Genomic DNA, 288,358 nt, shown 5'->3' on the forward strand with positions numbered 1-288,358 from the left:
AAGGACTGTCAAGAGAGAAGAGGGTGGTGTTGAAGACAGTGGGGATGCTGGTACAGGAGATGCTGCGATAAGGGAGCACACACAACTTGTGATGTGAGAGGAGGGGCCTGGAGGGGGGAATGTGAAACAGACAAACACCTTGAAATAAGAGAGGGTTCAAAATGCGTGTACAGGACCATCTCAGAGGGAAGTAAAAGACACAGCAATGGGTTAGTCCTATGCAAGAAATGACGTGTGTAGCTCTGTAGTTGCAGAAGCATGTACTGGTGCTATCAAAAAGTTAGATCAGCATTACGGTTTTCTGTTCTGGTGGAAATTGTACCTACGAGGCTGATGTCCTGCCTCAGCTGTGGTTGAAGGAAGGCATAGTAAAAGCCAGTCCTTAATCAGAAAAACATAAAATATAAACAGGACAAAGGAGAGGAAGGGAATAATATTCCTGTTTAAATCAAATATAAAGAATAGGAGATGGTGATTTACCCAACTCCTGCTCTACGGTGGAGTTAATGTGTAGTAGACCTAGGAATGGAACTCTACTCACAAGAGGGTAACACTTGCACCTGAATATAAGTATGTGTATATTTATGATTTAGAGAGTTAGAGAGCACTGTGCTGGTGGTGCATAGAAGACTGGTAAATCAGGCCAGTTTCACACATGGAAGCAACACTTTACTAGTCTGACGTTAATAAACAATACACATAGTACTTAGTAGTAATTTTCACACAAGTTTAAGACAGTTAGTCCTTAACAAGCTTATCCCAAACTGTGAGTAAAGAGCACCACGAGGCTGGTGCAGCACAGCAGTCAGCACTGGCTTGGATCCTGTATGGTCTTTGTTACTGAAGCGTCCTTGAGCTCGTTAATGAGGGAAAGCATCAACCCAATAAGCAGCTTCACTCCAGATTTTCTTCTTTGTGTCTTATATTTCTTACCATCCTCCTCAAAGAGCCAGGGAGGATCTTATTTCCTTTGAAGGAAATTGGAAGGTTTTTCTTTTTTGCCCCCTAGTGAATTGATTTCATTTCAGGACAAATGTCAACTACATATCTTCACACTTACTCCTCTATCTCCATGTCATCATTCAGCAATGGGATTCTTTAAATGCTTTGTGTGCACAAGTACTTAGAAGTGCACAAATAAAAAAAAATAACAAAAATTATAGAATACTTACTTAGAAGAACATTTAAATTTCAAATTTTACTTTGTGTGGGCTTATTTGGAGTTTAGGGATACCTGCCCTTCCTGAATGTGCAGATTTTACCATGTTACTCAGCCACATGCTCATAATTTTTAGTACCTCTGTTCTTTTGGAATCCATCTCTATATCCTTGTGTCTAGTGTTCATCAAAAGGGAGGTTAGTCGGATCAGGCTATGTTTTCTAATGCCTGCCCATGCAATTAGTCTGAAGAGCAAAGAGAGAGAAAGAATAAACTCAAAACCTAGCATTTCAGTATTTAGAGTGTTTTCAAGTACAGAAGGTAAGATATTAGTTTAGAGATCCGGAACACAGCGTGTCAGAGGCGATGCTCCTGACAAAAGTGAATATGAAGTATTTTGTGTAGTTCCAGGGTTAATTTCAGATTACTCATTGCTGCTTCATGTTAATGCATAATAGTTGTACTGAGTTTTATTCTTAATATAAACAACACAAATGCATTTCACAATATATGCAAGGTAGTATTTTTGCTGGAAGTGTGATGCCTATGTTTACATTTTTGGCATAGGTTAGTCTGTGGAGATGTAATTTAACATTTTACTTCCTACTGAAATGTGTAGTCCAGTTTTCAGCTGAATCAGCTGAGACACCTTTCCTTATAGAATTCATTTTTAGTGCAGGGCTTCAGTTTTGGAAAAGGTGTGTCTTTTTAATTTTTCTTTAAGAAACAGTCATAATGTAGTGCCAGTATTTGTGATTAGAGGTCCACTTCCCACCCTCTCCCCCCCAACAAAGGTCCCGGTCAGCAGAATCTTGCACACTCAGTAGTTAAACATTTCTTGTTGGATTTCTAAAGGATAATTTCCCCTTTATGTTTCTGGCCGTGTTTTATGGAGAGAACTGATTTGTTTTGATAGTATGTGGTGCCTGTTGCTTCCAGAGCCCCTGGAGCTATAAACTTCTGTTATATTTTGGTAAAGTAACATGTTAATCTCCTACCTGTTTGTGATACCAGCTCTTAAAACCTTGTTAAAATAGAAAAGTAATGTGAGCAGATTTTATTTTTTGTTTGTTTGTTTGTTTTAAAAGCAAGGGCATCATACTACATAAGCATTTTCAGTATTTTAAAACATTTTGTTAAGCTGTCAAAGTGAAATTATTTTCCCCATTTCAGAAGTCACATAAAAGAAATTTCACTTAAATGAAATTGAATAAAATGTGTGTTACAAACATGAACATTTGGTATTTTTCTCTAATAAATTTTCCTGTCCCTTCATAATTATTTTTATACCACAGAGTATCTGCTTCTAATTCATCTAGGACGGACTCCTGTATCTGTCACAGGCATTTCGAGAGAGTACTGAGACCTCTTAATAATTTCGAACTGTGATTTTTTGAAATAGTCAGAAGCTCTAAAAATATCTGAACGAACTCCCATGTTTTCTAAATTATGTTTATCTCCACTAGTATGAATAACATACAAATTTGCTAATTAAATCTTCTTATCCAGTTATTCAAGAGACAATTATAGTTATTTTCTGGCACCTATTCTGGTGTCCGCTGTGATGATGCATGGTGACTAACTTGCAAATTAAGAAACAAACAGCGTAGCAGCCTGAAACTATGGGTGATTTCAGTTAGAAATGAGAAATAAATGGCTGAGAACTGAGTCAAAGTCCACAGTAGAATTTGTAAGAAAGATGACAATGAATATGTGGTATTAAGAAATAGCGTTTCTTCAAATGAGGGTAGGATGTATTGTCAGTAAATGGACTAAACCATGTAATTTAAAGTTCTCCATGAACCTGGAGAACACCAACAACTGGTGTAATTTAATAGTTCTGTCAGTGTGACAACATTTGGTTATTAACAGAGAAAGGAATGACATTATTTTTATATTTTTTTTTTATTTAAAGGAAAAAATTATAAACATTTATTAAGTGTTTTTTTTTGTGAAATGTATATGACTTGCTGCATACAATTGTATTTATAGAAAGGCACTGGCTCTTATGTAATAGTTTTTTTTAAAGAAAAATTGCCTTATCTAAAGAACTGCTCTCAGTGCCTCACTCATCTTCTTTGAAAAAAAGTGAAAACTGAAAAAATTGGTAGTCAAATACCCTTTCTTAAGAGAACAAAAAGTGGAATATATAAAATAATTTGATGTGCAAAGTATTAGAGAAAACATTCACAATATAACCAATAATGTCTTCAGTATCGTTGAAGGTGACAAAATACAATTTTTTAGTATGATTTTTAAGTAAGCTTTAAGGAATCTGTTAACTGAAAGGGGAAGAAATGAAAGCAACAGTAACAAATCAGAAGGATACAACTCCCTTTTTCCTCCTTTTCCCTCTTCTTCCCTTTCCCATCTTGCATACTGCCTTGCTGGAAAGAGCTTGGAAAACTTATTTTTAAAGATATATATCAGTTAAGGAGTAAACAATGTATTTAATAACAATCTTTCCTCTTACAGTTTGTATGTGACTGATTATTCTCAGCGAAAATCCTTTGTCTCTTTTGCACTTCATGGTGAATTTGCTGGTAAACGTCAAACAAGAGCAGCAAAGGTTTCTTATGAATTCAAAGATGGAAATTGCATCTTTAAGATGAGGCTGAAAATACCTGACACATTCTAGATCATGTGTGCTCCACTATAAATACTCTGGTGTACAAGGTAAAATAAAGTAGAGTGTTGTTACTTTACTTACGTTGGTGTTTTTATGTCTTGTTTTTTCAAGGAGAAAGGAACAGAAGCTTAACAGTGCTTTTGGAGTTGAAAATTGTAGGTGAAGAAGCAGGATTTGGCTGCATTGCCCTGTGATATCCTAATGATACACTAACCAAAGGGCAGTATGGCATGAAGCCTTTACAAGTTATGTCAGCAAAAACTAATTTAAACTTTTAAAATAAGAAAGGAAAATATTAAAAGAAAAAAAAAAAGAAAAAGGGAATTTAATTGACACAGTTGTCAGTAAAATGTTTCCTATGACCTTGTACAGAGTTTAGTAAGAAGCTTTAATTACAGTATTTGTGGAAAAAAAAAAAGTCCATGACATTTATACTACTAAACCATCCTGTAAGACTATGACTATAAACTCGGACTCACTTAAGAGACATCTCTATGGAGAGTTTCTGTATTTAGTTCTTATAAAATTGACATTTTTCAAACTCTCAGCTTTAAATTGATAAGTAATGGAAGAAAATAGAATGTGTGGGAGTGAAGGGACTGAAATGCAGCCTACCTTTTAAAAGCTGTGGTCACAGACTTTTTTGTGATTATTTTTAAATATAATAGTTTCATTGGGAGTCTATTTCCTGTTAAAATTCTAACAACTCTATATATGATCTACTGAACCATAAGACCTCAAAGGTCTTGAAATGTCTTTCTTTTAAACACCATTGTCCTCAAAGAGTATTGTGTCAGGATGGAGGATTTTTTTTGAAAAACAAGAAGAGAAAAGGCTTTTATGGTGTAGTGTAGAAGTAGCTAGTATGTATTTGTAAGGGTTTTAGTTGAAAATGGTATATGTTAGGTTCTTTACCAGCGTGTTAAAAGATTAGCTCCTTCAGTACAGCCCTTATAAATCTGTGCAATTTTAGACATACGTGAAAAGCAAGACAGGAAGGCTGCAGGTGTTTTCGAGAGTGTAGTTCTGAGGAGGATTTGGGGGTTACTAAGTAATGCCTCTTCTTTCTGACTTTACAAGTGATAAAAAGTGAGAGAACTCGCTTATTGTCCCTAAATAGCATTTTTTATTGCCATGATTGAAAAGACAATTCCGCAGTAGATGTACCATTAGTCTCATACCTAGGAAATATATTCTTGTCCTTCAGAAAAAACAAAACAAAATGCCATGCAGTCTTTCTGGGGGAAAAGTATTATTGTTCCAATTTTCTTGTACCAGTATGCAAAATTTACCCAATATCTATGATCCTCAGCTGTAGCTGTAGAAATTACACTGGATACTACTTGCTACTTTGAAATTATTCTAGTTATTTTATATTTTCTTGGCAAATACCATTAGTCATAAAAAAGGATGATAAGAAAATGTACAGTAGGTATTTCTAACTACGCTTCTAAGAATCTCCTGTCTATGGATTAGTGATCACTTCAGTCTGCTGATTGGTGATTATTTTTGTAATTTAAAAGTATTTTCACAACATCCATCATTCATAAAGTGTATCCATTTGTCAATGAGATTGATGAATGTAGTCTTAATCAGGTATAATGGCAGAATACAACTTTAGAATGTGTTTATGTGTGTGTGGCAATGGCGGAAAAGTGGATTATTGCATTTTTTTGGTAAGGCTGTAAATCATATCTAAAGCAGATGATGTTGCACCAGGTTTTTAACTTACTAAATATAATAGAACTACAGGCACAAAAAAGGATTCTGTGAGAAAAGGTGTCTTGAATCCGCTTTTCATATCTACTAAAGAAAGCCAGAAAAGAAAAATAAGCAAAAAGACACACTTGTGTACAAACAGTTGTTGTGACACTTGTGGTTTTGGTGACTATAACAATTAGTAAGAAGGTAGAGAAAGCCACTAAGTTTTCACAGGTAGGATGCTGAAAGTTTGTGGACGTCTTGTCTAAGAACAGCTTGTTCATAAATGTGGAACCTGGGATGCTGAGCCCTGTGAGACTCCAGGTATGGGGTAAGTGGCTGAGAGGAGAAGATGATACAGGGCTGTTTCACTCCAGAGCTGCTCAAAAAATGGCCATTTCTTCTCTTCTGGAGGTTATAAATCACGTTATGCTTTATTCCTGTCTTCCGACATAACTCCTCAGGAGTTTCCTTCCAACTCCAGATGGCGTGTGCCTCTTTTGAAGTCACTGCCTTTGACCAATAGTGTTTGATTAAGTTTATGTAAATGAGAATTCTCTCCTTACCAGTCACAATAGCAGGAAATCTAAAAAAGCCGTGCTGATTTCTTTGCTTTGTATTCTCAACATTTCACTTGGTGTGACTCAAAGAACGGGGGAGAGGCAATAGGGAGGACTCATGGATCTTAGTTTTAAGTTCTTTTTTGTACATACACCTAGAAAAGAGATCTCAGCAATAAAGTCTGAAAAACCCACAGATATTAAAAATAATAGCATATGCTACTTATCAGAAATGCACTCTAGCTGATATTTAAAACAGAAAGATCCAGTCCTTTTTCAAGGCTTTAGACAATATTGATGATTCAATGGCTGATATAGCTGCCTTAGATAGAACTGCTTTCTGATATTACAACTTTAGACAGAAGGCACAGCTTTCTATTTCATCCACAGTGAGGAGTGTGTTTCTTCAGGCCCACTGTGGGTTGTATCTTATTCCCACTGTCTTATTTGCCGTGTCTTATAATGGCAGAATTTGGGAGAAAAACTGTGTTCGATACGGTTAAAAATTTAATTATAGATGAGAATCTCTTTTTGAAAGATATAAAGGAAAATGTGTTATTGTGTGTGGTGAGTAATAGCCAATTAATATAAAATTAACATTTAAATATAAGTTTGTGACAACAGCAAATGTGGGAAGTCTGCAGGGGGAACATTACAAGATGTTTCTAATAAAACTTGTTTCAAAGTTATTTGTGGCATTCAAAATATTTTGTAAATGATACCTTAATGAAGACTATTTTTTGTATGCATAAAATGTTTGGGGATTTTTTTACTAGAATTATTTGGTATTCTTTTTGTAAAAGCTGCAGGTGCTTCAGCAAAGTGTGGAAAATTGGTGAATATAAAAAGTAAGTTGGAAAATTTAAATAGAGATTTTCAATACCTGCCTATTAGCAGAACCTACGTTGGATTCTGTTGTTTTATAGATAGAATTTTTAATTTCTTTTACCAGACGTTGTTTTAAACAGTGATACAATTTTAAACAGATTTTTGCCACAGAAAATTGAGTAAGAAGCTTTTACTGTGTTAGGGCAGAGCTTGAGAAATTATAATTTTAAAATTTATTTCTTGTGTAAGCCCTATGTGGTTTCCAAAAAAGACTTTAAATATTCAGACGATGCGGAGTCTGGAACAGTAGGAATTTCACATTGAATGGTATTATCTCAAGCCATTGCCATTGCTGTCGCTGCCTGCGGTGCGGTTGCCGGTGACATCTCTGTGCTGTAAAGCAGCTGGGAACGGTTGTGTAACTAAAGACAGATAAAGGAAATCATTGTTAAGATGATGATTTGAAAGTGTAAGCTGAGCGATGAAAAATCTTGTCAATTCTCTCATCCCCTTTTAGTTTTACAAGGATGCTAGGGCAATAAAGAGATATCTCATGTAACATAAGAAGCAGTATCAGAAAAAAAGCTTCAATGATTTGACTGGCTCTCTGTATATGTAGTGCCGCAGTTTGAAATGTCCCTGTCTTCAAATCACGGGTACATTGACACCCTCTGTTTAAAGTAGTGATAACAGTAATAATTTTATTTTATTGTCCTGAATCTGGGTGCAATGAGAGCTCTAGGAGTAAAACTCATATAGTGCTAAAATAAGTTTTCAAATATTTAGATTGGCTGTAAAGTAACAGTCCAGAAAATTTGATTGCTGTGGTGCTTGGATTGCGCTTAGACAAAGCATTTTGTGATGAATATGGGATATTGTATATTGAAAAAATGTTGCTAAATGAACAATTTTTGTAGATAATTTATTGATTATTTTGTACAAGTTATTGATTAAATTCAAAATACAAATACTTATTTAAAAGTTGTCTTGAAAATATATTTTAAGTATTTGGAAATAAGAGTCTCATTATATGAGAGCTAAGATAGTACATTGGCACTGAGTGGAATTAATGGCAGGTCATGAGTTCCTTAACTCTTGAATGACTTTTTAAAGACTGAATCATGAACTTGTAGATTAATGAGATTCAGTTTATACAAATCTTGGTTTAGAAATCACTGATTTGAACAGAACAATATCAGTCTGCTGGTTTTTTTAATCCACTAAAAAGCTTTGTTTATGTATGTATGATCATGATGAAAACCAGAAGCTATGATAGAACAAAGTCGTTTTTCCTGTAATCAGGCAGCTAAATTATCATAATGAAATGGAACATTGTCACAGAGGCACCCCGAGGTTAGTTTAAGAGACAACGAGGTCCAAAACAACTTTTGTTAAACTGGTGAGAAACAGGGTTTTAGCACTCCAAAGTGACTTAAATACAGGTTCGGATATCAGTTGAGGAAAATTATTAAGGGGCAGCAACTAATACAACAGGTGGCCCATAGTGTGCATGCATGTGGCTTCACCCAAAACAATTCCGGAGCCAGCCCTAAGTCCCGGAGAAGAACACACGGCATGAACACGGTGTGGGGTTATTTGTAAAGAGATACGCGTACTCGTAGTGAGTACAGGAAGTGTACACTCGCGGTTGTGCGAGGGTAAATTTACAATACACTCACAATCCTGCGAGGGTTTATTTACTTACATGTGCAAATGTGCATGGAATATCACACGTGCTTATGTGGAAGCGCGGGAGGAAAATACACTCGCGATTGTGCGAGGAAATAATTTATACACGTGCTCGTATTGAGCACGGAAAGTTACGCGTGCAAATGTGCACGGAAAGTTACACGTGCAAATGTGCACGGAAGGAAAATACTCCCGTGATTCCGTGAGGATTAATTTTTATATGTGCTAATATTGAGCACGGAAAGTTATACATGCAAATGTGCATGGAGAGTACACGTGCTTGTATTAAGCACGGAAAGTACACGTGCAAGTGTGCACGGAAGAAAAATACACCCGCGATTCTGCGAGGATTAATTTTACATGTGCTCATCTTGAGCACGGAAAGTTACACGTGCATATGTGCACAGAATAGTATAAATACACTCGCAATCCTGCGAGGGTTTTACTCTCACCCCCATGTTGGCGAGGCGAGCGCAGTCTCCATCCCGGAGGGGTCTCGGCGGCAGCATCTCGCTCGTGCTCCGAGAGACCCGCGACAATGGGCGGAGTCTCGATGAGAATCCCGTTTTTATATTGGCTGATCAGATCTGACTGTGGGCATTCCAGAAGCTTCTCTGCGCCCCCACGCTGGCTGCGGGTGCCCCTGAAGCCTCCAAACATCCCCACACTGGCCGCAGGCGCCCAGCGGCTCCTGGCGCCTCGGCGCTCCCTTCTCCTAACGGCCCTGGCCAGGAGCTCTGGGGACAAACAAAAGCAGCTGTTGGCCTCAAGGAGCAGAGAGAGGGAGATGTGCCTGCTCCTCCACACTGAAGGAGGGAGGGGGGTTTGCATTCTGCCACAAACATGTTTTCTCATTTTATTCTTCAGCTATTAGACAGAAGCTTGGTATTTAATTCTCTCTTTGTTCAACCATTTTTGTTAAAATTACTTGGGGTTCATTTAATTAAGATTGTTAATTATTAATTTTTCAGTCTTCTGGAATGAGTCTTCTATATACTGCCTCATACTCTGGCCTTAACAAGTTAGAAATATGGGCAATTAAGACCTTCTACCATGTATACATCATATACTTAATGTGATACCCCACAAATTGTAGGTTCCTTTAAGTATCTGCCAGTGCTTAAGTAGTAGATTCTGTTAAGTAGATAACTTGTTTAGATTGTTTCGTAGGCAGCAGCGCGTGTATAAAAGCCTGGATTTCATTGAAACCTCAATGGGTTTGTTTTGTCATTGTTCTGATTTGCCAGAGTAGGTGCAATTGTGCTCAGAGACAGATCTCTTTGGATCTGCGTTGTATGAAACCGTTCACTGCCTAAGGCTTCTTGGTTTACTCAGAGTTTGCGTTTACTGAGAGTTCGGGCATTTGAATACCCAGGAAAGTCTAAAGTCTACTTGGAAGTTTAACAAAGTGTGATAAAACATTATGATAAACCATAAAATCTGAATTTAAACTTACTACTTTAGCTCTGCTATGGTTTTCATGAACACGTGTATACTATAATTTTATTTCAAAGGGCCTAACAGCCCGACTAATTAATTTTCCATTAGACTTAGGCAATTGATTCAGAGGAAACTCCAGGAGAATTGAAGTTTAAAACTACATTTAGGGTTGTTGTTTTTTCCCTCCCCAAGGTGTTCTGTGTAACTGTAATATCTTCCACGTTTGATGCTGTCCTGTGATATCTGAAACCCACTGAAGCCAAAACAAGAATCTTAACTGTATGAAGGGCCATAGGGAAATAAAGGAGTAACAGTACTCAGTATTTATTAATAAATAAGTCTGATGATGTTTACAAAGTTTCTAGAAATGCTGGAATGGATTTGTGTGCTGTAACCTAGCAATGTTTAATCCAGTACAATGAAGGACTCATAATTTATATTTAAAAATAATAGTGTTTGTGTCAAAAAGTGGGATGTATCTGTAAGCCACAGATCTACAGTATGTTTGACTATGAATCTGTAGTTAAATAATGTGATTTATACATAGAGGCATATTGTACATGTGTAAATTCAACAGAAGTGCTCATACCAAAAAGTATTCAAGTTTTAGGTCCACGCAGTTTTTACAAACTTTATGTCTGAGTACAAATGCTTATTAAAGTAAATATGATCATTAGAAACTTATCTTAGAAATCCCTTGGAATTTCCCATGTATGTTTGCAGTGGAAGGTTTTTGCAATGACCTTTGTTGAACTGTTGTATCAGAATGAAGAAATATCCAATTTGAACTGAGTATCATTTCATATAGGACTTCTATGAGAAGAATGCTTCCCTTTTGTTGACATGGAAAAAGAAAACACTAAAAAGATAAAAAAAGGAAGAAGTGCTCTTCCGTTGTAAACGCTATATGAATTCAAAAAGCAAGAAGTATCTCTTGTATCAACTTCAATATTCTATAATGTTGTTTCAAATAGGCCTAATTGTTTTTGATAAAAATTGGTTCTTAACGTCAGGCTTGTTAGAAGTGGGGAATTGTACAGAGGAGTTAAATTGCGTTGATACTGTGGGTTAAATATTTCTTTTTAAGCTACACCGTGTAGAGGTGAAGATTCTTGAGTAGCTACCAAATGGATTGACAGCTACATCATTTTAATGGCGATGAGTGGTCCTCTAACGTGTTTTGAAAAGAACTGCACCTATTACAGACAGGGACTCATTGAGTCACATCTGAAGAAAGTTCTCCAAGACCATTTGTCTCAAAACGTACAATATTTCACTATAATGGTAAACAGAAATACGATGGGATGATACTTCTTACGCAGCTTAATAACAAGTGTGAAATTAACCTCCTTTGCAGAAGAAATGGGTTACTGCTGTCTAAAAGAATTCATAGTTTCACCCATATTGATTTCAAATAATACAGATTTTAAGAAATAGGTTTATTTCTTACCATTTGTTTCTTCCCATCAGAAGAGAGCTGTGTCACACTGGCTGCTGGGGCACGGGATAACCACAGTGATGGGAGGGACTGATGGTTGAGTTTCCATCAGAGTCCAGGGTGTCAGGTGCTTAAAACCAACTAGCGCACCCAGGGCCCTGACACTGGTTACGCTAAATAACAGTACAATTTCTGCTCAGTTTGAGTTAATTTACATCTTGATGTGCTTATTTTTTCCTCTGAAACATTTTTTTGTTTTGCTTCTTCATATGATAGTTATGACACAGAGAAATACTTAGATTTTCGTAAGAAGAAATTACTATTGACCATCTGAAACAATATTTGAAAACGGAATAATCCCGTTTTCCCCCCCATAAACCAAGACTGAAAGGAATAATTACCTTGTTTTGACAAGTGAACAGTAGAAGTATGACATAGAAATCTTATAGAAATGTATACATGAAAACTAGGCTGTCATGTTTACAAGGTGATTTTTTTCATATGATGAATTTTTCAAGCAGTAAGTGGTCTTTAAACTGTATTGATAATTTTCTGAGGAACACAGACTTCTTTTGGCTATCCTTTAAAGAAAAGAGTTAGGAATAAATATAAATATAAATATAAATATAAATATAAATATAAATATAAATATAAATATAACATTTTTATTGTGCTGCGGTCTCTGAATAGTTCCAACCTATTGTTATGTTTGCATTACATGTGTCTATAATAGAGGACATTTAATCCCAGTCACTGACTGTTCTGCAAGCATACTTGAATCAAAGGTGGGCTTCAGTTGCAGGTATTGAATGCAGTTAGCATCATATTCTGTATAAACTCAGAGATATTCCTGAAGACAAAAGGGAATGGATTTGTGTGATCATGTCTGAATATAAGTATTTTGGATGTATTTGTTTACACCCAGACTTTTTAACCAGAAGGGTGACTAAATGTTGAAAATATCGAAAGTCTTTCAGTTGTTTGTGAAGAGATATTCTGTAGCTTCTGAGAATTTAAGAAAATTACATATCCATGAAATATTTTGTAGTGTAGTGCTGTTAATTCAGATATGCAAGATACTGACTTTAAAGGACCTTCACATTTGTTCTTCGTTTTGAAAGAGCAAAACCAGAATCAGTAGTGTCATTTCTGCTGAAGAAAAGTTCGATTCTGCTGCTTGTAGGTCTACACTCATATTTGACCAAAAGCTATTTGACTTTGCATCTTAATTTGATGTTCTTTTGCTGCATGTGTCTTGTAGTCTGTTCACTTCGAAAAACTCTCAATCTATTTTTCTAGTAGTGCCTCTAGGTAATTTTGGAACCAAGACTCTAATTGCTTCATAAAAGAATATTGCTTGTAAGAGGAATAGTGTATTTATTAATTCATTGTATTTTGCTGCCCAGACATTCAGTGCATCTGAATACTTATGATTGTTCCTCATGTTGCTACTGCAATATGAATAGTATTATTAAATACTAAATAGTAGACATGAAATATACTGCTTATTAAGAAGTTTCCACATTTTATGTAATTTTGTCTTTAACTTCAGTAGCAAGTCATCACTGGTTGTAGAAGTAACTGCATTGTTTCTCAAAGAAGAGAATGCAGAAAAAACAGAAAAGAGGGAAAAATAACTCTGCTCATGCCTTCCTTCTGATACAGTTTTCTGATACAGTGTTTGAGGAGGCCAGTGGATTAAACCTGTGTTTTGGCAAAGTATTTGTTGAGTAAAATGTGTGCAAAGCAACATGATATTTGCTTTCTAGTTATTTGCGATGGTGCAATGATTAATTTCCAGAAAGCAGTTACTCCTTGGACAGAAATTATAAGCACACAAAATAAATTTACCCTCTAAGATATCTTTTTTAAGGTTTCCAGTTATAATAGTGAGAATTATCTTTCTGAATCTTTTAAAAAAATAAGGAAAGCTGCTTGGATGAAGGTAAAAGAACTGACCTTTTAAACCAGAAAAGACAAGGTATTAGGAAATTTATGTCTGCTTTTATTTTATGGGGGTCCCTCTCTGTAGCATTCTACTCAGAATCATGCACAAGGTTTACTATTCAACACTGTTTTATATCTCACTACATAAATGTTTCCCTTATTAATCCAGTATTTTCAAGGAGCTGAATGGTGTGTATTTTGATACTTCTAGTCTGAATTTTTTCATTATTTAACCACTTGTCTGTATTTATTTTGCAGATTTTGAAAATGGAATGGGGAGGAGAATATTCTCTAGATTCTTCCAATTTAGACTGTTTGTTAAATATCCTTCCTGGAGAATTGGAGTTTCAACAAGTCCTTAGTGATCTTGATGAAAAAATAAAGAAGAATTCTTCTAGGTAAATAGTATTCTATTTGTATCCAAAATAGTAGTGAAAGTCATTACATTTAGAAAATATTACTTTTCTTTCTAGTTGTAATTTAAAATGCTGATAATTATTTCAGTAGTAATTTTACCTTAACCACTTGAGCATTCAACAATTTTTTAATGCCATATAATTTTTGTGCTATGGTCTTTCTCTGCATGGTATTTTTAACAGTTGAATCATCTTAATCTTAGGAATTATTGCAGTAGGTGTGATAGTGTAGGAAGAAAATATGTATTCCCATGACAGTTGTATTTCCTACAGCTATGAGGTAGAATTTTTATTCACTAAAAGAGCTACAGAATTTCACAGAAAAGAAAAACTTGAACTCTGTGTGTTCTTTAAGCATTTCTAATGGAAGCAGAAAAAGCAAGTAAGTTAATATATATAATAGTCCTTATATAAGCCTTTATTTTACTTATTTCAGTTGAACTTTTATGCTGCAGTAGAAGATTTTCTAACTAGAATTTGTTTTGTAATGTATTTCATTGTCCACTTCTTTGTAACATACTGGTTTCCAAAACTCAGTGGTATAGCAACAGTGCAGTGCTGAAAGGGTGGTTTTTTATGTGAATTTTTGTATGACTACAAAAAAAAACCAGCTCAAGGAGGTTCTGTGCCTTATTTGAAAAGTGGTGCCGGTGTTTTGTGGCTAAACACTTCAGTACCTTTAAAATACATGGATCTGTGAAAGATGCCCTTAGGCAAATAAGCTAATTGCCCCTTTAAAAAACAAATCTACGTTCAGAGAAGCAACAAATAGCATAATTTTGTATTAAACTTTGAAAGTACTTGCCTTTGGATAACAGTGCACGTCATGGAGTTGTATGAGTTCAAGGAATGCCCATCGTGTTTTAAGATTGTGTAATTTTAACGAAGCTCCCATTTGTGAGAGGTCTTTGTTTGCTCCCAAACAGCTCCCTGAAGAATGGGGTAAACTCACTGAAAACTGATTTAGGTCATCTTTGAATTACTCATATTCCTTATGCTAGGCTGAGAGATTTTTCAGGCTTCTTATTTATATTGCTCTTATCTCACATTTTGAACATTTTCATTTAAAAACTTAGTATTCACAAATGTCCTTGTGACAGCCATAATCCCAGGGTAGCAGTGACGATGATGATCTGCGAAATACGGTATTTTGGACCACTGCGTAGTGCAGTTTCATACAACAAATTTCCAGCTATTGACATCAGTGAAATGTAGATACTTACAGTTTAGTTGATGTCATAACACAGCTATAGGTACTTAAGTTTTGAGTTCATATGGTGTTGCATATCTGGGAAAAAACAACATTTTTGGCAGATGTGTTGTCACCTCTTCAGCTACTAAGTAGGAGTGATTTTGTCATCATTATACAGAGGCAGCCTGAGAGTTAGATAAGAATGAGTTTTTGGATTTGTTTCAGATATGTATAAAATGTATGCGCCTGGCTAAGAAAATTCTGGCCATGAGAAAGCAGGACAACTGTTATTCTAATGGTACTTTATATCAGTTAAAATTTTATATTACATTTTACATTAACAATGTCTCAGTGGAAATATTTGTACATTTTTAAGATGGCTGAGTGTCCTTGTCTTAGGTACATAGTCCTAAAAACTGGAAGGGCCTCTCAGTAAAAGTTTTGTAAGATCCAAACAATATTTTGTCCAAGGAGCGCAAGAAATTGGATTAGGGTGTGGTACACAGCAGTGCACATCAGGAAAAGCTTCGTGTTTCTGCTGAATTGACACTTAAGCTAGTTTTTAAACTAATTTTCACAAGGAAAATCAGAAAGTAGCCCTGCAGTTACCAAGTTGATATTTTGCTCCTGTAATATGTCAGTTTCAGAAATGAAGAGGAGTTTAAAAGAAGATGGACAGCAGCTGATGTGACTTTTAAATTAAAAAGAGTCCTTTTATTGCTAATATATTAGAGGTAGCATGGAATGAAATCATTTTCAAGTTACCATTGATCTTTGTAAGTGGTATGATAAGAGCAGCTCTATACGCTATGGTGATACAATTGGAATACAATCCATTTTTCATCAGATAGATTTATGATTGTATTATACCACAGAGAATAAACATAATAGTATACAGCATATATATATTTTTAAAAATAAAACATTGTGTAAAAAATTATGATCCAAAAGTGTGTAAATCACTTGAATGCTCATTTATTGCCTTCCAACTGAATAGCTTTTATAAAATTGTGTGGCACGACAAATCAGATATGGTTTCCAGCAGTTGAATTACCTTCAGTATTTTTGTATTTTACCAATTCCATTTGGTGCTATAACAAAAAAACCCATCTCGGCAAAATTATTTTATTTGTAAGTTTAGGGCAGTAAGGAGTTCATTTATTCACTATTATATAACAGAGCTCTTACTACACTTGAATGTTAACTTCATTTTTACAGCTGTTTATAGAAGCAGATGAATACGAACTCACAAAACTGTTATCATTAGTGGTGAGTTGCATGTGTAGTCTCTGGTTATTCTGAAATGTGAAGTTGTATTCATATTTTCATCAGGATGGCCGTTAGTCTTCAGTTATTCCCATTGCAATTTGGTTTCACTTCTACTGTTGATCAAAACTGAGCTGTTTTTTCCTAAATGGAGGATTAAAGATTAGTAAGTGTTAATTTTTGAGCAATCCACAGAACTAAACTTTCTGCTGATGTTTAATACTCTGAAGCAAAAAATCAGGGGCAGAGCTTGAAACCAAGCTTACAGTGCATAACTTGCAAGTGATTGTAAGCATGAAATCTGTTCAGCAGTTGATTATTTTGTGTATTCGGTTCTTGCTTTGGTGGCGACGAAGTGGCAATAGATTCTGTGAGGCTGTAGGACAGCGTGAGGTGTTCTACATATTCAACAGAACGATTACTCAGAATTCAACAAAACTATTTACTAGTAATTGTAACTCCACAATGCACTGCAGACTCTCTTCTTGTGAACCTTTTTGCAAAGGCTTAATTTGGCTTCGATCTGTTAAGACTCCAACCTGTCCCTCTCTGTAATGAACAGTAATTCAGTCATCTGTGATTTTGATGAAGGTCGTTTTTGGAAGCACCCAGTGAGGTCAATGCTAATAAGTGCTTATAGCATTGAACGTTGTACTGTAACTATTTAGTATAAATTATAATAATTATTCGGGCAACTAAGTATCTGGAAGATACCTCAATAAGGATGTTAGTGTGACATTTTCCAGTTGGCGATCATGACATTTCTGCTTGTATAGAAACACTTCTCGCTATCAATACCTCACAACAAAGGGAAGGAAGAGTTTCAGACAGGGATTTGAGCATTTTCCTGTATTGGAATTAGAGTATGCAAAGGCCTGTGTGTTTTTAGACTGAGGTGTCCTGTAACAGTTGTCTTTCTCTTTTATTTTGAAGATTTGGGTTTATTCCTCTCTGGAATTTTCAGGAAGCAGCTACACGTCACTTTCCTGTTATTCAGGAGAATTAGCAAAAATCTTGGCATCTCCATCCAAAAACCCAGTAGTGGTTGAATATTTGGAAGAATTTCAAGCTAGGGCTGATAGTAGAGGAATAAAATTTATAATTTTATCAGTTTTACTCAGACCTAATGTTTATCACAGCTCTCAAAAAGAATTTAACTCTTCTGTGTGAATGTAATATGCTTGCTATACAGGTGCATTACTGTAGAATTTAGTTGAGAATTTAGTACCTATAAAGGTATTAGAATAAAGTTACTAAAACCTTGTAAAAATGGTATCTATCTAGGCTCTGCCTTGGGCTAATTGCTGGGAATGAGGAACTACGCTGCGAAAGGAATTAATTTTATTCCTATTCATCCTGTGTTGTCTTTTTGTGTGATCATGGAGCTTGGGTTAGTTGTTTCCTCCCACCTTGCTAACTGGACAGCATGGTTTCCCAGAGATTGGCTATTTTAATACATACACAGTTTCTTAACCGCAATTTACAATAATTATAACTGAGTGAGTGTCTGAGGTGGTTACAGAAGCTGTAATCAGGTCCATGACTGCACTGCGAAACACCCCAGTTCATTTCATTTGAGAATACATGAGACAATGGATTTTTTAGCCATTGTCTTTCACTATCATGTTTTGGCCAATAGATTTGAAGGACTCCTACGTTTTATTGCCAGTCTTCTGAAATAACTTATTGAGGCAAAGCTTACGTCTTGTGGGCTGAAATATCTCAGGTCTTTACAACAAGGTTGGAAATTAAAGGTGGGCAGTGCTTCAGGTAAGGCTGATGGTTCTCATGGGGTTCAGCTGTTGAGTTGCTCTTGCTGGGGTGCAGCGAAGTCATCACTCTTCTCTTTCTCTCTAGTTTCAGTGTTATATTTAATTTACAGTTTCAGTGGATATATTCTGTAAGTAGCAAATTAGAGATATGAAATAGTTTGCAAAGTCCTTGAAGCAAGATTTGCATTTTTGTTTAAGGCCCCAAATTACTACAGGAAGAATTTTAAGAACTTATTTTTTTCAAGGTTTTAACTTTATAATAAGCCTGTAACTTTCAGACTCATATTTTAATTAACTGCTGGTTTTCAAAACAAGCATCAAGACCTGTTTGTCTTAATGGCATTTACTTGAAGAGGTAAAGTCTTTGTAGTCAGATTTTCCTTCAGCTTCATATTGATGCTTACAAAATACTGTTTGGCTCCATTCTTATTGGTCTTATTTTGAATAGAAGTCAGATTGAAAATATTATTGCATTATTATGTATTATTAGCACTGGCAGCTTTACTTTCTAGCTTTCTCCTCTGTTGTTGAGGTCACCATTGTAAAATATAAAAAGAAATTTCAACTGCTTATGCAGTTGGGTTAATGAGAGGAAGAAAATGGGCGTTCCAGAAAGAATAAGTTGGTGGTTGTATCAACTAGAATTGAACATCATTATCAGCCTGGAATCATAATAATCTCTTTTTTTTTTTCAGAATTTCAGAAATCCCTTAATTAACGCACAGTAGTGTTGAGGTGCCAGCAATGACCTCAGGAAATAGTCTGTAGATCATGTGTAATTTTCTTAATATTTCCTTTTTGCCAGGTCAGCTTTCACTAAATAAAGCAAAATGTCTGTTTCCACGTGGAAATGTAACAACAAGGAAAACGCCTGTGGGAATTACACCGGTAAAAGTATTTCCCAAAGCGTTGGATCTACTTGAAGTGTACAGCAGGTCTTCTGACACACGTTTCCAAATGATATGACTGACTTTTTATAAAATGCTGTGCTAGCAGTCAAGCTTTTCAATGAATATACATGATAATAGCAAAGTAGTACTATATTTGTGCTCCTATCTTCAAGAAACGGTGGAAAAAATACTTGCTTACGTTTATAACAAACTGTTCGTAATAACAGACATGTAAACTCTGATTCTAAAATCAGATCTCCATGAATATGAGGATGTTAAGCATAAGTAACGTGAAGTTTAAAGATAATTTCACTTTATAGCTTAGCAGTTTAATTTAACCAATCTCATTGTCATTTTATGGCTGTTCCATATGCTACATGAAATAAATTGAAACAGTGCTTGTTAGAAATTGAAAGGAGTTAGAAGATCATCCTTCAACTTACTCATAGTAATCTGAGGCAATGGAAAATGATATATGAAGACAGCAACCCTCGTTTTGATATTATGCTTTTCAAAATAATGTTGTATCAGTGTGACAGTGCTTACATGATCAGTTCCATTATAGCACTTGGTCTGCGACTGTTTATCCATTGATGCAGCCACTTGAAAAGTTCTCTCCACATGATTAGGTTGTTCCTAAAAACTGTTATATATTTAATAAATAAGAGCACCTAGGAGTTCTCAAATCGAGACTCTCTTTATAGTGGGAATACTTACCAAATGGTATTGACACGCTACTCCAGAAAAGCACTGTAATGTGCACACTGGTTATGTTACAGGACTTTGCTTAGTGTGTAAAACAAACAAACATAAACAAGCAAAACCAACCAACCAACCAAAAAAAAGAACCACAAAAAACCCCTCACTTTTAAAAATGAGAAGCTATTTCAGTGAAATAATTTTCACTGGCTTAGTGGTATATACCATTAGTACTAACCGCAGCATTGATATGCCCACAAAGGCTCAAAATACTCTTTGTGCAGGACTGAAGATTTTTTTGTTGAAAAATGGGTCAATTTTACAAAAAGCATACGAGCACTACTATCACATTTCTTCGCTACAGAGAAACGTTAATTTTTTCTTTGAGCTTTTATGTTCCACTCCTTGTTTAGTAGTTTGGTGACTATTTTTCCTGTTTCTGACTGAAAACTTGCACAGGTTCAAAGAAAAGTGGAATAATCTATGGAAGAAAAATTAATCGATGGCTGTTAAATCCTAGAACACTATCTGATTTAAGTCCTTGTGTCACAAACTGCTAGAGATTATGAAAATATTCTGATATACCTTAACATTTTGTTTTCTGTTGTTGTTTTAAATCTAAGCATGTTCATGTAATATTGAATTTTGACAAAAATCAGAAAAGAAACACCAGTGTTTTTGAGACCGTGTTTGCCTACAGTATACTGTCAAGTAAGCAGAATGAAAATATTTTTATTCAATGAGAAGAGTTTTAGTCCTAATTAATTGTTTACTTTATTGGAATAAAAGGATTAAATAAAATGAACAGACTTACCATGATTTGTACCCACAGGGAGGGCCACTGAAATTTATCTGCCTAATTCCCTTATCAGCGTTGGGACAAATTACCAAAGTACCTGGTCATGAGAAGGCTGTAGCCTGTTCATAGGTTGTGGTTTGTTGGCTTGCAGACAGATTCCTGTGTCAAATATGGGTGCAAAAACTGGTTCCTAATTGAGACGGATAGGCACAGACTAACAGTAGACCCTTGGACAAGATAAGGCAGCTGTAAAATGTGGTGACTTGATTTTCATAGAAGCATTTTGAATGGTTTACCTCATGTATTTTAAACACAAAGCAAATATATCCATGATTTTTAATTAATACGATTAAATATGGGAAAATAAGCTGCTCAAAATGGCATGCTTATTTTGATGAATTTTTTTTTTTTTTTCAGAAGTTCTATAGTCATAGTTTTGGAAACAACTTATGTATTTTTTGTCTGACATTCAAAACACTACACTTCTGCAGTTCACATTCTTATGATCATTCTTGCATTCAATAATTGTAGTTGATGCAGTTTTCATATTCAGTTTGTTATTATTTAGTACTGTGTTTTAAAAAAAGGCACAAAGTGAGACCTATCATAGATGATGTCGTGATGGCATTCTCAGAAAAAATGTACTTCTCTCTTTTGTGCCTGTTGTAGGAAACTCAAAAATAAAAGGAAATGCAGAGTATTGTTTAGCTATGAGCTTAATTTAGTGTGATCATTTCCTTATTTTTTTTTCCACTGTTTTTTTAAAATGTCAGTTCAAACTAACCGACTCGGTTCCCAAAGGTATGGATGACACTGATTTACTTTATTGCTGTTTATCAGAATCAGACAGCTTGTAGGAATTTAGGGTACATTGCATAACATCTGTAAAATAATCAAGTGCAAATCACTCAATAAAGGAGAAGATCCAGTAGAAAATCAAATAGATGCTTCTTCCACATCCTGAAAACAGCACTGCAGGCAGAATTAGGTGACAAAGTATAGTCAGTGGGTGATGTGCAGAATGGCCTTTCATCACTGATTTCTTGTTGCAAATTGATATGGGTAAATAGTGTTTAAAATTAATTTTTTTTTAATTTCATATTCAAAGCAGATTATATTTTTAATAAAAAATATTTTTACTCAAAAAAGATGACATGTCTTGGAAAACACCTTTTCCCGTACAGAGAAGTTATTGGAAAAAAATAATTCAAGATTACTATCTAATTTAAAAAAAAAAAATAGTTTTGATAATAGTATTCCTTTTTTTTTTTTTTCCTAACTGCAGGACTTTAATTTGATATTTTTGTCATGGCTTGTAATACACTTAAAGATTTGATTTGGGTTTCAGTTTCTTCCCTCCCCTCTTGTCCTTTTTTCCTCTTCTGCTCCTTTTTTGCAATCTTGTTCATTTCCCAAAACTCATCAAGTTTGAAAATGTAGGTAAAGAAAGCAGGTAAAGAAAGCAGCCATACTACGTCTCTATAAAATGGAGAGGCAAGGGGCAAGATAATAGACAAGTTTGTTTGGTCGATGTCATGAAAATAGAAAGTGATACTATCAGAAGTATCTGACGTTCAAATACCTGTAAAGACCTGAGTCTCATCTGATTCTGTAACTCTACAGAGATAGAAAGAACTACATTTTAATTTGCATTAGATTTGTATCCCTTATCAGCTGTAAGAACATAAATGGAATAAATAATGTACTCCAAAATAAAATTCTGGTGGTAGTGAGAATCACTCTGCACTTCAATAAACCAAAGCTGGCATCAGGCTTATTGTTGGCTCTGTTTGGATTAAACTTAGATCTGCCTAGATCCAGTCAATACTGTTTTTCTAACTGAAAGTATGTAAAATATTAAACATTATTAAAAAAAAAAAAAAAAGGAAAAAAAGTAGTTCTGAAATACTGAAATGGTATTTTTGTAGGAAAATATGCAGTTTTTTACTTTTTCTGGGTTTTTTTTGTTTGATTGCTTTGTTTTGTGTAAGTGTCCACACAAATAAAAATGAAATAAAATCATTTTGGGTATTTAGTTGTTCTTCTGATTTTTGCATCTGAAACCCCTGTAGCAACCATACCAGCCACGTCTTATTTCATAAACAGGATTATGCTTCTAGGTGAATGTTAAGGAGTGGAAAACAAACTCTGGTTTTTTTCGAATATTCTAATCACAAAAGCCAAAAAGCAAATATCTGCTTTCTCAGCACAACCGACTAAAATTCTTTTCAGCATTTTCTGTTGTGTCACTGGGTCTTTGAGAAGTCGTTAATATATGTATGTCTTATAAAACAACTGCTGGTGGTTAATGGAGCAAAATGACACATCTGCCTTTGAATGTGCTTTTGACTTGGTTTATATTCTCTGCTTTAGATAATTAAGCACCAAGGACCAGATCTTAAGTTGGATGATGTCTTATTCACTAACTACTTCATTAAAAAATACAAGATTATTTGAGAAGTAAGGCCATACTTAGTCTTACTGAGAACAGTACAGTCTGGCCTGAGGGGGATTTATTTTAGCTCTGGCTCGACTGTGTTTAAACGTTAATTCTGCAAATTTAGGCCATATTTTGTGAGAGTAATTTGATCTGTGAAGAAGGACTAGTGTTACATTGATTTGAAGTAGTTTTTAAAATATGAAATCCATAAAATGTGTTTATCTCATGAATTTTTGTTTTTTGTAGCATAGAACAGTGTATTAAAGACCTGCAATCAGAAGTAAATGAAATATGTACTGATGAAATGCTACAGAGCACGACTGACTGCCTTCAGTGGCTCAACAGCTGCAGTTTCAGTTCCCTCAGACCTTCTTCTACACATCATGGAGAGCTGATGGAATTCCTCAGGACCCTGGTAAAAATGGTTTACTGAGGACTTTAATATTTGGTTGTGTGATGGGTGGGTTGTTGTGTTGTTTTATTTTCTTTGAGGTTAATTAGTTTTGTCATCTGAGTCTTCTCTGCGGTGGGGATAGTTCAGAAATTTTATTATAAGGCTTAGTACTGTTTTTATGTTCGCAGCAGGGAGTTTTGTTTCCTTTTGATCATGCCTTAAATAGACAAACTTGGGACAAAATCTTTCCATGATACAACCACATGTTCAGCACTGCTAGGACTGTTTTATAAGCACATGTTGGTTAAAAATGTCTGAAGTCACTGTGTACAATGAGTCTGTTACTCTTAGTGCTTGTTCTTCTCTTGTATCAGTATGAATTTAACTTCTCTAATAAGGATTATTGTCCTTGTTGCATTATTTAAGCATTAACATTATATCTGTTTTTTCTAATTAGAAATGCAGGAGCTACACCCATTATCCTAGCAAGCTGTACAAGTAGACATAACCAGAAATCAAATTTCACTTCATAATCGCAGAAGGCATTTTTATCCCAAATTTTTATTAAAAAATTACCTTAGAATGTAATTGTGGAATCGGAAGTCTGCAAAATTTAATTATCTGGATAAGTGAAGAATTAATACTTCAGTAAACAACAGCCTAAAGTTTATATATAAACTCCATGTGTGTCTCTTTATATGATGTACATGTGTCTAAGTGTCACTTCCATGTCGTGGTTTGGTTGTAGGACATGAGCACTTTTAAGCTGAGATTGACACTGTTGGCAGAGGAAAACTGCTGTGGAGAAGTGGAGTCTTTTCTCCTTTGGGACTATCTCCTGGCTAGACCTCAAGCTTCATAAAATTGCCTCTCCTTTTTTAACTCTTAGAACTGGTCGTTGATCTTTTGGTCACCCTTGAATCCACTGGATATTAAGCTGTGTCAGATGAGGAAGTCACCTCTAGAAACACAGGCTTTTTAGTGTGGTCAAGAAGTGATTTTGTCCCCTTCTAACTCAGGTGATCTGTATGAGTGTTGCTGTTAATCATGCCACTTAAGGGTGTTAGAGGCTGTTACGTGTCATACTTGGTCTAGACAAAATGAGAGAATCTCAGAAAACCCTGACTCACGATGTTTTTTGTTATTCTCTTTAGTCCAGTTAGGTATTTACTAAGCCCCGCTTAGATCAGGACATGGCAATGATGACTTACTTGTGTCCATTCCCTGCGTCCATCCATCCCCAAGGTCTCAAGCCGTGTACCTGAACACCAGGTGGCGGCATTTGTTTGGGAAACACCAAAATGTCCCCATCTCTGGGACACTTTGGATGTGTTGTGTACAATATGTGCTTTCTAGCTCTTCATTTTCTCAGTTTACTGACTGCCTGTGGGCTGTAGTGTCCAGTTAAGCCTTGGGAATGGGTCTGTGCGAGAAGCCCTGAAATCTCAATTCTGCACAGTTTATCAGGAAAACATCTATGGAGCTCGGGAACTAGGACATCACTATTTCCAGGCTTGTGGCTTCTTAGATGACTACAAATGTAAAGTGTATTAGTGTATATCTATTAGCATAGAGAATCCATCTGTACGATAAACAGGTCTGCAGTAAACTATTTTCAATAATATTCAGCATTAATGAGATTATTACAATCTGACCTTTCTTAATTGTGTATTTGCATCCATTGAACTAATTAACCCAGTTAACTTAATTTCTCACTTGCAAGCTTTTAATTAAGTATCATGTAATACCTCTGCAGTAATAGTAACCTTCCTTCTACTTCAGGACAATATCCCTTTTCATAGTTATCACTCATTATGTGTGTTTATTTTGTTAGGGATTTTGTGTATCTTTTAAGCTGCTGGAACAACTTAAAAAAATAGTGCAGAGTTCTCTATGTGCTTTGGTTGCGGTGCTGTATTTGGGTTTATTGTTAGCCTGGCATCCTCATGCATTTCCATGAACTGTCATGGAAACGGAGCCTGAAAATGTTCATTATGTGAAATTTTGTCATTCTGTGTATTGCGTTGTAATTCTAAATATTTAAAAGCCAAATAGGTACATGAACACATCTTTGTTAAATTCTGTTCCTGCTAAACTAATGACAAAATATTATTTTAACAGAATTTTCATCTTATTGGATTTGTCTATTGATATGAGATAGGAAACAGTCTATAGGAAGGCAGTAGTCCAGTTGGTACACCACAAATATTTTCCTGTATATTATTGTCACTAACTTCCTGTGCCCATAAGAGAACTTTTCATGCTTCTCTAAAAGTTCTGGATATTAATTTGGATATTTTTTTTCTCTTGGATAGTCTTTGCATCGTCTTTCAAAGTATTTTTACAGGTTAATTTTTAAAAAGAAGAACCTATGTCAATACAGGCAAAGTTCAAAATGACTTGATGACACTGTGTTTTCAGAACTTCAGAGTTCACTTCAGGGGCTCTTTTTTGAGCAACACGAAGTCTAAGATGGAATCTGCAAGATCCCTATTTGTAATGCTTTAGTTTAAGTTGCGAAGGACTTGAAACAATACTTAGATTCTTGTTGGCTTTCATGGATAAAATTGTTTCTGCTTAGCCTTAAAGAACGGTAGTAGGGGTTTGGTTGCAAGGCATTTTGGATTCATCATCCAAAGACATCAGTTACTTTCACTGTTCTGACAGCTTCTCTTGTTTTGTTCATTTCAGAATATAGTATTTGAGCATGATTAATTAAAAAAGATTAACCTTTAAATTCCAGAAGTCCACCCGTGGAGACTGGACTCTTCAAGACGGTGGTTAGTGATTAGGATTTCAGTTTACACTGAGACACATTCTCTTCAGGGCCACAAAACCATGCAAAGTACTTCAGTGGACAATAAAAGAAAATCAAATCAGCCTTATGCATTTGCATATTGATATGTATTGTTTAAGACTGTAACTAGTGATACGTATTTCTATCACATGCATATACTACTAGAGAATGATATTTGACTAATAACTTCCTTTGTTACTCTGTCTTCCACATGAGTTTCCTGCTTGTAAGCAAAAACAGAAAAAATCATACAAGGCATTCTGAAATACAGATGTAAAATAGAAGAAAAATAGCTGGTTTATTATTTTTAAGACTTTCCTTTATGGGAGACAATCGTACTCTCTGTCTTATGTTCAGAATTAGCTACTATGGTGCAAGTCTTTATTTTTTTAATTTTTCTAATGAGCAAAGGGCAATAGGAAGGTTAAACTCTTGTTTTGTCCCATAAGATTGCAATGGTTTTGCATCATCCAGAGCAAAGAACATGAGTTCTGATATTGAAAATGTTTGGACTGAGAACCATGGGGCAAAACCAAAAAGCTCATTGAAGTTTCTGTTCTAAATATTTTTATGAATTATCGTGAAAGCTTGCTATAGTAGAAAAATTGAACATTTTTGTTTTGGAAATTATTATATTTACACAATAACATACAGAAATATGAGTTATTTCTGTCTCTTTCAAAATGGGAAGAGAAAAAAAGATTCCTCAAAGACTGTAGGTTAATAAATGGGTGATTCTGCAGGTGGAAGGCTGTGGACAGTTGGTTTAGCAGCCTTGCTTTACAGGACGGAGCATTGTGGGGAGACCCAGATACAGGATGTGAGTGTGGACAACTACCCCTATGTGCTTTGCCACATAAGTGGATAAGCCTAGGACTGTGGCCAAAGCTGACCTGCAGTAGGAAAAATGTTGGGGATGTGGGAAAAGTTTGGGGTTTTTGTGGGTTTTTTGGAGAGAGGAAAGAAGTTTTAGTGTCCGTTGACCATGGGACTTTGGGGTTGCCTTCTCCTCATATTTTGGACATGCCTTGTTCATGCAAATGATGAACTGATTTGTTAACTGGCTCCCTTCATCTTCTCCAGCCCATATAGCTGAGATGTATCTGGAGGTTGCTATATTGTTAATGTATCCATCTGCATCTTGGTTTGACAGGATACTCAGCTTCTTGTTCTGCTCTTTGTGATCTAAGCCTGTTCAGTTCTTCACAAGTCTCCAATTTTAGTTCTTTAAGGGGGTCCTGAGAAGCTTATTTTATCCTTCAGAATGGCCTTTTTGGTGGTTGCCTGCTGAGCCAGAAGATAGCAACAGTTTTGTAAATTCCTCTCTTTGTTTTATGAGAAAAACCTGTCGATTATCTATGTAAATCTTGAGTAATTTTTCGTAGCAATTTCTTTCAAAGATGTTTGTGGACCACAACAAACAAGCTACCAGGGCTTACCTAATGAGCTTTCCAAAGGTTTCCTTTGAATTGTGGGTTAGAATTGGTTGAGAAAAGAGGTTGAGGGTGTAAGAAAGATGGGAAGAGGAATGTGAGTTGTTGGAGCAGTTAGACAAGGAGATGGATTGGTGCGCAAATCCATGAGAAAACAGGCTGCGTTATTTCTGTTGTTCACGTACTGATTTGTTTCTATCTCTTAATTGCTGGTAAGATAATTAGCATTGGAAACAATTGGTACTCACTCTACCATGAAGCTGTGTATTTTATGAACCAGAATTAACGAAACATTTCTAAAATACTGTCTGATTTACCTTTCTTAGCAAAGCTTGCTGAAGAATGAGCAAAACCAAGAAGAAACGATACTTCACTTCCTCCTGGATCTCTCCAGTCAGTGTGGTGTCTCATTTCCCTGTACTCCAAGTGGGACATCTTCCGAGTTAACATCTTCCCTTCATGCCATTGAGGATGGTTCAACCATGGATGTGAAATCTCTCTGGGATGACGTGAGATTGCATCTTCGGCGATTTTTAATAAATAAACTGCAAAGTCAAGAAGGAGCAAGTGCTAATGCTTTTCAACAACAAATGGAGTTTAAAACTCAGTGCATACAGCAACTTTTGTTTCTTTATCCTGAATCAGAAGTCTTAACGAAGTATCAAAATGTGCAGAATAAAGTGGTTAGCGATCTTCTGCAAAACTGTATTTTGTCTAGTTGTGGTGAAACGAGTTTCGATAAGGTGGTTCATGGTTACCAAAGTTCCATCCCCACATTGTGCACAATGATAAAAGAGGATTTTTATATACTAAGTGGAACTATGGATCCTTCTTCATCATTGAAGTTTATTAACGAAACTTATCTGGATACCATCACTGAAGAAATGACAGTTCTTCTTGAAAGACTTTGTGAGCTGCAGTTCAAAGAAAACGCTCTACATGTAGTTAAGGCAAACAAGATTTCAAAGAAGCATAGAGGAACAGTTCATGCTGTGGGTTAGTATCCTTAGTGTTCATTGTAGTTAGATATTATTTTAATTATACTACTGGTTTTTTTTTCAATATACTTGATTATTTCCAATGAAGAGAGAGGCCTGAGATTATTCATTACAGCTTTATGTTTTAAACATGTTACTGCAGTTGAATTATAGAGTGTGTCAGAACTGTGACGAAGAAGGTTTTAAAGTGAGAGTATCTTGTGCTTATTAGACAGAAACTCCATTATAATTCACTGGATAACATTGTCATGTCGTAGTCATTTTTTCAGTATAGCTTATTCTGACTGCTGAAGTAGATAATAGAATAAGAACTATTTAATCCAGATTAAAAAAACAAAAAACCACAAATTTTTCAGTCTTCTACCTCCACTTTTTTTTTTAATTATCAGGAGTTTAAAGAAGATTGTAGGAAAGTTTGTACAATAATATGACCATGAAATAGGCACAGGTTCATACATCAGAGATGATTCAAAAGATTACTATGCAGGTTCTAGCTTTAATTAAAAAAAAAATTGAGGGGGCAAACAAGGCCCAAAAACATTTAAGTTTTCTAGTCTTGTGAAAGTACAGTGAGTTGGGATTAATGTTACCTGGTCATTTCTTCTTGTTATAAGGAATTTAAGACAGGAAAGGAAGCTGTTATTCATGTGCTATTTTTTGTACTTTCTTTTTGCAGTTGGTGAGTCTGACATGCTAATTTACAAAGGGAGGAATCAGGTCTTTAGAAAAAAAGTCATACATAATGGAAACTTTCATAACATAATTGCATGATTGTATGTAATTGCTTTTTCAATGCAGAGTTTTGAACACTCCTCAGTGCAAGAGCTGTTTGTTTAAAACATAGCCTTCCATAAAGGTGAAGTAGTTTGCAGACAGAAAATATTAAAAGTTTAGAATCGTGTGAAAAATACGGAAATAGAAGGTAGATCTTTGGGTTGTACAACATATACAAGGATGAATGGGATCATGATTTGCCAGGTCTACATAGAAGAAAATTCTGTTCTTGTGAGTTTTAAAATTCATATACATGTTAATGTAAGTCAATTGTGTTCAGTTCTGAGCCCCTCAGCTCAGGAAAGAGATTGAAGTGCTGGAGGGTCCAGAGAAGAGCAACAAGACTGGGGAAGGGAATTGAGCACAAGCCCTGTGGGGAGAGGCTGAGGGAGCTGGGCTTGTTCAGTCTGGAGAAGAGGAGGCTCAGAGCTGAGCTCAGCACTCTCTAGAACTACCTGAAGGGCAGTTCTAGCCAGGTGGGGATTGGGCTCTTCTCCCAGGCATCAGCAATAGGACAAGGGGCCATGGGCTTCAACTCTGCCAGGGGAAATTGAGGCTGGAGATTAGAAAGCAATTCTGTGCAGAGAGTGGTCAGGCATTGGAATGGCTGCCCAGGGAGGTGCTGGACTCACCGGCCCTGCAGGTTTTTAAACTGAGATTAGACATGGCACTTAGTGCCATGATCTGGTCAATGGGCTGGAGTTGGACCAAGGGTTGGACTGGATGATCTCTCAGGGCTTTTCCAACCCACTCCATTCTGTGATTCTGTGAACTATAAATTCCACTAGAAAGAATCCAGAAAGAATTTTTCAACAGGAGCTGCAATATAGAGGAATATGTGAAACATATGAAAGATAAGGCAAGGGGAAAGGCACGCAGATAAATAATGTGAAAGAATGAGAAGATAAACATAGAGCTAATATATTAGTGGGATGGAGTGTTGGTGAGGAACAAGGAGTAGTGTCAGAGTAATGTTGAGTTATGGAATCAATGACAAATATATCTTTGAGTTACATTGTGAGATGGGAGTCAGTGAAAGGATTCACTGGCAAAAAATGACCGGCGCGGAACTGGAAGTTTGTAACGTAATTTTTATTTCAATCTCAAAACAGCTCACAAAGGTGATGAAGTTCATTTATCCCATTTTACGTCTAAGACATGGCGATTAAGTTGACCATAAGAAAATCACACATTAACTGTTTCTATATTCCTAGAAGGAAGAGAACGGTCCTTCAGTTTATTAAGATAGTAATTGCTTAAATTTCCTTTGCCACAAGATGTACCTTTATATGTTTTTGTGCCAGCACATCTGTCAGGACAGATGTCCAGTGCACCGTTCTGTTGTATATTCAAAACAACAGAGGAAGACTAAAATGTACAAAGTAAATATTGGGACCTGCTTGCAACTTTTAAAACATTTGCTGCAATTAATTTTAAAAAAAACCCTGTATTTCAAAAATCCACAAAATATTTTTCTTTTTATTCAAAAGGCATTAAAGGTCGGATTTGCAGGTGCAGCATCTGCCCCCTTAGCACCCATAAAATGTGCCTAGAAGTGTTGTTTGCTAATGTAATTTAATCCTCAAAATTACTTTATTCACAGTGCCTGTCGTGCTTATGTTTTCATCTTTTCACTGTATAGTACTTCATCTTATTTTCCTTCAAGAGGTTGGTATGGGAGGCAAGCTCTGATTTGCCTGCAGTCTCTCTTAATAGTTTTCTGCAGAATTTCTAGATTTTGTGAACATGTCACAGCCGATTATTTGGTGTTTTTAATCAACTCAAAAAAAGTTTATACTTGTATCGTTACCTAAACCAATCGTTATTGAATAGCTCATATGTGAAGAGTCTTTTCTGGGAAGAGATTTCTCTCTTCTAAATGTTTTAATGTACTGTGTATATACCACACCAAGTTAGAAAAAGGCACTTTTCCTTTGGAATTAAAGTGTTTACAAGGCAGTTCACACTTAAATAACTATTCTGGAAAAAAAAACCTATAGAATAATGATTTTGGGAGGTTTGTAACTGTAGACAAGTTCTTAGCATCAAGTGGCTTTTCCTGCTTGGAACTCTTGTTAAATTCTCACAATTGAGAGTGGAAGTCTGTATTTATACATACATTAAATTAAAAGACAACTTTAACAGGTTGCCTTGGCAGTAATACTCGTTTGTTGAGTATCAAAAAAAAAGACGTGCTGGATTATGGAAGGAAGGGAGGAAAGTAAGTTTGTTTTTTCTTAGCTGAAATACACTTATACTAATGTGTTTCTTATTTTCTCATACGTGTTGCCTCTGTTTTCTGGGAACCACCAAACCAGCACATTTCAGAACAGCAAAATAATTTAATTTAGGGCATTCAATTGGGAATTTTATCTCAGAGGTGAAAAAAAGCGTTTGTGTTTAATTAGTCCACCCTCGGGGAAATGTGGTTTTCGGTTTGTTGGTGTTTTGTTTTGTTTCTTTGTCTTTTTTTTTTTGTGTGTGTGTATTGTTGTGGTTTTGTTTTGTTTGTGGGGAGGTTTCGAATTTGTTTGTTTTTTTCATAAGAACTTCCATAATTGATCCTATTACGTAGGAGAGAAATAAAATAACAGAAAAAAAGGAAACAACGCTAGAACCTCCCATAAACTTTATATAGATGAGCTGCTTCTGTCAGGAAAATATAGGCGGTGTTATAATATAGCAAGTGTTATAAATCTTTATAACAAATCTTATAAATCTTTAAAATATTTCATATGTATCAATCTATTTGCGAAGTAACAAGTTAAGATGTTTGTTTTCATGCTGCATTAGAATAGTTATTTGTCAGGTACTGTATAGAGACCGTATCCGTCTATCGGGATTGAGGGCGAGCGTGGTTTGAGAGAAGCCAGCAAAATGGTACATGATGAAAAGAGGCAAATTCCTTGGAAGTTGGCATCTTTGATGGCCAGCTCTGCTGGGGGCAGGGGGGTTTGTGTTATAACTTGGTCCTGTTCCCAGATAAATCAGCGACTCTTGATACCTTTAATCCCCCAGGATTCAGCCATTAGTAGCTGGGGTACGTTATTGTAATAGGTTTTTATCTGGCACGGGCCGTAATTTCTCTGTGTGCTCTCAGCACATCATCGGTGTTTCCAATCTGCTAAAGTAACATCAGAGGAATGCTTCCCGAGCCTCCTCCAACTATTTTGGATGGAATTTTGTAAGATGTTGTTTCAGGATTTCTATGGTATTAATCAAATATGTCTTTCAAAAGTTTATGTAATGTTACAGTATTAAAAAAAAACACCACTAAAAATACTATGTATCTGTTAACATATTTGTCATGGAAGGATTTGTGCAGACAGCTGATATACAGCTATTCTCATCTGATTTTTTGCTTAATTTTCTATGTGATATTTCTCAAAAATCATTTGCAGTAAGTCTATTAAATGTGGATTGTGCTTTTACCTTTTGAACTTTTTTGTGTTCATTTGTTTACAAAAATGTTAAGCTAGTTTAATCAAGCATTACTAACCTATCTTAATCTTTCATCTCTTTTAGATGAGGAAACAGCTACTCTAATAAATGATAAGACATCAGCCAAAGAAACTTAAAAACCATGAAATTATACACATTTTATGTATTAGTGGGAGATGTCCCTTGGTTTTATTTATATAATTTTTTTAATATATGCAGTGAGACTGTAAATACGTATGTAATTAACCTATTTTTAAATTTCCTGTGGTTAAAACTAAACAGATATTAGAACTTTGAGTTTTATTTGTTGTGACATATTGAGATTCATTGGTTTAATATTTTCATTCATCGCAAACTTGCACGTGACCCTTAAATAGGCTCTCAAATCTAGTGGCATTTGCCAATAAAATATATATTAATATATTTACATAATTAGTAACTTCAAAAATCTTACATGATTTTTTTTTAAAGAGGCAATATATAGTATGTTCATTAATATCAGTAGGTGATTATTTTTAAGAAAATATAATTGCAAAGGGGAGATAAACTGAAGTGATACAGATTTGACTAAGTACATTTTTAGCTACATAGTAATTGAATCACCTTCACTGGTGTATTTTAATATTGATATTTTGATATTTTACCCTTTTGCCCCGATATACCATCCCGTTACTTATGTGTCCAGCAGGCTTCCTTCCTCTTTTCTTTCTCCAGAATATTCTGTTATAAAGGTATATTCAAATGCAAACTGTGACTTAAATTTTGATACTTTAAATTTATTATCTTTAAGTATTCATGAGTGCTAAAGGAATATATTGTGTTCATCAAACACCTAATGTGAATATGGCATAAATCTAACCTTGAATAGAAGGACTCAACGTTGTTTACAGGATCTGCATTTGAGCAGTAGTGTTAAGAACATGAACAGAAACGGGTTTTAGAGTAACTTGTTGAGATGATGGAAACTGTGGGACGTAAAGTGAAGCTACTTGGTAAGGAAAGTCTATTTTGAGGTCACTTATCCTTCCATATTTCCAGCAATTTGTTTTCCAGCTAACTTGAAATATGAGTTTTTGGTTGTGCACATTTGACTGAAATTTGATTTCTCCTCTACATTTGTGTGCACGTGGCTTTATTTCCCCTAGTTTATCATTTCCTCCCTTTGAAATAAAGAATGTTAGTTTCAAACTCGCTTTTATCCTTCCATTAAATTAAGTAGTTTGTGATCTCTTGAGCCACAATTATTGGCTACAACCAGTCTTGTATTATCTTTGTCTTATGTCTCAAAAATATGCCTAAAATAGCATTGATACTCGCTGGTTTAGTGACTGTGTGATGAAAAATACAGTTATTCATGTCTGAGAGTAATTAGGACTCAATAACTTCAGTATAATTTGTTTTCTGATTTATATCTGGAAATTAAAGGATCCCAGAGTTCATTTCATTTAATTAGTATTTATGTCTTAGATTGCAATTTATAGCAGATAATGTACAGTATTTATGTTGTAGTTACAACTGCTTTTCCATCCTGTTTTCTTATCTCTAGTCCATTTTTGAAATCGAGCTTTCTAGAAGTATTAAGAGGGAGAGAACCTCAGTCACTTGGCTTATTGCAGTTCTATGCTGGAAAGTCCCTATAGCACCTTTTAGAAGCGCTGGTAAGGCATGCTAGTGTAAAGCTGCCCATATGGATTATGGATTACAATATACAGAATCAAATCCTGCCTTATCGGTTTGAATTTGTTATGTTGCCCAGATCCTTCCATTAATAAAAACAAGTTTTCGGTTGTCTCTATAATGTGTTGCTGAAGACCAAATGTTTTAGAAATATAAAATCTTAACACTTAACTATGGAGGTTTATTTAAAGTTGTTTGTTGTTTTTTTTTTCATTAATTTAAGATCTAAAATATTTCAAGATACCTATTGTAGTGTAGTATATAATCTATATAATCAGAGAAAAATGAGGACATCGGTAAAAGTGACATGGCTACTACATACAGGTTGAGGGAAGATGCGGATGTTGTCAATAGATTTTTGCACTTATAAATAATAGAGATCCCTAATTTTGTATTATGAGCCAATCGGAAGAGGTACCTAATCACCTATTTAAAATAACAGAGCAAACAGTGTTGGTGGGAATTAATAATAGGAAGTGAAAATTGAAAACCAGTAGACACACAGATATGCAGATTTCTGCAGTTGTCTTTGTTCCTTGGGAAACCTATAAAATTTTGGCAGCCGCAACAAGATCCTGTTACTCACGGGAAACACAATAAATGTCTTTGCATTTAATATAGGAAATAATGTGTTTCATAGCCTCTTTGTCACATATTATTTATTTCTTATCCTTGCAAGTATTGTATTTGATTTCTACCGAACAATTATATTAAAGGGAAATATGAGTAGTACTGAGGAGAAAATAAAACCATCTGTTTGAACATACAGCGTTGAAGTTTTAATAAAAAAGAGGTACTATTTTAAAGGCCATATGAACATAATACCCTAGGACCACAAATGTGTTTCTAGTGGGAGAATGACATTTTCTCAAAGATTACAAAAGCATTAAGCTTGTTACTTTTTAAGCTTATAGTAGGGGGTAAGATAACAGTATCTAAGTTACTGAAATGTCAGTTGAACTGACAGAATTTCAAAGCTGGTAGCAGCCTGAATACATTCCTTCTTTTTAAAACAGTACTTGAAATTACTTATTAAACCCATTATATTGAGATGGGCAGTGAAATCTCATTATTGACTCTTTATCGTATTGAAAAGATGCCTATTGCAGAATTTTATTATCATGTTTGTTTGCTAAGTAAACACTGACTTTACATTTCAAATTATTTATATAAACATGAAATTCTTGATGTATTTTGGGGTTGCATTTTTTTTGACTGTTGTGTCCTGATGTTCTTCCACTTCGTATTTTCCAATGAGAACTCGAATCTGTTTTCTGAATTCTTGGGAGTTGAAAGGGGCATAATTCTATTTGTGGTATTTATTTTATTTTGCTTTCAGAATGTCCACAATTAACAAACACCAACTAATCATCTTTCTTTTTGCTCTCTCAGCACACCTGTCTGTACCTCCTGAGCATGAAGAGAGCATTTAACTTGCTATGCCCTCTAATTATTGCATTCTTCTCCCACATTTGAAAGATGAAAGTGATTTACTATCCAGTCTGATACTTGTTGAGTAGTCAGAGGTCAATCTGCAATTTATATAGTGTAGTACTCATGTTAATAATAATAAAGTGACAAAATCCAAGAGAGAATAACTAAGCTAGGCTCCCTTTTACTTCAGAATATAGGCTTGTATGAACAAAAGTGTGTAGAACTATGACAGATAAAACAAGACTGCAAAAATGTCATTTAAAGAAACTCCTGCGCTACCATCATATAAGTTAAATAGATGTTCCTGACTGTGATTTTTGTCAAGACAGAGAAGCTCTTCTGTGAGAAAAAAATGTATTCAGAGAGCAAGTTTGACTTTAAAGGGGCAAAATTATTTTAGTCACAATGGTTTCTTTTGCAAAAAATCGTATGTGCTTAAATTGAGGGTGTGTCACATCCACAATAGAGATGTTACGTTCTGAGTTAGAACATGAATCTCCTTTTCACTGTGCCTTAGGCTTAGAAATTAAAAAAACCTCCATTTTCCATCAAGGGACTACGGAGATTTTGAAAAACAAAGCTTTCAGTCATTTTGTAATACTTTTCACTACATTTGCTGAATATCGTAAGACAATGGACATGTTCCTGTCTGTCTGATTTGGAGAGCATTAAGGTAGTTATAACCCCATCCAGCATAGTTAGAAATTTAGCAGCTGGTGCTCTGAAGATTGTTAATACCCCTAAATATTGGGGATTTTCTGGAATTGTGCCAGTTATTGGTCTCAGACTTTCAAGGTCTTCGTTTTCCTCAGTAGCTCCATGCACTGATCATCCTCTGGCTAAGATACAAACGTTTAATAGAAGGGACTTGCCGTTGATGTGCATGGAAAGTTCAGCAGTTTCTGTAGCACAGAACTTAGGTGTTTGTTACGCATGGCACCGTCAGCTCATCTCTAAAGAGCTGTTTTAAGTGTAGTCTCGGCTCAGTGAGTAGGAACCTATAGATCTGCATGCATGCTGACGTAGGATTAATCCTTCATTTGTAGCACAGAGAATATTCCAGCCTTTCTACAAAATATTTGTTAAAAGGTGATGAATTTCCAAACCTATTTGTCTAGAAGTTCTTAAATCTGCCCTTTTTTTCTTGACACTTAGACTTATTTCTAATTTTTACATTCCTTGTAAAGTAATCATGAGAACTTTGTGGTGACTTTGCCTGACTGGAGTTTTGAAAAATAAAGAGGTAGAAAGCTGAAATATGAGTATTGACTCCAGCTTTATAAGTACTTTTTGAGTGTTTTCTCTTATTAGAACAAAAGCTGTCACTATCTGCCTCTGTTATGTGTTGGAAATTCCAAGGAATAAGAGAAGCAAAACTGACAGAGGCACTTTAATCTATTATTTAAGGAAATAAATAATATCATGTGTAGACTACACAAAGGAATGATGAACACTTGATAGAAATTCGCCATTGGTTGAAAGTTCCTAACAATCTAATTTTAATAGAGCGGGTCTGATGTAATGAAGCAGATCTGTGAGACACCCAACCATTCCACTGTGAATGTAAATGCACAGGATAGAAACGAAGATAGCAGGCATTTTTGCCTTTGCAGACATTTAAGAAATTGAAATCTGATTAAAATAAATACCTTAATTACTGTGTTTTCAAATACAAATTACAATTGTCTTTTATCAACCAAGTGTTTTAAACAGGGAAGCAAGTCCTATCAAAGTTACAATTCATGAGAAAGCTTGACAGACCTGGCAGTACTTAATTTCACTTTCAGCAAAGACCGAAGAAGAGGATCAACCTCTTAGAGATCTTCAGGAGCTCCTTTCGTTCAAAACAGGTGCTGTCTGCATTTTGCTACAGGTTCCCTCAGTTCTTATGCTTTCTCCAAATGCTTTGGTGTTCTCTGTGCGTGTGTCTGAAGGCTTCAGGGAACGCAACGACTCCCTCAGCCCACAGTGCAGGCAAGAACACTCAAAAAACATTCGTGGAACCAATTTCTGTCATTGGCAATGCCGGAATATGGTTCAGTCCTACCGGGAAGTGTTGCAAAGAGCAGCATTTTGTCATAGGAGAATTCTCGCAGCTTTCTGAGGAGCACTTTGCTTATAGTCGCTATTGCAGAAGAAATTGTCGATTATGGAGTAGCACCTAAAAATCCCTTAAAACATAAATGCTGTCAACAACTGCAAATATAGAAAAAACTACCCACAAGTTTTCAGACTGTTTTAATTGAAGGGAAGTTTAAAGAATGTCTGCTATTTCATTATTATGATAATTATCTGAAAATTATTGGACACCAGCTGCTAAATTCCATACATGGACCCATCATGAATTAGTTTTAGTTCAGGGACTAGTTGTTTACATTTGAATTCTTTAAGATGTTATTATATACCAGAATGTGCAGCGTATAATCGGAACGTCTTGTAATTTATTAGAAGGTACGCCTGTTTTTGAAAATTAAGGAGCAGGTTGAGTCTCTGGTTTCAGAGCAAGCTGAGATAGGTGTCTGTGTAGAAAGTAGTTTTATTAAACATTATTACAGGGCACTTTATCCTCAGAGCAATGGAGGAATTCCCCACGATTTGTTCAACAGGGTTGTCAAGTAGCTGTATGCCGTCAAGGAGTCAGATCGGTGAGATGATTTGCTCAAGATGACGACATGAATTTGTTGCCAGAGCGTGATCTGATGTTCTCACTCTCCAGCCTATGTTGACAGCACTGGCCTATCCTTCCATCAGTGAGCGCGGTTTCAAGTAAAGATTTGATTTTGACAGACCTATAAACTCAGTGTTAACAAAGCGCTTGGGAGCAAACATCCAGCAAACTGATACGGAATCAACCTTCACCGGGAGGTGGAAACTGATCTCATTTAGTTGGGAAGACATTATGGAGCAGATTTGATTAAAATTTCATGTACAGTGAATCTCTTTCAAAAGATTAGTGTAGTCTTCACTGAGGTTGTTTAATAGCTGGCAGTGACATATCTCTTTCTATGACAGACACACTCTCTTGATTAAATATATGCAAATTTATACATGCTTACTGTGTTTATACTGAGTTGAGATCCCTTACTTCACTGCACTTTTTTGACACATGCACAGTATGGATGTATAGTATAAGCACTTACAAGAGTCACAAGTTAATGGTGATGTCTGATACGAAAATGTTCGCTATCTTACAATCTATGACCTTTTTTTTTTAAAAAAAGGGGACAAAAACAAGTCTGTTTGCATAAGCTGCTTTATCAGATCCTCCCGGCACCCCAGGGCTTCACTGGAACTAACAGGGAGCAGCAAGGCAAGGCAGGTGTTTAAAAAACAGCCCTTAAACACCCAGATAACACTTTGCATCCATGTGGTTTCCTTTGCTGCACAGGTAGTTCTTTATAGGTCTTGTCAGTTTCAATCAGCAGAGAGTACATGTGATCAGTGTATCTGATAAACTTGTCAATGCCTTTGTAAGGCAGGATTCCCCAACCTATTCTATTCAACTCTCCTCCCCCCTCTCCCCTTTTTCATCATTTCAAGTAGAATCTTGATAAGACAGAGATATGTCACAGGCAGCTGTGTGTAGCTAGCTCAGGCTACAACTAATTTGTGCAGGAAAAAATTAAATCAGGAGGTAAATTATTTCGTGATTGCTCATTCCCAACAGAGTTGGGCATCATTCTGAAGAAAATATCAAATAATTGGTTTCAGGCCATGTCAGACACATGCAATTCCCTGCACTAATGGCTGTGTGAGGTAGCACTGGGCCTCAGGGGTCACCAAAGAACTGAAAATAGCTTAGTGCCAGGCACAGCAATAGAGAGACAGAGCACATAGGAAATGAAGTGGCAATAAGTGCAATCTATAGGGGAAATGTGCTTCACTTGGAGTTTAATATATTGGCTTAGAATCTGGCAGTAAGCCACGCAACAATTGTTTACCTTTTTGTCAGCATCTGCATCTGTTCTGTTTTGTAAACGGCACTTTCAGTCCGTAAATGCTGGAATCAATAACAACTGTTAAGGGATTTCCTTTCTTTTTTTCATATTCCGTAACAAATGCACGCTAGGAACAATGTTTGCCTGAGATTAACAAGGAACAGACATTAACAGGGTCAAAGGGATTTGGTGGGGAACATTTTATAGCTTCTTGGGTTTGCAGTAATTGTATCTGTGTGATTTGAATGTATCTTGTAACCTATCCAAATTAAACTGTTAAAAAAATGCTAGCATGCGGTAATGAAGATGATTTTTTATAATTATCTTAAGTACTGTGTGTAGAAAACTGCTGGCACTGTTTGTAATAATTTAGTTCTGTGTAATATTGTGTATTACATCTGCTATGCAGATACATTAAGTTCCCTCTTACAATATGAGGGAATTAGTGATTATATCCAGCAATACTAATTATTTAAACCTAGCAGTTACATTAAAAAACATACACCAACATGCAGTTTGAGGAAACTGTGAGCAGATGTCCATAAAAATTGAATATATCATTACTAAATGCAAGTGAAAGAGTAATACAGTTTATATACAAGCTCTGTTTAGGAGATACTGTGCAGATGAATGCTGTCATAAATGCAAGATTGTTATAATAGTTATAGCATCACTTAAAAGTTAATATCTCTGAGAGCTGAGGAACACATTATAGTTAATGGAATTTATGTATGTAACTCCCTGTGCACTGCTTAGAAAATTTACCCCTTCAAATATCCCCATACACAGTGACTATCAGTAGCTGAGTTTCTCTTGCTTTATTAGGCTATTTTTTTTTTCAGATTTTAACAAAACGTTAGTTCCATTTATGAAAAGGCTTTATTATATGTACACAGGTTGGAGCTAGATCTACGTTTAATATACGCTTTTTGGGTTTTTTTTTATTTTCTTCCTCATACAGCTTTATTGGATGAAATCCCTGACAACCGCTTTCTTGTGTGCCTTGTAGGACAATATTGTAGATCTATCTCACATGAAATTAAGCCTTATAAATGGGGGCAGGGGAATGATATTTAATGTATCGGTAAGGTATTTTACAGTAAAATTGATTAAAAGGGTTTTAAACCCTTGGTTCCTGCTGAGGGAGAAATCCCCACTGTAATCACTGCAGACAACAGCCATCAGGTTGCTTTCCAAGGATTCCGTCGTGAGTCTCGGGAGCAGTTTAGCCAAGCGGCTCTGTACACCGAGTAGTAAAGCTAATTAATCCGAAAGCAACGCCGTTCTCCAACACCCACCACCAGCTCACCTGTGACACATGGATTCCTGCAGCACGTTTTACTGTGTCACATCCCCGCAAGGGTCAAAATGATCAGAATTAAACATTCGTGTTTTTTGAGATGTTGTCAGTAACACGTTGCTTAGGACATGTCGGGTGCCAAGCTCATAAAAAAAAGCACAAAAGCTACATTAGAGTTATGGGATTCATTTCTGTGGGTATCTTCTTATCCCTTTTGAGATTTTAAATGCTTCCAGGCTATAACCAAGAAAATTGGAAACACTTTATTTTATGGTTTCAAGAGCAACAGTTTTGAGAAAAGGACCACTTTTGGAACTTGCTATGAAATCACAAGTTAGCAGGTGTACCCAGGTCATGTGGATCTAACACACCCATATTTCTCGTGCTGCTTCGTTTTTAGAGACAATGGCAAATCTTTTTAAGTTGTAAGATAAAGACAGGTGTCTCACTACTGAATTGAAGTATTTAGGAGAAGCTCAGGTACTATGATCAAGAACTTTATTGAATCTGTGGCTTTCACTCTATGTTGCTTGGAAAATGCTTTAATGAACTTATTAGCTGGCTTAGAATTCATATGCGCACTTCCCAGCTTTATGACTGGTGAAGTTTCTTATCTTATCATCTTATTCTTATCATCATTCTTATTCCTAAAACCTCCCAAGTGGTCACGTTATTTTGCAGAAAATATCTTTATATACAAATACGTAAGACTGAGTTTCAGTGTTAATGACATAATGTATCTACACAAAATTTAACCTTGACATTTGCATGACATGCTGATTTTTTGTCAGAATTAATATTGTGTAGATTTAGGTCTACAATATATTTAATTTATCTTATTAGAAGATGAGATATTAATTTAACTGTTAGTGTTGCAGGGTTGTTCCTGATTTCACTAGTAATCCCTATGTCTCTCTTTTTAAAGTATTGATATTATCTATTTCACTAGACTATATGGGCTTATTTTTCTAATTGTTGATGGATAAAAAAGCAGAAAAGTCTTAGAGAAGGGCAACAGTGTGATAAAAAATGCAGAACAGCTTCCATATAATGTGAAAAAGCAAGCTACAATACTTCAGTTTAAGAACACAGTTAAGATGGCAGGGTATGGTAGATGTCTATGAAATGATGGGAGGCATTATAAAAATAAACAAGTATCAGTAGTTGACTGATTCTTAAAACTAGTTGGGATCAGGAGAAGCTAGAAGACTAAATAGTCAAGGAAAAGAAATATTTGTTAACCCAGAGTGTAGGTAAAGCGTAGAACTTTCCACTTATTATTATGCATGTTAAAAATTTGAATGGGGTGAAAGAGTAATTGGAGAAACTGATGAAATAGAAACAGCTATGGATTATTAATGTATGCCACATCTGTCTGCAGATGCTGCTGATCTGCAGCGGTCAAGAGCTGGGTGAGCTCTGAGGAAAATACTGTATATGGTTTCCTTGTTGTATTATTATTTAGTCTTCCATTCACTGTCCAAGCCCAGGATACGGCGATGAAAGGTTTTGTAGCAGAACCCAGTAGAGCTGCTCTTACAATATTACGCTCAGATGCTTAGGATATATATAAAGACTCTCATTTAATAGCCATTTCTGTCTGTTCTCAGGATTTTATATTAAAAACTTCAGTAAAGTAACCATCTACTGGTTTGGAGTGTTGTGGTTTTCATACTCCAAGAAGTGTTGAGTCATGCATTTTGATTGTTTATGGGTAGAAAGAGTGTTTTGCCAGATAGTTAAATTGTTTTCAGTCTAGCATTTCAAGCCTGAAATACAAGAAAAAAGTAGTTTACGGCAGCGTGCTCATCTGCAGTTTAGTAGCTCTGAGGCCTTAGAATGCTATCAAAAGCCTAAATAAGTAGCTATCTGAATTTTGTGTGTGTGTGTAACTTCATCTACATAAAAACAATGCCATTTTTGCTGTTTTCTAGGTAAATGTGTCACTAAACCTGGTTGCTGAAAATTACAATTTGTAAGGGTGTGTTTGCACCAGGTGCTCATCTCGAATTATCAGCATCTGAATCTAAATATTTACTGTTAACCAAATGTCATCATTTGTGCAGTGAAACAGCAAAACCTGTGAATGTTACTGATTCTTGACTGTTTTCAGCAGAAATTTGTTTCTGGATTTTACCTATGCTCTTTCTATCTATGTACTTTCATAATCTTTTCTGGATAGTTTCTTCAATTTCAGGAGAATTTTCTGGTCTGAGAGAGGAGGGAGAAAAGCAGGAAACTGTGGGGTGACCATTGAAAAAATTCTGCAGTTTGAGTGATTCAACAAATTATCATAGAGGAAGAGGATCCATAACCTGGGTTACAGTGTTGTTTGTATTGTTGTTTGTTTATCATGACCCTATCTTAACCTGGAGTATTCCACTTGTTTCATCTATTTTTACATTTTTTTACTACTAGGCCTTTTTCCCCCTACCAATGAATAGATTTTATTTCTTATAGTTATGGCATTAATGCCTTCACTCAGGGCCTCTCCCAAGGTATGTTATATATATAATGGCCTTATTTCACCCTTAGACTTGATGACATTTGAGACTTTCCTGCTGTTTTGGAAAGGACTATGCATTTGTCACTGTTTCTGGTGTCATGAATCTTGGATGAGGTATGATCGGGAACTGAAGACCCAGTGTGGTCTGTCTTTAAGCCCTGATTTAGCAGGATGGCTGATGAGCTGGGTCAGAGCGCTCGCTCATTCCTGCCCCCTGAAGACTAGTGGTGTCCTCCTGTCCGGATACAACCAGACAAATGTTCTCTGGTAAGATGGGCTGCTTCATTCTTCAACGAGTGTGGCATTGTCCTTCAGATCTTAGGAAATCCCTTCAGCCTCAACCCATTCTGCTGAAGCAAAAGCCCGAACTCAAAAAAGTGTCCCCAGTTTCTCTGATGCTGTGCGACTGCATCAGCTGCCTTGGCCTTAGCATAGTCTGGTGAACCTTGCACAACTGGATAGACATTCTTATTCTACGAGCAAAGCTCCTTAAGAGCCACCTTGTCTTATTTCTGCCTTTTTCCTTTTCCTTCTCCTTCTCCTTCTCCTTCTCCTTCTCCTTCTCCTTCGTTTCCCTTTCCCTTTCTCTTTCCCTTTCCCTTTCCCTTTCCCTTTCCATTTCCATTTCCCTCTTCTCTTCCCCTTTCTCTTTCCCTTTCCCTTTCCCTTTCCCTTTCCCTTTCCCTTTCCCTCTTCTCTTTCTCCTCTCTCTTTCACATGCCGCTTTACAGGCAAAATAATAAAGTAGCACTGTTTGATTGAATTATAACCCCTTGGCATTTTGGTCGCCTTAATTTTGTGCTTCAACATCAAGGTAAACAAACCATCACGAGTCCATCACCGAATGGACCATGACAGATGGTCCTGCTCCTGCTCTCTGTCATCTGATGGCGGGGGTGGTAAATCAGTGTGCCAGAGGCAATGGGGTGCCCTTCATGTCCACTGTGTCTCCATGTCATAAGAAGTCAAGAGTACAGATTTTCTAATCGTAGGAATGTTAGGATGAAGGTTTTGAACTTACTCTTTTGAATCCTTCTAGTTTTGTTTAGTGAACCGTCAAGATTTAGTTACTTGCTACAGATAAATGCAGTACAGGTTAAAGTTACCTCACATCTTCACGTCTGTTTCATATCTGGCCACATGGAGGCCTATGTCCTTCATTACGATCTTCTACAAGACTCTTAAATCTGTTTCCATGTTTTCTGTATGTCATCGCGTTGGCCGCTTAAGTGTTCTCTGTTACACAGTCCTTAAATGCTTCTGTCCCGTGGTTGTCCCGTCAGATCAATGCCTGAGGACAAATGCCTTTTCATTCCCCGCTGCTAAAAAAGGACTGTGATGTGCTCAGTCAAGGTCAGTGGTCTTCAAAGTTGAATGCTGCCATCAGTATTGGGAAACCTGACAGTGTGAGATGTGTATAAGATCTTTCATCTAAACTTTGGATATTGAGGTCTGTGCACGATGTTAGGTCATCAGGCACTGAATACATGAGTTGTGATTTCTGGGAGACAATGACACTGCAGACATGGAAATGACCATATATGAAAGGAAATTAGCTTGTAGAGGTTCCCTCTGTCCAGCTCTTCTGAATTGCAGTGGATGAGCTAAGGAGCATTGAGGTTCAGAATAACATCGAAAAGTTGGAATGTCCGATAACATGCTTTTTGAAAATCAGACCCACAAGAAATAGTATTAGTCTTAGATAAGAATTAGTCCATGTCTGTCTTTCTGGCGTAATTCTGCAGATGAAGAGACTGCACTGATTAGTAAGACTCGTGGTTTCTGTGTGAATAAAAGGTGATGGAATAAAGCCTTGCCGTGGTAGTTCTGATAGGTGGGTCGGCCAAAGATTGACACCATGAGCCTCAAGAGCTGTGAGCTGTGAAGAACGACACAGAACTTTACGTGAGCTATGTCACCCAGCAGTTGTCCTTTCAAATACTTATTGCATTATTACCATCAGTTTTGCTCAACAGCCAAGCTCAACGATACATCAGCATGAGTTGTGCTGATTGCCAGTGTGAGGGTACGTGACTTGCTTCCCCCATAGTGCTGTAGCAAAAAACTTGTGCAAATGACGTACAAATCTTTGTCACAACCCGATCTTTGATATACTTCCATGTCAAATGTAAGTCACGTTTTCTTCATGACAACAAAGCCTAACAGAGGACAAAAGAAAATTTAAGAATGGGTTACCCATAGTATATTGTACTCTTTATAAATGCCATGTAGGTATTTGTTTAGTTGGTTGGTTGGTTGGTTGGTTGGTTGGTTGGTTGGTTATTTTTCTCCTAGAGAAGTCGTAGGATCTAGATGGTGTGATGCATCCCATCTCAAGGATTCTCCAACTTAAAGCTTTGGTGCAAGATGATTGTTAACCTGCAATTCTCTTGACAATAATATTCATTACAGGGTGGTCTCATCCTGACTTTCTGTTTTCTAGTGCCTTTATCTTGGCTGTCTTCTGGTCACACAGGTGTACGTCACTGTGTGTAGGATTGGATCACTGTCGTGTCACTGCCTATAGTTCATAGGTTTCTGATCAGTCCCAAATCTGACTGATTCAAGGGGTTTCAACCTCAGGCCTTCATGAGTGCACTTAAACCATGGTTCCCTCACCATCTTTCCTCTTGGCTGTGAGGACTGGCTGCGTATCAGACGATGATGCATATGTTTGTACCTTTTTATCAAAGTCAGAATTTCCTCTATGTTTGCCTTCATTTGTTTCTTAATTTTGTATAAAAGTTTTATGTCAGCCTTGAAATTAACCCCGTGTTCTTCCCTACCTTCAAGCATCTAGAATTCTGTCTATGCTTCACAACCTGAAAGGCTTTTCTAGACGTTTGTAGAACATATGAGCTATTAAGTAGTAAGATGTTGCTCTGATGATTATGTGTTTACTTGCACATGCCATAATATGCATTGTCATATATTAAAGTGTTCTCTCAACTTCTTAATGGCATGAAAAAAGAGGGATATTTGAATTTAATGTCTTCAGCTTTGAGCTGACATGTACTTTGAAATTGTCATTGAAAGTACAAGTAAAGGTTTTGACTTTTTTTCCTCAGTTGAGTAATACATACTAAAATTAATACTACTGTGGTATACTTTTGGCTTCTAGGTCCACTTCCTTTCATTCTAATGAAGACAATATCACTTGGGGCAATCAAATAATTGGAAGGTTTCTTTGTTCCTCAAGAGAGGGGGCAGGAGCATCACAAAGTTTTCAAATTACAGCAGACAGAACTAATGCTCCATTGATTTTTATGCTGTGATTTGTGGTTCTCGCAACCTGGATCTGTTGTTTCTGGCTGTCTGCAGACATTTCATGTTGATTAAACTCAGTTTATATTACCCAGTTTTCAGGTAAAGGAGAAGAATCATCTGAATAGCAAAATGTCTTTTTTTTTTTTTGAGTTTCAGATTTAAAATTGGAAATCCAGTGATACAGATATTATTTACTTGTTATTCAGAGAGGAAAGGAACTAACAGATAATTATGCAAAACATTTTATTTTGCCGTTCTTAGAAGTGCAAGGGACTAGCATGAATACATCTGTTTGGAACTTTGAGGAAATTCAGATGTGGATGCAAAACTCGCAGTTCAATCTCTAAGGCTGCAAAACTGGAATAGCAAATTAGGGAATTTGTATTCAGAGCTCGGCTCTGCTACTTAGATCTATGTCTATTTAAAAGTGATTTGTGAATACCTAAAAAAAAATATATCCAGGAACTTTGAGGAAAAAGGGAGGTACCGAGTACTTCAAAATTGCAAAGGTAAGAGAGATTTGACACATAAAAGTACATTTCAATCAATTTCTATTTGTTTTCGTCTTTCAGAGCTTCCCTTTCAAACTACTCTGGCTCTTACCCTGACACTCTCTACATAAACTGTTCTGCTGATGTTACATCTGCAACAGAACTGCATAGGAACGTGGTATCAGTTCACCACAATTTGCATAGAAGTGCAAATTTGTTACATTTAAAGTAGTTATAAAATTAAAATACTCTAAAACCATGTGGTTTGGTAATATTGAATTGGAAACAGCTCACAGTCTTTTAAAGTCTGACTGTGCTCAAATCAGAGTTCCCTGGTTGATGTGACATGATTATATGTTGTGATTACAAGTGTTAACCTTTCAAAATAAAGTGTTCCATTTCTTCTTTTAAATACCAAACGCTTATAGGTATAATGCTTGCTGATATTTGTTCGCTGACAGTCTCACTTGTTTTCAAACCCCACATATTTAAAGTTGTGGAGTGTTAGATTGATGTTTCTTTTCACTCAGATGTCATATTCATCAGCTGTATTGTGCGAGCAGATTGTTAAACAGACAAGGTGACTTGCAGAGTGACAGTGTAGTGATGCGATGTCCCAAACCATTAAAACATCATAATGACTTGGGTTTTTTTTCCTTTTGTTCAGTCAGTTTTTGCAACACAGTGTTTTTTTCTGTAAAACACACAGGTGAGAAGGTTTCTGAGTAGATCTTTTGCTTGGAAAAAGCCCTAGTTAGTGAATAACAAGACCTGGAAGTCGGTTGTAACTTCCCAGAGAAACGCCAAAGATTTAGGAAGAACTAATGTAACAGTATTTTATAATGAGGAAAAGATGCGTTATGCCATGACAAAAATGAAATTACTTGATATATTATGCTCTCTTATATAATGAGTTTTGCAGGATCATTTTGTAAAGAGTAGTAAAAAGTATTTTGTAAACAGTATTAAAAAGTATTTTATGATTTTGCCCGAACAGCTTCCCAAGAACACCACAAAAAAGGACGGAACTTCTGCTTAACGCTGCATCAGCTCAAATGTCTTTCACAACTTATCAAACTCTTCTTGTTCATGGAAGAAAAAATTGAAGAGCTCTCTGCGGAAATTCTGTTGTTGCCTTCGTTTTTGGAAAAGAATAAGAATGTTCAAGGTAATGAATGCTTTTCCTTATTTATTGCTTCTACTTCGTGCAAAAGGATAATTTTATATGGTTTTCAACATTAATTACCTAATATATGTCACCATGTTTTATAAACAAGTTTATTACTGTATCCGTTGAAAATATTTTTGAAATATGCAGATTTACATTGGAGCACAATGAATTGTGGGAAAGAACTGATGGTCGTCTGCAAAGATGTGTGGTACAGTAGTTATTGATGGAGGATCGTAAAGCACTTGCTGTAGATCCCAGACTTACTCTCTTTGTCATCTAATTGCATTCATGTCTTTGAGGAGAACCCAAAAAATACGGGTAAATAGCACCTTCCAGGTTGCGTTATGCTCATAAATGTTGCTCTACTGTGCTACTTCTGCCAGTGGTGAGATTCCAGGTCACCAGAGAGCGAGTGGTTTCAAGATCTTTGATTATATTGCAGGAAGGGATCAGACCAGAAATGAGGACAGGCTGCTTGGAGAGGGAGGATCAGTGGAGTTAAATACTCAAAGTCTCTGTAGTCGAGCCGCAGGTGGAGAAGAAAGGTGTTTAGACAATGTGGTCTCAGAATGCTAAATTGATATAAAGATGAAATAAGAAGAGTTCTGAGGCATGTATTTCCTTGATGGATGCTTCATCTGAAATACTGACACTCTGAAATGAAGAAATACAGGTTAACCTATGTATTTGTAGAATATACATCAAAGATCAAATAAAATTTGCATTCAGGTTCCATTTTTACTATTGGTTTCGGTGTATTTCTGCCTCCTTTAATCTCTCAGTTTTACTAGTTGTCAAGAAATGTTAAGCTGTTATACACTGTATTTCACGTGTTGTGGCCTTGATCCCATGGAGAGGTGTTACAGTAAACTTCTCATAGGGATAATGTGGAGGATAGACCATACCTTCAGTAGGGTAATTTTTAGTGCTCTTTTTACTTTTATATGCTGTGATAAAATGAAATTTAAAAAAAAAATAATAAAAAGAAAACCATTTCGAGTGGGAAATTTATTTGACATGTTTAAGTAACTGCCGTCTAAGACAGGCGATGTCCAATAATACAGAGAATTTGATGATTTGAACATTAACAAGAAATATTTTACTTTCCAGGAAGCCTGTTTAGGACTTTCTCCTGCAGGCATGTCTCCAAATTTAATTACATTCAGAACTGTTCCTCAAAAGTGTGTTAAGCCTTCGTCTTTGAGAAATGTTATTTTAAAGTAATCATGTCTGTGGCAAGTAGGTTCTTAAATGGTCCCTCTACTTAATCAGATCTGAATGGGGAATATTCAAATATTCAAATATAATTCTTGTTATAGAAATCAGTCTTCTGGGTAGAAGGCCTGTTCTAAAGAAAATTTGAAATTGATACCCTGAAGCACAGGTAAATGTAAATCTTTTACAGGTGATGTCAGTGAATTAATCAGAAATACCTTTGTTTTCAGTGTTGCTGTTCCGATCAGGTGGTTTTATTCACACGTTATATCAGTTTCTGGAGAATATGTGAAGACATGGCCAGAGAAGTTGAAAAAAAAAAAAGAGGAATAAAAAGTCTATATAGAAGAATGGCTTATTGGTGTTATTTTCATTTCATATTGCCAGAAATCTCAGTTGTAGTGATGAAGTGAAAGATGATTTGATATGGGAAAGCGAGAGCTATGTTCCCAGTAGTTCCAAGTTCTTTTAAGTACCAGAAGGGATTTAAGATTTTCTCTGTTAGTGTCCTATATTGGGCTGATAATATTTTTTTTTTCACTGATAATGTCTGCGTTTTGATAAGAAGAATTTATTAGAATCCTTGCTTTATTTTCATGAGAACACATTATAATATGTGACTGGAAAACAGAGTGGCCGTCTTCTGTACTCATTTAGAAGCCTTTTTACAAGGAATCTTGTTTAATTTAACATAATGTAGTGCTCAGACCTACCCAAAGCAGCTTTAAATTAACTCAGGTACCAGTGTCAGGTTTGCAATGCAGCAGTGGCTGCAGAACCAACCTAAGAAACAAAGCAAATTAGGCCAGATTGAGCTGTGTGCCGCTGTTTCTAGACAATTACCTGTGCTCCATGGTTGGGTTTGTCCAGACCACCCTGCAGTCACCGCACTGTGGGCGTATCTGGAGTATCAGTCCTCTGCAAGTATTACTACCGCTAGTAAATTAAGGGAAGCTGGCCAGTTCACAAAACGTGGGCTAATACCCAAGTGAGCTGAAGTTTCCCTAGGCGTCACATACGTTGGAACGTCGCACTTGCTTTCTTTTCTTTTTTGGTTGCTTTTAGTATTCGCAGGAGCCTTTTTATCTATGTGACTCACGCAGAGATGCGACAAAAATAATGTGTTTTCACGTACTTGTGTCGAGTGTTGCGTTTAGGCATATAGCTGCTTCAACGGCAGTTTTAGTTGATTTTTGTTCAGCATATCCCATAGCACTTCGATCTTGATATATAGAACACGTGTAAAGTTCCATCAGAAACAAAGTAGTTCTTTGGATGGTTCCTCTTTTTAAATGTTTTTTTGTCCCGAAGATGGCATCTGAGTTTTATCTTAACCAGACGGTTTCTTGGCCCTCATTTTTCCCTAAACCCAGCGATGACAAAGAGCAATGGCTGCATAAATTGGATGTAAGAAGAACACTTAGGGTTTATCACAGAAGAATCAAAGATTTCATATCTTCTGACAGATTGTTTGTACTCTTAGGGGGTCTTAAGAGGGGTCAAATGGCTTCTAAGAGTTCCTTAGCTAGATGGTTAAGGGATTGTATTAGGGAGGCGTATGTAGTTAAGGGTAAAGAGGCTCCCAGGGTTTGTAAAGCTCATTACACTAGGACTATAGCTGCTTCTTGGGCGGAGAGGTCGAAGGCTTCCACATTGGAAATTTGCAAGGTGGCCACCTGGGCTTCTCTTCATACTTTTTCATTGCATTATCGCTTGGATGTAGTCTCTTCTGCGGATTCTGCTTTTGGTGGGAGGTTGCTTGTGAACCAAAAAAAAAGAACAGTGAAGAAAAGAAAGACATGTAGTTCACAGTTCTAGCTGGCAACAAGACAAGTTTCTTTGCAGTGCGCACAATGGAATCCTATGAAGACCAATTTAGGTGGTTGAAAATAGATGTTAGAGGGAAGTACTACCTACCAGTGTTCTCTGATGGTAACCCCATGGCAGACAATAGCACCGAAGGAAACAGTGAACCAGAGTGAACTCTGTAGGGAGATGGATGTAGAGAGTTTTTTTAGGTGGTACAGATAGTTCTCTGAGTTCAGTTTGAGAGTTCTGTATCCAGCATCTTCTGGAATACATTCAGAATCCTCATTTTCCCAAATCGGTTTGCATAGTTTGAAAAAAAAAAAAAAGATACAACTACTTGCATTTTCCACTCTAACTTCTTTTCACTTTTCTCCATCCAGTTCTTCCTGATTGTATTTTTTGACTCCTCCTTTGCCAGGCCTAATTTAGCACATATTCCTCAATGAGCAGTGCTTACGTGCCAAGTTTTGCACTTGATTTCAAATTATATTTGCGTTATCTAAGCACAATTTTTAAAAAGTAGTATAAACACCCATTTCATCTACTACCAGTAGATAAATAAAAGGAAAAAAAAAAAAACATGAGAAGTTCTTGGACAAATAAACTATGATGTGGTTTTATTCCATCTCTGAGCTTTAATGTGGCATCTGGACAAGGCTGCTACTCTACCTTTCTGAGGAAAGCGATCTGTATTTCTCTGACATTTACAGAATATTTATTCTCAGCGTTGCGGACCTCACTCCGTTTCACTACAAGCAACAGGCTCTGTTTTTTCTTGACCAGGCATTTAAACATTTCTTTTGCTGGTGTCTTGTGGTGCCTACAGTGATGAGACCATCTCCTTCTCTATTTACATTCAGCTGAAAGTCCTGAGATGTTCTGACATGCCGAGGATGTGCAGGATCACAGGGGTCGTTCTCTTTGAAGGAATCTGGAACATTCATCTGCAGTCAAGGGTTAAGCAGGAGATTTTGGTTTAGAATCCTCCCAGACTGCATTGTGTTCCCACCTTTGTGGTACATTTCTCTTCCCTCTGGCTTTTCAGAAGCGTCTTGTTGAGACTTAAAAAAAAAATCAGAAACATCTAACATACTTTCATCTGTCTCTCACTATTTTTTCCATTCCAGGGAGAAAGGTGAACTTGGACAGATCAGATAATGAGTACCAAGAAAAGCTTTTTCCAGTGGAACTCTTTGAAAACACTGTGGGCAAAGTTGTCGAGCCCTTACATCTACAAGCTTTGTCTTGGGGTCTGGAAAGATTTGCGAAGGTCTTTCCTTCAGAGAAGGAATCCTTTACTCTGCATCAGTTTCCAGAAAGTGTAATAAAATGAGCGTGGAATCAAATTTGTGAGATGCATACACTTAATAGACTTTGAAGTTGTAAAGGTTCAGGAAAGAAAGGTGTGATTTTTGCTTTGGTCTCCAAGCAAGATGTTCAAGTAGCTTCTTTAAGAAATATATTGCTTCAGCAGATAATTCAAAGTGAAGATGGGTTTTACACTAGGAGGGACTGTGATTTCAGATGCACATTTTCCGTAGTTTGCTCAGCATAGTACAACAAATAAAAAGTCCATTATTGAAGAGAGAAAGGAGGATGTTTTTTAATCTACAGCTAGTCAAATATTTTTCATTTCTTATGGTTATTTATATTTGTGGGTGGGGGAGTGGTATTTCCCATTTCTGCAAGACGGATTATTTCCAATACAGTTTCAATACAAGTTCTGGCTGAGCCGGCTGAATCCAAGTGCTGATCCACTTTGATGGTGCTGTACTTACCTGTTCACATTTAATGTGCTCTGATATAAAGCTTTCCTTGATGCTCTGCTATTCTATACTTCATGCAGGATAATGTCACAGTGACTAAGTGCTATGAAAAAACATGGAAGATGTGGAATTCTGTAGAAAAAAAATAACTGAATAGAACTTCTTATAAGGAAGAAAAATAATTATAATAATGATGCAAGAGGTCCCATTATCATCATTACAAAAACAGAAAAATACTGAATTGGAGAAAGAATTAAATATCATTAAGACAAGATTTGCTTTAAAGAGAAGAGTAATCCCAGACAAATTTTTGTACATATAGAGATACTTGGCTGAAGAGTTTTGATTTTAAGTAAAGCCCTTGGTGTAATCTCATTTTGAATATTCACTATCAAAATTATTCAAGCTGCCTGGCTGGTAAACTAAAAGAAGTACAAAAAGTATGAGCAGTTTATGAAGTTTGTAGAACGTAAGTTTCAAGAAAGATACAGTGAGGATTTGTGATTAATCCAGTCTTCCCTCATAACCAAGAGCGGCAGAGGTGTAGAATATGGGAGAAAGTATGAAAAAGTGAGTAGCCTTCAATCTCCATTTTCTTCTTTAATTGCATTCACTTCTTTCTGCAAATTCTCTTCCCTAAGCATGAGAAGGACCGCATACGTTTCTGTCCGCCCCTGCAAATGGAGTCTGAGGTTTGGAATTTGGGATGAGTTGAATTTGTGTAGAGAACTATGGCTGTGTAGGCAGAGGTGCTTCCTCCATCCTCTTGCCTTCCTGTCTGCAACACTTTGGGGCTTCTTTGGTGTAAACCTGCATTCAATGGACAGATATATATAAATATAGGGCAAGAGCGCGCAGGCTCTTAGATAGAAAAGGAGGTGGGGAGATCTAGTAGAACCAGTTAATTTAAAAATGAAGGAACCTTTAGGAGGACTCATGCTGGTGGAAGCATCATTTGGCTCTTCAATTCTGGTCTTAGAGACACAAATCTACCATCAGCTGGATACTATTTATTTCAGCTGCGAGCTCTTAACAGGTAAGGTAGTAATTCAATGGATACACAAGGATTTTAGGTTAAATGTTAAATCTTTAAAGTCTTCATGTAAAAAATTAGAAATAGCTGATCTAAGTAGTGACAAAAAGAGAATGTTAATATATGGATATTAAATTTTGCTTATAGTTAGGATCAGATATATTAAAAAAGGAAAATATTAGGGAAAAACAAGGTAAATTTAAGGTAGAAAGCACAGAACAGAAAAGAGCAAATATACCCAGGCAGTTAGTTATGGGGTTGTTTTGGGGTTTTTGTTGATTGGTTGGGGTTTTTTTGTGGGGGTTTTTTTGTTTGGGTTTTTTTTTGTTTTTTTGTTTTTTTTTTTCTTGAAGGCAGCAGTGTTTTCATTCTGGAGAAATTTCTAAAGAAAATGGCAGTGAACTTCATTGTAAAATACATTAGAACATATTGAAAAAAGCATAAGTTTATGCCGCTGTCTCTAACAAATATTGAATGATCATGGAGCTAGATGGCCTGATTAGTCTGTGCTTTTATGTTCTACCATGTTATCTTTCATTTTTCCCAGCCCAAATCTCTTTTTCACTGATGTCTTTTGAAAATGCAAAGGAAAACATTGTTTGGGAAAAGAAGCAAACAAAAAAACCCCAGAACCTTGAAGACTTAGAATGCTGTATAGGTGTATGGAAAGCAGATCATTCATTTTCAGAGGGTGAATTGTTTAGGGGAAAGATAAAAATCAGCTTTGGGTAAATGAAATCCTATATAGCTGCAAACGCTGAGTATTTCACAGAAAGAGAAAAGCTCTTTAAACCTTGGGCTTCAGGTGACTGAAGACCTCTAAGGTTATGCTTAGATGATAATTTTTAACAATGCTTGGCAGCACCCAATCGTTTAAAACTTCTTGGTTTTAATTTCACAGGAGCTACATCAAAGTACAAATATCCGCACCTGTGTTGTTTACCAGCTTTATGCTAGGAGATGGATTTTAAAAGTACCGTATTGTTTGGTTTTATTCTCATATTCCTTTCGAAACACAGAATCTCAGAATCGTTGAGGTTGGAAGGGACCTTTGGAGGTCACCCTGTCCAACAGCCTCTGTTCAAGCAGGGCCACGTACAGCAGGTTGCCCAGGATCACGTCCAGCCAACTCTTGAGTATCTCCAAGGGAAGAGGCTCCAAGGCTGCTCTGGGCAACCTGTTCCAGCGCTTGGTCACCCTCACGGGAAAAAAAGTGTTTCCCGATGTTCAGAGGGAACCTCCTGTGTTTCCATCTGTGTCTATGGCCTGTTGTCCTGTCTCTGGGCACCTCTGAGAACAGCCTGGCTCTGACATCTTTGCACCCTCCCCTCAGGTATTTATTTACATTAACGAGATCCACCTATGACTTCTCTAGGGTAAACAGTCACAGTACTCTCAGCCTTTCCTGATATGTGAGATGCTTCAGTCCCTTAATCATCTTCGTGGCCCCTTGTTGGACTCTCTCCAGTGTGTCCATCTCTCTCTTGTACTGAGTAGCACAGAACTGCACACAGTACTCCACATGTGGCCTCACCGGTGCTAACTAAAGGGAAAGGATCACCTCCCTCAACCTGCTGGCAATACTCCGTTTAATGCAGCCCAGGGTATTGTTAACCTTCGCAGCAAGGGCCCCTGTTCAACTTCGTGTCCACCTGGACCCCAGGTCCTTTTCTGCAAAGCTGCTTTCCAGCTGAGTGACCCCCAGTATATATTGGTGCTTGTTCCTGCCCAGGTGCGTAACTTTGCGCTTCTCCTTGTTGAACTTTTATGTGCCCAATTCCCCAGCCCGATGAGGTCCCTCTGGACAGCAGCACGACCCTCTGGAGTATCATCCTCCTCCTAGTTTGTTGTCATCTGCAGACTTGCTGGGGTTACACTGCCCCATCATCCACATCACTGATGATGCTAAACAGGACTGGACAAGTACTGACCCCTGAGATAGATCACTAATTACTGGCCTCCCACAAGATTTTGTGCCATCGATTACCATGCTCTGGGTTTGGTCATTCAGTTGGTTTTCAACCCACCTACCTGTCTGCTTATCCAGCCCATACATCAAGAACTTGTCTACAGTCTGTCCTATAACAGGATCTTATCGGAGACAGTGTCAAAGTCCTTACTGAAGTCCAGGTAGAGAATATTAACTGCTCTACATTCATCTACCAGGCCACTCACTTCTTCACAGAAGTTTACCAAGTTGATCAAGCGTGGTGAAGCCATACTGAGTACTTCTGATGAATTTTTTGTCTGCAATATGCCTGGATATGGTTTCCAGGATTAGCTGCTCCATCACCTTCCCAGAGACTGAGGTAAGGTTGACTGGCTTGGGATTCCCTGAGTCATTCTTCTTGCCCTTCTTGAAGATAGGAATGACATTTGCTTTCCTCCAGTCTTTGGATACTTCTCCCAGTTGTCATGATTGATCTAAGAGTGTTGAGACTGGCTTTGCAATGACATCTGCCGGCTCCCTCAGCACTTGTGGGTGCATCCCATCAGGGCCCATGGACTTGTGGATGTCCACTTGCTTAAGTACTCCCAGACCAAATCCTTTTCCACCAAGGGTACATCTTCCTTTCTCCAACCTTACCCCTCCTCGACTCTGGGACTTGGGATTCCTGAAGGCCGGTCTTACTACTAAAGATTGAGGCAAAGAAGGCATTTGGTATGTCAGCCTTTCCCATGTCTCTGTAACTAGGTCCCCCATCTCATTGAGCGATAGGTCTGCATTTTCCCTAGTCTTCTATTTGTCACCTATGTGCTTCCAGAAGACCTTCTTGTTGTCTGTCCGTCTGTGTACAGATTTAGTTGCATTTGGGCTTAGCTTTCCTAACTTCATCCCTGGGTGCTCACACATGTTTTCTGTGTTCCTGCCAGGTTACCTGTACTTGCTTCCACCCTCTGTGGGTGCTCAAGATTGGCTAGGATCACCTTGTTTATCCACGCAGGCCTCATGGCATTTTTCTTCCAACTCTTGATCTTGGAGGAGGTGATCATTGAAAATTAACCAGTTTTCTTGGGCGCCATTTCAATCAAGGGCCTTATCCAATGGGACTCTTCCAATCAGGTCTTTGAAGAGGGCAAGGTCTGCTCTCCTGAAGTCTAGGGATGTAAGCTTGCTTTTCAACCTCCTCCTGCCCTTGGGATCCTGAACTCTACCATATCATAGTCACTGCAGCCAAGTGACCTTTACATTCCCAACAAACGCCTCCTTTTTGGTGCGAGATAAAGCACAGCCCTTCTCCTCGTTGGCTCCTCTATCACTTGGAGTAGGAAGTTGTCATCACTCACTTCAGGAACCTCCTGGTTTGCTTGAAACACTGATGAAAGTGATATCTACCCCAGATATTGGTTTGTCCTTCTCAAAACTGGGGCAATATTCCCATTACTCCAAGATTTATGAGTGAGCTTTGTACCAGCCCTTCTTAAGGACCTTCACTTGTTCTTGTTCCTGTCACCGTTATTTTGTTCATAATAACTGTACTAATTAACTGTCTTTTTATTCTTATCATATTGGCATTTCCAAATAAATAAAAACTATAAAAATACATTAGTGTGCAATTCATACAATTTATTGAACAAAGAATAGAAATTAATTTATACATAGCTGTTCTAACGTTATCTGTTCTCCCTAGGAATAGGTGACTGCACAATGAGTATAAAAATGAATTAATGACAAAAGAAACTATATTTTACACATTATATGTGCGTTTGTATAAAATATGAATACAATGGGATGTGGATTTCATCATGTTATATAAAAGGAGCTGTGTATAACCTGAATTTGACTTTATCATAACATTAGTATTCCCCTACATCTTGTTGAGGGTTTTTTTATGCTTCATATTGATATATCAGAAAGTGTTGTAGGCTGCTGACTTTTCTACAGAATTAATCTTAACTTTGATCCCTTTTATCATACTGTGCAGGAGTTCTGAAGAAAGCTAGTGGGGAGCTTTTAATAGGAGAAACTAGAGCAAATGAAACCAGTGTGCTTCCTGAACAGTTACTTCAGGTAGAAGAAGTGAGTATGAAAAGCATCTTACACTTTGTAGGGGATTTTCTTTTGTCTGTGTCTCCAGCGTAGTCTGTCACCATATTCATTATAAACACCTATTGCTGTAGCTCCATTATTTAGCTACTGCAATTAATTTTAGGTGCAAAGTCTTAGTTAAGATGGAATAAATTCTTACAGCATTCATGAAGAAGTGGTTGTTATTTAGGATTTAGTAACAGAATGGATTTAACATCAGAAGTGTAAGATACCTCATAACAAAATAGTAAAAAAATGGTAACATATGATAACTTTCTTCAATATTAAATATATTCCTAAACAGCAGAATCTTAAAAAAAAAATCTATCAAGTTTGTAGCATTTGATCATGATTATGCTTCCTATAGGAATAAATATGATATCTGGTTTCTTTGATGACAACAAACTACTGTTTAGTAAACACTATACTTTGTAGAAGGTGTGTACAAGATTAAGTTTTAGTCTGGCTTCCATCTACTACTAAACAAATTTTTATTGTTGAATTTGTGGGACCTAAATGCTCTAACAAGTCTGATACGTTGCGATAGTGGGATTTAATTTCCTAAAGGCTCAATTGTAGTTCTGAAATAATTTTTAAAAATCGAATCAGTTTGTGAGAGTAATGTTCCTGCTTCTAATAGATTAGTAAGAACAATATGAGCAATGCAAAGCAAGATTAATGGAAAAGTAACGGTGTCCTGGTGTGTCTGCTTCTCACGACTTATGGAAGGCAGAGAACTAGTGTAAACCGTAGTAGAATCCGGCATTGGCTGGAAACTAGAAATCTCTATTTAAACACTTTAATCTTTGCTAAATCCAGCTCTAGAGAAGTGAAATCCAGAGTGGCTGCATTAAAATCAGCTTCTCTAAATGTCCTCCGTTAATATTCATAGTTAATAGCTTCCAGTTGTACCTTGCAATGGAAATTATTACAGGGTATCCATTGCTGGATTACTTGTTAAACTATTGAGAATGTTTATAAATGTATTTGACTTTTTAAAATGGATTCTGCTAAAGAGGATAAGTCAGTCTTGTTTAAACAGGTTTTTCTATAAATGTATTTGCTAAAATTTTGATGACAAATTACAAATGTTCGTTTTTGTTGAGTGCTTTTAATATGATTTCAAGACTAGCAGAAGTTATTAACATGAGTTTCAAGATATGATTATGTCCTTTAATTTAATTATGGATGTTTGTATAAGTTGCAGACAATACTAACACTCAATAATGAATTTGGATTGATTCAATATATGTATTTCAGCCTGTTTTACTGAAGTTTGGCTGGAGAAATGCATTTGAAGACCTGTCGTCCTCCGTGGCTCACTGTATAACAATAGCAATCAAGGACTTTTCAACTAAAATTCTTCAACATGAGCAGAAAGAAGAGTTTTCAGCTGCAGGCTATGCAATGAGTCTTGTAAACAACCAGCAAATGAGGGAGTCCTGCGGAGCAGTCCAACCCGAGGAGCAACCAAAACGAATTGCTAAGGCAGGTATCAAAAGATCTGAAGTTTGAGGGGAGACAGAATGCCAAGGCTGTTTGCCATCTACGCTTTGAAGTACTTACAGTACCATTAATATTCTATATCTTATATAAATGGAATTAGGAAGAAAGTGAGAGGCATTACAATACGAGGCTGAACAGAGCTTTATACAGTAACCCATAGTCTATACTTGAAAGAATTAACTTTTAAACTTTGCTGGCATTATTTTTTTTTTTAATCCAAAAAGTTCTAAAACATTGTGATTAGTATCTACTCTGTTACCAAGTGGTTTGATGTGAAAATGCTGAAAGCTTTGAAGCATAGCTATAAAGGGATTTTCTGTATTCATATCCTTAGACATGCCGTTTAACTAATCAACATAACCAATGATATAGCCAAATTAGACTTCTTTGATTCGGCTGAAAGGTCATTTATTATGATTAATTAAATTATTTTTCCAAGAGAATATGTGTTTGGATCTTTTTTTTAATTTAGTAAGCTTTGCAACTGTTCTAGAAAATTTGGAATGCTGTTAATGAATGTTTGCTTAAAATACCAGACAGGGTCTTGGGAGTTAATTTTAGGGAGATCAATGTATGAATTTACTAAGAGATTAAAAGTTTGTGTTCAAATTCAGTATTAAGAAATGTGTTTGTAAACAATTTTTCAAAATAAATTAGTTTAGAAGATTATCATTGTTTATAAGGAATTAACCTTATGCTTTGAATGTACGTCTAACATAATCATAAACAAAATGAAGGCGTTATTAGCATAAGATGTTTTAATTTTTTTCCCGCAAGATATATTATGCAGCTTTAAAGCAAGAAGGAATGAAATAATAATTAATTTACAGTAGATAAATGTTTCTTCCTTGTATAACAGAACAAAATGTTTGTAAAGCTGATACGACATATTTATGTTTTGTGCCAATTTCATCATTCAAGAATCTGACCCTCGTGTGTATGAATTAAAGTAGTGCCGCCACAATACAAATAACGCGATGCCACGTTTGTGTGTCTCAGTTTTGTTCCGACATCGTGGAGGAGCTGGACACGTTGCTCCCGTTGGCTCTGGCGTGCAGGGACGGTTCTCTGGAGGAAATCAGAGCGAACTTCGTGGACGCCTGCAGCGAAGTGGCCGCAGCTGTCCTGGCGACACTGGACGAGAGGAGCAAAGACGTCCCCTCCAAGGCTCCCCTGCAAGACTTGTATGCTGCCCTTTCCACAGCGATATACGTCTTCCAGCATCTTACCACGTATAGCAATTTAATGAGAGAAACGAGCAAAAAGTGAGTCCTTTTTACTTACGGTGGTTTAATTCAAACATAAATAACACAGGACCTGGTTCCACTTTGGTGATACAGCATGGTGGTAGTTTTCCAAATTGCATCATATTTTTTAGCCCATGCACTGCGTGTGCCTATTTGTGGAAAGATCTGAATCAAAGCTATTAATAATCTAAAGCAGCCGTTACAAAACAAATCATTTATGTTTAAGATCTGCATTTGATTTGCAGATCAATATTTTTTATTTATTAAGCTTGCGTAAATAGGATTGTCCAGTGAACTGAATGTACTCTGCTCTCATATAAATAGAGGGCTAAGGCCATAATTTCCTTTTCTGACCTTTCCAGTAGCTGAATTTCAATAAAATCTGATTTAGCACATAGCAATCTTAGAGGACAGTATAAATAGATGTTCCTGTGCTTTTTCCTTACACGGTCTGTATACAGAAATGTGAACAAATACATCCAATGTGGTTTTAGAATTCATGTTTCATTGCATGCAGAATTAAAAGTAGAGAAGATACGAAGTGGTAGCGCAAAGTCTAAGACAGTGTTTGACCTGTGGGGCAACAGAACTACGTTTGCTGTGCTACTAGGAGATTTTGACTTAAGATACTAGGAATCTCTATATTGGTCCATGTGTTCCCGGCCATATGTAATTAAAAAGGGGACTGGGACTTTGGGGAGGGACATCTGAACTAGCAAAATTTTCAAGAGATGTGCGATTTCTTAGGGGTTGTGTGCACAGTTGAGCTACTTCCCCTGTGTTTCACAATCATCTGCATGAAGCGTATCTTTGCGAATGAGCCAAAATATTGCTCAATAATTCTCCATGAAAGAGTTTTAGTACACACCTACCAAAAATAATCTCTGGATTCTGCGTTTATGTTTTCTCTATCACACTCAGTGCTGATGCAATTATACTGCAGCCCAGAATCTCCCCATAACTGAATGACAAATGTACTTTTATCTCAGCGAATAGGATGAAGTGATGTATTTCTCAGCGACTTAGTTAAATGAGAATTTCTAGATGAGCCAATATTTTTCAAAGAACTTGTGAAACAAAGACCAGATATTTTTCAGAAGCGAATGGAAGGTTCAGACTCCAGGACCGAGAGGAAATGAATGATTGATACCTAATAATCAAAACCATTTGCAGCGCTGGGGATCGTTACCTCCTACTGCACAGCCTTTCAATCTTTGCCTCTTTGATCATTCTCTCTGAACAGAACCCTGTTCCTGGTGCCTGTCCAACAATATCAGGAATTCATCAACGTCCTCCAGTTTCAAGTTACGAACTACTGCGTCAGAGTTTGTGCTACAAGCATTTTACAGGATGCTGAGAGCCACCACTGGGATGACTACAAAGCTTTTTATGAGGTGCGAGGTTAAGTTTACTGCGTCTCCCTTTTACAAAATGTGTTTTACTGGTTGCCAGCTCTCTGACTAATTAGAAGCATAAGATCAGCATTATTTTTACATAGAGATTGTTGGAATTTGCTATTTTGGAATACCTTATTATTGCAGGCAAATGTCTCTGTAGAAACGATGTAGGAAAACAGTCATTTAAAAATGAGATAAATCATTACTATGGAGTGCCTGTGTCATTTGCTTAAGAAAATACTGTGTGTTGAGTCCAGGATGTTTATGTAGAACTCAGTAAAGAAAACACCATCATTTTAACTCTTCTTTTCACAGAAAGTGTGACATATGAAAATGAAAGACAACTTTTCTTCTCCTGCACATTTTTTAATCTGATTTTTTTAATGTTTATTTTCAATTTGTTCTCCTTTTACCTTTTGTGGGTGAAGGATGTAATAAAGAAAGCGGACCAATGTAGTTAAATCCAGCATTCAACAATATATTTCTGACATACCTAGTGCTATTTCACCTGCATTTTGAAGGCTTACCCTATAGTTCTAATGACTCTGTGACAAAAAACCCTAAGGATCAAGTGAATTATTATAATTTACTGGGTTTTTTTCATCCCAGTTAAGTGCAGTCATAGATTTACATATATGGTTTGAAGTTATTTTCACTTAATTTCAGTATAAAGTGAAAGTATTATATGCTTTTTATCAATAATAACTGAGATCTCATGGAGACAAAGTCCCGCCCTTCCTTAAATCATTTGTTGTGTGAGGGAATTAGGGTGTTTTTGTTGAACGTTTTCTAAAACCCTTACAAGAGAGAAAATTCTGTGTAATACATGTATTCTACAGAAGTAATATAAAACCTGCTGAGTCAGTGACAAAAATCTGTGCTGCACAGGTGATACGTACCTTAATAATCTAAGTAATCTATGAAAATGCCCATCCCTCAAAGACAAATAAATAAGTATTTTACTTTCGTTTGAGTGTGAGCCCAGATGTCCTGGGTTGATAAGAAGGTAAGAACTTCAGTGGCTTTTGGCAACTGATAAATCATGACATGATCACCACTGCCCATAGGCCATATGATGCTGTGTCCTGTTTATTGGTGACCGAATAACTGTTCGCTGTGGAGAAAACCTAATCACCAGCTGTAACTGTCTGAAGAGGAAGGAGTATGGATTAGATAAGCAATTTTATCATTCCTGATCAGAAATTATGTGTGTAGGAAGGGATGAAGAAAGCTGGTGTGTCAGCTCTGTACGCTTGCAGGTCTTGATGTGAGAAGTATGTAATTTTACATTGTTGCTCTGCTCTTTTTACTGCGCCATGGGCAGTGGCCCAAGGATGGACCATGATCCGCTCAGAGCTTTGGTCGGCATCCCAATGGAAGAAGTTGGTGTAAGACATATTGCTTGTTATGAAATTTCTAGCAGCACGTATGAGGCTCTGCCTCCAAGTCGTGCACATCCTGCTGTCACGGTCCATTCGGCGATGGACTCATGATGGTTCTTTTACCTTGATCTCAGAGTGCAAAATTAAGGCGACCAAAATGCCAATGGGTTATAATTCAATCAAGCGGTGTTACTTTATTAATTTGCCTGTAAAGCGGCACACAATGGAGAGAGTAAGGAAAAGAAAAGGGAAAAGAAATGTGGAAAAGTAAGAGTAAAGATGAGAAATGAGGTTGCGTTTCTCACCATCCAGTTCCAGAAGCTCCTCTGGTCTCCGGTTCCGTAGAGTCCGGCTGGTCCTCCGTTGTGGTTCAGGATCCTCTGGTGGGAAGATCTTCAACGGTGTCCATTCTGGAGTCATCTCTTATGCTTCTTCACCCCCCTCACTCCCATTGTTTCAGGCCAGTCTCCGCCTTGATTTCACAACCCAGGCTTGTACTGCGAAGGCTCGGAAGATTCACGCTTTCTTTTGCCAACACTTATGTGTCCAGCATTCAGGGGTCTCTCTCTGGTCCATTGGGTGACCTCAGGACCCTTGGCGAGCCTCTGGCCGTGCTCCTTTTCATTGGCCATTGTTTGGGGGAGCAGGTGGGGGACACGTGTAACTGAGGCTGCAGGTGAGGACACATCTTCTGGATGGCAGCTGTTGTCCCTGGGTCAAAGAGACCCTCATGACAACAGCTTTCAGGAGGCAGGGGCTCCTTTGGCTGAAGCAGCAGGCAAAGTCCACACAGCAGCCATTGTTAGTAGCAGCCACTCCGTATCAGAGAAACAGTACAACACAATGCTTCTCCTTGGGCCTCTCTCCAAGTCATTGTCCATGGGTTCTTTCTGTCTCAGCTTCAGTTCTCTAGGTTCTTGATGGCGATGGTCAGGCAAATACTGCTCCATCTTCAGACCGACTCTCACACCTGCTGATCTCAGAAACAAGAGCAGCTTGGAGCCAGGCACCAGAAGACATTGCCAACCATCAAGAGCAGGCTCTGGTATGAGCTCCTTGTCTCTCAGTGGGAGCACTCGAGTCAGTGCCTCACAACCCTTGATGCATTTTCAGTGTGATCAACAGCACCATAACCTTGCTTCTTTAAGGGGAAAATGCACTTGGCTTTCTGCTTGCCCCTTGAGAAGCCTGGCTCTTGAAACTGATTTTGGTCAGGACCCTCATTACCCTGTCTCCTTCGTCCCCCAGGTCTGAGTATTACACGCAACCATAAAAGGTTCAGTCCTCATCTATAAATCTTGAAGCCTTTTATAGAGGAAAAAGATACATTCCCTTGTGCTCCCACAAAATAAACAAAACATCACCTGTTCTTTGGTTTTGCATGCATGAATAGAGGAGAAGGAAGAGGAAGAGGAAGAAACTTCTCATTCTTGTATTTTATGCTTAATTACGAACTAAATGGCAATCCTACAGTCCAGGGATGACATAGAATCATAGAATTGTTTTGTTTGGAAGAGACCCTCAGGATCATTGAGTCCAACCATAACTCAACTCTGGCACTAACCCATGTCCCTAAGAATCTCGTCTAAATGTCTTTTAAACCCCCCCAGGGCTGGTGACTCCAGCACTGCCCTGGGCAGCCTGTTCAATGCCCCACAGCCCTTTGGGGAAGAAATTGTTCCCACATCCAACCTCAACCTCCCCTGGCGCAACTTGAGGCCGTTTCCTCTGCTCCTGGCGCTTGTTCCTGGGGAGCAGAGCCCGACCCCCCTGGCTCCAAGCTCCTTTCGGGCAGTTCAGAGATCAGAAGGTCTCCCCTCAGCTCCTGTTCTCCAGCTGAACCCCCAGGTCCCTCAGTCTCTATCACATTGTGCTCCAGCCCCTCACCAGCTCCGTTCCCTTCTCTGCACTCTCTCTGGTGCCTCAATGTCCTTCTGATGATGAGGGGCCCAGAACTGCCCCAGGGTTGGCGGTTTGTCCTCCCCAGGTCCCAGCACAGGGACGGTCGCTGCCCTGGGCCTGCTGGCCACCCCAGTGCTGGTACCAGCCAGGATCCTGTGGCCTCTTGGCCACCTGGGCACACGCTGGCTCATGTTCAGCCGCTGGCACCAACACCCCAGGGCCTTTTCCAGCCGCTCTTCCCCAGCTGCAGCGTTCATGGGGTTGTTGTGACCCCAGTGCAGGACTCGGCACTTGGCCTTGTTGAACTTCATACAACTGGCTTCAGCCCATCGATCCAGCTGGTTCGTATCCCTTTGTAGATCATTCCTACCATCTGACAGATGAAGACTCTCACCCAGCTTGGTGTTGTCGGCAAACTTACTAAGGATGCATTCAGTCCCCTCATCCAGATCATTGATAAAGAGGTTAAACAGAACTGTCCCCAATACTGAGCCCTGGGGACGCCACTTGTGACCGGCCAACAACTGGATTTGGCTCCGTTCACCACAACTCTTTGGGCCTGACCCTCCAGCCAGTTCTTTACCCATCGCAGATACACCATCCAGGCCATGAGCTGCAGGTTCTCCAGGAGATGCTGTGGGATACGGTGTCAAAGGCTTTACTGAAGTCCAAGTACACAACATCCACAGCCTTTCCCTCATCTACTGGGTTGGTCACCTTGTCATAGAAGGACATCAGGCTGGTCAAGCAGGACTTGCCTTTTATAAATGCATGTTGACCGGGTCTGATCACTTGGTTGTCTTGTATGTGCCACATGATTGGCACACAGGATGATCTGTTCCATGACCTTTCCCGGCACCAAGGTCAGACTGACAGCCCTGTAATTTTCCAGATCCTCCTTCCAGCCCTTCTTGTAGATGGGCATCACATCTGCCAATTTCCAGTCAACTGGGACCTCCCAGTTAGCGGGGACTGCTGATAAATGATTGAAAGTGGCTTGGTGGGCACCTCCACCAGCTCCATCAGCACCCTTGGGTGTATCTCGTCTGGCCCCATAGAGTTGTGGGTGTCCAAGTGGTGCAGCAGGTCACCAACCATTTGCCCTTGGATTATTGGGACTTCATTCTGCTCTCCATCCCTGTCTTCTGCCTGAGAGGGATGGGTACCTGGAGCACAACTGTTCCGACTATTAAAGACTGAGGCAAAAAAGGCATTTAGTACCTCAGCCTTTCCCTCATCCTCTGGCACTGTGTTCCCCCCACATCCATCAGGAGATGGAGATTCTCCTTAGCCCTCCTTTCCTTGCTGATGTATTTTTAGAAGCATCTTTTGTTCTCTTTGACAGCAGTAGGCAGGCACAGCTCTAGTTGGGCCTTGGCCATCCTAATTTTCTCCCTGCATAACCTCACAGAATTGTTGTATTCCTCTTGAGCAGCCTGCCCCTTCTTCCAAAGGTCATGAATATAATTTTATATACATCTATCTATCTATCTATCTATCTATCTATCTGGCTGGTGGAGTGCACCCAGCACCCAGTTCTCCAGATGACATTTCCAAACCGAGCTTTTAGTGCAGGAGACATCTGCCCTAGCTTTGGGAACTTATGTTTTCTAATAGTCAAAGAATAAAGAATTGTCTGTTCAAAGATAATATTGAGTGGCTTCTGTAATAAAGCGCAGCTGGTTGTTTCCTGATATATAAGCTAAATAAAAACTCGCATCTGTTTGTATTATACGAAGCCTGCAAAAATAGCAGATGTTTACCAGTGGAATTGTCTAGAAATTGCGACAAATAGAAAAACAGGTCAGAAAAGGGGAATGAATCTCATTAAATCTTCAGTGAAACTGTGGCTTCTGCAGTGGAGGTACAATGTTAGAAAAGGAGTGATATTCAATTTACTGCTTTAAATTAAGTAGAGCAGAGTAAATGAAGCCATTCTTGCTTATAGTTACACGGTTAAAAGGTAAAACTTGCCAGCATTCAGTTACTCAAAAAAATAAATACCCTACGTTAGAAAATCAATTTGGAATTATATTTCTCTTTGTTAAGTCTGCATAGCTGTTAAAAAATTTTAACTGGTTTTTGAAATTAAGTATATGACCAAAATAAATTGGTTTTCATTAGGCATTAAAACTAATTATTTTTTACATGGTAAGTTTATTCCATAAGAGTTGAAATGTATTTGTAAAGAAAGGTAAATGTTAGTAAAATGTCTGTAAGATAGGCTTAGGGGTTTTTTTTCTAGATAAAATCTATTGGAATGTATCTCAAGAGTAATCTTGGTAATATGCCTAAGAAAACCAGACTTATAGAAATGTACTGAAGTTTGAGTTACGCAAAGTTATGGAGTAAATGTGTACTTTCATGTGAAGATGTTTCAGTATATCACACAATAATATTGTTATTTTATTTCACATAAGAAAAATAGGAAATTGTTTTCAGTATTTTATTATATGAATTTTTGGTTAATATAAGATTATACATGGTTAATATAAGGCTACCTGCATGGAAATACTTTGTCAAGTGCTTGATTATTCAAAATACCAGAATGAATTGGTTTCGTTTGCCTGTTGAAAGATGCTGAAAACAGTTCTAAGATGATAATAATTTTATAAATGAAGAAAATTAGGCATGTAAGTTTCATTTGAAACTTACCTTTATTACATTTTTCTCTTCTGCATTAGTGAAACTTGGAAAATTGCATGAGTTTGGCTGTTGGTGGTTTTTGTTTGGTTTGGTTTTTGTTTGCTTGGGGTTGTTTTTGTTTGTGGGTTTCGTGGGGTTTTTTGTTTGTTTTAGGGGTTACATGTTTTGTTTTTCTAAATAAGATTTTATATATACCTTCACCAATCATAACTTTAATTACTAGAGCAGTGGTCACAAGTTTGGTACTTTTGTTTGTTGTTATAATTTACCACTTTTTAATCTAAAATACACTTCAAATATTATGTCAGAGAAATACTGAATAATGACAACTTCTAGTAATCCGCTAATATGGTGTGTTTAAAAAGAAGCCAGATTATTTTTTCTTATTATTATTAGAGAATGTCTATCAAACTCTTACAGTATTTTAAAGATCGTGGGGTTGTTTTATATTTCTGATAAAGCTAAAATATAAAAAAATTCTTAAAATATTTCTTAACTGCATTGGAATGTGGGAAGTGAAGATTCAAGTCTTTGTTCTGATGTAGCTCAATCATAATAGTATTTTCTGAATAGCTATTAGTTAAAATATTTAAATACGATTTGAACTATAAACTTCTTAGAAAAATTATGGATCAACTGCTACGATTTTGACTTTCTGATTTTATCTCTGTGTCCTATTGGGGAAGTTCTGTATAGATAATGAAATATTAATACTAGTGCTGTTTTCTTCCCAAAAAATGTTTAGTTTCATTAAGTAACCATTATACAATTAAAAAAAAAAAATCTTACTAAAAAATTCTGGGCATGTCTTACTATCAAATTGTTCAGTTGTTTGCTTTTGTTTTCTGCTCTTATTGTGTATCCATTATATACAGGATGTTTCAAAGAAATGGACCTGATTTTGGAGATACAGTGATTTCATATTGGGTCCATCTTTGTGAAACATCTTGTTTAATAAAGTTTCATAATCACAGTCAGATGTGACAAGTTTGAATCTGGAGAAATTTGTATGCTCAAGTAATATAAGTAATTATTTTCTTTTGAGGACAAATTGTTATATTAAAGTAATCTGACTATTCTAGTGAGTACAGAATACTGTATATGTTTTTAAACTAGGCCTATAACACTATGGGTTTTGAGAACAGGTTAATTAGGGCTGAAAGAGGTGAAATGCTGTGGAGATTCTTTTTGTGGCAAAACTCTTGTTTTGTAACTGAGATGGAACACGTTTCCTTGCTCATAGAGATGTTTCACATCTTGTCAAGAACCGTTTTTCAGTCATCATGTGCCTGAAACTCTTTGGCTATTTTCTTTCAGATTTAAACACTTAGACCTATAGGAAATAAATTACATTTTGGAAGGTGTGTTTTTATTAACAATGTGTGGTGGTTTTGATAGGGAGAAAGATGCTCATTCTCCATCCAGATGTGGCATTACTTCTGCGCTGCTCTTCATCACGATCTATGGACTATTCTACCTCCCAAGAAAGCCCAGGAGATTCTTACAGATGTTCTAGAGCAATCTTTGGCTATGCTGTCCTCCAGATACTGTCAGGCCTGCCCCAGTTACAAGAGAACGCCACAAATCAGGTAACGGTTGTATATTTAATGCACACTTTAAATGGATAGAATAAGTAAATCTTATTTTTCTGTTATGCACTGCTTTTATTCAAATTTAAATTTTAATGAACACAGCAGAGGTGGTAGACACAACTTATGTATTTTAATGTTCATTTCAATTCAATACATTTTGTATATTTAAGTATATTTGGTAGTCATATACTAAAGTAGGCAGAATCAAAGACCTCCTTGGAGTTCTTGGTGAAATTGTTCCATAAACTGCTTGAATGGTGTGGAAGTGTCATAATGAACAGTGTGTTGAGGAGTCATGATGCGACTGAAAACATGGGTAGAAATGGCAGCATCAGGATTAGTAATCGCGCCATTGATTGCTGAAGAAAAGTCCATGTGTTCCGATAGAATTTGGGTTTTCTTAGGGCTTCTCAAGTGAAAGAGCTATGAGGTCACATAAAAAGATTTGCATGAATAAAACCGGTGGTACAGAAGGAGGGAGGAAAAAGGGGCTATCCCTTCTTCTGTCATTTTAGGAAATGTGAAGCCGCAAGTTCTCCTAATTGAGATTCTTATGTTTTGACAGAAGACTCTCTCTAAGAAATACTAAAGCACGTGTCTCCAGGTCAAAGCTGACCCTACCCTTTCTGCCCTTTCTCTTCCTAACCAATTTCTTGTTTGACTGAAGAAATCAGCCTATTTCTCATCCTGCCCCTTTGCTATATACGTTTTCTATATGAATATGGTCCTCTGTTTAGATTTTGAATGTGACACAGTCCATGGTGGCCATGGAAGTTAAAAACTTAAGACCCATCATTTGTAGGAGATGGGAGACACTCAGTAAAGATACGTCCTGTGTGAGCTAAGAGATATGTGTGGTCATCATAACTCTTGTTATGAAAAGGAGCAGTGTCATGGAAGCTTAAGAAATTCACACAAGTAAACATTTTTTGAATAGATGAGAAAAAAAAACAAAGTTACATTCTACATATCAAATACCTGTTTGTATGCTCTATTCCTGCACTAATGTACCATGATTAGGCTCTTCTATATCTTCAGGTACAGACAGGTTTCCTGGAAACTTTCCTAGACATTTCCTGGAAAAAAAAATATTGCCCTGAAATATGAAGAATATGTATTGATACAGTATTTCTTAAATGTAGTATTGGTCAATTCTGTAGGAATTTGCTTCAACATCCTGAGTAAGGAACTTTTTACATTGTCATTTTGTAGAGAAGCTATTTTATTTAATAAGGTGATTCCCAAATTTGTCAGTAGATGAATTGAATTATGCAGTCATGCCCACAACAACAACAACAATAAAAGTAACATAATTTAATATATTTTTGTTACAGAAGTTTTAATTTTTTTTTAATAACACTGTACTTTGAGGGGGGATCTTATCTCCCAATGGTCCTTAAAATGTTAGAGATCTGATCTGTAATACAGACAGATGTCTGTTAATGTGCATTTGCCTAGATTTCCCCCAAATAAGATGATGCTTAAAAGTGCAGATCATTGCATAGGCACCCATTGATTTTAGGTACTTAGATACTTTTTTCAATCCAACCTCATACCTGCCACATATTTTGTGTTATCCACCTGTTTCCTCTCTGTTGTATGTCAGTGAAGTCCTGTGAGATAATCACAGAATCACAGAATGGAGTGGATTGGAAAAGACCTCAGAGATCATCCAGTCCAACCCTTGGTCCAACTCCAGTTCACTGACCAGATCATGGCACTAAGTGCCATGTCCTATCTCAGTTTAAAAACCTGCAGGGCCGGTGAGTCCAGCACCTCCCTGGGCAGCCATTCCAATGCCTGACCACTCTCTGCACAGAATTGCTTTCTAATCTCCAGCCTCAGTTTCCCCTGGCAGAGTTGAAGCCCATGGCCCCTTGTCCTATTGCTGATGCCTGGGAGAAGAGCCCAATCCCCACCTGGCTGGAACTGCCCTTCAGGTAGTTCTAGAGAGTGCTGAGCTCAGCTCTGAGCCTCCTCTTCTCCAGACTAAACAAGCCCAGCTCCCTCAGCCTCTCCCCATAGGGCTTGTGCTCCAGTCCCTTCCCCAGTCTTGTTGCTCTTCTCTGGACCCGCTCCAGCACTTCAATCTCTTTCCTGAGCTGAGGGTTCCAGAACTGACCACAACACTCCAGGTGTGGCCTCCCCAGTGCAGAGCACAGGGGAAGGGTCACTGCCCTTGTCCTGCTGACCACGCTGGTTTGGATACAGGACAGGACACCATTGGCCTTCTTGGCCACCTGGGCACACTGGTGGCTCCTGTTGAGCTTCCTGTCCATTAGTCCCCCAGGTCCCTTTCTGCCTGGCTGCTCTCCAGCCACTCTGTGCCCAGCCTGGAGCTGCAGGGGGTTGTTGTGGCCAAAGTGCAGGACCCGGCACTTGGCCTTGTTGAACTTCATCCCATTGGAATCAGCCCATTGTTCCAGTCTATCCAGATCCCTCTGCAGAGCCTCCTGCCTTCCAGCAGCTCCACACTCCCTCCCAACTTGGTGTCATCAGCAAATTTGCTGATGATGGTCTCAATCCCCTCATCTGAATCGTCAATAAAGACGTTAAACAGGACTGGACTCAACACTGACCTCTGGGGGACACCGCTAGTGACTGGGTGCCTGCTAGATGCAGCTAGTGATAGTTTGGGTTCTTGCTGTTGTTTAGGCCAATGACCCCGATGCTCTGCCAGCTGATATCGAGAGGCAACAGATTACTGACTCAGAAACGTTCCACATCATAACATGGTGCAGCTAAAGTTTTGAGAATTGAAGGTTTAGCTCACATGTCAGGCTTTTTTCCTCCATCAGGATTTGAAAATAGTGTGTACATTCTAATTACACATTGCCATAAAGAAGAATAAATTTAATCTTATCTAGTTGTAGTTTAGAAGGTAAGTTGTTCCCGTCTAGTAGCATTATCCTTTTACCTAGTTTCAATAACAACTTTTTGGGCAAGCACTGGATTTCTGTGGTGTACTGGATTCAGAATTCCTACACCACTGGTAGAAGGTAAAATTTGAAATCCATGCTATGTTGTTTGTATTTTCTGTTGTCAGAGGGACACTCTATTTAACTGAAATTTACCACTATCCTGATGTCCAAAGTGATGAGTTTTGGATTTTTTGTCTGTTTGTTTGTTTGTTTTCCCTACAGAATTGATATTGCAGCAATATTGATGTCCACTGAAGAGATGCTCTGGTCAGTTTGTAGCTCTGTGCAGGAGTTTCTGAATCCACACGAAGACAAGGATCTCAAGATCTATACAATACACAGCCACTGCAATAGTCTGCTCTCTGTGCTGGCTATTTTAACTTCACCACTGAAGAATTTGTATGAGTGAGTATCAAACAATGTTCAGTTTGCAATAACTTGTTTCTTGAGCTTATATGGATAGATCTACAAGGTGAATAATTGTGTTGAAATACTAATGCAATGCGTAGTGTTGACACATTTTTATAACCTTTGACTACTTCCTTACTTGGTCTTGAACTTATCTTTATGATCTTACCTAAAGCCCCATGATATCTACTGAGATCTGGATCGAACTTCCATACTGTACATTTTTTCTCTGGTGATAACGTAGACCATAGTGAATGTCTGATTTGATTTCCTCTGTAATGCGAACAGTAGAATTTCATGAGTAATTACTGTCCCTAATTTGCAATTTACTGTTCATTTAGGACACATCTTGTTAGAAATGGTTTAAAAACATTTACTATTATGGTACCAAAGCCTTTGGTAAGGTTTTCTAGGACTTAGTCACTCATACAATTGAAAACTTTTCATCATCTTCCTTGGTCAGATTTATCTACCTTCAGCTTCTAGGTAAATCAGAATGTTCTGCCGCCATCCCATAATAATTCTATAAGTACTGGAATTTAAAGATCATTTACCGAAATGGTCATCTGTTTACATGACCAGTATGCTTCAAAAATATTAAACATAGTTTAAAAGAGTATAGAATGCCCATCATTACAAAATTCTGTCACGCTACTTGCACTTGCACTAAGTCTTTGATTTCTTTTTCATGCTAAGCATTCTGCTGCAAATTGGGTGTAAGAGAAAATACAAAGTGATATCACAAATCAAAACGACAACAAAACCCAAAACTAAGAAAGCCAAATCCTGTTCAGCTGGCTTTTACTTTATTACTCTAGATAAAAATATTTTGGGTAATACTAGTGATACAAAGAGGAGGGTGGAGACCTCTTCCATTTAAGCTTCTTTAAATATTTTTTTGTCATTCATGGGCTTATTTTAATGTTGTAGGCTCTGAGGAACATGCAAAAGCGGATCGTGACTGGATATTTGATCTTATGCAATGCAGATTCATGAAAAAAATAGCAATTAAGAAGATGACTCATGGACGGGTTCGGTAGCCCTGCCGTGGCAATAGCAGTGGAGGCAGGAATGGACATTGTGGTGTCTTTGACTGGTTCTGCTGTAAACTTGGACGTTTCACCTTTTCTTTATGAAAGCCTTTAGAATGGTGGACTAAAATAAATATATAGTATAATCTGTTCCTTTTAGCTATTCTAGTCTCCTCCAGCTACCCGTGTTGCTTACAGATCTATCTGTGTCTGGAGCAGTGAAAAGTGTACACAAATTGAGAAGTCACTGAGTTTCAGAACAAAGTGCCAATGGAGGGAGTGGGGCAGCATATTTTGTATTTTGTGTAAAATACCACAGATTAACAACTTGGTCATATAGGTTTCATATTTAGGCATAGAAATTTCAGTATCCTAATTTACTTTTCTAGAGATCAGAAACTTGACATATGCGGGATGTAGCAGCTCATTTAATTTACTAGAAAGTGCTCTGCAAATCATAACCAAAATCTGGCAGCTTTGTTTAAGAATATAAAAAAATGTCATATTTTGTTATATAGTTACAAAAATAATACGCTAAAAAACATTGTTAGAGAGATGATGCGTGTTTTTCAGTAAGTGAAAAAATATACTTTTCGTGAAGTGTGTATTCAGAACTTTGTTTTTCAAAACCTGTGAAACTCCTGTCTTAAAACAGTTATTTTATACGGTATGTTTCATTACAGCCAATATTTGTCAGGTAACCCAACCCAGTGTCCAGAATACAGAGGAAAACCAGATTTACCAAATTAGCTTCTTGAATGACTATATCCATTTGGCTACACTTTCATATACTGAATTTTATGTTGAATTCTTAGATCCATTATTTACTGAGTTGTGCGTAGTTCATCCTCTTAAGAATGTATCACTAACAAATTTAGACGTTGTGCTTGATTTTAAAGGAATACTAATCCTTCATCAGTTCTCTTTAGAATTATATCTGTACAGTCAACATTTCCATCTGTTAGCTTGGCTCTATATCTTTATGAACTTTGGTAAAATTAACTGCAAGTGAAATGAAGATTTTTCTTTTAAATCTATCATGCTCTCTTTTGGTACTAGTAGATTTCCCTGCAGGGACTAGATTTAAATTAATCTTTAGACTGCTTAGGAAAGTTTTGTGTAATCATAAAAGTGGTGATGACAGAACATTGTTTTCCAGGAGTTGTCTAATAATAGGACTGGCTCATTTCCAAGTTGCTAGAGAGGCTGTATTAACTATTGTTTCCAGGGAATTAAAATTATTCAAGATTCTTTATTATGTTGTTGAAATGCAACAAAATCGTAGGGGTGTTGAAACATTAATAACATACTTAACTTCAAATGAAGTGATTCTGGCATAGCCTTCCTCCTTCCTAATGTTGTGATCAAACATTGTGCATTCTGCTATCACTTAGAGTTTCTCTTTTGTAGGACAAGGTTACTTAGGCCTGGTCCCAAACTCACCTGTGTGTCTCGAGTCATCAGTTTTTAATACTTATTTTTCTGTGCTTCATTTTCCTCCATCCCTCTCTGACCTTCCTGAAGTAACTTTAGCATAACAGAAGTGTTGGTTGGAAAGGGCTGCTGGAGGTCATCTAGTCCAACCTCCTTGGTGACAACCTTTCTGTTAGAGAAGATCGTAACGAGTAAGGTGGATGCGCATTTTTGTGATTTGGTACTATGAATTATTATATGTTACTTTCTCAACAAGAAATCAGGTGAATGACTTGAATGCTGAGAGGAGAACTTAGAGGTTCTTTTCATAAAAACGCTGTCTATTGGGTAAAAATACCTGCCATTCCATTTTGAAAACTGAAAGTATTAATCTAAATGTTAACATATGAGAGTTATAATTCATGAAATTGCTTTTTAGCTATGTTTATTCCATATACAGAGCTAAATCCTTTAAAGTCTACAAGGAAATACCATTAGGATGCATCTTGTTGGCATCTCATTTTTTCACACCTGCACTGAGGCTTACAAGATCAATTCTCACCTTGTCACACTCTGCTGAAGAATAAAACCACCGTCACTTGGAATCTTGCTGTGGTATTAAATACTTTCACAGATGCTATCCACTGCTTTGAGACTATAGGCAGCTGCTTTAACATAACTCGTAGTCAAAACAAATTTCCTACTAGCTATTATTATACTTCTGTCAGAAGAGCAGTTGAATTAAACTGTCTGGCACAGAGTTGGGTTTTCCTGGCAAGAATTACATAGCCAGCAGTGGGCACTGAGAAATACTGGCACCAGAATTGTTGTATTATCCTTAGATGCTTGATTTTTTTCATAGCGTTTGAAGTTATCGTAATGTTTAAACAACCTTTAGAGCCCCCAGGTGATCTCCATCTCACTTTGAAAATTTGTGTAGAGGTTTCATTATAGGCCTCGAAGTCCAAAAGTGTAGTATACCCTGTGTCTGTCCTTAGGAGACAGTGAAGAAACACACTTAACAAGCTGCTTTAGCCCAGAATTCTCTCAAACAGTTCAAACGCTATCAGTAGATAAGACGTGGTCTTTTTTATCCAATTTCTACCAAAACTGTATTTATCATGCTTTCTTGTAGGAGGATGGTTCTATGCTTTGCTGTATTAAGAAAAATATTTCAGAGGATGAGAGACAATAAAATTTTTCCCTTCGGTTTTCTCACAATGTTGAAATTGTTGTCTTTAAAATAATTATTTTCTAGTTCAAGTTGTCCCTTTATCTATATTAGAGTCAGCTTTATTTTTCATCTTCAGGTTTTCGTGAATTCACGAAGCACAAATTCACGATTTGCTAATCCTGCTCAGATATTGCTTACTCAAGGTCATTTTGAACACTGTAGTAAATTCTTACAACTGATTTTGTTTGATTAGTAAAATTAATTTCCAAGTAAATCATTCTATCTCTTGTAGAAGTTCAGAAGCTCTACACCTGTCTTTCTCATTGAAAAGTGTAATTCTCTCTCGTGTTTCATGTGGGGTCTTGTTGGCAGATAGTGACTGTATAGCATTTTATATAGTATATTACAGACTGTAGCTACACTTCTTAATTACATATATGCAGCCATGAAAAAATAGTTTTAAAATAATTTAAAATAATTAAATGACAAAACACAAATACTATTAATGCACACTGTAAGAGGAGATTTTACCTTTTAAATCAGGAGTTCCTGAAGACTCCAATGCATTTCCATTCTGTATTTAGATCCACTCTCACTGTTTCCATGTTGTAGCAGCAGCTTTTTTAAGTCTTGTAAAAGGATTCTCTTGTCCCAAGAAAGTCCTCGTGTCTTTTCCTGAGGTATTTTTAAATGTCCTTCTACTCTTACTGCAATAGAAAGAGCACTGGCTCAAAATTGGGAGTGTCATTGAATCACTTCGGAAAGTAAGGGAAATATGTCACAAATGAGTTCTGTAGAAGTGTCATTTTTAAAAGTAGTTATCTTCTTTATATAGCTTAGAAAATCCCAGCCGTGATACATAAAGAAACAAGCTTCAGAGAAGGAAAGTTATTAAGAGGACAAATCACAGCCACGTGAGCTGAAAAGTTAAGTGCAAAAGGAGTGATAATTGATTAAGGTTAATGGATGTAACAGACTCTATCCTGTCTGCTGGAACTGTATCCAGTGTAAATGACAATAAAAACAGAAGAGGCCAAGGGGTATCCATCCATTCCTATCACACACTGTTGCATCCTAGTGGTTGCTGAAGAATTGTACAAATACTGAAATATTTATTATTATTTATTATTAAATAATAATGAATGGAAATTACTAAAATCTATAATCATTCTCTTATAATTATATATATTTTAGTCGTATAATATCAATAATTAACAAAAAAAGTCAACTTTTAGTATCAGTGGATTGGACACATCTGATTTTTGCCTCTCACATCCTTTAGGTAAGAGAAGTCATGCAAAAGTTACATAAACCAAGCTTATCTAATTCTTCAGTAGTCCTTAGATTTGAAAACAACGTTTTTTCAGTCAGTATTTTATTTCTCAGAAGCCGGTGAAGGTCCAGCTTCTGATTCAAATATTTGTTCAGTCCAATCCAAAGTCTGTATCTACTTGCGTGTTATTCGAAAGAGAATCATTATAATTATTTCAAAACGTATTTTACTTACAATTATAATAAAAGTATAGATAATATGTATTATGCAGAAAGAAAAGAGCTGTAGAAATAAATGTCTGAAGAGCAATTTGCTTATTCAGTGCATTTTCAATCGCAGTTTGAAAATGTGCTACCTAGGAGTCAAGAACACTGCTTTTAACAGCACTGACAGTGCTAGATACCAAGTTTCAAAGACTGAAACTAAATAAGATAAAGAATGACATTTTTAACAGTACATAAGTTAAATAAATTTGCAATTATGTGTACGTGTATATATATTAGTATTATCTATCTTAAGGGATTTTCTGCCTTCTATTTATACATATTCAGTACTGGTGATCCAAAGCAATCTTCTGTCTTCCATGTAATTCAGAAGTATTTGTTTTCTTTCAGGACATTTCTGGACAATTCTGATGAACATCTTCCTCAAGATTTTTCAAAAGTCTTTTACCATCCATTACACTGGTTATTCTGCATACCATCATCCTGTTCTTCCTTACTCAAGTGAGTGTCAAAAATTGATTGTTGTAAAAGAACCACCAGATAGTCAACATCATTAATCAAATACTGTTACATTTAAAAAAATATATCTGAATAAATGTCTAATTAATATTCTGATTTTTAAAAAATAGAGGTATTTTTTAAAATTCGTTGCTGTTATCTATTCTTTACACTTTTTGGAGTCCATAAGAAAGGTCACACTAAAAGCAGTGCACTGTGTAGCTTTTTGCTAGTATATTAATTATGTTTGATATTTGAATATCTGTAAGGTTTAGGTTTTCTTGCTTTAATTAAAGAGTGACAATAATGTAGTTCAGCACAGTTGCTGTTTTGAAAGACATAATTAAAGGGGAGGTAAAGAATGTATGCCTCTCTGTTTATGATTGCTAGTTTAAAAAAAGGCCTGATATATAAATAACTCATTGAAAAATATGCTGCTTGATCGTAGTTGATTTTTTGGGAGATTACTGCATGATTAGAGGCAAAAGCTTAATTTTTTTTTCTGTGTCACTGCATATAATGACGAGATACATATGAGACATATGCTACCAGCTGTGCTGTCATTCCCTTTCTAATTTTGAACCTGAATCACTGCCACACCAGTGCAGATCCTCTCCTAACCCCTTCACCTCCTCCTCCTCTTCAGAAGTTATTTCCTGAGAGATTTTCACTCTCCATCTTCATGAAAAGCTGCTTTTTTGAGTTCTTATTGTGTTTCTTGAGAAAGTATTGTTATATTTTTGAGGAATACGTTATCATTTGAGCGGTGACCTATGGTGACCTATTGAAGACCAATGTTCTGTGGGTTTATCACCTCTTACCTCGTGCATGCAATGTCTTGCACCTTGTACATCACGATACCTTCCCTATGATTTTGCCCTTTACTGCATAAAACATGCTCATTTCTCTCCGTAGCCTTCACTACATGTCAACAGAACTATTATCTCCTTCCCTGGAGCCTCTGGTTCCTTCTGAACCACAGTCAACTGTGTGGTTGGCTAACTCAAACGCCAAACAGCCTGAATAACAGTTGAATTCAGAATGTGTCCTTTTCTCTGCTTGAAATAGTAATCTAAGGTTTTCTAAAGCTTGGAAGATCGTGTGTTTGTGGGATGTCTACCTCGAGCTTCCAGGAAATTTGTTGGTGTTTTTCTATGTTATGCATGGGTGGAGCAGAAGGAGAGGAGAAGAGGGATACAGGAGAGGGAGTGACTGCATGATCACTTAAGAGAGATCTACTCTATTTCTGGGAAAATTTATACTTTATTAAGGGCTCACTGCACCAAAATAAAAAAGACAAGGAGCTTTTTGATGTCCTAATCCAAGGCCAGTACTCAAAATTTAAATTAAACTGTATATTATGGGTTTTGGAAGATGGCTTCACAAGTGAGTACTTTCTGCTGCGTAGAAATATGTAAAGGAAATCCTGCTACCTTTTCAGTCTGACATGCTTCTCTTGTTTGAGGGGGAATTAGCAATTTAATGATGCTATTTATGACAGGTTTGTCTTGAATAAATAGCAGAAAACTATTGCGGAGCTTTCCAGCATTTACATATTTTCCATGGATGAAAGGTGAGAAAATAAACATTGAGCACCAAATGGGAAAATGTGGAGTCCAAAACAAAGCACGTCTCTGAGAAGATACAATTAGTGTGCCTGTGTGGGGACAGTCCATATATATAAAGCCATGTGAACTGTCCCACTGATAATGAGTGAAATATGTTGGTAAAATATTTAATATTTTCTTTTAAAAATACACCTTTCAGCTTCTCAGGAAAATCAAGGAAAGACCCTCTATATAATGAAGCAATTTGAGAAACATATTCTGAGGTTCAAACTTTGTTATTGGTTTTACACTGTGTATTTATGTCACAGAAGCTTTTCTTTCATGAAATATTGCTTTTAGAATATTAACAAGACACATTATGTTTAAATAGTGCAGAAAACTATTTTTTTAGAACTTCCTAACTTTTCCTGGATTGTTTTATATTTTTACTTCATGCATCTACTAAAAATACATATTCATGTAACAAAATTGGAAGTACAGGCCATTGTTCACCTCCCAGGTGTGTCTACCTAGTTTTTAACTGAACACTCTAACTTGACATAAGTATACCTATGAAGTATTTTCTCTTCCTAACCTTGATATTTCAAGATACAGTTTTGCCATTTCCTGAAATTATTTTGTTCGCAATTTCATTATTTAACCTGATTTACTATATTATTTTTCATGCCTAACAATGGCTACAGTCTGTTTTCTTCTGCCTGTTTGACTTCAACATCTTAATCAATATTAACACGAATTAGTGTTTATTTGTGTTATAACATCTTGAACTCATCGTTGAGCTTCTCTTTTTTTATGTCTTGGATACTAACCAAGATACCATAGTTGGTTATAAAACTAGATAATTACTGATAATTTATATTACAGTTCCTTTAGTGGTAATTGTGATGCGTTCTTTGCTTCATTTGGGGTTTATTATAATCATACCATTTGCAAATCAGAGTTCTTTTTTTTTCTCTTTTACTGTACAAAACCAAACGTTTTTATGTGTGATATTTATATGTACTTCACCTTTTGTCACTTTCTGTGAGGCTAGTCGTATTTTCACTAGTACCGAGCTACGAGGATGGCAGAACATATGCCTCTCCATATGCACATTACAGAACTTCTCGGTGCATTTATTGGTGCTATCTTCATGGCTGTGGGGAATGTCTGCTATACTTTATTTTTCCTCCAAGTGAGTCACACCATTGTACATTTCAATTTGCAAGAGGCTTAAAGAGCCAAGAGCTGGTGTATATTACAACATGATAACTTCCCATCTGGTCAATGACAGACAAGTTTTATTTCAACTCAAATATTCTAAAAATGGCATTTTCTCAAGTCATTTAAAATATTATCTTTTATGAATCTAATTGACCAAACCTGTCCTTTTTTTTTTTATGGTTTGAAGGCAATGAGTGACATTATTAGGTATGATAATGTGGTATTCAAGGGAGGAAAAACTGAAACTCGATTGTATATTTTAACTGGATTAGTGAAGTGTTGAGTTTGCTTTCAGCCACAGCGCTAATTCTAGTGTGAATATAGTAATTGTTTTAATTTAAACCTTAATTACTAACTATTAATTGGTTCTTAACATATGTTAGAATTTATGTATTTATAACTAACCTTCAGCATAGAGAAATTAAGATAATAGTATAAGAATGCCAAGACCTAATGTTGAAAGCAAAATGTATTTTAAATACGGAAAAGTTATTTTGGCTGCAGGGTCTAACAAGTTTTAAATGCATATATATTTTTGATAAATATTATTAGAATCTATTATGCGCTTGTATGGAAAATCATCAAGCCAGGGTATATTGTCAACAGTTATATATAATGTACCAGATGAAAATCACAAAGCCGTACATGAGTTTTCATGGCAGGAAGATGTAGCTCCTGATAACGAAGGCTTTAGCTGATGCTGAAGGTGTTGTGTGTGTACTGGCAGATAATGTTTATGCCTGCATAGTTAATGAGTCAGTGCATATGTAGCTTTTACACTGGTGCATGTAAAATTTATGTGCATAGAGGTTTACATATGTGGTGCATAAACTCTCAGTGTTAGCAACTATTGTTGTATAAACTTGTAGCCAAAATGAATAAATACATTGGCTGAACATCAGCTGAAATTTAAATGTAAAACCTTCAAAATCATTAAAAATTAAACTTTCTAGGAAAAAAAGCACACGCAAGCCAATTTTGAAAACTTGAGAACAGTAGATACAATGGGTGATAAACATCTTGCGGGATGAGATTTTCTTTTTTTGATTTAATCTAATTGTTCCGGTGTGAGTTCAATGGCTCGTGTTGTGTCACTGGGTGAGTTCAGAGGAGACTCTGGAATATTTCTTTTTGGAAACCTAAACTTTTGCAGAACGTGGAAACTGCAAACGGAAAACAAACTGCAATCTCCTGAAAAGCTAATTGATTTGTTCTACACTTTCTCCCTGATGGCAAAGCAGTTATGCAACCAGTCTAATATTTCATGTGGATTTTTCAGGACATGTAATAACTGGTCACCCTAATGAGGAATCTTGCAGCCCTTTTGAGTATTCTCTCTGTTTCTTTAATTAAAATCTTCATATACTTTGTTCAGGACACTTTAGAGCTGTTACTAACGTAATAGTGAACTAAAGAATAATAGCCTTAAAGTTATTCAAGCACAAAAAAAATTTTAAAAATGTGTAAAAAAATCCTTTTTGCCTCCTAGAACAAGGCAAACATGGTTCCATGAAAGAGATAACTGAGGTTGCTTTGTATCAGTTATAACTTTGGCAGACTACCAAATGTTAATTTGCTTTTAGCTAGTTGAGATTAAATGTAATTCCTTCCCTGAGCTGCCTTAAAGTAAGCAACCATGAAAGCATTTTGAGAGTAATCTGGGAGGAATTGACATTTAAGGGAGTTAGCATTACATCTGCACTTTAAGGTTATTAATTTCGTAGATAAATTAACCTCATTATTTTGTCTTTGTCTTGTATTTTGAAAGGACTCCATCAGCCAGAGAAATAGCAACACAGGGCCAGCTGAAGCTGCTCCTGTCCCAGCCGTACTGTAATTTCAACTTGCTTTTGGAAACGTTGCTACATCACGATTGTCTCTTAGTGAAAATTTTGCTAAGAAGTTCAGGTAGGTATTGATATTGTCAATCATTGCATTACTGAAAACCACAGATTTTTAACTACTTAAATATTGAAGGAAGGCTGTCAGCCATTTTTCATGGGGTATCAGTAGCCATTCAGCTATCCTTAGGGCACTCCTTGGATGGGTAAGTGGGAATGTTTTGCAGTCCATCTGAGTATTCATAGTTTTAAAGCAGACTGCAATTTGATAAAAATAAACTCCTATTGTAAACGCAAAGGAGCCAAAAGGAGTTTGAACTTAATAGACCTTTGATACCACAGCTGCTTCACACAGATTTTTAAGTGGATTAATAGTCTGAAAGATCACTTTCAAAATTATGCTTCAACAGTGAAAAGCTTCTTAGAGGTTTTGTTTATTATATGTTTGTCACTGTAGGCATTCTAGAAGTACATTTATATGCTCCCTCATGTTAATGCTCTCATTAATGCCGCTATGAAAGTAGAATAAATAAAAGAGTGGTTCTACAAGGTTTTCTTTTCATTTTGCTAATACTGCGTTTGAAGCAACAAACCTTATCATGTCTTTCCTTTTAATACCTTTTGGATCAAATGATCAGATTTTTGAAGAGTTAACAGTATAATCACCTGTTTGACATATTTTTGCAGTAACAGTGAATGAGACTCTCCATTTCTATCTTTCTTTAGCAAAAGAATTCTCCCCTCTTATCAAAAAAACTATTAGGTCCACATAATATTAAATATAAATAATTTAGTTCTGTCATTTTAAAGTGGTCTGACATTCGTCAGGGGCACAACATTGCTTCCATTTCTGTCGTGTCTTATTGAGAGCTGCACTGCATCCACTTGCCTATTCAAATACCTGTCATCTTTTACGAAGACTGGCTAATGTTTGATCAGGATCATGTTCTTACCCTAGTGTTATCCAGTATTGAATTTTACTTGCTGCTTAAATTATCACAGGTATTAAGTGACAGAATGTATTAATCTATTGACTGACCAACCTCTTGAGCCTCGGGGAAATATGTGCTAGTTTGAATTAGAAAATGTGCTATTTACACAGACCTTATTAAAGTAATTACAACACTGGTGTGAATAAACTTTTAGTTGAGATAAAGTTGAAACCTGCGATGATCCGTATCTTCAAAATACATTTCAATAGGATTAATTGTCTAATAATAAAATGATTGTATTCGTTATTCCTTCACCTGTGCAGCAGCTGTCTGATGCTATAGAAGCTAATGTATTTTTTTTTTGAGCTGTTAGGTATTAGCACAAGGAAATTTGGACTAATAAGCTATACCTTAGTACTATCAGTAACAGTTTTGGATTCCTCTGTTCAGTAGGATCAAAGGCTTACAGACTTATATACTCATCGATACTAAAATTTTGCAATGTATAATATTATGCATGAAAACAGATAAAAAGCTAAGTGTACCATAGTTTTTGAGTGATTTACATGAGTGATAGCAAAACTCCCTTGTATTCAACTAGATGATAAGTATTTTTTTTAATCGAAAAAAGCTTTATCATGTTTTACTTTATTTTACACTTGGTCTTTCCTTTTCCCTGTAAAAAACAGACCAGCAGGCAAATATTCTGTGTAAAGAGGCGCTTATCTGTAGGTGTTTTTAGGTAATGATAACACTTTTTTGTATCGTGGGAATACTTTGGGATACTTACCATAGGCATCACGCAGAAACATTTAATTTCATTGCATTCTCATTGTTCTCATATGGTTGCAGCATGGTAAGGGTCAGAAATAACCTATGTTCCCTGTCATAGTAGGGAGTGCTGTTGGGATTGGCAAAGTTGTTATCTCAGTAGAAAGAGTGTTTTCAGGGAATGCATATGTGCGTGATTCAGTGTTGCTAAATATAAGAACTTTGGCATATTTGTTGACGCTATTGGAACTCCATATATGTACGTATAAGCTATCAGGACAGGGAGGTGATAAGATTTGGACTTTTGTTGCTTTTTTGTGCAATTTGATACAAGAAATGTATGTAAAAAGTAAAATGCTCCTCAAATATGAAGTTATCACATCAAAAATACCAAAGGCAATAAATCAAGAAACCCCAAACTGAACCACTTATTTGTCTCCAGCGAGTATGGCCACTGCGTAAAAGTCACCTTTGAAAAAACAATTAAAAAATTGGGTTTGCATATTAGAGCTCTATAACTTAAACTACCAGTCTAGATAACCTAGATGTATTGAATTATGGCTAATTACAGTGTAATATAATCCCAGAGTTGTTTTCTATAGGTCCAACATTCAACAAATTTATTCTAAGGCATGTTCTTGAGTGAGTGAGGGGTCTGGGGCCTTTGCTGTGCCTTTGTGAGGGGAAATAAGAAAGGCAGATATGTTAATTTTCTGTTAATTTTTAATTTTTTTTAATTCTCTGTTAATTTCAAGAAACAAATAACAGAGGAGTAAAGGAAGTGGCGCTTGCATAATATGAGTTACTGAATCCAGAAGGTGCTGATGTGAGAACAGGAAAGGTGACAGTGAAATCTGAGTGTTTCTAGCACAGTAGGTCTAAATGCACAGCATGCCAGCAGAACCATGTCTGACTTCTCGTTTGAGACTCTTTATTTCCAGGAACCAGAAGTTATTCTTTGTAATAAAAAGCAATAGCTTTATTGAATTGCATTGGCCCAACAGAGGACAAATACCAAAGGGAACCTCATCAGTCAACAGGCACCTCACCGTTTATCAATAGCAGAAAAGAAAGAGGTGACTGAGAAGTTGTCAACAAGGCCTTCAACCCAGCATTGCACCTCATAGATACTTTTCTTTAAGAAGAAGAGATGGTAACACCAAGTTGATGACGTACAATAGGAAAAGCAATGTATTCCTTTAGAAAAAACCCTTTACTCATTACAATGGACACATGAGGCTACAGTTGTTACAGAGAGTTAATTTCATTTACTACAAACAATTTTAAAGTCAATAGCGGCATGTGGAGATAAACTGGAAGAAAACCGCTTTCACAGCAGGACGGGCCATTGGCCGTTTCACCAGACGTTTTTGGCTTGCACAATGCGTATTTGAGAGACTAATGGAAGAGGGTATTGTGTAGCCTGTGCAGTTAAACCTAGATGATATCTTGGTCCCCACTAAAACTTTGAAATGAGAACTGATAGGAACATTTGCACATATTCTGTGATAAGGCTGCAAATCTGAAATTGGACCCAAAGAAATGTGAGATACCTCAAAAAGAGGTAATTTACCTTGCATGCATAAGCAGAGTGGGGAAGGGAGGATTTCCAGTATCAGCCAACTCCCTAGACATTAATAGATACAAAGAGTTTTCTAAGACTGTGCTTTGATAAACCGTTTTCTGGCAAGAGAAATTACTCAAAAATATATTTGTAGAATGGAAACATTTTTTCTTCCGCTACTCCAATTCTTTGCCACTTGTGCAGCAGCTTTTTAACTGCCACAATGTATAGTGTAGCATTTCAAGGCAAATTTTAAGCAGCAATTACATTTTAATTAAACATCATTAAGTTAATTAGTTTTAGGCATTTAAAGGTAAATAGCACTGATTTTTCTTAAATTACCCTGAAATAGCAGCGAAAGGTTTTAACTTTACAAACTGACCTCACTTGGGAAGGTATTACAAAAGAAAGTGTGCATTCCCTAAATAAACTACCATCTCCATTAAAAATCCTTGGCGTTGGCTAAATCTGTATAGCAATTTAAAACTTTTATTTGAAGTACTTGAAGGTGATTATTTTTGTACTTCCTTCTAATGACTCCTTGGGCTTAATAATTCTGAGGGACAATCTACCACACAACTGGAAAAACTAGCAAATGCATTAGTCCCGTAGTTTAACCACATGCAATTTTTGGGAAATACAGTCTTGCAGGCTTTTCCACAAAACTTGGGGGTTAATTTGCAACACTGTCCTCAATAGGAGAATACAAACATGTCTCTAAGAGGAATTTATATGCTTGTGCAGATATGCTGCTCCAGATATTTGTGGGTCATTTGGGATGGGATTGTGAGCGCAGACTCCAGAGCCCCTGAAAGTTTTCTTGGCTTCATCATGGTAGCAACTGCACCATGGTAGCCCAACGTTGAAACATCAGAAAACTATCTTTAAAGTGGAATCTCCTCAAAATACCCATTTGACTAATAAAATTATTAGATCTTGTACCAGTGTAACCAGCGTGGTGAAATGGTGGACGTATTTACTGGCATGATGTACTTGTAGTTGTGAGGTCAATAGCAAGGGGACCTTAATCAGATATCCTGTTCCTTTTGATGACTTTCCAGTGATAAGCTAAAGAAAACAGTAAACAGATTTTATGGATTTTCTGAAATATCAAACAGGAATTTCCATTTGGACTGTAAAAGAGCCGTGATGAAAATCACGTACCTCTTGACAAAGTTTGTGATAGTCTCTGTGGCTGCGTTATATGATCATACAGATAGCTTTTCAAAGACCTACTCATTTATGGCAAAGAAAACCTTTAGACTGAATATGTTTTAAGAGGGTAACTTGTTCAAAATTGATCCCAATACATGTGGTAGTACAAAGCAGGTAATGTGGCAACAGAAATAAATTCATTGTTACCTCATCGAATTTTGTCTAGCAGAATGGCATGATTTCCACATGCTGTTTCATAAAATCAGTGATGGAGGGACTCCCGTAGCAGTGATTTTTCCATTTGGCCCAGGTAAGACAGATTTCACAGAAGCCATTAACCCAGAGATTAATTAATGGAAGCTTCTTCTCAGATAGTTCAAAGTAAGATGTTTGGGGAGGAAAATTTCTAAAGGGAGCTGAATGAGAGAAATACTATGGGATTGGTGATCTATTAGTATATAGGCAAAAAAAGTAGTTTGCCAGTATGTTAATAATTTATGGGCAGCTGATGTAAAGTTTTTTACAGTCTTTTTGTCTTGTTTTCAAGTTTTTTAGTTGTCACAAATTCAGGATTCGTTGGGTTCACAGGTTGCAGCTGATATGGGAGATATTACTATTTGGGGTTTACTAAATTGGAATGGGTAGGGTTAAGATCCGCATTTCATTCAAGATTGAAGTACTATGATTTAAAATTTCTTTTTGGAATTAAAAACCAGAATAATAGACTTTCTGCCAAAATGAAGTCATATTCAAAGTTACAATAGATTCTAGCTGTCAAGGCTGACTGGAGAATGATTGCATTGGAGAGGAGCACTCTATGAGAGACAAGTAAAATGATCTACCAGAACAGATAGAGAAAGAATAGGGAAACAAAAACGGTGACAGAAGAAGCACTGAGAACATAGCACAAGGAAGCAAGTAGTGCAGGCTGCCTGCTGAAAGATTTTGTTCTGTAAACAAATAAAATACATGCTTTTTGCATTCTTTAAATTCTCATCAGCTGCTGTGATTTAAGCTATAAAGAAAGCAGAAGTTTTATGCTCGTGGCAAATAGAACTAACTTGCTCCATATTCACTTTCTCTACCTAAATGAAACAGCATGTAGGAATTTGAATTTTGGCTACATCTTTTGGTCAAAAAAGACAGCACAACTGTTTATAGCTTGTCTGTCTTGTTAGGATTCAATTGGGAAGAATTCTAGAGTCAATAACAGAAGATTTTCTAAACTGGGTAAGATCCATTTCATGGCTAAATCAGTTGCAGATAAGAGCTGGATGAGTGTGATAATGTCAGAAAGTTACTGGCAGGTATTTCTGTCAGTAAGAAAGAAATGTGGATAAGTTACATTAGCAAGTCTGCCTCTTTTAAATGTTTTTTTATAAATATATGGTACTATCCCAAGAGGTTAAGTGCATTATTTTGTCATGGGAAGAGTGATTCATTGTGACTGGTTAAGGCATAGCTGTTACTCACTAGATAAATGATTTTATTATAAAATGATTTATTAATAACATTAATAATATTTTTAATTTATTTTGGCATCTTCTGTCCATATGGAACATTGTGCTATGTGGAGATAACACATAGTAGATTTTCTTCAACAAATACCTAAGATATAGATGGTATTAGTGTATGGATGCAAGTCCTGCTAAAATGGAAAAGAAGCATCTCCTTTGAGCTTCCTATAGGAGCTTTAGATTTCCTTCACAGATTAGCTCTTGATATATAAATGCAATGAGTGGGAAAAAGATAAATATATAGAGGGAAGCATCAGTGGACAGTAAGTATGATGCCTATCGTATAAATATAGTTCTTATGTGATGATTAACAAGAAGGCTGCAATGGAGTTCAAACTAAGATGAATATTTAATGTTGTGACAGGTGAGCTAATAAATGTTAAAGAAAATTTCTAAGGCAAGAGGAATCTACATGTCTTTCTGCAGACTCCTAATTCATAATATTTAGCCAGCTGTACTGATCAAGTTGTTAAACCTTTCAGCCAGCTGACATTATCCATGCCAGTTCATCAGTCAGAAAAGTCAAGGATGTTGCATTTCAGCTGGAGCTTTGAAGGGTCAGGTACTCTTATGATAAAGGCAACTATCTGCTTCAGGGTAGAAGAAGAAAAATCTGATGAAAGCATACTGATCTTGTGATGTTTAGCCTCTGAATGGCTCCCGAATGGATTCCTGAAGGTCTTGCTTAAAAGCACAAGACTTGTGTTATACACTGGTGTCCTGGTTTTGTTTAAAACAAGACCAATTTTCTTTTAATGAATTTTCCTTTCAGCTAAATTCTCCTAGCTGCATTTATCTGAAGCTGGCTGCATGTTTTTCAGACAGTGTTATCTCTGGAGCTGATAACAGCAGGAATGGTGTGCAGAAAAGGTCCAGGTTTATACTTATTACTGTGGCAGCCAAGGTCACTGATAAATTTTGGACGTTCCCACAAGTGGAATGGTCACACTTGCAGGGAGGGGTGGACAGAACAAGTGACCAAAATTGACCAACTAGGTATTCCATGCCATCCACATCATATGCTGTGTAAAACTGGGAGCACAGCAGGGTCTCGCTGTCTTTGTCCATGGCCAGAATCTGAAGAGGACCCTGCCTGTCCTGCCTGTGACCCTAGGCCTGGTTCCAGGTCCTGCGTCCATGGATCCAGTTCTGTTTTACTGTGAAGTCCATCCCAGGAACCTGGGTGCCTGCATTATTTTATTATTCGCAGTAGTATTAGAGCATTTTTAACTTTCCAACTTGTCTCTCTCCCTTTTTCTCCTTTTCCTTTTCCTTAGTGGGGAGGGCAGGGGTGAACAGAGAGCATCTGCCATGGTTTATTGTTGCCCTGCAATAAACAGTGACAGATTTATTGTCACCCAACATGGGGCGAGAGAGCGGGGCTAAGAGGGGCCTCTGGCCATCTGCCCGAGCAGCTTACCAGGTAGCACAAGCGAAAGAGCATTGAACTCCGGTTTGAGCAGTCGAGTTCTCATCGCAGAATCACAGGCTCTGGCACCTCCAGCAAACAAGTTTCTGCTCATGTTCATAGAATCATAGAATCACTTCAGTTTGAAGAGACCCTCAGGATCATTGAGTCCAACCATAACCCAACTCTGGCACTAACCCATGTCCCAAGAACCTCGCCTAAACACCTTTTAAACCCCTCCAGGGCTGGTGACTCCAGCACTGCCCTGGGCAGCCTGTTCAATGCCCCACAGCCCTTTGGGGAAGAAATTGTCCCCAGATCCAACCTCAACCTCCCCTGGCGCAACTTGAGGCCGTTTCCTCTGCTCCTGGCGCTTGTTCCTGGGGAGCAGAGCCCGACCCCCCTGGCTCCAAGCTCCTTTCAGGCAGTTCAGAGATCAGAAGGTCTCCCCTCAGCTCCTGTTCTCCAGCTGAACCCCCAGGTCCCTCAGTCTCCATCACATTGTGCTCCAGCCCCTCACCAGCTCCGTTCCCTCCTCTGCACTCTCTCTGGTGCCTCAATGTCCTTCTGATGATGAGGGGCCCAGAACTGCCCCAGGGTTGGCGGTTTGTCCTCCCCAGGTCCCAGCACAGGGACGGTCACTGCCCTGGGCCTGCTGGCCACCTCAGTGCTGGTACCAGCCAGGATCCTGTGGCCCCTTGGCCACCTGGGCACACGCTGGCTCATGTTCAGCCGCTGTCACCAACACCCCCAGGGCCTTTTCCAGCCGCTCTGCCCCAGCTGCAGCGTTCATGGGGTTGTTGTGACCCCAGTGCAGGACTCGGCACTTGGCCTTGTTGAACTTCATACAACTGGCTTCAGCCCATCGATCCAGCCGGTCCAGACCCCTCTGTACGGCCATCCCACCCTCCAGCACATCAACACTCCCACCCAGTTTGTTTTTACAGAAACTCTCACTTTTACAAACTCGAAATTTGAATTACAAATGTTTAATTGGTCCTATCTCTGGTCATCTGTTACTATTGTTAACATCAAAAGTATATTTCAGAAATATGTGTGGACCCGAGGTCTTTAACATTAGCACAGGTCAACACCATTGAGTTATATTCTTTCAAACAGAGGTTTAAACACGTCATAATCCTTCAGCTGGCAGAATGTGTTGCAATAATTATGAAAAACATTGAGAAATACATGTTATGTAATAGCTTACCGCTCAAACCTATGGAAATCAATAGTTATCTTTGAAAACAGGTATCTGTATCTTAGCAGGGCTGAGATTCTGTTTTAAGGAACGGATTTCTTCTCGATTTCATCTTACAATGAAAAACAAAGCCAACTTATTTTGAGAACTATGCAGCTGCTGCTTTATTTTATGTAACTAAATAGAATTCTGTTATTTTACATGACTAATATATCTGTTAGAGCAGTTAAGCAGTAATAATTCTTTTAATGTGGTTCTACAGAAGTAGTACAATTTACTTCTGGTTAATATTTAGTAAACAAGCAAATTACAATTATGTACTGAGTGCATTTTGAATTAAATAAGGAAATGCCATAGTTTGTAAACATGCTTGAGACTTTTTTTAATAGCTACATATAATTCAGGAAGACATTCAAATATCATTATGCAGAGGAAGACCAGATTTCAGTATCTGTAAGTATTATTATTGTTTGAAATATTATTCAGATACAGTTTGCAGTTTGTTTTTATTAATAGTATCTATTACTGTGAACTTGAATTACTTGGAAATTACTGTAACCATGTTTATGTTTATTTTGAAGGAAATGAAGTATTGAATCGTGATGAACAAAGGTCTATCTTGGAACAGATGAATAACAAACAGCCTACTCTGATTGAAATGATCTTCACAGTGTTGTCTTGTTGCACTTTATCACCCAAATCCCTTGGCATTGCTTTTGAGACCTACATGGAAAAAAAGCAGTTGTGGAATTCCTTATACAATATGACAGGTATTTAGTTTATTAATAAGTATTTAACATCTGATGTTAGACCTTGTCAGTTTTCAGACATGTAGTGCATATTATTTGTACTTTAATAAATCAGATGAAACTATGGAAGCTTAATTGAAAATTATAGTTTAATCAAAGTGTTTCGAGCCATCAGGTTGCCATAGCAGTGGTGAAAATTTGGAAGAAATCAGGGGTTATGGAGCACTGTGGTCAATCAGGATCCTGATTTCCTTGTCTGTCTTACCAGCAGGCTGGCAGAAGGTATTTTCTGTACCTCGCTTCCAATACAAGTTCCTTGTTTCTGCGAATTACATAGCTGCAGACATTTGCCACTATTTAAAAGTAAGAAATAATTAAAGAAGGATGGAAAAAGAAAAGGAAGGACTCCTGTTGAGGGAGACGTAGTCTGGTGGGCATATAGACTCTGCTGTCAACAGGGTCCTGATTTTCCATGGAGAGGGGGAGCTGCCCTCACAATTATAGCGACTAATCCTGCCCCTAAGGAAAACGGTATTGAACCAGAAAAGAGAGGTGAGGTTTAGATGGGTGATCTTGCAAATGACGGCTGAAATGCAGGAAAACTCAAAAGAAAGGAAGAAGATGGGGGAGTGCAAGAGGGGAGATACAAATATCACAAAGGCAAAAAAAGGTGGTGGTAAAAGTGCTCAGATATTCCCTAGAGAAAAATAGCACCACAAAAAGTGGAAGTTTAAAGCGTAAGAGGAAGGAAAATACAGAAATATCACAGGGAAGCTTCCAGAAAGGCCGCGCAAAGAAGAATTAAACTTAGATCAGCAAAATGTACGGACAAGCAACGTGGCAAGAAAAGGACCTGACATGTCAAAAGACATCTCGGGTGCGTCCTGCAGCACTCTGCCCGACAACTGCTGCGCCACGGCGATGGGGAAACTGCAATTCTCCGTGCTATTAAGAATGTGGAGAAGATTGATACTTGTCGTAATGTCAATAACGGTATTTAGGATGGTCTATTTTCAACATGCAGTCTCTGATAACATGCTATGTCTTTGTTGATGACTATTATTTGTATGCATTTTTCTTGCCAAAATGTTATTTTTCCCTTGCTGTTTTCTAGCGTAACGGTTTGGGTATCTAATAAACACAACCTCATTAATACTGTCAAGACAAGCAAGTGTAGAAAACCAGGTCTACCCATTCGCCTTATCGATGTCGAACAAATAGTTAAATGTATTCCATATAAAAAGGAAGATGTCAGTCGGCTTAAATTAATTTTTTATAAATGCATTGATGGAGAAATGAGGATGAAGGAAATAAATTAATTTGTATTTTTTGTCAGTGCTGTATTAAGGTGGTACAAGATGCTACATTGTTTTGCTCTTTGATTTGTAACAGACCAATAGGTCTGAGTTACCGTGAATCATAATGGCTTTACTTTTCTTTCCCTAAGAATTCCGAAACACTTATTTCTGTAACAGATTTACACAAATGACTACACTAACTGAATATTTAATAATTCTTCCTTCTGAAGTTTCCAGTTGTGGTGAGTCGGAGCCAGAGGTCATCAGATGCTTGAAGTTGACTTTGATTAATTCAGTCAAGGGTATTGTGAAGCAGATAATTTCTTTGATGCATTCATGGGAGGCAGCAGAAAACTATGGAACGTACCAGCACAAGCAAATAGTTCCTGAAACTTTACTGAAAACGGTTCCAAAGGAATGGAATTACACTCCTCGGGAAATGAAGAGGAAGGAATCTGGGAAGTGTGGGTGAAATTTGTACATTTTTGTAAATTCGTCATGAAAGCTTGTTACCCCCTTATTGAGTACATATCAAAAGTGAACAATCGGAGTTCATGAGTGTTGCAGTTTGAGATTTAACAAAACAATTCCCGAATGTCCTGTGGGGTTCTTTTTGAAGTACATACTTAGCAGTAAAATTCAATTATTCTTTCTCGAGGCTTACGCCCATGCACACACAAACAAGCTTTTAAAAATAATCAGTATTGTAGTACTGATAATAATAGTACTGAAAATGTTTTTATCATCTGGCAGCAATAAGGTGCGATTCAGGCAGAGTAAAGCACAGTGTCTGTGCTCTTGTCGTGATGGCTGTAACCAGTTCTTCTCTTAGTTTTCACCTTTTCAGTCAGGACTGTTTAAATTTGGATACACAATGTTGACTGAAATGATAACAACTTATTCACCCCAGCTTTGCCACACAGCAATTTAGTTTTGAATAGCTACCGCTTGGTTGTTGAAACAGTTCCTGAAGAAAGAGAAATAATTAATATTCATAGGAAGAGATATTTTGAAGGTGATTAGATGTAAAGTTGACCTGTGGTATATACTTCCATAAATTACTGTGCCTAAAGCCTCTGTTATTTGAAAAGGCTAACGCCTGGAAACATTTCACCATAAATTTATTGCCACCAAAATCTTACCTGATTATTTGCAATACTACAGCATCACTAGTATATTATGGCATGAAGTTTTGATTGAGGGCAAGCCAGGCAATCAATCCGTTCTTTCTTTACATATATTTTGTGTTCAGCATCTCGAGGCACATTTGTGCACTGTCACTTCAGTCCCACTTCAGTCTAGAACTTGGGTGGCAGCTTTAGGCTATCGCTAAGCCTGAACTGATACGTTGTGTGAGAGGTAAGACTCAGATATAGTGACAGATTAAATTGGTTATCTGACACCTAGAACAGAGCTGGCTTAAAACAAAACCCAACCAAACAAACACAGGAGTTGAGAATACAAATGCAATGAGTCCAGGGTTTTCTTGGTTCGTTTGGGTTTTGTTTTGGCTTCTTAGTTTTTTTCAAATCTTGACTTGACTCTGTGTTGTGGGTCATATTCTGGTATATTTTTTTCACTTTAGATATGTCTTGGTCTTCGAGCAGCATATTTTCTGTAGTTATTTCCGTACCTACTTTTAATATCGGGAATACTTAAAATACTGTACTTTATGTGGAAGTTGATAAACTGAAGTTTTGTAGGTTTGAACATAGAAGGGGATTGATAGAAAACTAAACATTATAAATGTATGTAATATCCTGAGATACTTAGTGCAATATTGCACTCCTGAAGTTGAAAAAATATTACACTGCAATCCTGAAGACAACTTTTTTACCATTGTTGTCTTTTTTTGTTTATTCCATAAAAACTGTGCACAGCAGGACTAATTGGTAAGAGGGTTACAGTCTGAATCCACATTTTCTAGGTTCTCTGTTTTTAATTAATTTTATTGTTTAGATTTTGTGGGACTTATGTGGAGGAAGCAGAACTGAATCCAAAGTAGAGTGTCGAGTACTTAAGCTTTTTCCCAATTTTCAGTACAAAAGAAAGTTAGAAATTATCATACAACATTCAGAAGCATGCTGCGGTAGAACTAGAATGTTAATGTTAATCATATCTTCTTTTCTTTCTTTTTTTAAGGCTTCACGAGGCTTGCAGCTCAGGCGGTATCTATTGTAATCAGCAAGTTACCTACAGTGATTGCATGTTTGCCTCCCCCAATTAAGTACTTCTTTTTTCTGGCTGAGAGAAAAATGTCAAGAAACTTTGCTGAATTGAGGAAAGCTGGTCTGCTTGTCTGGAACTTGATTGTAATTATATGTCGGATATTTGAGGATGGAAATACTGCAGAACTTTTAACAGGTGCAACACTTGACAGATGGAGCAAAGAAAAACTCAGTTTAGTTCGTGTGTGCTTAGAAAGTATTATGGGAAAACAGAAAAGTGGTCCTAAGCAAGTGACCCAGAAGGTTATACAAAGCATTGAACAGCAAAGACCAAACTGGATTGAAAGCCAGTTGCTGAAGGCAAGAAAATTGAGCACAGACTGGTAAGAACGTAGTATTTTTCAAACGCCGTTGTTTGTTCTTTATTTTACCGGATTATTGGCATGTTTGTGGCTATTGTTCAATTTTAACAATAACAGATGAACAGTGATCTTATATGAAATATATTAGTTCTTAATATTGGTGGCTTTATAGCATGTTTTTGCAACCTAATTGCGTTGTTGAAGCTAAACCGTGGTTCTTTCATCAGAACCGTGTCTTCATACTACTTAGATTTCATATTTGTGGACAGTTTAGTGGGTGTATCTTTCAGAATTTGAACAGGTACACTGACCAGAAGGCACCACGTTGTATTCATAAATTAATTTTGCTCTGCTGATTAAATGAAGAGGGACTACGAAAAGCTCTCAGTGTTCATCTGTGATTAAAAAGTGAGCACACTTCATTTTAAAACACAGCAAACCCGGAGGGCAAGTAGGATATATCAAAACAAGACAAGGAGAGTACCCTGCTGTGCCTTTCTCAGGAAATATCAACCTTCCCTGCAGATCTGACATTAGGGTCCAATTGTTTTAAATCCTTGTAATGATTTTTCAAGGAGTTTTGTACGCCTTAGTGTGTCTGTAGTTTAGTCTCTTTTACTGGTGAAGTCATGTACCATTTGGTAAAAATACTATTAATTATCTTTCCAGTGTTGGATTTATTGGAGTTACAGGGCTTACTGAATTTAATCATTGACTACTGAAAGTAATATCGCTTTTTTCTGATGAATATTCTTGAAGATTGTGGTCGTTGCTATCCTGACAGTAATTGCCCATATAAACAAAGGATATAGCGGTTGTATGTCGGAATTGCTGATGGAGCGAACAGACGTTCATGCAGCGTTTCAAGGGACAGTACCTATTTCTACGAGTAGTCAGTAATAGTGTCACACGAATGCTCATTGACATTGACCTTTGTAATCTTTACATTTCCATTTAATACTAATTTACAAGCTCTAATCCAGCGATTAAAAGATTGAAGCCAGATGCCGGTGGCTGAAGGAGTCATTGAATAAAAAACCCATAATGATAATGTGTAAATTGATACTTAAACAGAATGGTTCCATAATACAATTTCTCATGTCACTGAGAGAATAGGTTTTGCTTAAATAATACTAATGCAGGGTAAGACAATACTGTGGATATTATCCAAAAACTAAAACTTTAGTGTTGACACTTCTTGTTAAGCTGAACATTTTAAATTTGTATACTCTATATTCTTTTCTAACATACTGCAAAAATGCTGCATTACCCATCAGGTACTGTGGGAAATAAGGACGGAAGAGTGTTTTCTGTATGTGTACAGCATCAACCAAAATGAGAACTAGTTTGTGACCAGGACTCCTAATTTTAAGCTTTAGAAACTGAGGAATGCATTGTCTGCTCTCCAAGTGAGCAGTTACACATTGCAGTTATGAAACTGAGTCCCCTGGCTTTGCGGGATTTCTGCAATAGAAGTCGAGCATAGATGTTATTTTTCCATTTTATAGTGAAAAATAATGAGTAAATGGAAAAAAAAAACCCACCAAGATCTAGTTAATAAATAGCTGAGATGTGCAATGTAGAGATAAATATTGTTGTAAAGGCAAACTGTAAAACTAATGTATTAAAGCTCAAATATCAATTAAACTAAGTAATGATCACATAATCATTAAACTAAAAGCAGCTCTTTCAAGAGGAGACTTGTGCTGTGTCATTTGTTTGAAATAGGAATGTTTACATTTGAAAACCTAAGTTTCTGTAAAATTATGTTCTGTTTAGCATTTTCATAATTATTTTGTGAGTAAATGTATGAACATGCATTTATAAATGTATATATATATACATACACCAAATGTTTATGTATTTTTAATAGATACAGCGTGTGGAAGAAAATAAAAACCATAAATTTATTTGGGATTCACCTACAGTTGTGAAAACATCTTTAAAGTGCACTGGATTCTTATAAGCTAATGCCTTGCTTGATTTTGTGTTGCTGTTATCAGTACTGCTAGCTACATAAACAGTCTAAATATTATGTAAGTTCTCCCACCGCGGCGTACAAATTTAACTTATTTTTTTTTGCAAAATTTAAAAGAAAAAAAGGAGAATCTTCAGTGAAAGGCTCGGGGAGTGGCAGTTGTATGCATTGCCTGTCTAGTGTGCTGCCTGCAAGCATTGCTATTCATTAAAATAACCTTCACTTTATAGTAGCACCAAAGCCGTAAACAGTCACGTTGGATTCTGAAGAACACGCGTCCCGGGAAGAAAAGCAGCGTCTGCCTTTGCAAAGTAATTTGTCGAGCTGAAGATTATTGTTTCCCATCATGGTGACCCTGCCGTGGCTGGCTGGGCGCGTACGCAGATGAAGATGAATGCAGTTATTCCTTGGCTGAGGTCTGCCTCTTTCAGGGCACATTCTTCCTAATGACATGATTGATAGGCAGTCCCAAATCCGGAGAGGAACTCATTAATCATCGCGCCGACTGAATCCAATCATCTGCTTCACCTGCGCAGTGACGGACGGGGAAGGAGACGATTTGGGCGCTGACACTGATACACTCATTGCCAGAGGTCCCCAACTTCTACAATGCCACAAGTTCCACAAGAAGTTGAGGCCGCGTCCACACGTGTCATTGAAAGATCAGCCTTAAGCGTGCTTTAATTTTAGAGATCGATTCCTTTGAAGCTTTTCTGTAAAATACACCATAATAACAGAGTATCGCTTACTCCCATTCAGCAAAGAACAAAATTACAGTTTATATTCCAAAACCATTTGCTCTGCGGGACGTTCTGAAGCTGCATGTGGAAGCAATATCAGCTTTAATGTCCAGCAGCTGTGTAGCGTTTAAGCCAGCCCGCAGGTCAAACAGCAGCTTTGAGCAGAACTAACTTGGTAATCACGGCACACGCTCAACAGTAAACCACAGCTTACAGCTGACCATACCAAAGTATTTGTTGTTTTATTTTCTTTGTAATTCTATAATAATAAAATACTTGTTTGTTTGCGTTTTTTAATTCGGAACGCCTCTTTGTTAGATTTTAAATTAAGCCAAAAATGACTATAGAAGGGGTAATATATTCTCTTGGTCTTTCAACTTCTTGACGTGTCTTCGTCAAGGTGCCAACATATATGCATGCTGCAGCTCTAATATATGAGGAAAAGCATTAGTTTCAGTATATCTTTTTCTTTAACGCTTTCTCAATGTGCAATACTAAGCAAGTGTGGAGCTGGTAACCTACATTTGTATGCAGAGAGAGCAATCTTAACAGTGGTCACAGTTTTGAATGCACATTTTTCAAGTCATTTGAGCTTGTGACCTTCAGATTTTTCTGTAGCAGCTTCACACAAATACTTTTAAGAAGAAAAAACAAGGAACAGCACAGGGCAAAAAGCGCAACAAGTGGGAAATAGGTACGTTTGAAATGGTTACCACCATACCAGTGGGAAGAAAAAGACTTCAATTTAAAACTTCTAACCTATACTTAGAGTAATGGCTACCTTTCTGACATGTTAATTAGGCTTTAATATGTGCAGCGACAGGCAAAGAAACATGTACAAAAGATCAAATTCAAATGCCACTTCTAGTAGCAAAGATACTTCTCTAGTGGAAAAGAACTAAAAAATATTTGCTCCTTGCGTGTCTTTGGAGTGAAAAATGTTTCATGTTTTCGTCTTTCAGATGAGAACCATTAAAACGTGTATAGTAAAAAAAGTTATTTAGCATTTAGTGTGTATTTGTATAAAGCTTCGGAGATGTGTATCCAGCAACGTTTGTTTTGTTCAAGCGAAGCTTTCATAGGGTTTTTTAACATGTATTTTTATCCGACTGTGCATCAATACTGTGATTTTCGGAAAATCAACTTGAGAATATCCGTGTCTCTTCTGTTTTCCAGCGCCTCAGTGCCAGCGGAAGGTGCAACGCTAGAGGATGGAGGTATTGCGCTTGGATTCACCGAGCAGAAAATAAACATGATGGTCCTGGATATCTGCCACAAACCAGGTGGCAGCGAGTACCTGAGGCAAATTTATCACATCATCCGGCTCAATGAGGTAGGGAAACGGCCTTTTTACCGAGCAATTAGGTGTGTACTGGCCTGAGGCAGCGTCTGCTGGCAGCTAAGGGTTAGTCAAGGAGGTGATAATGCTTCTTAAAGTCAATATGAAACCCTATATTGTATTGTAATGGAACCCATTCAGTTAAGGCTTTTCTGCATTTGTACAGAAAGGATTACTTTATGGGAAACAATGTAGATTTTATTTATGTACTTAAACAGTAGTATGGCTCATAAACTTCCTTCAGATTTATATTGCAGACCGTAGATACATTTTTAAGGAATTTGAACACAGTTAAAAATATATATATATATAAAATAAATCATCAGGGTTACCGAAGAATTGTCTGTTATGAGAGGTAAAATTAAATGCAGTAAATCAATTCCTCTGATTTAAAAAACAAAATAAAGCAAAACCCCCTTTGTCTGTACTGAGGAAATAAATGCATCCACATGAAAACCCTACTTAATACAGATAACTCTGTTAAAGTGCTTTCAAAATTGCAGTAACCAAATTCAGATTTGTTTGCTGCACATGGAATTCGGGCAATGTGAAAGAATTACCTCATTATTTCTTAGGCTGTATGAAATTGCCCCGAGTTATCAAAAGCGTTCTGATTTTATACACCAAAATAAACACAGATTTGCTAAAATTGTGTGATAACACAGACCCACACAGCTTAATTAAGAAAGTCCTCTTTATTAGCTTTAATTACTAAATTGCTGTTCCTTGCAGTGATCTTAACAGCACCTGTTTATTCATTCAAGTGTACGGAGGTGTTTATAATGAAATGCAAAATAGGGCAAATATACAGGCCAAGATTTTCCTTTTGAAACAAATTGATGGCAGAAAATGAATCAGGCAGCTACATCTGTATGAAGGCAACAGAGTGCAGCTCGGTACTGGCACTGTTCTTCTGAAAATCAACTGTTTAGTTCCTAAGTACAGGCTTAAAAGCAACCTTTATGCATCTACATTTGGAAGCTTTAGAAGCAATGTACGTAGGGATGGCAACCTAATATTAATACAATACAGAATCTTTTCAAGTTTCATCTCAAACAATTAAATGGTTCAGAAACTGAAGTGAAAATTATTACTGTAATACAGCTCAAACAAAACCTTTTCACCCGGAGCACATTCAGGATTACTCTGAGTATAATGGAGTGAAGGAAAGATGATGAGCAAGACCTCCAAAAATAGTATAAAATCCAGTAGTTAGGGCAGTCACCGAGGGGACAGGATACGCAGGCTCAGGTCTTTATTCTGCCTGGTTTAGACCAGGGATTTGAATCTGCATCTCCCACATCCCACCGAACTCCCCAAGCCACTGGACCATTATCTACCAGCATGGAACTCTGTCCCTTTTCCCCACTGGAGTTGTTTCACCTTGTAGACGTTGCTGTAAAAATCCATCCTGTAGTTCCTAGGGTCGGAAATAGAATAATACTCTAGGTGAAGGGGTGGGGTGCCCACCTCGGGTTCTGGAGACCCTGATCCCAGATTCAACTCCTATGAGCATTTGGTTATTTATACAAAGTGGAGCAGCTCCAACAGGAGGTAAGCAGCTGAGAAAATTGTGTGGAAGAGGGGCTTTAGCCTGGCTTCCCACATCCCAGGTGTCTCTCCTTGAATTTCTATAGCTAGTAAGAGCTTTGTTAAATATAGAACATCCCTCAGCGGGAAAAACTGTCATTTTTTTTTTAAAAAAAAAGCTCAAAAGCTCAAAAAAAAAGAAAAAATAAATCCTGACCAGCTTGGCTCACAGAGGGACTTAACCATGTTACTTCAAATTGTCTTTGAAACCATTAGAAAACATTTTAATGCTTAGCGTGGAGCTATGATAATACATCTTTCAATATTATATTTCATAATTTCAATTGTGTTTAACATGCCCGACTACCAAGAAATAGACTTGATTATCCGTTCAAAGGTCCATCCTTTTGTTTGGAGACTCCTTGGACTATCAAGGGATCGTGTTCTTAAAATTAGTTTGGAGATCTTTATGCTGCACTGCTTAATAATTGCATGTGACTAGAGAACAAAATGATGAGACAGAAAATTGTTGTTCTCACTGATTTTCCTTGGAAAAGCAGATGAAAAGGCATATAGATTCCTGGAAGCTGCATTTGGAAATAGAGCTATGATGTTACAAAGATCTGTACTACGTTCTGTACAACTCAGCCTACAGTCCTTCACATACTTATCAAAAAGAATAATCATTTTTAAAAGCATTTTTGGCTAATGGCTGCCGAAGATAAACCAACACTCCTGCGTTGTCAGGCTCAATAGCATTTTGTCCGCTTGGTTTCCTGCCCAGTCATTGGTAGTGGGGATATAGCTCACACGTTTACAAACACAATTTCATTTCTGTTTTCACGTTTTTGAAACGTGACTTTCTCAGGCTCTACAAGACTATAATAAAGAGTTCATTTACTGATGTTGAATAAGTCTCTTTGTCAAAACATAAATCCACAGTATTCCAAAGGCAGGGAGATGCCTGTGCTGGGAGGTGAGCTGTATCCCACTCAAAATGTCCAAACCCTTGTGTTATCAATCAGGACACATAACCACGGGCGTAGTTATATGCGGTGCTTTATTTCAGCGCTGGGAAACCAGAGGTTCGCACCCAAAGCTGGCTTCGCTGCTCAGTTTAAGTTACACAGTATTTATACAGTCCATTCACATACATATTCATTTATTCATTAAGATACGTAACGGTTACTCGACATTGATTGCAACATCGATTGCAACATCTTGGAACTATTTTGATCACGTGCAGTGTTCTCTGGTGGTCTTTCAGGGGGTCTTCAGGATGAAGTAAGTAGTCTTCATCACTTCTGTCCCTTTCACCTTTGGGTACTGCACAGGCATACTACTTCTATAGCTAGATAACTGCTGACTTGCTCAACCTCCGGAGATACTGCATGTACTTCTCCTCACTCTATGCGTATTTAGGCTAAGATAAAGCTAGGTTGTTAAGATAAGAGTGTACTCGAACACGATATGCTTGAACATCCTTTCAGGGACAGTTTACAAAACTGATTCATTCTTTCAGGAACATTTTGTAAAACTGGTTCTGTTACTAACACTAGCCAGCATGGACGGCGATTTCCAATATCCCTACTGAGAAACCAACAGGATCTGCTTCTGCAGGTGCCGACACCCGGAGTTCTGGGCTGCCGTCTATACATTGTGTGAAAATGTTTGCATTAAGGCAGCGCATTTATGAAAAAATGGTAAATTTTTAAACATAGCCGTTTAATAACCCACACCATGACTTTAAAATCTTTATCATGGCATGAAGTCATGAATTAATGGGAAAAACCAACCAACCGACCAAACCTCAGGTGTTTTCGTAGGCTGAGAAAGTACAGGTAAGAGATTCAGTGTGTGTTTTCACAGCTGGATTACGCCCTTGTCTTAAAGCAAAAAAAAAAGTCTGAATTTTTTTTTTAAATTTATTTTTATTTTTTACATACACTTGGATGATTTCGTGGTTGTCTCGAGCAGTTTTGACACTTAGCTGAACCGGCATAAAGAGGCAGCCCAGCTCTGCCTCTCGCCCCCGTGTTTTCCCTGCACCGATACAGGAATCGTGTGGCTTGTTGTTTGTGTGGCTTTTTTATCTGGCTGGAACCTCTCCTTTTTCTGGCTGATTTCACAACATATGCTAGTGCCAACACAAGGGAGAAACAGCTACAGCCTGTGTGGATTGGGAGGAAACCCCTGCCTTGCAAACCAGACCGCAGTTGGATCAGTTTAAACCGATTACAAAATCATTCTTTTAGGAAGACCCAGGGAGGAGCACAAGGTGCCTCGGCAGGTCGTTAGCGTGTTCCCTAATTTTTATCATCTTGGTAGTACTGTAAATTAAGAGGAGCATCTTAATGAAGACTCACCTTGAGTACTTGCTCAATGTTATGGCAATCCTATCGTTATGGGCTTCATTTTAATAACAATAAACTGTTTAATCATAGTAGTCCTTCCAGCAAATAGATCTGTAAGTGTTTCATTATCTAGCTCTGCATAAAATGGTTCTGTTTAATCAAAACACCTTATTGGCATGCAAGGGTGATTTATTTACATAGTAGTTTAAGAAGTGAAAACAGAAAAGATTGCGGCCAAAATAATCATGCGTCTGTTACAGGGTAGTTTCTAAAATTGCCATGTAAATCATAAATGACTTCTAGTCTTTGAATGCTTAAATAATTAAGAGCTTTGAAGAGTTGAAAAATATTTATTTCCTGTGTTTAAACAATGGGTTTGAACATGTTCATCAAACAATTTATAGTCATGTAGTAACTATTTAATGCTGTCCAGAAAGTAACTTTAAATATTTATGTATATTTTATCACGTGAAATAAATCGTGTAATAACCATCATACATCAGAACAGCTCATAGAAAACATTTGTTTTTCACTTCCAAGTATGCCTAACATATATATTTTAACTTGTAACTGATACATATAGTTTCATGACAGCTTCAAAACAATAGCTCATATTATTTCCTCCAGTTGTATGGATGTTGAAGGAGTTAATTTATTGTTTGTTGTAAAATGGTGTTACTCTTAGGTTTTTATTTTTATAAGAGATTACTTATTTTTTCCGATAATACTACTGTCAAGCACACTTCCAAGGTATGCTTGAAATTTAGGCAAATTTCACTTAGAAAGCTAGGTGGCATATACTTTCTTTGTGGTTCTTTTTGTCTTCTAAAAGGAATATTTGAAAGACCAACTGTCTTGTGAGGATTCTTCTGAGGACGGTGCTTCCTCCAGCCAGTTCCTGCCATTGACGCTCATGGCCCAAGAAGAGCAGCCCATCTTCAACCCTTTCCAGGTGTACAGACAGTCCTGTGAAAAAGTGTTCAATCAGGTTTGTGGAAATCTAAAACCTTGGTTACACAGCATAATTTTTACTTGTCGGTCTTATTATGATCAAGACAATGACAGAGACTGAAATTACGAAAACTGAATTAATTACGTGCGCTCACGTTTGATGAAGCGCAGGGGAATATTATTAGTCAGGAATCTAATGAGGGCACCCTCTACAATAGCATGGTGTTCGAAAAGCCATTACTGCCCTTTTCTTTATCAGAAGTATTGTATGTAAGAGCAATTTGCATTTACTTAGATCTCCTGTGTTAGTTCAGCATGGCAAGGGAAAGCCCATTAGTAGCAAAGACATTTATTACATCTCTGTAATGGTACATAGGACTAGTTTTAGTCCTTTGAAAAATCAGGGCAAAACTCCAAGTGCACGTTTAGAATCTTCCTGATGAGCCTTTCACAGAAATGTTGAATGGTAAAGGATGCTTTTGAAATAGACATTTAACAGAACTGTGACAATAAGCAGGGGAAAAAACCAAACCAAACCAAACTGAAAGCAAACAAAAAAAAACCCTAACAGATCCAATTCTGTGGTTTTCATTAAGCCATGTTAGTGATATGTGAAGGATTGTAATTTAGTTACAGAAATTAGTTTTCTGGTAGTGTAACAATTAAAGAAAATAGATCAAATTGCCTAAATCTTAGCCAGAACACCACATGACCATTTAATTACACAAAATTATGTGTGGTTTCTGATGGCACTTGGACACTTAATCTTCAACCGTAGTTCCTCAGGTCTTCCTAATCCATCATCTACGGTTTTGATTCTACACCTCAATTTCAAATATTTAAAAAGAAATTGTATTACAGTGTCGTGAAATTGACTTTACAGACTTGTGGTAGAAAGATGTCCTTTTCCAGTACAATTCTGCTTTTAAATAGTATAATCTTTCCCAGTTTTGAGCATTTTGGACTATTTAACTAGGTGTATTGCCATAAAATATACCTAGTGTGGCTTTTGGTTGGTTAGTTTTGGTGGTTTGGTTTGATTTGCTGTTGTTTTTTTATTCCTTACTTGTTTAAGGAATCGTTAATCATTATCATGTTGCAAATACAAATCCTGAATAAAGAGTTTAATACCAATTTCACAAGGTTTCTCACCCCAGAGTAACATGCTTTAACATTGTCTGTTTTATCTTCCACTAGTCTCTTTATGTATATCTCAGATTTGCAGAATTTGAGGGTCTGTGGAATCACTTACTCCAATTTGAAGTGCTGAAAAGAGTTCACCATGCCTCAATTGTCAATTAATTAATGGTGTGGTAGAATAAGACCTTCAAGTAGTGATAACTGAGGGCAGAACTCTTCTTCTACATGGCAGGATTGCAGTGCTCTATTAATCAACAGATGACAAGGGATAGTTCATATTAAATTGCTTTGGATTTTGAAAACTTTTGGCATAATGTCTATCTGAGCATGGAAAAATATCTTTAAATTAAAAGAAAAAAAGAGTGGATCATAGATTGCAAAGTATGGTGTGCCAACCCTGTTGTTGACAATGACAGACTTATTTCCTGAGCTTAATAATAGTATTAAATAACTTGGTTCCCTTTACCATAAAACTGCACGTTTATTTAGTGATGTGGGACAGTCTTTTCATAAAATAATGGTCAGTGTAGCTCAGTGTGTGCTTCTCTAACAAGACAATTAGCGGTGCCTGTAGAAGATACTACAGTACTCACAAGGAACAATTACTCTTCTCTAAGGATATATTTCTTCTTAAATTCATTTCTTACTCACTGGCAACTGCCCCAAAGCTTAGGAGTTTATAATACATGATTAATTTCTTGATTTTCTTTAAATCTGTTATAACTAGATGTGTTTCTAATACATCAGCTAACCTTTTATAAATGCTAAGTCCCAACAAGCTGCTGATTTCACAACATATTTTGTCAATGAGTTAATCATGTATTGCTTTTTAAAGCTTTTTTCTGAAAAGGGCTGGTGGGAATAGGCACAGGAATGCTGCTTGCAAGTCCAGAGAGCTGGTTCGGCTCTAAATGAAGAATGTTTGTGTTCTATATAACGTATTACTACAATATATGATAATATAACGTATAAGAACTTGTCTACTCTATGCAGTGTGGACACACTCTTAGCTTCCTCAGTAGAGGATTTCTTAAAATAAGTTATTTCAAAAGCTTTCTGAAAGCTAATTTGTAGTAAGCATCCATGTATTCTTTGGTGGCATAAGTAAAAATTGCAGTACGTAAAGTGGTTAACTTTTCTCTTCCGAAGTTTTGCGAATTTGTCCCTTTTGTGTCAAATTTAGCAAGATGCTTAATTGCAATTTCTACAAATTTTACTCCTTCTGAAACGAAGGCCACTGAACCGCTATTTTGAAATCAGCTGTAGCATTTTTATTAATGATATGTAAATTTCTTACCTTCCAACCCCCTTTCAGTAGCTGATTCTAAGAAGTGTGTCATTTCTGTTAACGATTCAGCCCCTTCGTTCTTACATTCCTGTAAAAATCTTGAATAATCACCATCTGGTCCTGGTAACTTGTTGCTCTTGATTTTGTCAATTTGTCCTGACACCTCAGTCTCTGCCAGTGCTGCTGCTCCTCCATTGTCTAGTAACGTTAAGTCTAGGCCATGCAACTCCTCAACAGTATCAATGAACAAAAATGCTACAAATAAATGATAACCCTTTCCTGAAGTGACTTTTTTCAAACTGATCTTTTATTTTTTTCATAGAACTGATCAATTTTTATCTAGTATACTTATAAATTTTCCTATTTGTTTTTATGACTGTTGCTACTGGCTCTTTACCTTCTCTGTTTAATCTCCCTTTATTTTAGAAGCACTTCTTCCATGTTTATTTGTCTGGTTTTACTTCAGATAGAACAGTTGCCTGTTTTCACCCCTGTGTTCTTCTACTCCCACTGTTCTCTCAGTTGAATCTTCTTCCCTTATTTCTTGTTTATCAGATGTTCACTGTTACTTCTTCACTTACTTTCCACTTTCATACCATATTATTATTTCTTTAGCTACCCTTGTCTCCCTTTCTTAATCTTCATTTCACCATCTGTAAGAAGAAAAAGGAACTGCAAGATAAACGTCCTTCTTTTTATTTAGGTTTATTTCCATTGTTTTGTCTTGTTTAATTTTTTTTTTTTTTTAAATTACTCAATGCTATTTTTGCGGTAAAACAATAATTTTTGAATTATTTCCTCCCAAGGATGTTGAATTGTAGTCACTACTTGACCATTACTGACAATGAAAATTAATATTATGCAACAGGAGTTACTATTTTGTAGAATGTTTTATGTGGTCTTTTGTCTGCCCACTATTATTGTAGATTGCTTTTATTTATTAAATAAGCAATATGGAGTTATATTTGTTCATACTGTCTAGACTTATTGCTGTTTATAATAACCATCTGGTGATGGGAGTGCTTTACAAAACAATAGACAAGTAGAACATCACTCTAATTATAATACAGGTTAAATCTTGAATTCCAGCTATACCAAGTTTTTAATGACAAACTTTTTGCTGACAGCGGGAAATGTAAATTGGTGTTACATAAAAAGTTGCCAGTTATTTTGCTTTTTCAAACAAAAAGTCAAGCTCTGAGACAAAGTGGTTGGGCAGAATGCCATTAACAGTTGGAAGAATAACGGTTCAAAAATTGATTTATCTTTTTATAAATAATGGCTACGTCCCCAAATGGATTTATAAATTAATTGCTGTCTTATTGGAATAAAAACCATCTTCTGTGGACATGATTGATATCATCTGTCTAAGTCCTTGTTCTAGACCCCCCTCCTTCTTGGTTAGTATATCACAGCTGGAGCTTTAATTTACTGATCATATTAACACTGATTAATAACTAACAATAGCTTCTTGCCATGTATCAACAGTCAACCATTACTGAATGGAACTGGGATTGGTCAAACTTGCTGCCAGGTTATTTGGGACTGAATCAGATGACCTTCAGGGTGCTGCTGGCACACAGGTAACGGGATTTTGGCAAATAATTGCACTTCCCTGTTGTCTTTTTCACTTTTTAGTAGTTAATACACACAGATTTTACAGGTAAAATTTGTAAAATAAATTGCACATTTATTTTTAAATATTCAATATTTAAATACTCATTGCCTAGTGTATTTGATCCCTACAAAGGTGGTTTTCAATTCCTGTTTTGAAGAACCTGATAATATTTCTTTCCTTTCTAAGACATGAATATGTGTTGATATTGCCCGTAAATGGTGCTTTAAAAATAAATAGTAACCTTTCGAAACCTATATTGCTGAGAGAGATTTCCACTGCATAGCGCAGAATTTAGGGATGTAAACTCAAGTTGCAATGAATCTGAAATGTAATTGGTGGCATGACAAGTGTAGCTAGAAAAATAAAGTGTTTCCTTAATAGTTTTTAATGAATGGAACTTATTTTAATATTGTAACGATTTTTCACTTGTAAAATTTAAGTGCTTAATTCATAAGCAGATATACTTAATGCAGAATAAATAGCAATTTGTTAAATTCAGAAACTTGTAGGTGGAAAAAGTGGGTATTTTTCTGAAATATCTACTACTTTTATCCTTGTGAAAAATTGAAAAATTACATGTTGTAAACTAAGAAGTTGAACATTCTCTTCTTAATACTGAATCCTCATGATGATATCTAATATGGTCATATCACTCATCTTTTAAACTGCAGTGTTTTTCTATTTAGAAACTACAGTGACTTTTCAAAAGTGTGTGAATTCGCATGTCAAAAATGTATGTTTTTTGCACCATTTTCTCAATGGATCGCTGGCAGTTAAACATTTAATTCTTCATTTCATATATCTAATATTTGTACAGTCTATTTCCAGTCTTCTTTCATAACTTTTCTGTGCTTAATTCTTTCCCCACCTAATTTATTGTTTTCCAAAATTATGATGCAATTGCACAAAAAATCATGCTGGTGAAAATGTGCCGTTCAGTTCTCCTCTTGATGTCCCCTATTCCCCACTACCAGACAGAATATGGAACTGCATGGACTTTTTGGTCTGTACTAGTAGTGTCATTTTTATGTTAAATGGCAGAGACAATTCAGTACTAATTATTTTTTCTTTGATAGTTCTCCTGCTGATTGCTAACAGTTGTCCTTCATTAAAAATGAAGCAGTTTGCCCTTTTAAAAGATATTCTAATAGAAAGTCTCAGTCTCAAGCTGGTTCTTGAACTTCCCTTCATGTTGATGTCATCAATATGAGCCGAAGGGAGCAGAGAGGACTGCTGTGATTTGCAGAGGGTACATTTTCTGTGGACATTTCATCTTCTCTGATATCTTGAAACACGTTTCGTTTTTCTTTTGATCTCTTTGTAGAGTTTAGAAAGAAGTCGTGTATGTGCCTTCTCTGCCCTTCGCTGTATTTCACGCCTTTGTCATATCATCTATTGTCGCGTTTTTATTTTTTATTTAATAAGTGCTGTAATTGTTGTCATCCTTCCTCATTTGAAAATGTCTCCATTCATTGCCCTTCTACATGATATGGAAATTCTCATCTAGAAGTGACATTATGCAAGCCATTAATGATTAGCTCATGGATTTATTATTTAAACCACTCTGCTTTGCAGACCAACAGATCATTTAAACCCACTGTGATCATTAGGTAGAGTTGCTAATGTAATACCTGCCGTAGCGATCAGCATCTCCAACGTAGCTTGTCTTCACAAGACTTAATTTTTAGCATAGCTAAAATAGGTTTTACCATGTTTTCCAGCTGGCTGGGGCAATTCTGGCTGGCCTTTGCAGTGACTCCAGCAAGCCTGATCTTTAGGGGATTCTTCACACTCCTTCCAAAATCTGCGTAAATTTCGGGCTTACTTTGTGGTCAGGAGTTAAGGATCAAGCTGAATGGGTGTATGATTGTTTTGATGATGAACCCATTTCTTTCCCTACAATTTGTCCCCTGAGGTAAATTAATCAAAACTAAGGACAGTACTTGAACCCTTAGTTTATGAAGTGGAGTGATATAATACTTTAATTACTCCCTTCTTTAACACATGCTGAATCCTTCCCTCATCAGTTCCTTCTGTGCAGATAAAAATACTTTTACCTGTTCACGGTGATATTTGGGTCTTTTTCCTTTTTTTTGACATTTAAAGAGAAATATTGTCTGTTGCATATGAAGTAAAATAAGTATGCTCTGCTCTCTTTGGTGGAGAAAAAGTAATAATGCTTAAGGGACTCATTTACAAGGGAAATGCTCCCCTAACCTAGTTAGTGAGTGAGTTAGGTGGGAGGGGGTTAGGGGAGCGTTGTCCCAGAGCCAGCAAGTGGTCGGCAAATTAATTGGTTGGTGGTTAGGGGAAAGTAAAAGGCTTTTAGGACTGGTTAAAAAGGGAATGAATTGTTGTGTTGGCTGCTGTAATCTGTGCATCTCTGCGATCCTCAAAGTGAAAGTGGTTATGAAGTTTTTCAAATGAAAGACAAGGATGGTTAATGATATTATTTTATTTCAAGGTTATCAAATATACAATGCTATCAGGAAAAGGAAAGTTGGGGAATAAGCAGTAACATAGAATGTGTAATGTTCATCCCTATTTACATTTAATATCTTTAGAAACTGTTAAGTTTTCCTTACAGGAAGAAAGGGGATATATAGATGGATTCTTTTCCTTTCTAATTTTTTTTACATATAGTTTGAGCTGCAAGAGTAAAAGTTAAAACATACTTTTCAATTACACTCAAAATAGTATCTTTTAATAACAACCCCATTAACATTCAGCTAACTTATAGTACTTGATTTACCCAAGTTTTCAATAATGTCCTGAATACTTACACTGCTTTTTTGAATCTTGGCACACATCCTTAGATCTTTCTGTAGCAAATGGGAATTCCCTACCTCTAATATGTATTAGACATATTAGAGACATATATATAGACATATATGTTAGGACAAGAAGACCATGTGCTTATAGCTGTTGTTTAGTTCACATGTATCTCAAACTTAATGACTGTCGTCCTCATAAACCTCAAACATTCCCCCATTCCTTCTCCCTTCTATAGCTTTTACTGCTGAGCACAACGTTTGTATGGCATGGAGTGTCCCTCTGGTCACTGTGCCAGCTGTCCCAGCTGTGTCCCCCCCAGGGAAGAAGAAAAGGCCGTGTTGCTGTGCAAACCCCACTCAGCTGTAGCCAAAAAGCTGGTGCGTTGTCAACACGGGGGCACCAACCCAAAGCACAGTGCCCTATATTGCCCTTCTTGTTCACGTACGCCCCTTTATAATGATATGTAACCTAAATACTTTCTGGCCATTTATTTTCAAAGAACTACTTTGGCAACTTGTACATCATTAAAAGATATTAGTATTTTGCTGATTGTGAGGTGTGACTTTCCTCCTGCAGTTCTACTGGACTTTCAGGTGCATCAAGTACATTACTATAGCGAATAACTACATTCCACTCACTATAATTACGAGAAACAACCGAGACACTTTTGTAACACAAGAAGTCATTCTACAATATTGCAGTGATTTGCGTTTCTGAGCAGGAGCAGCTACAGGAACAGACAGAGAAGAGTTCGGCAAAGCCAATGACAGTCAGGTACAAGATCTTGAGAAAAGGAGGCACATCAACTTAATAACAGAGAGGAGTATGTTGATTTACCATAAATACATCAGATGAGAAACAGGACCGAGTTAGAAAAATTACACAAATGAAACCCAATATTTGTTCAAGTGGATAAGAAATGTCATTAAAAACATCTAGGCTGGAAATTAGAAGGTGATTTTTATCAGATAAACCAGTGTCGCTCAAGAAGAGTTTTCTGGGAGGTGTTTGCGCGGTGATATGAGCTTCAGTAGCTTTTAGTTGAAACGGGAAAGATCAAATTATTTACTTCTAGTCATGTGTTCCTTTGGTAAATAATCTCAACTGCCCAGCAACTTCTCCAAAATGAGCAGAAAACTTGGAATTACTTGTATATTTGCTTTAAGGAAACTATAAAAAATTAGTAAGTTTGTTTCCTACTAAAGCTGGGTAAAATATGTAGGCTTTCTAGTAACGCTTGCTCCAAAATATACACAGACTCTCATGTTCTTTGGACTGCAGAATTTTTCATAGCATAGTCCAGACTGTTTTCTGTTTGATAAACTACAGGGCTATTGCAAGTGAAACTGTCTTTGAGGCCAGTAAAGGGTGTCCTTGGGCGCAGGTGCCACCCTAAGATTAAGAACTCTTTACACCTGGTGTTTCTCTTCCGAAATCCTTTTGACTTGGGTTGGATGTGGACTGTTGACTTGCCTTTTGCAAATAGATTTGTTAGTATAGTTGTGGCATTTGTTCCCCATACTAGAGGTAGGTGATAAAATTATGTGTTTTGCCTTGGTTAAACTAGATAAAGCTGAAATTAAGTAAAAAATTCTTGTTTAGAATGTCAAATGATTGCAGGGCAAAATCTGCGTAGCTCTTGTATATTCTAGTGGATACACAGACACCATCTGTTGAGAATGGTAGCCATATGGTGAACTATTTATAGAAAATGTTTATATTCATTGTGTTGTTGATTATCTAGATATCCAGAAAATGCTCTTTTAAAATCCAGTTTATCAACACATGGAAAAATGTATTATGTAGTTTTGAAATTGAAAAGAATGTCAGCAAACTGCATGCGCTTTATTGTCTGTAAAAGACTTTCTATGCAACTCTGTAAAAGCCCAAATCTGAGAAATGAGTAAAAATACCCAGGGTAAGAAAAGGTAGGAAGTTCTCTGACAATTTTTCTTCGTAGAAGAAACAAATAGTGTAAGAGCAGTTAGTGGCGCGATGCCAAGACAAGAGCTTATCTGCATGGCAGAGGATGCCAGTGTTACGTCTAGTGTACTTTTGGATGTGTTACTCAGTCCTCCTTCCAAACTGCAGATGCTCCTAGACCTTTTGTATCCACATCGCTGGGTATTGGAAATCCATATTGTTATGGCTATAAGTCAACTATTAATGATGTGCTGGTGAAGAACTGGGATGCCATTAATACTGCAGTAATCACCACCTGCTTGGTGAGATTATAATGGATGCCCTTGTAATGCATGTATGAACAGGCTTTCTGAAATGCATGGGAGGCTGTGAAAGACGGTGTTCCATTGTTTCTGTATCAAAAGAAGCGGGTGAAAGGTATTAATCCATTATTGCACATCTCTTCATTGATCGCAGAGTCAGGTTTAGACCCTACTGCTGGATGTACCAAAAAAAAAAACAGAAAAAGCCACTGGGATTTTGAGAAAAATCTGATTTTGACCTTTCTGGATAAGCAAGGACCCTTTTCCATAAATGAGTTGGTCAATAACAAGGTATATGTCACATCCGTCAACATAAGGATTATCCTCCATCTGCTTATCCTCCTCTAACATAGCTAATGAAACTGTACTCTGACCTTAGCGGATCTGTCGGAAGTAGGCTTAGCTCCCCGGCTGGCAGATTTAAAGCATTGGTGGCAGAATGTACATCGGTAAGCGAGAGGGAAGATGAGACCCTGTGTTACACACCGTGTCATTGTCACTGTGGCCACCGGTACATGTGCGGTTGTAGCAGGAATTATAGAATTCAGTGTGGCTAAAGGTGAGACTTCCCATGTGCAGCGCGCTTTAGACTTCTCTGTTTGTTGGCAGTGTCTCTGTCCTGCAGACAGAATCACAGAATGGACTGGGTTGGAAAAGCCCTCAGAGATCATCCAGTCCAACCCTTGGTCCAACTCCGGTCCGTTTACTAGATCATGGCACTAAGTGCCATGGCCAATCTCAGTTTAAAAACCTCCAGGGCCGGTGAGTCCAGCACCTCCCTGGGCAGCCATTCCAATGCCTGACCACTCTCTGCACAGAATTGCTTCCTAATCTCCAGCCTCAGTTTCCCCTGGCAGAGTTGAAGCCCATGGCCCCTTGTCCTATTGCTGATGCCTGGGAGAAGAGACCAATCCCCACCTGGCTAGAACTGCCCTTCAGGTAGTTCTAGAGAGTGCTGAGCTCAGCTCTGAGCCTCCTCCAGACTAAACAAGCCCAGCTCCCTCAGCCTCTCCCCATAGGGCTTGTGCTCAAGTCCCTTCCCCAGTCTTGTTGCTCTTCTCTGGACCCTCCAGCACTTCAATCTCTTTCCTGAGCTGAGGGTTCCAGAAGTGAACACAACACTCCAGGTGTGGCCTCCCCAGTGCAGAGCACAGGGGAAGGGTCACTGCCCTTGTCCTGCTGACCACGCTGGTTTGGATACAGGACAGGACACCGTTGGCCTTCTTGGCCACCTGGGCACACTGGTGGCTCATGTTGAGCTTCCTGTCCATTAGTCCCCCAGGTCCCTTTCTGCCTGGCTGCTCTCCAGCCACTCTGTGCCCAGCCTGGAGCTGCAGGGGGTTGTTGTGGCCAAAGGGCAGCACCCGGCACTTGGCCTTGTTGAACTTCATCCCATTGGAATCAGCCCATTTTTCCAGTCTATCCAGATCCCTCTGCAGAGCCTCCTGCCTTCCAGCAGCTCCACACTCCCTCCCAACTTGGTGTCATCAGCAAATTTGCTGATGATGGTCACAATCCCCTCATCTAAATCGTCAATAAAGATGTTAAACAGGACTGGCCCCAACACTGACCCCTGGGGAACACCACTGGATGCCTGCTAGATGCAGACCCATTCACCAGCACTCTCTGGGCCATGAATCCTATGAATAAAACAATATTCTCCATCAGCAATCTCCAACGAAAGATGCCAAAAAGGAAGGGACTGCCATCTCCCAGTTAACCTCATGAGCTCCTTTTTAGTACTTGGCAGTCCTTTGTGATGAGTCCTGTGCATACATACAATATGGAACTATGTGTTTATCAGCTCTCTTTTAAGTAAAAACCATAAATCTGCTTAAATAAGGTTTCATTCTGATTTGGTGCTGTTTCCATTGCTCAAATCTGGCCTCTATAAAAAGTAAAAAGAAGTAAAAAACCACCCCACCAAACACTATTGACAATACCTGCTTTACATTCAAAAGTATATTAAGCACAGCTTATTGGCTAGAGCATAGGCCTGTGATCTAAACCCCATTCTTCTAATAATGTCTCAGTGTATCTTGGTTTCTCCATTTAAAATTAGGTCATGTTTGTCCACATTTTTGTGTCCTTTGATATGTTTTGAGGGAAAAAATGCTAAGTAAATGCAATATATTAGTGTTAATAATGCATATGTGCATTTATTGTTAGGATTCGCATTTCACTGTTTTCTTTAAAAATATGTATATTTTCTTCATAATGATATATTTTCATGTACTGCGACCACAAATCATTCTTTGGAAGTGTGACACTTGGACATTTTATGTCACTGTCTAATTAACCTGGTGATTGCCATCCCATGACCTGGCCGAGCCTCCTTAAAAACAGATGCTTCCTTTCATCTGCAGAAAATTTGCCTTCCTTTCAACTCTGTCTCTCATCCTCTTGCTCACTAAGGATCTTAAGTGGAGATAATCATGTTTGTCTTCTTATCCATTCTTTTCTTCATTTTTCTGAGCCTTTTGGATCCAAGTTTTCATTCTTAATAGATATATAGTGATCCTAAGTGTGTACAGAAGCTCTAAATGCATGAAGAGTACTGACTACACTAAGTGTACACACTGGCTTAGCTACTCATCCACCTGTGGGCTTTCTTGCTACACCTACAAAGGAAGAGGCTGCAGGACACAACCCAACAAGCCAAAAGTCTGTTTTGCCCACCAACCCGTTGTTTCTTCTTTCTGCTTCTTTTAGATAGAGGATTTTCAGCAAAGTGCTAATGATGCAAAGTAATTCAACTTTCATACAGGAATCCCAACTTCTTTCCAAGCTGTAATGAGTCTAGACATGCAAATCCCCTGTAAGGTAGATGGGGAAGTATAACTGTCAAAGTTAGATAATAATAATAAGAATAATAACAATAATAACAATAACAACAACAACAACAACAACAATAATAAGAATAAGAATAAGAATGATGATGATAATAATGTTAATGTAATATAATATATGAATATCTATTTTATATTATATTATTTACATTTTTATATATTTATATTTATCTTGTTTATTATTTATTATTATATCTCGTATATCTTATATATTTATTATTTATGTATACATATAAATATGTAAGTATAATATCTACTATAATAATTATATATTTCATTATAATGATAATGATGATAACAACAACAACAACAATCATAATCATAGTCATAATCATAACAACAACCAGATAGGAAATCTGGTCCTGCAAGTTACCTTTAAGGTTTCTGTTAGGCTGCAAAATTAGTCTGCAGCAAGTCAAGAGTAAAACCTAGCTCTTTTGACTAGATTTCAAGACACAGAGCTAACATATATTAGGTGGTCTATGGGAACTGTTGTGCGCCCAGTCCCAGGGGGCAACAAAGGTGAGGTGGCTCAGCTTTAGTTGTGCTTAATTGATGAGCTAGTTTGAATTACCTTTCAGTCTTCTTAGGAAGGGGTTTAGCATTAGTTTTCCTCCAAAGGCAATGGAGAACAATGGTTTGATTTCTCTTGGATGTGACTGTCAGTTTAAAATCTTCACAAACACTGTGATTTAGGGGTTCCTGATGCTGATTCTGGCCCAGAAAAACTGTTTGTCTGTCGTGTTTTTGTTTTTTCCCCCTGTGAACTTTTTTGTGGGACCTAACGACAAAATTTGGTCCTTGCAAAGAGTGGGAAACCATTGTGCATCCTGCATCATGTAGCAAGGAGGGAATTCAGAACTGTTATTCTAATAGTTGACTCTGGAAGATGTCATTAAAGAAAGCTTTTTTATGTTAGTGTTTAGATTGACAGGTTATGACAAAACTGCATTCATGTTGCTTGAATACATCTTTTTAATAGTTTTACATGCTTTTTGACTTGTCTAGAAAATGACATATTGAGGTTTTCATTAGCCTTAACCAGGTGTGGTTTCCTTTATGGAAGATACCTTGGTAGGACTACGGTTGAAGGCGAATAAACCATTGAAGCTTGGAAAGGCCACGGCCCTTCTTCAGATGGTAGCGATGAATTGAAAGACTCATTAATCAACAGCCAAGTCACAGGTGTGATGGCTTTCCTGCAGGCTGCCAGCAGACTGTGAAAGTCACATCCAGCACATGAAACTGTTAAACTAGACATGTCTATAAACATCCCTAAACTTTCATCTTTCCGTTTTAGCTGAAAAACGCAGCCCTGGTGTGATTTTATTATTGATTTTATTTTTTTTAAACAAAAATATTTGTTTGTTTTCCAAGGAAACAGTGTAGGAAACAAAAGAGAAAGCTGATACTGTTTTAATCTTTTGCTTATTTTAGTACAATAACAAGTTAATGGACGTGCAGTTTTGATTTCAATTGTAAGTGTAAATATTTTTAGTAATGTAAATTTTTATACACATAAATTGTGTGCAAAAGCTTTACCAGAAAAAAAAAAATGAATGCAGGTATTTTCTGCATACAAATGACTGGCCATTTTCTTCATGGTTTTCCAGTCCTTTCCTCTGGTACAAAACTTACCTGGAACAAAGATTCATTTAGGCTGTCGTGCTGCAATGTAGACAGAAAGTCATAACATGTTTAAAGTGAAATGATTTAGAAGGTTTTGTCTTTTGTTCAACCTGCACTGGACTTTTCTACCTGCAATGATGGGAAAAACCCATAATAAGAAGCCAAATAATGAAATCTCCATACAGTTTTCCCACATCATTCTTCTTTAAACTCCGTGGATCCCCTGGAAAAGCAGAGTCTAGTAAGTCTAGGACTTATACCTCCCCTGTAATATTTTTTTCCCCTGGATTATCCTTAAATGTAGATAAATACATGTAGATAAATATCTCGCTGTAGATAAATATTAATTTTACTTTGTCAAAGAGCAATGAGTATGAATTCGCTTGGATTATTGTATGTGCTAATTCCTTGGTCTCCCTAATTCTCATATTTTTCCAAATATGGATGCTTATGATAATAAAAGTTCTTCTTCAAACTCTGAAGCAGATAAGAACAGTGTCTCACCTGCATTTGGGATGAGGAATGTCCTTATAAAATTAGTCTGATCCTCAGTTTCCCTCTTCAGCACATTTGTCTTAGTTTTGAACTTCCTATCTAGAAATAAATTTTACTTCGTAATCCATATTCTTCACTTTTTTCATGCCTGGATTATTGCCAGTTGCAAAGTTATTTTGGTCTTATCCAATGTAAATCAATGGAACTGTATGTAAATACGATGCCTGGTGGCTCAGCAATACTGTAATGCACGTGAAAGGCAAGGAAGCAATGCTGCAGCATTTATTGATGAAATAATAAGGTATTATAATAGTGGTATATCAAAAGTGATATCTTCTTTGCCTTTACAAGGCTCTGTAAGCAGATATTTAAATATATTTGTCTTTAAGATATATCTGTAACAGATTTTATTGGATTATTCAATGTAGTGCTACTGCTTGTTATTGGAGGGCTTGTTAAAGTATATACAGCTGTCATGTCATGTCACCCATTTTAGAAAGAACTGTTGTAATTTCACTTCAGTGGTACTGTATTTTGAAACAGCTTTTACTATTGGGATGAGAATTGTATTTATTTCCAGTTTGATCATAGATTATTGCCTGTATTTTTTCCCATTAACTTTCTGTTGCTGCTTTAACTCAGTGATTAAACACTCCCACAAAAAAACACCCTCCAGAACTATACAGAAATCATCCCTTTAATTGTACTAATAAAGACTATGACAGCTGACTTTAAACACAACCAAACTCTTCCTGCTAAAGTGTTAATGAAATTAACAATAAAAAAAAAGTATAATGATTTCTCTTGGGATAATTACATGGGTAATTTAACAGCACATTTGGATAAAAACTGAAAGCATTTATGTGATATATAGTTAAACCTCTGTAAATGGTATATAGAAAATCAAAGGCTTCCTTATTGTCTTTCAAGTACAAAAGAAATCTTTAAAAATGTTAAGTAGTAGGTTCTCTTAAAAAGTAAATTTATCTTTCATTTCTTGTATTTTTAACATCATCTAGTTTATTGTTTCATAAGGAGTGACTGTCAGATCATGCTATAGAAATAGCATTTAATGTACTTACTCAAAGTGAATGCGTAGACAGTTGGGTGTTCTCTTGCATAGCTCACTGGAAAAGTGGTTGTTGCGTAAGAAATTTGATACACTATTTTCAGAATTTTTGCAATAAAAAAGTGGTATTTGAATACTAAATACATGAATTTGGAGGAGGAACGTGCGACAGTGACCTTACAGGCATTCTGCTTGAAAATAAATAAGCCACAGTTTCAAATGCGAGCTGACGTTCCGTTAATATACTAAGACTTTATTGCAGGTCTTTGGTGCGTTGTTGACTCCTTGCATGCCGGAGTACATGCATGCCCATGTACAGAAATTGATCTAATCTGGTAGATGTTCCTTAATCTCTTTTTCTCTTTTGAGAAGAGATTCCTCTCCAGCATGTCACTGCTGCACTGAAACAACTGCAATTCACAGAGGAAAGTTCTCCAGCAGGCCAGGCACTGGTTATTTATTACTTTCATTAAGTCATAGCACCTTAAGCTCATTTGGAGACCAAGGGGCTTTCATGATGATCACAGAACATCTGATAAGCATATACTCCATTTATTAAGTGAATTGATGCTTGCTGCAAGTTTCATTTTTCTAGGATTTTTTATATTATAGCCACGAGCTGGAATGTGTTGCCAGCTCTCTCCTTCTACAGCCCTCAAATGTGGTCTCAGGGAAACAAGCAGAAGCTCCCTGTTCAGAATAAATCGTACCTATGACTCAGGCTAAGGCCAGGCTCGTTTTTTTAGATCCAGCCCCAACTCAACAACAGTTGAAGCATCAACCTGTATTACACAAAGACAAGCAAAAGACACATGATGATATGTCTTTCAAATTGAATAGTCAGTGACATCAGCCAATATCTGCCTCTCGTCTTTCTAATATCTGCCTAAGAAATTCCACATGAGCCTTGAAGATCAGCAATAACGGAATCACATTTTATGGAATTCCAAATGTTAGACCTCTTCAGAAAAAAGAGGAGTAATTACAATTACTATCAGACACTGAAAATTAAACACACTCTCAAAATTTGATGTAGTAGACTTACAGAGAACAGTTCTATTTGCTTTTGCCAATGTTGGCCAACAGCCTAACAATGTCTTAAGGACTGAATGTAGGTGAGAGATACAGCAGCAGCTCTCTGGACACTTGTTCTCTGTGTGTCATAAAGAGATAATTGACCTTCGTCAATCTAAACTTCAGCCCAGAATTATCATAGGTCAAGGTGATCTATGACATTCAGAAATTTTGAAGTTAGGCTCAAATACCAGTCTCCAATATCACGCCCAAAACAAAATGGTTTGATACCAGCTGCTCTTGAGTCATCCACCTTCAGGAGATAAATTTCTGATTGTCCGCTGGCAAAGGGCACTGCTTCTCTAGTGCCTTTCCACCAGGAAATGTAGTGAGCCTAGAACAAGGCTGGTGTGATGAAGCTTTCATAGTTTTCATAGTGTCTTCATTATTGGTAAACATTTCTAGTAGAAAATTAACATATTCTGAGGTCTTAAGACCATGCTTTGGTTTATTTTACAGAAATGTAAGGAAGTTACTCTAATGCTTTTAGAAGTATGAATGTCAATTTGTTATTTACTTGATTTATGCCCAGATCAGCAAGGGTTGAGTTTCCTCTACAGAAACTATGCTCTTTATAACATGATTTTCTAATTCTTCCATCAATTTATTTGTTTTTGCAAATGTTTTTTCCAGCTGTAGTTAACAAAACAAACAAAAAAAACCCCAAACTCCTTCAATTTCTTATTTCAAAATAAATCAATCTTATTGCTCTTTGTATCTCTAACAATTATTTTCTTCTTACAGTTCTCAGTAACTCATGTGTATTCCCTCTAGCCTTGCCAAATTGCTACGTTTTTAGGTTTTCAGTTTAAGATCTTCTGACCTTCAGTCTTTTGATAGTCCCTAATATGTATTATCTGCTGAAATTAAAAGTGATGTATCTTTTCTGACTGCAGAATATAGAATTGCATTATAGCACAAGCCCCTATTGCTGAGTTCTCAACTGCTTTAATTTTTATTTCAGCTTCTTCTATTAAATTAGATTATACTAACAACAATTTTTCTTTTGTCTTTTTTTTGCTGTGCAACACATTCTTCCACAAAATAATCCCTGCGAGTGTCGAAATTGTATTTCCAAACTATTTACCAGTATATTATTGGTTTATGTTATATGCAAATACCTAAAATAATTCTAACTAGGATACTAATTGACATTGTCTTCTTGGTCTGAATCTTTTGAGTAATCAGTATCCTTCTTGATAAATCTGGATTTGGTACGATAGCTCTAGAAACGTGTATTCTAGAGGTCTGTCCATATAGTTTTGATTAGAATGGTTTTCCATTTGTGGAGTTTGTTAGACTTGTCACTGTAAGTTCATATTTTTTATTTGATCAGTCTGTTCTTTGTAGTTTATAGATGAGTGTTCCATCTCCCAAAAATATGAACCATTCCATAATGATTCTGTCATTTCTTTTATATCAGGAGAGGGGGTGAGATGGAAGGTCTCTATTTTTCTTCTTTGAGTATGTATAGAAGTTTGTTGAATATGGACCTATGGCTGCTTTGTTTTTCGGTTTATATTACTCCAGAATTTTACATTGCTGACTCTACAGCTCCTATCAATCCTAAATGTATTTTTCTTCTTTTGTGTTAACAGTCTAATCTACAATGATTAGGAGAGAACTCTTTGTTTCCCGATGGCATTTTCATTACATTTTCTACTGTGTTTTCTTAACTTTGTTAAATTTAGTTTTCTTGTTTTAGCCCGTCCTTGCTGTCTCACGCAGAATTTTCCTACCTAGGGATTAATGAGTGATTAATCTTTTTATTCCATACTAAAACATAATCCTGAAACAGCTTATTCATATCCTTAATCTAGTGAGTTGTTTCTGTGAATTCAATACAATAAACCAAATTCAACTGGATTGCACGTTTGCAGTTCTGGGGCTTGAGAAGGAGACTGCTTGGAATTAGAAGCGTTTCTTTGGCCATCTGTTTATCTTGTGGTTGTGTATCTGCGGTCCGCAAACCACCCTCGCGTGCCCCACGGTATGTGGTCTGTGTCTTGTCAATATACATACGCTGAAAATTCAACCTACAGAAATTTTAATTGAAATTAGTTGAATGATAGCTTTTACGGGGGCCTACTAGGTATTCTGAGGGTGCTGTACTGTTTTGTTCTGTAAAATGAGACAACAGTAAACCATATGATTACACTATCCATTAAATCTAGTCAGTCCCAAGAGCAGTTTCAATTTTATTTCAGTTATCATTTATTAGAAACTATTCTTGAATGTCCGCAACACACACTACGTATCTGTTCATAGGGGGACAAACCTATGTCCGTACAAGATACTGTGTTAGTAGCTTCCGAACATTAAAGTGTTTAAGTGAATATTTACTGTGAGGCAGCAAAACAGAATTTAAAGAAGTGACACTGCATTTCTCGTGGAATAGATACTGAAGTCCTTTATTTTAATCATAAGAAAATATTCTGTTGACTTTTCTGTGTCTTCTTTTGTTAAAGAAAAAACATTTACTAATATACATTTAATCTTTTGGTTATTTTATCGTCTATTGTTTTGGAATGCTAATTGTTAGAACAAGTGAAAAATAGAGTTTTGACAACATATTAGTTTCTCCTGCTGGGCTAAGAATTAGCAAAGTCATGGTTTCACAAAGTTGATGTCGAATATTCCTGTGGTTAATGTAATAAAGAAATTAGAATGAGTTTTTCCTACTGCACTGAAGTATGTTAGGAAGAGGGATGGAGAAAGGAAGATAATTCTTCTGATGCTTAAAGTACTTTTCTCATAGTTTATTGAAATGATAAATAATAAGACTGACATATGCAGAACAAGCTTTGGTATAACTGAATTAATTTTAAAAGAGCTGGGGTGTTATAGCGAGTGCACACCCTGTGAACTGAGTGGGTTTTTTTCTTTAATGGCATTTTCTCAGCATCCGATAATAACATAAAAATAAAGCTTTTATATCTTCTGAAGCAGGCTTGTCAAGTTCTCAGTGGCGTCTTATAATTGTGAAAACTAAAGGTATGCTTTAACTCTCCTCTTTTAAGCATCTATATCGAGGTCTTCGCATGCTTATTTTTCTCTATAGTTTTAAATGCGTGGGAGAATTTGATCTGTGTCCTTTTTGTATTCAGAATGAGCCAGCTTCTGTCTCAAAAGTGTCTTATTGTCATGATGTCACTGCGTCTCAAGATTTGTGACCTTTTGCTCCATCTGGATTCATGGTAGACCTCGTTGTTTTTTGCAGACTAAATTGCTTTTGTCCCCCCGCTAGGGGGTATCAAAGCCTTTTGGACTAAAGTTTTACGTACTGGTAGGTTTGCAAATAAATACATAAATGGAATTAAAATAATATACCGAATGTACCCAACAACAACTGAAAGCGCCCAACAAAGAAACAAACCTAAAGTTTATGTATAATAAGGACCGCCAGATGTCGCAAAGGCATCATTGATGAAGTGTTTTTTTATCCAAAATGTGGCACTTATATGAGGAATAGTAGTATTGTGTTTGAGAGTTGCAGAGGCCATAACAGGTCAGTGAAATGTCCTTCAAACATTTGATTTTTACATTTGAGAATAGGCCAAGATGAAAAGATAACCACATATCTGACATTGACGTTACTACCATTTAGACAACCGATGCAATTGCCTTAGTCAGTGGGATCAATCAGACCTTTATTACTTTGAAAACCACATAAAAGATTTAGTTTTGTTTTTGTTTTTTTTTCCTTATAAAAATGAAGGTTCTGAACGTCATCAGATCACAGGCTTCTAAATGTAAAATTGCTAGAATATGTATATAGTTTTATTTTCTCCTCATTCTTTTAAAAGTTGAACACTATTAAAAACACATTTAAAAGAATAACAAGTAGTCTTGAAAGAATTTGAGCTGAGTTGAACAGTGTGCATAAATTGGCAGTTTAACAAGTAGAACTTGGAAACAAGTATTCGATGATTGATTTTTTATTGAGACAGAACGAGAATGATAATGGATAAAGTGATTTTCCTTATTGAGAGAAAATATAGTGTTTTTCAACATGTCGTCAGGATGAATGGAAGCCCTGTCAAAAAAACTGAGCAACACATAATATCTTTTAAAAGGTAAATTAACATAAGTATATCACTTAGTTTATGGATCAAATTTTACACTTGTCAGTTTTATTCATAATGTCATAAAGTTTATATTGTAAAGATAGTGTTATTACCTTTGTTATGTCCTGGAAAAGCCTAATATTAACTGAGTTCATTGTAGAATTTAAAGTATATTCAGCTGAAGAAATGCCAGTGCAGAAAATTAAGTCCAAAATATGTATTCATGTGCAGATCTTAGTCAAATCCCTAGTAATTTTAAGTACTTGAAATACATTATTCAACAAGTAACCTGCTGTATGCTTGCGTTTAATGGGCTCTGCCTGAGTATACAGAAGCTGTCAAGATAAAATATGAAACATACATCATTCTAATTCAATTATGATTATTCTTAAAAAATAAAATAAATGTGTGTCCATGTGTGTTTGTGTTGTACGTGGAAATGTGCACTCTTTATTGCTGAGATTAGATTTGATTTTGTTTTGTAAGATCCTTGCTAATTTATCTGTTGCTGGGGTATATGTGTATACACCACATCAACACACAACATATAAATATATGAATTATGTTTATTCAAACATTGAAGACGTTAAAATGTTAATTGAATTTATACTGAATGCGTATATGTATACTTATCATACATTTCTGCTTCCCTGTGTTGTATATAAAAAAATAAATTAGTGATGTAGTTATGCATATATGTATTTGCATAATTATTATTAAACAAGTTAAACAGGCCCTGGACTTTCTTCTGACTTCAAGTAAAATGCTTTTTAAGAATTGATGTGTGGAAGCAAACACGTCTTTATCTCTGATTATGATTTCAATGACATTTATCTTTTATAATTGTGATGTCAGTGGAGTTGTTGAGTTAGTAGGCAGTTCCTAACTTAATAGACTTAGTTGTGTGATACTGCACAGATATCAAATTGTTTAACTCTACCTTCGAAGTCTTTACGTGACAATTGAGGGGTTTTTTTAGCCATGTGTTTTTAAATGGAGATAGATTTATGCGTGTGTGTGTTTGTGTACTCTGCTTATGAGCTACATACATATGGAATACTTTGTGTTTTGTTCTAAGACTTTATGTATATTTAACCTTTAATTTAACTAGCAGGTTGTAAGATTTCCATAAAAAATAGATGAGCTTTGAACTCACTGAATGTTATTGGTGTAGCACAATCAATCATTTCTAAAGGTTAATGGTGTTAAAAACAATGAGAACATATGTCTTATTTTTAATACTGTTCTATTAGCAAAATTATTTAGCATAGATAAGGAATTCGTATCCTGTTCTTTGTGTTAAATCAGGATTTACAGTTTTTGAATAGCAGATTATAACTTTTATTATCAAAGTTGAAGGAGGGGGGGAGACAAATAAGTATCTATATAAACTTTTTTACTATGAACAAGCTAATTGGTGATATGGTAGCTATGGCATCTTTCTGGAGCGAAGTTGAGCTGCAATGTATTACAATTTTTTGAAATGTTTTTACTTCTTTCCATCCCGTTGTGCTATCTTTTAATAAATATGTCTTATATAGGTGTTATCCTAATTACATCATAGACGCAATCCCTCAATGAAATAAAAAGTCAATACCTGAATGACAGTGTGGTTGAGGGGGGCCACAGGATTTCAAGTGGTAGAAACCTGCTGTGGTAACAAAGACCGCATCCATCCCTATGTTGCATAGCTTCCTGATCATATCTTTAAACCTGATAATAACAAAGAATATTTATTTGTTGCCAAGCTATTGTAGGATTTATTTCTGAACTCAAATCCCAATTATCAAGAAAATTGCATCCTCTTTATCTCGCAGAAGGGTATACTGCATCACAACGTATTTGGTTATTTGGTACTATAATATTGTTACCTTGCTTGAAACACATGGTCCCTCTTGATATACAAGAAAAAAACTGAATCCATTTCAATAAATTAATAGGGATGAGAATCCCAATCCATCGTTCTTTTTAGAGGTTCACATACATTGTAATGAAATGCATTAGGAGTTTTCTTCACTTGAAATCCAAATGAGACCCATTTTGGCTCACACCCTTGACAGTCTCTTTTATAAGCGCTGCTGTCTCCTGTTCATGTGTGGGCTTAGGAAAATGCTTCCTTTGTAAGATGCACAGAGACAATATAATGCCATGAAAGACGAAGGTGTCAAAACACAAAGTTAGAGGCAATCTAATCAATGCCTCCTGATTTAGCCTTTGAAGGCTCTCTTCATTAAAACTCTTTAATTGTGAGGCTTATCTTGAGGTAGAGCTGTTACTTAATATTTTTCAGTGTCATTCTTTGGACAGTCATTTGTACCTTTTAAACGTAATTTCAATATTCATTGTTTAGTAAATTGGATGCCTTGTTAGCAATAGTGGTGGTATGAATGACTTGCATTCAAGTGATTGAAGGTAATAGTGTATAAATGCTTGGTTCTCTCCCCCTGAAGTTTAATGTGTTTTATTTCTATGTATGTCATTATAAAATATATGGTTTTCATTATGGGTCTTTTTATTGTTGTGCATAGGAATGCAGGTTAGAATATTTTAAAATTATGAATAGAAAGAGTACTAGCTCGATCTTTTTGAACTTTTTAAAATTTTTAGATTCAGTGAAAACCTAAATTCTATGTGAGTGGTGAAAAATGTGATCTCGGATTATATTATCCTAAATACATTCTGAAAAGATATGAGATAGATAAAAGAAGATGGCATTTGGGCTTTTTCTTCACAAATTATCACAAAGTTGGTAGTGGTTGCTAGAAAGCAACTTCTTGAAATCAGTTGAAAATAAAGTGTGCCTGAAAGCACATAATTTGGAAAATGCTTTTAAAATAAATACTTACTTTCCATCTGAAAAGTGCCAACATAAAAGTAAATGAATCCCAACAATACAACTAATCATTTTTGTTAGCCAGATGACGTATTTTGTCCTTAAAAAAGATGCATATATCTATAGTTTCTTTGTGTGCATGCTGAATCGTGCTGTAGTGCCATGTACATAATATATGTATACGTATATATGTACGTAATGGCTGTACGTGCTCTATCACTAAATGCATTTTCACTTTGCAATATTTACTTGTAGTCCTATTAACATTTTGAAAGATGTACTGGAAAACAAACATGGCATGTTTTTGCAGTTTCTCATAAAACCTACATTACTTAATATCTGGAATATCAAGAAAACTAAAACCGATATTCCCCATGTCATAATTAACAACAAAAATAATTTTAACATGAAAAAAAAAAAAAAAAAAGGAAAATATGAAGAACGTAGAACCGATTTGCAGAAAACCTTGAAAATGGAAAAAGAATTGAGGCAACTTTGACCTGATTTTTAAATGACTAGTGTGGTGAGTACAGCTGCTCTAGCTTAGTAATTATTTGTGATAGGTTGTTTTTGAGTCCCATATGTATAGGAGCTCCAGGCCCAACTACCTCATTTGCTGGCACACAAACAGATTCTTCCAGGTGCTGAAAATTAAATTTTAATATATTATTTAAATATTAAGAGAATTACAGTTTCAGTAATTTTACTGCTACAGCTGGAGTGTAAAGTGTGCCTATGCACTATAGAGGTTGTTGCATAGTCTGCCCGAGTGAAAATTCCCATTGGCTTTAAATACTTTCAAGGAAGTAAATGTTTGATGTAAAGATAAAAAAACATATATTATACAGTGCATTTTAAGAATACTGTGTGGATCTTGACCTGTTTACAGACTAAGATTTTAAAGTGTTACATTGCAATTTATAGGAATTCACATTATAAAATAGATAAAAGTTTAAGAAATATTAAGGAATAACTTGGTTACTCCTGTACTGAGGACTTTGCTAAGACAACAGATTCAAAAAGCTGTTAAGCAGATGGTTAACCTAAAACATTTATTTAGTTACATTGATATCAAGTTAATGCATTTTCTAGATTAAAGTTCATGCACATAACTTTAGTGCATTTAATCACATGGACAAAATGCATTGCTGAATTGGGGATCTCAACCTTATTTCAGGGTTTAAAAATAAATCTTTGCAGCTATTTGCTTCGCTTAGACCAATTTTTTACCCCACGAAAATTAGGAAGGTTATCTTAAAAATGTAAAGTAAGTTTTATATGAATTTAAGGAAGGTATAATTGCACTGAACTGAAAGTATCATGCAATGAAATATATTTTTAATTCCAAGAATCTTCTGTGACGCTCGTCACTCCTGTTTCATCATTTCAGCGTACATTTAATACTCCTGGAATGAGCAGCAGTATCCAAGTTCAAATGCGAGTTAAGCAGACATGGAAAGCACTTTTGACGTTGTTTTTTCGCTGTTTTTAAACATGAAAATTCAATGTAAATGTGTCCTGAAAAAAACTGCTATTCTACCAAGATTAGCGGTTAACAGACTCAGGGCTTGAGGATGTTAGCCCCTATAGTTCTGTGGTCTTCTAATAAATATCGCAGTGCGGAATGTTTTTAATGACATCAAATAATTCATTAATTATTTTATTGATTTTTTCATGTAGAAATCAATGGCTCGTTGGAATAAGTTCAGGCTTGCACATTACTCTGTGTTACCCAGTGAACTTTTATTATTTTCACTTTTTTAAAAACCTGTCCTGTTTGAAAGGGCCTTAAACAGCACTATGTTGTCAGCAATCTTCACTCAGTGTCGTTTAATTTCTCTCCTAACTGTGTGAATTCTGAAAGGTTGTTTAGGTGAAATTAATTCAGTTATGGATTTAAGTTCTCCACTGATTACTCTTTGTAAAGGGAAATTCTTTCCATCTGTTTTGATTATCGTACTGAATATTGATTGGGATTCATTTTAATAGTGAATGGATCTTTTATTCCATTGTAACAAGATCATCACCCCAGCTCTTGTCCAAAGTCCGTCTCACTAAATCCATTAATCTTTGGATTAGATGATTTTTCTGAATATAGGGTAGGCTGTGTAGTCTTACTACAAGGCTGTGCTTAAGGCAAAAGTTATAGCAACTTTTAAAACACGTTCTAATCTTCACAAAATCATTTTGGAAAGAAGTAAATTGCAGTGCTTTTATCTTAATTATGTAGTTGTATTTCGCAATGAATAGTTCCGTTCCTATTACAGTAATATCTTATACTATTTTTAATAGTCATGGAATTTCTTCAGTTGGAAAGTTCAAGATGGAACTGATTTAAACCAAAACACCAATATAAAGTTAGAGAAATTAAGTCCAGAAAACAGAATCACCACCACATGTCTTACAATCTTTTACTATGTATGATTCTAAATTCCTCCATTTATCCAGTGCCTTACATTTTTTTCAAAGCATTCAATCCTGTGTTGTATACATGCTGGTTTTATTTTGAATTTTACTATGGTTTAAATATTTTTATGTCTGATGAATTGAAACAAATATTTTTGGCTTATTAGTAGCCTTAATTAAGTAAGCATCCACATATTTTTTGTAGGTTGTACATTGATTTCATTGATACAGAATCATCCCCTAATCTTCCATCCTATTTGAAATACCTTTCAGGTCTAATGAGCTATTGCTGTTAATAGTTAGCATAATGTATTTTTGAACAGTTCTTTTGACTGCCATGAGGTATTTCTTCCCCTACTGAGATATTCATTTTCTTGCAAAGGAGGACTATGTGATTCAGCCTTAGAAAATACACATATGGTGCTATATCCATGAAATAAATTATGACTTCATGTTCCTTTTCAGACCCAGTCTCATGTGCTGGTAGCATTACTGTTGGGTTTTGCACCACGATAAGATGAATTTACCCGATTTCAGCATTAGCTCATTAAGGACCGTGATGGTACGTTTGTAACGAGGGGATCCCTGAGGGGATGGTGACCCCTTGGTGTTACCTGGTGGGACGTGTGTTCCCGTCCTGTGGGATGTGTCCCCAGTTCCACCGCTCTCTGGTCAACACCAAGGCTGCCTCCACCCCAGGGATGGTTCTGATCGTCACCCCATCAGATGCCTATGCCCTGCGATTTGTTGAATGCTGATAATGAAGATAAAATAAATTACACTTTCTCTTCAACATTGTCAACTGTTAATATTGACATTGACCAGCAATCGGTTGTCTTACCGGGTTTTCTCTGATAAGCAATGCTGGGAACGATAGCCACGTCAGCTATTGCCTCACGCTGCATGATGTTGCGCAGAATATGTTTTTGCTGAGATAGAGTAACCCATATTTAATTAAAAATATAGAATCTATAATTCAAAACTATCAACAGATTAGGCATTCTTATATATAGAAGTAAAAACTATTAAATTGACCACTATCAAAAGTACAATGCTAGAGATTTGTAAAACAAGCACCGCTTTATTGAATTGAAATAAAGTGATTTGTAATGTCATTTATGTCTCTTTTTAAGGCAATAAAATAAAAAGTAGCTACGTTAGAAATCTGTCTTAAGAACTTAAAATGCATTATCTGAGGCAGATCCGGAGCCTAATTTTGTAATCTCACCATTAGATGACAACAAACTGATAAAGCAGAATGCTTTGCTCTTAAATGGACTTTCATGATGGCCTGGGACTGTGTTTTCTCTTAATTTAATAAGAGGCATTCCCAGACTGAAAGTGTGAGTCTAATGAAGACAATGACAACATTTCAGAAAGGCCACGATTTCCTCTCGAGTGAGAAATTAGTATTGATTTATTTTTAAAAAAAAAACCAAAAACAACAACCAAAAAAAAAAAGGCAAAAAAAACCCCAAACCAACCAACCAAAAAAACCACAAACAAACAAAAACCCCACAAAAAACCAAACATAAAACAAAACAAAAAACTTCACAACATTTAAAGTATCATTAAAAAATTATTTGAAACCGTAGTACACATTTTAAATGTATAAAATTTCTTAGATGTAAAATAAGAAGAGGAAGAAAAAGTGACAATTCAGAAAATACAGAAGGTTTTTTTGTTTGCTTCCTTTATCTTCCTAAAAAGCAGCACCTTGAGAACATAAATCCATACATACGAGTCACGGAATTAAAATAGGGGTAGAGTTCTTTTAACTTTTTCTTCACCACATTGTGACCCGTTCTGCATGATCTGCATGATTATGACCCTGAGACTTCTTAAAACGATCTTCCCCTTTACAACCACTGCAGATATACTATAGATTACACGTGAAGTACTTAAAACATAACCTCATTTCTCAGGGAATTGTCAAATTTTAACATGCAACTGGGTTTTCCTGAATGCTGAGATATGAGGGATTGACCCCTCAAGATGGAACAAGTCTAATTGGAAGTAGCATAAAAGATGATAGTATCAATGGGTTTCAATGTAGTATAATTATATGTTGAAGCAGAACCCTGAAACTCTGTTACTGCACATTGACAGGCAGTATCTTAAAAGCCAAAGTCAGGAAGCTAATTTCCAGGGAAAATAATAGTAGACAGATTAATACAAAATATGTATTTTAATTACAAACCATCATAGCCTAATCATCAGAAGCCCCTTTTTTTTTAATTTCTCCTCCCCCCCCCCCCCCTTTTTTTTTAAACTGTTAGCTGTTTTTATTATTTCCTCTCATTTCAAACGAGATTTTAGTAAAATCTGAAATCCTGGCATCCTCAGATTTTAAGGACCTACAAAACTTATGTTCAACATCTCTCCCTTTTTCATGCTCAGTAATTAAAAATGGCTATGGGCATTTTTCATCCTTTGAGATTTACCAACTGCTGTAGCATTTGTGGAGTGATTTCTTCACCTGCTTTTACATGGAATAACCAAATATCGGAGCAGCTTGAAGTTCTTGGAAAAAGAAGTTTACCTCTAGGCTTCTCATCTTCAGCACATAGGCAGCTATACCACTGTTCCACCATTCAATTAATTTTGCAATCCTAAGAACAAAAGTCATTAATAAGTCTTTTGTCACGGCTAAAAAAAAAAGAGAGATTCCTTTTTAGTATTTGTATGTCATCACGCCAGGCCTAGAAAATTAGCCTAATTTATTATTTAAAACACTGGTGGGATTCCTAATTGCATTCATCATTAGATATGACACGTTTAGAACCGAGAACCATATCCAGTGAGAATTTTCCAGTTTGAATTTTGAAATAAAAATATTTTTCGAGAGATCCCTAGCTATCGCTGGTTACTATGGCAACAGCCCTATTTGTCTGAGAGCTCTGCCCGCTGCCAATGGGAGCGCGAGCAGCGTCAACTAAACATACGAATACATCAAAGACAAATTCATATGCTCAATCTGATCAGCTCAATTAATGTAAGAACAGAAGCTGAAGGGGGTTAAAAGAGGGCATCCATTCAGGATAGATGAAGCCTCTTTTAGCAGAATATATACGCCGGCCTTTTGGGGGAGGAATTTAGCACACTGTCAAAAACATTATCAGAAAAGGAAAGTACTAGGCCTCCTACACCTAACAGATATGAAGCTGTCAGACAAAGAATAGCACTATTCATTAAATGACACTTATTTTCTCCCACTTTACAAGAATACAGTGAACAAAACAAGCAGGGGAGCAGCTGAGAGAGACACTTTTTTCTTTTCCTGGTGATGACAGACATGCAGCAATTATGGTGATAACTAAGGAATACTAAACAAGAAGCCAGGCTCCGTTCTGTTTATCACCTAAAATTTTATGTTGCTAAATTTGCATGCGACTCCTTGTTTTGTTTTATTATTTATGCCTGGGACAAATTAGATCCTTTTGTTTTTAACGCGGCGCTTTCGGTTTGGCGCAGAACGCCGCCGAAGTCTACACGTTTCTCTCGTTAAATGGCCGTATCAAGTTGAAGTGCTTTTGAAGTGAGAGAGTTTCAAAGCACAACAAAACTGCTGTTACCAGCGTGTGGGGGGGAAAGCATTAGTGTAATGGCAGGTATTGTGAATTATTTCTGCTGTGCAGAACCCGTCGGTTAGCGAAAAATCTCTGCTAAATCTCACCTGGACTCGCAGAACGCGGTGGGGCCTTGTTACTTGTTTTTAGCGTTATTTACACCTTCTGATGAAGTTTGTAGGTGTTACCTAAGTTAGTTTGTTTAACAGCAGATGGAAGGGAGTGAGAAGTCCCGCAAGGCTACTGGCTTTTAAGAATCCTATACTTAAGCCATGATGATCTGATTTAAGGCCTATTATCAATAGTCTGCTACTTTTATCTGCATGATCGTGGCCTGATTGATACTGACTTGGTAGCCATGTACTCCATAATACGCTGTCAGGCGATGCTGACAGCTGCAATGAAAGAACAATAAATGTGGGACAGCGGTAATGTAAAGGTCCAGCCCGGCTGTATGAAAACTGATAGCTGCGATATTGGCTCCTATGTTACCACATATACCAGCCCCTCCGAGGATTTCTTGGTGAGTGAATTAAAATGGTCTCCTGATACACGGGGAAAGGGCTGGGGGGGGAGGTCTTCACGTAAAAACACCGCAGATTGCAAAAAAACGGCGTTAAAGTCGATGGGTAGACATAAACTTTAGAAAAAACGTTGTTTCCCTGAAAAATAGGCGCACAAAAATCGCCATATTATAATTACATACCGGTACACATGAGTGTATAATGTGATTAAATTTAATGCAATAGTTTATATTTGTTCCTAGGACAACCTTTGCGAGCACTCCAGATAAGTTTTAGAGCAACCTTTTGATTTTAATTTATTTTTGCATGCGTTAATTATAATGAGGGAAGAAATTTGCAGTTTACAATATAGTTAAATTAAAACTACCTAATCTTATAACCATTACTCTAAGACAGCTCATAATGACTTGAACCAGGCCTTGATTTCAGCTAAGACCTGTAATACATGGGATTCAGTGCTTTTTTGTTTCGTGTTGTGAACAGATGTAGATATAAGTCCACTATTTAACTAAAGAAACCAGCAAAATGAAAAAAAGCAACCAGCATCTAAGTTCAAAATACAAGATCATGTTCCTGTGCCTTTGGTTTATGGCACTTTTGTGGTGTCAAGCAAGAAAGGCAGAACAACAATATTTAGCTTGAAAAGATGAGTGCGTTTTTGCATTTTCTACGTTTGTTACCAAATAATGAAATAAAACACGGGTGTTAAAAACAAAATACAAATACAAGTGCTTGGATTTGGTGATTATTTTGTTGTTCAAGAACATATAGAAACACTGAGGCCTCCTTCAAGTTCAAATCCCAGTTTTGTGAAAAATAAAAGCCAAGGTCCTTGCCTCAAAGACGTAATGGTCCCCAATCTAAACAGGTATTTTAATAAGACACATGTGAGAGAGATACAGCCCTTTAGAGATATATTTAGTTATTTTAATATACTTTTGGTTTAATTGCGCTCAGAAAATAATTACTTTTAACAAAAATTAAAATAATGACTTTATAATTTCATAATGAAAATGCTAATAGATCTGTCCATCTTTGAAAGACAAAAAAAAAAGGTTTGTTCATTTAAATCTTTCCTAATCTTGATGCAGTATGTTGAATCAACTGGGATTGAGGTCTTTCTATATGTTCACGTGCAATAAACTGAGATTTCGCAGATCTCTATCCAACCTGCGCCAGTAACTGCATGACCAGTTTGCTGTTTAATCAACGTATCTTGCATTTAGTATGTGGATAACGTGCGTATTTGATGACCGTGTGGGACCGTTTGTGTCCTGTTGCCGACATCCTCAGTTTATGATGACACGCTGCTTTCTGGCGTAGAGAAAGTCAAAGTTTGTGACTTTATGGTAATCCGCTTTATCAGCATCATAAAGCGTAGCGCTCGCAGTATAATGGTATATTGTATTTGCAAGAAGCCCAAAGGAAGAATGAGAAAGTAGAGTATTTCAAAGACTATGTACAAATACTAATCTGCTGATCAATGAAACCATAAGGCCAACTCCTTCTGTCCCTAATCATGAAATTGGGTGCTTTGTCTATAGTGGGATCAGTTGAATAAGGAAGGCAAATGAAATGATTTGACTTAAATGCTGCAATGGTGGTCTTTCTTCTGCATTTGGATAATCAGTATGCAGCATTCAAGTTTCTAAAACAATAAGCTGCTTTTATATTACTGTCATTTGGAAAGCATATGCTCCTGCTAGCTCTTTCCCTTTCTGTAGGTATGGGTTAAAAAGGCTAAAAATCGATAATTTGAAAAATTATTTAGAAAGAAAAAATAAACTAACAAAAAAAAATAACAACAACAACAACAAACTCTCAAACTACAACAACAACAACAAAACATTCTAGCCTGATACCTTGCACAATATGCCAAGAATCAGCCTGAAGCAAATTTTAACATTCACATTATAACCCTCTGAACGTAGGGATGTATAATGGGAACACTGACAGACCCTGAATGACACTTACGTTGACAGACAGTAGCACTACCAGGCACCCATAATTAGATCTTTTGTGTGCTTGCAGTTAGCTAAAAAACGCTCCTTAGTTTATTAGAAAAACTATTGCAAAATTAATCACCAAAAGGTAAGTTGTGTACTGGTGATGGAAATGAAAAGGAGTGTAGAAATAATGTTCGTAGTTTTGCATTCTTTGTTATGACGTCTGTTAGGTTTTCATTTAAAGACACCCCATTCTGAAGGTTTCATTCAAAGATACCCATTTGACACAATTCATCAAAATAGTGAATTTAGCTTTTGGAACACGGCCTTTACTCTTTCCTTGAATAGATGATACTCACTATAGGCTTTTGTCGAGTTCATTAGACACTGTACCAAATGGTTCACTTACCAAGATACATGTGCGTATCTTTTGCGTTAAGTTCTTATGATAGTTCTGGCTTCTTTGAGTTCCTGAATATTTTCCAATTTGCACAGGTTTGCAATGAAATGCAAGCGAGTTGAACCGTAAGATGATGTATTTTGCACATAGTATTTGCACGATTAATCTGTAATGCTCTTTTATTCTTAAAAATACAAAAGCTTCAGTGATACATTTATTAATTTTAATTACTTTAGTTCTAGACGAAAAATTCATACCATGATCATCTGCATTTGAACAGTAGCAAGAAACAAATTCTCTGATTTTTTGTTTATCTGGTTCTTTTTTATAGTGTTCCCTACAATACAGGGAAGCTTAGAATGTTATCTGAAAATCACAGTTCAAAACAGAAGGCAATGTTTTGAATTTCTGTGTTGTGCACAAGAAGTAAAGTAAATATTTGGGTTTGTAGGATGATCAAAATTAATAGTAGGCCAAGAAAGTATTTTGTTGCATAGAAGATGTAATGACATAAACTTATTGCACACTGGAGGTCACCCTTGCTACTCCAAATTTTTTAATGTTTTTCTAAAAAGAAGAAAAAAAAAGAAGAAAATAAATGCAAGCAGCCTGTGTGCCTTTTAATATGCATGCTGAGCATTTTAAGGTATTTCAACCAGCAAAACAAGTATATGTTTGCGATCATGTTAATTCTTTAACTGATCAGGCAGTATGCAGGTATAGACTTTTGGAAAGAACCTTTTGGGGTCTGCGTTTATCTGAAGTCCTATGAGGATTCCATAGGCTGCATTGAAACCAGTACTTTTATCATCCTTCGGGAAGGCGAGTTTAAAGCTGGTTCTAGGACACCTAGCTAAATTGCTGTTACCGTGAAGACCCACCCATAGCTGTACAGAAGTATTAAATTACCATCAAAATAACTGTTATGCTCTTAGTTAGGTACAATTAAATGTTTTATTCAGTTGATGAGCAAAGTGCAAGTTTTACTGTCGATTCGCATAAGAACGGAGCTGAAAGGTCTTGAGAAAGCCTGTCTGCTGTAGCCATAGGAGTCCCAGAGGAGAAGTTTACAATTAAATCAATGTCTGTATATTTTCAGACTTTTCTATGTCAGAAATCATTCTGATAGATCAGGATGGAAATGGCATGTTCTCCAGGTTACAGCCAAGCAGGACCTTAAACTGAGAACCTACACTCTGCAACAGTTGACCAAAAAAGCCCAAATTAACGCCAGATATTCTCTTTGTCAGTCGTAGGAGAAACAGGTTTATCCTTCACAAAAGAATCTAAAAACATGGAAAGACCAGCTTAATTACTTTTAACAACCTGTTTGCTGGAAGTCTATAGTACGACATGGGAAAACCTGCCTGGCCATACAACGTAGGAGATGCTTCACTGAACCAGAACTCCTGTGCTTGGTGCTTGTGTCTTGTCTCTAGTTGTATCTCATTCCAGTGATGCTGGAGGAAGCCGAGGTAAATTTTTCACATAAACTAACTGTGATTTGAGCATCGTGAGGTTCAGGATCATGACGGAGGTTTTGAAGCCTGTGCTCGTGACCAGGAGCAATTGGCTTTCTTCATGAAGCCATCTATGGCTCTCCAAGTTGCGCGTTCTCGAGCCTGAAATTAATTTTTCAGGGAGGAAAAAATGTCATAATAAAAGATAACGCTGCAAATATACTGCTAAGGTATTGGAAAATTACTGGAAAATCTTGTGATTTTTAAACAGAATTATCTAGGTTTTGATTTCTTTGTTAGGAAGCAGGGACACAGTTGCCTTGCATTCCCCTAAACATCAGCCTTGGTTGGAGGCTCTCAAAGAATTAGCTGCTGTGTCCTACCCCAGCAATTCCCTCAATACCCATCGTGCGATAGCTGCTATGAGTGCTGCGTAGCATCATTCCTATCCAGGGTTTTTAAGTCTCAGAGAGAGCACATCATAGTCTCTACAGACTCTTCCTGAGCCTCTGGGAGGGCTAGTCAAGAAGAAAATATTCCTGCTCCTCTCTCCCATCCAAACCCATAAAAGGTCTTTTGCTTTTCAGAAAGAGCAGAAAACTAGCATTCAACTGGTACCACCAGTTAGTATTCTCTACACTGCAACCCAAATTTGAAGAAATACTTGCCCACAAAGAACTTCCAATGTAAACAAAGCGTGTCTTATAAATTAATCTACAATAAAGGCAGTCATTTGTCTTTCCTAGCACATGTTAGCTCAGGATCATGTGGACTTTCCAGCTGGAGATATTTAATCACCCAACACCTGTCATCCAGGCTTTTCATGCTGCTCCACATGATGCTTCCAATTTGCAATAGGGTCTGTGTGCAGGGATGTGTAGGAGCCGAGTATCCCAGTTCTTGGCTCTTCCATAAAGCTGGGTTAATCCTAGTTGGGGTTTTACCAGTCACCTTCACTGGGAAGGCCACGTAAAGAAAAACGGGCCAAAGTATTGATTTGCTCATGTTTTGCAGCAGTTGAAGCGATGACTTTAAACCATTCTGCCTGAAAATCTGGCTAGGATTGCAGAACCTAGCGGGTTATTTCCTCATACATTGGATAATTATTGCAATGGTGAAAGTCTCCCTGATTCCTTTGGCCTCTGCGAGGTGTTTCAAACTGTATTACATCACTTGCCAGAATGTGATTTCTGATATATCATCCTATTCCTTATAATTTCTGAAACAATTATTCAAAAGTTTGAATTGTCTTTTCTCATCAAAGTTCTTTTCTCTACCAAACTTTTCTCTACAAAACCAGGTCGTGTATTACTACTTGGTTAATCAGAAGTTTGCTGGTGACACCAAGCTGGGAGTAGTGGGTGACACTGGAAGCTGTGCTGCCATCAGAGACCTGGACAGGCTGGAGAGCTGGGCAGGGAATAACCTGATGGAATTTAACAAGGGCAAGTGTAGAGTCTTGAATCTGGGCAGGAACAACCCCAGGTTCAGTGTAAGTTGGGGAATGACCTGTTGGGGAGCAGCGTAGGGGAAAGGGACCTGGGGTCCTGGGGACAACAGGGTGACCATGAGCCAGCACTGGGCCCTTGTGGCCAGGAAGCCAATGGGACCTGGGGTGGGTTAGAAGGGGGTGGTCAGTAGGTCAGAGAGGTTCTCCTGCCCCTCTGCTCTGCCCTGGGGAGACCACACCTGGAATCTTGTGTCCAGTTGTGGCCCCTCAGTTCCAGCAGGACAGGGAACTGCTGGAGAGAGTCCAGCGCAGGGCAGCAAAGATGGTGAAGGGAGTGGAGCATCTCCCTTATGAAGAAAGGCTGAGGGAGCTGGATCTCTTTAGTTTGGAGGAGACTGAGGGGTGACCGTATTAATGCTTATAAATATATAAAGGGTGAGTGCCACGAGGACAGAGCCAGGCTCTTCTCAGTGGCAAACAATGATAGGACAAGGGGTAATGGGATCAAGCTGGAACACAAGAGGTTCCACTTAAATTTGAGAGAAAACTTCTTCTCAGTGAGGGTGTCAGAGCACTGAACAGGCTGCCCAGGGGGGTTGTGGAGTCTCCTTCTGTGCAGACATTCCAACCCGCCTGGACATGTTCTTGTGTAACCTCATCTGGGTGTTCCTGCTCCATGGGGGGATTGCACTGGATGATTTTTTGAGGTCCTTTCCAATCTCAAACATACTGTGATACTGTAATGTTGATACTTACAGGTAAAAATGTTAAACTCTAAAGATCTTGTGGTTTAGAGTCGTAGAATCATTGAGTTTAGAAAAAACCCTTAAGATCATCAAGTCCAACCATGAACCCAAGGCTGCCTCTGAACCATGTCCCTGAGAACCTCATCTCATCCCCGCCAGGGATGGTGACTCCACCACTTCTCTTTGTAGCAAATCTGAACCCTTCCTGAAAACTGAGCTTCAGCTCCTACATACGCACCTGAAATCCTGAAGCCACCAACATCCAGGAGGAAAAATCATCACTGCTGGACAAAATGACGAGGAGAGAATACTATGAAATAACTCAGGAAAAAGGTGTGATCAGCCCCTCTCAATGCTCTTAGCCAGGAACCAAAAGCAGGAGGAATCTGGAGCTGTAGCAGGGCCCTCAAGCATGCAATAAAATCACTTTATTTAAGACTTGCAATACCATAACATATAACTGTCAGCATACAAGCAGTATAAGGAAATTGTCCTTTTATTTTTTTGGCTTTCTGCTAACTCACTATAATTCACAGTTAGTCTTCAGTAAAATATGTGTTTCTCTGGGAGGATAAAATTTGTCCTGATTTGCTACTGTAAAATACCGTAAACATGGTTGCACTAACAAGGTAAACTATTACCATGAATTTATTCTGTTGGGATGGAATTCTGAAAGAGGCCTGCAAGCGTTATGTAATATTATCATCATCAATTAGTAAAAGATGCCTTTCCAGTAGCTTCATCTGAACAGATAATGAAGAGGTGGAAGATGGGAGGAGAATTTGTCACTACTGAGAAGCAGGAATGCACTCCTTCCCACGAGTTGCCCAAACAAGGACTTTTTTTTCTTTTATTTTCATATATATTCTGGCAGCGTGTCAACATGAGCGAGTCAGGCTTTCCAGCTGCCAATTAGAGCAGTCCAGTCCATTTCCTTGCCAAAACGAAGCAGCAGCCCAGTAAAAGCATGCACAGTTGAAACCATTTCTTCAGAAGAGCCCTAGACTATTGAGAATGATTCTTTCCCTTGACTTGAATCAACAAACAACCAAAAAAACCCATAAAATAATGCATTCTGAAGGCTAGCTTACATAAGATCTGTAGAAATGTGATGTCTCAATGCATGGATTTAAATAAACCAGTAGAAAATGTTTAATCTGTAATTTCTTTAAGACTGCAGATGCATCGGGATCGCTGAGTCATACCTAAAACCAAAATGAAATCTGTGTAAAGTAACAAAGTTAAATAAACTGCGTTCAAGACGTACAGTCAGTCTGTATTCTCACTGAGAAGAAACAACGGATACGCATAATTTGTAAAAATTAGACAAGTGGAAGAATCAGTAGTGCACCCATAGCATTGGGAAATAAAGTAGAATTTAATTGTTGTAGATTTCTGAAACAAATGGAAAGAGTATACGGAATCTTCACATTCTATGACAATATGATCTCTCACCTTAAGAAAGCCTCTGAGACACCTATTGTGTCTCTATGAATTGGACTTGTTGCATCACAGCAAGAAATAACCAGAATTAATTAATTAGATGAAGGGAATAAGCCAGAGAGTCGTGGTCATTGCGGCAGAGTCCAGTTGAGGCCTGTATCCAGTGCAGTGCCTCAGGGGCAGTGATGGGGCCGGTGTTATTCAATATATTCATCAATGACTTGGATGAGGGAATAGAGTGACTGTCAGCAAGTTTGCTGATGACACCAAGCTGGGAGGAGTGGTGACACTGGAAGCTGTGCTGCCATCAGAGACCTGGACAGGCTGGAGAGCTGGGCAGGGAAATTTAATGAAATAGAACAAGGGCAAGTGTACAGTTTTATATATGGGAAACAACAGCCCCAGGTTCAGTGTAAGTTGGGGAATGACCTGTTAGAGAGCAGCGTAGGGGAAAGGGACCTGGGGGTCCTGGGGACAGCAGGGTGACCATGAGCCAGCACTGGGCCCTTGTGGCCAGGAAGCCAATGGTACCTGGGGTGGGTTAGAAGGGGGTGGTCAGTAGGTCAGAGAGGTTCTCCTGCCCCTCTGCTCTGCCCTGGGGAGACCACACCTGGAATCTTGTGTCCAGCTGTGGCCCCTCAGTTCCAGCAGGACAGGGAACTGCTGGAGAGAGTCCAGCGCAGCCACCAAGATGCTGCAGGGAGTGGAGCATCTCCCGTGTGAGGAAAGGCTGAGGGAGCTGGGGCTCTGGAGCTGGACAAGAGGACACTGAGGGGGGACTCATTGCTGGGGATCAATATAGAAAGGGGCAGTGTCAGGAGGATGGAGCCAGGCTCTGCTGGTGACAACCAGGGACAGGACAAGGGGCAATGGGTGCAAACTGGAACACAGGAGGTTCCACTTAAATTTGAGAAGCAACTTGTGGGGGTGAGGGTGGCAGAGCCTGGCCCAGGCTGCCCAGGGGGTTGTGGAGTCTCCTTCTGTGCAGACATTCCAACCCGCCTGGACACCTTCCTGTGTAACCTCAGCTGGGTGTTCCTGCTCCATGGGGGGATTGCACTGGATGAGCTTTCCAGGGCCCTTCAACCCCTCACATTCTGGGATTCTGTGAAAACTTACAGTCATGTGTTATGTGTTTCTTATGGTTCTTGTCATTTTGTGATGCATAACACATTAAAAAGCCATGGAAAACATCAAATCTTTGTTTCTAGTTATTCTGAGTTCTCCCTTCATAGTAAGGTAAAAAATCCTTAGCCAATAGCCAAGTTTAATCTGAGTCTTTATAATCCATAATTTTATTTTCCTTAGTGATTAACTGTAATAATTAGAAGTAAAAATGTTGAAGTAGACAATAACTCCCTTAGAACTGAATCGAGGCAGTCAATGAATTTAATATGAGAGAAACTCTAATATTAAACTGCAGATGTTGAAATAAGCTGAATTTTTGCTGAATGAAGAAGCTCGTAAGGAAAAGGTAACAAAAATGGGGGAATGGTGGAACAATAGTGGTGGAAGTGGATTTAATTATTACTCAATATGTGTGGTGACCTACATGTTTATTTTTGCAACAGAGTATCATTTTTATGGAGACATAAAAATAAATTAAATGTGAATAAAAATCGATTGTCATTCATGCCAGCTAACTACATCAAATTTATCAAAAATGCTGAAGGTGTTAAACTGGTAGTTTTATTTTGCATGTGAGTAAACCAGTTGTACAGGTAGCTTTTAGGCTAATCTGGCTTTAAATTTAACAGTGCATACATTGTGAGTACTTGAGGATTTCCTCCATTTTTCACAATATTTTACTCCAGAAAACCATGATTGCAAAGCCAAAATATGGAAAGAAAATTTAAGCCAGTACCTTTTAGGATGCAAACCCAAACTATTATGATTTTACATCTTCATAGAAACAGGTTTTTTCTTTCTCTGAATGACTCCAGTGTAGGGCAAAGACAATAATTTGTTGCGCATTTCTGTTCCAGATGTGCTCTTTCTAAATATCCGCGTTATCTGATGCTTTTCCTTGGAAATTTACCTCATTTCTGCCAAGGTTTTTCTAAGTTTCGGTTGTGAAATCTTTATTTCCTAATAAATGTCGCCTTTGATCTGGAAGTCAATGAGAGTCAAGTTAAATATACATGTATACTTATATGTATATATATATATATATATATATATGCTTCAGATCATGGGTTCGAATCCCAAAATAGAAGATTTTAGTACTTTATCAGCCTATGAAGCTAATAAGTGTGTTCTTCTTTCATTATTTTACAAATGGAAATGCGTGTTCAGTGGAATATCTAAATATTTATAATGTTCTTGGTTGCTTTTATTTTTGAAAGCACACTATCCTCTCTAAATTTATGGAGCAAGATACATGTAGCAATAAATATACATATTGTTGATTACATGTAGAAACATACATCAGCATCCGTATTAATCATAACAGTATGGCATCTCAGAAATGAAGTCTATACTTGGAGTGAAGGGATTTCTGATGATCTGTAGCTCTTGTAGGAAGGCCTTTCACAGTCTCAGACTAACCCCAAGAAAGCTTTTTTCCACTTTGAGAGAGTTTCTTTAGGTCAGAGGACCACTGTCTAGCTTTAGTCGGCCTTTTAGGTAAGCTGCTGACATCTTTTTAGTGTTTGAACAGACTTTGAACATCACTTAAACTCCAGGGGAAGTCACTGTGGCAAGTGGAGATGTGCAGACTTAAGAATACACCAGCTCAGAACCCTAATGCTAAGAATGCACATCTTGTTAAGAAAAAATGCGCTCCACTCGCCGATTTTTAGAATGAAAATGTTGCGTCCAATTATTGCATATAGCCCAGCCAAGAAGCAGATGTAATGAGGCTAGGACATCACTCATTCAGCCATTTTTTGGATAACCCCGGTCTGACCTCATGGCTGACCCTGCTTTGAGCAGGAGGTTGGACTAAAGACCTCCTAAAGTCCCTTCCAACCTGAATTTTCCTATGATCTTATGACTGTCCACCAGGATGGGAAGAAGTTTCCTAGCAACAAGAAATTGAAGGCATTGGTAATGGATGAAACTTAGTGTCAGGGAAAAATCCAAGAGGTGCTTCTAATCTATGAATTGAATTGACCAATATTATGTATGTCTCCCTTAAAGCAGAGGAAGCTGTAGGTTCATTTGAAGTGCTTTTTCTCCGCTCATCCGTCATGATCTTCATTCCCCTTCACGCAGCTCGCTCTCTCTTTATTTCTGATCTGATTTCATCCATTGACTGGCTGGTAGGTGATATTGATGTAGCTGCAGGTGGTGATGGATAGGTAGCACCGCAGCATCATCAATATACCGCCGATCCTTCCTTCTGTGATATTTCTTCCCGATCACTCAAGGGGTGTGTGCAGAAATGAAAAGAAACAGAAAGTTGTGGGACTCGGTGGGTGACAGAGGGAGGCACCTTGAGGGATGGCTTACTCCATTTTAGTAAGTTAACTGGGAATTCACGCATCTCTCTTAAGAGGGATCGTCACTATTTATAGTCAATAGAATTATGAATTATGGCAGTAGGATAAATCCTGTGGAGACATCCCAAGATTGAAATGAATGTCAACTTCTAACCGCCGCCAGGGAAAATCACACAGCGGTGCCGCTTGCAGTTCCATAGCCAGTCCCATTTACACTGGGTCTATGACGTTATTCATCAGATCCACTTCTTTTGGCTTTTCTGTGAGCCTTACCGGAGTTTATTTGAGAAGGGGAAGGTTAATGGTGAGTAACAGCTAACAGGAATTAGTATCATTCCAGTGCATTTTTGCCAAAATTTCATTCCTTCATTTTTGAAAGAGAAAGGTAAGGTTCTTTTTGTTTTCCTGAAGTAATATGTTTGCTATTCCTGTCAGTACAGACATCTGATATTTTTTACTCAGATGTCAAGCAGAAAGTCACTAGTGAGCTTCACAAATATTGGACTGAAACCCTTTTGTTGCAGAATACCACCTAAGGAGTCAATGTAGTGAACTGTGAAAATGTCAGATCCTAGAAAAACAACTTTTTTGAGAAGTCTTCCTCAATGTTGTTCTACTATTCTACTTAAAACAGAATCATAGTTTCACATCATGGTGGATGTTTGGCTCTGGTGCAAGCTGAAACTTCTCATGATTGAAAAATGAACGTATTATGAATAACTCCTTGAGACAGACCTCACCAGATGCAATGGAGGCTGATAAAAGATAATCTTGGCCTATAATAAAGCTTCAAGATAGCCTTTGGGAAAATAACCATATCCTTGCTTTCATGTTGTGCTGTTTCTGCACACATTTTCTCTTCAATTGAGAATACCAGTAAATTTTAAAAATTGCTTATGAAATGTTCCAAAATGCATGCAAAGAGGTTAATAGAGTGGTGGTTGAGGCCAGCGTACAAGAGTTAACTAATGCAGTAGGTTCTTGCTCCTTATTTTATGGGCTTAATGCTGTTTTACTCTAGCAAGTAAAAGAATTTATTGGAATCAGGGGTTTCTGGTCAAGCCAGAATCACTAATTGATTTTCTTGTCATGGAGAAAGATAATCTTTGGCAACCATTTTAGTATGAGAATAATCTGTTTAAAAGAGTGGCTGGATTGTAACGTCCTGAATCTTGATCTCTAGACTAAGCATTTGATCTAGAGTTTGGCTGTCAGCTTGCTTTGAGTCAGAAGTTAGTCTATAAATTCGTGAGATGCCAAGCAAGGAAATAAGAATGCAGATTAATTAATTAATCAAGTTCTTGAGTTCTGTTTGTTTGCAAAAACAGGCAACTCCTTAGCACTAAAATTCTGAGTGCTATAGAACTCTCATGGCTAAAGGTGCGCATGATTTGATTGATGATTCAATATTAAAGATGGAAATATGAACGATGCATGCATTCAGAAAAATAACAGAGTGAGGAAGTATTTGAACTGTGTAGATGCTGGAAATGCTTCTGCTTTGTTTTTCCAAACCTTCACAGTGATAATTTAGGTAAAAATGTCTGATGTCTCAACCTGATCTTGCTGCAGCAATTTTACCTTGGTAACCTCAGCCTGACATCAGAGATATTTTCCAGTTTTGTAAGTCCCTCCTAACCATGCAAAGATATGCAATAAGTTCTGGAATAACCAGCCCAATTTCTAGTTTTGCCTTTCCTACGTGACTGTTTTGTTTTTCCATAACTATTGAAGAATCTTCATGGATTCAAAAACCAAGAAGGATTCACTGCAATATGCAAAAAAGGTTTTGTTACAACTTTTTGTGTTCCCAGTATTGTGTATTATAGTTAATATAAAACTGTAAATTTCTGCTAAAACAGCGGAATATCATCAACGCACTATATATATGAGAAAACATTTTTTTCGCCTTAATTGAGAAAATGCAAAGTTTTACAAGCAAAGCAGTAAAATAACACATTTTTGTTAGAACAACTTAGGTAAAAAGTATAGTAGCAGTATCAACTTCCAAATACTTTTATGGTGAAAATTTAAAGCAGGCAAAATATTTTGGTTCTAATTGTCAAATGGTTAACCCAAACTTTTCATAAACCCTCAGATTATGTTTCGGAATTTGAAACATTGCTAATGTAGACTTCATACTTATTCGGGTTTCTGTTACGGCCAGTGGTGTTGGCTGTTCACTACAGATTTAAGTAAGTCAGGTCTAGATATAACACCTCCATAACCTCCATATAACCCATAACACCTCCAGTCAATGTTCATGTTTTAAGAATCAGATAATCTCCATCTTGCTGTCAGTTGTCCTTAAAGAAATTAATAGTGTCCCAATGCCTTAAGGAGTAGGTTTCAGGTAATTTAATTGTTCTTCAAGTTCTATATTGTTGCACCATACCCATAAAGTCACAAATGTCAGAGGAACGGGTGTCTGCAAACTGTTATTATTAACCTGCCTGCACAGTGCAGAAATATTTTGAGATAGATGAGACTGCCTTGAATAAAAAGTTCTAACAGCCTCTACAGAAATTGGCAGCTTTAATTAACTGTGATTTTAGTGTGAGAAAGGAAACTTGCCATGAAGCTGAATTGCATAAAGTACCATTTGTGTGTCTTACAAAAGAGTATGTGTGGGCAAAGGACACATATACGTTTCAGCAATTTCTGTTTGAGTGGGACAATCAATGTCTTAAATTGTCCTGTGTTCACCTGCCCATGAATATCTACGCAATTATAGATTAATTGATTTTGAATGTCCGTCTGCAGTGTAAGATGTTGAAAGGTGAGCAGCGATATCTTTGGGACTGAGGAGAACAAGTCGTAAGAAAACTTCATTGCATGGGCTGTTTCAGCTCCGCTTCCCTTGCTATCAGAAGTGGCGGTGACCTGTGCTGACGGCACGTTTTCCCTTCAATTCTATATCTGGCGAACAGCTCTTTGGTTTCATATTATGTGTTCAATAGCAATATTAATAACAATATTAGTGAATTTAATACAATCCAGGTGATTAACATCTCACATGCACGATCTTGTATGTGCCCCCAAAGTTCCGGTGTGTTTGGTGTCAAGATCAGATTCATTTCTAGTGGGAGCTCATCAGAGAAGGAGTTGTGAGCTCTCTTGTTTATTCCTGGACTGATTTTCGTCAGCCGAACACCTTTCTTTCCCCAATGTGTTGACAGTGGTAATGGTGCAGGGTTCAGACACTTTGAATCAGTCAGAATATGTTTCCTCTTAGCCTGTCTTGGTGGATGTTTACTTTTGTTTCTTACCCCAAAGCACGTTATCTTCTTCCTTCAGCCTCCATAGAACTGTTGGTTACTATCGTACTCCTTTTGCTTCATGAAAGACATCAAAACGTGTTACTTCTCATCAGGAAGCAATGTCTGTACTACACATACAAAGATGGGTATGTAGCAAATATTCACAGAAGACAGCTGCAAGCTAAAAGATGTTTCTCCCAGATCAAAAGTTTCTTGATTACATCACCGTAACCAAAAGATCAAAGATAATGTGATTTAATTTGATCACTGAGTCATCCAAATAAGCATGGAGCTCTATTGGCAGTTTTTCTGAGGTAGCAGATTGCAGTTGGTATTTAATCAGGAAAAGTATTTTAAAATAATGCCCACAATAATGTTCTAAAGTATTAAAATAATCCTTGTCACTTCCTAGGGTTTGATGGAGTTTAACCATTGGCATAATAAGGATTTTACTGAGGCTGTTCCTAAGGTACTTGCGGCACCTCGCCGAAGGGTGTAGGTGTGGTGAGTCACCCATTCATCACGCAGCTCCCGTTCATTCATTCCCACCTCGTAGCCTCCCTGATTTTTCGTAACCCGTTGTCAATCAACCTCGTTTCTGTACAGTAAACTCTCTGGCTCTCTTTTGACTTGAATGAATGGTGCCATTCATTCACATCGTACTTTTTTCTGCAGAACGAGGATCAAGCAGTTGGCTTTTAATGTGCAAGGGTTGCGAGAGCTGTAAGGCGTTGGAGTCAAAGAATTTGGGGTGCATGCAAACCAAATAAGAGGTAGAGGAGAAGAAGGGAGTGGACTGGTTGATGTAACTTCTACTACAGGTCCATCAGCTGGAAGCAATTAATTTTTCACCGTGGAGCACGCAATGGAGAAGGCAGAGCAAGTGTAATTATATTAATCTGCCCCTTTGTCATGCCATGCTCCTCTGTAAGGGAAAGCAGTCGTGACGTTTTGTCTTTCAGGTATTTAAAAGTTATTAAAACATTGCCCTAGACTTTTACGTGTTTTATTTTTGTTTGCTTCTGGAAGAAACCAAGATCTAAGTTTTTACCTCTGGTATCTTGTTAAGTTCTTGGATGCTGTTGTCACACCGTGCTCAGCACAGCTCAGGTTCAGGCACAATCTGGGACTCAGAATCACAGAATCATAGAATCATTCTGGTTGGAAAAGCTCCTCAAGATCGTCATCATCTCCTGGCTTATCCCTTTAGTGACATTTACCATTATTGAATCTCATTGCTTATGGAAACTTCAGATAAAGTATGATTTACTGTACCTCACTGGCTGTAATTTTCAATCCTTGTAATTCTTTAAAACTAGCTAAAGCTGATCTCCTGTTGTGGTTGAATACTGTGACTAAGCAAGATTCTAAATGTTGGGAATGTATCTTCCTTAATTTCAGCATGTTTATTTGGAGAGTCTACCCAAACTTTATCAACACCCACTAACCTAAGATTTCATTTCTTCCAATTCCTTACACCTTTAATTCTATAACATGGGGTTTTAAAATTAAACAGCGTAATATGGTTTTCTTTGTTTGGGGTTTCTAAGGAAACCTCTAAATACAGATGTGAGTAGATTGGTAGATAGAGACACGTTGCATAACTAATTAAATTGAACTAATAAAATGTTCCTAGTGCTAATTCTATTATGCATCTGTAGCTTGTCTTAGCAGTTAAGCACAAGGCTTTACAATGGTCTAAGTCTTCCAGGTTCTCTTTCTTCCGACACAGCTGGATGGTAAAAAGAGGGTGGAACAACCTCCGATAGACTAGAGAAGGCTGAGATACCATCAGCAACATCTGTGCCATGGCCTCGGTGCAATGACGTTTTATGGCACTGAAAATAAACGAGGCAGCTAACACATAACACAAAGTGAGGACTGGAAACTCGTTTTTGTGAGTGATCAGTGAAAATTATCAATTAAAAAAAAAATAGGTAATTTTTTTGAGTATAATTATATTACCATGTGCTGGTTTACCTCTCTCTGCGGATATTTACACTTGAAAGTTCAGATCTTCCACATATCCTGCAGCTAACTCACAGTTTATATAGTAAAAGCTATAAAGGAGGTTTTTCATCTGGGTAACTACATTACGCTGACAGATCTTTTCTGTGATCTCAAACTTCATTTTTTTACTAAATGAAAATCAGGAACAAATCTCAACATTAAAACACACTTTCTCACTACCTAAAAATAAAATTATGGAATTTTTTAATCTACATGTTGTTATAATTTATTTTTTTTTAATATTCCTTTTTGTTTTAAAATAAAATTTTGATCACATACATGAAAATATATACACTATAAATACTCTGTATTTTGCTATGTAATGTCTACATTGTAAACTTTGATATATTGTTAAGCAGTTGTCAACAAAAGAATCGATTTAATATTCTTTGTTTAAAAATATTCGTATCTGTTGTTGAATGAGACAGTCTATTCAGTCTTATAAATATCACATCTAATAAAGAACAATCCATAGCACAGAGAAAAAAATGTCTTTATTCATAAGCAACCAGATGAGAAATGGATTTTTATTCAGTCAAATCCTTTTAGTCAATGAAACAGCACTTTCATGCATACTGCACTCAAGTGATAATTAATATAGTCTAATTCTGGACATGATGCCTGAATTGATGTACTGTCATCAATACCCCATGTTAAAATCAAACCTTGACAGGGACTTAACACCCTGGAACAGGTCATCATATGATAATACTCTTTTTTTCCTTTCAGTATTTGTCTTCAACCAAGCAAAGTATTACAAGATGGGGGGAAAAAAAGGGAAATAATTACAAATGAAGAGTGACGCAGTCTGTGAATAGAACATATGTTAGGCTAGGCAGAGGCATCAGTGAATTATATCATTTCATGATGAAGCGGCAGTGGGGCTGAACGGACCTATTTTAAACCTTGATGTATTTTATCTCTACTGTATTTGGACTGTCATCTTTGGAGAAAGACTTTGTGTAATTGAGAGTCAGCTCCAATCTGCATGACTTGAGCATGAAGTGTAAGCCAGATGAACAGTGTTATGGAAGAAAGGGAAGCATCTAATAAGGTATAAATGAGTAATAACCTTTATACCTCAGACATTTAAATGCGTTTTATAAAATACGATGTTCAACAGTATTGATTTTGCGATGCTATCAATAGTATAAACTAGGTTTGAAAATACTTAAAAATTTACTTTGTTATTTTAATAACACCTACGTATTTACAGTTGAGACATCTTTTGTCACATCAAGCATAAAATTATAACAGAATTTTTCCTTATGGGTTCATCTTCGTAGGCTGAGATTATAGGTTTATAGTTACTTGTTAATTTTGAGGGGAATTTGTTTTGGTGATGTCCTTATCTGTAGTGCCACAAGGAGTCACATCTCTAAAAGAGTTCTGAGGGAGCCTGTATTTTCGTGTATTTTGCTTTTGGTGTCGTAAAAAAAATACTGTTGTAAGAAAGGCAAGGTTTTTACTTTTCAGTTATTGCTCAGCAAGAAGTTGGTGTATTGTTAGTGTATGGTATATGATCGACCCCCAGTAGTGATTATTTAGGAAGAACTTATGGTGATTCTAATAAGGCCACAATAAGTCTTGCAGCTTTCTGATGTAAAAGAGCATTCGGATGCCACGTAGCATGTCCAGCACAATTCAAGAAGCACTTTATGGACCTATTAATTTTAATTTAATTGTATCCAACCTTTTGTTTGGATCTGGTTTTGTCAGAAAGATCCTTCAGACGATTCACCTCCAGAGGCAGGATGACTTTTTATTGTTACAGCTATGGATAAGGACAAGTGACTTGATAAGGGCTTGTTCTGCCTAAAACATTTTCTGCATAAAACATTTTATTCTTAGGTCACTGTTGCTACATCAAAGTGTGATGCACATTTTATAATCTCTTGTGCTTCCTCTGCATAGTTAGCCAACAGTTTTAAGCTTAGAATAAACGTTATTAGCACTTTTCCTCTCATATTAAGGAACAGCTATTCAGAAGAAGCAGACAAAAAACAGGCGTAATAATTCAGGATATAAACCTTTGTACTGGAGAGGACTCTTATCTGTGGCCAATACCTGCATGTAAGTCATCGTCGTGACCCAACAAATTCCACGTGGGGACAGGACAGGTCTGCACAGCTTTGATAGCAGGATTGGGGTCACAGGGGTTTTGGGAGAAGTTCTTTGTCCTCAGAACCTTTCCATTAAAAATGGGTTATTGCATAAATTCTTTCACGTTGCCTTCTTCATAGGGATAAAAGCTTTCCTACAATTGCACCAGAGATCTTAATACGGCAGCGTTTTTCTATAGACCGTGGCTCTAACATGCTTAAGGAAATATATTATTTTACAAGTTTGTGATATCAGACCAAAATGCCAGTGTGACCAGACTATATATATATCTTTTTTTTTTTTTTAATTTTAATTATTATTCCTTGCTTTTGCATTGTTTTCTTCAGTTAGGTGAACTTAACAAAGTGCAGAGCTCACAGTTTGAGCTCTGTACAGCTAAATTCTCATAGCAGTCTATAGATCCTGTGTCATTAACGTCGTTACACTACGTTAGGTGCGAATAAGTAATTTATTGTGAATAAAGCAAAAGGGCATGAGAACATTTAACGTCTTCCCACTCACTTGTTGGGATAAATTGCATGGTGATCCACCTGAGTACAAATAGGCAACGCTGTTCCAGCACGTGTAGCAGATCCAGGCTATAGAATTAAGCAGAAGTAGTGCCTCTTTTACTGTGCAGCTTTGCCCTCTCATTTTAATACTATTTTAGGACACAGTATATGACTCTTTAATAGATTCTACTGACTTCAAATTATATATGTATGCATACACGCATGTATACGCACACATTTAAGGAAGGACAGCTGTCTCAAAAGTTATCTGTTATCCAAAGACCAAATGTGTTGCCTTTGAACTGCATCTCGTTATATAATTCCACTGTGAAAATTCACTTGAATTTGATATTCTTCTCACAAACCAAAAAGCGATGTGATTTCTGCATGAGGAGAAAAGAGACACATTAGCAGAGTCAGCAATACATGGAGACTGGGCAAAAGAAGAGTGTAATTCTGCTTTAAAATTGTGTCTACAGAGCTGAGAAGCTTTACCTGTAGACGAGGAAGAAAATAAGATCAATAAGCCTATCAAGGTGGTAAGAAAACCTGTTCACAAAAAAGGTAATGTAGCTTCAGTATTATTTAATGACAATTGTGGAAAATTTAATTATGGTTTTGCAATGCCTGAGGGAAGCATCAGTTCCAAACATCTGCTAGTAAAACCATGTGCATTTTTACCATTAGATCAATGGGTTTTGATTGAGATTTCCGTTGGTGTCTTCTGCTTTTCTCATGTCCCGTGTGATGTGAGATGAACCATGTCCACCCAGGTTCCATCCCACCTCATCTACTACCTTACCTGGCAAATTTAATGCGCGTGGTTTTGGTCTTCTGGGTGGAGATGTCCATGTGCAGCCACTCTGATCATCGTCTCCTCCAAGGGATTATCATTTGGCAGTCAGATTTTGCACAATCTTCCTTAGGAAAATGGGTTTATAGAGCTGGAAGTGTTTTGGGGCACTGTGGTCTACTAACGGTTAAAATCCATAACAGAACGTCACAAATTTGAGAGGTCCAAAATAGGGTTGACTGAGTTGCTGGGCACACTATGAGGGGTTTTGCTACTCAAATGGGAGATGTCATCTTCCTGAAAATTAACGTGCAGTTCAGAATGATTTGGATGAGTGTTTATTTGGGTTTAGTTCCTGGGAAGAGAAGGAGACAGATAGTCAAATATAAAATTATTGTTTTTCCTTTCTGGGTTTTTTTTTGGCCTTTTGAAGTCTTTTAGTAATAAAGAAATATCCTGAGTTAAGAGTTGGTGCTTGGTAGAGTCAATGACAGTTATGTATTTCTTTACCTATTATTAATAGCTTAGTTTTGTTTTCATATATTGTATTGTAATAGGTTTTGGGGGGTTTTTTTGGTATTTTTGTTAATTTTTGTTAAGTTTGACAGTCAGTGGCACGCAGATTAGCAATAGTACTGTTGTCCATCTGGAAATATGCACAGTTCGTTGATTTGGGACATGATTTACAGAGTAAAGTCAAAACCACTCCTCTTTACCTGAAATTTTGGAGAGAGAAAAGCAAATATAGCAAAACCAACCAACCAGAAAGATCTCACCATAAAAATCCAGAAGACTGAAATTTTAACCAGAATAAAGTGTGCAAATGAGCTGTGTTTTTACATACTATGTGAAGACTTGTATCCTTCCTATTGAACTTTAAATGCTACAATTGTGTTACTAATATTACTACTAATAGTAGTGAAATTGGAAAAGAGGCAAATTACAGCTTTTTAGTACGTATTTTTTAGTTTTTAGATGTGGCGACTTTTAACCAGTTTACAGATGTTAGTAATTGAGATGTATATTTCTTTTACTTTTGTTTTTACAGGTCGGTTATTTTTTACATGAAAAAATTCAGAGAAGTCTGTTATTTTATAAGAACTTTAATATTTAGCATCCAACATTATAAGAATTGGCAGCACCAAAGCTGTGAAAATATCTTTGCGTTTTCATTATTTTAATTTTAAAGCTTGAATTAATTAGTACATACCACTGGAGTTTTTTAAGGGATGCAATAGTTTTGAAATCATTATTGAATCTGAGTAGGTAGAGATGAAGTTGACCACCCTATCAATAAAAATGATGGTGTGATATATATATATATGAATAGTAGCAAGCTGTAGCTCTCCCAGAAATCTGTTGGAAAGTTTAATAGTTTAACATGTAGTATTCAAAATAACCTTACAGAACTTCTTTTATTCTGTTGAAAAAGTAAAATCAGAGTATAAAGCATCAATAAAAAATATTTAGAAAGGAAGAATAAGCGCCCAGATCCATGATCTCTATCTTTCTCTTCTGTCATTAGAGAAAAACAGAAGAAAAGAGGTTTTTATTTTAGCCTTGCATTCACATGAAATTAAAAGTTAAATGAGAAATAGTCACTTGATTAATCTCTGCTGATTATTGAGGACTGCTATAATAGGGCAGTTCCAGTGATTCTCATTTCATAACTTTTCTCTTATGTAGGGAATAGCTAGGATTCCTAATATTCTTATAATTGAGACCTCCCCAAAAAGGACAGTTTTACCAGCTTTGATTAGATGAAATAACGTGTGTTATATCTTTGCTGTTTCAAACTCTCAATTTCCTCTTCGTCTATGGAACTTCGTTGTGCTTACAGCTCACATTTCTCTTCTTTATTCCAGTCATCTGCTGCTTGGTAGCGTTTTTTATTGGCCCGATTTTTGTGCAGAACTCTGGAAATTGTTTTGTGACAATGTTTGGTGACTACTCGGCTACTCTGCCCCTGCTAGTTATTGTCATTTTGGAGAATGTTGCAGTCACCTGAATTTATAGTATAGACAAGTAAGTGAAGGAAATGTGTCCATATCTACAGTATTCGTTATAATAATTATTACTGTTTTAATTATATGGCATGAAGTATTTGCGACGTACACATAAATACAGGTAAGTAGAAAGCAGGTCAATCTGCGAGGTGAATCTAGTCTGCTTTTAAGAACAGGTTTATAGCAAGATAAACTGCATCACGACAGTGTAGCAGGACCCAAAGAGCGATTGCAACAGGTCCAGAGAGAGGATGATGCAGTAAAAGAGGCAAAATTAGAGTGTTAGAAACGAGGCTGGATACACAAGTATGAGGAATTGATATAGAAATAAGACAGCAAGAGAAAGATTTCAAGAAGTAATAACCATGGTCTAAGCAGACCAAGAATAAAAAGACCAAGAGTAGGACCAAGAGTTGGAATACAATTAATTGAAAAGCTCGTATTGTCCAGTTTTAAGTGATCTCCATTTTCCACATATATCAGTCAATGAATGAAGGTAAAGAACAATTAAACATTAGTATTTGTTCGCAAATTAAATCTTCTCTGTTTATCTGTGAACTAGGAAGTAGAACTGTGCTGTAGGAGCAGAAAACTCTTTCAGGGATTGATTTTGATAGCACAGTATATCATGATGAAGATGATCACAAAATCGACTGGGCTGGAAAAGACCTCAGAGATCATCCAGTCCAACCCTTGGTCCAACTCCAGCCCATTGACCAGATCATGGCACTAAGTGCCATGTCCAATCTCAGTTTAAAAACCTCCAGGGCCGGTGAGTCCAGCACCTCCCTGGGCAGCCATTCCAATGCCTGACCACTCTCTCTGCACAGAATTGCTTCCTAATCTCCAGCCTCAATTTCCCCTGGCAGAGTTGAAGCCCATGGCCCCTTGTCCTATTGCTGATGCCTGGGAGAAGAGACCAATCCCCCCCTGGCTAGAACTGCCCTTCAGGTAGTTCTAGAGAGTGCTGAGCTCAGCTCTGAGCCTCCTCTTCTCCAGACTGAACAAGCCCAGCTCCCTCAGCCTCTCCCCATAGGGCTTGTGTTCAAGTCCCTTCCCCAGTCTTGTTGCTCTTCTCTGGACCCTCCAGCACTTCAATCTCTTTCCTGACATGAGGGGCCCAGAACTGAACACAACACTCCAGGTGTGGCCTCCCCAATGCAGAGCACAGGGGAAGGATCACTGCCCTTGTCCTGCTGACCACGCTGGTTTGGATACAGGACAGGACACCATTGGCCTTCTTGGCCACCTGGGCACACTGTTGGCTCATGTTGAGCTTCCTGTCCATTAGTCCCCCAGGTCCCTTTCTGCCTCTGATGAACTTCTACCACACTTACTTCCAGAACCATTTTTATTTCACCCTTTCCCCCCGGCTCCGAGCAATTGTACTTGTTGCAGCTATCACAAACATATCTTTTTTTCCCCTATAGTCTTTATCCCATATCCCATATCCTTCTTGTGCTTATGGAATATAAGACGCTCTTCTATACTTGTGCTTGTAACAGGATTCCCCTTCCAGACTTCAGTACCGTAGAGCAGCTGGAAGTGTTTCCTGGCCATCTGTACCAGTACTCCCATCTTTTTAGCATTAAAATTAATTTTCTCATCTTGGCATGAAGAGAACCCAAGTGTGCCCCTTACCTCATTACCTGGAATCTTCTTGTTGGCTGCCGTAGGGGAGGCTGAATAACTGAACGTGTTTATTTATGTGCAGCGCGGTAGTGACACAAGGTAAAAATAAGAGTATTTTGTTGTCTATCTTAGCTGCTGTTCCAGCAACGCGCTTGTTTTGTGCATGAATACTGCTTTTCATTTTGGGAAACACCAAAAAGCTCCGAAAAATCAGTGTTCCCCAGCGTTATATTTTTACAGAAGGCAGTGTTTAGATATGGATAGATATATTTAGGTTTATATATGGGGAGGAGTTGGATCCCAGTTGGGTGCAAGTGTGCATATGACACTAAGGTGCTCAAGCTGGGGGGATTCTGGATATTCAGGGAAACAAGTAGCGGGCACTTGTCCTTCCGTGGACAGAAAATGGGAGATTTGTGGTTAAGGCATTTCAGGTTACTATAGCTGACCCTTTTTTTTCTATTTTAGTAGTATTCTATGTTATCTTTTCACCTAGTCAATGTGCACATTGCACTTTAGATGGCTTTTTCAGAGCCGTAAATTCATCTGAGTTGCCTCATTTGCATTACTATATTTTCATATTATTTGATGGTGTTAGCTACTTTTAGGTGAACATCTGCATTTTTATCAAACTTGTTTTCCCTGATTTTCAGTAAGTTTTCCTCATTCTGAGCTATGAACAGGACCTGCAGAAAATTTCACGTCTTTTAAATTCACAGAAGAAATTTTCCTTGAGTTCCTAACAATGGAATAATTTTTTGGTATCACTAACAAAATGCTTCTGAAGTGATGGAGTCAATTTTGAGACAGAACTTTGGAAAGAAATGGTCGCAAGAAGTCAAGTCTGTGATATTGTCAGTGGAGATGAGGAGGCAGATTTACAGACAGTAGAATTACACTGACACAGATCTGAAAGTTAAATTTATGGTATTTGGGGTCAAATCTTATCATTGACACAGGTGGTTGTTCTGCCATTGACTCCAATGGTGTCAGAATTCAAATACCGTGGGGGAAACGGAACTGATAATTATGTCTTTATATAACCTTAAGGGTAACATACTTGTAGTTAAATACTTTACACAGATTTAAAGTTTAAAGATTGGATTGTTTATATTTAAGTATATATTAATAGTACCTTTTGGCTATTTCTTTACGATGTTTGGAGATATTACCTTTGCGTGCAGCCATAAAAATACCACATTTTATCGTCAATTTATACTGTGAAGCTGTTGTTTGAAAATGTTGGGCCATTGTGAGCTATTTTGTTAAACAGAATATTCAATTGTTGTTGAAAAGTTGAACAAAATCAATAGATACAGCTGCCTCTAAAGCAGGTTTGTATTTTGGAGGAATGTTTTCTTTAATCATGAGAGCAGTCTTTGAGTAAGCAATGTTAAAGGAAAGAAAAAATGAATTAAGGAACTTCAGAGAGTACTTTAGTTAATGATATAATTGTAATGATCATAATTTACTATAATCATATTTAGATTTGTTTAGTGCAATGATTAAAATTTGAATTTATCTCTTGAATGCATTTGGCATAAAATAAGCTGAAAATTTATGAAGGAAAAAGGAACGGAAATAATTGGATTCTTTGATAGGAATTCAGTTTTGGAAACTGGTGTGTTTTTTTAATTCTTGTTATAGGTAAGCACTTTAATTAAAGTCATTTAATCTACTCACCTGATTAAAAATAGGTGTTTGAAGCATAAAGCTCAATTTTCAATACATGACTTTGTATATTCCGCGCTTCAGCTGATAATTTTACAACCATCCAAAATATGCAAGAGCTGCACAAAACACAGTTAATAGTCCTGGAAGGACTTGTAATGATGTTCTTTTTAGGAAAAACACGGAAGCTTCTTTCACTTTTAGCATGTTTAGTGATCTGGTTATAAATAGGGGGAGGAAACAATTACAGAAATCATTAAATTGAAGAATAAATGGTGGCCTCTGTCCTGTAAATGCAATATCTGATGGACTCCAGTATTCCCAGGGCCAAGATCAGACAGAGCAGCCTCTACCATGTGGTTCAGCATTATTTTATGTTTTTGAATGAAGCTATGGACAGTATTTGGAAAACCGAGACATCCTAATACATTTTTATACGCAAAGCACTGTGAAATGCGTACGGGATTTCCCCGTCGTTTTTGCCTTTTTCCGGCGTTGTGTATTTTAAATAAGGCCCATTGAAATGGGTACTAATGTTTTATTAAAGATCAGTTGTTTACCTCTCAACCATTGTTACAGAAACCTCTCGCTAATCTCGGATGTGCAAGCCTTGTCCCCCGCTCCCTGGGCCGTACACGCTTTGTCTGTCATTTGTAATGAAAGTCAATCAAAATTGAGGCCCGACATGGGGCCATTCTTTTTAGAATTAAAAAGAGCGATAAAAATAAACAGTAAAACGGACACCAGGATGGTGTTGTGGCTCAGAAAGTCTATGAACTTATTTCGCTGTTAGTGTCTTTTTCCCTTCCTCAAACTCCTCAGCTCCTCTTTAATCCACCTGTCATGTGGTGGCACCGTAAACATATTTAGATGTCAGATTACCATTGAAATACCTTAATGCCGTTAAAAGCGTCATCAGTTTGTCTGTGACAGAAATAATGTTTTCCTACCGTTCTCAAGCATGAGCAGAAGCTTCTAGATAACACTTTTATGGAGATACGTAGTAGTAGTAATCGTAGTAATAATAGTAGTAGTAATAATCATAGTAATAATAATAGTAGTAATAATAATAATGTGGAATGTTTCCAATACGATTTTTTCAGTCACAGTTTGCTACGACATCTCTCACAGTAGATAACTTTAAAATAACACAATCCCATTGTAAATAAATCATAATCAAAGCGCACCTCTATCTCCAGAGGGACAGTATTATTAGCTGGAGTTGTGAAATAAATAAACTTTCCCAAGTTTTCTTTCAAGGATCTTTCCTGTGTTCTCTTGAAATTCGACTTCTATACATTGATATGTATTTAATAAGAGCATTTCATATTTTTTCTGGTACATTTCCAGAGCTCTAGCATACAGTGAAGGTTTTATAGTCAGTGTGCAGTGCAGCAGATGTCATTCCATTTGCCTAAGTCCTGCTGACATTTGGAGTTGTGGATTAATTGAGCTACAGAATGAAATTTAATTAAAATTAAATACAGACTTGGCCATTGTATCTGTTCATTTTTTACACTCTAGTGTGTACATTTGCAGTCAGCGCCATGGTTAATTTGTTTAATCACGATGCTATGTGGGAGAAGCTGCACTTTGTTTTAAGCTAAAATTGTGGCAGATGCCAAGTGGAGCATCATTTCTATAATTTCCTGTGATACATGTCATGTAAATGATGCTATTGATGTGCCTCAGAACAACCTGAAGAGTACAGATTATTCTCTTTGTGAAGTTATTGAAAAATAAAAGACTATGTAAAAGGTGAGGCTGGGTTTGTATTTTTTGAGGTAAAGCTTTTGTTTAAACTGATGTTTTACGTACTCTGCTAATTTAGCTAGCTTACGAGGAAATATATTGCAAGTGAAAGAATTACAAAAACGCAGTTTATTTCCACGTAAAAATGCCATTGTCAGAATCAGTTTAGCCTTGAGATAAATCTGTAATGGAAATGTCAACAGAAGGCATTAAAAAATGCCAATAGTTGATGGTAAGAATTTTGCTCTTAATAATTGAGTAGATATATCTGTGGGAAGCATTCAGTTTGGGCTTTTTTCTTCTCTCTGACCATATTAATAGGTAGCAAGTACTGGGTAAAGTAGAAGTAACACTGGAGGGAATATTTATGGATTCTGTCTTTATGCATTTAATTTAGGTCCATCTGGAAACACTTACTTCTGCTCCTTTATATATAGGTAGCACTAATTTTAGGTATTCTGACTCAATCTAAATTGGATGCCTAAAGCAGCCAAAGTAGATGGTACAAATACCTCTCCGTGTATTAAAATAAAGACATTAGTAGACAACATCCTGAATATTGCAGAAGAAACTTAGCAACACATTTCTACTGTGAAAACTGAGGAAATAAATTACGTAATTTATAGTTTACTGAGTGAACGAACTTTTTAAAAAATGAGTCTGTTTTATCGACTTTGTCCTTCGTTACTACAATGAAGATTGTCCAGGTTTTTGTAACATGCCTTTGGAAAGCCCATTGAAATATCATAATTTCCAGGATTTTCACTCCATTTCCAACAACTTTTGGTTGGTCCCCCTCTTCTCTGCTCTTCTCTGCTTTTTGGAGACCCACCACCTCCGACGTTGGAAGAGATGGTGTGAAGCGTATTGCTCTTCTCTAATTCCTCTTCTCTAATTCCATGCTGCTTGACGTTTGATGGACTTCTTTTATATCCCATTCTACCATCTCTTTTCCAGCCTGAACTTATCCCACCTGTTTTTGTATCTTATTTAGTCCTATCCTATACCTTTTTTTCTCTTTTTTTTTTTTGAAGATAGAGGGATAGTGGAACCATAAATCCATGTGATATTCAACATGTGAGCCAGCCGTGGATTTATCTCCGTTGCATAGTATGATTCTTTTCTTTATTTGCTTGAAAAATCTAGATTTTTAAAACCCAAGGCTGCCTTTTAAAATTATTATTATTATTTTATATATATATATATATATTTTCCCCCCATTTCTACTCATCATTGAACTTACATTTTCCCAGAACTATTCAAGGCCTCAAGATCTTATGCATGGTTGGTCACAAACAGCTGAGATCCCATCATCCTACCCAGCACAGTTAGGATTGAGGTTCCCTTGTACATCACATTGATCTTTGCTGAATTTCATCGATCATCTTAACGCCCAGTAGTTTGGAATCATAAGGAGCTTTCGTGATGTTTGCACCATCAATTCTTGACTCCACTACTTGTATCATCACTAAACTCTCAGCTCACAGTTGACTCACCCGAATAAGTTAAACAGAGTGAGGCCTTGTGGAGTTTCTCTGACCATCCATCCTTACCTGTCCCTTGTGTTTTAACCGTATTTATCCATGTCGTGACCCTTTTTTTTCCATGATGGCTGCTTAGTTTCTTTACGAGGCTCTGGTGAAAGACATTGTCAGAAGCTTTTGAAAACCTGAGCAGACTATGTTGAGTAGATCTCCTTTAGGAAATGGATTGAACGTGATGGATTGAACACGACTTCCCTTGACCAAGGGGTGGGCTGACTCTAACCTGATTTATCCATCTCTACACGAGTTCTGTTCTTTATTATGGTATCCACTATCTGGCCTGGTGAACTTTTGAGGTTTACCTGTTTGCTGATACTCTTTGGAACCCATTTCAAAAATGCATGGCACATTTACCTCATTCCAGCCCTTCATTAAGTGGTTTTAAGTGTTAGGTTGCATGCTACAATTAGTAGTTCAGCTATTGCATTCCTGAGTTTCTTTGAAACAATAATGTCAGTACTGTTTGGTCCTGGCAATTTGCTGCTTCCTTTTTTTTGCTTCTGTTTGTCACGTAATGTTTTCTACTGACATTACATTTGAGATCGATTTTGTCCTGAGACCTTCATTAAGGAAGCTTCAAGTGTAGGAATCTTCCCAAGTTTTGCACAGTTTATGCAGAAGAAAACAAAACAAATGAAGCAAAACTAAACTAAAACAAAGGCAAAAAGCCCTGTGGCGCTGGCACTCCAATGGTCTTCTAGCCGTGTGAACATTCAAGCAGAATTCTTGCTCCTGATGTGTTTGAAAAATACATTATTGTATTGTAAGCTTAACACCGTCTGGGTGTTTTTACTCAAATTATCTTCTGGGCCATCTCACTGTGTTTTTGTAACTAACCTACCACAGTTTATGATAATCTCTATTTTCAACTTGCAGAATGATACCTTCTTTTTATAACTTCATTTCCCCTCCTGTCTAATTATTTGAAGTTCTTCTTGCCGTATCTGTTTCTGAAGTGACTTTGCTTTCTGCCCCCAACAAGATGCCCCTTGTCTTTGTGTGTTCTACAAGGATTTACATCCCTTAACGGCCTCTCTCGGGTGTATAGATCTTTCCATCTTCAGATGCAGCATTGCTGAGGCTGAGCGCAGCTTTTTGAGGTGATGCACAGTTACACGGTATTTGGGGGGTTTGTCCGAGAAGGTTGAATTCCAGTGCGTGGCAGCTGCCATTACAAAGTGAATTCTTGACAAAAACATTTCAAATCAAGCCTGTTCTGCTCAGAACCAAGTCAAAGGTTGTTCTGTCTCTCGCGGGTCTGCTAAACAGGCTGCTCCATCAATCAGTTGCTGACCACGTCTACAAATTTAGCCAGATCACAGAATCACAGGATGTCAGGGGTTGAAGGGCCCCGGAAAGCTCATCCAGTGCAATCCCCCCATGGAGCAGGAACACCCAGATGAGGTTACACAGGAAGGTGTCCAGGCGGGTTGGAATGTCTGCACAGAAGGAGACTCCACAACCCCCTGGGCAGCCTGGGCCAGGCTCTGACACTCTCACCCCCAACAAGTTTCTTCTCCTCTTTCAGTGGAACCTCCTGTGTTCCAGTTTGCACCCATTGCCCCTTGTCCTGTCCCTGGTTGTCACCAGCAGAGCCTGGCTCCATCCTCCTGACATTGCCCCTTTCCATATTGATCCCCAGGAATGAGTCCCCCCTCAGTGTCCTCTTGTCCAGCTCCAGAGCCCCAGCTCCCTCAGCCTTTCCTCATACGGGAGATGCTCCACTCCCTGCAGCATCTTGGTGGCTGCGCTGGACTCTCTCCAGCAGTTCCCTGTCCTGCTGGAACTGAGGGGCCACAGCTGGACACAAGATTCCAGGTGTGGTCTCACCAGAACGTGCCTGTATTTTGCAATCTCCGTCTTTTTTAACTTCAGAAATGAAGCCGTTTGTGGGTATTGAATGGGTAGGCAGTAATTCTCCGTGGATCCATTCTTCACTCCTGTTCGTTTAGGGGCAAAACTCATCTCTCATCTTTCCTCATTGCAAGCTTGCAAATACGAAGCTTGTTTAAACAAGCTGTTTCACCTGAAAGCCAAACTGATTTTAGTGTCTGTTTCTGATGCCCACGACTTTCACAAATACAGGAGCCTTGCTCAGGGTGACAGAACCTCCTTGTCCTGTCTTACACCCTGGTTCACCGTGCTGCAGTAAATACACAGATGCACTTCTACATAAAGAACGGGAAACCATAATAATGTGAGACAAAAAAATGTTCTGCTCTTAGTCCAATTATAAATTAATAATCTGCATGTATTATACCTCTTCGTCTAAGTGATATAGAGTCTAATACCTCTGGCATTTGCTGCAGAAATGGGTCTGTGGGGTTCTCTGCTTCACATAATTTGGACTTGCCCCAAGATTATTTAATTATGGAGAAGAAATTTGTGCTGTCACTGAACCAGTGTTGGAGATTTCAAGTGGAACCAACATATGCTAAGCTTACATAAATTATTAAATGAGATTTAACTCAAACATTTTCCTTTTAGACATTGTGGATGGCCATGTGTCTAGTCTAGAAGGTGTAGTCAGGGAAACTAAACTTATCCTGGAATAGCTCTTGTATAAATAGAAATAGTTCTGATTTGCTTGTTTTGAAAACAGTACAGTGTCAAAAGACAAAAAATGGAATATCAGAGGAGCCTACTAAAAGTGTATGATTGTGCTGGTAATCTGGGATTTGTGCAAGATGGTCTTCTAAGGATAGACTCTTGTTTTAATAGACTTTTGTCAGGTGAACACTACGGGAACATTTTTTTTTGCTCTATTATTCCAGATCGCACTGTTGGGCTTTTTAAATTGAGTCCTATCAAAATTATTTTCATCAGTCTTAAGAAGTGCTACTGCAATATGTTTTCTGTTTTTCTCCTTCCTTATCATACCATTCCATAATTCATAAATTATCCCCAGAAACCGACAGGCTTTTGTTTCCTCCATAATAAGTATTTCAGTTTGGTGACCCCTGATCATTAGGCAGAATATTTCAGAGCAGAAGAGGACGCGGGTCGGTGAGAAATGCCGTTCTTTGATGCCTTTGATGGGGAGGCGTGTCGTGGAGTCGCCGTGATGCCCAGCGTGGTTCAGTCCTTGGCTTCAGAACATCATTCGCCAGCTGTGGTCAGCTCTGCGTTTCTTCGGGGCGCTTTGGGGCTGGACTGTTTAATGATTTAGGGAATATACTGCTGACTTTCTTATATTCTATCCAGTAGCCATAAGGCATGGGTTTATAATCACATTATCATCACCTGCACTGTGAACTGTACTAACGACAGTGTATAGACCAGGCAAAGATAATAAATAGAATTATAACAGTGTTCTTGTTGGAATCCCTGAGAATGTAATATCAATATGGAACGTTTTTTACTGATTCACAGAGTACAGGTCTTTTTCACAGAATCACAGAATCACAGAATGGACTGGACTGGAAAAGCCCTCAGAGATCATCCAGTCCAACCCTTGGTCAAACTCCAGTCCATTGACCAGATCATGGCACTAAGTGCCATGTCCAGTCTCAGTTTAAAAACCTCCAGGGCCGGTGAGTCCAGCACCTCCCTGGGCAGCCATTCCAATGCCTGACCACTCTCTGCACAGAATTGCTTTCTAATCTCCAGCCTCAGTTTCCCCTGGCAGAGTTGAAGCCCATGGCCCCTTGTCCTATTGCTGATGCCTGGGAGAAGAGCCCAATCCCCACCTGGCTAGAACTGCCCTTCAGGTAGTTCTAGAGAGTGCTGAGCTCAGCTCTGAGCCTCCTCTTCTCCAGACTGAACAAGCCCAGCTCCCTCAGCCTCTCCCCATAGGGCTTGTGCTCAAGTCCCTTCCCCAGTCTTGTTGCTCTTCTCTGGACCCTCCAGCACTTCAATCTCTTTCCTGAGCTGAGGGTTCCAGAACTGAACACAACACTCCAGGTGTGGCCTCCCCAGTGCAGAGCACAGGGGAAGGATCACTGCCCTTGTCCTGCTGACCACACTGTTTCAGACAAGTTGTGCCAGATATAAGTTATCATTACACCATCATGAGGAATTAGCGTGTGTAGTTTTGACCATTTGTGAGATTTAAAGAAATTTTCAGGTTGGTTTTTTTTTTTTTTTAGGAGTGCTAAGCGCCAGGTATTTAAGGAAGTGTTTATTTTCATTATAAAATGATTATTTGACATTGACTTGTTGGAAGAAAAAAAAAAAAAAACAATGAAAAACCCCACAACAACAACAAAACAATAGTGAAGAGAGAACTTTTGGAATTTCTAACATCCCCAAATAATTTTGTTCTGTGTAGTTTGTTTTCAATTAATTTGGAGTCTGGGGGTTGTGAGGATAATAACAAACATTCACAACTTGAACCAGCCCCTATAAAATTATTATTTTATCTAAAGATATTGCTAATTTATTAATTTTTTTCCTTTTGTTTGTGTGATCGTTTTTAAGTAAGTGGATGTGCATAAGTTGTTTTCGTCTTTTAGTTTAAAATTTTACTTTTAAGAAAAATTAAGATTATTTTTCTGCAGTTTGTTAGGATGACGTATCTAAAGACTTGACAAATAACTGTTGAACCAAGTAATGCTGTACCAGCCCTTCTGGGCGATGGGTAAAGATCGGATCCTTTAAGGGATGTCTTCTTCTTCAGATGGAAGTGGAAACAAGAATAGATTTGCTCATCTTTAGGTCTTCTCTTTTAGAAAGACATTTCGACTAACTAAACTTTCGGTTCATAACATTATAGCACATCATATTCTGATGCGCGTTCATCTGTTGTGTGTTGAGTGACTGACATGGGACCATTTCTTGATTGTTTTGTCTTGTAGAGCCATTGAGTGTCTTTCTCCAGTCGTGTCTACAATACAGGCTGCAAGACAGCAAAAATAGTGTAGGGTTATTATAAATGAGGCACTTGAGGTACCGGAGAGTTGAGCAGTCTGGAGCTCCCCACAGGCTGATTTTCCTTGCTGAAGCAGAGCAAATTAGCCCACGTGAAGCTCATGCTGCTGGTATCCAAGTTAGTTCATCTAAAAATAGCTTTGGAAACTCTCGATTTCTTGCACGCATTTATTGCCTGGCGATGGCTGGGCACGCATGGAACCAAAGTAGTTAAAGAGCAGAAGATTCTCTGCCTATCGCTACTTTTAGACACAGTCTAAATGGCCAAGGTAAAATGCAGGTGAATAGAAACTTAATCTCCCTCTCAAAGGCAATAGATATAAATGTATGAAACATAATAAATGTTTGTTTTTAATATTTTAATAAGCATAAAATAAATGTTCAGTTAACTCTAAATGCACTGTTTAAAAGAAACATTTACAATTACTGCTTGCTTTAATATGCTGGTGTTTTGGTAGGTATCTGTATAACATGTTATGCTGGAATTAGAAGTTTTGTTTTCGTCTGAACAGTCTTCTGTTTGTTGAAAAGACCAGTGATAGAAAGAAGAAAAAGGAAGAAGGAGAAGGAGATAGAGAAGGAGAAAGAAGGAGAAGGAGAAGGAGAAGGAGAAGGAGAAGGAAAAGGAGAAGGAGAAGGAAGAGAGAAAGAGAAAGAGAAAGAGAAAGAAAGAGAAAAGAGAAAGAGAAAGAGAAAGAGAAAGAGAAAGAGAAAGAGAAAGAGAAAGAGAAAGAGAAAGAGAAAGAGAAAGAGAAAGAGAAAGAGAAAGAGAAAGAGGAGAGAGAGACAGGGAAGGAAGGAAGGAAGGAAGGAAGGAAGGAAGGAAGGAAGGAAGGAAGGAAGGAAGGAAGGAAGGAAGGAAAAGAAATAAAAAGAAGAGAAAGAAAGAAAGAAAGGAAGAAGAAAGAAAGCTAAGAAAGAAAAAAGGAAGGAAGGAAGGAAGGAAGGAAGGAAGGAAGGAAGGAAGGGAAGAGAGAGAAAGAAAGAGGAGAAAGACAGAAACCCACAACCCTGCATCTGCCAGTCTAATATATTGATATACCCATTTTTATTAAAAATGTGATTCATGAATAAAATAGGCACCAAATGTATGTGTTATTTTTAAAGTTAGATGTAAAATTACAATGTAGGCAATAAAAACTAGAATTTTTCACAGTAATGGCATAAGAAATGTTATTATTTTCCGCTGCTGTATGACAGCTTCCTAAAATCCATACCGGGTTATTTTCTTTGAAATATCTTTTTGAAAGCATCCAGTGGTCTGTAAAAGTGTGGACCAGGCTGCCGGTACTTAAATGTGTATATTTTGCTTTGCTATAACTGTGACATAATTAAAGTAAGGATGGTACAGATTATCTCCTTCCGTTTAAGAAGAGTGATTAGAGTAAGCAATCATGAATATCAAATTTATCTCACCGTTCTTGCTGGTTGTTTTGTTTCTAGAATGGAATGTGTTTTGATGATGTGGAGTACACTGCCTGGAGTAACTTCTAATCTGAAATGAAGACATGCAAAACTATTTTAGAAAGATTTCGAACCTCTCTAGCTCTCAGCAGTTATGAAGACTTGCTGTATTTCTGAGCTATAACGAGGGGATTTTTGTAAAATGTTCTACTTCATAGTAGAACTTGTTTTATATAAGAAACATACTTAAAAAGCTAATTTCTTTTCTCCTTTTTGCACTGCAATCCACAAAGTGTGATTAATAATAGATTTAAATTTGCTAAGTGCATTTACTCCTTTGTGCCATCATAAAGAGAATCTATTACTGTAAAATTGAGGCTTAGTTCCAAATTGCGCCATTATGAAGTTTTCTTCCAGCAATGTTTTGTCTCTAATACACTTCCCTCATTGTAATTCTATTGCAAACCTGATGTCTAGCATCAAGTCTCACAATAATTATTTTAAATTGCTACTAGGAACAGTAGTCCTGGTGGGATATATTACTACCATTCTAACAAGATGAATTTCAATGCACTTGTAACCATATTATAGTGTATTATGAAAGAAAGAAAATCTTTGAGTTGTAGGTAGGCATGCAGATTCAGAACACAGAAAAACAGTTTTTATCGAGTTCTTAGCATTTCGTGTTGCACTTTTACATCATGAATTTAAATTGGTGTTAATTATATATTAAAATCTATTATAAACTATCAATGTATCGTGGTTTTAAGTAAAATTTAGGAATAAGATAGGGTGGAACTTCAGAAATGGAATTTTCTTTTGCTGAATTTAGTATGATGTTGGAAGGCTGGAAGTCGTCTGAACTTTTGCCAAGAATAAGTAAAAACTAAAAAGTGATGTAAGCTAAAGGAGTTCACGGTGAGCACTCGTTTCGGGAAACGAAGCTCTGCGGCACCACTTCATGTTGAGATCACAAATTACCTCCTGAATTCAGCCCACTTAGCCTGGGAACTTTAAGGTAGATCCTCACCAGTTGTTTTAAAATGAGTACCTGTACGTGTATGAATACAGTAAAGTGCTGTCTGTAGGTTTATTATATTGTGCAGCTCTAGAATTAAGTGCTTGTGCCATAATTAAAAGGCAACGTGTAATTATCTGCAAAACAATATTCAATATCATTCCAGGGCTATAAACGGATAAATCTGTAATATCTTAATCTAAAATGAACCCTTACACATGGCACTCAGAAGATGACTAAAATTTCCAACTTTCCCAGTTTCATGTTTAGAAAATGTAGAACTGGAAGTTGTTTAAGCAACATTAATATAGAATAGAATAGAATAGAATAGAATAGAATAGAATAGAATAGAATAGAATAGAATAGAATAGAATAGAATAGAATAGAATAGAATAGAATAGAATAGAATGGAATAGAATGGAATGGAATGGAATGGAATGGAATGGAATGGAATGGAATAATAAAATATAAAAAAAGAAAAATAAAATAAAATAAAATAAAATAAAATAAAATAAAATAAAATACAAGACACTTCCCAGGCAAATAAGAGAATGAGGCAAACTTTTACATCACTCTGACTTATAAAACCAGCCAGGTGCCTGCATTTAGTTCTTGTGCATGAGTTCTAAGTAACACCATAAGGCAATTAAAAGCACATGGGATGTGCATGGTGGTCATCACGGGAACCCGTGCCGTGGTCTCATGTTCTCAACATCCTTTGCAAAAGGCAAACCACACACAGCATGTGGTGGAAAATCATCAATAGCTCGTTACCTTTTTGTTTTAAATGGGTTTCGAGCTCTGAGCACGGTGTTGGTGGCTGAACCGAGGGATGGAGCTTGTTATCTGTGTTTGTTCAATTGGCTGTGTGTTCAGTTTGAGGTCCCATCATGGACAGGACTCCCCATAGTGACTTCATCCATAGGTACAGCTATGGAAGTCACACTGCACTTTCTTATTTTTGGGGGAAAAAAATGTCTGGATCATAGAAAAATGATTAGAAACAGAATGTGCCTTGAGTCTAATGGTCTGTTTTCTTAAACTGCTCACATCCTTCTTCATAAATGTTTTACAATTCCTTCCTCTTCCCTCTCCCATTTCTGAATTCCAATCTGTTCTGCAAATTTGGGAGAGAACCTACAGTCCAGAAGTATATGTTGAAGATGTTTCTCTAAGGATGTGGCATGGAAAAAAGCATCTTACCTTCCAACTTCCAATTAACTTTCGAACCACAGTTGATTTAAAACAGTGGCCTAAAGAACTACAGATGATTTTGGATATACTTTACAGGGTAGAGTCTTGTATTTCCTTATACTTGTTTTCACTATTACTTTAATTCCTTGAATCCTACACTCCCAAGGATGTTTAAAGTACGACACTTCTTTGTTTGCATTTTTGGATTTCTGTTTATATATATATATGTAAGCTCACAGTTACCACACCAAGGCTACTCAACAGAGTTATAAAATGAGATATTAACATAACTGCATATCTTGTCATCTTCACCAATTAAATTTAAAAAGGCAAAAAACGTATGGAACTCTCTGAATTCAAACTGCTATGCCAGTGGCCACATGTTTTTGAAATTCTGTGCACATTTTGTTTAAAAGACCCACAGATGAGGTTCTCGGGGACATGGTTTAGTGCCAGTGTTGGGTTAACGGTTGGATTTCATTATCTTGAGGGTCTCTTCCAACCAAAATTATTCTGTGAATCTATGATTTTCACTCATGTGGTAAGGTCACTGCAGACTGTAATTTGTTAAATTTGATTAAAAGAGAGCTCAGATCCTCAAAAGTGAAGTGAAGTGAGGTGAAGTGAAGTGAAGCGAAGTGAAAAGTTAAGGTCTCTGTTGGATAAAGACTAAAGCACTTAGCACCTTGCGGAGCTGATGCCAGAAACCCAGAAGTGATTTGCCAATAATGACATCGCTGCCATTGGTGTTGCACCATTAATAATATATAACTAATTTTCCTTTGTGCTTCGCCAGCCTCGAAATGCTGGAAGTAATTTTGTTTGTTTAGAGAAAGCGCAGAATGGATGCAATATAACTTTTCAACGGGTGTGAAAATAGTTCAATATTCTTATTCTACGTTTTTTTGAATCAACTTGAACTCTTAGTAGAAGCATTAGAAATAATTTATGACATCTTATTATACACAGTCCTTCCAAAACTTTTTCGGTAGCAGTGGCTTGTATCAGATTTGCTACAAGTCAGAGGAACAACTAGTAGAACGTTGTATTTTCCCCCTACCTGGATCCCATAAATCACATTAATCCAGCAACCACCTATTAAGTGTATCTTTCCAATTTAAGTGCTCATCCCAATCTGCAGGCCGGGGGCTGGACTGGTGCCTTATTGGCTTTGCATAGTGCGCTACCAACAATTGTTTGGAGTTATTTTCCCAAGTTTTTTTTTTTTTTTTAAAGTTTTGAGATACGGTTGTATTTGCGTTGAGTATTGAACAGTGTACTTTTTCTTCTTAAATTAATTTCAGCATGTGGAGATTAGTATAGAGATGTATATTTTGAAAGGGTGCGAGAGCAGAGTGTAGAGTGTACCTGAGGGTCTGTCTGCCGCCAAGCAAAACTATGAATCTCAGTTATTTTATGATAAATAAAAGGTTACCATTAATGCTAAAAATGGTGTATTCCACAGCACATTTCTTTACCCAGCAGGGGCTGTTGGAGAAGGATAAACAGAATTTCATCCAAGGCCCTTTGAGTGTTAACAAAGTAAAACTGAAGATGCATAGAGCTACTAAAAACACTCTTAAGTGCTAAACAACTAATTGTGTCGGAGTGAGCCCGTAACTTCACCTCTTGGGATTGATCACATCCTGTGGCTTAAAACGTGAAGTGAGCCTTAATGAGGAATTGATATTAGCTTGGAAATTTGTAGTAATTCTTACTTCTTTGAATTTAGGAAAAGAGTAATTCGTTTGCTGGTTCAAGAAGTAATGCAAGTATATGTGCTATTGAAATATTTTAATAGTTCTTAACTTGCCAACACTAGATGGCAAGAGACATATTCTGTTTAATGCTAAGAAAATACTATCTGAATTTACCAATATGTGTATCAGCTCCAGATTTCGAGAGTGTTGAATGGATTATTGTCCAGAGCTAGATAAATTTGAATTCCACAGAGCTGAAATGTTGGAAATTAACTGCATGATGTATGAACCCAAATAATAGTGTTCCTGACGTAGGAAAAAGTGATGGAAATTAAACATCTAGTTATGCACAGTGTGTCTGCACGATGTGCTGCATGCACCGCATGTGTTAGAATTTCTTCTCAGTTCTTTTTTTAATCTTTTATTCATAGCATTGCAGGTGATGAAAAATTTATGCCTTGAGTCTGGCATTGAAATTAAATGCAAAATGAAAACAGAAGCAGTTTATACTGACAGCTTAAATATCTTTATCTAGCATACGGTTGCACTATAAAAATCACTGGGTGACTTATAAAGTCTCCCACGTGCAAAAATGCAAACATTGCACAATAAAGGATGGAGTTAGGACTCTCAGTATATTAACAGAAAAGTTTCCATTCATTATTATTCACTACTAATTTTTCAGAATTATTTCAGAATGTCAGGTGACTGCGAATACAGATTCCCACACAGTCCAGCTACTGACACTATTAGGTGATGTAGAGAAATCAACTGGGGTTTCGATTACATTTCATGAAGATTATTTCTATACTTGCCTTATTTTAAATTGACTGAAAGGCATACATTTTGTACTTGAATACTGCCAGAGTAAAATGTTAATTATTCGGGTGAATCGTTTCCTGAATTGTGACCGTCCTAATGCATGTGTTCTGTAGTACGAGCAGGATTACTAGGGAACGTATATATATAATTAAGTGGCAATCTGTATAACACATACTTAGAAAAGTATAAAATAGTTTTGTAAAAAAAAAAATATTTATTATAGTAACTTCAGTCATGAATGACTATATTTAAAATCCTGGTTTATTTTGAGTTGTTCAGTCACTTTTTGTGATGTGTAGCTGCAACGGGGTTTTTGTCATTTTTTCATTGTCCTGTTTTTGTTGCTTTTACTGTTTATTTAATGGTAGGTCAATAATTATAATTTTTAAATTAAAATTTACATCAAGAAAATAATTGCTGTGAACTTTTGTGAGTAGTGCATTGTTGTGCACCATGAGATTGAGGCACTATAAAAAATAATCTAATTTTTAACCATCTTAATAACTAAAATGTGAAATGTACAAGTCTATTTGCCATCACATCATAGAGTACTATCAGTAAACTACATTTTCATATGTGGAAGCCAGTTCTCCAGTCCTTACCAGTTTTGCATCCAGTGTCTGATTTGTGGCTTTTTACAATGCCTTATATAAATGTTAGTGTGTATAATTATGCAGATAATTTTATACAATATTAATTGTGCTAAGAGTGTACTGAAAGTCTGTTTAATTCAGTAATTCATTTGCATTTTAATGATTCTAACAGCATAAGGTTACAGTGTAAAATTGAAACATCTCGATGGCTGTTACTGCAGTGTGAAGCTCTTATTTTGTGCTTTTAAATCTATTAAATATACCATTAGTAAACCTCACATTTAAAAATGTTGGAGGATGCGCATTCTATCAGTTACCAAATTCAGCTGCAGTATTTCTCGATGTCCGTTATATAACAAGGGATATATAAAACATGCTGGAATTTGGTATCTGTGGCATTTGCTGATTTTATTATGTTCACTAAATGCATTCAGCACCTGAGCAGATAATTCTGGTGATGGTGGACTGAATATATCAATTGCACTTGAGGAAAGATGGTGAGATACACCTTTCAGTGGGAGGAAAGAACGTGAGAAATGAATACTTTCTTATTTTTTTAATCTTTTGAAGACATGAGATTCAGTCTAGGATTTGTTGTTTTTCTTTTCATACTACGGGAGCGAATGTGCAAGCTTTCAGAAATATGGGGAATAACACATTCCGTTGATCTGTATCAGTAGATTTTAAGTTAGCTGTGTCACATTTCTCTCATTTCCTTTATCGCATACAGATTTAATACCAGCATGAATAAATCTAAATTGTTTGCTTCTTTCTTCCTAATTCCTGAAGCAATGTAAACGCCTGGAGAGGTTTGAAGTGACAGGATTACAAGCAGTCTTTTGCATACATGGCCTTTAGGGATGAGCGGCTACCGTGCATCTAATAAACAAGAAAGTGAGTTCGTTGAATAATGAATTAAGTGGCATAAGTTGTGATAACAAGGAGCAAATGTAACTTCAGACGAATGGTATTTGCTTTGTGTGGGGTTATCTGAGAGGGCTGATGCTTCGCCAAGGGATATCGAAAAAAGGCTCATTATATTAAGATGTTCTTTCACAGAACGCAGCCTAAAATGATCTTGCAGTTTTTCCGTTTGCTGAGCTCCTTTGTGTGCCTCTATCAAACCAACCGTCTCCATCAAGGGGATAACTGGGATTCTTTTAGGCCGCTGAGTTTTGTTTATAATGGAAATTCCTAGTGAGTTTTAGATGGGTCACCCAACAATTAAATAGAGATGTCTAATTGGCTGATCCATATTAGGGTCAGCAACTGGTTACAGAATAAAAGCTCGCAGTGCCCCACATGCACAGTTCTGAACCAAATTAAATTATTAATCTACTCTTTGCTTCAATGTAGCTTCACAGGGATCCCTAACCTGCCATATCGAATAAAGCAGAACTACTGCTTTACATTTTCATTATGATGAATTATATTTTAAATTGCAAATACGTCCCCATTTAGTTCGCACGGAATATCGCATTTGATCTCTTGGATTTATTCAAGCAGTTAGTGTTTATGTTTATTTTGTTAATTCTGGTTATTAAATGGACCCGGGAAGTCACGGGCACACCATTAGTATAAATGAAGTATTGAAACAGTCAGAACATGAGAGTCTGAAAGAACTGAAAGGAAAATATTTGTATTCTTCAATTGATTTTTTTTTTTTTTTAATTGAGAAGGATTTTATATGTTGAAATGGGCTATAAGTTAATTCACAATTAAACACAATTATCTTTCTAGTGGCGATGAGGAAGCAGGTCTCTTACCTTTCCTGTCGGATGCTTATTTCAGTTTTGTGTTATTAAATTAGATAAAGCTGATGCGCATAATGTGTTAGAGTACGCTTTCAGCAAATTATTACTGTATGAAGAGAACAGTGTGCTCTCAAATAAAACTTGCATTTTTTTCTCTCAACAGTTACACTTTGTAAAGAGCAACAGCTGAGATGAATCAGGCTCTGCATTATTGTTCATTCTAGTCCAGTAAGGAGATTATAACTAGAAACACACTTTGTGAAATAATGGCAGGAAATATCCAGCTATGTGCTTTTTCATTATTTTTTAATTAAATTTTTAAAGATACCTAGTGCCAATACCCAGCTGATTAAGTGGTCTTGGCGCTAGATCCTGTTGCTATTAAAAATATATGTATTGATATGTGCTGCGTTTAGGAATACAGAAGTAGGTCTTGTTTTTAGTTTTGAATATAATGAGGTTTCAGGTTTTAATATCACATTAAGTAGAGCGTGCTACTTTTTGAGAGCGGGACCAGGAACAGAGTTAATCCAAAGGGATTTTTGTTTAAGTTTCCCTTGAAATTTGGTGGTTGTAATGATTCTGCGTGGAGGTTTCATTGGTGCTGGGCCTGACCCAGCTCCAGCGATGCTGCCGTCAGAGCAGGATTAGCCCCATTGCACCTATGGATTAGTTATGCACCACTGAAATTGTCACCAAAATAATACAGTATTGCAGTCTACACCTAAACCAGGTATTAACAGCAGTTTCTTACACTGTGGATCTCCAAATGTAGAAGACACTTTCAAATGAGCTTGTTATTCAGCTCTTGGATGACAAGTTTTTAATTTACTTGATAAGCTTGGCTTTGCTCTCGTTTTGTTTGTCTCGTTTTTGTTTGTCTGGTTTTTTTTGGTGGTTTTTTTCACGTTAGTCAAGTCTAGAGAAGAATTATGACCAAGTTATATATATAGTAGGTACAGTGTCAGATGAAGTGCAAAGGAAAGGAGGAGAAAAATGAGAAGCTTTCATATACTTTCCTCAGTTCTTACTGTATTAGCAATATTAATTTAGAAGAAGAATGGAAATTTCTGTTAAAAGTGAGGTTGCTGTCAAAAAGAAATTAGGGTATGTAAAAAGAATAGGCTAGAGAATAATGGAGAAATATCATTACAGAAGCTCCGTCTCATTTTTAATGCTATTTCTCGTGGTGGATGTGGCAGACTGGGGAGAGCTCAGAAATAGTGGTGCAAGGTTAGAAAGTCGATTTTGTACCTAAATACGGTGTTTCGTCAGACGTGGAATATGTGTGTAACTAATGTGTACGGGTTATGCTCGGAGCTACTGTTTTCAGCATTAGAAAGGAAGACAAGGGAAATGTAAAGGTGGCAAATTCATAACTGGTTTAAAACCTATTTTTTGCACAACAAAAAACTAGCCTGAAGATTTGAGTAAGCACGGTAGGTCTTGGGAGAAAGGATGGAAAACTTTTTTCTTCAGAACCATGCATTTTAAGGAGGCACAAACTGAATAGATTAAAAAGTAGCCTTGTGACGTTCTCTAAGTAGTAATGATTTGAAGAATTTTCTGTGGAAATGGATGTCAACATCCTACATTTGGTTTCATGTGCCTTCCTCCTAAATTTCCTTTTGGAAATGCTTCTTTAAAAAAATTACAAAAGAAACTCCTCTTTCTTACATGTTCTAAAATATGTTCATGCACTATTTGCCATTTATGCAAATTATTTAATATATTTAATGCATATATTATAATTTTGTTAATTTATCTGTCTAATCCCAAAGTAAGGCTATTTTTGCTTACCATCCATATTCTAAGCCTTTTTAAACTATTTCTAGTTTCATATAGGGTAAAAAATTTTGAGTTTATATATATTTAAGTGCCTGCTTTCTAAGAATGAATACATGGTGGCAATGGTGAGAAAATATGGATCAGTTAGACTTTCTGAACTTTTCTCTGCTATGGGTACCATCATATATAATATATAATGAGGCCTTCAGTCCACAGTCCATCTGAGATGTAGGAGCAGCTCAAATAAACTTAATTAAATTATCACTGAACTGATGTAAGACAAAACAGTTAGGTTTAATCAAAATAAAGGACAGAAATGGGATTTTGCTTTAGCTCTGTTCTTCACTTCAAAAGTAAGACATTTCAGTGAAAATAAAATTTTCCAATGGAGGACTTTTGCTTGAACATTTTCCATCAACGAATGTTTTCAAATGAAACTATGAAGTTCCATGTCAGCTCTACTCACTAATGATGCTTAATGTTATCAGTGTTTTTCATCTTGATCAACGATTGTAATTTTTAACTTTCTGTTCTCTTCAATGATATTTTTCTAAGTAGCTCTTTGTGACATTTTGAGAGAAATTTGGAATGTTTCCATGATTATAAGTGTAACAGTGTTATCAAAAGTAGACAGATCTTGTACTACTGAATACCCGTAGGTGTGTTCTGAAGGCAAGTTACTCATAATGATGATGTTATCTCAGACACTTCATTCTCAAAAAGTTAATGCTAATTGGAAAGACTGCTATTTGTTTCCCCTCTTGGCCAAGACAACAGCTCAAAATAAAAATACTTAAAGTCAAGAGCATGAGTAGGAGAAATCAGACCTTCCTATTCAGTTTGACGAAGATGTGACTCCAGAGGCTCGTGACTCAATGCAGCCCGCAGTATTAATAGCCACGTGGGCTTCTAATGAAAAGAACCCTGAAGTTCCAATACCCAGCAGGGAAGTTTTGTCTTCCTTCTTTAAGGAGACTTTATTCTGGATCGAAAGAGAAGTTTTCTTTGCTGCCATTTCCCAAAGCGTATCTTGACTTGCGACAAAAGTACTGTGATCAGTTCATCAGTTTGATCGTTCAAAGTAATTTTCAGTTCCTGTATCTCATTATTACTGCAATCGTTAATCTTTTAGGTGGGGTCTTGTTTTTTTTAATTTTTAACATGCTGAAGGTCTGAGAAGGGGTTTTTAGACCACTCTTCTTGGGATTTTCTTTCCATACAAGCTTTGAAGAGTAAGAAATCAGTATTTTTAAGGTTAAAATTGGCATGAGCCCAGGTCATTGGGGGCGTGCCCTTCCATGTCTTCTCCTTAGGCAGGATTCAGAGAGGAAATCAACTGCTTGGATATTTGGCAGAAGTGCTTGGTAGTTTGATAGTTCGTTTTCTGTTTTCTTTAACCAGCTGATTTTTTTTGTCCCCATAAAATGCATAGAATTAACTTGAAGTAACACATTAGGTCACTGTAAAATACTAAAAATAATTAAAATGTATTCTGGCCTTGAGCGTCCACGAATGTTTTCAAACACCAAATAGTTCATACTAACCCTGCTTGACATTATGCTTTAAACAAGAGATATTCTGCCATATTGAAACAAAGTGTTCAGCAACAGGACCAAGTATTTTGGCCATCTGAACAAATTCAACCCTTTCTTAACCTGTTAGTTTTGTAATACAAATAGTAATAATATCCAGCAATAGTATAATGTCTATACACTGTAGCATCTTTTGGTTTGGGAACTGTCAGCATTTTAGAATTTTTTTAACATTAACACCACTACTTTATCATAATTGATTTAATTCTTTGGAGAGGCTAGCTCTTAACTAGAAGTTAAAGCTATGGAAAGATAGTATAGTTTAACACAACTGAATTTTACTTTGAAAATGGGATAATAAAAATTCCTAAGAGATTTGGAAGCGTTCTTAGCAGCATCCCAGCCTTTTCAGTTCTGCGTGTGGATTTGGGATTACCTCGATTTTCCATTTGGTTTCGTACTTCAAGCTCGTGATAAACAGCGCAAACGCTCCTCTTTATTTTTGCATAATATCTTACTTAGAATGTCAAATTATGGTTTTGCGGTATCTAAATAGAAAGTCTGGTGATCTCAAATGCTACTTGATAACGTGTGCTATATTTTATGTAGTTCTTCTTAATTTTGCGGCTCGTATGAGGTGTGTTTTGACTTACCTTACATTTTCGCGATCCATGGGAGAAACCACCAAGCAAGATGTGGTTTATTGCTCATTTCATGTGCCGTCAGCCGCTCCCATACGTATTTATCTCTCACGTGTTTACATGAAGGTGTTGAGACGTGGTCTTGATTCTGCCTGTTCCACTTCCATAGCAGAAACTGTGTAGTGACAGACTTATGAACATCACTTAATTTTAGATTAACTGTTTTTTCTGCATTGCAGTATGAAAGCTTGACAGATGTAGCCATTTTGCGCTTGACATTCACATCTGGATAACACTTCATAAGCAGCAATCTTTATTATGATTAGATGTAAAAAGGAAAAAATGAACCCTCTTTACCCAAGTCAGGCGTGCACCTTTCTTTGGGGAAAAACGGAGTGAGATTGAACTGAAAGGCGTTTACCATAGGGAAACATCTTAGGAAGTTATTGGAGTGATGTCAGCTAGTGCAATTTTACCTTAAAAGAACGTTAAATCTTGGCTTTTATTTCAATAGATTGATAATGCCAGCATTATTATTCTCCTGATTTTCTTGTATGACAGATGGTAACCAAATATTTGTTTTCTTTTTGCTGGAAATCCAGTGGACATTGAACAAAAGCATTAGGTTCTTTTCAAGCATTCAGATAGTTCTAGTAGTCATAATTAATAACTTTTTCAGGCAAACAAGTAAATACACAGGATCTTAAAAGAAAGGCAGTAAAACTCATATTTAAACGAAAATTATTCTCTGACATATCCAAAGTGGAGAAGCAGTGTTTCTGCTGCAATTTTCTTTCCATTGTAATGATTGATTTCTGTCACTAGTTTTTAAAACCTTTGACATGAAGCAACCAATTTCTTCTGTTTAAATTATTTTGTATCTTTTATAATAATAATAGTTGCTCTCACCAATCATGGGGAAGAAATGATTCCTTAATTTGCTAGAGAACAGAATGGTTTTGTCAAGAATTAAGTAATGGGTACGTTTATATTGTTTCCTGGTTGGAACTGGTAAGGTCGTTCTGAAAGATCTTTACACTGTTCCACTTAGAACTGATCAGGAGAGTTAAATCAGACATGGACCTGACACTAATTTCACCAAAAAAATTCACAGATCACAATGAGCATGTCTCTGAAAGAAGAAATATTAGAATACATATATATTCTTTATCAATTCTGACAGTACAGTCTTAGAGTTATTAAAAGTCAAAGAACTGAGCAGATGTCTAGCATTGCTGAATTATACAGTCTAAATAACTTTTATAACTAGCAGATCCAGTGCTTTTCTTGAGTGTTAAATGTCTGCCAGTAAATCCTGATGGTTAATATCAAGTGGTTAACAGAGCCAGCTGTGTACTGTTCGTGATTAATAGAAATGAAAAAATCGAAGATTAACATATACCAGGTAAATTTTGCTGCTTTACTGAAATTACATGGTGTATAACGGGTTTCATTGTATTTTTAGTGAATATTCAGAAAGATCAGCAGTGGATCAAACATGTTGGGGAAATGATCGCAAAATACCCTCGCTGATTTCTGTCTCTTTTTTGCAAATGGGGACTTAACAGGAGGAAGACCAGAAATTCTTTTATTAACCTTAAAGTACTCTTAAAGAGTACTCTTAAATACTCTTAAAGTACTCTTGACCATATTTTGACTTTGCAGAATTACAATAATTGATATAGGAATGCACAGATACAATTTTTTTCGTCTATCAAACTGTTTAACAGACGGTGCAAGTTTTGTCCAAGATTTTGTGTACAATCTCCTTCCTTGATACTATTTTCTACACACCAGGAAATTCTGGCAACTTTTAACCTGCATTTTAATGTCCAGAGTATGACACTGAAAGATACATGTCTACGTAGGAATTTAAGTGTGGTAGCAGATAAGTTTCCAAAATAAGTGTATATTATATAAAATATAAAATCTTTTACTGCAGTACACAATGGACAAGTTTGGCTTACACTAAGCTCTTGATATCTGCTGCTATGATTGTAAGGCTCCAGGTGATTAGTTGAAATAGTTTAGAAGAGTAATTTCTGATAGTATTACAACAGGGGAGGTTGGGGAGGGCAGGAGGGAACACAAACGAACTAGAAAATGCTGATAGGCATCCAGGACATGACTCAATGAATGCCAAACCTTGCCCCAAGTTGGGTTTCATGTTACTAGTATGTCTTAAAAGTACCAATGGAATCGCATGCGTCCATATGCTTTTTCAAGAGTAGTAGACGGACCTAAAGAGTTTGCCAAGAAAGATTTCAAAGTGTAAAGGCAGAGAGGAAAAGGAAAGTTTAGACTTAACAAAAATCGGGTGTATTCCACAAACCCGCTGTTCAAAGATTTACTTGATCTCTTGTTAACTGACGTGTACAATGGATCAAAATAACACAAGTAACCACACTGAGAAGTTCATGTATTCACGTAATTCTCTTTTCATTTATGAAATAAAACGATATTTGGTGCATATTTGTATTTAAGAATCAACTTACACACAAAGCATTGGGCCATGAAGGCGTATGAGCAGTTAAGTACAAAATTACTGTGACTATCACTGTTGATAATGCATAAGTAGGCAAAGTAGGCAGATTAATTTACTTACAGTAAGCTAAGTGCATTCTTGGCTCGTAAAGGGAAATCATTTGCTCACTTAAGCCAGATATCCGACTTTTGACGGCAAATGTCACTGCCTGGATTTCCCTTTGACAGTTTGGCAACCCTGCACCCCTGTTATAGTATCCACTTATTTGTCTTGTTTTCAGCCAGATTAATCCATTCTGTTTTGACAAGAAGACTGATGGGTAATTGATAACTGTGATAGACACAAACAGAAGAGCTGGATGCTGAATAATTCAGCACTTTTCAGTATCAATAAGAGAACAGGTTGAAGAATTTGTGTCTCTATTTACACTTAAACTAAACTAAGTCAGCCCAGACATTTATGCTGCCAGTCTATCAGAAAACCAAACAGTGTACATTCGGTTTCCACCCGACAAAATGTTTTATAAGCTTGTAACAATATGTGTGAAGCTGCCAGAATAATAAATAGGTACAGCAGCCCATGCATGCTAATGTTATGTTGTAAGCAGTTTTGTTGACAAGTGCTAATACTTCTTTCATACTATCATCAAAAGCAGCTAATACAACAGCCATTATTTGCTGGCTTTCCAAGCAAGACATGATGGATTGTGACCTTAATATGGGTTAGCCGAGTTTTGAAAGTTAAACAACTTGCAATAAATCATAGAATTATTACAATGCGGTTTAATTGGTTAAGGACTGTTTATTTCCTAAACAGGGTGAAAAATTTCTGTTTCGGCACTTTTAATTTGCAAAGTGCATTTTCATTATGAATGGCAGTTTAATATTCTGCTCTTTTGTCATGCAAAATATGCAACACACAGGCAATCTATTAATTGGACAAAAATGCATTGCAAGCGTAAATTATCCTTTATATCATCACTTGTGAGCTTTTACATCTATTAAATGCATTAAATGGAACATATTTAAAGGTTTTACAACTTGCAGGTTAGTTCTGAAATCTAAGTCAAGCTTGAAGATAATTTTCATTACCTTTATTTTTAGAAAAGTAATTAAGTAGTAGTAAATATAAAGAGCAGTTTAAGTGATATTATTATTTAAAAAGAGGTACATTGATTCTATTGATTACAAAGTCATAGAAATTGTAACAGTTGTCTATATTATTTTACTTCTTTTTTAAAAAATAGGGGTTTTTTGCTGCCTCCTTTGTTTCCTTTCTTTAAACCAAAGTGCCAGATATTGTAAAACTCATTTACACAGAGTGAAACAGAAAGTGCAGTAGCCTTGCACAATTTTGCAGCATTTGGTGCTGTATTTGATAGGCTAACGGTCATTTTGGTCATAATGGTCAAAATGCCTGTTAAACCAGCATACCTTTACACACTTGAGAACCTTATTTTAGCATTGCTGAAACAGCCAGAATGGCAGGGTAGTTTAAAAATCACTCATAATATAGCTTGTTGATGCTTTAATATATAAATATAAATATAAAATTACAAGAGATACCTAGTATGCACCTCAGTGGCACATGTTAGTTTTAAGAGCAGAGCTAAGGGGGTGATTTTACTGACTCTAGTGGTTTAACTCCATCTAGCAATATAAACATGAGAGCCACTCACTCGCTCCCCCACAACTACCCCCAAAGTAGGGGAAAGAATTAAATAAGTGGAAGAAGAAGAAGAAGAAGAAGAAGAGGAAGAAGAAGAAGAAGAAGAGGAAGAAGAAGAAGAAGAAGAAGAAGAAGAAGAAGAAGAAGAAGAAGAAGAAGAAGAAGAAGAAGAAGAAGAGGAGGAAGAAGAAGAAGAAGAGGAAGAAGAACAGGAAGAAGAAGAGGAAGAAGAGAAAGAAGAAGAAGAAGAGGAAGAAGAAGAAAAAGAGCAAGAAGAAGAAGAAGAAAAGAATAAGCATAAACATAAGACTAAGCATAAGGATAAGGATAAGAATAAGGATAAGGATAAGAAAAATAATGAATAGGAATAAGAATAAGAATAAGAATAAGAATAAGAATAAGAATAAGAATATAATAAGAATAAGAAAAGAATAAGCATAAGAGTAAGCATAAGGATAAGGATAAGGATAAGAATAAGGATAAGCATAAGCATAAGCATAAGAATAAGAATAAGAATAAGAATAAGAATAAGAATAAGAATAAGAGTAAGAAAGAATAAGAATAAGAATGTCATGGGTTGAGATAAAAACAGTTCAATAAAATAACAAAATAACACCAAGAATACTACTGCTAATAATAATGTATAAAATACAATTAAAAATTAAATGATAGTCAATGCGGTTCCTCACGAACTCTGTCCCAGGCAGCAGCACCCTGGTACCAAACGGCCAATCCTGGGCAGAGAGAAAAAGACCAAAAAGGCAGAAAAAAAGGCAGAGGCCACTGCAAAACGGCAGAACGGCCAAAGGCTGAACTAACAAATCTCACCATGGAACTCCCGAACAGAACTCAACGGGAATGGAGCTGAACCGGAATGGTCTAATGAGCCAGAAAACACAACTCCAATTAAATAAGAAGCTTGATGCTAATGGGGTGGAATATTCTCATTATTCAGCCAAGCTCTATCCCATCCATGTCCCCTCCAGGCTGCCCCACACCTGTGGGCAGAGCCCAGAAAGACCTTGGCTCCCTGACAATGGCCAAGATATCAGGTAGTTCTTACATTCCCTCCATTCCAACTCAAAAACACTGGAAAGTTACTTGATGAGAACTTTAAATCTGTCCCAAGGTGTTATTATTCTCAAACTAAATCCAAGCAACAACCATGCTAGCTACAAAAAAGTTTCCAACTCCGTGAACTTAATTTGAATCAAATGAGCACACTGGCTACCCTTTATTTTTAATGGATAAGCTAAAAAGGTGCCTATAATATGAATTCAGCAAAATAGGCAGAATCTCTAGAATTAACCACTGTCTGAAATAATGTGTGTCCAGTAAGCTATAATTGAATATGGTTCATGACAAGAAAAAGCAATAAATTTTTGGAGGTTGCATTCTACTGAATACAGCTTTCTTCAATATTTTATTGCTAGCCTAAAGTTCCAATTGGAGAGTACATTATTCCTTATTTTATATCTTACAAACCACTAGCAATTTTTGATTGTGCAGTAGCTTTCCTTTAAAAGGAGCAAGCCAAGATTATCTCAGAATGTAGCCTTAACCTTTGATAAATGATGGCGATTCCTTTATCTCCCACACCTGCCACTTGGAATCAGGAGTTGGAATATGCGGGCTAATTAGGATAGAAGAAATTTAAAGATCATTGTAAGTACTTTAGATTAATGTTGCTAACATAGGAAGATGTGCCTTCTGTTTGGCACAGTCCTTAGTAAGGCAAGAATGAGGCTTATGGAAAAATAATATCAAGTAACAAACTATATATTTAGTATAATCCACCAATAATAAGTGAAGCACTTGGGGTGATCATGGACTCAGGGTGATTCAGGTTGGAAGGGATCCCTGGAAGTAAAATATGAGGTCAGGCCAGGTTTTTCAGCACCAGATTAGATAAAGCCCTGAAAAACCTGGCCTGACCTTGTAGTTTATAATCCTGGAGGGACACTTAAAATACTACTAAAAGTCATAGTTCATCAATTTAGGTAAATAGTCAGTGAAAATACGGTACTCAGAATTCCATGCAGATTTCGTTGATTACTATTTGTGTTTCAAAATCACATAAAGCTTTGTTTTAGGGACAAAATCTCAAATACGTGAGAGATCACCATTCATGAATCCGCATGGGACTGAGCTCATGTTATCATTCATCTGTTAGTGGTGGGACTTTTTTGCTTTAAATGCAGCATTTTAACTATATAAAAGAGAAGAGTTTCCATTCCACTTGGTTGTGCTAACAAAAAAATGAGGATTAGATTAATTAGACATTGGATGCATCAGGTCAGCACTTGCATTATTAACCATTTAGTGTTATGAGAAGCTAAGTCATGCTGCAACATTATTTTCTTTAACAGTTTTGTCTGTGATTTCTTCCTGTGAGGTATTGCAACATACTCATGGAAACCTGCGGGTGTTCTGAGAATAAGTACCAAACTGCCTTATTTTTCTGTCATCCTTTTAGTTTGCTCATGTGTTTTTCATACCCCTGTTAGTCAATGGGAAGAACTCCTTGATGAATGCAGAAGTCATGGACGTGCTGTAGGATACAGAGGGTTTGGTTCTTTGTGTCCTTCCCCCTAATTGCTAAGTGGGAGGGGTGAATTTATTTGATGAACCACAGTTTCTGGGTTTGTTCACCTAAGCAACAACAAGTAATAATTGCGGACTATTAGGATTACGAGTGGCAGTGGAATTTGGGGTGGATGAGGACCATTTTGCTGAAGCGTACAAATTTCTTTCCCAGGAGCTGCTATGTGAGAAAGTCAGTGTGGGATTTCCCTATCGGTCAAATTTTCTAGCTGGAAGCTTACCAACCCTGACTTCTAGCAGCCAGTAGCTAATTGATTTGGTAGATTTAAATATTAATCATCTTCAGATGTTTGTTGTGGTTGGCCACAAACTTTGTACATGCCATCCAGGGTCACTCTGGTAAATACAAAGTGGTGCTGGTTTGAGCGGGACTGAAATTTTATGTCCAGCAAAATAATCTTTAATTTTAGTGAAAGGAATTCCTAGAGAACATTGAGTATATTTATATATATAAAAAAAAAATGTTTTGTTATTTAGTTACACCTGCCCATGTGAAAATCTTGTATTTTGATCTCTCGTTTATTTTTAAACAGTTGGAGCTCCAGGTTTAAGACACAACTCTCTTTAAAACTCTGATATTTTAGTTAACAGCCTCTTAGCACAGAGTATGACATGTTACATTCTGAAATGGACAAACCTGTGCCTGTATCTTTGCTTGTTCTTCGCTTGTAACCAAAACCTTTTGCCGTGATTCACCGTTGGACAACACCCGGCTCTCCATTTCATCAGTCTGTGTTTGCCTCTTTGCAAGTTGTCAAATGACGATTCAATCCTTAAAAAAAACCTCTGAAGGGATATTTTGAGGTAGCTGAAAATTAGCAATAACATTTCTATTCTATTAGCAATGGCGTTCTTCTGGCAATAAAGGAGAGTGTGGGAAGTCATGATTATCTGATAGCAAGGAAAGGCTGGTTGAGAAGTTGTGTGGGTTGTCTCGCTGACCACCATTGACTCCTGATTTACAGGTTCACGTCAGTGCTGTGACAGATTTCCCCAGGACACTGTCATGGTTTAATCTCCTTGCAAAAACAAACAAGGCAAGACAACAAGCCAAACAGAAAACAAATCAGAAAACTGAATAAGCCACAGGAAAATATCAAGAGTTTTCTTTGTCAGTGATAAACTTCATGTCCCAAACAGTGAGAGACATTACAACACCGCTAATCCTGTTAAATAGACATTTTTCCCATGAAACAGAGGTAATAGACCTTCCATAAGTTTCTTTCTCCTTGAGTCTAGATTGTTTTATTCTGGAAATTAAGTGTGTTTTCTTTATCATCTTCGTGATTTTTTAGCTGCTGGCAGCCTGTGTCAGGGGACAGAGAGGAACCAATACAGAGACTTTCTCTGATTTATGTTCCTTACAGATTTTAAAGGGATTTTCTTCTTTTTGCACTTAGAGTTGATTTTGATTTTGAGGTAAACCCTTCTGGTCTCATGATCATCTACAAAAGAAGCCAAAAGTTTCTCTTGGTTTGAGAGTCCGAGCAATATAAAAGCCAGGAATGAGGAAGCTGGAGAGGCCAAAGGGTGCATCAAACAGAAAGATAGAGTAGAAAACATCATCAGAGGCCACTGGAAGGCAAAGACACAAGCTACAGGACAAGAAGGTTTCAGGGCTGGAGAAAGACCCAGCGGGACAGAACTTTGGGTGGACAAGTAGGGTAAGTCAGAGGAGGCAACGCTCAACAGAAATGCTACTTCAGCCCGGTACGGTTCATTTTCTTATCATAGGATGCAATTCTGATAAAGAACATAGATATTTCTACAGGCTGGTCAAGTCCAGAGCCTCCAAAGGGTCCAGCCAGCTGGGTGGGGGACACGAGTGTTAGAAAGAGATGCTACACATGACATACTCACTGTAGTAATGGAAGAGTTTCAGGTGCTCAATAAACAAGAACAGGCCATGATTTAACACAAACTCTACAATGTGATTTTTTCCCCCCTTTTCCTTCCATAGTTACCTCTAGTAACCAAAGAAGTCAAAAAAAGCCTAAGACAAGTATTTTAGGGGCTGGAGGAAAACTATGAGGCTCTGCAGGTCACAGAAAGAAGTAGCAGATAAGTAAATAAAAGAAAGTTATGAAACTGTGACGCAAGTTCTCTTATCTGTGTAACACAAAGAGCTAGTCTATGGACCTGCAAAAAATGTATTGATTTTTTTTAAGCATTTAGGGGCAGGTTTTAAGTCAGGCATATACATCAGTTTTGTGTGCATAATTATAGGAAAATACTTCCAAGATATGATATGGCACTACAAGCTCTGGCTTTTATCTGTACTTCAGAATCATGAGGAAAATGTTATACTGATACTACCACGCTAATTTCTGAAAGTAGCTTTTTGTGTCTTTTGCTGTTTTTATTTTTGGGGTAGGTTCTGGTGTGGGCCAGGAAATAACTTTTTGGGTCTCTTAACATCAAGCTGAAGTTTAAAAAAGGGGTGCTGTGGTGTGCCTGGTCTTTCAAATGGAAACGAGCTCTATTTCTGCCAACAAAGACCACAAAAAGTTCTGTTTGTTCCAATGAAAAGACTTGGTGGGTTACGTTCCGCAATATGTTCTTATATGACTTCAAAATATTTTAATATGCTAGATGATAACAACACAGAATAAAACCCGGCACAGATTGACTTGAATTTTGGGACGAGTGATTGACTGTTTTTCTTAATATGTGGTAACATATTCAATATATGTAGGACTGCCTTACCATTGTGCTTTATTTGTGCAGCCATAAATAAACTCTAACAATGCAGGAACTTTCCGAGTAGATAATAACAGGGGCTGGTTTTCTTCAAAATCTTTTGTTATTGTGGTACTTTGGTTCGTTGTAGGTGTTTTGAGTGTGGATTTTTATGTGGTCACGTCAGGTCACATCAATGAGACTTTAAACACCATTAACAATTATAGAAAACCAAGCCACAGCTCCTTGAATTCAGTTGTCATGGCACTGCACTAACAAGTTACTGCAAGTAGTTTTCCTATGGCATCATCTTTATAGAGGAAAAAATGGCTGAAAAAATAGAAATAATCTTCTATTCTACTAAAGTCACTGAGTTAATCTAAAAATTCATCCAGGTAATAATGCTGTTCCATATATTAATGACTAATATTACTGGAATTTGGATTTTTGTGACTAATTTGATCTTCTTGGAGGGATATAGGTGAAATGAAATGTAAAACAAGCAGAAATCCAATATCAAGTGCCACAGAGCATGCTGTTTCTGGATTTTGCAACTGATGTGATAAAATATTCAATCTGTCAGAAAATCAGTCGGAAAAGTTGTTTTACTAAATGCAACATGATACAGTTTTGCAGTTCACATCTACTGCTCCATGTATCCATTTTTTAAACTGTTCTCAACAGATTTTGCCTTGGTCATGCAAATTACACTGTTTTGCAACACACAGTCCAAAAGTAACTTGCAGGACTGTAGCGTGCAATTAGTTGTCAAAACAAGGCTATTAAATCAGTGCTTAATTTTATCTCAGTGTAAGTGGTGAGTTACGTGTAAGTTACGCACTGGAGTATGGAAAAAATTCCAGTCGATCATTCAGTTACTCAAACCTGTGAGACACAGATTGTGAGATCCTGAAACTCTTGCCTAGTTTTAACCGGATTTATCTGATGGACTTCAGTAAATTTGACACAGTCTCCCACAGCATCTTCACAGCTGAACTGAGGGAGCGTGGTCTGGATGAGCGGGGAGTGAGGAGACTGCGAACTGAGTGAAGGGAAGAAGCCAGAGAGTCGTGGTCAATGGGCAGAGTCCAGTTGAGGCCTGTATCTAGTGCAGTGCCTCGGGGGCAGGACTGGGATCAGTACTATTCAATATATTCATCAATGATTTGGATGAGGGAATAGAGTGACTGTCAGCAAGTTTGCTGGTGACACCAAGCTGGGAGGAGTGGTGACACTGGAAGCTGTGCTGCCATCAGAGACCTGGACAGGCTGGAGAGCTGGGTGGGGAAAAATGTAATGAACTAGAACAAGGGCAAGTGTAGAGTCTTGAATCTGGGCAGGAACAACCCCAGGTTCAGTGTAAGTTGGGGAATGACCTGTTAGAGAGCAGTGTAGGGGAAAGGGACCTGGGGGTCCTGGGGACAGCAGGGTGACCATGAGCCAGCACTGGGCCCTTGTGGCCAGGAAGCCAATGGGACCTGGGGTGGGTTAGAAGGGGGTGGTCAGTAGGTCAGAGAGGTTCTCCTGCCCCTCTGCTCTGCCCTGGGGAGACCACACCTGGAATATTGTGTCCAGTTGTGGCCCCTCAGTTCCAGCAGGACAGGGAACTGCTGCAGAGAGTCCAGCGCAGCCACCAAGATGCTGCAGGGAGTGGAGCATCTCCCGTGTGAGGAAAGGCTGAGGGAGCTGGGGCTCTGGAGCTGGACAAGAGGACACTGAGGGGGGACTCATTCCTGGGGATCAATATGGAAAGGGGCAGTGTCAGGAGGATGGAGCCAGGCTCTACTGGTGACAACCAGTGACAGGACAAGGGGCAATGGGTGCAAACTGGAACACAGGAGGTTCCACTGAAAGAGGAGAAGCAACTTGTTGGGGTGAGGGTGTCAGAGCCTGGCCCAGGCTGCCCAGGGGGTTGTGGAGTCTCCTTCTCTGCAGACATTCCAACCCACCTGGACACCTTCCTGTGTAACCCCATCTGGGTGTTCCTGCTCCATGGGGGGATTGCACTGGATGAGCTTTCCAGGGCCCTTCCAGCCCCTCACATTCTGGGATTCTGTGTGCCTTTTCCATGAAAAGCAGGAATATTTATGTTGCACACCAAGTGAGGAACAGCAGCTCTCAGCAACTGGTCCAGACAATTGAAGGAATACTTCAAATCTTCCACAATATTCTAGGAAAGTCTGAGTTCTTGACTGTTTTTGAGATCTCAGGGTGTTCCTTTCCACCATCAGAGCTTATTCATGCACAAGAAAACTCTTACTCAGTACAGATTAAACAAACCAGCCCTATGCAGGACACCATATGTGCTCCTATACACCAGCAAATGATTTTTGTCTCTGATTTTGCTATTATCAGAGTCCTTACTGCTATACAAAGATTTTAATGCTATTTTAAGAAAGCAAAATAGACGTTCTTTTCTTGCAAAAAAATTTGCATTGAGGAATATTTTATTTGTATCTTACATTTTAAAAGTGCCATGGCAAGAAATGGGTTTGATTTTGAAGAAGAATAGTTTTGAATAATTAACCATTAATTACTCTAATTAGAAGAAAATAATTATAGGTTGGACATAGCTGCTTCAAATGAGATGTATGGAGTTAGTGACTATTGGAAAAATAATGCCACCTGATAGAAGCTGAAATAAATCTAAAAAAGAACTTTCTCTTACAGTCAGGATTTAACTACGGTATTTTAAAATGTCTCCAATTTAAAACATGCAAATTTCTTCTAGACAGAATTATTAGTAGGACTATATTGTTGAAGTACAAAATTGTCAGTGTAATAATTAAAGAAGGTAGTTTTATCCTTTAAAAGAGAGTTGTGATTAACTCTTGTCTTAATATCCAAGCTCTTGCTCAGAACTACTGAGAATCATAAAAAAGGTTGACCTTGTTTAAACCCAGGGTATTTTTACAAGTAAATGTTATATAATAACATTATTTTAAATATATGTTTGTATTATATAGAGAGAGACGTATATATCAACAACATGCTTGTCTTCAGTTTCAGGTGTAAGGGACCGAGCATCCATGCACCATTAAATTTCATTATATTGAGAAGAATAAAGAGCTTCCTTTTAAAATCATGCTTAGGAAAACACACGTAGGCTGAATAGTCCAAGATTGCACAGTGTTCTTCAAGGACTCTTTTGTTTCTTTGAAAATCACCGGAATACTGCATGAAGAAATCCTTATAACGTGATTTTTTTTTTTAGCTACTTATTCAGGATTAGGTATTTATTGTGTAAATACACACTTAAACATTTTGTAACTTGAAATTTGCAACAAAAGTCTTAATATTGCAGTGAAATTGTGTTTTTTGATGGCTCTGTAAATGCCATTCTCAATGTGATTATTGCATGCTGGTAAATAACCCGCTGTACTATTTTTCTATTGCTTCTTAAAATCTTAAGCAGCAAGATGATGATTTTAACGCAGTGAAATATTAATCAATCCATTTCTGACTGAGCAACAGGGACAGCTAAAGCTGAGCTTTTCTAGACCAATATACTAGCAGCAACGCATCCTCTCCAGTGAATTTTATTGCCATAAATTGATCAAATGGTATTGCTCACACTGTTAGCCTGTAATGTGTTGCTAAATTCCAGATACGGAAGCAAAAGTTCTCTTGAATATTTATCCTTATTATAATTATCATGCCCCTTCTACAATACCCACTGATATTTATTGATGCCAGTATAAGCAGTTTAATCTTTTCCATTTTAATCTTCCATTTCATTTCTTGCCCTAAATACATTTAGAAAAATGTAGCAGTGGCTTGTACCCAAAGGCAGGTGAATCAAACCTGCAACAGGTGCAGTGAAATACACAGAACTAGTAACCTCAGAGCCAAAAATTACTTCTTGGTGTGGGTGGATCGTGGCTTTTTTGTGATAGAAATGTAAAGTATTTTTCATTAACTGCAACAAGTACAAACAAAGTCACTTGTGCCTCTTCAGTGGCAGCTATTTCATTTTTTCCCTTCTTACCTTTCTATAAAGCGAGTCAGGGCAATAAAATGAGCCAACCAGAGGCTGCTCAAGTGCTTGAACATGAGGTGTATTAACTCACTCCAGAGCTAATACACATTGTCTTAATGTACAACATGAGAGTTCTCCATCTTGAGTTTGGGGTTGGACTGCTGTCATGTCCTTTTAAATGTGGATAAAACTTCCTGCTGAAATTTCTTCATGTTACATTCCAGGTGCTTCAAAAAGGCTCAGCTTTGAGCCTGTGAGAAAGTCATGTTAAGCATCTAACCACAGGAATTAGACCTTCTAGAAAATCACTTACAATTTCTAAACTCCACAGTGACTTCTGAACATGTAGGCTGTTGGTTTTTTCCAGGTTATATTCAATTAAATGTATCCCGTTCTACTGTAGGAACTTCTTACCTCAATAGTATTTATCTGTAACGTACCTTTTTTTTTAAATTCAGATTTTTGTCATAAAAAAACTTTCCTTATAGTGTGGGCATTAATGTCTTGTCATTTCACCTTAATGTTTTCTAATTTTAATTCTTATTTGATCTAGAAGCCTGTAAAACATGAGCAATTTTAAGCAACTCAAAAGTATTGTGAAGGTGTAAAGTAAAGCTAAGGATGATGTGGAAGAGTCATTCTCGTTATGAATAGTATAATAAGATCATTCTGGGTAAGGTCTTCCACCTTTCCAGAGTGAATAAAGCTGCCTATTCTGTTGCTTTAGAAATATAACTTTAAAAAAGAAGGGGGAAAGGAAAAAAAAATCCTTTCAGAATTTAATTGCCAAAATGTGTTTATTAAAAAAAAAAAGCAGTGAAAAAAACTTAATTATGATTTAAAGTGATTGAAATACCGGTGCACCTGCTTGATCAAAAGAAAATAATGTATGCACAGTAAAGTCTTTTTTTCTATTATGCTTCTGATGACAATGGCAAGGTATTAAGAAAATATAATAGGAAAAGTAATATCTAACATTTTGTTTTGTTATGTCAGAGTTAGAATAACTATTGTTATTGGATAATTTTTAAAAAATTCTGCTATATTAAGCTATAAATTTCCAATTCAGCTTCATCTGATTACCATCTCAAGTTAAATGCTCACCCAAATATACCATTAGATATTTCACAGAATCCCAGGATGTGAGGGGCTGGAAGGGCCCTGGGAAGCTCATCCAGTGCAATCCCCCCATGGAGCAGGAACACCCAGATGAGGTTACACAGGAAGGTGTCCAGGCGGGTTGGAATGTCTACAGAGAAGGAGACTCCACAACCCCCTGGGCAGCCTGGGCCAGGCTCTGACACCCTCACTGGGAAGAAATTTCTTCTCAAATTCAAGTGGGACCTCCTGTGTTCCAGTTTGCACCCAATGACCCTTGTCCTGTCACTGGTTGTCACCAGAAGAGCCTGGCTCCATCCTCCTGACACTGCCCCTTTCCATCTTGATCCCCAGGAATGAGTCCCCCCTCAGTGTCCTCTTGTCCAGCTCCAGAGCCCCAGCTCCCTCAGCCTTTCCTCACACGGGAGATGCTCCACTCCCTTCAGCATCTTGGTGGCTGCGCTGGACTCTCTGCAGCAGTTCCCTGTCCTGCTGGAACTGAGGGGCCACAGCTGGACACAAGATTCCAGGTGTGGTCTCCCCAGGGCAGAGCAGAGGGGCAGGAGAACCTCTCTGACCTACTGACCACCCCCTTCTAACCCACCCCAGGTCCCATTGGCTTCCTGGCCACAAGGGCCCAGTGCTGGCTCATGATCACCCTGCTGTCCCCAGGACCCCCAGGTCCCTTTTCCCTATGCTGCTCTCTAATAGGTCGTTCCCCAACTTATACTGGAACCTGGGGTTGTTCCTGCCCAGATGTAAGACTGTACACTTGCACTTGTTATATTTCATTAAGTTTTTCTCTTGGTGTATGCTTCACAAAAATTCCATATCCTCACATACATGTATTTGTACAGAGAGCTGATACCAAGACACACAGGCATTTTCCGCTTACAGCACAGGAGAGCTTTATTTACAGTACTTTTGGGTTCTTTCTATGTGAGGACATGTTCGCTTGGAGAACAGCACGGACTGTGACATTGATGGACCACGTGCCGTGCGGTAGAGCAACCTCCGCGTTGTCACTGCCAATGTCGGGACGCGTGAGCGGGCAGATTGCTGCAGAAAGATGCTCAATCCCAGCCCTCGAACCGTGTGCCCAACTCTTCCACTCTCACGTCTTCAACAGAGTTGGTGCGCGGTGCAGACCAGGAGATGTGAACTGGAGAATATGACGTGTTTTTTGGAGCAGATGTGAGTACTCGCGGTTGTAGATAAAGTCAGTGGAAGATATTATTATTGTGGCCTTTTTTTACTTCAAAAGGGCCCATAAGAAAGATGGTGACGGACTTTTCAGCACAGCCCATTGCGATAGGACAAGGGGTGATGGTTTAAACTAAAGGAGGGAGATTCAGGCCGGACATGAGGAAGGAATTGTTGTCCTGAGGGTGGTGAGAGCCTGTGCCAGGTACCCAGAGAGGTGGTGGATGAACCATCCCTGAGACACCCCAGGCCAGGCTGGACGGGGCTCTGAGCAACCTGAGCTGGTGCAGATGTCCCTGCTGATGGCAGGATGGGAACTAGATGAGCTTTAAATGTCCCTGCCAACCCAAACCATCCTGTGATTCAACGTTATTTCAGAAAGGAAACCCCTGTGCGGTGTGATGTTCTTCAAGAGGACATTAATAGTGTCTCAAGCTAGGAACTCAAATGTGGTTTTTATCTCTGTCCCAGTTTGGCACTGCGTTAGCATCTATTCATCTCAAAGCATGTAGCATAAATATTTTCTTTAGTGATTTTGAAGCACTCAGAGAGTGATGCCTGCAACAGAAAAGCCCAAGAGAAAATTAATAATAATGTAATAATACAAGCTTTGAAGTGTGTGGTAAATTAGAGATAAGGTCATCTACTGAATGCGTAGCAGAAAATACAATATTGACTATTACACAGTAGGAGATTTATCTCTGTTCTGTGCCCCAAAAAGACTGAGATAGGTAGAAAAATGATGTATGAAACTTTGTCATTAAAATTCATAGCTAACTTTAATTCCAGCATTTTTGAATTCTTTAAGTACCTGACTTTAAACCTTTTAACAACATTTTTGTATCTGTGAGAGAATTTTTACACATCTGACTATGGTGTAGCATTATCTAGTAGGTAAGGGGGAAAAGGACTTCTAAGCGAGTTAGTCTTTTGTAGGATGAATTGAAACCAGGACACTGAATATTCTGGACAGGCTGTTCAGAAAGTGTTTGGAAAACAAGAGGAGGATTAAGTTTCTTCTTAGTATAACTTTTGTCTAGCTGTTTCTTTCTGTTGCATGCCTTGTTTTCAACAACTTCAGATTAGTGAAGTAGTCGAGTTGATATGTATTTGAAAAAACTACAATTCTTTGCCTGGTTCTTTAGTTTCTAGCTCAGTTTTTTTTTACTGCAGTTTTGCAACAGACTACATATCTGTACATTCTTACAGATACACAAAATAATGAACGTCCTGTGTTACGGTTTTATATATTGGTTTTGTATGTAAAGCACTCAAGATTTCCAAACAGCATGTGAGTATGTCGAAATTTAAAGAAATAAGTAATTTTATTTGCTTTTAACTTGCTTTGTTATTGCCGGGTCATTAGCCTGCACTTGTTAAGGCTTTTCTGAAAATTTGGGAGAACGGTTTTGTCACACGACCTCATCACTTCACAGAGAGCAATTCTATGAGCAGTGATCACTTCTTATACTGGAGCAGTTCATGTGGCCATTTGTGGGTCTGAGTCACTGACCCACCATAGGTCAGATGTTCCTAGGGCCAGGTGCATATACATTATCACACGAGTCCTGTCACACAACCACCCTCCACTACTTCCATGGCATGCAATGGCTGATTGGTTGTAGGTTGGCACCACTGTTTTAACAGAAGCGGTAAATATGCTGTGATTGCATTGTAGTGACACAACATTCACCTAAATTTCTACCTTTAGAAGAAACAAACATAAAATTATATTAATTATCCCAGGTAGTGATTGATTAGCACAGAATCAGAAGGGTTTGGGTTAGAAGGGACCTGCCAAGCTCACCCAGTCCAACCCCTGCCATGAGCAGGGACATGTTAGAATCATTTCAGTTGGAAGAGACCCTCAGGATCATTGAGTCTAACCATACCCTAACCTAACTCGAGCACTAAACCATGTCCTAACCTCATCTAAACGCCCCTCCAGCGATGGTGACTCCACCACTGCCCTGGGCAGCCTGTTCCAATGCTTCACAACCCTTTCCAGGAAGAATTTTTTCCTAATATCCAAGCTCAACCTCTCCTGGCACAACTTGAGGGCATTTTTTCTTGTCCTGTCACTTGTTACGTGGGAGAAGAGACCAACCCTCTCCATGCTCCAACCTCCTTTCAGGCAGTTGTTGAGAGCGATAAGATCTCCCTTCAGCCTCCTGTTCTCCAGGCTGAACAGCCCCAGGTCCCTCAACCTCATCACACTTGTGCTCCAGCCCCTCACCAGCTCCGTTCCCTCCTCTGCACTCTCTCTAGTGCCTCAAAGTCCTTCTGATGATGAGGGGCCCAGAACTGAACACAGGATTCAAGGTGCGGCCTCACCTTGAATCTTCACCAGCTAAGGGTGCTCAGAGCCTGGGGTGTCTCAGGGATGGTTCATCCACCACCTCTCTGGGTACCTGGCACAGGCTCTCACCACCCTCAGAACAACAATTTCTTCCTCATGTCCGGCCTGAATCTCCCTCCTTTAGTTTAAACCATCAGCCCTTGTCCTGTCACAACAAACCCTGCTCAAAAGTCTGTCCCATCTTTCTCATGGGCCCCTTTTAAGCACTGAAAGGTGCACTAAGGTGTCCCGGAGCTTCTGTTCTCCACCTGAACAGCCCAGCTCTCTCACCTGTCCCCAGCAGAGCTGTTCCAGCCTCGGGTCATTCCCGTGGCTCCTCTGGCCCCTCTCCAGCAGCTCCATGTGTGTCTGTGCTGAGGACCCAGAGCTGGACCAGCACTGCAGGGGGGTCTCAGCAGAGCGGAGCAGAGGGGCAGGATCCCCCAAACCTGCTGCCCACGGGGCTGGGGATGCAGCCCAGGGCACCATTGGCTTCTGGGCTGCGAGCGCACATGGCGGCTCATGGCCGATCTCTCAGCCCGGTGCCCCCAAGTCCTTCTCCTGGGGCTGCTCTCCATCCTCCACCCCAGCCGGGACCGGTACCAGGGCTTGTCCCACCAGGGCAGGACCTGGCACTGCACTGGTTGAGTGTATCATTTACACAGTGATTTCCCTATTAACAATTCCATGTGCCTCATCAGCAAAACTTGGTCCCTTAACTGAGGCTTCAAATATTCATCTGTTGTTAAACTACAGTTTGAGTGGCCATTGTTGAAAATACACATATAATCGTTTAAAGAACATCTGTTGTCTAATGCATCTTTATTGGATGAAGTTGGCTGCCTTTTTTAGCCAGAGACATTTCTCCCTCTTTTCTTGACATTGCTACTGATCAATCTCTTACAGAAGATATTTCAAATGTAAAATCATATTTGGTATGGTCTTAAGCTACTTTATTTACATACTGCAGATCAGAACAGATAATTTTGGGCTTCTTTCCACTGTGATCCACAATTGTCTGCTGTGGAGAACATCCTATCCCTGCTTTTGCCTATGTGGTTACAGCAGTTACCTTCTGATGTGCAGTGTCTTTGAATTTCAAAATACAAGTTAATACCATCTGTGTGAGCTATTTCATTCTCTCTTCCATGGCCTAAGGAAAACAAGTGATTTTTAAAAGCTGATGTATTGTTACAGTGTTCATTCTAAGAGGTCAGTTACAACTTCTTGTTGAATTCAGCAGAAAAATTCTTTGTAAACTGCCACTTCAACATTTTTCCAGCCGTATTTACAAGTCTGAGAAAATTAGAACTCGGTTACAACAAACAAATTTAAATTAGCTTTTTCACTTTTACATGCGTTTTATCTCTTTGCCTTAAAGATCTGTGACGTTGCCAAGGTCATTCTGCTCACTCCTATTTTTGCGCATAAATGAATGCTGCAACCTTGCGCTTACTAGTGGCATTAAAACGAGCAAATAAATGTCAGAACCAAACAAGTCTTGACTGTCAAATACAAGCTTCTCTAGCGCCCGTGGCTAATGCTCTCATCATCGGTCCAAAACATTGAAATAATTTGCTTTCCCTACATGTTTTTACTGGCCAGGATGCATCGGGGAGCAGCGTGCTCAGCCATAATGACGCTCCGCAAAGGCTGGCCATGTTCCCTTTGCGCTCGCAGCCATTAGGCCAACCCAAAGTGAAGACAAGCCCGTTGACAAGCCGGAATGGCCATTTATTTTCCATTGATGGGTTGCGACAAACCGCGTTGGGAGAAGGGGCTGCACGCTGTGGGGCTACAGGAGGAGAGGCTGCGGTGGCCCTCGATGAAGCTCTTCACAGCTCATTTAGCCCAAATGTGGCCACCTGGGTGGTGAATCGGCTCAACGTACCAGCCCAGGCATTCCTGCGCAAAATTAGATCACTTACAGGCGAGGCATAGAGGGGCTCCTACGAGACATTAATCAAGGAGGGGGCAAGCTGTCAAAACGGTGATCTCAAAAATAAGGAGCACGAGAAGGATTAAAATGCAGCCGTGTCAGAAATTCAGGAATATAATTTCCATGGCGTAGCTCCAGGTGTAGAAAAGAGCTTGGAAGAATGATGAACTTTAGACAGGTTAAGTGAAATATTAAGGCTGCTATCGGTAGGGGTAGATTTTTACAGATGTTAATTAGCAAAAGCAGCATGAGGATTTATTTAAGCTTGGGCACACCTCCTTCAACTTTCAGCTGACAGGTCAAATTAATTTATGTGCTTCCTACCAGTGCATAATGCAGTTCATATCTTATTTAAATTTACTTTTTTCCAAGGCCCACTGATGTGCTTAGCATCTGACATCTCATGCTGTTTCAGAGCACAGACGGATATTTTATTTTGCAGGATATGAAAAGCCTGCCTCGTTTATTTTGTGGAGTCTATTTATATTTTATTTGTATTGCAAAAAAAAAATTAAAATAGTATTGAGATCTGACTCTAGGGGTTTTGCATACATTTTACTCCACTCTCTCCTTCTTTTTTCAATATGATTTTTGTTTCCTAAGAAATTCTGCTGTCTGTATTTAAAGTCAGATATCCTCTTAAGCGGTGATCCTTCAATCCTCTCAATGGAAGCGTCCTGACCTGACCAGCTAAGCATCACTTCTGATGTGGTGGGGTTTTGCACTTTCTTCTCGCATTGTCCATTGCCCTGGAGGGAGAAAAGAGGGAAGAAACAACCAAAGGGGCAAAGTTCCTTTTATCTTCAGAAAAACTGTAAAGTAGAAGCCTCTCCAGAAGAAAATCATCTGCAATAGCCCCTCCTTTGCCTCCCGCGCCTCCCTCGTATCGACTGATGCGGATGGAGCATCTCAAATTTAATGAGCAAATACATATTGGGCAATTTAAGCGTCTATGAGTTGTATTTATACCTCTTCTAATCATCTTAAGTTATAACTTACTTAAGAAAACGCAAAACAGAGGGGGCAGAAATAGAGTTATTGTGTGTTTTAGTTCGTCTCGAATTTCCTGTCTGTGTATTACATCAGGAGATTTGTGTAAAAAAATACAAGTGTGATGATGGTTTATTAACATAATGTGTGCAATACAGAGGCAAGTATATAGTGTTTAATGTGCTAAGTAATCTGTGAGAAAAGTTAATTGTTTCGGTATATTTTATGTATGGTCAAGCCTCCTTTAAAGGGACATATTATCTCCTTTCCTCCTGTAAGGTAATTGTATCACACTGTGATCCTTTCACACTGCAAATACAATGGTTTTAAAGGTAAAAAAACCCACATTATCTTTCAATATGCAGGCACATGATGGCATAAAAGCTGTGTCATTTCTTTATGCCAGTTAATAATATTTGTAGGTTTTGTTTCTGTTTTCGTCCCAGATTTTTAGTGCAACTAATCTAAAAATGGTATGAAAACAGCGTACCCTGTATGTAACTTCAGCTGTGTACTTCCTGCATGTTGCATTAATATTGGAAATATAGTAATGAATTTTTCTAAATAATTCATTATACCAGGCACTTGAAAATTTTATTTTTATTTGGTATTATTTTGCCCTCTAAGGTAACATGGCAGGATAACCGCCTTGCATAAAAACCAAGATCATCACTCTTTTTCACTGCCTATCAACTGGTTTGTGCTTAACCAAGCATTTATTTATTAGTTCTTAATGGTAAGGTCCACGAGGTTACTACACCTGAGAGAAAAATCTGTAAGACATGCTTTCTAATTAATCACTAGGAGGGTTCAAAAAGGTCTTGTTATTTCTGTGTACAGTAGAATTTATGTGGTCTATCGCAAGAGTTGATTGCTAGAACCGCAGCTCATTTTTGTTTCTTCATATCTGTAGTTCTTTTCGTGCTAAACTGTGCCATTTCTGTCACCCTATTTGTAATAAGAAGGTGTGTACAGGGGGAGACAGGTCTAACTTGTTGCCTGTTTGCCTCATGAGCATCCCGGCCAAAAAACTGGTGAAAAATAAAGGGAAAAGTAAAAAGGAATACCAAGGGCAGCAATTTCAAACATGGATGGATGGATGTGGGGGGAAATGACAAATATCCTTTATTAAAGCAACAGTTGCATAGTTTGCAAGCAACGTAGAGTGAAAACCCTGCAGCGATACTGGTTACTCTGCACGTCACCTTTATTTTTCTCTTAAATGTCAGAAAATGATAAATATGACCATTTAATGAGATCTGCTATTACAGGTAGTGTCCCTTTCACTCAGGGTGGGCAGAGCTCTTGCTGCTGGAATACAGGACAGCTGCAGAAGGCTTCTGGCCTCTCACAGTACCCACCCTTTTCATGAGATTCCTTGTTAAAAATCATTATTTTGGAGTTAGTTAAGTTCTGGAAATTACTCTCTGCCCCGCCAGATTATCCCATCTGAAGTGCGGTCCAGTGATAGAGAAACCATGACCAGGAGGGATGGAGAGGACAGAGGAAACATCTCTTTAGTCACCACTATCATAACAGAGTAAAACTGCCCAAGTTCATCTGTATAAACATCACGTCTCTTTACATCTAAGGAAATAAATTGCAACAAAGAGAATAAGTAGAGCGCGTGGAAAAAGCTGGAGCTGAAGGATTATTTCCTTTAGTTCTTCAGGGAAAACCAGAGTGCATATTTTAGAAGACTGAACTTCGGGGCATTGTAATCTTCCTGTGCATTGCTTTTGCAGTCCAATAAATAGAGATACATTTGTCTATGTGGCTGTTTGGAGAAAAATATATGGGTTTCTTGTGCCATTGGAAACCTCCATACAGAAAGCTGAAGAGCCGCTTTGCCAGCGCTCTAATAAGGAAGCAATCTCCATCCTTAGAGGAATCCAGGACTTCACTGGGCATGGACCTGATCTGGTCACATCTCTTTTGAGTGGGTTTGACTTCTAGAGGTCCCTTCCGACTTTGATGGTGGATAACAATGAATTCAGATTGACGGAGAATGTTTGCATACAGCATTGAGCAGCTTTAGCTGGCTGAAGACCAGGGTCTTGTGGAGGTCCACCAGTCATCTAAACATAAGACAATAAAGAGCTTTAGCAGACAATTAATCTCACGCCAGAGTGACACCACCAGGAAGAATGAAAGGAGCAGGGCTGTTGATATAAGTAGAAATGGTAAAGCCATTTGAGATCAGAAGAGGCAGCCCAATGTAAATCCTCAAAGACTGGAGACAGTATGTGATCTGAAATAAGAAGGGTACATCGGGGCAGTCCTACCTGAGCATTGATGGATTTGACCCCATGGTCAAAAATGGACAAAATCCCTATTTTCCAGTGCCTTGGCTGGCAAAAAAGGTCCCATGTCAGCAGGTGAAATTGGTAAAATGTGGTGACCAAGAGCACATAAGAGTGGACGTTCGTGCTTCAGGATGGTTTTGACTAATAAGAAGACAGGTCCTCTTCCCCTTTGATCATATTGATTAAACAAGATATAAAGTAATGTTAACACTAAGAGCAACTTGCATCAGTTGTTAAGTTGGAAAGTTACAATTAAAAATACCCAACTTATTGTATACTATAATAATATTTGGCATGTGAAATTTCATGAAGATTTATTATTTTCTGGACAAGTTTGGCCTAAAGATGGGTACAGCACAGTAATCTTCAATTTTAACTAAAAGGCAACTGCTGTGCCCCCGTCATTAAGCCGTAATTCTCACAAAAACTTCAATTAATTGGTTTTTTCACCAGAACTTTTTTGTTTGATTTAAAGCACCACGTAGATTCGTTATAGAAACTTCATTTAAATATGGATTTAATTAGAAATGTTTTATAATTTTAATGAGTCTTAAAAGTCTTTTGATGAGCAGTCAGTGTAATTATGGTATTTAAAATGATTGGATAAATGCATACTTTATAATTTACCTTCCTCGCAACTGTGTTTTCATGCTGGTTATTTTTAACATGAAGAATTGTTTCATTTTGTGTCAGTTTATCCTCCTCTTCTTTCCACAAAATGTTTTATCTCTGAAATAAAATTAAATATGCATGATACTAGTAGTATTGGATAATATTGTAATAGCACAGTTAAAAATCAATCTAAGAGAGGAAAATTATTTGGTTTTGTTAGAGAAGTGACTAAATTGATAATTTGCTATCCAGAAGTAAATTGCAGACCAGGTCTGTCCTATACATGTTGTCTCTTTTGTGTTTGAGGAAATTACTCGCAAGACATGCAGAAGACACGTTGCACTAGGTATTGTGCTATCAGCAATCTGCTTCGCTACCACAACATAAAGGAAAGAGAGGGGCTCGGCAAATTTAGGAAAATAAGGAGGTTATAGAACTGGCAGTTAAAAGGGGGGGAAAAATGGGCTTTTTAATGCATCGTGTACTTTATCAGACAACTTACATGAAGACTGTCATGTGCTGAGCCGTATGGTTCGTTGTTCGACAGCACACGTGAGCTCCAGCGTAATCTCATAAATTGTTGTTACATTGCTTTTGTGTTTTTGGATGTATGTTTTTATTAACGAAAACTGAGTCGAGTCTTTAATACAGAATAGATGAGCCAATATTGGCACAACGAGCCTAAAGAAAGTGGCGAACAGGAACTTCTTGGGACTGCAATACCTGCAAAATCAGGCAAATCTCTTCTGCTGGAGGTTGCATTTCCCCACAATTCCCAGATTTTAGATTTATTTTTTGAATGACTACTTCGGGGGAAAAAATACTTGACTATAATGTAACATCCATCAACAATTCTGATCTCCTTTGGCTTGTAGGTTGCTGGCCATGAGCTCAAAGCTTTAGTGTCTTACCCAGAAAAGACTTTAAAAGGAGGGTAAACGTGCAATGAGACTTGCTTGAAATATTCGCCCACATCCAGCAAATCGAGCTCATAATTCATATCTTTATATGGATCTGCGTGTGCGTTTCCATCTGCAGCATTAGCCAGGAGTTAATACAAACTCCGTTTTGTGTCACCAGCGTGAGGCTCAGAAATTTTCCTCCTCCTTTTGCAAAACAACATGAAAATTTGTCCTGTTCTATTAATTGACTGTTGTTCATTCAGTGTCTGTTAAGTAGGAAGTTCACTTGCACTCATGCTTTGCAAGATACTTTTATAATATCATCTATGTGTTGTCATCTTCATATCTCACATGTGTAGTGGCATATGGGAAGGCTAAAGATCCTTTAAATTCTGTCATTCTGTGTATCTATTGGACTCTTCTTACAAGTATTTAGACTTTTTAATTTTGAACATAATTTATTGTATAGTCAAGTAATCTGGTTCTCGGATTCCTACACAACGTTCCAGCATGTGCTGATTCTATTTTGCCATACACTGGCTGTGCATTTTATTAGTAATAAATATAGTTCTGGAGGTATTGCTACAACATTGTCTTTGGGTTTGTTTATTTGTTTGGGGTTTTTTGTGTGTTTTATTTTGTTTGGTTTTGTTTTGTTTGGGTTTTTTTTTTAAATGTTAAAGCACACTTTAAATTTTTAATACGATTTTCCATGAGCCCACTTAATTGTGGCCCTCCTGGACTTAAAATAATATTCTTTTAACGAAAAATTGTTACGAGTTTAAATCAAATCGTAGTCTGTGACGTGTCATTTGCACAGCTGGTATGTCTGTCTAGCAAACACTGATTTTTAGGTGCTCAACAGCCTTATGATCTGCAAACCCATTTTTGTATATTGAGAATACCAATCCAGAATCGCCACCTATTTCACCTATTTTTTTTAATGGCTTAAATAAATAAATCTGTGCCAATTTATACCATTAATACAAAACTTCTGTCAGTATATTAAAGGTTAGCATATCTGAATCTCGTAATTGCTTCCTTTAGGTTTTCCGTATGTTTCTCATGAAAACAAGCTTTTAAACAGTATTAACATCTTCTTAAAGGTTTATTTATGGTATCTGTTATCTGGGAACTCTTTTACTCTTTCTATGGTTTTGTTTCATTCTACTTTCTATGTACATAGGCCATGTTATTTTGACTTCCATGCTTTGTGATTTCAGCCAGTTCCACGGGACTGTAAAACGTTTTCAGCTTTGTAACAACTGCATCATTTAATTTTTCCATTTTTCTATCTTTTCATCTATTTAATATATTTCTCCAAGATGAATACTCTTCTAAATCCCTGTTCTAAGGTTTGCACCTTGTTTTTCTGCAGGTGTCAATATTCCTGGTCTATAAATTGTTCGAGGAAGCTGTTTGCAGGTCTGGCAGCTTTGCCGATGAGAGGGGAGCTGCTTGTGTCTCTTTCCATGCTCCTGCTTTTCTTTTTGCCCATTCCACATTGTCACTGATGCTGCCACTTCCATTTTGGCTTCACACAGCTACAGAATTTACATCCACAATTGTGGAGCTTATTCTTGGCACAAACATGGCCAAAACTTATACGATGCAATACGCGTAAACTTCGTCTCTTCTGCTTTGTCGCGATTTTATGAATTTTTGATTTTATGAATTTTTGATTTTATGAATTTTCAGTTTTGTGAATTTTCAGTTTTGTGAAACTAAACGTGTTTTACACAGACTCCATCATAATTTTTTTTCTACAGATACTTGCCCAGTTTTTCTCTCTTCCACAATATCTATATCTCCCAGTCTTCCAATAAATTTTCCGTGTGGATTTTAGGGTGCGTGGCTTTACAATGAAAAGAAACTTCAAGGCATAGAATGAAATTCTACATAAATACCCTTTTCTCTTATTATTCATCCTTTATAAGAGTGAGGTGAGAGTCTCTTTGACGTTGCTTTGAGTTTGTTTTCTGCAGCACCGCAGTTGGGTTTTAAACACTAATGTGTGCGCATATCCAGAGTAGGGGTGTTAAAAGATTGGTGGTGAGTGACTGTGTGAGGTAGAAAGTGTGGGATTGGCATTTATTTAATTACAATTTGTATGAGTGTAGGACCTATAGTCATCTTGTGCTTGACCTACCGAAGGTTCTTATGCTCGTGAAGATGTTACAGCAGCCACTACAAGCGCTTCATCTCTTTATCTCAGAAGTGACTCAGTCACTACAAAATGCTGTAAGTGGGCAGAAAAAGCATCTTTTTACACCTCCGTCTTCATGTTTTCAGCCATATCCACGGATTGCAGATGCTTCAGGAACAGAAAAACTGCTGGTTAGGATGAAATAGACATTGCAAGTGCCGGTTTTATGATCCCACAGCTCTGTGTAATTTCTAAATCCATAATTCTTATTTTAAAATACTGAATAATTAAAACAATTTAAATACATTTTCAACAATTTATTCTCTCAATATTTTTTACTGGAATAAAGTTCACGTGGTGCCCCACAAATATGTAGTAAGAATGCCGTTTGCCTTGAGCAGAAATATTGAGAGAATTAGAATTTCAAAACGAGAGAAACGTTGCGCTACCTTTGGCTTCATGGTCTCATTTATTGTAATATCTATCATCTCTTTATTTCTTTGGCAGCTCCTTATGCAGGAATTGTTCTTTTTCTGAAAGCACCGAACTTTGTGCTGATTTCTGATTTTTAGAAAAATGAAAAGTGCATTACCAGGAGTTCAAATATCACAATGAACTATTACATATTTTTTAACTCTTTTCTGCCTCAGATCTATCCTAATCAGGGTTGATCCAACGCTGTTGCTTAGCATCACGCTCTCTGAAATGTATAAGCAGCTGCAGAGAAGTTAATAGGCTACAGATTCCTGTTTCAGATGCTGAAAATGGCATTAATTGATAGGCAGCCTCTTAGGCCATCTGAAGGCATTTCGTTGGTTTCTGGCTTTTAAATGTGTTTTCCTTTAGAAAATGATGTAAAAGTGGGTATATAGCCATAAAAATAAAACATTCACCAAACTGGTGTTTTCTGCGTCAGAACGAGTTGTGAACATATGTCTCCATGAGTCTCCTGGTTGCAGATCTATCTGCACGTAATCCCAAGCAAGTTCCCGGTTCCATCCATCAGTGGGAATAAATATCATTTATATGATAGAGAAAACAAACCTGTGCAATTCAACTGAATCTACGTGTCTGAACCAAGTCTTTGCATGATGCTCGTGCTTTCCTGCGTGCCTTTTTCATCTGCATCTTATGCAACAACCTGACTTTTTGCTCTATCTGTTGAATAACGCCATCCTTAGCTTATGTACCCTGTAAAACAATGCCAGCAGAAAGCATCAAGTAATTTGCCAAATATTATTCTCACTAGCCCAAAATGAATTAAGTCTTCACTGGGGGACATACCAAGTCAATATTAGATCTGTTCTGCTCAGATGATTTATCATATTATGTTCATGTTTGGGTTGTTGTTTTTTGTCATTGTGTACCACAAGGCTTTGGCTATTGCAACACTAACAAATTAATGAAAAATAATTTAATAGGATTTATATTTATATAGGATTTATATTTTGTATTTATATTAAGTAGAGGAAAATTCCTCAATCACTGCTTGCATTAGTAGAGCCAATATTATAAATAAAATTATTCTACTGGATAAATTTGAAAACTAGAGCCACATACACTTTATTTGCACAGCGGTATTTAACTTTCCAAGGAATGGAGGAGTGGAAAAAAGCTACAGTAAATATGAGGTATATTAAGATGTTTTCATTTCTGTTTAATCAACCTCTATTTAACAACTATTCTAAATATGTATGTTGAAATATCGTAAACACTACTGACAGTTAAAAGATTTCCAGGGCTGTGGTTTAAAAAAGATTTGCAGTGTACACAAGTTGTGCAAACTCATTAATCGACGTTATTTTAAAATGTATTTAATACACAGCTTTGTGGAGTTAACTTTTATAGATGGCTTCCTCAAGATCAGTCTTACACTCCAGAGCTCAGCACCCTTTTCTGTAGAGTCACCAGGCTTTGTAATTGATCAAAACTAGATGAAATTTGCCTTTGTTTTTCCAACTTTTTCCAGTCAACAGCAGGTAAAGGGGTGGATGTGAGCTGAGCAGGGAGAGAAAAGCTGTTTGACAGTTTATTCCGGGAGTTATGGGGGAATTTGCTCAGCTCTCACCTTGGTTCCAAGATCTTGGTGTGCATGTCTGATTTCCAATATTTTCAGTCCTCTTTTCACGTACCTTCTTGTGGTTTTCCCATTTCTGGATGTAAATAACAGTTACACAAATATTATTCTGCATGGAGTCAACTGGGGAAAATTACAGGTTTTTCAGTTCCCAAACATGAACATATATTTATTTATTCATTAATTTAATTTGCAATACAACAGTGAAAGAACTAAATGGCCAACAATGAAACACGCTGCGGCACAGGTCCTGTTTATGCGTCTTCATCTGCTCCTCTGAATTTGTTTATTCACCTCTTCATTGGTCTGAAATGGATATTTTAGGCTATGTAGATTCTTATCTACAGATTATTTTATTCTTCTTTGGGATGGTATCTCTGCATCAATTGGTTGTTGCATTTTCAATCTGGCCCCATTGATCCTCAGGGAGAGTGAGACAGGGATATCCAACCAGTTACTAAAAAGTTTTGAAAATAAAATAAGCAGCAGCCGCTAGACTTCCAGGCTTTTTCAAGTCATTTTTTTGTATTTAATAATGGAAACCAGACAATTTATCCCTGCTTCTTATTTTGCTTTATTTTTGGAATATTCTTTCTAAATCTCTACCATTAGAGAATTCATCCTGACTCAGTATTAGCCATTAATGGTCGTGCCGTTTAGTGCACAGTTTCCATGAAAATGTGCTTTCAAAAATGTACTTCAGAGCTCAAATATTATCATAGATTTTATTATTCTAGACATCTATTTTCTGTATAAGACATACAGGCACCACTCACATGCTGCTCAGCACTGGAGGGACAACATTTACCCTGCGAGTGTCAGACAAGGAAATGAAGGACTGACGTGCAGTACAAACGTCTGATTTTGGCCAGTGTAATTCAGTATTTCCTCTATCAAAAAAGTCATAATCACTTTGATTTTTCTACACAGGGATAGACCTGCATGGATAAAGTAACGTAAAGGCAACATCTTTCCTTTTCTCGGGGTACAGGTGGCTCCTGTGAAGGAGTTGGATATTCCTACGGGCTCATCCAAAGCCCTGGGAAGTTAATCATAGAATCACAGGATGGTCTGGGTTGACAGGACCTTCCCAGCTCCCCAGTCCCCTGCCATGACAGGGACATCGTCACCAGCTCAGGGTGCTCAGAGCCCGTCCAGCCTGGCCTGGGGTGTCTCAGGGATGGTTCATCCACCCCCTCTCTGGGTACCTGGCACAGGCTCTCACCACCCTCAGGACAACAATTCCTGCCTCATATCCGGCCTGAATCTCCCTCCTTTAGTTTAAACCATCACCCCTTGTCCTGTCACAACAGGCCCTGCTCTAAAGTCTGTCCCATCTTTCTCATGGGCCCCTTTTAAGTCTGGAAAAGCCACACTAAGAATCACAGAATCCCAGAATGTGAGGGATTGGAAGGGCCCTGGAAAGTCCATCCAGTGCAATCCCCCCATGGAGCAGGAACACCCAGATGAGGTTACACAGGAAGGTGTCCAGGCGGGTTGGAATGTCTGCACAGAAGGAGACTCCACAACCCCCCTGGGCAGCCTGGGCCAGGCTCTGACACCCTCACCCCAACAAGTTGCTTCTCATATTCCAGCGGAACCTCCTGTGTTCCAGTTTGCACCCATTGCCCCTTGTCCTGTCCCTGGTTGTCACCAGAAGAGCCTGGCTCCATCCTCCTGACACTGCCCCTTTCCATATTGATCCCTGACCCCCCTGGCTCCAAGCTCCTTTCAGGCAGGTCAGAGATCAGAAGGTCTCCCCTCAGCTGTTCTCCAGCTGAACCCCCCAGGTCCCTCAGTCTCCATCACATTGTGCTCCAGCCCCTCACCAGCTCCGTTCCCTTCTCTCCACTCGCTCCGGCACCTCAAGGCCTTTCTTGGCGTGAGGGGCCCAAAACTGACCCCAGGATTCGAGGTGCAGCCTTGATTATTACTTCTCTATGTTATTGTGATTATATTCCCTTTAATGCAGTTTTTCTTGTGCACCATCTTGTGATATTCTGTGTTGGATTGCTGTCAGCATTTTCCATAAGGTGCTCTCTACTTTTCATATCATGTATAAATATACTATATTCAAGGATTATTCAAACTGCAAGCTGAAGGTTTAGACTGTGTAAAATGCCAAAACTGCTATCTGAGCAGTTTAAAGCCTGCCCTCATCATGGCAGGTGTGACCTCCTTCCCTTGAGATGGTACCACACAAACATATCTGCTCCACTTGCAGAACGGGGAGCATCTCAGTGCTGTCACTGCCATTTGTCTACAACTCTCCATAATCCCACATAGAAATTGCGCCAGGGGAGGCTGAGCTTGGATTTAGGAACAATTTCTTCCCCAAAGGGCTGTGGGGCATTGGAACAGGCTGCCCAGGGCAGTGCTGGAGTCACCAGCCCTGGAGGGTTGGACAGATGGACATGAGGTTCTCAGGGACATGGTTTAGCGCCAGAGTTACGTTATGGTTATGGTTGGACTCGATGATCCTGAAGGCCTCTTCCAACAGAAATGATTCTATGATTCTAAGAGTAAGGAAAAGCTTATTGTACTCCAAGGGTGATCAAACTCTGGGCCAGGTTGCCTGAAGAGGTCAGAGAGTCCTTGGACATACTCCAGCTCCAGCAGGACATTGCCATGGTGGACCTTCTCTAGATGAACACCAACCGCAGGTGCCTACAGCGCCCCAGGATGGGACATGCCTGGTCCTAATGGGAGGCAGGGGGATTCTGGCTGGGCAGGAATGGCTTTTTCTTTGGTGTGAGCATAAAAGGACATAAGATTTCTCAGCAGCCCATCGTTTCCTCAAAGTGAGTAGAACCTCTAGGTGCTAGTGAAAATCAGCTTCCTGGCTCCCCTACTTGTTCTGCTTAGATTGCATTTTTATTTCCTATTATGAACTGAGTAGAATTCTTCTAAAAGAAAGAAAATTAATATTTTTTTTTTTAAATCAATGCACTAAGAAAAATAGGGGATTATATTACTCCTATAATAATCTGTGTTTTCAAAATATTCCTCTCTCTATGCTGTCATAGTAGCCCCTTCTTAACAAATGGAGTAAGTATCTTGTTGACAAAATATGAATTTTTTATATTCCTAAGCCACAAAGCTGTCAAATTATCAAATATAATTTCTCAGCAGATATATCTTGTGTTTGTATTTACGGAACATACATATGCCAGAGCAACCACATTTGAAAGCTTAATCTTTTGAAGTATTTAGGGTGGGTTTTCAACATTCATTATGGAAAGCCTTTGTAAATTGAAATAAAAAGGGGAGGGGTGAAGAGGGGGAAGAAGTAGTGCATGATCTGAAGAGCAGGGTATTTTTGTAGATGCATTTTTGGTTCCTAAGCTCTGCCACGTAATCATGTGCAGGTAAAACTCACATTCACTGATGGGAAATGTGGCCAGCACTCTGATCATAAGATACTTCGTTTTGTGAATTTGGGCCTCCTGGTGTTCCTGAAAAAATATATTTATTAATGCTCAAAATCATTAAACTCATTTTATAAGATTACCAAGTTATTCAAAATTATTGAAAATGCGGAATTCTTTGAATATTCAGCTCCATCCACTTAGCTTAGACGTAGTATCATTGATCCCCTTCTTCTATAGCATCTGTCCTCTTGAATGCCTGCACTATTACCCTGTTACTTGTATACGTATATATATATATATATGTAAGCTATATGCATATACATTTGAAATGTATGCATTTGCACAATCAAGCTTAGAGTGTTCTTAATTCAGAGAGTCATGAGAAATGTCAATTGTGCACTAGAGGTTTTGGGGATCATCTGGAGAAGAAACAAAAGCAAGGGGAGAGCATAAAGTCTGTAGGCGACAAGCACATGTGATCTTAGCATTATTATTATAGGGTGGGCATTATTATTATTAGCATGATTATTTCTGTGAATGTCATTATGAGAAATTATCCTTTGTGAGTAAACTTTGCTTAAGTTCCTAAGGAGTTAACTAATGGAAAATGTGTTTTGGTCCAAATCTGAGTAAAGCACAAGTCCAGTAATATGTAGCTGTATATTGTCATTAGGGTTTGGGGTTTTATTTGTTTAAATCATTTATGAATCAACAGCAAAAAAAACAAAAAGTGACTTGTTTTAAACATGAAAATATCGGAAAAGCTGAAAATATCGGTTTGAGTGAAAAAAAAGAATACTTTGTGAAATATTATTTAAAACCCATATTGAAATATTATTTTGGATAAAAACATTATTTATTCTAAAACATCGGAACCAAATGCTTCCACATTGGATTTAAATTTATAAGGCTCACCTTAATTAAAATAATTTGACAACGAACAGGTCATTTAAAATCTGACCTGTTATTCAAGATCTTTCAGCCAAATTTTTCACTGGTTAGGATTTAAAAAAAATGTATTTATTAGAAGGCAAAGGATAGAGTGGCAGATACGTTCCCTAAATCTGCCAACTCAAGGAATGTGCCAGCGTCCACTTCACATCACAAAACAGGAATATTAGTGGATTAGATCAATGTGGAGCAAAACTTTGCAATTTCTCTCTTTTGTATCCCTTTCTTACTTTAGGATTTATGCACAATACATTCCTAATTTGCTCTAGGGAGTAAACATCAAAGTGCCTGAAACTTCTGGTTTCATTTCACACTAGTTGTGCTTGTAGTTGTGCTTGTATAATTAGTCTTCTATTAATTGTTCGGTACATTCCCTTTTCTTTATCAGTCTATATCGTTACCATTAATTAATTCATGTCATATATACACATATATGCCTACACATAAATGTGTTCAAGTTGGAAACACTTATCAAACCATTACTAAGGGCATCTTTCCATTTTTTGACGCACTAGCTACAACATCAACTTTATTGCGACGTAAATTGTGTTGGACCTAGAGGAGTAGAATACGAGTTGTGTATAAAATGGGAAATCTCATAAAATTGAAAATAGAATTTAAAAAGTTCTGTCGCTGCAGAAAGCTAACAAACTGCTCTTTCTTCAGAACAGGATATGGTGACAACTTCAACCAAGCTCGGTCAGCATAAGCCTAATTTAAACGTCTGTTATTTAAAGCTATGCAATTGAGTTGCAATAATGGAAATTTAACTAAATGATTTTTTTTAAAGAACCAACTGAAATGCTGAGGATATAGAACTTTCCAATTTTCTGCTGGTTTAGAATTATGAATGAAAAAGGTTAAATTAAAGGAAAGACCTAGGAGAAAGGGTCACAGAATCACAGAATCGACTGGGTTGGAAAAGCCCTCAGAGATCATTGAGTCCAACCCTTGGTCCAACTCCAGCCCATTGACCAGATCATGGCACTAAGTGCCATGTCCAGTCTCAGTTTAAAAACCTCCAGGGCCGGTGAGTCCAGCACCTCCCTGGGCAGCCATTCCAATGCCTGACCACTCTCTGCACAGAATTGCTTCCTAATCTCTAGCCTCAGTTTCCCCTGGCAGAGTTGAAGCCCATGGCCCCTTGTCCTATTGCTGATGCCTGGGAGAAGAGCCCAATCCCCACCTGGCAAGAACTGCCCTTCAGGTAGTTCTAGAGAGTGCTGAGCTCAGCTCTGAGCCTCCTCTTCTCCAGACTGAACAAGCCCAGCTCCCTCAGCCTCTCCCCATAGGGCTTGTGCTCAAGTCCCTTCCCCAGTCTTGTTGCTCTTCTCTGGACCCTCCAGCACTTCAATCTCTTTCCTGAGCTGAGGGCCCAGAACTGAACACAACACTCCAGGTGTGGCCTCCCCAGTGCAGAGCACAGGGGAAGGGTCACTGCCCTTGTCCTGCTGACCACGCTGGTTTGGATACAGGACAGGACACCATTGGCCTTCTTGGCCACCTGGGCACACTGTTGGCTCATGTTGAGCTTCCTGTCCATTAGTCCCCCAGGTCCCTTTCTGCCTGACTGCTCTGCAGCCACTCTGTGCCCAGCCTGGAGCTGCAGGGTGGTGTTGTGGCCAAAGTGCAGGACCCGGCACTTGGCCTTGTTGAACTTCATCCCATTGGAATCGGCCCATTTTTTCCAGGGTCATCCCATTACAAGACGTTCCTCCTGTCTGCAACTTGGTGTCTGTGAGTCTTCACTGTTTTTTTGAAGATGTGGGACAGCAAACACCAATAACAGGGAGGGGAACTGGGTAAATACAATCTCTCCTTTTTTATTACAGCTGGAAACCCGCTGAGATTTTTACTGTGTGCCTTTGGCTGCCCTTGACAACATCCTTTGTAGCCGTGTTCTCGCCCTGGAAAACCGTCTTTCATCGTTTCATTCCAACACTTGTGAAATTTCTATTTCAGTTCAAAACTTCTTGAATACCCTTCAAATGTCTTAACTTCATAGCCGGGACAGGTTAACCTCTGAGGCAGAGCTCTGTTCTCGTGACACGCTTTATGAAACGTTTCCCATGTACGGATTTCTTCACTACTTCAAAATCCTGGCTCTTCTTTTGGTCACTTTTGATCCCATATAGCTGCATCTTCCTGTAGGTTTTTTTTCCCTCACTCCCATTCTTGTGCCATACAGATAATTAAAACCATAAATAGTAATTCTCGTGGCATCTTTCTCTATGTCCTCTAAGAAATAGATGAATTCATTTAACTGTTGGGGAAAATTCTGGGAAATTTTTAATGTTTAATTGGTTTAATGTTTAATCTCCCAGAATTTTCCCCAACAGTTAAATGAATTCATCTGTTTCTTAGAGGACATAGAGAAAGATGCCACGAGAATTACTATTTATGGTTTTAATGCTTGTGTATATGTAAGAAAGAGGAACTTTTAGCAAAACTGTGCAGAAATTTTCAGTTTTGATTCTTTTCTGGTGAAGGACACTGATTTTCACACAGATTTCTTCCTGAGGGCAAGATGACTTTCCACCGCATGGGTATGTTGTTTATTTTGGATGCGTGGATTGTTTTGCATGAGGTAGACAGAGCGGTGTTGTCCCAGTTGGTGTGATTTCGGTGTGAATATCACCACCAGGATCTACGCACCATCACGTTGCTCCTCTGGGTCTCGCTCAGATGTGCAGCGGTTGTGTACGTGTGTCCTCTCCTTCTCCTTTGTTGTGTCCTATGGGGATTACGTGTCCAGCAGAAGAATTCAATAGAGATTAAGAATCTGAAGAAAACGCTACACAAACGACTGAAACGAAGTAGGTGTCTTTAGAACTGTTAACGTTTAAAGAGTCTAAATGCCAGTCACAGTCTTAAAGAAAAATTAATCAAATTCAATCTGATTAACCTACCGGAGACTTCCCTTTTAATTCAATATTACCATTGAAAAAACAATAAAACATTGCCATAGAAACTACATGATTTTTCAGGACTTGAGATTACGGACAAACACTGGATTTAGTGGGCTGTCTAACACTGATATAAAATGCATTTCACGGTCTATGATTTCTCGTGATACAAGAAGTGTGTTTGTAACACAACCGAAATATGAAGTGAAACTTACAGAGATGTATGTTCTATTACCTAAAAATGTCAAACAACATACCAGCTGCTGAGATTTCTTGTCTGGTGGCGAGGTATAACATGCTAGACATTGATAAAACAATCGTTTCACTGCCTGAAATAGCTTAATCCACAGTTGTGTCTCTCGTGCTCTTCAGGAAGCACAAAAGTAATTAATTAAAATGCTCTGTGAGCTGGCAGCAAGATATTGTATTTTATTTAACTGCACGATTTCTCTGCCCGGTGTAGAGCACACTACTGACTTTCTTGGCAATCTTCTAATACAGTTAAATGTGTAAGTTTATTTTGGAATAGAATAAACACATACATTTAAATTTATAATATATACCCTGCAAGAATATACCACAGCTGGCAGCGCGTATGAGGGTGAAGTCCCGTGCAGAATATCTGCACCCATTAAACAATGGGATGAATTCCATCTCAATTTCACAAAATTGCGTCAATTAGTTGTTTATGCACAAACTATTGCTTTCTTTCGCCTCCTTCAGTTTACAGTGTTATTTATAAATAAATGTGTTTAGGCAGAGGTTGGAAAATTACAGCAAAACTGTTTATTGAAGAAATTGAAGGTGAATATGTGGAAAATATTTTATTGTAAGTTACATGAAATGACTTTTAAACCACATAAAGATAAAAGGGAATGTAAGTTAAGTTCAAGCACCTTTTTTGTGTTCTTTTTCCCTCACTCTTGCCTTCTTACATAATACTTGACAGAAGACCCTCTCTCCTTGTGTTTTTATCAAAATTCCTCTTGAAAACAGTGGTAATTCACATTAAAAACAGATAAGCTTAAGAGCTTGCGGTGCTTGAAGTCTGAATATTTACCCACGTTAGGGTGTTTGAACGGCACTGTCTGCATCTGATTTACTAATAGATTAGATGTGAATTAAGTCATCTTCTTAGCTCAGTGTCAAACCCATTGCTGTTGCAGAGCAATTATTAAATATTGCTATAATTCAATATGGAAATGCATGTTTTTGGCTATCAGTTAATGCTTCATCATTTCCCAGCACTTCCATACAAGCGGACCTGAGATATTAGCTTTTCCATGGGAAATAACAATGGTGTCATTGGTTTCCTTTGTATTTTGTTCCTTCTGTGTAGTTACGTGTGATACAACATTTTTCAAGACATTAAGAACTTCAACAGGTATCAAAATATTGCACAAGCACTATTAGCAATAAATAAAATACCACTAGAAAACTCTGTCAGCTGTTCACTTTTTAGACATTGTTTTGTGTAAGCTTAAGGAAAGGGCATGGTTAGTCTCTCAAATAGTATTAATAAGGAAATTTTTCACAGTTCAAAATACATCTGAGTTGAAAAGTCTTCTTATGTTTTATTTCAATTTTGTTCATGTTTATTCTTGCTTTTAATTTTTTACATATTTTTTAGCCTATAATCTCCACATGCTGTTTTAAATAATGACCCGTAATAGCAAACTGAGTAACTAATTAAAGAGTATCTATTAAACTTAATGAAATTTCCTAAAACGTGGCAATCTGCTACAGGTAAAGTCGTTGTCACTTTTGGTAATCCTACATACATACTACTGTGTGTGTTTTACTTCTGATTTAATATACTACTGCTTTGGTATCAACAGCATGTACTTCCTTTTGATCTCTAACAAGCACCTAAATGTAACATACAGTCCCTATTACGGTTTTTCAAAGGTGCCGTCATAGGAATAATTCCACAATTTACGACATAAACGCAATATCGCAACACAAAATCAAAGCAGCAAGTATATCACCATGGCAAAAAAAATGTATTTATCTCTGCACAGCCCTCTATACCCATTTATGTAAATGGTGTATTGATATTAATTATAGGGATAGCACATGGATCAATTGCTACATGTTTTTCGTTTATTTAGCCACATTCAACACAGAAAGGAACGGCATTCAGAGACAAGTTTTTAGGCAATGTACACACAATATGCCTTCTGCATTATTCGAGATTTCAGCGGATTTTGAAAACAGATTTTGAATGTTTAATTCTGTAAGTGCACAAGCAGTATTGGCCAGAAAACTTGCAGTGCTACCCTGAAGATTACAAAAGTGATGACGTTTTATTCTAAACGTATGTTTTCTTTTAGATGTGAGGAATATACTGGAAGTTGGGCTTTCTGGGCACTTGGACTCATCATATTGTATAAACTCTAAGCAAAAACGTAGATGGTGATACGATGGATTGGTTCAAATAATTCCAGTGCCCTTTCAAAGTGCTGATTTTATTCATTCTTCTGAGATATAGCCAGACTAAAATACAACAGATTTGGAACATTTCTCTAAGAGCTACATTACTAATAACTTGAAATAAGAGAGGTGAGCAGGTTGGCTGTCCCACTGGCGAACCTTGCATTTCGAAAGTAATTCATGATGGTAGTTTCATTCACATCCACATTACTTGAACTGGCTAGTTGGATTTGTACCAATTACTATTGCCAAAACAATCATCGCACATTTTAGATATGCTGGTAAAAACGTGTTCCACTTCGGACAAATTTTTGAATAGTAATCTTGACCCTCTTTCCACTTGAACACAACCAAGTGGTTTCTCATCCCGTTGAGAACAGCAAAGATACGTTCTGGCCGTCTTGCTTTCTGTCTTTTAAAAGGTGATATTGTCCCCAGACTTCAAACACGAGAGGGGAAAATTAGCTGAGGGACCACGTGTTTGTCAGGCTCATTTCATAGTTCTTTAATTCATGGATACTGCTAAGCGAACGCATAGAAGGCATTTTAATCCTCATTGGGCCTGCTTAAATGCTTTAAAAATAGCCTGCTTTTTGATAAAATGATAATGTAATGTATTAGTAATCACTTGTTATAAAGTGAACAGTAAAGAATGTCCAAACTGGATGACATTGAAGATTTTTACCAACACTAGTGTTTAAAGATTCAATGAAATGTGCTGACAAGTATGAAGTCACTATCTTTAAAAGGAATCTGCTGATTTATTGCTAAGCTTCCATTAGCCAAGACTGCCAGATTTCCGTGTTATACCTCCAGCAATAACTGTTTTGAATGTATCACGTTTAGCATTTCCAGTTGTCGTCCTTCTCAGCAAACAGCTCCTCTACTCAAAAACACGCAACAAATCAAACTAATTAAAAATGAATCAATTTGACTGGTAAAGTGGTGTTTTGGAATGGCTCTGAGGACCATAAATTCAAATTAAGGCTCGCACAACTTCTTCCTGTGTTGGAAAAGGTACATTAGCAAAAGGAAGAAGGGAAACCAGTCACCCAGTTTAACAGCGTTCACCTGGGATGAGAATGAATCAGACAGACAGACACAGTAGCAATTAATTGCACCTAATGTTAATATTCAGATTAGGTTAAGTATGACAGTAGTATGGAGTAATAGGAAGTTAATTATTGCAAAACTTTGATCATAGACATGCGGTATTTATAATTTTATTCATAGTATACTTTGCTTGTTCTGATGCTTCCTCACTCCAGGCAGTAATGTGGGTTGTCAGATTCAGGTTTTAAGGTAAAGGCATGATGTATATATGCTAATTTATACATGCTCATTGAATATATTTTTCCTAACTGTGTTTTAGCAATCAGATTATACTACAGAGCACTTGTTCTTTTTCTGGTTTTTGTAAGCTTTTAAATACAGTTACAAGAAGTGCACACCGTGCTTTATTGCCAGTAATGACGGCCCTCTTTTTTAGCAAATAAATATGGTGAAAGCAATATACGCTTCCCACCATTCTGCATTATATTTGATTTATTCACCAATCTAAACTTGCACACGGCTTCTGGTTTTCGCAGTCTGAACGAGAACCTAATAAGTGTGGGGACAGGATTAAAGTATTGCTCCTGACATGGGTTTCCTAAAAGCAGCCTTTGTTCCGCTGCTTCTCTACACGTCTCCTGCTTTACAGGATCATCCTATGGCTCATTTATAATCTACTGCATTTAACACTTGAAAATATGATTTCTGTGTTCAGCATTCATGCTTTACCTTTTGTCTTCAGCTGGTCTGAACTGGGAGCCTATGCTGTATTATCTACTTAGAACAGAAAGAGATTAATATTAGAGGGATATCAAACTCTTAAATATCCACGAATTTGTAAAAGAGATAGAGCCACATTACTGAGCATTATCTAGGCATAATTAGAGCGATACAAAGTTTAGCTGACGGTGTATCAGCACTATTTCTGCATTTATTATCCTGATTTTCTGCAAGGGAATACTGTGTGACTCTTAAGGTTTTATATTTAATTAACTACAAAAATAAAAAAGGCAAAATCATCTTCATATTTTTCACTTTTTCTGTTTTAATGGTATTAGGACTTTATCCTAAACTAGAATTGAGTGTTCATACGGAGAAAGGGAAGAATGTGATGGGGTTTGGTGTGATGGGTGTACCTGATGGTTAAAGAAACAAAGGCGGTCGGTTTTATGGTATTTTGCAATACATTATCCTCACTGCGAGGGAACAATGACCACTCACGTTAAACATTTGGGCTGGATGTCGGGAGGTGTTTGAGTTTCCACTGCGGACTCGCGGCGCTGAGAACACGTGCTGGGCTTCCAAAATGTGCATTGGCTTTTCCAGTTTTTCTCCGGTGGTCGCTTGCTTGTTCTAAAGCCTGGCTTAAAACACACAAAAAATTAATAAAAACTATTTTTCTTTCAGGTGGGAGATGCAAGAAGGTGCAGATATTGAAGATGGAGAGAAGGTTATGGTGGAACACTTAAAAAATGTTTACTTGACACAGAGCACTCCTACTTCAGCGGATAAAGAACAATTACCCTGACAGGTTTCGGGTTGCAACTTTTTCTGGATTCAACATGATTAACTTAATGGCTTAGTTATAATTGACAGGACTAGAAAGCTCAGGAATATGTATCTTGAGTAGGAGTTTTAAACTAAATAATGTCCCTCTGTTACTGTCTAGTCACCCCAACCAAGCAGCGATTGTTCACACATGCGTAAGGCGAGCAAAAACACATGAAAATGTCATAGAACAAGGCAGGTATATCTCGATACTGCGGAGGCATAAACCTGAATGGCAAACCCAGAACCCCTTTGGAAACGTAAAACTCGCTCTGAAATAATGCAGCTTTGGACACACGCTAAGCAAACACCCATGATATGGTTCTGCCTACCATTTAGACCACAGTTGGTGTCGCTCAAGGACCTTTTGTCTCCCTTCGCACTTGTGTTCCAGTTGGTCCTGCCATTAAATCAGCCAAAATTTATGGAAAAAGTGCGGGTTTTGGCCACGGGTCTGCAGCGCTGCGAGTTGCGCCAGGATGAGCACCCGTGGCCATTAGTCCCAAGCAAAGCCGCACCAGCTTCATCACCCTTGCAAATCCTGACTTGGCATCTGGTGTGTGTTGTGGCTTAAAAGACACATTATAGAGCAGCTTATTAGCAGCATCGAAAGTTTGGAGATATATCTTTTTATGCATCTTTTTATGCATCTTTTGATTTAGAAGAATTATCCGCAAGCAGCACTCGAAGGACCATCCTAATAGCGAACTGAGAAAATGATAAAGAACGTGATATTTATTTCTGATAAACATGGTACAATTTGATCTTCAGAGTGAGCCCTGTCTGATATTCAGATTTTCCAAATATTAAATGCTCTTCTTTTCAGTAAAACTCGTTCCCCAAAGACTAAAAACAGCTGAGTTAGGTGGCTGTTGTGACAGTAATTTTCATACACAAGGTGCGGTTAATATCTCTGAAGAAATTATCCGTCACTTTTCTGTTTGTTTCTTGCACTGGAGGTCCAAGGGAACGGTTGATTAAGGGCCCTGGCCGGGTCTTGTTCAGGCTGCAATCTGAGCTGCAGCTGCATCACATCGTATAGATGCCACTATGGACATAATTCGGGCCACTCGAATAGGAGGAAGACACATTTTTTTCCCCAAAACTTCAGCATGGGTAACCATTTCACTAATGCTGCTGTAGGGCCTAGTATGAAACTCAGTTTTTCCTCCTCTTAATTGCTCCTGTTATTTTTTTTTATCATGTATATATAACAGCAAACCATTTACAATGAAAATGGGGACTGGTCCATCTTGCACCTCCAAAGCAACAAAAGGGCTCTGAGGCACCGGTACTTCAAAAATGCTAAAAGTATTATTTAAAGAATAAACCAGACTATTCCCTCTGCTGCTGATGTGGCCATTTCAGATCATAAAGAAGCGATGAAGTGTAAAAACTTTATCTTTGCTTTCTATTTCACCTTTGAAGATTAACCGTGGTCTTAAGACCAAACACATGGCTGCAGGGATTGCCTATGACGGCAGGTACGGTATTGTCACAATGAGGCACACATGCTCCAAGCCACGCTAATAAAGTGTTAGTGAACACAAAAGCTGGAGTTTAGAATATTCTTTCCTATTTTATCAAAATCTGTTGTACATAACCCGCTTTTTGTGTGGTCACATACAGCAAATTCCGCTTCTGGGAATCACTTATTCTGAATAGGATGAGCTTTGTGAGTGACATAAGCGAACCCAGAGTAACAACCCTCGCTCTGAAATGGGGAGTTATTCCAAACTGGTTGTTATCCTTTAAATTCACAGCATACCTGGTTCTGGAATAAGCTGTAAACAGTCATATAAATATATATATATATTTTAAAATAAATTCTTTATGCCTCTTCCTCCCTTCTCACCCGGCCAGATTAATTCAGCAGTAATCCATTGGGTAGCACTAGGAAAATGTTGTCTTTCTTAGCAGGAGTATATTTATAATCTTCACCAACGTGGACCTGACAAGACAGAATAACCAGCCAGAGTAAAAGCTGAAGCTTTGCACAGTATTTGATTTGGATGTTTTTCTTGTCCAAATCTCTTTCTATATGTACATCTTCTAGAGTATCTGAATGTGGGTTTGGGACTGAACTTGTTCCTTGGTCCTTACTGAGAAAACAGCAGAGGTTGGTTGGTTGGAAATGTAGTGATTCTATTAACTGACCTTCGGGGTATAAAAACCCATCATATTGGCAACATCACTTACGCTGAATAGGTACTTTTGCAACATTCACATTTTTTCACTGAAATTACAGTAATAATAACAGTTGTATAAGATTGCTAAATGACATACCATTAATTAATCAAGACTGCTTACTTTAAAATTAAACCCTTAATTGAAGGAAAATGAAAGACATTTGAAAGAACTGATCGTTTTTACATTGCGAGGTGTGTAAAATTAGGACTAAAATTAGTACAACAGATTGCTGCTTTCTTTGGCTTTTCTTAATGAAACAGTAGTTCTATATTCTTAAGTTCTGCTGATTCTAAAATGGGCTTAGGATTAATTTCATTTTGCAGAGTGATGGGTTGATAAAGCTGCAATGTTTTGCTTTTGTATTTTATGTCCTGGCTCTTTGTTGATCCAAGAGCGTCTCATATTTACATTTATCCTCAGTAAATGAAGGCAACTGGAGCCCAATTTGATCTCCTAAGTGTGGGACCCGAGTTGCGCAACCACTGCAATCCAAGCACATTAACTGCTCCTGGAAAGGTCGTCAGAAATAAGAATTAAAGTCTATTGTGCACAACAGACCTTTCCGAATGGGGAAAATCTGTCCTCATGGCTCAACTGAGTCGGCTTAAAGGGAAACTATTATATTTATAATAATGAATTCAGTCAGATAGCACAAACCAGGTAACTGTGCGGTATCGTTAATGCTTACACCTAATTCTCTTTTAAGATTTTGTTATGTTTAGCTCTTTTTATGAAATGGGCTTAAATGGGAGACTTCATGGCATGGAATATCTCTAATTACATTTGTTTATTATCCTGTTGAGGGTGCTCCAAATCTTAACATCTTGCTGCTTTTGAAAGGCAGCTGATAAAATTAGAATCTGGGCAAAACTGAGACAGCATTAACGCCAACGAAACTGGAGGAGGACAGGAGAGAGAGAGAATTTTGGGAAAAGCCAGGCACTAAGACATAGCCCTGCCTTTTAGCAACTGCTGTCCTGACGAACGGTGCCCCACGGATCGCGCTTTACTTTAGGAAAGGGTTTTTGGAGAGACCACAGGCAACAAAGCTGTTTGTTCTGGAAATTCGCGTCGCGGCAAACGATGTTCCCCGATTAATCTCTGCATCCTCACAGCGGTGCCAGGCAGGCGCAAGGCTGCTCCTTCCAATTAGCTTCCTCTGGCAGAAATACCCCGTTTCCCTCTCAGCCAGGGTAAGATACCAATTATAGGCTGGTATAAAACTACTTTATTGGAACTCCTTAAAAATACGTGCGATTTTTCTCTTTTTAGTGACAGACACGATTCAAAGACTATTCAAAAAACTGAGGAATTAGACGCGTTGCCCAATTAGGCGTGAAATGGGAGAGTAACCTGATGGCCTACATGAGCATATAGATCTTGTGGAGGTCTCGGCTGGTGCAAAACCGTGTTGTAAATAGCGCAGGTGGAAACAGAAGCTCTAAACCTATTTTAAGTGCAATGCCGAGGAAATGGGCGAGGGCAAACTTGCTTTTTCCTCTACTTTTGGACTCCCAGTCAGTACAAGAAAAGCACGCAAGGTCTTGAGCGGGTTGGGTATCACTGAGGGCCTTGTAATACCCATCAGAAAGCTGATGGAGGAACCAGATTATTCCTCTCTACAACAGCATTTGAAAATAGACTGCCAGTTATTATTGCAGCAAGTGAAACAATTATACGGAGCTAGCGAAAAAACATTCTAAAAGGCAAGGAATCATGCAAAAAAAGCAAAAATAAATCCAAACCCTTTCTTCTTTTTTTTCTGAAAAATTGATTCTATAACAAGTGTCGCAGGAAGAAATGGCAACTTCCAAGTACTAATGGCACAAAGTGATGATACTAATTAAGATTTTAGGTCTGCATTTAGTAGACAACCATCCCTAAGCTGACAAGGAGACACTCAAGTCATGGCCAGTGCAAATTTGATGACTACCAAATCAAGTCCTTCAGATCTGTGACAACTTCAACTGCTAGTAGGTTGCAGCCATCTCTGAGGAGATACTTTATGTTTCCTACTGAAGAAAGCAAAGTAAAACAGCTCATTACCCAGTTTCTGCAGTAAATTGGCCAAGGCATCAAGAGACAGCTCAATGTCTACAACAGCCCTGAGTTACATCTCTTCTCTGAACCACGTAATGGTGATCACGTTGTAGAACAAGGACTCATGCATTAGGAAACGATCAATGGTTAGCAATACACCCAGATGTGTTCCTTAAAATAAGTGTTAATGATATGGTCTAATATATATTTTGTCCCTAGATGGATTCACTAGAGGACAGCAATATCTTTACAGAAGTAACTTTGGTAAATTTTGTAAATTTAAATTTAAAAAACTTTGTAATTACCTAACGTGCAAGTACTTCATGTTTTGTCCCATAATCTATGTTTTCCATGTAAAAAGTCTACTAACTTTTGGATATTTAGATAAAGAAATAGTATCAAATAGATCTTCATGTGTCATCTTGACTCTGTTTTGTTTTCCACCTCAATATTGTCTTTCAGGAATCCTTTAAAAACCTACTGATTAATTTTTATTATAATTTAGGATGTGGGCGCTGCTGGCACTCAGTTATACGTGGATAGATAATTCATTTTCTAGCCTAACTCATAAAGACTGAAAGTGTTATAGGTCCTATGTGGTTAATAATCTCAGATTTAAGGTTGTCTGAACACTTCTGCTCCTAATACCCCACATGCATTTTGTAATATCGATGTTTTTGCATTGTTCTAAGCTACCTGTGTTACACGTGATACTGGGAGCTATTTGTATGCGTTGCTGTCCGTGAGTTATTCATGCTTTTTACTAAAACTAATGTGTTTTGCCCCAGGTTTTATTTCCTTTAAGTTCTCTGAACTTTTAATTTACACTTGGAAATTCATAGCACATCTGTTTTCACAACCTACAAACACCTACCTATATATCAATAAAACCTATGCATTCTTTAACCTGATAGACACTCTTAGAGAACCAAGAACTTAGTAAATGTAAAATTCAGACCAACCACCTGCAAGGTTATAATTCAAGAAATACAGTAGTCATTTCCACTTGGAATTTCACCTCTCTGATACTCCAGAAAAAGCACCTTTAAGGAGTTGTTCCATATGTCACAGAATCCCAGGATGTCAGGGGTTGAAGGGCCCTGGAAAGCTCATCCAGTGCAATCCCCCCATGGAGCAGGAACACCCAGATGAGGTTACACAGGAAGGTGTCCAGGCGGGTTGGAATGTCTGCACAGAAGGAGACTCCACAACCCCCTGGGCAGCCTGGGCCAGGCTCTGACACCCTCACCCCAACAAGTTGCTTCTCAAATTTAAGTGGAACCTCCTGTGTTCCAGTTTGTACCCATTACCCCTTGTCCTGTCCCTGGTTGTCACCAGCAGAGCCTGGCTCCATCCTCCTGACACTGCCCCTTTCCATATTGATCCCCATGAATGAGTCCCCCCTCAGTGTCCTCTTGTCCAGCTCCAGAGCCCCAGCTCCCTCAGCCTTTCCTCACACGGGAGATGCTCCACTCCCTGCAGCATCTTGGTGGCTGCGCTGGACTCTCTGCAGCAGTTCCCTGTCCTGCTGGAACTGAGGGGCCACAGCTGGACACAAGATTCCAGGTGTGGTCTCCCCAGGGCAGAGCAGAGGGGCAGGAGAACCTCTCTGACCTACTGACCACCCCCTTCTAACCCACCCCAGGTCCCATTGGCTTCCTGGCCACAAGGGCCCAGTGCTGGCTCATGGTCACCCCGCTGTCCCCAGGACCCCCATGTCCCTTTCCCCTACACTGCTCTCTAACAGGTCATTCCCCAACTTACACTGAACCTGGGGTTGTTCCTGCCCAGATTCAAGACTCTACACTTGCCCTTGTTCTATTTCATTACATTTTTCCCTGCCGATCTCTCCATCCTGTCCAGGTCTCTGATGGCAGCACAGCTTCCAGTGTCACCACTGCTCCCAGCTTGGTGTCATCAGCAAACTTGCTGACAGTCACTCTATTCCCTCATCCAAATAACTGATGAATATATTGAATAATACTCATCCCAGCCCTGCCCCTGAGGCACTGCACTGGACACAGGCCTCAGCTGGACTCTGCCCATTGACCACGACTCTCTGGCTTCTTCCCTTCAGCCAGTTCACAGTCACCTCACTACCCGATCAATGTTCTGGGCTCTTCATTGGTATCTTGTTGTTCTAAATAATAAATATGTCTTAAGCAGGTTTTATTATGTGGATTAAGGTTACGCTTTCTCTCTAGAGGATGGAACGAACATTGGGAGGTAAGGGATCGAAATGGCAGGTGGTTTTTGTTCTGGCCTGTGGACTAGCAAACAGATTACTTCCTACAGCAAACCAGATGTGGCTTTGGGAGCATCTCAAATTTGACTAGAGTGAGAGAAATGGGATGAATGGGCGGACCGATGGAGGTTGTTGCATTAACGCAATGCAAATGTGTGAGGTTAATCATCTGGCCTCCTCTGCAGACAAATAATTAACCTTCAATATTTCTGACAACTACCCATGAACTGACGTTGCTGAACCAGACCGAAGCTCCACCAGACGTGGGTATCAGAGCACAGACACCTCCAAGCTAACGAGTCAGAGAATGCAGTTCAGTTTTCTGTCTTTTAAAGGTCTGGGTGCAGTTCTTGCATTTGTGAACCAAAACCGACCTTTCGTTTTCGTTTCCTCCCCTCCTCACCCAATTTTGGCTCAGTCTGTTGGGTTTCTCCAGTTTTATGACTGTTCCTGCCGTTCCCAGATGAGGCCACGACCGCGCCGTACACAGCAATGCACTAAATACATAGAAAGTGATTAACTGTCCCAAAGGATATCCGGTATATGCAGAGCAGTAGTTCTCCAAACCCAGCAGTCACTTTTTTGGTTAAAGATTTTGCATTTTAACCCAACATTCTTTGACATTTGCACAGACAAATGCCCAGCTGATGAGCCTCAGGGTGAGACATACCAAGATGTTCCATAGGAGCTTCTTTAGTTTTAAGGAGAGGACAGGACGGACAAGAGATTGTTTGTTTATTATTATGCTTATATTATTATGTTAATTTATTTTTTTTGTTGCTGTTTTGGTTTCTTTCCATCCAGAATGATGATTGGCCAATACGTGACAATCGGCACAAGCAGTCTGGGCATTGATAAAGTCACAAAAAGGGCCAGTAGCAAAGTACTTTGTGAGTTTAGTCATTGTAAAAAGTGCCCATCATGGCTATAGGCACTATAGAAAACAATTAAATCTAAATCTCTCTACTAAAATGGTCTATTATTATTTCTCAGTTCAACTTTGTCAGGTCTCTCACTGATAAAACAATCCTTCCATGGTTAGAAGCGGGAAGAATCTTATGTGCTGTGCCTTTTCAGGATCTCACTCTTCCAAATCGAGCTCCAAAAGGTGCACTTAAGCTACATAACAGAAAAGGTACATGTGTTGGGTTTTGCATTTTATGTGTGCACAAATTGTTTAGATGACAGTTGTACAATTTTTTAAAAAAAGTTATATAATACCCTAGAGCAGTCATCTGCTCTTACATGCATAATTTATTCAAAAATCATTTGTGGAGTTGAGGGATTGATAGTTTGGCACAGAAAAATTATAGGTGTGCTAAGTACATTCTTGCAAAAATAAATCATGCAATCATATATTGAGAGCCAATATTTCAAAATCCAAAGTACAATTAAATTGTTTGCACATGTAACAGCAGTGAAATAACTTTGCAAGGTTTACATCGTAAACCCATATATCTGCAGAGTAAATAGTAGAACACAGACCATAAAGTTCTGTCAATAGCATTGCTTTCAATCTTTGTTTCATTGCACCAAAACTTTTCATACCAGTCTGGCGTTTCTTTGAACTATATACAGGACCAAAGAATTAGGAGTGGTAACTTGAAATATAGATCACGTATATTTAATCTTTACAACAAATGCAAGAGCAGTAAGTGAAAAACAAAGACATAACAGACTGTAAAAACTCTCAAGAACATATAACGAAGCATAAGAGTGAATGTCACGACAGATTTATGTATGTTCGAGCTTCAGCAAAAACTGCTAAAGACAAATTTGAGAATATTTGTGTATCATACTTTTGGCACAATAGCAAGAACCAAAATAAATTATCCAGGAATAAGACATAGAAACAGATTTGGGGTATAAACAACAAGCAGAATAAGAATTTTGAATTAAAGAAAATTTTCAGGCCAAAAGAAAGGTTTTTCAGTCTTGCAGAGCACTCCAGAACAAAGCTGTTTTTTCATGAGTTCTCAGTATTTCACTTTTTAAAAAGTTTCTAATTTAATTATTGTGAAAAGTGTTTTACAAAAGGTAACACATCATCTTTGTCAGGAAAGCTAGTATATATTTATTTTTCATGAAGCGCATTCTCAGTATTTATGCACTGTAATCAAAAAGCCTATTCCATCAACATCAAGCCAGAAGAATGAATGAAAACAAACCACAAAAGGAATCCTTAAGAATTGGTTTTTTTTCACACTATATTTTCTTTTGGAATTAGTCTCAGAAAGAATCTTTGTGGCCCAGAAGACACACGATAACTTTTCCCAAGCATCACACAACCTAAAGGTTGCTACTCTTAAATGCAACTGCTGGATGACAAGACTACGTATTTATTTTTTAACCTCTGGAAATAATAGTTTTCATTGACCAAAAAAAAAACCAAAAAAGTTTCATTTTTAAGATTAAAAAAATGTATATGTTTTCCAGACCTGTGTATGACAAGAGCTGGGTTGAAGTTGCTCGGTTGCGAGGCCTCTTGTGCAAACACGTTGCTCGGTATTAAGTAATATCCTGTGATTTTTATAAAGGAGGTGAAATGAGACGGTCAGTAGGACACAGTGAAAGTACAATGCACTTTTCCACAGGATTCTTCTCTTTGCGTGTTTCTAATAGTAAAGGATTCCTAAACCAGACTGAACGCAAAGCTCAAGTGGAATAAACAGACTGCTTCACATTTACTGCAAACGTAAATCCGACCCACGTAAAATAACAGCGATCGGCCCCAGCGTGGCCGGGTGCCCCTGTTTGAACTGCATTTGCGAGGTTTCACCTGCTCTTACCCAGCAGAAGTCTGTCTGAGAACTGAAGATGTTGATACTTTGCATTGTCAAGCACTGGAAGCAGAAATGTAGGTAATTCTGAAGAAAGGGCTGCGGTGTTCCACCAGCACCGAACCACGGGAGGATTTAACAACTGCTTATGAAAGCTGCACTGCAGGATAGCTGTTAAAATCAAGACATCCTACTTGCTACAATCATCTATCAGCTGCTTCTAAAATCATGCCCACCTTCTGTGTGTCATCTGGAGGAGATGAAGTTTTAATTGTGAGCGGGTGGTACAGAGAAAATAGGAAATAATGGAAAAAAAAAGACAAGGCGCCTTCTGTCATTCTGAATTTCTTGTCCTATCTTGCTTTACGTCTCAGTGTCTTTCTGCCAGTTGAAGTTTTGCAGGGAGCTTTTAAAAAGACAAAAAATGTAAATAAAATCAATAGAAACAAATAAAGTCCAGGACAACAAAAAGCCCACCGTGAAGAATGTGTTACAGAGAAGGGAAATTAAAAAATACTGCATTTTTCCCATTTGTGCTTTCACTCTTTCCTCACTTAAGTTTCAAATAATCCCTAGCTTCTTTGGTATCCATTACCAAATTCCCTTTTTGCCTGTTTATTCTGCATTTGTATTTATGGCTGTAAGAGCTTCCCCGTTTGCCCTAAGCTACAGTATTAAACAGCGGAAGCTCGCATTTTGGGGTTCAAAATGACTTCATTCATAATATTTTCATTCAGCTTTTCTGTTCATTTTTTTGAGTTGATGAGACTTGACATTTTTTTTTTCCAGCCATTTGAAATAAGCCTTGTTAAAGCAGTATTTGTGTTACTGTAATAAGAACTGTCTTCAGACCATGATCACTTGTCACAGACGCGACAAATATTTGGTTCCCCTGGTGTGCTCCTCTTTAGATATGATGATGAAGTCTTAAAATAACTTCCCGCATGTTCAATACAGTTCTTTCGCATTGCTTTTTTTGCCTCTAAATTTTTAAAAAAAGGCAGTGTTTTCATACTGGCAGCACTGAACGTTTCATGCTCCCTCGGTGAGAACAGGTTTTCTGGTCTCGCAGAGCTGCTCGTCCAGGTCACACAACCAGTTTATCTCACCTTCCCAGCACATCCCAGGCCCCTTCTTTCCATTCATTTAGTGGCTTTCTTGAAAGTCTTTAATCTTTGGGTCTTGTTTCCGAGTTTGATTTTTGATTGTTCCCCCTCTGTGCTGTTTTCGGTGCAGTGTCGCCGCTGTTTCACATGACTAGCAGTTGACTGTTTTTCTCTTTGAAACTCCCTCTCTTTCAAATTCAGTTTCCTATTTGTTTCACGGGAAAGGAACACAGTCACTGGCCTTTGTTTTGCTATTTATATTTAGGGAGGGAAAAAACAAAGGCATAGTGAGAGAAAGGACTCCTTTAGGGATCGTGTCCAGGCAAACACATGGTAGACGTCTAGTTCATACCAGAAAAAAGAGGAGTGCCTCTCAGATCTATAAACAAGTGACTATTGGCTTAACTATTGTGGCAAGACAGAGAAAATCAAGTCTCTCAACATCTTCAAGAAATCTTAATGTCCCCACAAGAGACCTCTTTCCTCTTTGTTATACTAACTAATGAGGTCATAGCAAAGGTTTTCTGTTCTTTCAGTGCCTGATCATGAACTTTATGCTGTTAAATTTCATCCCATTTCTCTCACTCTAGTCAAGAAGATCATTATTTATAATACCGTTCAACTTAGCAGCAAATTTAATGGATGCAGGTCAAGTTCTTGTCTCTGTCTCATTAATGACTATATTGCACATATGTCCAAAACCTGACGACAGTCCGCAAAGAACGTTTCTGCTCATTTCTCCCCTACCTGATAACTGCCTTTCAGCTTAGGCTTCTGCAGTCTCCTCTTTAGCCACTCCAAAACCACCTTAACCAAGTAATTCTGGTCTGAATTATCAACATACCTCCACTCTCACTAGTATCTCCATGGGGAATCAATTCTTTTACCTCGTTTTGGATGCAAACAGGTTTGTTGATTTGTGTAAGAGATGGTGATCATACTGGAATGCCGTGACCTGCTCTGGGCAGCACCACTCTGAAACTTACCCCACTTTCTATTCGTACCTGCGCTCACAAGTGTGCCAAAATCTGTCAAACCATACAGGATTGAGTAACCAGACAGTCTGAGGGGGAGTCAATCCCGGCTGGGTGCGAGTTGGTGCAATCCACCTTATTTGGAAAGAATTTGTACAAAAGGATGTTTTATTTCTATGTGCTTTTAACCTCTTTGTGTTCCCTACCCTTCCTTTACAGTCATAGGATTTGAAGGACAACCTAACAAATGCTGAATCCAGTTTTAACTAGGTCTGTAGCCTCCCACAGACTCGAGACACACTGGCAGTCATTAACAACACGCAGCCCGAGACAGATTTAATTACACAACCACATAGTCTTTTTGCAGGGGGCTGTTGTTTCACACGCCACACGGGATGAGCAGTGCTAATGTAATAACCAACAGTTCAATGCCTGTTTTCCTTTCTGTTCTTTGAAATACATCTCCATGCACCAGACATGGGTAAAACCCTAGTTTCGAAAAATATTTTACAGAACTCATTTCTACTGCAACTGAGTGCTTCAAACTTTAACTTACCGTCACATAATCCACTTAAGTAAATGTCATTTTAACTGGAACTGAGGCAAAGCAGTTTTAATAGTCTTGGATGCCCAATCGAAACTAACGCAGACCTGACTTGTAACCCGTCTGATGTTCTACAGCACTTTGTGTAGGCAAATCACAGCTACCACCTATTTCAGATGTAAATGATCATGCTTCAGATTTCTGGAAACTAAACTCAAGAACCTTACTTGACATTCAACCAGCAATGAAAAAATAGGTATAGAACACTGTGCTTAAGCAACTTAAGCAGCTGCCTATGAATGGTCTCGCATGAAGTGCAATAGAAAACTGAAGAAGAAAGCAGAGATTTTGAAAAACAATCAAAACACTCCACCTTTTTAGGTATTACTGATGTTACTGTACATCACTATAAAGACACCAGAATGCCACAGTTCTACCTACAAACAGAAGATAAAACTGGAGAGTTGGGCTGGGAATAACCTAATGAAATTTAACAAGGGCAAGTGTAGAGTCCTGCATCTGGGCAGGAACAGCCCCAGGTTCCAGTATAGGTTGGGAAATTACATATTAGAGAGCAGTGTAGGGGAAATGGACCTGGGGGTCCTGGGGACAGCAGGGTGACCATGAGCCAGCACTGTGCCCTTGTGGCCAGGAAGCCAATGGGACCTGGGGTGGGTTAGAAGGGGGTGGTCAGTAGGTCAGAGAGGTTCTCCTGCCCCTCTGCTCTGCCCTGGGGAGACCACACCTGGAATCTTGTGTCCAGTTGTGGCCTCTCAGTTCCAGCAGGACAGGGAACTGCTGGAGAGAGTCCAGCGCAGGGCAACAAAGATGATTAAGGGAGTGGAGCACCTCCCTTATGAGGAAAGGCTGAGGGAGCTGGGGCTCTTTAGTTTGGAGGAGACTGAGGGGTGACCTTTTTAATGTTTATAAATATATAAAGGGTGAGTGGCATGAGGATGGAGCCAGGCTCTTCTCGTTGGCAAACAATGATAGGACAAGGGGTAATGGGATCAAGCTGGAACACAAGAGGTTCCACTTAAATTTGAGAAGAAACTTCTTCTCAGTGAGGGTGTCAGAGCACTGAACAGGCTGCCCAGGGGGGTTGTGGAGTCTCCTTCTCTGAAGACATTCAAGACCCACCTGGACATGTTCCTGTGCGACCTCACCTGGGCGTTCCTGCTCCAGCAGGGGGATTGGACTAGATGATCTTTTGAGGTCCCTTCCAATCCCAAACATACTGTGATACTGTGATAAAAGCACAGCTTCCAGCGAATGACCATTTACCCCACACTACCTTTGCTTCCTCTTCACTGCTGATGTTTGTAATTTGGGGCTGGTCCTCTAACGAGACTTGGAGACATGCCCTTTCAACCTCCCACCTCTTCATAATACGAAGAGTTTCAGATGTATGCTCAATAGTTCTTCGCTTGTCAAGCATCTCCAAGAAAATGCTACACCCTCCTCATTTTGATAAACTTTTCCTCCCTGAATCCTTCCCAAGATCTGTAATTATAAAGAGCTGTACAAAGATCACAGACAGGCACCATTTTCAGCCGTCCTGCTCACGCAAGCTGCCCCTGAAACTTGTTTCCAATGCCAAGATTCTACTAGTTCATTTCTGTTGTTGTTTGGATTCTTTTTTCCTTCCTTCATTCAGACTGCAGGAGATGGAGAATGAAGGTGAACCAGGTTAAGAAACGGATGCAAATTAAAAATAACCCGACAAGAAATACTGACAACTGGTCAACTTCACTTTTGCAACCCAGCACTACTTCTGATGACAGCTGGCCTGAAGTCTGGGTGGAGGGGTAGGGTTGCTTAAATCAATGTAGTTACCAAAAAATGGTCATTAAACAATTTCCTTGATATCCTCCCCCAACCCAGAGTTCTTTGGTTCTGCTGCAGGGAACAGTCAGACCTGATGGATCTCAGTCACAGCTCTGTCGTACGGTGTTCCAAATGTCCCACCAAAAGACAAACATCTAAGCACCACTTCTTTTTTAACAGTGGAAATACGGGGAAAAATACTTCTCAATACAAGCGGCTCAACTCAAAATGACGTCGAAAAGATAGGGCTAAAAGTTACGAAGTGAACAATTATGTAGGTCTGTGTTGAACCCATGAAAAGAACCTCGCCTTGAAGAACAGCAGAGAAAGCCCCAAGAGGAGAACAACTGAATTTCTGCTTTGCCATTTTGGTTGCCAACTTACATATATGTGCATGAATTTGGAGCGAAAATCAGATAAAGGTGAATCTTCAACTACCTTAGATAATTATAATACTAAAATACACACCCCTTTGTGAACAATGAGCAAGCTAATTAGAATACCTTCCTAAATGTTTTAAACATGAAGCCAAATGCATAAACATGAGAATCTGTAGTCATGGGCGGAAAAGGAAATTGTTATTCACCAATCCGCTGCATCGTGTTACCATAAATATGAGATGGCTCTGTTAAATGCCCAGCACCCAAATCTGCGGAACTGAAAGAAAAACAAATATCTTGGCTCTGTGTGTAGGTTGTCTTATCGCACGCCAGGTGAAGAACCCTCACTTTAGGGACAACAAAAATACCAAATATAATTTGTAAAATGTGGACAAGTTCTCCATGACATCGTAATAGCTAATGCATTGGAGAAGAAAAATATTTTACTTATTCGTTCCTTGGGTGTTGTAGAAAGACATTGAGAGCAAAACACACACACTTGCTGCTTTTGGTTATAACAGGTAGAGCAGCTGGGAGCAACCTGGATGAGAAATGTTTTATCTTCTCCCTCATAGGTCCATGGCTCCAGTTCAGGATTTGGCCATCAGCGATGTCTGGGAGGTAAGAAGGGGTGGAACATTTCAGCAGCATGCATGGTGCACTGCTTGTTTGGCTTGTCCTTGGGACAGGAAACAAGACAGGTGGAAACCTCCACTGACCATCTGCAAAACGCCAGTTTTCAGCAGTTGTTTTACCAAACCTGGGAAGCTTCTCAAGGCAGCAAAAAAAAGCCACCCTTGAAACTGAAACTCAACAAGGGTCCAGGTTGGCCAGAGAGGTAGTGGCTGAACCATCCCTGAGACGTCCCAGACCAGGCTGGACGGGGCTCTGAGCACCCTGAGGTGGTGCAGATGTCCCTGCTCATGGCAGGGGGACTGGGGAGCTGGGGAGGGCCCTGCGACACAAACTGTTCCATAATTCTATAATTTCACGCGTCTTTCTCTGCCGAATGAGGGTGCCAGGACACCTCGTGCCGGTCGGTGGTTTAGCACAGGCCAATGCAACACTGTCCTCGTGTATTTCTGAAGGCGCCTGAAACACCCAATGTGAAAAATTTTACCTCAAATTTTATATTTTCACAAACTCCTAAGCTAAGGGGGACTCATAGAATCATTTCAGTTGGAAGAGAGTGTCAGGATCGAGTCCAGCAATAACCTAAATCGATCGCTGCCCCCTGTCCTGAGACCCTCATCTCATCTTTTAAACCCCCCCAGGGCCGGTGACTCCAGCACTGCCCTGGGCAGCCTGTTCAATGCCCCACAGCCCTTTGGGAAGAAATTGTTCCCCACATCCAACCTCAACCTCCCCTGGGCAACTTGAGGCCGTTTCCTCTGCTCCTGGCGCTTGTTCCTGGGGAGCAGAGCCCGACCCCCCTGGCTCCAAGCTCCTTTCAGGCAGTTCAGAGATCAGAAGGTCTCCCCTCAGCTCCTGTTCTCCAGCTGAACCCCCAGGTCCCTCAGCCGCTCCATCACACTTGTGCTCCAGCCCCTCACCAGCTCCGTTCCCTCTCTCCACTCGCTCCAGCACCCCAAGGCCTCTCTTGGCGTGAGGGGCCCAGAACTGAACACAATATTCAGAGCGCGGCCTGCGGCCCCGCGGCCGCCATCGCGCTGCCCGCTCCACTTCCGGGTTCCCCGCCGCGCCCCCGGGAGCTGACGTCACCGCGCGCGGACCCCGGAAGTGCAGCCGGAGGGGGGGCGGACGCCGCCGCCGCCGCGCCCGGAGCCGGAGCGGCCGCGCGTTCCCGGTGGCAGCGCCGCGCGCGCCCCGCCCCGCGGCCACGGGCGCCAGGTACGTGCTGCGGCCCGGCCCGGGGAGCGGGGCGGGGGCGGGGCGGGCGGCGGCCTTGGCGGCGCCGGGGCGGGCGGGCGGCGGACGCGGCCTCTGCTCACAGCCCGGCCCGCGGGCCTCGCGTGCTGGCGGCGGCCGCCCTTTGCTGCCCCCCCCCCCCGGGCTCCCCGCGTCCCGCCGCTCCGGGTTTAACAGCAGATCTGGAATATTGTGTACGGTTGTGGCCCCTCAGTTCCAGCAGGACAGGGAACTGCTGCAGAGAGTCCAGCGCAGCCACCAAGATGCTGCAGGGAGTGGAGCATCTCCCGTGTGAGGAAAGGCTGAGGGAGCTGGGGCTCTGGAGCTGGACAAGAGGACACTGAGGGGGGACTCATTCATGGGGATCAATATGGAAAGGGGCAGTGTCAGGAGGATGGAGCCAGGCTCTGCTGGTGACAACCAGGGACAGGACAAGGGGCAATGGGTGCAAACTGGAACACAGGAGGTTCCACTTAAATTTGAGAAGCAACTTGTTGGGGTGAGGGTGTCAGAGCCTGGCCCAGGCTGCCCAGGGGGTTGTGGAGTCTCCTTCTGTGCAGACATTCCAACCCGCCTGGACACCTTCCTGTGTAACCTCATCTGGGTGTTCCTGCTCCATGGGGGGGTTGCACTGGATGAGCTTTTGAGTCCCTCCCAACCCCTGACATCCTGGGATTCGGTGATATTGGAGCCACCCACCCTGGTAAAATCCGAGTTAACGAAGGGCTATGGACACCATGTCACCATCGTCCTGGGACCGGCTCCCTCATACCACGTGTTTGCACCTTCTGAGCTGCTGGAGGGTGGGAAATAAACCAGAAATAGAGGATAGCAATAATGTTTTCTGTTTTTCTACATAATTTAAAGCATTTTTTTTTGTTCAAAGTGCACCCTCACAGTCTTTGCTCCAGCTTTCTGGTTCTGTCAGATGCTTCCACAAAACAGGACTTGTCAGTTTTCCCTGTTACCCAATGCAGACTTTCTGTACCGCCATAAATAACAAAAAGTTACTGCGTGAGCATAATTCTCCAGGCTTAATAATATAGCCCGGCTTGAGTGGTAATTTTCATTCTGAGTTTTGCTTTCTACTTACTTGTCATTGACAACTTATTTTTGGAGTGGAGTTTCTTGTAGTTGGTCTGACAGCTTAGAAAGTGACGTGAAATATTTGGCATTTCTGAGCTAACCAGACATAAATGTGGGGAGACAATTTTTCGTTGTAAATTGTTACTTATACTTGGTCTTGGTTTGGCAATGAGATTAGCTCAATATGTGTTATTCTGAACCACCAGATGTTGCACATCTATAGTTCCTTTCAAAAAACACAGTTTGCACTTTGCTTTTTAAAGAAATGTTGGATTATTTCTTCTTTTGAAGTTGAATACGGAAGCTTTTGATAGAAATGTACCGCTTTCTTCCCAGATAGTTAACTTGTGGATATCATGATAATCATGAGCCAAATTGCTTGGTCTCAGGTAAGCTTGCCCTTAAGCAGTCTTCTCAAAATGAAGCATCCACTTTACACTACTTGTACATGGAGTTTTCAGGTGAGGTAGTATGTTTGAATTAGCAGGTAGCATCTTGATCAGGACGTATCATCATTGGAAAAAAAAAGGTATTAGAAAATCAACAGGAATTACAAAGCTAACTGTATACCTTAGGCCTTAGCTGCACTTTGATTTGGTGACGCAGTGGAGTTGGGTGGTTGCAACATCTGCCTGCAAAGAAGCATAAAGAATACTAGTACAGCAAAAAATTGGGGTCCTTTTGGCCATTTCTAATGTTTTCTTGGAATCATTAATCAAACTGTGGGTGAAAGAGGGCAGCAACCCGCGGTAAATCTGCCTGATGATAGCATATAGGTTAGAGAATGCTTGTGTCACATTAAAATTAGTTATTTTGTAATCATGTAGGAATAGATAAATATGCTCTTGTGTAGAGAAATGGCTTAATGGCTTGTAGGGTATCCCATGGTGATAACAATGTGAAGTACAGTAAGAACATCTTCATGCGCTCCTCTGGGTTTGAGATTGAACAGATCTGGTGTTCTGAGTGTTTAAAATGTTATTTCGCTTTCTTTCAAAAAAAGGAAATAATCCTTGTTTGCTGTCGAGAGTACTGTTCTTCATAAGACAGCTGTAACAGAAGCCCCAGGTGACAGCTCTGCCCCTTGCTGAGGTCGCTGCCGTTACTTGCTGCCAGCCCGGCTGCTCAGGGTCGGATCTGCCACCCCCAGTGTTGGTCTGAGCACTCCCAGCACGACTCAGTCAAAACGTGGTGGCTTAAGACAGATGTAATATTCATGGTGTTTAAGCTGACCTGACTCTTTCTGTCTGAAATAGGTTAGCGGATGCTGGTAGGTGCAGGAATGAGATGAAAACCTCCAGCAGGCCAGCAGTACTGAGCAGCTGGAGGTGGACAAGGGCATCATCATTTCAGAAGCACAGTGCACGCTCAGAGTGCTGTCTGCCTCGCTGAAATACCTTTATTATTGACGTTTTTCTCACCAGTGCCTGGATTTTGTCTGTTTTCTTCAGATTGCTTTTTAAGTGGTTGTAGCCAATTATGACTATATGTTAATCTGCTAGTTGACTTGACTGTGGTTTTTACTGAATTGCCTTTTATGTACTAGTTAGCTAATGTTTGGGAGAGCTTCTCCTTATAATTACTCAGTGGGGATTTATCTGTTGGTCTCTTTTCTTTTAAGTTCACAACCTTATTTTTTCTTCTCCTGAAGACTCAGTGCTGACTTTGGAGGTTTTGTCCATTCCAGGCTCTATAGAAAAAGTTCTGAATGCGACTGTATTGCTGGTACTTTGAATTTGACCCACTGTTCCTTTGGGGAACAATGTGCTGTGGTGACTGAGGAGTTTTTTAGATTTACAATAGATTCTTGGAATTCTTTGAAGTAAAGCGTACATATAAAGAATGAATGGATATCTTTTTTTATTTTTTCCACTTGCTTACTGAAACAAATTGGTTAACAGTGGGCAAGAAAGCATCTGCTTATGAAATTTAATGCTGCCCTATGAATTTATTTTGTGGCACAGAAGAGACATTTTTTTCTATTTATAAGTGTGGTCGTACATAAACGTATTTAGTCTGTGGATCAGTTTCACAGGTTTGCACTGAGTGGTGTTCCTAAAGTACAATTTAATGGGTTTAAAACGGATTATTTTGCATGGGTGTTTTTCAGTGTTTTAAGTGCTGTGTTTTATACATACATCCACACACACACACACACACACACATATATATATATATATGTACACTATTTTTTTTTTACTGTCAAGAGGAAGACCAGAGTGAGGACTCTGGAACTTAGTGGAACTACTTACAGTAGTCCTGTCATGATTTAACCCAAGCTAGCAATTCAAAACCACGATAGCTCCTCACTCACTCTCCCTGCCCCCTCCCAAATAGGGGAGAGAATTCAAAGGGAAGGAGGGAACTTGTTGACTGATATAAGCACAGTTTAATAAAATGCAATTCCTCATGAACTCTATCTGCACCAAGCACCCAGTCCTGGGAGAAGCAACCTGGTTCTGAACAGCAGATTTTAGAAGAACAAAAAGTCAAACTAAAAGAAACTTCCAAACAGAACTCAACCAAAATGGAGCAGAATCAGAAATAGTCTCCATCCCTGTCCAGAAAATCCGTCTCTCCTTAAATTCAAAGCCTGACGTTAATGGGATGGAATATTCTCATTGATCAGCCTGGATGTCAGCCAAGGTCTTTGTCATCCATGTCCCTTTCCAGCTGCTCCACACCTGTGGGCTCAGAATGTCCTCCCAGACCAACCAAGATAACAGCAAGGTTTTGCATCCTGTTGGCTCCAGCTCAAAGGCGCTGCAATATTACTTGAAGAACAACATTAACTCTGTCCCAGGGTGTTCTTGTTCTCACACCAAATCCAAACAATGACTGTGCTAGCTACAAAAAACAAAAGTTTCTAAGTGCATGAAGAAAATTAACTCACTTTCAATCAAACCAGCACAAGTCCTTATGCTGTTCTTGTGAGTCTTACTGAGTCTTACTGTAAGGTGAAAAGGTACAACATCTGGTTTTGTATAGTCCTTGACGTTTCTGCTCAGCTACCATCAGATACTTATTAGTGCCACTTTTGGCAGTTCTTTGTTTTATGGCTGACTCTAGGAATTAGTCTGAGACCCACAAGTTGTTTCCCTCCAGCTACAGACCCACTCAGGGAGTGCCCAGGGTGCAGTTTCACAGCCTGTTCACATCACGTCCCCACTGCTCTCCTCTCCCTGCCCCATCTCTCCCGACTGTGTGAGAGATCAGCTGCCTGCATTGTGAGACAGGTAAGGAAACCGATCGAGCTGACGCAGAACTGGAGATATAAAATGCTCCTTTCTCATTGCATCATCTCACTCATTGTCACTGGTGGGACTTTGTGCTTGGGAGTGGAGAGGCTGGAAGGAGGAGAAGTGGAGGACCTCTGAGAGCGTTGTGTCATACGGGCTTCATCAGGTCATGGATCCTGCAGCCTGGATCACTTGCACTTGAACTGGCTTTGGTTGAAAGCCCTTCTACCAATTTCCTGAGCAGTCTGCTGCTGCGAGTTAATTATTAATGATACCGCTGGTGAGGATGGTGTGTTTTGTGGGCTTGTGCAGTCTTCATGTTCCCATTACAGTCTCCTGGAGAGTATCGATTCCTGCTTGATGGAACCTCTGGTACTGCAGTTCATGTTCTGTTGAGCAGCTATCCAAAGAGGAAGGATGAACTCTGTAGAGCCAGGCTAATTTCAAGTGTTTCTGCTTTACAGTTACTGTAGTTCCTGTATTTGTCCAGCTACCTGTTGCCCAGAAGGAACTGAAGGGGACTTGGAAGTATTGATTTTTAATATTACCTGAAATAAATGTTGTCTTAGCAACTGTAGCATTAGCTGAAACCAATATATTTAGCATGGTGGTAGATTTGGAAAACTGTTCAGTCAGCAAATATGTTTTTTTTCTAAGGCAGAAAATAAGAAAGGAAATTTTCTTTATTGTAGAAGGAGAGATAATGGTTAAAATAAGAATTGACTGTACATGTTAATTGGACTGCAAATTAGCCAGTTCTAGTGTTGACTGGAGGCAAGTCTGTACCTGAAGCACCAGTGATCCTGAATGTTAGTGTTTGCTTCTTGGTGCTTGTGCACTTGCAGTCGGAGCCATCAGATGACATTCTTCAAGCCTTTGTATGTTTTTTTGTAGTTAATTATCAGTTGTTCAGAAGGAAGTTTTCTTGTTTACTGCCAATCTCAGGTCAAAGTTTAAGCTAAATATTTTTTTGAGAGGGACATACTGAAAAATGTATTGAAAATTTTCTTGATTACTCTTAAATACCCCTAGGCATCTCCAAGATTTAGATAAGAAATATGAAATTTAATAGGAAGATAGCTTTGGAAATTGTGAACTATTTCCCTAGATAGCTAGTCCGTATTTGTCTGAATTATCAGCTTCATAAAGTTGCCATTTTCCATTTGCAATTAAATCTTTTAAGATATTTGTTTTGAATTCTCTGGATGTTTCAGCTGCAGTGTACATACACTGCTGGCCTACTGAGCTTTCTTCACCGTGTCAGCTTTATGGAGCGTGCATGACGAAAGCTCCTGGTGGGACACAGGAAAAATGGGTTCTCCTGTTTCTTGTCATCCCTTAAACAAGGTATATTTTGACTTAGGAACAGGCACAGTGGACCTCGTTCTTGTTTTATTCCAGCTACATGCTGGGAGTTAGTAGCTCTGGTGTACTTCGCAGCCGTGGTATACCTCTGTGCTCGAAGGAAAACTGTCTTGGATTTTAGAGTAATAACTGCATGTCTGGGCAGATGTACAAGGCGATTCTACTTGGATCATGTTATCCGTGTGCCAGGTACTCTGCAGGTTGTCTTGAACACTTCATCGAAGACCAATCCCAACAGATAATGCAGTGGTTGTATTTCCTTTTAGACTTCACAAAGGCTAGGCTTCACAAAGCCTCAAAATGCACATTTGAGTGAATGTCATGTTTGTGCATAGTATCATTAGCGTATAATACATGCAAGTCTCAGTTTCTGTGTTTAACTGAAGAAGATGCTAAACCATATTATTTCTGTACTTTCTTCCTTCTTGTGCTAAGTACTACAGTAGAGCCAGACAACCTGGAAAACATCTAGCCTTTTTTCTAACAAATAAGCGTGTAATTTCTCTTGCAGAACACGTTTTCTATAAACCCATCTCAAGAAATAAGATGCAGAGGAAGTGGACTAAATTTAAATGTGAGCAGGCACCACAGTCAGAATTAAAACTGGAAGTATTTTCAAAGGAGAAACAGGTTAACAGGAAGACTAGGTAGCAAAAGAGCCATTATATAAAGGTGTTACGGAAATTTGGTGAAATGAGGGATAAATAGGCGTGCTCATGGATACAGTCTGTATTTCTCTTGAAGAACAATAATCTGTGGAGTAGAAGAGTATCTCCCTACTGAAGCATACAATTAAATCTTGTGAAATAAAATCTGAACAACTGGGAATTGTGTATCTGTGTGTTGATAACTCCCAAGCTGTGTCAACATCGCTGCCCACCTCCAAGCCAAAGAGAAATGTTTTAGAGCAAGCAGAGCTGTCAAAATCAACAAATCTATTATAAATTCAAACTCTTGTTTGATATGTACTAGTCAATAAGTCAAAAAGTAGTGGAGGTTTCTTGATACTTTATTTTAAATGGTTGTGTTTTGGAATAGCAGAGTTTGCAATTTAGAAGAATAAACTATTGCCTATTACAGTGATCACTTATTGAAGCTTTCATTTGCTTTGATTGTATCTCTTTCTTGCCCATGTTGGCAAATCAGGCTAAAAAGTTTTCAGGCAGCAGCTGTATGTATGTTCCTGCCTTATTCTGTCACCTCGGTTGTACCAGGTGATGAACTGAATCTCAGACTTCATAAGTTAAAAGTATACTCTTAAAATAAAAAGAGGTGGGGGGCGAGGGGGGGGAAAACAAGGTAGTTTTAACTCGGATCAGGTCCCTGTTCTGGTTTAACTCTGATTTCCTGAACGGGCTCACTGTGCATTGCTGCGAATGGTTCTGTCAGCATCACAGAGGGGGTAGCGTGGGCAGGGGGTGGGACCGCTTAAGTCGTTTTGCAGAGATGTGTTTGGGAGTATGTCCTTTGATTCTAAGACCTGGGGGCAGAACGGTCTTTGTTCTGTGTTTGTTCTCTATGACACAGTGGGGTACTTGTTATCTGTCCGGATGCAGTCGAACACAGCTTTCCCTTGGGTTGGATTTAACATTTCTCAGCATAAGAAATTGTCCTCAATTTTTAGAAATTTCAAGCGTGTTCTGATAATGGCAGCATGAAAGCTCCAGGTTATCTCACTCAGTGTTATGTCCACTGTGATAATGAAACTTTTATTTCCAACAAGATGCATTAGATGCTTAACCACTGTGAGATTTCCTATCAGTAGCAAGCCCCAGCTAGTATCCTGACTTGTATTTTATTTCTTAAGACATGATTTTCTGTTGTCAGTGACTCAGAAACAGACAATGACATTTTTGGCACACAGTACCATTTGTTCTCAATTGCTGCTCTTTCTAGATAGTTTATACATCTCTTGATTTCTAGTATTACAGTCGTGTGAATCATCCCACCAACTTCACTAATATGAGATAGTTTGAATGTGCCTTCCTGCAGGAGTGCTTTAAGTTCTTGTTCATTATCTTCACAACATCATTCTGTGGCAATTAAAGTTCCTTTTTAATTTTTTTTTTAAATTTTCTATTCATTTTTTGTTCTGATAGTTCTATTCTCCCTGTCTTTTTTTCTGGTGAATATTTAAGTAGTCATAAAAATTAGGATAAATCCCTAAGGAGCAATTGTGAGAGGACCACACCAAAATAACCAGAAGTTTGAATTCTTGCGGGTCTGAGGTAGTTGGTCAAGGGAGGAATGAAAATATGCTGAGGTGGGTAATCCAGTTCCTTAACAATACCAACCACTGCCTGCATTTTCTTGGGATGAGAAAGAAAACAAATACTTGGCTTGTATCAGACAGAAATTTAATTTTTCAAAGGTAGTCACACGTTCCTTTGAGAATCTCAGATTTTGCCCACCCAGTGGAGTCCTGAGGAAACACTTACAAGAACATTGTTTAGAAAACTTCTGAGAATTGTGATCTTTAGAGAGTACTACAAACTGGAATATAAGAAAGCTTTATGTGTGTGGTAGTATTAAACCATATAGCTTTCCAGAAAAGGAACATGTTATAGATAACCTAGTATTTTAAATTTGTTTGCCTGTTCGAAATTGCATTTATCTGCAGTATAGAATAACAGATAGATATATTTTAATGTTTTACTTTATGGGAAATGTTGGTAGATATATGCCCAACAAATTTACCCTGAGGGTGTTCAAATGTGGGAATGGGGCCCAGAGGGGCTCTGGAATCAACATCCTTGAGCATGTTCAAAGCTGGACTGGACAAGTGCCTAAGCAGCCTGTTCTGATAACACCTGCTTTTTCAGGAGGTTGGACAAGCTGACCTCCAAAGGTCCCTTTGGAAGGTCCAGTATACAAGATGCTGTGCTACAGCACCTCTGTGGTTTTTGATAAGAAAAGTGATACTTGGCAAGGTCTACTTTTTTGTGCCAGGTATCGAGTTTTAGGATGATTCTACCTGCACAAAACGTGCTGTGCCATTTTCCTTGTTTGGACACATCTACTAGCGCCACAGAACAACCGAGTGTGGGTGTTCCAGCCCTGGCCTGTGGTGAGGGTGACCTTTGCACGTGGACAACAGGGAGCTTTGTCTGAGGAAAGTTCTAAAAGGCTTTGTTATTCCCATACTCAGTCTGTAATGGCAGGATGATTGAATCACAGGATGGTTTGGGCTGAAAGGACATTCCCAGCTCCCCCAGTGCCGCCACTGCCATGAGCAGGGACATCTGCACCAGCTCAGGGTGCTCAGAGCCCCGTCCAGCCTGGCCTGGGATGTCTCCAGGGATGGTTCATCCACCACCTCTCTGGCCAACCTGGGACAGGCTCTCACCACCATCATGGAGAAGAATTGCTTCCTCCTATCTAATCTAAATCCACCTTCCTTCAGTTTAAAGCCACCACCCCTTGTCCTGTAACTACTTGCCCTTGAAAAAAGTCCCTCCTCATCTTTCTTGTAGGTCCCCTTTAGTTACTGGAAGGCTACTCTAAGGTCTCTCTAGAGCCTTCTCTTCTCCAGGCTGAAACCAGGGGACCAGAGCAGAGTGGACAAGGACAAGTTTGAAAGGCGTAGAGTTGGCAGCGTCTCCGTGAAGGCACTTGAAATGAAAGGATGAATGAGGACAGCTTGGGCAGGGAGTGCGATGGCACTAGAACCTCTTGGGGTGCAATGAAGCCAAGTGGGACTGGGACCTTGTCAGAGAAATAGGAGAGGATGGTTGAGAGGCACTTGGGTATGGAGAGGAAGGACCTAAGGATGGGAGGAACATTAGGGACATACTTAAAGCTGAAGAGAGGAAGGTCAGGCAGAAGAATTAGTAGTTTGTTACCAAGTGGGCACCTTCATTCTACACATTGACAAAGGCAGAAGTGCAGTGGAAAAAAACGAATGTGATTGTGCTTTCATTTTGTTAATGAGTTGGATGATGATCACATAGAGAGTACATTTATTAATTTTACAGAGAGTGCCAGGCTGGGAGAAGATCCAAGTTCTGTGAAGAATAAATTTAGAATTTTAAATGGCTTAGAAAAATTAGAGAAGCAACGTAAAAGGAGTAATGCCATTTAAAAGGACAAATGCAAAGTACTGTGCTTAGATTAGATAGTTTCCTACATAAATACAAAATAGCAATAATTCTAGAAAAAGGAATCGCAGATTTTTAGGTGAATCATAGTCCGAACATGCGTCAGCAGCACTATTCTGTTGCAATAAGGGTAATCATTCTTCTGGGATGTATAGTTAGAAGGGACATATTTAAGCAAGTCACATGATAATTTAATTCTACTCCACATTGCTTGTGCTTTGTCCGTTTTGGGCATTGCATTTAAGGAACGGTTTGAGCCCATGGGAGGGTCTTCAAGGAAAGCAACAAGAATCTTTAGAAGTCTAGGAAAAAAAGTGCAATGTGTCAAGGTGAAAAGAGTAATTTGTTCAGACTAAGGGAGGCTAAGACAGACATGAAACTGTTCCCCAGGTATGGGAAGGGATGCTACAACAAGAAAAGGACATGAACTTCCTAAGCGTGAACTTAGCAAACAATCTAACTTTAGGGAGGATGTGGAGTATTCATCATGGGTACTTTTTTTAAAGAATTTAGGCGAGACCACACTGGACAGAAACTTAGATATAGAGGACACTAACTTAGAGAAGTAATAGAGAATGATGTGAATTCTGTTTGTTTATATTTTCTCCACATTATTTTTACTACAACAGCGAAGTTTAGTGCATGGCTGCTAAACTACCTTTGTGCAGGCAACCCTAATTTTTATATTTCCTGGTACCCATAGGCTTGACAGTGTTTCAGTAGTGTCTTTGGGTAATGAAGGCACACATATTAAGTGTGTGCTATCATCTATGGAAACAGAATATGGACAGTTTTAAAGGTTTTATTCATCTGCAGGGTGATTTTAACCAGCTTGAAGGTGTTTTAATGCACTTAAAAGAATGGTTGCCAATAGAATGAGTAATATCCAATGTTTTCAGTTTTCACAAATTTGTCATGGCTGTGGCCCTGATAGTTTTGACAGTTTCATGATGGTAAATTTTGGCTGTTTCACACAAATTGAAGAATCAGAATCAGAAAGAAATTCCTAAGGACACAAAACTGAAACCCCTGAGATCGAGAGTTTTAATTCTTGCTCAGCCACACATTGCTCATAATGATTCTCACATCTCTTGTTACAAGCTGTTTGTTGCTATTGTGGGTGGTAACTAACGTGTATAAATATAGATATATATACACACACATACTTTTTGCATATTCATTTATTGTGCACTTTTAATTTTTCTGATCTTCACAGAATGACAGACTGGCTGACACTGTAACCTCTCTGGGCACCTGTTCCAGTGTTTGACCACTCTTGAAATAAGGATCTTGTTCACTGATTTGTTTATTCAGGTCTCATTTTAAACTTTTGAGCAACGTTAGAGATACTCTAGAAAATGTTTTCTACTTTCTCTAAATTGTGGATTTTTCCCCATTCCAAACTATAGTAGCTTGAAGTAATGTTTTGTGAAGTTTCAGACACAGTAGCACAAGTGGTATATCCACTGCAATGGAGGAATTTGCTTCAGCTGGTTCTTGGAAGATTGAGAAATTTTTTGAAACTGAGTGATTTTTAGGTGTAGACTTATTTTGGTAGATGCTTTCTGTTTAGTTTGCAGCCTACACCTAGTTCTCATGGTATTTAAATATCTGGCTGGTTAAGGTACATTTTACCGGGAATGTAAAAATAATATTTTTCTGCTATACTGGACTTAGTTTTAAGGCACTTGAGTCCTAATTTCAAATAATTCCGGATGTGGAGTTCATAATACTTAAATTTTTAGGTGCTTTTAGTTTTGAATGTCTCCAAGGTCAGTGGTCTGTCCCTTGTCCCTCTCACCACAGTGTTTGTTTTTAATCTTCATCAGATTTTTTTGAGTCACCTTCCAGATTTGTACCAAGTTTGCTAAGCTTAATTTACATCAAAAGAGCGTGTATTTGTCTGGCACTGCCGATGTTTTATTAGCAAGATTTGGGTGGAGATTTTGTAAAGTTACTTTCTATCTTCTCTTACCCTCATTTTCTTGTGTGTGTTTTTGTTTTGTTTTCCGTGTCCTTTTTCATGGTTTAGAGTAGAATTTAGTAACAAAGCATGGAGACTGAAAATTTTGGCTTCTCCTTCTCTCCCTTTTTCTTCCTTCTCTAGCACAAGGAATTTAGGACAAAATGTTTTCGCTTATTCGGACTAACTCACATCTTTAAGCTGTTGTAACTTAAGTGTTTATTCTGCTTTCATTTGGGAGTAAGTTAAAAACATAAAGGGCTGAAGAGTTGACTACATTATCCTGTGGATTCTCGCAGTATCTTTTTTGCTGTGCTATAATTGTTCTTGGTAGTTGATGTGATATTTTTCTTTACAGATTGATTTTGTCCTGTGTTTATACCACTAATGTGACCTTATAATGCTCAATACAGCTTTCATTTCATTACAAAACCAAAAAAAACGCACAAAAAAGAAACTTTACGTAAGGATACTTTAAGAGTGGTGCTATTTCACTGCAAATTGTGTTGAAAATTATAGGTTAAATGAGAAAAAGTTTGTATTACCTGTAATGTGCTTTTCAGAAGTCTCTTGTTACACTCAATGAGGCTGATTCTGGTTTGTAGTTTTTCCATAAGACACACTGTCTAATGTATCCCTGCTTTTATTGTGTTAATTTCCCTATAGTCTAGGGAAGCAATGTGATCAGCTGCTGTAGAAGTTGACATAAAAGGAACTTTAACGTGGACGGACCTTAATACGCTTGTATTGTGTTTACATGATGTTTTAGGGTTAGACCTTATCCATCTGATCATAAGGTGACATGAAGGCAGAATAAGGCAATGGATTGTTTACCCTCGTCCTGCAATTGCTGTTCCTTTATTGATAAACTCTGTTGTAGCTGTTACGTTTCTCAGCTACCATGCTATTCAAATCAATAAGTTGTGTTTAACAGCAGCATTCCTTCTAAAAAGGCATCTAATCACAGTCTGAAAGAATTACAGAGAGTTGCTTCTTCCTGTGATTTATTGGTTAATCACTCTCAGAAAAGGCAACAACAATTTATTAAAGCTGACTCAAAGAATGATAAAAGAGGTTTTAAGCGAAGTGCTTTGTTGCTCATTTTAAGTAATACTTGGAGTATTTTCTTCCAGGAAATCCTGGAAGATGAGAAAAGTGCTGGTGGCCTGGCAGTATTTGTTAGAAAAGTGTGGTTCTATCCAGGCAGTAATAGATTGTTCAGCTGACTGTCACAACTTGGGTAAAACAGAGGGATCCTAGTGGCAAATTCTATTAATAAATAATTATATGACAGAGTAAACTCTGAGATAATGAGTTTTCTTGATTACAATTACTGCTTTGATATAATAGATGCAAGATTTTGTAAAGAGAGTACTAAGATAAATTTCATTCAAACTTCAAAGCTGTTTAGTATCAGTAAAATAGCCACATCGTGAGGCACTTACGGTCTTTCTGAAAAAGGTGTGAGCAACAGTTTTTAGGACATGACTGTAGCATTGTGAAAAGTGTGGGGAAAATAGACAAAACTTAACATACAAAGACATAGTAACAACCGGTGACTAAAACCTGAAGTCAGAGTAATTAAAACTGGAAATAAGGTAGGAAAGGCAGTGACTAGCCTTTGAGACTATCACAGCAAATGATTGACTCCTTAGCTCCTCATAACATGAATTTGGGAGTGGATGCCTTTCTGCAAGAACTGCTGTGGTTAAGCACCAGTTACCAGTCTAGAGAGGGGTAGCTGAAGGAAATAAAAGGTGTCTGCTTAACAGGAACTAGTTCTGATTGATTTTTTGGCCCTGTCTCAGCTGAAACTGTGAACCTTCCAAGCAAAAATCATCAATTTCCAGTGATGATTTTTTGTCAAACTAAGTTGCATTTCCAGTCTCTTTCTTCCTACTCACGTGCTGCTTTCATCTGCACGCAAGAGTTCGGCAGTACTTGGCTGAACTCTTCTCCATCATACCTTCTGAACCTACAAAATGTAAGATGCTGCTTCTCCTTAGCAGGGATTCATTCAGACTCGTAGGAAATTTGATGGTTTCCACAAAACAGACAAGTAATTCTACCAGATTGGATTAGAATGATTAGTGGAGGTTTCTTTACCCTGGTGTTGTAGTGGTTACTACTAGAATGGAATGTTTAGGCTGGAGGCTGAACCGAACCATTTGATACATCGGTTCAACCTCATTGAGGTGATTCCCGTAACAGGTAGAATTGAATTTTTTCAAGGGCGGTGTTTGGTTAACTTTCCTTGATAGCATGGCAAATAAAAGTCATCAATATGGCAAAAGAAGACAGAACGAGTCATTGGCTGTATTGGTAATAGCAGACGTAGGGTGCTTGGTCTGGTTTGTCCCCTGAGGTCAAGAGAGATATTAATAATTGGAGAAGCTCCAGCAAGTGGGCACCAGGTTGATAATGTGAAAAATGCAGTTGTGATTCGTGCTAAGATGTTTAATGTTTACAGATATAACCAAATGAGGCACAGGCTCTGAACCTGGAAAAAGGAAAAGGTGGTTAAGCTCCATGAAACTCGTATATGAAGTTATATTGACAGAGGGAACTAACATTTTAAGGGTTAACTAAAACTTATAATGGGTGCCTACTGACGAACTAACACTTTAAGGCTTAGTCACACAATAAACACTTAGTTTAGAGCTTTATGTTAAGAAGAACAGAACCCCATCGAATGCCAAGATAAGAAATTTTACCGCACCAGCTGTAAACTTGAGGAGACAAGATAACGAAGATTTACAGCAAAAGGGGGCGCCAGTCTGGTCTCAATCGACTTGGCAGCTTGGGTCCCAGTCAATTCAACATAATGAGCCAAAGGTACAAAGTTCACTGTGATGATGCTGAAGGAGCTTCATCCAAAGACCCCCAAAGACCCCTCCTCAAATTCACCAAGTGGCACTACGCAGGCGCAACAGGGGAGGGTCTATGGAAATGGTTCTCTGAGACTCATTTTAATCAGAAACTGGGAAAGGTTATGAATATTTATAGACATTACTGGGGTCATTATGAATATGTAATACCTTACTGTATTTAAGCACACCTCTTATTGTTTAAAGGTGTGCGTGTTGGGCGGAGCGAATCCCCCGCGCACCCAGCGCTGTTTTGCTTATGCTCTAATAAACACGTGTTTAAGGAATACAAGGAATTGGATTAAATGTTGCTTATCCATAGAAAAAGCGTAAGTTATTTATTTCAATAAGTAAGTTAGAAAGATGATTAGCATGTCAGAGAACTCGATATTTGGAGAAAGGTTCAAGGAAGTTTGTAGAGGAGGGAAGGCTTGGAGAGATTTCATCAGCCATCCAAAACCTAGAAGGTAGTTACGGAGGTGAAATAGTTTTTTGTTTACAAGGATGTGTTGTGAGAGGAGAAATTTCAGTTGGGTATAAAGAAATCTGTTAGAAAGATTAACCACTGGAGGAAGTTCATCACAAGCATGGTGGGGTATCCTTAACTGGGAATATTGAAGGCTCCTGTTGGCAGCGCCCTGGCTTACCTGGTGTAAGGCCTAATGAAGTAAGGTCTGACAGAGGGCTGGAGGCTGGATCATTTCCAGACATCTTTTCTGACCCAGACTGCGCTGTGATGAGGTTATTTGGCAGAGATGTCTGAAGAAGTATGATTACAGTTACTGACTTAGGCAATTAGTGGAATATTTTTAATGTGAATGTTAGATTTTGAGCAGAACCAGTAAGGAAAACGAAATTTACTTGCTCTGCTTTTTCATCTTTGTTCTTTTTATTGTTTTGTAGCAGAAAGTAAAAGAAGATCTACTGATGTGAAAAAAATTAAAAATCAAGCGTGATGCAGTCAGAATTTTAAATCAAGTTAATCTTAAATAATCAACTAAAAGAATAATACGTTTACATTATTCATATTGTTTACATGTGTATTATAATGTGGTGCTGCTTTATGACAATCCAGCAGAAGCAAATGCGGACTGCATGTGCTTCACAGATCTATTTGCTTTGCCTACCAAAATGAAGCAGTATGTCTTGGTTCAACTGGCCAAATAGCACGTGCTGCCTCTCAGGTAGAGGGCAGAGCAAAGACATTAGAGATACTGCATTAGTAAAGCTGGTAGAAATGATAAAATCAAAGAAACAGGCGTCCCACAAGAGGAGAAGCTGTGGGCAGAGCTGTAGCGCAAACTTTCTGAGGCAGACACTACTGGAAATAGAAGCTACGTACACTGTGGGAATCCAGGGTATTTTAGCCTAATTCTGAAATAAGGTATCTGGGTAGCCCTGCATGCTCATTGCAGTTGTGCATGATTTGATTCCGTGTAGCATCCATCCGTTTTGGATATTTCTGTGTCATCAGAGTGTCTGCGTTAGATGCAGAGCATTCAGGTGGGGTGGTGATATTTACTCTTTGCATGTGCACCTTCTGGAAGGCATTGGAGGAAAGACTTATGTCACAGAGAGCTGAGTGCACCTCTTACCTGTCCCTAATCTCATTTTGTGTAACTCCTCAGCACGGGGTCTGGAGTAGAATTAGAAAACACCTCGCTGAGTACAAGATTCTGGGCCACAGACCGGGATTCACCGCATTTCCAGCCAATTTGTCTTCTTTTCAGGGGTCTTCAGTTGATGACAGACAGCTCCTCTGAAAGTTGCACTATTACTTAAGCGCAAAGGGGGAGAGAAAAGGAGTTATTTTAACGTACTAGACACATATGCATATGTCTGGGTTTTTTTAGCAGCTTTGATGGTAGCCTAAGCAGAAATTATTTCCCCGGAGTTTTCCAGTCTCTCTTTCTCTCTCTTCTTCAGCGTCTGTCCTGCAAATTACTTTGGTGTCTCTCCTAAGAGAAGGCTCTTTTAATAGTCTTCGAGTTTTTATGTGTTCAGAGGCCTTTTTCTCTCCCAGCTGACCCATGGGATTGCTTGAGAGAAGATGACATTAAAAAAAAGATTAAAAATTCTGGCTTTGTCCTGTAACTGCTTAGTATGTACAGAGATAAGGCTATTGAGAGTCTGTCTTCTCCACCCCACCTTTCAAGCCAGAATTCCATTAAAACCAACAGTCTAGTACAATCATCTTAAAATCTCATCCAAAAGAGAGTGTGGTTTTTTTTTTTTAATAAAACTATCACAGAGCAATTTCAGGCATATTATAAAGGAATATTGTGCCAAGTCTTTGTGACTTATCCTTGCGATGTACACTGACAGGAAAATCTGATTCTGTAGTTAAAGAGCATTTCACACAACTGTTTGCCGAATAATTATATTGCTTCAACATTTGGTTTTGTCCTCCTCAGCTGAGATGTAGGACCGTGCACTAACAGAACAACACAGTGCAAATATTCCACTGGATATGCAAAAAGTGTGTGTGTGTATATATCTATATTTATACGTTAGTTACCTCCCACATGCTACATGGGCTTTCTGTAGGGCTTCAGTGGGAGTGTGTTCGTTCTTCATAAATGTTAAATCCTTGGATTTTCCCTAGCATCTGCTGTTCATGGAAGATTCTTACTGGTCTTCTAGAGGAAGATGGTGGTGAAGGGCATTTTGAAATTAATGTCCTACTCATCCGTGTCCTCTCAACTTGGGTGATGTTGAGAAAGCTGAGGAAGGTTCTTCAAAGTTCTTCTTAAAACAGGGATCTGATGGTCCATAGTCTGAGCGTTGAAGGAAATCAGTCAGCTGAATGGCCAAAAAAGGTGAAATATACAAAAAGAGGTTATCTGAGAACGTTTTGGTTATGAGGAGTTGAATAGTCTGTGAGAACACCTGTGGATTCCTCCCATGAACACAGTTCTCCCAGGCAGTGTTCTGCACTCGTCAGGATCTGTCTGCAGCATCACTTGCCTGATTCATCACATAACTGTCTGTCTGCCATCAGATTGGCTTCTCCATACACTTAATTATTGGTAGTCTGCCTATTTAAGAAAGTAATGTATTATGTGTTGTTGTTAGGCAGCCAAGTCTCTCATAGCTACTCGCTCACTCTCCCCACAGTGGGATGAAGAGAGAGTCAGAAGGGTAAAACTGAAAAAAGCTCATGGGTTGAGACAGTTTAATAGAGAAAATAATAGCCTCGTGCTCAAGCAGAGCAAGATGAGGAATTGCAGGTGTTCAGCCATCTCCAGGGAAGCAGGGGTCCACCGTGCCTAATGGTGACTTGGGAGGACAAACACCATAGCTTGGAACTGTATATTCCCCCAGCTTATATGCTGAGCATGACATTGTATGGTATGGAATATCTCTTTGTCATTTTGGGCCAGCTGTCCCAACTCCTTGTGCACCCCCAGCCTGATTGCTGGTAGCGTGAGATGAGGAGCAGAAAAGACCTTGGTTCTGCATTAACACTACTCAGCAGTAACTAAAACATCCCTGTGTTATCAGCTATCACGTTGTAAACCTCACAGAGGCCGTGTTGAGGTTGTGCTGCCTCTTTTCACCAACCATGTGAAGTTCAACAGGGGAGAGTGATGGATTTTGCACCTGGGACACGGCAACCCTGGCTATACAGACAGACTAGGGGACAAGATGCTGGAGAGGAAAAGGTTCTTCACCCAGAGGTGCTGGACACTGGAACAGGCTCCCTAGGGAGCCCAACCTGACAGTGTTCAAGAGGAGACTGGACAACGTCCTCAGACACACGGTGTGACCTGTGGGGTTGTCACTGCAGGGACAGGAGTTGGACTCCATGAGCCTGGTGGTTCCTTCCAGCTCATGACATTCTATGATTCTTTTCACGTTCTTTTGACATGTTTATTTGATCATGTTTACTTGCATATGTTTATGAAGGTCATTTCCAGCATTTCAGGAAAGTTAAACCGAAATAGTTAAAATTGCAGCATGTGGAATCATGTTGATTCTGCTTTGTATAAACAACTGAGTTGCTGATATGGTGGGGATGCTGATGCATATAGCTCATAGCCCTCTGCTTTTTGAGCTTGCAGGGTAAGTAACACTGTAAGGCAACTGCTGTGCAAGTAAATCAACCTTTAGTGTTGGCTGTAGTCATGTACTTAATCAGCAAGTTCCACCATTGGTAGAATGCGAAGATGTGCCAAGATTCAGGGACTTCAGAATCTTCGACAGTTTCTTTGTGTTCTAGTGGTTAAAGATCCTCCTCTCCTAGCATTTATTACATCCTTCCTGTGCATCTTCCCTCTGGCTTTTTGCAGCTGTATGGAGAATGCTGTAGGCAAATAGGTATGTTTTCTGGAAATTCTGATGTCTTAATAAGTCTATTTTAGACGTGTGCAAAAAGAGATTTTTAGTTGAGGAGATTGGGCAGACTTTAAGAGGCTCATGCTGCTAAGCTGATCCTCTGGCTAAATCTCTCATCTCTAGAACTTGGAGATGCTGTAGCTGCTTATTAACGAACTGACCAGAAGATACTGCCTCTGAACCTTCTTCTGATACAAGAGGTAGACATTCTAGCTGAACTTTTTTCAAAACCGTTTAGTCTAAAGCAGACTGGAAATAATTGGCTTTCAGAGCTGAAGTTTGGCAAATCTGTAATGAGTTGAAAATAGGGTCCTTCAAATGAAGGAAAGTGAAGTGCAGCCGTAATTGACACAGTTGTTACTGGTGTCATCTGTAGTGCCCTGAAAGCAGGAATAGATAAGATCTAATTAGACACAGAATACTACTAAGATTAAAGCATATATATGTTTTTTTTTTTTCTTTGTTGAGCCAATAGAAAGAAGGGACTAGAGCCAGACTGTCACTATGTGAATTAAAACTGAGTCTTGGTCATCAGCTGCATTGCAGAAATCTAACTCATACTTGTCCCTAGCTTGCTTGGCATTCAGTTTACAGACATCAGGACTCTAATTCAACTGTATTCTAATAAAGTAGTGCAGTAAAATATGCATTCCCACGAGTTCTGTCAGATTATGTCCAGATAAACCTGATGGATTTTTGCTGTTTGAAAACACTTGAGGGTTTTCATATTATGTTGCACTTGCAGTGGGTTAGCACTGCAATTATTTTTAGCCCAATTCGGAGCATTAGTACCATGTAGCATTGTCTTAATTTCAGGTACTGCTAATGTAAAGCAAAATCACGGAGTACCTTTTTTTAACACATTTCTAGCTGCATTTACACAATGAAAAATAATGGCAGTTTGTAGATATCTATGTATATGTGCATATTTTTCAGAATCGCAATATAAAAGTGTGTAGTTTGATTTGCAGACTAGCATTGTTACACAACCAAAAACTTGGTGGTCCAAACTTCCAGGACCTCTTTTCAAACAAGAACTTGCAGTATGCATGTATATTTCCTCCACTGTGCAAAGGCCTGTTGTGTTTGGCAGGTTGTTTATTTGTTTGGTTTTTAATTTAATGACTACATGTTCCGTAGTTGCAATAATAAGGGTATTATGAAAACACAGCTTTGTTTTCTCATGTGAAACCAGAATTGTTTCTGATGTCATGTTATTTTAAGTATTGCTGGGCATTGAGTTGAAGAGACACAGAATACGCATAAGATACATTGTGAAATAATACCTTAAGTTTGCATGGGAAAGCAAGATGCATAAAAATAAATATACATTCTCTTGGCAATAAACTTATTTACTGTAAATATTTCTTCAGGTTAAATAATAACTTGTTCCTTGGGAAACATGCTTGCTGTAGCTAGTGCCAAAAACAATCACAGAAAAGGTGTTTTTAAAAGAATCATTTAAGTAATTGTACAGAATGTTTAACATAATCTGTATTTATTACAACAAACTTGATGATGGTACTTGTGAATTGTATGGGATGGTCAGTGTATGTAGTTGAAGATCCCTGGGGCTTGAACTGATGCCTAGAATAAAGTGCAATTCCTGCATTTGTCTATGAGCAAGCATTCAGAGAGCTTTATAATTTTCCCACTGTTCCTTTCCATACCATCAGACTCTAGTTCATTTGACATCTGTCTGTCAAAGAAAGGAAATCCAGCCCTCTCATCTAATTTCTTTTGTTTGTCATTTAAACAAATATCAGTGACGGGATTCAACAAAATGCTGTGTTCACGCAAACAACGCGTAAAATACTGTATGCTTCTTTCATCCTTGTTCTAATATCAAGTCCTCCCTCCAGTGGCTGCTGTAATGGTTTTCTACTTTGTCGAAAGGAGCTGGAAACTTTCTCTCTCAAAGCTAGACTGGAATTTATTGGTTTATTTATTTATTTTGGTGCTTATAGTTGGATAAGTGAACCTGTTATCTCCTCTTTAGTCCGTGTTGGGATCTCCATCAGTTAAAGGAAGAAGAAGGGCTTCCCTTGTAGAATCAAGAAAGCTGGAGATTCTTGGTCACTGCATTGATTAATCTGATGAGGGGATGTGGAATACTTTATAAAGGTAAAGCTGTTCAGATAAATTTTGTGTTTCTTCCCTGGGGTAATAACAAGTCTTTGAGCACCTGTATATACTTTGTAACTGCATTAGCTTACCTATACCCAATTACGAATTTTCAAATATTGTGTCGGGAACACTACCCAATTTGTATGACTAGAATAATTTTCATCTGGACTATCACAAAACGCTTATAATAACGTTAACTGGAATGGGTTAGCTTCTTTTCTATATGATTTGCTTGAATGTACATGGTTTTCTGCTGCAACAGTACAAACTGATGATGGACGAGATTTTGTATATGGTGATCTTTTTGTCTCTGAAAAGTCTTTAATACCATTCACATTAGAATGAATCAAAATTTGAGTAATTTTAATATTTACACTGAGTGCACTGGAAAACACAAAAAAAATGTGTTTTTGCTGTTACTTTTGTTGGTTACTTTTGTTATGAGTGCTAATGTGATTGAAGTCTTAGCCAAAAGATCCATATTTTAAATGGATTTTGTTGAGTCATGTCATAATTTAACAAGCACACAATCTAAGCAGAGCTCTCCTGGTGGACTTCAGTCTTTAAAATACTTTTGGCCGTGTACTGTCATTTCCCATCAAAGTCTCCTGTAGGTCCAACTTGTAGAATGGATTATTGGACTTTATTTAACCCCAGCTTAAAAAAACAAGCAAATAACCCCCCATCCCCACCAGGGCCTCCAGAATATCCTCTCCCTAGTTAATAACTATAATCCCCATCAATTGCTATATTTTTCCTTAATCTGCAAGAAAATGTATCATGTAATAGGTTTTCTATAAAGACAATAGAAAATTGGTCTTTATTATGCTTTATTTTTAATTGTTTTCTACTGCCTTTACAGTGAACCACTGTTACTTAAAATACACCATTTTGGGGTTCTTTCTTACCAAGGGTCACGGTCCATTCGGCGATGGACTCGTGATGGTTCTTTTACCTTGATCTCAGAGTGCAAAATTAAGGCGACCAAAATGCCAAGGGGTTATAATTCAATCAAGTGGTGTTACTTTATTAATTTGCCCGTAAAGCGGCACGCGATAGAGTAAGGAAAAGAAAAGGGAAAAGAAATGTGGAAAAGTAAGAGTAAAGATGAGAAATGAGGTTGCGTTTCTCACCATCCAGTTCCAGAAGCTCCTCTGGTCTCCGGTTCCGTAGAGTCCGGCTGGTCCTCCGTTGTGGTTCAGGATCCTCTGGTGGGAAGATCTTCAACGGTGTCCATTCTGGAGTCATCTCTTATGCTTCTTCACCCCCCTCGCTCCCATTGTTTCAGGCCAGTCTCCGCCTTGATTTCACAACCCAGGCTTGTACTGCGCAGGCTCGGAAGATTCACACATTTCTTTTGCCAACGCTTACGTGTCCAGCATTCAGGGGTCTCTCTCTGGTCCATTGGGTGACCTCAGGACCCTTGGTGAGCTTCTGGGCATCCTCCTTTTCGTTGGCCATTGTTTGGGGGAGCAGGTGAGGGACACATGTAACTGAGCTGCAGGTGAGAACACATCTGGATGGCAGCTGTTGTCCCTGGGTTGAAGAGACCCTCATGACAACAGCTTTCAGGAGGCAGGGGCTCCTTTGGCTGAAGCAGCAGGCAAAGTCCACACAGCAGCCATTGTTAGTAGCAGCCACCCCTTATAGAAGAAAACAGTACAACACAATGCTTCTCTTCGGGCCACTCTCCAAGTCATTGTCCATACGTTCTTTCGGTCAGGGCTTCAGTTCTCTAGGTTCTTGATGGTGATGGTCAGACAAATACTGCTCCATCTTCAGACCAACTCTCACACCAAGTGTTTCAGGGAGTCAGGAGTACAGTTGATGGATCCTACTGCTCTATTTGAAAGTTAAAATTACTGCAGAGATACAGTTCATGCAAACCCATCCATGATAAAGTATACTGGGGAGAAGAATAAAACAAATTATTAATGACTGACAGATAAAACAAAAAAAATGAAAAAGAATAAAAAAGATGAAGGGGAAAATAATTCAATATGCAGAAGTCTTTTTATTGAGAAGGAAGAAGTGGTGATTGTGATGTGGTAGTTTGCTCCCTTGGTGTCAGATTCGAGATGAAAGAGATTGCAGCTTTGAATGTCGGAGTGGCCTTCTGTGCAACAGGGGAAAATCAGAAATAAATTGTCACCTTGAATATGATTGGGTTCGTTCTATAGCTGGACATTTAATCTATACATTTCAGTGCTGATAATGTAGTGTAGAAATCACAACTATGTGCCCTGTGCAGTTCTACTAAAACAAAACTGTATAGTACATTGAGAACAATGATGTGGAGTTAATTGATGGAGAAAATCCTTAAAGATTGTGGAAGTTTTGTTGATTGTGTTTTGTTTTTTTCTTGTATCGTCTCCCTTGGACTTAGAGATATGGTACTTCTCCAAAAGACTTCTTATCATCTACTGATGTTACACTAGAATCACAAAAAAAGAAGCATCACTTTGATAGATATTATTTTTTAGGATTAGGGAGAAGTTGGTGTTCATTCTTGTGAACTTGAATCTTAGACTCCAAGTCAAGTTTGATCATTGTCACACTTTGTTGTAAAATGTCTTAATTCGGGCTGATGTTGAGAATTTAAACTGTCCAGTATAAGTTTCGAAGGAGAAGAAATTAATTTTAATTTTACCTTACATATTATAGGAGTATATAATACTCAGAGAAGTTTTGCTTTTCGAACAAGTTCTGGGTTTTTGGGATGTAAGCAGCAGCAAATGAGATCTGTTGAAACAGAAGTCAATAAATCTGTTAATTTCCAACTTCTTCATTTTTTTTCAGGTTGTCCCTCCAGGATTAATGTACATTTACCTCAGTATTTTTAATCTGTTTACAGTTTGGGTAATGATGGCCCAGCTTCAGCAAGGAGGCCCAGATGAAAAAGAAAAGACTACTGCATTAAAGGGTATGAGTGTTTTTGCTTTCTTTGTATGTATATTGACATTTCAGAAACAATTATTAAAGAAAGAAAAATAGTCTGATATAACTGTGGGTTAGAGTCTGGGAACTGCAATACTGGAAGAGACTGTTAGTCCATCTGTGCTAATGCTTTTTGTCTAATAGTGTGTCCATTATCAGTATTTTCATGGGATGATATAAAAAATAATGATCTGTGGTAAGGAGTTACGGAACAAAATATCCATTAATTTTTTACATTTTCATAATTATCCTTTGAGAAAGTTGACTGGTGCTTTTGTGTTCTCAGTTTCTGAGAGTTATCATTTAATTTCTATGCCATTTATGTTTTATAGTTATGCAACCATATTACAGCTCTTAAAAATCTCTTTGACGAGAATGTTGGCAGGGAAAACATTTCCAGGACACCAATTTCCATGTTGGTTTTATAAAGTTTTCTTTGTATTATGTGTTTGAAAAAATAAATGAACTTAAGTGACTTAATGGAATAATTTTATTGAGGAAAAAAAAATAAATAAATGGCATCTTTTAGATGGTGTTTTTCAATTTTGGAAGTACTTGAAGTTGGTTAGAACTACAAGTAAGCTCACCAAACATTGGGCTTGAAGTGTTTGCATCACACATTCATTCTCCAAATTGTCTTTCAAAAGAGAAAATAAATAGAATATACCTTGCAACTCAAGTATAAAAACTGGATTTCCACCTAAATATTATTAGAAATTTATGTTCTGTTACATGGTGATGGTAGATGGTGTTTCTTTGGCCAGAACTGCGTATTTGTGAAGTGTTTGGCGAAAACCTATATGGTGCTTTTTTCGAACCTGGTACTAATTCTGCCAAATGAGTCTATTTTGGGGAAATTATACTTCATGTTTGCAAAAATAAAACTCCGATTTTGTACTTCAGGTTGATTTGATCTTCATTAAGGATTGCTATCCAAGAAATACTCCACATTTAAAATAGTGTGAGGACTTTGTTTTATTCGTGCGATCTAGTGAACTCCCATTGAGCTATAGACCTGTAAATCGCTCAGTTTTGGGCTCTGTTGGACTCAAATAGGGTTGGAAAGTCCACAGTCTGGGGTGAAAATGGTGGATCAGGTCCTGAAAGAATCTTAAAATTGTAAAAACTGTTAATTTTGGCTAATGTAGCTAAATTAATTTAGCTAATTTTAGCCTGAGAGGTGGGTTGCAGAAGAGGAAGGTGGCTGTGTCGGTAGCTGGAGCACAAACCATGTACTGTCTCCCATAGTGACTCTGATGGAAGCTGTAAATCACAGCAAGTTGTACGTTCTGCAGATAAGCTTAATGTGGTTCATATAGTATTGCCCTTGCTACTCAGGAGATGAGTATTTTATTATATAGTAAAAGACACTTCTGCGTAAACGTATTTCCAGATAGGTCACAGTAAGAACACGTGAAAACTCTGGCAATATTAAATTCTAGATGCGGTGTGACTGGAGCATCTTCACCAAGGAGAGAAAACATGCTAGAGACTGTTTCACTACCTTGACATTGTACAGAGGAAGAAAGGGCACATTTTTTTACATCCTGTTGTGGAAAACTTATTTGACAAAGCTTTTTTTCTCCTATGATTTGGTTGAGGACCAGAGCGGTTCCTCCAGAACTTCCAAAGGACAATGTACAAGAGCAAGAAAATAAAACTGCTTATGTGAACTAAGCGTCTTGGGGCTTGCAGTTAAACAGATTTGGTGCAGAAGTGAGCTATGGTTGAGAAAGCCACATTTAGAAATCTTCCAGTCAATGTTTGACGTTGTATCGCTATTTAGATACCAAAGAGATGCTCAGATACCATAGCGTGGATTGAAGAGATGTTGAGTTTCAGTGGGTGCACAAGACGGCCTTTGGTTCTCCAGTTTTACCCGGTTAAACCACTTAGAGAAGAAGGAGCTGGTGGAGATGATCATATAGACAAACAAGTGCACGTCATGTGAACCTGAAGAGGCCAAGGAACTCTCAAGAATGTTGAAGCTAATTTTCAGAACATTTTAAACACTATAGACCAGACTGTATAAATTTATACAGTCCTGAATTTCCGTTCGGCCCTTTGAAGGCAACAACGAGGCTGATGTGGCCCCCAGTGAAAATGAGTTTGATACCCCTGCTCTCTGCTTTTCGAAGGATTAAAGTACCAATACTGGGCTTAGATAATGTGGTTAACCTATAGGCATGTCACTGGTGACAAAACTAACCAAAACCAGTGATAACAAAACCGATTCAAATAATGATTTTAAGTAAATAAAGAGTGGAAGTGTAGTTAATGTCAAATAAAGCAAGTTCAAAGAAATTGAGTCTTTTCAAACTGTTTTCTTTCCTTTGAGCTACAACTTTGGACTGTAAAAGTAATAAACCAATATACTTAGAATAATGACTGCATTTTCCTTGGTGGCACATGGTATCTCGATTTATTAAACAATAATAGTGAAAAGCCAGCATATCACTCCCGAACCGAATGTTTGCGTGGTCTTCAAATTCATCTAGGAGGAAGCAGGGAAATATTTTCAGTGGAATCCTGCTGACTAATTTCTTGATGATTTTTTTATGAATAATCAGAAAGTATGTTAAAAGGACAGTGTCAGGTGGTGTGGGTGTTGAGCAATGAGGAGAGTTCATTGTACTCTATAATCTGTGTGTGGTAATTGTTTAGTAGTTAGATGTAAGCAAAAGATGTCCCTATGTGCTCACCTCTGGTTACATGTAGATCCTTAAATCTAGGGCAAAGAATGCAGACTGTGCTTATTTTAGTGTATGTACATTACTGAATGCAGGCTGTACTAGGATATACCATCCCAGCCTGAAGTGATATGTATGTCATGGCTTGCTATAAAATGGACAGCAGTTTTCTCCACCTTGAGAGTTATTAAAGGATAGTGGTTGAGGGAAGGATTCAGATATCTCCGTCTGTTTTGGTATCAAAGGGGAGGTTAAGGAGCGTTGTGATCACAGCTGGTAAAAGTCTGTGAGATGACATGATCTCAGCTCTTCCAGAAGACAAACAAGAACGTATCAATGACTTGATATCAAAACTAGGTAAGCTCATGTTAAAATCATGTTAAAACGTTGAGGGTAATGAATCATTGAAACAAATCACTGTGTCTTTGGTGGCTTCTCAGTCCCTGGACATTTTTTGATCAACATTAGAGATAGATAGGTAAATAAATAAGTAAGTGGATATACTGACAATGACACCCAGCCTTTGAATCTGCAATGAGATTTCCCATAATGAAATCCTATGTTTAGTAATATGTAGGATGTCCTTCTGCCCTTAAGATCTGCAGATCTGAACAAACACATTTTGTCAGTGATAATAGTGAAATGAAAAAGACATAGCATGCATTATGTAATTTTTCTTTTCCTTTTTTAGATTTATTGTCTAGAATAGACTTGGATGAACTAATGAAAAAAGATGAGCCACCACTTGAATTTCCCGATACTCTGGAAGGATTTGAGTACGTTTTTAATGAAAGTAAGTCATATATGCTTTGTAAAGGCTATGCTTAGAATAATGTTGAGAGGTTATCAGGACCATAATTATACCTTGTAAGACCCTATTAGAATTTCACACTTTTCTGTTGAGGATAAAATTTTAAGCCTTTGTGTTAACAGACTTGTAAATCTAGCTAAGTAATGTTTTTTATTTCATAAAAGTGTCCCAAAATTCCCTCATTTTATACAATGCTATAGCTTCGTACTGTGCATACTTTATGACTCCTTGTTTTCTACCACAGAAGTGTTGATACAAAAATTCTGAAAGTAATTTCTGTAGCATTAGCATTAAAAAGCAAAATTAAGTAGTGGCCAATCAATTAAGAAATGTTTTACTTACTGATTCATTTCTATGGATAGAAAATAAGTAGTTATTTAGATAATAATTTATCTCAGCTATTTCATTAATACCGACAGGGAAACACCTATTTATTTTGATGGAAAGATGAGCAGTATCATAGACTGTGTCTTATTCTTCTGCTGTAGGTCACGGTTTTGCATTACAGCTAAGTGTATGATGACTACAAGTACTTACAGCTAGCTGAATTTGTGTGTTAAATGAGTTAATAGTATTTATAATTTCCAGTGCATACATTTTAAAATCCAGCCGAGAAATAAGCTTCGGAGGTAAAGTAAAACCAGGCTCTTTCAGGACTGTTTGAAACCTGTAGGACAAATGGGGACGTTTACAATTCTACTTCTTTGCAGTGCCTGTTCTGCGAGCAAGGGAACTTTAGTTTCTAAATCTGCCTGTCTTACATCTTCCACTTTTAAAGAAAAAAAAAAAAGAGCTTTCCTTTAAATGATAGTCATTTATGCAACACTTAGCTTTTTAATACCCTGATGGCTTTCACAGGAAGGTACTTAGAGACTAGAGGTGTCATGAAAGTGATGCTCGCTCTTTGATGGGAGGGGTTCAGCTCTGTCACTTTTCAGCTCCTTATTTTTAGATCTGCACAGTGTCTACTGCGTTCCTTACTGACTTCAGAGTTAATGGTTCACATGTGGTTCATAAAAAGAGCTGAAATTTGAATTTTGGGGAATGATGTTTTACAGTGATGTTATCAAATATTCCATCATTAACCTCACAGCCTGAGTGATTTCCATAGAATGCAGAAAAACCTATTACAAATTCTACTGGTCAGCAAAGCAAAAAGATCTCCATTTTGCTTTTGTACATTTAATTGAAATCTTCGGTCGTGTACTCTTAGTCATAATTGTGCTTCTTCTTATGATGGAATGGCAAGGAAGATTTTTAGCAGATTTAGAGAACCTGAAGAAGACAAAGGTTCCAGAAAGCCAAATTGAAAATGTACCAGATACTTGCTTCACTTATGGAAAGAGCAACTTCGTGTGCTATTGAATGTGAGACTTGAAGAGTAACTAGCAACTGAGGTTGGAGTTATGATGAAAATAGGAGAAGAAGGATATTTGGAGCTGAGACAGGGATATGAAGCTGGGGGGAAGTATTTCCTTGGTGTCTTGTACATGAGATGAGACAGGTCTGGAAAAAAAATGTCGGATAAGCATAACTATTAGAGATATCAGATCTTAAATATTTTATTTAAAACATTAAGAATCAAAATGTAAAGGTCCTGAGAATGTGTGAACTACATCAGCAATTTCATACTATTCAAGGAGAAATCTTTTTTGGAAAAACCTTATTTTTATCATGCGGACATCTCAGCTTTCAAAGCAGATACTTATGCCTATTCCTGTTTTTAATGTTTCTCTGATTTACTGCAATTTTGTGATGCTTTGAGACCATAACTGGTGTTTTACCCAATAAGCTGGAACATTGCTGGTGAGATATCTGTATTCCACAGTTTGCATTTTACTAAGTTGCCATTTTAGAGTTATTTTAGCTACTAAAATTTTGCTGTAAACAAGGCCAACTGCAGAAAGTCACGTTGGAATCTAAGAATATCATGTGGTTTTGCTCTGGTCAAGTGTACTTTGTTCCACTCCTGTAATCTCAGCCTACCCTGAACCTGGGAGCTCTTACTTGATTGCATAGTGCCTAGAAGTTGAGATATTTACCTTAATTACTGACGTGTTTTATTTTCAGATTAACTTGGAATGCTGTTGATCTTGAAAATGTATGTTTCCTTTCCTTCCAGGATCCAGCCCAATTTGTATTCATATTTCTCCTTAAGTGCAGTTGATTTTGAAGTAGGGGATTTGTAGCTACAACTTGATCACCTAATTGACACAGCAGGTCAAATATTAACTGTTAATGTTTACATTTTGGTGTTAATCCATAGCAAATCTGTGAAGCAGTTTGGCATTTAAGACCTGCATGTAATTTCATTGTCATGGCTTGTGGTTAGCTTTATCTAGCAATATGTACCATTCAAGGGGAATGCATTTTGTTGTGTTGCTACAGTTGTTTCCCTTCAAAAATACTAAAACCAAAAAAGAAGGAATGCGTAATAGCCAAATTTTTAGATGTGGACTTCCTTTAAAATTTTAAACAGTTAAATGTGTCTTACTTTTAATAAAGAAGTATGTTAAAATGTAATGATTTTGTTTCTTTTACAGAAGGGCAGTTGAGACACATAAAAACTGGGGAGCCGTTTGTATTTAATTATCGTGAAGATTTGCACAGATGGAACCAAAAGCGCTATGAAGCTCTTGGAGAGGTATATTAATTGTGTTAGTGTATGCATACATATATGTATTGGTGCACTGTTTGTTTTTGTGATTTTGTGTACAAATGATACTTTTTAATCTTATATATATATTAAGAAGGATGTAGTGAAGCTGCAGTCGTTAACTAAAGGTATTTGGGATTTGTTGCATGTTAATGCTCTAACTAATTATTTGTTGTGTAGCCTTAGATGTGATGTATACTACAATTTAACTTTAATATGTATTCAAAATAGAATGTCATGTAAATTACACAAACAGAATATTATACTGAGCAGTATGTTCTTTAACTTTCTAGTCCTCAAGGTGAAGCTCTGGGTACAATACTTGCTAGCTAAAGATAAATGTAGTGGCTGTTTTTTTCATGTTACCAGGAGATACTATGAGCCACTAAGTTGGTTATGTAGAGATACAATGATTACTTGATTAAGTATTTTGTTGATGAATTACACATTTGGATGCTACTGGTATTACCTAGGCTTTTTGTAGGGATGTTATAGATGTAGTAGGTGTAGAAGCAACTGACCATGGTTCCTTTTCTGTGTGAAAATGATAAATTTCAGCGCCGTGCTTTTCATAATACTTTAGGAGTTGGAGCACTGAGTTGAGAAGAAGGGCACCTGATCTCAGTGAATGCAGAACCATGTGCTGAGGTCTTCCTTGCGCTGTCACAACCTCTCCTGAGGCCAAGAGAGGGGCTGCACAGTTCTGTGCACACAATGGAGTCTTTTTCTTACACACTATATGATGTTGCCTGGTGGTTTCTTTAGGAATCACCGTGGCACGTCATGGAGAACTGCCTTAGCCTCATGGCTTGTCTGCTTTCATTACCATTATTGTTTTAGCAAGGATTAAATGCATTTATTCCCCACTTCCTCATTCTGTTACATTAATTCAGCCTACTTGGAGATGTGTTGGATTTTGCGTGTTTAGACATTTTGTCTTTTAAACTGTCTTGTTGTCACGGTTTACCCCCATGGGCAGCTCAGCCCCAGAGCTGCTTACTCACTCTGCTGCTGTAGGATGGAGGAGAGACTCACAATTTGTGGGCTGAGATACAGTTTATTAGGTAAAGCAAAATAAGGAATTAATTCACTGCTTTTAATGAGCAGGCGAGGGTTTAGAAATCTCCAGGAGAGCAGGTCTTCTTCATGCTCCCCATCCCCTTAAATAGGGGAGAGAATCGAAAGGGAAGGGAGAAACTTCCATTGAGATAAACACAGTTCAATAAAATAACAAAATACCAACATGCTACTAGTAAATATATATATATATATATATATATATATATATATATAATAGGATATAAAATAAAAGATACGCAGTGCAATTCCTCACAAACTTTGCGCTGAGCAGCCAGCCCCAGGAGGCAACCCAACCAAAGCAAGTCCTGAACAGACCCCCACCAAACAAGTCTCTGAGAGTGAAGAGAATGCGAGAGAGCGACCAGAAGATCCCGGCTCTCCTTAAATCTGAAGCATGACAATAATGGGCTGGAACACTCTGATTGCTCCGCCTGGGTGCCAGTCCAGCTCTGTCTGTCCATCCCCTTCCTTGCTGCCTCACACCTGTTTGCAGAGCTCAGAGTGTCTTTGGCTCTCAGACCAGAGCAATTCAAAACATTAACTCCGTGCTGGGTGTTATCTGTTGTTCTCAAACTAAATCCAAACAATGACCATACTAGCTATAAAAAAATAAAGGTTTCCAACTGCATGAAGGGAAGTTAACTCATTTTCGGTCAGACTAGCACAGCACTAAAAAGAAAACTGAAATGTCTGAAATGACAGCTAGTCCTGCACAGTTGCAAACTATTACAAACTATTACAAAGCATCTTGATCTCCAGAGAAGAGCAACACGGCTGGTGAAGGGACTTGAACATAAGACCTACGGGGAGAGGCTGAGGGAGCTGGGCTTGTTGAGTCTGGAGAAGAGGAGGCTTAGAGCTGAGCTCAGCACTCTCTAGAACTACCTGAAGGGCAGTTCTAGCCAGGTGGGGATTGGGCTCTTCTCCCAGGCATCAGCAATAGGACAAGGGGCCATGGGCTTCGACTCTGCCAGGGTAAATTTAGGCTAGATATTAGAAAGCAATTCTTTGCAGAGAGAGTGGTCAGGTATTGGAATGGCTGCCCAGGGAGGTGCTGGACTCGCCGTCCCTGGAGGTTTTTAAAGTGAGGTTGGCCATGGCACTTAGTGCCATGATCTAGTCAATGGACTGGAGTTGGACCAAGGGTTGGACTGGATGATCTCTGAGGGCTTTTCCAACCCAGTCGATTCTGTGATTCTGTGATTCTGTGATTGACTTTCTTGGATGGATAAATAAGAATACACTTAAATTTATCACCAAATGGTTTCATGTAGTTTCTCATGCTGCTGAGAGTGCATTTGTTAAAGCTGAAGAAATACCTGATTACATGGCTTTTTCTGTGTTATAGCAGCATAGGCTCTGGGAGTGTCTGTAGACACCGAGCATGGAGGCTCAAGAAAGGAGCTTGTGGCAGAAGTCTCTGCCCATCTGAACTAACAGGAATAGCTTGTCACTTGTCCTTGACGTCCACTGAGTGGTGGCTGGTGCTCTGTGCCTTGCTGAGCCCCATTTTGCTCTGGAACAGCTGGATGTGCTGCAGCTGCCCAGCTGTTGAGCAGTGCTGTGTCCTGCCGGAGCTCTTCTGGGCATCGAGGAGCTTTGCTTTTACCTCCTCCCTCCTGCAAGAACTGTGGCAGGGCAGGAGATGATGGGGGCTAATGCTGCTGCTCGTCACGTCCTTTCAGCACAACTCTATGTATTTTTCCAAAACAAGGAATGCGCTGTTGCCTGATCTGTTGCGTTGTCTAAGTTATTCAATAGACGTTTATTCCAAAAGGAAAGAGATTGGTACCTATTCCATGGTCTGTGTGCGCAGACCTTTGCTTGTGTCTATATTGTTCAAATACTCACGTTTTCCAAGTAAATGAGTTGGACAAGACACAACTATGAAGATTAGTGTGTCTCCATGGAGCCGCCTGTGCCACCACACCTTCTTGTATGAGTGGCAACGTCATCAAATCCCTCATTTCGTGCATCTGAATAGTGAATGCCGCAGCTCAAACGCATAGTAGTGTGAACAACCTTTGTGATTTTTGGTTAAGCAGCAGTTGGGATTCGATCGTAGGGTCGGTGCCTTGCTTCTGGGATGTCTTGTGCCTTTCGCCTGAGTTACAGTTGTCTCCTGTGTTCAGGTTTGACTCATGTTTGAAAATGCACTTTGTATTGGCAGGTAAATTCAAGGAGGGTTTGAGGTCAGGAACTTGACAGGGTTAATCATTTTAAGTTGTTTATATGTTTTGTATTTTTAGAGAAAGAAGAAACTTATGTTGTTTCAGTCTGTTATGTACTAGGTGCTTGACACTACACAGTTCTTCCAAGAAGCCACAAATTTACAAGTGCTCCCTTGCCGTTTTTTGGCACAATGAGTGTTTCTGTAGTTATTTGAGAACACGGGGTGCTGACCAGCAAGACCTCTGGTTCACATCGATAAAACCTCCTCTTGTGCCATAGGTTGGCACATGTACACGCTGATACAGGTGTTGAGTAGTGCAGAAGCGACATACTATCTTCTGATTAGCTGTTTTGGAGTCTAGGCCAAGACGTGCTCAGCAAACTGCGGTAGCTGACGAAGCAGCAGCCCACACAAGTCATAAGGTGATGTAGTAATACCTGGTCTTAGGCCTTTGCTTTGAAAAGTCACCCTATGGCTTTAGGGGTTCTCTAATATGTGTTTGCGGCTGAACACTCAGGTAGCTGGGCTTACAGTGAGATGATAAATAGGCTAGACTTGTATCATCAGGCACAAGCGTTTTAAGTATTCAGTGTTTCCGTTGTTAACTCAGTCATTCTATAGTGATTTTCTGATTTTTAAAGGATTTACCCATCTTGTCCAAGACTATTTTTATTTTTTTTTTACTGTACATATATATTGTGGGCTGCTTTTATTATGTTTTACTGATTTTAAGAAGTGGCTGTGCTTCCTGGCCTTATGTTACAGCGTCATTCTCTCTTTCTTGGTAATCCATGATTTTTTTTTTCTGTCAAAAGTAATGAATTCACTATCTGTGATGTTCTGCCATTACTCTGGCTGTATGGAAATTGATTCCTCACAAATTACAATGGTTCGTCAACATCTCCACTTCTTACATCTCTTTATTCTTCATTCATTGATCTGTTATTTCAGGCGCACAATTTGTTCTGCAGCCTCTTGATATGTGCTCCTAATAGACAATTTAGTGAACTGTTCATAATTCTGTGATTCTGGTTCAGTCATTGCTATTGCGGCATTGAATTTTGTGGAGAGCCTCTCCATTTGCTTTTTAAAAATTAAAATGGCAACAGAAGTGCACAGAACGTGGTGTTGCAGCTGCTTCTAACTGCCGAGTAATCCATGTGGCAAGTTTGAAGTACGATTGAGAACAATTTTGTGACAACAGTTCAGTTGTTGCAGACATGCCATTCAGTTCAAGGTTGAATTATTTATGTTTCTTTTTCTGGCCAGGAGTTACGGAGACTTGGATTCTAGGTTAAACTCAACATTAGGCTCACACGATGTGTGTCTCTTTGTATTTTAAGTAGATGTCTGTGCTTATCGTTTATATTGCACTCCCAATTGATATTATGGGTAATGAAATTGCCACCAGCCGGTTCAGCACCTCCTTGATTGTGACACTGAAATTAGCTGGAATTGCAAATAAATTGCTAGTAAATTCTGCTGCTGGGATTTTACCTTTTGCCTGTAACATAGGTTGTGTTGATAATGAAATCTCATATGACAAAGATTACATTGACGTTTTCTCCTTCCATGTTCTTGCAGTCACCAGAGTGTCTCTGGCATCAGTTTTTGTCAGTCCCTCTGTGCCTCTCTTACAGCTTTAGCACGAAGTGGTTATAATTTGGTGATTGCTTGAAGGACATTTAATATTTGCAGATGTTTTTGTTAGCGCCATCACTAATGAAGAGAGTTTTACCTGTGCTGTACTGTTTACTTTGCTACCCATGTCTTTAAATAAGCCAAATTGGACTGGTAAATATTTTTCATGGTTAACACACCGTAGTACAAGAAAATACCTTATGTTTATGTAGAACAGGTACAGAAAGCAAAGAAATAGAACACATAAGTCAGAAATTCCTTACGTTTCCCATATGATAAGATACAGCTAATTTTACACCATCAGAGAAGGCTTGTCCCACTAAATGAACTGGTTTAAAGTGCGTGAACAATGTTATGTCCAGCTCATCATAAAGTGGTAACCATCAAGGTTAATATTTGTGTAGGGGGATGGAAAATAAGTATGTAGGATTATGACAAAGACAACCCAGAGTTAAGATCGCTAAGTAGTAAAATGGGATGTTTTTTTTTTCCAGATCTCCTTCAAGTTAAAGAACAGCTTGGTCTCAACATAATTTAAAAACTAAGCGTTCACCTGCTACTAATTTCCTCCCTGGTTGCAAAGAGCATTATTTGTTTGGATGACTGAGAGAAAGAAGCTATTTACATAGCACAAATGAAAGCGTAGAGCAGCAGAAGAGGACATGTAAGTTAATGAAGAAGGAAGCATTAAGTAGTCTGCATTTGAAAGGGTAGCTTCTTACATGAATAAACCAAAATCTGATGATAGGCTGCACGTGCACCTGATAGTACTTAAGGTCCAATCTTGCAACCGAAGCTCATGTGAATAAACTCAATAGGTCTGATCTTGTGAATAAGGGCTGCGGGATCAAGTTCCAAATAAAATTTGCAGATGATTAGTAGAAATCCTCACACTCTAGTTTCAGTTTCTTTGCACAGACAGTTTATCAGTAAACATTCCAGGTTTTTCCTGGCTAGTGAGACTTTAATGTAATAAATCATATGCTTCGCACCATGGATTAATCAAAATTATGTTTGTGTACCTTGACTTATGTATTTGCTGTTAGTTACTTAGTGGTTGGAAAAATTTGTCTTATTGAGAGGACAAAATAAATTGATAGAGATATAATATATAGGTGGGTTCATGGACATTTGCTTTCATGGGATTCTTTGGAGATGTTCTTCTGTTCAAAGGGATTAGATGCCAAATGCTTAATAGGTGTCCATTGAGCATATGCCAACAGAATTTTTTCAGTGTCTTGTATTACAGTCAAGTAAGGCTCAACTTTCGTGGTCATGCAAAAATCCTCTCTGAAAACCTGCCAGACTCTTCTTAACTTTATGTCTTGTTTCACAGGTAGGGTGAATGCATCCAACTGAAATATCATTGTTTCTGGAAGTGGTTAAATCCCATTTTGGGTGATCTCCTCTGGAAGCCGTATGACAGTGCTAGTTCTGTGCATGTCGTGCCTCATCTACTAATTAATGTTGCAGAAGGTTTTTGCTTTTGCAAAGTTTTACCATGGAAGAAAGGTAACAAAAATAGTTAGTACTGTTTGGGCAAAAATAGCTGAGCAGAAGAGAGAGGCTGGAAAAGTTTTTCAGAGTAAGTTAAAGTGTGATCTTGTTTCTTATTAAACAGGGAAGAATCCACATGGAATAGAGACTTTTTGAACGTACCCGTTGAAGGAAGAGCCTAAATGACACCAGTCACATTTTGGACACTGAGGTCCATTATAAATGCAGTTCTTCGGGAATACGTCCATTATTGGTTACGTGTGTTTTTCATACTAACTTTGTATTTTCCATTTGCGATGGGGAAGTGTGAAACAGAAACATGATGTAGGAGGCTTCAAGCAAACTAGATAAAGCACCTGAAAATGGGGCAGAGTGTTGAATTTCTTTCTGATAGTAGTTCCTAAGCCAAAAGTCATACATTTCCGTAAGGTTCCCGTCCTTTTACTTCACTCATTTTTGAACCAGTGCTTTTGATAACAAAAAGAAAAATGCTATCAGGGGCAGCGCAAAAGAACCTAAATCATGTACGTGTGCTGTCTTTAGAATTTCAGAAATATATCAGCTTTTAACAATCTGTTTATCTTCAGTGTTGCTTTTTGGTGGGTGAGTTGGACAGACAGACAGCTTATCAGGGATCGAAGGCCACTTAATAATACCTAAGGAAATTTAAATTTAAATACGAATCTTTGTGGCATGCGGTATATTCATTTGCATATGCTAAATCCGCTTTCAAAATCTGCCGTTTGTGAAGACTTTTTACTGGAATGATTATGTCAGATGTGCTTCAGTGAACTCTTGTAGTTTGTAGGCAGCAGTTGGCAGTAGGTTGGTTCATCACAGTAACATGACAGTACTCGAAAGGTTCGGAGATAGTTTCATAATTATTGTTAGCATGATTCTTGAAAGAAATGATGAGCATCTCATAAACCCAGATGGGAATTTGTTATATTGTTGATAAATGTGTTGATAAATGTGTTTTACATTTTTAAATTGATAAACAGTGAAAAGCAGAGAAGATACAATAAGGCAGATGGTTGTTTATAAAGCACTTGCAAGTTGCTGCAATTCAAAGAATGGTACTAATTGTTAGAAAGAAGACAAAAATTGAAGTAGGGGGAGTGTTTCAATGAGTTAATCATGAGCTTTTTAAAAATAAAACCTTCAGCAGCTTTAGTTCAATTAGAACCATTCTTGCCATCCTGGGTTTATATGCAAAAGTTTAGACTCTCAGTTCTTAATAAACTTTTGTACCAACCATTTTGATGTAGCCGAAATGAAAAATACAGCTAATCCACATTTTATCTAAATGTGCCCGTTCCCATATTTCTCCTTTTTCTTATCAGAAAAAAAAAAAAATAACCAAGATGTATTGCACAGCAAAATAAAATTGAATTATCATTGGTCTTACTCCCCCTGTAAAAACAATGAATAGAGTAGTGAACTCCAAAATCAACAGGGAGTTTGCAGCAAGGAAGATGGGTTATAGTTGGCTTATTTTTTGTCAAAGTAGTGACAAAACCTGTTGTTTTGCCAACTTGAAGGTGAGTAGAAAGAATTATATTGAAATAACCCTTGGGCAGAATATCAATAGTATGTGTGATGCAACCGGTTGTTTCACCTTTGTCCTGTGAATGTTCAGGTCTTGTTTCCATCAGTGATATTAAAAGTTTCTACGAAAGGCAAAGCATTTTCCTACTGTTTCCGCAGGACTTTTCAGAAAACCAGAGATATGTAGATTACTGTGTTCATTAAGCCTCTTTTCTGAAGTATCTTTGTTTCACTTTAGTTGCAGAACTCCAGAAGAGTTACTTCTCTTTCACAGGATTTTCAGCTTCACTGGGAAAAAGAATTTAACACTTTCTGTGTCTTCAACAGGGGACCTGCATCTTTCCGTTTTCCGGGAATATTTTTATTAAAATTCAGCAGAATAGCGGTACTTTTTAATAAAGCTGTATCAGCTGCGTCGGTCCTTAATAGGAATAACTTGAAAGGAAAAAAATTCAATTATAAATCAATAGAGCGTTGTATTTCTCTATGTGCAAACAACCTAAAATTACTTTGAGATGCTCCAGCTGCTTGATTCATCAACTCAATCACAACTGAATTTTGGTGTGTGTTATCTTCTGTTGATGGCTGCAGCAGAAATACCCAGTTAGCGCTGCGAGATGTATTACAACTATCAGTTCAATTGGTTGGTTACTTAGGGTTTTGAGAGGCTTAATATGCAGTTATTTCTCTTAACTCACGCACTGTCCTGTCTGTAGCAACTGTCGTCGTCCACAAATAGTGTAGATTTCTTCTCAAATTAAGGGTTTCTAGGTTTGCGTCCCATCCTTTTTGGGTGGTTGTAACTCTACTCTTTCCAATGCAGCCGCCAAATCCTTGAGTGTGAGTATGTGATAAGATATGGAAGATCTTTGAGGAGAAAAACAAAGGGTTTTTCTCCTTTCATTGAATTAACCTGGGAAGCTGGGGGTGGGACGATGCATGTGATTTTTAGCCTTTCCAGCAGTATAAATTATATAGATATAGTAACTTTATTTTACTTCACTGTAGATCTGACACCCCATAACACAGGATGGAGAAAGTATGTAAAAATGTTTTTAATTTCTAGATTCAGGAATTCTGTCCTCATTTCCAGTCCATATGGCTCTATTCTAAGTGAATTTTTCAAGATAAAACCTGCCATATATTCATCCCAGTCAGAATGCCTGTGAGAGTTTCACATGAAAGTACATATACATTTGTCAAATGTATTTCAAAGCGGTGTTTTTAAAATTGTATAACCTGAAGTCAGTTTTAGATGCAATTTATTGTAGTTCATTAGACATGTACCTGCGTCATGTGCTGATGAGATTTTCAGTGCAGCAAATCTTAAAGCTGATATTTAAGCAAGAGGGGAAAACACTAAATGTAATAGAAGGTGGTGTTTATCCACTGTAAGCTGCAGTTCTAGGTGAGACACCTTTTTGGATGTTCTATGTACTTTTTGATCCATGAAGCTGGTTAGAAAAATACAAAAAATATGAAGTTAAATGAAGAATGGAGTCTGAGTATTTTGTTTTCAGATGGTGTTGGTACAACAGGCACGAAGGGAGTGTTGCTGTAGTTGGATGCACCATCTTTCATATAAAAGAAAGAAGGAAAATACCTGTAGTTTATGAAGGTTGTGCTAAGGCAGAAAGTTCAAGCAAAATGAAAAAAATTTAGGGCAGGTAACCAGAAGAAATTTTTAAATGAAAGTACTTGAAAAGTGCCGAGTGTTCTTTCTGCCTGGTCATCCTGGGTTTGATACTCAGCTTCTTCTATGTCATTAAATATATAAAGATTGTTACAGATTATCTCAGCTGTTCAAAAAATGTGTTTGTTTTTTTTTTTACCGTTTTTGTTGAAACAAATGTTTAATCCTGCTCTACTTGGTATTGTGGAAATGCATCTCAAATTCTCGAAGCGAACGTTTCTGTTACTGCTGACTTATGGTGGCTTTTAGCGTCTAAACTTTAAACCAAATGTTGTTCTGTGTACTCGTTAAGAACCTGTGCATGAAGCTTCAGGTGGACAATGACGGCGGGGGAATAGCGCTAAAGCAGCTGTCGGCAAAATAGGAACGATGAAGCTCTAGGACAGGAATTGCTTTTGTTAAGACAGAATGAAGTGTCAGAGATGTCAGGACACAATGCCCATGGTTGCACAGGTTCTTTGTGGGTTTTTCTTCAGCTTAAAACTTCATAGATCTTTCATTTAGGGAAGAATTTGGCTTTTCTTGGGTTTTTTTTTTGCAGAAAGGGTATGCTTTTCACAGAAGTCCAACTGTTCACTGGAAAATAGTGTACCCAGCACCGAAGAGATGCAGACTGAGGTCCTTAGTGTCTTTACATCCATTTATATGTGTACACATGTTGCTATTTCTGTGGAAGGAACAAGCCTCAAAGTGAACACACGTAAAAGAAGTGAATGGCCAGAATGTGATTTCAATAAGTGGCCAAGATGTAACAGAACTCATTAATCCTTCTCCAGTTCTACGTGGGATGATGGCAGCAGTCAGTGTCATGAATGCACCTTTCGGAGGTTTCTGCCCCTCAAATGACTGACCAGGATCACACACCATACAAAAAACAATTACAGTAAATATCACATGTGCAAAAGGACAGAAGCAAGTGTCTCTGTCATATGTATAAAATACGTTTTATACATTTTACTTTTTAAATTTCTATTTTACACTTCTTTTATATGTCGAAAAGGTTTGATCGTTGTCATCCATACATGTTTGTGAAGCTCTTGATAGCCTGTGCTATTAATATTCTAATAGTGGCTGAGGACCATGATGTTTTGTTATGGATATCAACATGGATGTAACACTGTCCAGCCAAGGGCTACAAGAATTCACCTTGTGGCTAAACCTATTGATGTGAAAAGGAGCTGTGTCTTTTTGTCCATTTACTTATTGATGTGTCTTAGGAGAGAGACCTTTGTGAGCGATGAAGAAACCCACTTGGTTCATCTTTAGAGGAGATGCACTCTCTCCCCAAGCAGTCAAAAATGATGCATTCTGGAGTTCCGGATAATTAGAACAATGTCTTTTGTGCCTTTGTAGCTGCAGTGGGTGTTCAGCTAGGAAAGCTCCATTAGAAACAAAGGTGACTTGGGAAAACAAACACCTTATTGGAAGATAAGCTCAGCAGTAACTAAAACATCCCAGTGTTACCAACACTGTTCGAGCCACAAATCCATAATATACACCCCCACAAGCTACTACGGAGAAATTTAACTCTATCCCAGCCAAAATCAGCACAAGGTGGTATTGATATCTTGGGTATGCTTACTAGTGGTACTGCTTATTGTCTTACAATCATAGAATAATTTTGGTTGCACTTCTGAGGATTCTGCAGTCAACTTCCCTGCTCAAAGCGTGAACGGATTCCAAGTTTTACCAGGAATCAAAAATTGCAGTCTGCCTCTAAGCAGGAGCACCTAATCAGGAGTGTTTGCTACAGACGCCTCTCTGCATGCTACATCGGAGAAAGGAGACCCAGACGAAACTTTGCGAGCTGGGCAGATGCAACGATTCACCAGAGTTTTGTTAAGTACCGTACGGATACTTGAGCAGGAGCGCTACAAATGTCACACAGTCATTCAGCCCGTGACGCAGACTCGAAGAAGGACGTCACCATATCAAAGCTATACAGTGCTGCTATAAGTATGGATCCCACCACCTGCTCCTGGTCTCCTCTGCTGTTTGAGGTTTCAGTTTCAGAGGCCACATCGCCTTCCACCAACTCTTATACTTTATCAAGTCATGACACGCTTGTAAAAGTATTACCTGGTGGCGTATATGCCGTTGCTCAATTCCATTGTGTTTGGCAGAAAAACACTTTGAGTGTGTGCCTCGAGATCAATTTATGGTAGAAAAGGCAGCAGCTCATTTGATAATGTGAGCTTGTGCCCATAGCAGTCAGCCAGGAACAGAGCTCTCATTTTCTATTCAGTTTACAGTGTCACCTTTTCTCACTTAAGGTATTTTGGGAACATCAGAGAGCACCAAATGCTACTTTGGATGGGACCGCATAAAGATTAATCATTAAATGAGCGATCTGACCAGCTCCTGCAGAGGTCAGCATAATTCAGTGCTCTTGGTTGTGGTGAAGTCTAGTGTGCAAATATATCTTCAGGCTTGTAGGTAGATGAAATTTGAATGATTTCCCCAGCAGATGCATTGAAATCAGCTTGTGGAAATGATCAAGGTGCATGTTGAGTTGCAAGTATATGGCTTCACGTTTGATCAGTTCTACATCAGTAAGCAAAAACTGCGAAGTCGTAAAATACGTCATTAATATTTCCTCATGGGACGAATTTCTCTGTATGCTGATACAGTACCATTGAATAATTCCAAAATAAACCCATAAGATGGTGTTGGTTTGTCTTTCCGTAAGACAATTCTCATTTCAGTTCACAGTCTGCCTAAGATTTTAAAAATACCATTTCTTCCGCTGTCTTTTAGAAAGTTGGAATCTTCGGTGAAATAGTGTATTCTTGTGTTTATAAGTTTTGTGGGCTTACATTTTCACCTCTACAGGAAACAAGTTGAGGATATTGTCAGATATATTAGAAAGCAGAATTGATTTGGCTGTAGTGTTAAATGACCTACTAATAATTTTTGGTGTAAAAATAGCCCGTAACCCTAGAGATAATATGGATAAAACGATCAGAAATTAAGCAAATTGTCAGGTGAATACAAGTGGCAATGCACATTTTTTTGTATCATTTTGGAAACATTTTTTTGAGCAGGCTACATTCAGTAACAGAAACAGTCCTAACTTAGATTGTAGTAACGTAATTTTGGGCTGATTTCCCATATTCAGGAATGCATATGTTCTTGATCCTTCATTACAACTCGTAATTTCGGGAATATTGTGTTGGGGAAATAAGGCACATTAGCCAGCAGCACAAATAGCAGGAGAAGCCACAATATTCATTTCCCCTCAACCCAGCCAAAACCATAGCACTTGGCTGACTATCAAAAGGAGCAGCAGTAATTGTTTCCAGTATCAGCGGAGGCATTTTGCTGTTTAAAAAACGCAAAGCTTCCATTTCATTAAACGGAGAAAAGGCTTGGTCCCTGCTGTCAGTTAAGGGACAAAAATGGGATTTTCATGGCAAGCTGTGGGTTGCTGTCTGCCTGTTTCTTGCTGTTGGCCGTGGGTTGTTGTGGGTCTTACTGGGAGCTCCCAGTGCTTCTTGTCACCAAATCCCAGGTGGGTTGGGGTTGAAGGGACCTCTGTAGATCCCCATCCCAGCCCTGCTCACACAGGTCCCAAGCAGATCACACAGGATCCCAGGGCTGGAATGGCTCACAGAAGGAGACTCCACACCCGCTCTGGGCAGCCTGGGCCAGGCTCTGGCACCTCCAGCAAACAAGTGTCTGCTCGTGTTCACATGGAGCCTCCTGTGTTTCAGTCTGTGCCCGTTTGTCCTCTGCAAGCTCTGCTTCTCCAGGAGCCATCTGCAAGAGCAGCTTCCTGTCGAGGGTTTAGATTGCAGGGTGACAATAAAACCCTGGCAGATGTATTGTTAACCCACTCTCCCCCCCACTTCCCCCTTTTTCCCTTCCCTCTCCCCCCTTCCACTCAGGACAGGTGATCGGGAGGGAAAAGAAGGACAGAGAGAAGAGAGTTGGAAAAATGAACAATGTTTTACTAATGCTACTAATAAGAATAGAGAAAATAATACAAAATATACAAAACCAATCTTGAAAGTCTCAGCAACTGCAGAGCTGGAACCCAAAGTCCTGGACTGGACTCTGCAGCCAACCGGAGCTGGATTCAGTCTGTCTCTAGGCCTCAGTTCGCAGGGATGACTCGCAAGGTCCTCCCCTAATGTTGGCCATAGGGAAAAGGAAAAACAAAAGGCAAAAGGGACAAGATCCTCGTGATCTCCCATTTTATATGAAGTATTCACGTGAATGGGATGTTATACACAGTTGGTCAGTTTCTTGGTCACTGATTTCTCGTCACCCCTCTCGCGAGATGTCCATCCATGCTTATCAATAACTTCACATTCCATTGCTAGGTTTACCAAAACATGTGTCTGGTTCTCCAGGAAAATGCAGTTAATATGAAGGCTTTAGCTGACAAGCAAAATCACTAAAAGAGAAACTTGTTTTTAACAAAACCAGGACACTTCCCAAACCTGGGTCACAGATGCAGCAGGACCTGGAGCCTCAACCAGATCAGAGCCACCTTGTGAACACTGGCCAAGAGGTCATCCCGGGTTTGGAACTTGGTCCTGAGTTTGTGGAACAGGAAAATGGAGGAGAAGCATAGAGAAGAGGACTACGGAGCTGGTGAAGGTTTGGAGATGAAGCCGTATGAGGAGCGGCTGCAGTCCCTGGGTTTGTTCAGCTGGAGCGGAGCAGACTGAGGGCAGAGCTCATGGGCTGCAGGTTCCTCAGCAGGAGCAGGAGGGGCAGGGTGAGCTCTGCTCTGTGACAGTGACAGAGCCCAGGGGACGGCAGGAGATGTGCCAGGGGGGTCAGTGGGACATGAGGAGAAGGTTCTTCACCCAGAGGTGCTGGACACTGAACAGGCTCCCCAGGGAGGTGTCACGGCCCCAACCTGACAGTGTTCAAGAGGAGACTGGACAACGTCCTCAGATACATGGTGTGACCTGTGGGGTTGTCACTGCAGGGACAGGAGCTGAACTCCATGAGTCTGGTGGGTCCGTCCAGCACAGGACATTCTATGATTCCATGATTTCAAGGTTGTAGGCAAACTGTAGGTGATAATGTCACAACTGTGACAACTGTGGTGACCTGCTGGTCTCCTCCTGCCTCTTCTGTCTGGATTAGGCCTTGAGCAGAACAAATGAGGAACGCTCATTGGCCTCTGTGCCCATCATGCATATTATTGACAGACAATAGCAGTGTCCGTGAAGTCAAACCATCAGTACATGATCACATGTTGTATAGAGCAATAAATATGGTTTTGTGTTTGTTGGAGGGCAGGTCATCCTCAGTGCGGATTGTCTGCTCCGCTCTCATGGTGTAGAGATAATTGGAGCAGATTTTCTTGTCATAGAAAAAGTTGCTTTTGGGCAGAATCCTGATTCATGATCCCACCTTTTCATTTTATTCTCCTGACTGTTACTTGTTTTCTCTTTATCTGATATTTACTGAATTAAGATGGTTTCATGTGTCTTTACCAAACACAGAACTCTGCACAGAACCCTCCAGGCTAATGATTGTGGTATAATTACAAACTGCACACAATCGTGCTGCTTACTGTTGATGTACACTTTTTAAAATCTGTATCTAGGTAATAAGATGCTTACTTAATGTTTCTGTGAAATAATAAAAAAATACACTTTCCTTTTCAGGCAATATTTTGAAATAATTGTTCAGTAGGAATTGCCGTTACTTCCTTCTTGATCTATTTGTTGTTGATAACCATTGTATGGAAGGTTAGATGGTGGGAACCACCTGTCTGATCAATTGTGGCTATTCTATTTCATACCCCTCGCCTACAGAAGCGCAAAGGATCCCGTCATGCAAACTTCTGTTGGGAAACCAGCAAACACCAACATGAACGTGAACCAATCCTGGACACGTGGTTTATAAATGGACATCAGAACAGGTTCTTACACAATATTTCCCAACACAGCCCGTTTCATCGCCTCTCAGACTTTCTCGAAATAGCTGCTTAATTAGTTGGACATGCTAAGCATTATGCTACTTTAATGAAAAATTTCCATTAGAGCTTAACAATTGCCTCGTTTGACAGAAAATAACCAAACCAAACGAACTTTTCTTCTCATAATATTTGTATTCAGCAGGTCGAAGACACAAGCTAATATTTGAATTTTGCATAAAGTAATGGATTGTGATCCTTCTTAATCACTTTCTTGTTAAGCACTTTTATATGTAACTGGACTGTGTCTTGGTGGTTGGACTAAGATGTGTTTCCTTCCTAGACAAAGTAAACAAGTAAAATTCATTAAAAGATGGTAAACTGGTGTACAGATCTTTGCCATTCGCTGTTTTTCCTCTTGTCCCTGTACTTGTGCCCATGTAGCTTAATGAGAAGAACCACACTGATGATTGACTACGTTAGTTTTTGAGTCATAATTTCACAGGAAATGCTTTTGGGACATCACCAATGTAACTAACAATATTCTTACACGCTGTCCCCTTATTGTAAGTGAAGTAGTGTGGGCTGTGAAGTTTATTTTATAAACCCTGGTTACCAAGAGTGTTTCTTCCACCTAGGATTGTTTTCAAAATAGAGTAGAAAAAGCGCATCAATTAAGCATTCCAAATTTGATTTAATAAAGACACTTTATGTAATGGTTTATTTAATTGTTAAATTAGATGGTTTACTGTATTTTATACAAGAGCAAAAGCGTTGGGATTTTATGTGTACCAGGTGTCGTAACCACAGACCAGAAAAGCAGAAAGAAACCCATTTCTCTTAGAAGTTTACTGCTGGCTTTTGTCTTTCACCCAAAAAAGCAACTGAGGGCCCCAGGTTTGCCACCTAAATATGCGGTGAGTTAATGACCCTGGTGCGATCCATTTGATTTACTTGACCTAGGGAAAAGAGGTAGCAGGTATTATTTAATGGCGAAACTATAAACATATCTGTGGTTTGCGTTCCTCAGGGTATCGACTACTATTTATACCAAGAAAAGTTAAAAAGAAATTCTGCTAACGGTCAGCACCACAGCCCTTTTTAGCTAAATGTATGTAAATCCAATTTATTTTGACCCACTACTGTTCTGGAGCACAGTGGCAAAATGGTTAAGACATCTTGCTGTGGAAAGAAGGTGTTAATTTGAGTTCTGCTCTGGATTTACATAAAATTAAGCCTTCAGTCCATCTGTGAATATTTATCTGGTCATTTCTGCTGAGGAATCAAAGGTGGCAAAATGAGATGCTTGACACATCAGTGACTTTTTTGTCTGTGACTACAAAAGCTGGTGTGCTTTAACTATGTTAATCTGATACGTCAGTTGGGTTTGGCATGGGTTTTTAACCTTTCAAAACTGCGTAGCACCACCTCTCCACCTAAAATACATTTTTTTCAATAATATTTTGTATAATCAAAACCGCTGCTGCTCTTTCTTCCAGATCCCTTTTCATAACTTATTTCTAACGCGACATTTAGATACAACAATCCTAAATTTTAGTTATTGAGTTGGAATATTGAAGTGTGTTTGTAAACCTGGTTTATATTTGTTCCTCTGTTATTCTTTTAGGCTTTTTAAAGTTTCCTCCTCTGTTTTGCAGCCTTTTCATCCTTTTGTTTCCAATCTCAGCTTGGGGACAGAGGTCACGCTTTCTGCTGATGTGTAATTGCTTATAGCGCAAGGTGCTTGATTGACGTCCCTAATACATATATATGTTTATGTGTGCATGTTTTATGAGAATTAAGCATTTCCCTAAGATGGGCTGTGTAATTAAGCCATTTCTGAAGCCAAATAATTGCCAAGCAATTTACAAAATCAGAGATGCTTTCCTTAAAAAGGAAAAGATAAGAAAAACAAAAAATAAACCAACAGGTGTCAGCAAAGACCGTGTAACAAAACATTGGGTCAAATCACATCAACAGTATATGCTGCATTCGTGACAAATCCCCGTTGTTTTTTACTTAATTCTCTCAAAAGATCTTGAGATCCTATTTGTGATCAGTCAACTCGGAATCCAGAATATCACACCCAGTGTTAAGATTGAATTGAATTGCTTTCAGTAGGAAAAGCAAGAAATCCCTTAGAGGTAATGTCAATTCCATCTTAATGAATTGTTCTCCCACACTATAATCCAAGCGAGGTCTTTTGTGGATTTTTAAAATGCCATTGATTTTTTTTCTCTTTTATTTTTAAAGTGAACAGAGCCTTTAGAAAGTCCATTCAGCTTTGGGGATTTTTTTTGTTCTGGCATGGGGATGGTGGATTTTTTTGTTGTTTGTCCCTGTTCTTAGGTAAGTCTGTCCAAGAGCATGATGTCAAAAAGTTCCTTTGCATCTCTCATTGTTGCTTATTGGCAGGTTTGTCACTCGGGGGTCAAAATAAAGCTCATTCAAGCAAAGCTATGGTAGCAAGGCTGGGGTCAGCCCCACCACTGGAGATTTGCCGTGGGGCAGGCACTTGGAATTCATTTTGCATTTGTTTCCCTGAATTTTGTTGCTCTTCCACTTGCAAAGAGGAAACAGTCGCATGCAGACTACTATATGTTACAAGGATTGTGTTTCCCTCTCATGCTTATTTTCTGGTTTTGCTTTAACCTGCTTCTTACCAGTGAGGAGAAAAGTCTTGTAAAACTAGACAATGCGTTACTTGTGATCGCATTGCTTCTGGTGGTTCATACTTGTTTATATTTAAGACTAGTGATTAAAACCTTCAACTTGTGTATACTGCCTTGACTTAAAAAATAGTATCCTTTCTATACCCATGAAAGATCTATTTTTTGAGAAAATTAGATTTATGAGGTTGTAGCTGGTTATGTCAGGTCGGAATTGATAATTGACAGAGGTCTGGAGAGATGGTGGTGAATCTCTTGCTGTACTCTACAAAGTCAAATCAAACATATTGCTTTAAGGAATAAAAGAACAGAGGCAAATGAGGTTGATTTTGTTCCGTATGTGGATTTCTCAGTAGTGTTAACTGTTATTTAACGTGCAGTTCTGTCACAGGGTGGGAATTGCCAAGTGAACCTGAGGTTGAACTGCTTCTGCGTTCTCTACAGGAAAACTAAAAACCTTGCGTTTTTCTTTGCTTCAGCTCAAAGAATAGCAAATTATTATTGTAGAAGGTGGAGATGGTCAGAATTCAGTGGCTTCTGAGGAAGAAAAAATAAATCAGATTAAAAAAACCACAACAGAACTAAGTTTTTGAGAGACAAGAGTTCAAAGCAGATGCCCAACTTCAGCACTAGAATATTATCTGCTAGTGTAGTATCTCTGTAAATCACTATTAATTATTACAGTTATTTTAATTTTATAAGCAATCCGTACTTGTAAAGCTTTGTGATCATGTACAGAACGACACTTTCCTCTGACAACTGTAATTTCGTCAAACTGTTTCAAAGATTTTGGTTTTTTTTCAAGAAATGAATGAAAATAAGCTCCAAACTCAGATTGGGATTATCCTTTGGAATTCCAAAGTCTTTTTTGCTAATATTTTTATTATACTTTTTCCCAATTTTTTTTTTTTCTGTAATATGTGTTTCTGTAGGAGATTAAACTGAGATTAAAGTGTGGTTAACTGATAAGCTTAGAAGTGGAATAATAACTACTAATGACACTAATAATGTGCCAGCTCTTTTTATGATACGACTTACGAAACACCAGGAAGTCAACTGAGAAGGAAAGTGCCATCACACCTGTGTTTAATTAGCTGCAATCCCCTTAATTTTAAATGTAACATCTATATTATCCTAAAAAGCCTGGCCACTAATAAAACTGTACAAACAAAATTATTGCCATTAGATTTTCTTACTCTCCATGCGCTTTCATGAGCTTTGAGAACGGTCTTTAAAAATTAATGAAAACAGGTGATCTGATGAGGTGTTTGGCGAGTGTCGTTCCACAGGTTGACATTTTGGAGGCAGAAGTTGAGGGTGTCATTGCCAACCCATCTCACTCTTGGTGGGAATCGGTCTGTGTTGGCTTTGGGAGGGCGGTTCTGTCTTCATCCACACCTGGAATCTTGTGTCCAGCTGTGGCCCCTCAGTTCAGCAGGACAGGGAACTGCTGCAGAGAGTCCAGCGCAGCCACCAAGATGCTGCAGGGAGTGGAGCATCTCCCGTGTGAGGAAAGGCTGAGGGAGCTGGGGCTCTGGAGCTGGACAAGAGGACACTGAGGGGGGACTCATTCCTGGGGATCAATATGGAAAGGGGCAGTGTCAGGAGGATGGAGCCAGGCTCTGCTGGTGACAACCAGGGACAGGACAAGGGGCAATGGGTGCAAACTGGAACACAGGAGGTTCCACTTAAATGTGAGAAGAAACTTCTTCATGGTGAGGGTGTCAGAGCCTGGCCCAGGCTGCCCAGGGGGGCTATGGAGTCTCCTTCTGTGCAGACATTCCAACCCGCCTGGACACCTTCCTGTGTAACCTCATCTGGGTGTTCCTGCTCCATGGGGGGATTGCACTGGATGGGATTTCCAGGGCCCTTCCAGTCCCTGACATTCTGGGATTCATTCACATTGAGTCCCTGCAGTAGTGGAAGGCAGTAATGAGTAGTAGCAGTGGTGGTGGGGTTCTGTTTGTGTTTTGAACAGCTGTGAATGAGGAACATGATGTAGGAAACCTCAGATCCATCCAGCTGGATCTGGTCCACCCCAGAATAATATATTTAAGCAGTAATTTGCTCGGTTTCATTTTTTTTTTTCCCAGAAATCTGCTAGAAGTTTGTAGGAGCAGGCAGTGGT

At 38.2% G+C, this 288,358-nt stretch overlaps 2 protein-coding genes across 2 annotated transcripts in view; both read left to right on the forward strand.

Moving 5' to 3' along the window:
* Positions 1-13,652: 13,652 nt before the first annotated feature.
* Positions 13,653-221,897, forward strand: KIAA0825 (the record flags this gene model as incomplete). Its single annotated transcript, XM_080362066.1, has 19 exons — positions 13,653-13,789; positions 23,112-23,280; positions 27,816-28,485; positions 48,313-48,483; positions 58,236-58,330; positions 59,600-59,827; positions 60,845-61,110; positions 62,336-62,486; positions 69,818-70,008; positions 73,155-73,337; positions 78,846-78,956; positions 83,493-83,632; positions 92,695-92,883; positions 94,391-94,624; positions 96,303-96,711; positions 100,585-100,741; positions 105,464-105,619; positions 109,499-109,593; positions 221,777-221,897. Exons 1-19 carry the CDS (start codon positions 13,659-13,661, stop codon positions 221,895-221,897), a joined length of 3,867 nt encoding a protein of 1,288 aa, XP_080218192.1. The 5' UTR covers positions 13,653-13,658.
* Positions 221,898-237,761: 15,864 nt separating this feature from the next.
* Positions 237,762-288,358, forward strand: part of ARB2A (ARB2 cotranscriptional regulator A) — a 262,424-nt gene continuing 211,827 nt past the window's right edge. Inside the window, exons 1-4 of the mRNA XM_080362398.1 lie at positions 237,762-237,854; positions 261,754-261,877; positions 265,273-265,374; positions 267,936-268,036. Coding sequence (XP_080218524.1) covers positions 261,772-261,877; positions 265,273-265,374; positions 267,936-268,036 — 309 coding nt within the window. The 5' untranslated portion in view covers positions 237,762-237,854; positions 261,754-261,771. The remainder of the gene's footprint in view (positions 237,855-261,753; positions 261,878-265,272; positions 265,375-267,935; positions 268,037-288,358) is intronic.

Source organism: Nesoenas mayeri (genome assembly GCF_963082525.1).
Source record: "Nesoenas mayeri genome assembly, chromosome: Z".
In the NCBI taxonomy this organism is placed as follows: domain Eukaryota; kingdom Metazoa; phylum Chordata; class Aves; order Columbiformes; family Columbidae; genus Nesoenas; species Nesoenas mayeri.